Source organism: Phalacrocorax carbo, chromosome 16 (genome assembly GCF_963921805.1).
Source record: "Phalacrocorax carbo chromosome 16, bPhaCar2.1, whole genome shotgun sequence".
Classification (NCBI taxonomy): domain Eukaryota; kingdom Metazoa; phylum Chordata; class Aves; order Suliformes; family Phalacrocoracidae; genus Phalacrocorax; species Phalacrocorax carbo.
In genome coordinates, this window is record NC_087528.1 from 13666376 (window position 1) to 13950536 (window position 284161).

General features: G+C 47.6%; 7 protein-coding genes and 1 pseudogene across 11 annotated transcripts; 6 read left to right on the forward strand and 2 right to left on the reverse strand.

Moving 5' to 3' along the window:
• Positions 1–8542: 8542 nt before the first annotated feature.
• On the reverse strand, positions 8543–107640 carry MAP2K4 (mitogen-activated protein kinase kinase 4). Of its 2 annotated transcripts, XM_064467487.1 has the most exons (12): positions 107446–107640; positions 71362–71464; positions 59196–59291; positions 53303–53477; positions 43072–43191; positions 33783–33902; positions 30935–30986; positions 30376–30503; positions 15506–15583; positions 14298–14446; positions 10857–10902; positions 8543–9494 (listed from the first exon to the last, which is right to left on the reverse strand). In XM_064467487.1, the coding sequence occupies exons 1-12, from the start codon at positions 107543–107545 to the stop codon at positions 9381–9383; spliced, it is 1281 nt and encodes a 426-aa protein (XP_064323557.1). In that variant the 5' UTR covers positions 107546–107640; the 3' UTR covers positions 8543–9380. The 2 variants fall into 2 exon arrangements, with proteins under 2 accessions (XP_064323557.1, XP_064323558.1); XM_064467488.1 differs by lacking the exon at positions 59196–59291 and having other exon boundaries at positions 107446–107638.
• Positions 107641–116452: 8812 nt separating this feature from the next.
• Positions 116453–122387, forward strand: TMEM220 (transmembrane protein 220). Of its 2 annotated transcripts, XM_064467443.1 has the most exons (6): positions 116641–116900; positions 116972–117001; positions 118021–118081; positions 120059–120182; positions 120989–121048; positions 121890–122387. In XM_064467443.1, the coding sequence occupies exons 1-6, from the start codon at positions 116829–116831 to the stop codon at positions 122020–122022; spliced, it is 480 nt and encodes a 159-aa protein (XP_064323513.1). In that variant the 5' UTR covers positions 116641–116828; the 3' UTR covers positions 122023–122387. The 2 variants fall into 2 exon arrangements, with proteins under 2 accessions (XP_064323514.1, XP_064323513.1); XM_064467444.1 differs by lacking the exons at positions 118021–118081; positions 120059–120182; positions 120989–121048; positions 121890–122387 and adding an exon at positions 117253–117730 and having other exon boundaries at positions 116453–116900.
• A 545-nt stretch (positions 122388–122932) lies between these two features.
• On the reverse strand, positions 122933–125083 carry ADPRM (ADP-ribose/CDP-alcohol diphosphatase, manganese dependent). 2 transcript variants are annotated; one of them, XM_064467439.1, is made up of 3 exons: positions 124531–125083; positions 123836–123952; positions 122933–123592 (listed from the first exon to the last, which is right to left on the reverse strand). In XM_064467439.1, the coding sequence occupies exons 1-3, from the start codon at positions 125081–125083 to the stop codon at positions 123306–123308; spliced, it is 957 nt and encodes a 318-aa protein (XP_064323509.1). In that variant the 3' UTR covers positions 122933–123305. The 2 variants fall into 2 exon arrangements, with proteins under 2 accessions (XP_064323509.1, XP_064323510.1); XM_064467440.1 differs by lacking the exon at positions 123836–123952.
• Positions 125084–125142: 59 nt separating this feature from the next.
• LOC104043257 (protein SCO1 homolog, mitochondrial) lies at positions 125143–131483 on the forward strand. Of its 2 annotated transcripts, none has more exons than XM_064467441.1 (6): positions 125143–125307; positions 125404–125497; positions 126308–126505; positions 127430–127522; positions 127636–127751; positions 130505–131483. In XM_064467441.1, the coding sequence occupies exons 1-6, from the start codon at positions 125143–125145 to the stop codon at positions 130631–130633; spliced, it is 795 nt and encodes a 264-aa protein (XP_064323511.1). In that variant the 3' UTR covers positions 130634–131483. The 2 variants fall into 2 exon arrangements, with proteins under 2 accessions (XP_064323511.1, XP_064323512.1); XM_064467442.1 differs by having other exon boundaries at positions 125407–125497.
• A 9219-nt stretch (positions 131484–140702) lies between these two features.
• Positions 140703–162413, forward strand: LOC104049270 (myosin-3-like; annotated as a pseudogene).
• Positions 162414–184240: 21827 nt separating this feature from the next.
• Positions 184241–203921, forward strand: LOC104040927 (myosin heavy chain, skeletal muscle, adult-like). The gene is made up of 40 exons (XM_064467257.1): positions 184241–184286; positions 184483–184530; positions 185777–186019; positions 186107–186250; positions 186579–186735; positions 187291–187318; positions 187416–187527; positions 187624–187716; positions 187839–187902; positions 187995–188093; positions 188195–188298; positions 188388–188526; positions 189489–189607; positions 189706–189855; positions 190376–190546; positions 191969–192278; positions 192388–192458; positions 193998–194085; positions 194180–194297; positions 194575–194698; positions 195156–195292; positions 195383–195638; positions 197036–197278; positions 197389–197565; positions 197651–197796; positions 197884–197974; positions 198063–198452; positions 198686–198812; positions 198899–199017; positions 199321–199517; positions 199901–200084; positions 200171–200336; positions 200509–200633; positions 200821–201129; positions 201230–201433; positions 201727–201852; positions 201947–202117; positions 202204–202308; positions 202448–202543; positions 203632–203921. The coding sequence occupies exons 3-40, from the start codon at positions 185813–185815 to the stop codon at positions 203782–203784; spliced, it is 5820 nt and encodes a 1939-aa protein (XP_064323327.1). The 5' UTR covers positions 184241–184286; positions 184483–184530; positions 185777–185812; the 3' UTR covers positions 203785–203921.
• A 20134-nt stretch (positions 203922–224055) lies between these two features.
• LOC104040048 (myosin heavy chain, skeletal muscle, adult) lies at positions 224056–241114 on the forward strand. The gene is made up of 38 exons (XM_064467258.1): positions 224056–224294; positions 224382–224525; positions 224619–224775; positions 226013–226040; positions 226139–226253; positions 226339–226431; positions 226555–226618; positions 226701–226799; positions 226905–227008; positions 227089–227227; positions 227962–228080; positions 228178–228327; positions 228691–228861; positions 229349–229658; positions 229813–229886; positions 230610–230697; positions 230795–230912; positions 231087–231210; positions 231295–231431; positions 231533–231788; positions 233901–234143; positions 234253–234429; positions 234515–234660; positions 234749–234839; positions 234928–235317; positions 235487–235613; positions 235785–235903; positions 236486–236682; positions 236983–237166; positions 237253–237418; positions 237591–237715; positions 237903–238211; positions 238312–238515; positions 238809–238934; positions 239030–239200; positions 239287–239391; positions 239503–239598; positions 240822–241114. Exons 1-38 carry the CDS (start codon positions 224088–224090, stop codon positions 240975–240977), a joined length of 5829 nt encoding a protein of 1942 aa, XP_064323328.1. The 5' UTR covers positions 224056–224087; the 3' UTR covers positions 240978–241114.
• Positions 241115–263672: 22558 nt separating this feature from the next.
• Positions 263673–280055, forward strand: LOC104044345 (myosin heavy chain, skeletal muscle, adult-like). The gene is made up of 38 exons (XM_064467256.1): positions 263673–263911; positions 263998–264141; positions 264235–264391; positions 265991–266018; positions 266117–266228; positions 266325–266417; positions 266551–266614; positions 266707–266805; positions 266912–267015; positions 267121–267259; positions 267900–268018; positions 268136–268285; positions 269116–269286; positions 269621–269930; positions 270082–270149; positions 270833–270920; positions 271015–271132; positions 271895–272018; positions 272105–272241; positions 272345–272600; positions 273389–273631; positions 273864–274040; positions 274126–274271; positions 274360–274450; positions 274539–274928; positions 275084–275210; positions 275379–275497; positions 276003–276199; positions 276615–276798; positions 276886–277051; positions 277224–277348; positions 277509–277817; positions 277918–278121; positions 278390–278515; positions 278611–278781; positions 278868–278972; positions 279084–279179; positions 279769–280055. The coding sequence occupies exons 1-38, from the start codon at positions 263705–263707 to the stop codon at positions 279922–279924; spliced, it is 5820 nt and encodes a 1939-aa protein (XP_064323326.1). The 5' UTR covers positions 263673–263704; the 3' UTR covers positions 279925–280055.
• Positions 280056–284161: the final 4106 nt, after the last annotated feature.

The following is a 284161-nucleotide window of genomic DNA, read 5'->3' on the forward strand; positions in this document are numbered from 1 at the left end:
TTGATTAAAAAGCATTCTCAGGGCATTGAGCCACCTGCTTGCAGGGGGGGACTGCCTGTGCGTCCACAGATGGGCTTAAAATCTGAAACAATCCTGAGATCTTGCAGAACTGAATTGGAAAAGATGTAGATGAAAAAAACAACTGGTTCCTACAAACATCTTTTATTCTCTAAACTGCACTCTGTAACCAAACGTGCTGCGATAGACTGCCTGGGCTCAGCCAAGGTATGGTTACTCAGAGAATGAGAAGACAAGCCTCAGTCTAGGATTGATTCAGGAATGCTGATGGACAGGAGCGCTCACCTGTCCCGTCTGCCCATTGAGGACAGGCTGCCTGTGCTGTTCAACCTGCCGAAGAGGAGCTGGGAGGACACGTGCCCAGCCTCCCACTGTGAAAGGCAGAGCAGGGCGAGCGGTGCAGGGAGTCACAGCTTTAAAGTGCAGGACAGATGCTTGTCAGGTGCCAAGGCTTCGGCCAGAGCATTTGGGGAGGCTGAGTCCAGACCAAGGTCCTGCTTTGGGGCAGAAGGAGGGATAGGAGGGTCTCCTGAGGCCTCCCTCCAGGCCCCCAGATGCTCTGCGGCAGAGCTGCTCTGCTGCCTGGAGAAGAGCTCAGCTCAGCCCTGCAGTTCCCAGCCCCACCGGAGCAGCCTGGTAGGAAGGCACGAGCTGTGCTGGCAGGACAGGACCTGCTCTCCCCTCCCATTGCCTTGGCCAGAGAAGCATCTGCAAAGCCGCAGCCACACTCAGCCCCCACCATGAAGCTCCCCAGCAGCTTGCTGGCCGGGCAGGAGCCCCGGGTCCCGTCTGGAGGCGTGTTTCAGATTCCTGCCCCCGCCAGGCAGGGGTGCCAGAGCCTGACCCTGCCGGTAGCTGCAAGGCCCTCGCATTTACAGCTTCAGGGTGGGTCCCTGCTGCTTTGTAGCCCTGCTCCCATGCCGCAGTGTCCTGCATCTCGGAGAGCTCCCATCCCTCCTGGTGCACCTTGTGTCAGAGAAAGGCCGTGGATGCTCTGCCTTCTTTTGCTCAGCGCCTGCTGATGAACTGTATTCTCTGTGCCCCAAAGGAGTTAGTGCCTTCGGTGTGCGGGTGATTTCCCCACACAGGCTGTCCCAAGGGATTTAGGGTCCCGGGGTTTTTCTTCCCATCAAAACCTGGATTTGACAAAGAAAAAGGCCTCCATCGCTGGAGGATCCCAGTGATGTCCCACCCTGCCTGCACCTTCCTGCCTGAAAAATACAGGAAACATAAAGCAGAAAAACATTCCAAGAATCAAATGACATTTTTCATGCCTTTGGCAAGGTTTTTAAATGTGAGATGCCTGGCTCGGTGCACCACCCAATGCTTATGCCACGGAAGGCACTGAGACATCAACAGCATTATTCCACCAGCTCCCAGGTCAAGACAGGCCATGTTTTAGGCACAGTTTCCCCTCCCGAGTGACATGGGGAAACAACTGTTCCTCGGCCCTTCTGGGCTCAGCAGGGCTACCCTGTGCCTGCGAGTGTGTGGGGGATGAAGAGGCGGCAGCAGGAGGAACTTGCACGGGCCCATTGCAGACCCCTGCAGCGTGGGGGAGCCCGAAATCCCCTGAGTCCAGCGCCACAGCTGTCAGTGCCTTCCGCCACCCCGTCATCAACCCCCCGTCACCCTGTGACACCTACATCAGCACCCCCGGCATCCCCCAACGCCACCCCCCACCCACAGCAGCCTGTAGCCCACCCCTCTCCTGCTGTCCTCTGGCCAAGGGCCCCTTGCCCGCCTCCTGTGCACAAGCAGCCCTGGCACCTCGTCACCCACGCAGAGCCCCCACTGCCCCCCACCAGCGCGTGCCGCCCCTCGTACCGGCTCACCAGTGCAGGACACTCTCTCAGCCCTCGCCAAGCACACCACCCACCCCCACCCGCCCGCATCCCTCTGCTCATCCCTGGCCAGTTCCCCCAGAGCCTCCACCTGCTTCTCACCCACACGCACTCGGGGCAGGGACCGGGGCCACTCCGCACCCATGCATGGACCCTCTGAGATGCTGATGGCCCTGGGGCCTCTGGCATCATCCTGTGCCTATTCCTTCAGGCCCATGCTGTCTTCCCGTGCCTGTGTCCTCTACACGCATTTTAGTACAGAAGTGTAGATATTTATGCACAGAATTTCTCATTATAACTAGCTATTAGTTACAAACTATATACAAGACAATTGTAGGAGAGCTAAAACAAAGCAAGTAATGGTCATCTTGTCATTAGATAATTGCTGTTACAGCTAAACAAGCTAAAGCAAAGCTCCAGGCAGGCTAAGACTAGTTCAGAGAAGACCTGACAGGTCCTGAGACCCCTTCTGCTAGCTTAGCGCAAGGCTGTGGCCTTGTAGCAGCAGCAGCACCATATTTACTGGGCTTCAAAGCTACAAAAGCATGGGACCTCAGGAGGGGCCATGGAGCATCTCCTGTGTTGCTCATCTGGTAAGAAAACGAGTTCATCAGGGACACTTGACCCTCTCCCATCCAAGTAATGCCCCCCCCTTCCTGGTGCCAACCTCAGCCAGCACCGTGCGAAGTGGCTCCAGCATCCCTCGCTGGAAATGCCCCTGCGTTCAGATCGCGCGCTGGCGGTGGTGATCCTGTCAGAAAGGCGGCTCCACCTGCACCGACTTTTCTGAACAAAGTAGGAATTGGCTGGATTTCAAGATGGTTTCCACTGACCTCTTGAAATTGGGATCAGATTCAAATGTCTTCAGGAAATCACTGTGATACGGAATCCCAGGATCTGAAGCTTTCTGACCTCCTTCCTCATTTGCTTCCCTCCTGCTTTTCCAGCTCAAACCCACGTGCAGAGGGAGAAAGAAACACAGGATCCTGGTGCAGGGAACCAGGAGAATGGCCATGGTCTGCACTACAGAGAAGGTTGAGCTACAACTTCCAACCATGCACCCTTCACAGTTTTCTCCATGTTTTTGTATTTTTTCTCTTAAAGCATCTTCAGCTGGCCAGGGTGTTGCTCGCTCGCGCGGAGCAGCACTCCTGGGTCATGCGTTTGTGTAGCACTGAAATTCCAGCGTGTCTCCTGGGGCAGCAGGATTAGAGGTGGTCACAAACTGGATGGCTCATGAACCAGTTCTGCAAACGACTGGTGGGCCTCATACCAAAGCTCTTTCTTCTCATCTTCTCAGAAACACTCAAAGATTTTCTGGAGAAATCACTTGTAATCGGTCCACGGCGCTACTGGTGTGCTGCAGGAGGTGGGTTCTCAGTCCATCGTAACTCTGGTGAGAAACCTGTTTTCCAAGATGGTTGTGCAGGTTCTCCTCCTCTTCTCAAAATAATCCAACTGAACAAAATCCAGATCGCTGCAGCATTGGCTCCATCGCTACTCAACAAGCTGTAGTCCTTCCCGTCAGGCCAAGGGAGAGAACTGTCCCCACGATGGGCCATTAAAGTAACCCTCTTCCCAGAGGCATAGAAAGAATTCAGGCATCCAACTCTCCCTTCTTGTCTTTCTGTCTGAGGTGGCTGACTCATGTCAAGCATGGACCAAATTTGGGAAAAGAAGGGACAGAGAAGTGCCCTGGGCAGGGCAAGGGGGCATGGCTGCCAATAAGCAGGTGCCTGATGAGACATTAGGCTCACACAAAGCACCTTCTCCAGTGGTTTCCAGTATAGCTCTGATGTCTGCTTCGACACAAGCACAGGTATGGGCATGCACACAGACACCACACACTAAACACCACCTTGCAAGCAAGCACATCTCTAGTGTGAGCAGGGGGCCTTTCTGTGCACGCCCAACCCTTGGCCCCTTCCCACCCTCTGAGCCTGCGTGTGCGTTGGGGCGCGTTAGCAGAGCTACACCTGCAGAGCAACATCCCTACACACAGCTCTTCTGGTGCAGCTGAGCAGAGATTTGCTGTTTGAAGTAGCAAGAGCTTGGAGATGCAGGCTTCCTCCTGCAGGGGCCTGCCCCAGCCCTTCCATCTGGAATTTATGTAAAGATAATGGCTTTTAGTCACACCCTGTCTGGCAGGCAGCCCACGGTCCAGCCAGGCTGCTTTGCTGTTTTATTCCCAACGCAACGGTGGAGCTCTGTATCTCCAGAAGAGGGAGTTCGCGCTTCATCTTGTTCTCCAAGCATTTGCACAGCTTTAAATATAATGGAAAAATTAAAGAGCTGCTTTCTTTTCTCAGTCATCAGAGCAGTCACGCCTTCACACATTCAAAGCAATGACCATGCTTGTGGATTTTCCTTCCTAAGCAGCACCTATGGTATTAACCCAGGCCTGAGCGCTTCATTTGTACTTACCTGGCCACCAGAGAAGACAAGAGGCTGGGATGAAGGCTGGGGGGAGCAAAGCAGAATATCAGGGGAAATGCAGACCATGCAAGTCAAAGTGCCCCTGGCAGGAGTAGGTGGTGATGCACATCTGCATTCATCCTGCTTGGGTCCAGGCAGGGCTGTGCTCGAACTCATGTAAACTTCAAAGCTAGTCTTGGCGTTCCACAGACACATAATAATCCTAGCAGAGCACAGTATGCTTTTTTGGATGCTATATAATGCATAATGACGACCTGAGAAGTGTCTCAGTCGTGAAAGTAGGAATAAAGGTGTGAGGAATTGGCATGAGGTGCCAGCCTGGACCACTGGGCACAAGGAGCGTGGTCGATGCCTCAAAGTCTACCCGGAGGCTGGCTCAAACATCTGCTCTTCAGCCTTGGCACTGAGTACAGAAACCAGGGCGGCCTGAGAGCCCAGATGGTGGCACAGAGGGAGAAGCCAGAGCGGAGCCGTACGGACCTGGTCGTGACGCCCATAGGAGGACTCTGAGCCCCAGGGCTGGAAAAAAACATCGTATGTTGCTTAAGCAAGGCACGTTGGAATTGTCCAAGGGCTCAGAGGAGCAGCAACAGAGGCACTGCACAGGCATGGGTCCTGCCTGAGACACTAGTGGCATCTGGGATGCGCATTGGAGGGCTTCTGCACCACCCCCGGCAGTGACACAGTGACAACAGAGGTCCTCAGTGAAGGCAGTGAGATCCAAATGGGCAAAGAAAAGAGTCCAGAGGAGGAAAACTGAGCATGACTTCAGCAAGGGGCAACTGAGGAACTGAAATGGCCACAAATACAGTCCCTTCCGCATGCCAGAGTCACGGGGAAAAGAGAGGACAGGGATCCTCTCCCTGCTGCAGAGCACTGGGATACCCAGTGCAGGGATGTGCAGGCGGACTCGCATCCAGCCACAGCTTCTTTCAGCTCCTACAGCCGTGACCGCTTCTTCGAGAGCAAATCCCAGGACGCAAAGGCAAAAGGAACAGAACCCCAGAGCAGCTCTGGGAAAAGGAGCTGTAAGGAGAGGAGCTGGGTCCCCCAGCGTCCGCCCAGCAGGGAAGAACTCTCCCTGGTGTGTGGCTGGGTTTTGTCTTCTACCTGGAGATTGTCACACCGGGGATCTTGGATTCTGGCTGAAGAGTAGGGGCAGCAGGTGGTCCAAAATATCCCAAGTATTGTGCTGGCAACAGGAACCTTCCATAAAAAGCTTCATGTGGTGGAAGCACTGAATTTATGCGAACTGACAGACTTTGGCCACCCCTGACCTTTCACACTGTGTATCTCCACACAGCAAGACCTTCCTCAGCTCCATCATCCGCCTTCCCTTCTCTTGACAAAATTCTCATCTTCCACGTGAAGGGAGACCGCGCGAGGCGACGGCAGGTTACTGCCCGCATTCAGAGGCACTGCTGGTCCTGTGCTGTGGCAGGACCAGCGATCCCTGCCAGCACCTCCCCCTCGCTGGGCGCTCCTGGGCCGCCCCAGCCAGCCAGTCGGAGCGCTACGGGTACTCGTGGCTGGCCCCTCTTCTTTCCCAGTGAGGCTGCTGGGGTCTGGTTCTGCCCACCGCCCCGGACAGTCTCCAAGCCTCCGTGGCTTCCAGGCAGGAGAGACACTTGTCCCAGCACCAGGAGCCTTGGCAGTAGGGATTACCCTGGACTTGGTACTCCTAGGTCATCTGGACTTTGCAGATGTTGACTGCTCTTGCAAAAATAAAGCCTACAAGGCTGTGAGCATCAGCTGCCCTTTCCCCAGAGCGTGGGCACGGTCGCCTGCCCTCCTCGCAGGGACGAGGTGTCCCGAGCCACCAGAACCTCCCTGTGCAGCAAACAGGGCTCACCTGGGAGGCACCCCATTAGCACAGAGGGCTCAGCAGCCTTCCAAAGAAAATATATCTAGGTTTCCCTACGCTATTTTTTTCTTAAATTTAGCATAAGCAGGTTCGAGGGCTGCTTTTCTTCGGCACAGCTGCCTCCACCTGGAGGAAGGGCTGGGAAGCCAGGTATTTCAACAGCTTTTAATGAATCTTCCCATTCATGTCTGACCTTACAAAATGAAAATAACAAGGTCACAGTCGCATCCTAGTTTTATTACAACTGACCTGCAGGCAAAAGGATAGAACTATTACATAAACACTCTGATCCATGTATAATATCTTAAATAGAGGAGGAATTCAAACCAGGATACCGGATAAAATATTCTGAAGCTCTTTGAAGCAGTTACGTTCCTGAGCTCCATTTTACAGACAATAAGGCAACATCCCTGCACATCAGCTTTTTGATAATTTTTATACATTTTTCTATGGTACAAGAAAAAAAAAAAATAACCAGAGTTCACAATGTACAGTTCTTACACTATTTTCACAGCTTCTGAACACTATACACCTTTTTTTTTCTTTTTTAATAAAGATACATTGCAATAAATGGTGCACCCTTAATAGTTTATAGTCACCTATGCTTAATATGCTAAATCTGCCCTTCTGTCCAGCCACCCATGCCACGGCACCTCAACCCTGACTTTGCCACCGGCAGCTCAAAGCTCCGCGTTTGCCTTTCCCATCCCTTGACCACAAACTGGCTGCTCGCGGCGCGCTCCGGGGGGCACGGGCCGCCGGGCGGAGGGCGCGGAGCGGGGCGCTCCCTTGCGTCGGAGGGGAACTGATTTTCGGGAGGATCCGCCTCAGCGTTAGCCCTCGGGAAGGGTTTGTGCATGAGACTTTAACGTCTGAGAGGTGGGGGCGGAGGCAGAGCACCCCGTCACTGGACCTTTCGTCTCCCCAGCCAGTGCCCCGTGAGGCCCAGCACGCCGCTTACGGGTGGCTGAAGGCTGGTGAGATGAATCGCAGCTGCGGGGATTTGCCAAGCCTGAGAAAAGCCCAGTTTTCTGAGGCTCCGGGGCTGGGGGGAGAATTACCACTTTAGATACGCTACGTATCTTGTTCAACTGATCCTTCCACGTGATTAATCAGAGCTGTTGGGAAGGACTAGTTACTTCAGAAAGCTCTGTCTTGTCCTTTCTGGGAAGACTTTAGCGGCTGCGTCGCCTGACGAGCAGCCCCGGAGACACATGACCCAGGAAGGGCAGGACTGCACCTCCCTGCCCAGCTGGGCACGCTGCGCCCCGAGGGGTTGCATCGGCGTCAGCCTCAGTGCCGGGGGGCCCCGCTCCGACAGCCGAGCGGGAGACGCGCAGTGCCGCAGGCCTCATGCAAGGGCGTCACCTCTCTGGCTGGAGAAACACCAGGCGTCCACACAAGCACGGCCTCAGCTCTCCGCTTTCCCAACCAAGCAGCCGGGGCAGGGACGTGCTGGTCTCCAGCGCGCCCACATCAGCCCAGTTTGCATTTGGTAGCATTGGTTTGACGCAGGAAGCCCCTTCCTTGGGAATCCTGCCAGTACCGCTGTGCTTTCGCTCCCATTGCGTCTCTAGCCCTCTGCATCCCGGGTCCGGTTTTGCTGCAGAGCTTTGACAGTAGGTTGCTCTAACATTGATGAAGTCCTACCAAGTACCTAAACTAGACAACTCAAACTGGAAATCAGAGACGCTGCAGCCTCCATTTTATCCCTGGTGTGCTACAAAATGCCTGAAAACTGCAATGTTTTGAAAAAAAACCACCAATGTTTTTAAGGAAAAATTAATATTTGACAAATACGCCAATTTAAAAAAAAAAAAAGACCGATGCGCTTTTTTGCTGAGCGATGGGCCAGAAGATGACGGCTTGCCTGGCCTTGCTGGGTCAGCTAAATGCCCCCAAGGCATTAAGACGCTCCCTCGTCTCCACCTCGTCTCTATCTGCCCCAAACAATCTCAGTGAGGTTCGCTCTCGGGTGCAGTAGCAAGAGCTATGGAGGGTCATGGAAGAGGTTAAATACGCCCAGAAGGTGGTGAAGGTCTCCAGGAAGCTCAGCAAGGCGTGGCGTCCGCAGCAGCGTGGCGGGCACAGAGCCCCAGCGCGGCGGGGGGACGTCCCCGCCGTCCTGCCTGCGGCGGCGAGAGGAAGCGCGGAGGTTTGGTCTTGTGAGGGACACTGGGCTGGTCTTGGGGCCAGTGACAAGGCGCTAGCATCAGGGCTGGGGGCAGCGCAGAACATGAGAATCATTGGCTAGGAATCACAGACATTCATTTGTGGCTCATTAAAGCAGCTGCAGACTTTAGGAACGGCACTTGTTGAAGTCAAAGCAAAGCCAGCTGGTGGTGAGCACTGTGCAGCTATAAATCAGGTCAGAAGCAGGTTAAATTCAATTGAGTAGTTTAATAATTCTTCAGGTCAAAGGTCTTATCTTACCAGGTAACAATTTACAGGACACCTAGTTAAGAGTGAAGAGTGGCTGGCTTGGTAAAAGGAGAAAGAATACATTATGTCCCATCTCTGAATAGTTTAACGTTAGCCTCTTTCAACGCAACATATTTTTGGTAAAGACATATTCACTATATTTAACATGATCTCTCTTTAACAGGAAGTTCAGCTGAGCACACTGTCCCCAGAAAGTACACTGCGACTGTAAAGCAACAGAATTTCATAGCAGTAAATCTATTGCACTTTGTGAAGAATAAAATTCTCCTTTGCCTTTCTAGCTCCAGAAGGCAAAGCATCTTGTTGGTTAAGCAAGTTCTTCTCCCTCCAGGCAAAGTCTCTTAATGTTCAGACAGACAACGCCTAACTTTTGTTTGTTTGCTTTTTATTATTACTTGAAACAACAATTGGAAGAGTTTGAGAGAAAAATCTTTCCAGTAGCTGCTGAGAAGTCTCCAAGTTTTGAGTCTAGAAATGAATTTTAGGTGCTATCCAATCACGGTCAACAAATAAATGTACTTATTTCCACATTTCATGAATATGTCCACAAAAGAGCAAGATGAGGTCTCTCTTTGACCAACACTAACACTGTGTGATCAGGTATTACAGGGATGCACTTTATATGTGACAACAGTATACAGACAGGATGGAAATAACACCAATATTATTGCACATGGTGTCTGGGCGAGCATTAAAAACACTGCAATATGTGATGAAAATTCTTTACAGCTTGTTTTCTCTCAGCCCTTTTTCTAGAGTTTGATGTAGCAGCAATATCAATCGACGTACATTGGAGAGCTGGGAGTTGCTGGCATTTGATCCAGGATTTTACAAACATAGCATGCAACATCCACTGTGCGTTCCTCATACATCAGGATGAAGGGATGTTTCTGGAATCAGATGAAAAACAACAAGGTTATGGTCTCCCTTCTGACACGTGCTGGCTACCCCAGATCAAAGCTTAGCGTAGGGATTTGTCTGATGCAAGAACACAGCGCTCAGTGGTGGCTGTAGCACAACAGGACATAGCCTGGCCCATGGCTTCTGCATACTGGGAATCGTATCGTAAACGTGCAGTATGGAGGTGGGACGGGACTTCAGCAGTGTCAGCAACTGCTGGGCAGGAGGCAGCGAGGGTGCAGGATTAGCAGCCCCTGGCTCCCTTGTCGCATCGCCATGCACTGGAATACTTTCAAGAGAGGTTTTATCATCAGCCTTGTCAGCAATGGAAAGACAGGAGTGACAGGGAGACATGGCTTATCATAGAATCACAGAATCATTAAGGTTGGAAAAGACCTCTCAGATCATTAAGTCCAACCCCCAACCCAACACCCCCAGGCCTCCTAAACCATGTCCCCAAGTGCCACATCTACACTTTTTTTGAACACCTCCAGGGATGGTGTTTCTCCTTTCATAGCAGTAAATCTATTGCACTTTGTGAAGAATAAAATTCTCTTGCAGAGGTCAAGCAGGAGATCAGGACCCAAACCCAGTTCCCCTGAATCCTGACCCTCTGCTCTGTCCAGGAGGCCGTACTGGCCGGATCCAGCTCAGAGCAGCTGGAAAGTAATGACATGGTGACTCTCTAGGCCAGGACACCAGGTGAACTCCTTTCATATCGCACCACCACCATCAGGGTCACTGGGCATGGCTTCACATATCCTCTGAAGAGCAGGCGTCCAGACGCACAGATCCTTGAAGGTGCAGGGTTGCCAAGTGTGACTTATCCAACCCAAAACCATCACTGCATTCCCTCCTTTAGGGCCCCACCACCACAGACAGGCTCTGTTGGTGTCCTACACCAGAGCCGTGCTCTTTCAGGTCACAATTTTGCCTGAGCACTCCCAACCTCCTTGTGCAGCCTGTGCGTTGGAGGCATTTACGCGTGACGGTGCTGGCCTCAGAAGGGCTCCCGCACGGTAGCGGGACCTGAAGCAAAGGCGCATTTACACGGCACACCCAGCATGCTTCTGCCCGAGCCCGCCCACTTCAGGGATCACCGACCTGCTGCCATGGGGCATCTCCCCCCACGCTGATCTCCCGTGTTTATGTACAGACACTAGCGACCTCAGCCATCGCCGCAGGCCAGAGACAGTGGCACGGAGGCGGTGCTCCTCCTCAGGCTGTGGAGCTGAACACTCTGCCTCGATGGCCCCAGAAGGCATGGAGCAGCCCTGGACATGCAACCCAGCCCCGCCGTGTGACTGGCAGAGCCGCAACACCCAGCATGGGCAGCCGCGCTTTGTACTCACCAGAAGCTCTTTATACTTTGGCCTTTTGGACTCGTCCTTTGTAAGGCTAAAGAGAGCAGAAAGAGAATTAGGAGAAGGTGGGATTGGGAAAATTGTTACAGATACCAAACGCAAATTTTTACATGACATGATGTTGAATCCGTTGCTGTCACGGTGGGACTTTGTTTTCTGGAAGAACCATCCTTGTGCTGTGGGTGACCAGAGGGACTCCCTCCCTCCCTCCCTCTCTCCCCACAGGGGCCAACAGCAAGTGTGGCCACCAGCCAATCCTGCTGGGGACAGAGCCCAAGGGAGCAAGCGGAATGCCATCCCAGCTGCTGCTCCCTCCATCCAGAAATGGGTTCGAATGCAGCAGAACCGCAAGTTTTGGGCAGCAGCAACTGGCCTGTCCTCCATCCATCAGGCAGTGGGGCTCAGAGGCAGGGGAGAGCCAGCACTGCCTGCCAGGGCACAGGTGGGGGACACGGGTACCACGCTGTCGCCTTGGCATGCGCAGGCAGGGGCCCCCAGGCCCTCCCGGCTCATCCCAGCACTAGTGGCACATCCAGTGCTGAGCAGGCCACAGCATCGGGAAGGGACAGGAGAGGTGACGTGGCTGCCCAGGGGCGGCTGGGGGACAGGGGGGCGGCTGGAAGGAGTCCCCGCCGGCACCTCGACCACCCACCGGTCCCCCAGCCCCGGCGCGGTGCAGGGGGCGGCAGCCGGCAGCCGAAGCCCCTGCAGCAGCGGGGACGTGGCAGGGACAGGAGAGGCGACGGACACCAGTGGCAGAGAGGCTGCGGGATGGGGCTTGGCAACAGGCAGCCCCAGCAGCCCCTGCCCTGGGAGCCAGAGCTGCACCACCGGGAAGAGAAAGAGTGGGCGTCGCATCTTTCCCAAACGAGGGGAGTCAAGTCTAATTCCCATCCGTTGCATTTCCATCCCCACAGGCTCTGGCTGGACCTTTCTCAAGCTCCAGCACTACTACGGTGTGGCCTCAAATTATTTGGAGAAGCAGAGGGTAACTAACGCTGCATGCCTGGTGCTGCCCTGACCCGTGACCTGCCTGCAGAGCTGTGCAGGGGCAGGGAAGGCAGGAAATCCCGCGGCTGCTGCACAAACATCCTTGCTTCAGGCTTTAGCTGCCCAACAGCAATTCATTTTCTGATCTCAGCGAGTCTGGGGGTTTGAATCTGCTCTTCGCAGTGCCTTTAAGGCAACTAGTCAGAACTTCAGCTCACAGACTGAGTTTTGCTCTGAAATTTCCATGCACGCTTTCATAAAGCAGTTCTAGAAATCTTTCATTTCTTTGCCAGCTCGATGTGAAGCTGCGTGTCTGGAGTGGCCATTTGCAGCACCAGGTGCTGTACAGCTCCTTCACAGGCACATCTGATCCCCTCCCCAGGCACGCCAGACCTCAGGAGCTCACGGCCCTGCCTGCGAGCACGGCTACACCTGCAGCTGCCAGCACAAGGCTCCCAGAAGCCGGACACAGAGCTGGGACACTTTGCAAGCAGTTCCAGAAGGAGTGTGACTTCAGAGAAGCATCTAACACAGGGAGGTGGGCTGAAGGGGAAAAATGTTCCACCCAGGCACTCACAGCACTGCTGGGATCCAAAGCAAATTGGAGGAAAAAAAAAATAAATCCCAGAAACTATTTAACATTATCAAAAATAGCCTCTCCTCACTGATCTATCACAGCAATCAGCCAGCAACAAGGCAGGACTCCCTTTCAACATTTTTCCTTTCTCTTGAATGCACAAAAATAGAAGACTGTTAGATTCGAATTTGTAGGGCAATGCCCAGGAGATTTATGCCATCACCTGAAAGCACAGCCTTTTGCAGACTTACCTGCCTGCTTAGTAACACCAAAGATTACTGTTTGCACTTAACTAACTGTTAGTAAGAGAAATATTTATTACAGTGTTGCTGTGAAGGCACCATAAATACTCCAGGCAGAAATCAGATTATTTACAAAACCAGATTTAAAAAAACACAGAATTAGTCTGAAAACTGCCCCGTGCTCTATGCATTGTGCTGTTCCAGAGCAGCAGGCTCTGGGAGGGGTAAATGGGCTGGAAATACGAATTGACTCAATCAGACCGTGGCCAAAGATGCTGCTGTTTAGCAGAGATGCTCCTCTGTTGGGTGACCTGGAGCCAAGCTCACCAGTGCATACGGGGCAGGAGAGCAAGCTCCTGGCTTTGCAAACTCTGTAATGATACGGCATCCCTATGGAGAACTACATGGGAAACAGACTACTCCGCGTACTGTACGTGGGGAAAGCAACTCTGACTTTCTAACCAAACACTGTGCCATTTTTGATTCAAAAATGGAAAGTTTTTTTGAGCAGCCAACAGTTTTGATGCTGTATTTTCTGCAGCCCAAAGACTATAACCAGGCTCCCTTACAGCCAGCTGGAAAGCAGGACCTGGCCTCCATAAAAATTCATAATTCTGAGCGAGAGTAATATCCAAACCTAAAAAACATCTCCAGTGGATGGAAAACCCTGAAACAAAACCTCTTGAAAGTTAAAACTGTCTAGAGCTGAGTTTTCCTGTGTCACAGAGCTTTGAAATGGACACCCCTGTGCTGGGTCTGCCCATCACCTGGGTCGGCCCAGGGCAGAAGGTCCCAGAAGACAAACGCAGGTCACACTGACAGATCTCCTGTGTGGTTTGGTATTAGGTTAATGAAATTATGTTGACCACCTTCACATTTTGATGGGGAAATACTTCTTCAGAAAGTTCACAATCAGCCCTTAACCTAAGCAGGACCACGACACGTGGCAGACAGACGGACCGCCCCAAGCCCCTCCAGCGCAAACACTGCACACCCTCCATCCAAGGCTGACCGCGCTGCAGAGGCCCTGCCCTACAGAAAACCATCTCTAGTCTTGATCTTGACATCTGATTGACACAAGACATGAAGCCAACAACCAAGCAAGGCACCCACTACAGGTCCTGACAGTCACTGTGCTGAGCAGAACTGGATGGGAAGGCTCCTGGCTTGCCAGGCAAAAGGCAGGACCAGCACAGATCCTCTGCCCAACCAAGAGACAATACTGCCAGGCATTTCAGGCCTCTGCCTGCCGAAGAAAGGGCAAACAGCAGGTCTGTCCCAAGGCTGCACTGTATCAAGGAATGGGATGCACAGGCCGGGTCCTTACCTGGTCATGCAAACCTCCTGCCATGGGTCTTATGCCTCTCCTGAGCACAGACCCTCAGAGTTCTTCTCCTCATCCCTTCTCTTGAAGAGCAGTTTCCAAAGGTCTGCCCTTCACCCCCCACCCAGACATGTCTCCCATCACCTCCAAACCAGTGATATGCAAAAGGTTCTCGCCCTCATGTTGGCGCAGGAATGTGAACCTAAGCTTGGCAGTGCTCAGCATGCGACCCTTGCCAAATACCTAGCAATGACAAAACAAGCCAACACCAAGCGCTTTCAGTAGGAAACACTTACCACAAGTTGACGAAGTTGATGAAACTTGGGGAGAACTCCCTTTCCTCTGAGTTACTCAGCTGCGGTGGGTCTCCTTTTACTACTTGTGTCAACTGGTCAAACACGCTGTTCCACTTGGGGTAGGGGAACCGCCCTGTGGCCAGCTCATACTGCAGAGAAACAGCAACCACACAGGTTACACAAGGTAAGTTCAACCAGGGTAAGAAAATGTCTGCGAGGACCCTGAACTCCCCAGAAGGAAGACTAAAATGAGATTCTTCATCCCGTTCCCTGCACAAAGCTCAGCTGAGAGAAGAGGAGGGAAAGTTGTACCCAATAGTAAGTTCTGCTGCCTACGTAAGGAGCACCTCCAGATTTAACCTGGCTACGCCATGCTTTCACGTTGACAGTGTCTTCCCCTTCACCGACTATAAAATGAACCAAAGCTCTTACTCAGGTGTTCAAAAGTAGGAGAGTAAAATCCTCCAGCCCCTTCCCAAGCACCCTAACAACCACTAGAGAAAACGGATAAAGAGAATCACACAGTCATAAACTCTCTCAAGTTGGAAGGGACCCATAGGGATCATCGCGTCCAACCCGCCTGCACCTTGCAGGACAATGAAAATGAGCATTTAAAACACCAGTGGGGAAGACAGAAGCTACTGGTTCATACTTATTGGTTCCGCTTTCTCTTCTAGTTCACCGCCTCGAGAAGGGGTGGCTTTTCAATTTATCAGTGTGTGCACCCATCAGTGCTGTGGTTAGGCCAGAGAGGAATCAGCAACTGGGATCCAGGATTAACTGAAGTCTTCTGCACAGCCAAAGCACAGCAGGTGCCAGGGCTGTGAGGGGCTCATTTACAGAGCCTGGATGCTCTGTTCCGCACCACCACACTCACCATCCCTTCTCATCTCAGATTTTGAAAACAAAATTCATTTATGATCTAACACCTCTTCCCTGCTCACATCTCTTTCCCTGCAAAACATAGCTGCAGCTAAATGTATCCCCAGGGGTTCAGGAGAGCCATCTGCTTGAAGGGGTTTATATTGCTTCTGAGCCAGAAGGTGCCCACTTCAATCACAACATGCAAGTGTTCCACAGCAGCGGAGCTGGGCTTTGCTTCAAGCACGTGTTTGACACCGATCAACTCCAGCGCGCTGCGAAGTGCACCAAGGCTACCCACCAGGACAGGCCTGCGCAGCAGAGGGTCGATCCCCCCACCCACTTACCAATGTAATTCCCAAGCTCCAGACATCTGAGCGGACGTCGTAGCCTTGCCTGGATGCGCTGGGATCTATCCTTTCAGGCTGAAACAGGAAGAAGGACCAGTCAAACACTGTGCCATGCAGGAAGGAATGAGAAGCATCTGCAAATTTAGAAAAAACTCTAAGTTCGTCCCGCCGCCAGCGCCTGGCACAGCTCTAGAGGCAAACTTTTTGCTAGGGCAGACTTCCAACCCCAGCTGAGAAACGCCTTAAGGAATCAAACATGGATTTTATGGAGGTGCAGTGTAAAAGGTGATCTGAAACGGCAGTTCAGCCCAGGCCAACGCTTTTTTTTCCCCCTCCCTTTTGTACAAGCAGCTTGAATAACTGTTACTGTCTATTTATTTAGTTTTGTTTCACTTTGGGATCTCTTTAACAGTCTCACTTTCTCTGTTTTTACAGCGAAGTTGTCCCTAGGGAATCATAACAACTGGAATAAACATCTTCTCATCCGCCAGCCTAGGGAACTGAGGTTTAGCAGTATCTATCAGAACTCTCCTTCCCAACTGTCTGTTGGTTGCTGAACCTCAGGAGGTATTAAGAACAATGCATTTTAAGAACAGCTCTTCTTTACAAGGTTTTGGGCATCCCTTGAAGGTGACTATGACGTTACAATGTCTTCAGACATCCAAAAAGCTTTCCATAGAAAACAATATTGAGCCAGATATGGGTGACTTGCACCTAACAGTGAGTTATCCAGAGACAAACCAACACAAAATATCTTTATGCTTTGCACGTCATCTGTACGAGAAATCTCAATTCTGCCTTCTTTTGCTAAAAATGTAATAATTAAAATGTTAAAAGAAACAGGGTCTCATTCAGTTTTAACTACAACAATTATAAAGAGACCTGAGTTGCTACAAAACACTAAATTATCAGGTACAGGAAACAATATGAAAACCCTGGTTGCTTTGTAAGCTGCGTTTTAACAGAATTTCAAAGCAGATGCTGGCTGAAGAGTGCCAAGCAATGAACCCTCAACCCTCTCATGGACCACCGCATGAGAAGACTACCTTGTTCCCACAGCACCTCCCAGCCCCCAAGCCCTCCTGGCATTTCTCCTTGTTCTGCCATGCCACCAGCTCTCCTCTTTGCAGCCCCAGCTGCGACTGCTTCCACACCTCTCCCATTCCCTCAGTCACCAGGATCTTCTCCAACAGGGAACCTTGCTCAGGCCACCACCCACGCACACCCACACAGCGACAGGAGAAGCTTCCACCAAGCTTCAGTGGTTCTACATGGGGGTTCTCCTACAACCTTCTTGTGTCCACTACTCCTCAGTACATGCTGTATTGCCTTCCCAGTGCCACAGATGTGTTTATCGTCCTCACTTCCAGTTAGAATATCTGCGTTGAAACAGGCTGGCTCCAAAGGCTGTACCTTGCACACGCTGCCTTTCCCACCCTCTTAGGCCTGCCCTTCACTTTGCTTTCTTATCCTTTGGTTACAGCTCCTTATAGTGAGCTCATGTATTAGTTATTCCTCTCATGACTTGGATGGACTTTTCAATAATTCTGCAAAATAATCAAATTAGTAAAATTCAGCTCTCTTATGCCTACCATCAGCCCTGCACATGCTCATCTTGTAGCTCAGTCAAAACCAATCAGTCACATTTATATTGCGGGTAAACCTGCTTCTAACTGCTCACAGACCAGCATCCAGCCTGTGCCAGGTGAGTTCAGTCTTTCCGTACTGGGTACACCACACCAACAGATGACCAAATCAGTTGATAAGGAATAAATAGCTAATATAAGCATCCATTTCTTTAAATAATGGCAATGGAAATGCAGTGACAATTTTTCCACAGTTCCGTAGCAGAGACAGTGGGAAAAGTATGTGAAAACAGCAAGAGGGGTGAGGATCTGAATGGAAAAATGCATATTCCCAGGCCCTGCTACTTGCTTATTTGAGGTGAGGATGGTTTGATAAGCAGCGAACTTTCAGGATGTGGATGCTCTTGGATGGTTCAGGAGGTTGCTGGATATTTCAGTAAGAAGCAAAACGCCTCAAGGAGGAGCCCGTGGCTGAGCACTGGCTCATGCTCAGGCTCAGGAAGCACAAGAGGAGCTCAGACTTATAAATCAAAGCTGTCCTCTGCTCAAAAGTAACACATGGAATAACATCACCTAATGGGAACAAAAAGAGTCAAAATGCTCTCGATGATATATTTCTGTGAACAGTCCAAAATATTCACAAGAAATCAAAGGGAAAATGCCACAGTAGGAGGGTGGATAGAAGAACATGGCATCAACAACATGCCAGCATTAGATGAGGCGCAGCAGGCACCTCCTCTGTCCCCGCGTACAGAACGTTACAGGCTGAAAAGAAGTTTCCAGGGATTCTCATCAGTCATGCTCAGGGGTGATGCTGCATCTACCCTGCCCTGCCTCAACGCCACGGGCAGCACGATGGACCTGCCTGCAGCCCCCACACAGCCCCTACAGCACTGCCGGGTCTCGGCCCTGGGACAGCCGGGCTCCATCAGCCCCACGGCACCATGCTGCTGCGACTGCAGCCCTGCAGCATCACTCCTGCCTTCCCTCTGCACAAAGGCTCTCATCGCCTCCTCCTGCCTTCTTGTTCCAGCAGCAGGAGTGCGTGCGAGGCACATCAAGCTACCCCTTTCCCTGCCCCTTGGGCACAACACCAGCATGGCCAGAGGGGCCAGGGAGGGACTGTCCCCCTCTGCTCCGCTCTGGTGAGACCCCCGTGCAGCGCTGCATCCAGCTCTTGGATCCAGCACAGGACAGACGTGAACCTGTTGGAGCGAGTCCAGAGGAGGGGCACCAAAACAATTCGAGGGCTGGAGCACCCCTCCCATGAAGAAAGGCTGAGAGAGTTGGGGGTGTTCAGCCTGAAGAAGAGAAGGCTGCGGGGAGACCTTACTGCAGCCTCTCAATATATAAATGGGGGCTTATAAGAAAGATAGAGAAAGACTTTTTACCAGGGCGTGTAGCTACAGAAAAAGGGGTGATGGCTTTAAACTGAAAGAGGGTAGATTTAGCTTGGAAGTTATGACAAAATCTTTTACAAAGAGGGTGGTGAGGCACCGGCACAGGTTGCGCAGAGAAGCTGTGGATGCCCCATCACTGGAAGTGTTCAAGGGCAGGCTGGATGGGGCTTTGAGCAACCTGGTCTAGGGAGCAGCAGCAGGGGCTGGACTCAATGATCTTTGAAGGTCCCTTCCGACCTGAAGCATCTGAGGTTCTGTGGCTCTATGATTCTATCAGTGCTACCTGTGCTGCAGGCCGCTATGGACCACTGCCCCACAGTGAGGCAGCTCCCCGGGGGCAGGGCTGCTACCCGTGCCAGGCCATAAGCATTCTGGCAACAGAAGATGGGTTCTGCAGCTGGCACGTACCTTCCCACCACGAAAATGAGAGTCATTTCACAGGAACAAGGACAACCCTGTGACAAGAGGCTGCCTCGTTAGTCCCACACGCACCACGGTGGGACACGCTGCCCATGGGACGGACGCCGGGGTGCGGGAACAGTAGCGAGTGGACAAGATGATTGCTAGAGGTCCCTTCCAACCCCTACCATGACTCCCACACCACAGATCCGCAGGGACGCGCCACAGCAGGGTAGAGCAGTTCACCTACTGCAGAAGGGCTTGCGTGCCATGCAGCACAGTGCGTTACGGGACTGCGTGGAGAGCACGTATTTTGGGCAGGGCACGACGTGCTAAAAGGCTGTGCATTACAGGGGCTGGGGAGGCAGGTGGCACTGGCGAGAGAGGGGTTGTGGTGAGAAGCACCGGCGCCGGGGCAGCCTGCTACCGCGACCCAGCAGAGCGCGACACAGCAACAGCGACTTGGCCCTAGACTGCGGTGGCACAGTTAAAGGGAAAGCAGGACGGACCAAAATAAATCCTGTCTAAATACAGAGCAGAAAGAATCCTGGGAATTTTCCATGTAGATGACGTGGGAGCAATTAACACCAACGAAGGAAGAGTCAGCATGCCACACTCCGGGGACCTGGAGTGAGGGCTGCAGACAAAGCCCGGCTCGTGCCAGGTATAGTAAAGCCAAGCGCAAGGGAGGAAAGGAAATGGCTGAGATGGACCCACCACTAGATGTGCTGACGGTGGGAACGGGGTATGAACAACTCAAAGAAGGGTACAGGCTGCCACGGGGCTTCTCTCCATTTCAGTGTCCACCTAAGCACCAGCATCGTAAGTGAAAGAAGAGCAGAAGCGGGCAGCACTGCTCCTCCCTCTCCTCCAAACCCCCAGCCACACAAACACACGCAGTCAGGGGTGTGACACAAGGACAGATGCACACACAACTCCCTGCAGTCTTCAGCTGTTTCATGTTGCTAAAGAGCAAAGCAGTATTTCTGGGAAAACCCGGAAAACCCAGTTCTTGAGGCTCAGATCGGGATTTTCGCTGGCTGTATGATCGGGGATTGTATCCCCCGGGCACTGCAAACTCAAAACTGCCTACATGGCATTAAAATGTACGTAACAAACTCTTATTTGCTACTTAGGCCAACGCATCCCTAAACTAAAAGAAAATCAAAGGTTACCAGGAGCAAAGAACAACCAGAAAGAGCTAAATTTTTGCAATACAAAAAGCAGAACAAACTCTGCCTCTGTCCAACCATGGGAGCAGACGGATGAAAGACGGAAGCTGCCAGCCTCCGTTGGAGGCTATCTTCTTGCAGTAAAAAACATATGAAATGAAGTCCAGGGACCTCCCTGGATTTGGCCGATGGTGGGAGCAAGGTAAAGCACTGCACATCTGGAAGCAGGGCTGTGCGGGCTGCAACTGCAGCACCATCTGTGCCAAATGTAGCTGCACCCCACACAGTGAGCTACGAACCGGGGCAGCCGGAGTTAACAGACCTTCACCGCTCTGACACAAACTGGATCCGAGTCTTGCATGCGAGAGCCGCAGCTCTCTAGCACGCTATTCTGCTGCTGTGTTAACTGAAATACCACATGTGTATTTGTTTAGGGACGCTCAAGACAAAAACGCCGCCTCCCCCGGGGTGGTGATCCCATTACCGTGGCTCTCCCATTTGGACGGCAGTGCCCTGCAAGGGGCTCGGCAAGCGCGCGCAGAGAAGCATCTGTCACTGCCCGAGTGACTCGGCTCTCGGGGCCAACTCCAAACCGAACCCACAGCAAGGAGGGGAGCGACGTCTCTGAACAGCTGCCTGCAGCGTTGTGCAACAGCAATGGAAACCATCTTTACAACCATAAATAACTAGTTTGGGAAATTCTTCTGCTGTTCAGTATAGGAAAATGTTGTCGCTCACTTTTTGCATTGCTGTATTTCTCAAGAATATTCCTACGGTGAAAAGCAAGCTGTTCTTCCCTCAGGGCTCTCCCCTGCGCAGGCCCCTCACACACTCGCCCGGAGCACGGAGTGATGGCCAGCGTCAGTGTCGCAGCCCGGCCCAGGCTGGGACGCAAGCAATGCGCACAAAGCAGGGCAGGAGAGGAGGCACTGACTCGCTACGCTCTTGGACCTGCTTCTCCTGTCTCCTCCTCCTCTGAAGTACAAGGATGCTGCGTGCAGCTCCTCCTCATCTGCTCACTGAGACCTCCAAACGTTTTATTCCTGTGAGCCCCTTCCCTGACCTCTCCACAGGGCTGGGCTGGCAGTTCAGACTCTGTAAGCCTGAGAATGAGCCTATCCACACACCTCCCGAGGTGATGCTCACCGCCAGCCCTGTGGTCATGACCACCACCTCCCAGGAAAGAGGCAGTCCTGCTCTGTGAGGTGACTGTCCTCAGGGGGGCTCACTGTGCTGCTTCTCGAGCGGACCTTGGTGCACAAGATGCGGCCCTACAGTAGGTGCTGCAGCTCCAAGCAGATGTCAACAGCCATCCACTCCTCCTGGCCAGCGTTACCGCTCTGCTCTACGGGAAGTTTTGGAGGTTCCCCCTTAGGTGACACCGATCTCCTTTTGGTGACACCAAATTCTTCTACTGGCTGCCAGAGAGGCGTGGTGTCTCATTTCATGTGGATCTCAATTTTTACATGCAATGAAGCCTAATAAGCTTTCTGGATCTCCTCCTGTGCACGAAGGAGCTCACACAAGGTGACCTCACTGCTGCAAAACCTTGGTCTAAGAGCACAGATGTGAGTCATTCACACGAGCAAGTGAGGCATCGCAGTCACACTGTGCTGGACAAAGTCTTTTCTAAGGTTATACCCCTCCTCTCCAGTACTAGGTGACCGATGAAAAAGCTATTAACGCTTTGCTCTCTCTGGGGCTGTACTGCACCGCTGGTCTCTACGGGGGTCGTGCAGCATCCTACGCAGCAGCCTGCCCTAGCTGCAGGAGGCATGGCTCCTCGGCCAGGGTGTGACACAGCAAAGGACACGCAGCGTGATGGGTGGAAGAGCTGACAGGGAAGGGGAGAACATGAGTTCTTCTGTCTTTGCTGCCTAGGCGGACCTGTCGCTCCCCCGGCTCCTCAGCCTACCACCCCTAGGAGAGCAGCCGTAACACTGTCTCTGTGTCTACCACTTCTATGCCTACGCAGGAGGTAAGAGCAGTGCTGTAAAAAAATACTTCAGCCAAAATATTCATCCCTGCTTGGACTTTTGAATTCAGACATTCCTTCCAAAATCCCTTTTGTTCTTTGATTTCCTGTCCCTCCCCCTCACCCAGGTCAGCCACGAAGCCGGGGCTGCACAGAGATTATCAGCAGAGATCATGTTTCCAGAGAATGGCCTTTCCTCCCCTCCTATTTCCTTTACAAATTTACTCTGAGAGAATGTTTCATTTAAAAACTTCTCCAGCAGCATTTTCCAGGTGGAGACGCTGGTTTCCTTTCGCATGGGATTGCCATCCCCTCCCAGCTGGCTCTAACAGCGCTTGAATTCCTCGATCTCAACAGCAGGCAGATTGCAGGAAAGCGGTGGACTGGTGGACAAGGGACACTCGCTACGTGCAGGAAGACTGGCAGGAGCATTAGTGAAGGCAGCAAGGTCCCGTTGGGCTTGGCACAGCATGCTCTCAATGACCTTGTTTGTCTTGTTATAAAAAGGTAAATGTGTGGCTGTATTAAACCTGGACCAGTGCAGTGCGTTGTCTGGACTGCAACTAAATCAAGCATCAATTATTTGCATTAGTAAATGGCTTCACTGACCAGTTCAGAGTGTAACTGTTGTTAAAAGGACACTGCTGAGTGGGAAAGACAGGATTTATAATGGGACCTCAAAGGTGACCTTCCTTGGCCTATGGCTAATAATATCCAAGAAAACATAGAATTAGTGTTGCTAAATTCTGCATATTATAAAAATACTGCTAGTGTGATAAATAAGGGTTCCTGAAGAACTAGCGTGATTTGAGCATTTGGTAAGCTGGGCTCTGGATGGATGCTGACTCACTCACCCAGACCCAGGAAAAGCAGCGCTCTGGGGGGACAGACAGGCTCCTAGAGAAGGACAGGAGAGCGCGAAATCCCAGAGGAGCATCACAATTAAAGGCGTGTAGCTGGGGTGACGCACTAAGAACCGCTGCTGTTATTACATGCTCTGCAGGTGAGACAAACACTGGAAGTTTGCTCCATTTCAGGCAAACGGATGCTAAAATAGTGTGAGGTTTATAGCACAGCCACAAAATACAATCCAATCTGCTTTAAGGGCATAAACTGCTCAGTTGCTAATCTCCTCAAAGGAAAGCTTAAGAGGCGACTGCATCAGAGTCAGAAAGTACCTACTGGGGAAAGAGGCTGTGGCAAGTAAAGGGCTCCCTAATTCTGCAAACGAAGAAGAAACAAGAGCCCACAGCCATCCATTAAAATAAGGCTTACTCGTATTAAAAAGATGGTATTAGGAGGATAATTAACGACCAGGACAACTTCATGGGTGCTACGGTAGATTCTCTAGCACTTGAAGAGGCATCTTTAATGCAGGACTTTGGAGGCCTTCTCCATCAGGTGCTGTTCTGGAAGGCCACCCTCAGTACCCCAGAGCCTGACACATCCCCGCGATGCCACCCCCACCGCAGCTGCTTCCTAGAGCTGTGTTAGATTAACAGGGCCAAGCTCTGGAAAGCAGCAGTTTTGGAGGGCCGTAACGTACCGTTTCAGCCCCACTAAGTAACTTTGTCACAGAACCTCACTGAGGGCCTGCAATTTTGGTGGAGATGCTCTAGAAGTCCTTGAAGGAGTTAGGTACCAAAGACTGAATTGCAGGGAGCCCAGTTATAACCAACAGGCAAGCTTTCAAACACATCCTGAAAAGGAGAGAGGAGTCCAGCAGGAAGCAGTGCAAGGGGACGATTTCTGATCCTAGAGGACTCTCTGATGCAGCAGAGAAGGGGAACCAAGAGACGGTGTCTACAGATGAAGTTACGCACATCCTAAAAAGAAATCAAGCGTAACAAAATGCAGATGGTCATCGGCAAAGGTGAGTCATTGTGTGGCAGCTCGGATAGGGCCAGGCTGGAGTCACTAGCAGTTTGAGCCTTAAAATCTGGTTTATCTTTCTTAAAGATCACTTCCATTCAACCAGAAGCTGTTGATCTGGGCACAGGATCAGGAGGCTTTCCTGCCTGCATTCAATCGGCTGTCACAGAATCCCAGAACAGCAGGGGATGGAAGGGCCCTCTGGAGCTCACCCCGTCCCACCCCTGCGTGAGCAGGCACCCCCAGAGCAGGGGCACAGGGCCGCGTCCAGGCGGGGGGTGAATGTCTCCAGGGAAGGGACCCCACAGCCTCTCTGGGCAGCCTGTGCCCCTGCTCTGGCACCCGCACAGGGAAGGGGTTTGTCCTCATGTTCAGGGGGAGCTTCCCGTGTTCCAGCTTGTGCCCGTGGCCCCTTGGCCTGGCGTTGGGCACCGCTGGAAAGAGCCCGGCCCCATCCCCCTGACACCCACCCCTCAGGTATTTATAAGCACTGATGAGATCCCCCCTCAGCCTTCTCTTCTCCAGGCTGAACAAGCCCAGGTCTCTCAGCCTTTCCTCCCAAGGGAGATGCTCCAGCCCCTGATCCCCTTGGCAGCTCTGCGCTGGCCTTGCTCCAGCAGTTCCCTGCCCTTCTTGAACTGGGGGGCCCAGAACTGGACGCAGCACCCCAGATGTGGCCTCACTGGGGCAGAGCAGAGGGGGAGGAGAACCTCCCTCGCCCTGCTGCCCACACGCCTTTCCATGCCCCCCAGGGCACCGCTGGCCCCCTTGGCCCCAGGGGCCCGGTGCTGGCTCAGGGTCACCTCGCTGCCCCCCAGCACCCCCAGGTCTCTCAGCAGAGCCGCTCTCCAGCAGGTCCCCCCCAGCCTGTGCTGGTGCGGGGGGCTGTTCCTCCCCAGGGGCAGGACCCTGCACTGGCTCCTGTTGAATTCCCTGAGGCTCCCCTGGGCCCAGCTCTCCAGCCTGCCCAGCTCTCGCTGGATGCCAGCACAGCTTCTGGTGTATCAGCCACCCCTCCCAGCTTGGTATCATCAGTGAACTTGCTGAGGGGATGCTCTGTCCCTTCATCCAGGTCACTGATGAATATGTTGAACAGGACTGGCCCCAGCACAGACCCCTGGGGATCACCGCCTTCTGGCCTCATCACCCATGAAAGTTTGCAGCTGCGAGGCACTGCCCTCAGCCCCCAGGTCCACTCCTGACCCCAATCCTTCCCATATTATGGGAAATAGGAGCTTTTACACGCCACGAACACTTGAGTACCTGGTCCTGAACAGGGCGGTGTGCCCTGCTCCTGCCATGGCCCTCACGCCCTGCCTGCTCCACCGCTGAGGGTCACGCTGCAGCAGCAGGGAGCAGATGGAGGAGGTGGAAGCCGGACTCGGTGGCGTGCAGATGGCGGTACTGGTGCAGCTGCCACGGAGGCTGGTGCTGCTGAGCGTGTGGCGGGCGTGCAGGGCGCTCCCGCGCTCAGCAGGAGAAGGCTCAGCACAGGGTTGGAGAGTCCCCCCGCAAATCCCTGTGGGTCATCCTGAAGCAGAATCCACCCCCAGCCTCACCACACGAGCAGCAAGAGTCAAACAGGCTCAGGGAGGATGGGAGGCTCACACCTGTGGGCCTGGGACCTCCGCAACCCTTTGCTCCCTCTCCCCACCCTGACCCTGCCCTAAGGAGCCTCGCCCATCCCTCTCTGCATCTTCACTGCCCTGAGGATCACGTTCTGCTAGCACGAGCACTCGCCCACCGAAGGAACCTGATTACACCGTGTCCACTGGAGCTGGGTCCCCAGATAGCCACTTCCAGTTAGCTTCCAGTTAGCCTCCTTGTAGCTAATCACAGCAGCGTGGGCTACCCTGGGCTGCCCCAGCACAGCCAGCCATACCCCATGCAGAGCAAAACCACGGCACGCAGGAGCTGCCTGCTGTTTCTGGCTGAACCTCCAATGCCTCCTAAGGGCAACTGTCTCCCAAACCTGACTTTTAGGCACTTCCCACATAAATTCTAGTGGCCTAAGTGGCTTTTTTCTGCCTTTTAATATTCTCCACAAAACTCATGTCCTGACCGCAACACTTCTGGCCAAGCGGTCTGCTTACACAGATGGCTGCTGACACGTTTCCCCAGGTTTATATAAATCGCTGGTGCAGACGAGCATCTAACTGGGTGAGGAGGAAAATCCCTTCCCACCGCGTCCCCAGCAGGACGGGGTGGAACTGCCGACACACAGATGGGAGCTCAGCCCCGCAGTGGAGCTGCTCTGCACGGCTCTGCGCTGTGCGATGGCAGGAGCTCAGTGTGGACAGGAGAAGTCCCATGCTGGGTGAACCTCATGGACGATTTTAGCCAGTGAATGAGTAAGTAGAAGTTATGTTCTCAGCCAAAACCCCTGAAGCACACAGGTGACAGCAGTGGCACGCGAGTTGTGGGGAGCTGTGCTCAGAGCTCAGGCATCTCCTCCGGCATTCGCTGTGCTGCCGGCGGCAGAGCCTGGATCCAGCCTGCACTGCTCGCAGAGGGACGGTGCCACATGTCTCCCAGTCTCCTCCCAAATTTATATTCTCAGTTATAAAAATCAGGGCTGGGTGCCAAGTTTCAGAGGAGAAAAAAAAAGTCCAGCACACAGCAATATTCAGTAGCATCCAAGAGGATTTTAGCTGCATGAATTCAAACCAACAGCCTGCCCGTTCAGATAAATGAATGACTGAGCCTGATGAAAACTTGGGCATCAGGTCAGGAATGCAAAGCTGAAACAAAGGCTCTTGCTACAGCTCTGCTTGGGTAAAGGAGTCAGAGAGCTCCTGCATCCCTGCAGCCTCTCCCTCTGCATGCGCAGGGAGGCCGGCAGAGCAGGGGTCCGGCTCGTCCCTGTCACCTGCTGTGGCAGATCTTCCTTTTCCGTGCATGGCCTGAACCGAGCATGAGCCATCCGAGCAGAGAGGCACAGCCTCCACCTGCCCTAGCGGCCGATGCCAGCAGTGACCACCTGCCTTTGCTGGGAGAAATGAGGAGCAGGAAGCCCACCAAGAGCCCCGGTCCGCAGCGGCACCGCAGCGAGGGGCTCTGCGCTCACCCTCTTTGTGTGCAGGCACAGACAAGCAGAAGTATGTTTGCTGGGTCATGCATCAGGACCAAGAAGCCTGCTCTGTACCCCCAGGCACTGTGCATCCCCTTGCCCCCCCTCTCATCTTGACAGCCCTTCAGGGAGAGCCGTGCGGGCAGCCCAGGGGAGGGTGGGCGAAGTGGCGCAGGGCACTGGCGCTCGGGCACAGCCGCAGCTCGCAGCAGGCAGCTCCCAGCGCACCTGGGAAAAGCACCTGAGGGACAGGTGACACCTGAGGGACCAAGGACCTGTGTGACACCATCAAACACTGCCCCCGGAGAGGTCCCAAAGGAGCATGGCAGGGCAGGAAATCCGTCCTCACCTGGTTGGGTCCTCCCCTACCTGAACCAGGAGCTTCCAGTCCCATCCCTCCTCTCTGACACAGAAGCTGGGTTCGCTTGAGCATTAAGAAGGCAAAAAGCAGTAATGCCACAAAGCCCACCAGCTTCAGCACGGCACACAGGGTCTCCCCTCCCACCAAATGAGCAGCACCCGCCGCAGCAGGAGGCAACACAGGCATGGCCAAGGAGCAGCAGGTGGGGAAGAGCAGGAGCAATCTCACCTCCACTGCTGGTTTAAAGCTGTCACGAGCACGTTGTGGAACCTCACCTAGAGCAAGCCCACAATGCTGGCAACGGCACAGGTCGGGGCAGGGCTCTCCAGGGGCAGGCTGCTGCCTGGGGCACTGCAGGGGCCTCATCTTTCCCTTCTTTCTTTCTTTCAGAGAACACAAGGCACCAACATGTACGCCTTTACTTCAATCTAACAGTCACAGGGAAATTCAGAGCCAAAAGCAAAACAACTCCTCCAGCACTGGCAGCTCTAAGGCTGATCTGCTGCTTTCTGTGACAGCTCTAACGATCTTGGTTAAACCACACGGCGCTTGCTTAGCAGCTGGGCATGGCTCCTGCTGCCCGATCGGACTGCTCGCAGTCAAACTGGCCGACATCCAATGTTATTGTTCTCAGTGGCTATTTGGGGACCCAGCTCCAGTGAACACGGTGTTATCAGGTTCCCTCGGTGGGCGAGTGCTCATGCTACAAGAATTAGCGCAAGTGCCACTGGCCAAGTGGGCCTTGCAGAGCAACACGCTCTCATCGTCAGGGAGCATCATCTAGCAGCACTTACCAGACCCAGCCGGGCTGAACTTAGCCACATTATTTTGCACCAAAAATAGTTGCCTATTTTGCCCTACAAAAAAAAACCAACCCAAACTTTCCTTTCAAAAGGAGGGCGACTGGCCTGACTCCCTCCCAGGTATATTCAGGTTTGATCACAGCACCACTACAGCCATCAGCCTCTGCTGGCTTGGAGAAAGAGCTGGCAGATGTGCTTGCATGCTGGGGACATCTCCCCATTTCCCAGGCTTCTCAGTGTGTGGAAATGCTCATGTACTTGGAGAGGAGTCACTGAGTCCAGAGAGAAGCAGGGAAGAGGCCAGCCATCTCCCACACCACTTGCCAGCTGCTGGCTTGGCCCACAAACAGTATACCATGCCAAGGCTCTTAAAAAATCACAAACTGAACTGAAACACTTTTGATCACTTTAAAATCCAGCAGAGCGTGGAGGTGGTTCTGGAGATGCACGAAGAGAGAGCGAATATGCACAGACAGGGAGGAAAGACAAGGGGCTATCGGAAGCACCCACCCACTCAAGTCCCAAGGGAGATGAAGCAGCCCAGCTATTTACAGACATGCCGGTAACTGTCACGTTGTAACTAAACCAACAGCCTCTGCAAAGCTAACCATCAACCCACGGTTTTAAGAAAAGGTGAGAATATTAATTCCTGTAATTATAGCCCACTGAACCTGGGAGGGGAAAGGAGTGAGCAATTTTTCAAGAGCCCTATTTAGAGACCCAACACACACCTCAGAGGATCGGGAAAAGTCAACAACAGTCGTAACCCCACAGAGCGATGCTGTCAGAAGTGCCTGTGGTCTGAGATGCCAACACCCAACCTCAGGTCAGACTAGCTCAGACCGCACTGGCTCCCGTGTCCTCCTGGGGCACCTCTCTTTGCTGCTGCCCCCAGCACCCCAGGCCCCCCAGCACAACAAACTGGGCAGCTCCGACCGATCCTCTTCCCTGCAGGGAGCTCCACGCCCTTGCCAAAAGCTCTCGGAGTGGAGACATGCCTCTGCCTCTCTCCAGCCTCACAAGGTCTTTATTTAAACAAACTGCCCTGCTGGGCCCTGTTTCACTACGTTATATAGTTCGGGGGCTTGCACACACTTTGCTGTACCACAGCACTGGTCTCCAGTAACAGATCTCATCTGTACTCTTCTCTCCAGCTCGTGAGTAACTGCCTCTGCTCTGAGGACAGTGAACAGAAAAGGTCAAATGCCCTGAAACTCAAGGTTCTGCTTGCACAGATCTTGCACAGGGGCAGGCAGGTTTTGCCTTGGACACCACAGCCAGATAAAGGCATGTAAGAGCTGATACCTGGACCAGATGGGCACCGTACCTTAAAAAAAGAGATATTTTCCCTTTTTTTCCCTTGGTGGTAGATAAGAGACTTCAGAAAACGGTATTTTTCAGCATACAAGAGCCGTAAGACAAGTAATGAGAGGTCAACACAACGATGGAAATTAAAGCTACATTGACAGCAGCAGACACACAGCTCCCCGTGCAAGGCACCCTCAGCTCACGTGAAACCAAGAGATGCATTTTCAAAGCAGCCTGATGCATGGAAGTGTTTAAAACCCCCAGACAGCTTCAAAAATCACCACCACAGCTTTTCTCCCTGGGAGGGGGAGGGAAGCAAACAAGCAGGACAGACTCCCAGGAGCCACAGCTCAGCCCAAGCAATTTCCACACAGCTGCTCTGCTGCCACTGCCTCCAGAATTACATTCTCCTGGAAGTAAGGAATTAACGTAGTTTGTAAAAATCACTATAATTCTGCTCTGCAATAACTCCTGTGACATAATCTTACCATAGCAAATGGATTTCTTGCAGACCAAGAAAACCCTGCACCCAGATGGCACCACCTCCCCCGTGCACTGCTTGTTTTGGAGCATGAACAGGCGGTGCTGGAAGGCACCGAGAAGCTCCTGGTCCAGTGCCACAGCACAGGCAGCAGCAGAGGAACCCAGAAAAAAAAAAAAAAAAACCAAACAAACCAACAAAACCTGGAATTTGGTCACTTTGCCACAGCCTGGCTGCCTTTGCTGATGCCGCCAGCAGCAGTGCTCAGTCCAGAGCTCGGTTTCGTTTGGGAAGGGGGTGCTCATCCTATGGGAAACAGGCTGACATATCAGTCAGATGCCAGGCACGGCCACGCTGAGCCAGGGCTGCAGAAGGAGGGTAAGATTGTGCACAGCCCCGAGGCAAGCCAGCTCCCCGCTGCCCAGCTCATCCCCACTCACCGCCATATACGGCCGGCACCCTGCATCCCGCGTTTTGGCAATGGAGTCCACGAGCTGTCCACTAATGCCAAAGTCACAGAGTTTAATATTTCCATTTCTGTCCAGAAGAATATTGGAAGGTTTGATGTCTGCAAGAGAACGAAATTTAAACCAGTAAGTTACAGCTGGAGCTTTCAGTTTCAAGACCAGCAGCTGCAGAGAACCGACACCGGCAGAGCTGTGCGATCGCCATCACCCCTTGGCGTGGGGCGGGCAGGAGGCAACTGGATGCGCTCGCCACCGCTGAGGATCCGCACGGGGACCGAGCGGTGACAGAGCCAGCCCCAAAGACGCCACACGCCTGCAGGCAGAGGCAGACACCCAACCACCCTGAAATCACGCTTTTGCGGAAAACCACAGACCAAAGGGGCAGTGAAACAGCCACTGGGAACACGCTTGTGCGAAACCTGTACTCACACTCGTGGCAGTACACGTGCTAACTACACTTTGACTTGGAGCAAAGGCCACTTAAAATCGTTGCAATTATTTCTGTAGGCAAGAAGAAAAGACATGAACTCACCTCTGTGAATGATTTTCAAGTTTTCTTTTAAGTGGTTTAGTGCTTTCACAGTCTAGGAAAGAAAAACAGATGAAAAATAAGCAAATGTCGTAAGATTCTTGTCGTTATTAAACTTTTGGAGCTCCAAGAAGGGGGAAGAACATTTACTATGTTGAGATATCAATGCTGTAATATCAATGCCATGTAATAAAAGCATTTTTCTCCCAATCCTTGCTGCCAACAGCAGGTGATATAAAAGAGCGCGTGTGCTTAAGTAAACACACACCACTTGTTGCAACCTGGGAAGATCACACTGTGGGAGAGGGGAGCAGGAGATGAAGTCAAGCAACTTCTGATGTTAATTATCTTGAGTGATAACTTATTTCAAGCCCTATGCTGTGCTTTTTCAGTAGGTAACAAGTGTTCCCGTTCCACTGGCTGAGCGGCAGCGGTGTGGAGTGCAGCAGAGGCACTGTTCCGATTTAACCATTAACCATTAAGTGGAAGAGACACTTTGGGAACCTGATTTCACAGGATGATTGAAAAAAAAAACCCTGGAAGTTCACCATTTTAATTCATGTCACATCTGCTGAAAATACCGTTGAAACCAATGGCCAAAAGACTGCCTTGAAGGTGATGGTAAGAGGGTGTTTGTGTTGTGCTGCAAAGCGCTCTGACGCTGTGCGATTGTAAGGATGAAGCCTAGCACCGAGGAACAACTCCCAGAAGACCTGGTCCCTCCTGCTCACACCATCCCGTGTTCAAGTGTTCAGGTATGTAAAAGCTCTGGCAGGCTTTGGGGCAGCCGAAGTGCCGTCTCCTCCTCACCGTCCACCTTGCTCCTCCAGCCAGGTTTCTGCTCCGGCAGCAGAAACTACATCTCTCTGAACAACAAAGCACCAACTTATTTTTAGGCAGGCCCAGAGTGGAATGAGACTCGATGGTGTCCTCGGACCTGAGCTCCAGCAAGAGAAAGCCTACTGGACTTCATGACTGAGTGCTAGTTTAAATCCCGGCTGACCCTGCCAGAAGCTCTGCCCTGACCCCCAGGCAGGTGACGCAGAAGCTCGCGGCTCTTCACCCTGGGGTAAAAGAGCTCTAACACAAAGTGAAGGGTGGCTGGCGGAGCACACCAAGCTGTAGCTGCAGCACAGGCCCCCACACCCCACCTGCACATGACGGGGCTACCCGGGCAGTGCACACACAGATCTTCTGGACCTGGAGGCCCTCACGGTCTAAGGTACTCAGGGCCAGTGTTCTCAGAGCAGAGTTATTAAATGCAGTTCCTTATTTGTATTCTAGAAAAAGGTGGATAGAAACAAACCTCAGACCACAAGATCCAGTCAGAACCTGTCTTGGTTCCTAAAGCCAGTTTGTGCAAAGGACCTCCCTCAGGAGCTGCTGGGGCTGGGCTGCCGTCAGGCGCAATGTGGAGGAAGGAGAGCGGCCCACGACCTCCCGCACAGCACAGCTGGGCTTCACATCCCCAGATCTGGTGTGGGTCAAGGATCAAGTATGGAAAATTTCAGCTTACTCAGTCCATCCCTCACCCCCAGGTCAGAAACATCCGAGGTAGGCTCAACATTTTATAAAGACGCCCCTAAGAAGAGCGAAGATGTTTTCCTCCCAAGATCAGGCACTGAACAGAATTTGCCCATATCCTTTCAAGAGGTCACGGTCTGCGGCTTGCTGAGCTCCCCCCATCACCCCGCCAGCTCAGGACACCAGCTTGCTGCGGCATTCACATGCTGAAGCCAACACAGAGGCAGTTTGCCCGTCTGCCACTAACACCGCATGGCTCCAGTATTCGCTCACTTTTTCCCCCGTTACTCCTGAACGGTGCTTCATTTCTGCAGCCTTTCATCTTCCAGCAGCCTCGCTGAAGTAATTCATTTGGCTCGGCCTTGGTTTTTTTTTGGGCCAGGACTTCCAGGTTAAGTCAAGAAAACATCAACCAGGCTCACTATATGTTGAAGACTCATACTCTTGGGAGCCTCTGCACAAGGCTACTAGAGGTTTCTCTGGACTGGAGCGGCCCAGCATCCCCTGCAGAAATCCAGTGGGCCTGGCAGATCTTTACGTGCAGCAGCGCGGCAGAGGTTTCAGGATGCCTTTTGACACCCCTTCCTCTGCGGCCAAAAAGCAGAAGTTTGTTTTGCAGGGCTAAAACTTGCTCTTGCGTTTAGACAACTAAGGGTTCTTTTTGGCACAGCCAAGGACAATTTTACAGGGCTCCTTAAAAGGAGACAGTGGGCTCCATGTAGCAGAGCTGCACGCAGGTACCCCGGGTGGGATTCATCTCACTTTGCCACCTAAGGCACCATAAGACGGGAACTCGGCTCCCATACAGGGGCACCAACCTCTCCTCAGTGACTTGAGAGAGAAGGTAGGCAGCTCACTTTGATCAGAGCCTTATTCTCAAATAGTCTGGTGGGGTTCACATGTCCTGGCTACAAATGCCCAATCCCTTGTTCCCCTTACAAACAAGGGAAGGGGAGACAGCTGATCTATTTTAGGCACCTTCCTTGGAATAAAATGACCTGCGTCCAGCTTCCACTGATGCCACCACCAGTGCACATGAGTGATCCCTGGGGAGGGGGCTGGTGCTTATGCTGTCAGCACCGATGTTCAGGCAGACAGAGCAGGAGGCTGGCCCTGGGGTCTCTTTATGAACTGCTTACAGACCCCAGGACCTCCTTTTCCGTCACGCAATATGCTGTGAGAAAGTCATTACAATTGTGGTGCGACACAAAAGCAGCAGCTCTGAGGCACAACAGACCTACCAGCTTTCTCACATGTCAGTGAAAGAGGTCTGAATTTTTCACATTAGCTTCAAAAACATAACATAAAGGTTTAACAAAATACTCACAGCTAAAGTGATTTTGCCTAGGATTTCTTCTGGAATAACATCATCTAATACACTATATACATATTTGTAAAACTTATCAAACGAGGTAGACATGAGCTCCATACAGATCCAACAGTCACCCTGGGAAGAGAAAAGAATCTGTGTTACTGTCAAGATAAAAACGGAGAAATAAAAATCTGGAGAGTATAAAGAGATCCTTTGAATCCAATAAAATACATTAACAGCAACATGCATTTAACAGGAAGGGTGGAATTAATCTTGATTAATTTTAGCAATGGAGCACTCGCCCCTGTACGTGCCCTCCCCTACTCCATTCACCGGCAGAGGAATCCAGCTGACCACCTCAGACCTGATACTACATTTTAGATGCCTGAACCTACATGAATCTAAGTCTCAAAAACTGTTTGGCTCTCCAGGAGACTGCAGGCACAGTGAAACACCAGCATGCACAGTAAGACTAAAACAAAAACTCCCTTTGGTTTATGCCTACCCTGCAGAGGACAGAAGACATTTAATCCAACTTTCAGAAATATCATCTAAGCGGGAGAAAATTAAAATAAGCCCAAGTATGTGGGGGGTTTTGTTGATTTGCATCTTAGAGTTAAACGATTTAAATGCAAAAAAATGTAAAACATACTAGTATCTGTGTTAAACCAAGCTAAGCTTAACTACCATAGGAGAATCGCATGTCCTTTTATCAGTCTCTCCAGAGATCTGTAAATCGACCCGCTCACAATGCATTCGCTGGGGATGAGAAATGGATCCCCACAGTACAGAACGACGACTTCTTTTGTTTTAGTAGGTATCTACCATATGGGGATGGACAGCTTAGCCACAGCTTGATCTTAGTTACTTCAGCTTTTTTTGACTTTTACCTCCAGTTGACGATGACAGAAGGCTTTGCATGAGCTATTTCTGTAGACTCTCATGCGCTTCAGGCAACTCTTCATTGCTAGAAATACTAAAACACTAGTTTTAGTGCGGGGGCCCTGTCACAATGAGTGTTAAAACTGCACTAGCTGTCGAAAGCTAAGTGCAGAGTGGAGTTGATTAACCTGAGTGTCTCATCCTGGCTAAACACCACGTAAAACGCTTGTGGAGGGAGCAGCACCTTGTGCAGGCCATGCTGCCCTGGGCTGCCTGGGTGGCTCAGAGCTCAGGGTGCCTCTCTGGTTACGACTAAGCTGCACGCTCCTGTGATATGAGAAGCAACAAACAGAGGAGAAACTTCACAAATTATCTGACAGAAGTAGATTTTTCCTGTCCAGACAAAACACAAACCAACTAAACTACGTTAATACACAGAAATAAAACTAGAAAAAAACCCTAGGTCATGGAACGCTGGTGTGTGGCGGAGCCCCGTGCTCCCGTCCTGCACACCCAAGTCACCTCTGTTTGGAGCAATCTCCCAGTGCTCACGAGAGTCATGAGCAATTCTCAAGGTATATTTAACTGATGGAAAAGCTTGCAGAGCCACGGGTTTTAAGGCCAAATAGGGCTTTTCTGCCACTCAGAATGACTTCCTGTGGAACACAAGCCAAGGAACTGCAACCACCAAGATGCCTCCAGTCTAAGCGCTCGGTTTAGCGGGATGCTGCACACTGGTATGTGCAGGGGCAGCAGTGCCACCCAGCTTGGTCTTGGGCTGCTCACACACGTGCAAGGCTGTTTGCAGCAATGCAGAGAGCAAACTGCCAGGAAGCATCCCACAAGCCACCAGCGTTACAGATGCCGCTGCTGCAGCGACAGCGAATCCATCACTGTCTCCTGCCAAAGGAGGGATGCTGCCTCCGAGAGGAACAGACAGAACAGAATAGAGTATTTCAGCTGGATGGGACCTACAACGATCACCTAGTCCAGCTGCCTGACCACTTCAGGGCTGAGTGTTCAAGCATGTTGTCAAGGGCATTGTCCAAATGCCTCTTAAACACTGACAGGCTCAGGGCATCAACCGCCTCTCTAGGAAGCCAGTTCCAGTGTCTGACAGCCCTCTTGGTAAAGAAATGGTTCTGTATGTCCAGTTGAACCTCTCCTGACACAGTTTGAACCATTCTCATGCATCCCATCACTGGATATCAGGGAGACCAGCACCTCCCTCTCCACGTCCCCTCCTCAGGAGGCTGCAGAGAGCAGTGAGGTCGCCCCTCAGCCTGCTTTCCTCCAAACCAGACAAGGCCATCACAAGCACCAAAGGAAAGACTTGGTTTACTTGGTCTTCCGAAGTACATGCCATAAAGGAATCCTGGATCTGGGCATTCATTGATCTGGTGATACAAAAATCTACATGATCAACATGAATTCACGTCAGCAAGATCAATGACAAAAGATCAGTTATGCAGCTTCATTAAGGCTGGTGGCAAGATTCAGAACTCTACATGTTCTTATCTCTTGCTGGGCTTTGAAAGGACTTACCTATTGGCAAAGCTGATGGATTTTACTGAGAACAAAAAGGCAGTCTGGCAGGGATAGCTGGGTACCCGTCACCCAGCCCTGCTTCTGATCAAATACAAAAAAGTGCTGACGTGCATGGGAAAGCTCTGCTTCACTGTGAATTGCGAGGACAAAATGATCTTAATGAAAGTTTCTCTTTAAATTATGCTCCTGGGCCAGGCTGATTTCCAATTATAAAATGACAAAAGAAGCATTTTAATTTTCTCTTCCAGTTAGAGCTATTCTTCCAAAGAATATATTTTAGTTCTTATTGGGTACTAAATTTCCAGATGCAGGCATTCCAAAAACTGTCAAGGAGCACCCTGCACATTTCATTCAAAATATCGCTGCCCATCTCCAGGACATACAAAAACCTGCTTAACCAGCAAATGGGATGCTTCAGCTTCTGAGTGCCGTATCCCGAGTTCCCAGTTGACAACTGAGCACGGCAAAAAGATGGCAGCCAGCTGGACGCAGCCTGGCAGAAAAGGACCTGGGGGTCCTGGTGGACAACAAGTTGAACATGAGCCAACAACATGCCCCTGCTGCGAAGAAGGTGAATAGTGTCCTGGGCTGCATTAGGCAAAGCATTGCTGGCAGGTCGAGCGAACTGATCCCTCCCTCCCACTCAGCACTGGTGAGGCTGCACTGGAGTGCTGTGCCAGTGCTGGGCTCCCCAGTACGAGAGAGACATGGGCATACTGGAGAGCAAGTGGCCAGCAAGGCAAGAGAGAGAGTTGCCAGCAAAGGGCCACTAAGATGGCTGAGGGACTGCAGCATCTCTCCCATGAGCCAAGGCTGAGAGAGTTGGGAACGTTCAGCCTGGAGCAGAGGAGGCTCAGGGGGATCTCACCAAAGTATATAAATACCTGAGGGGAGGATGCAAAGAGGACGGAACCAGGCTCTTTTCAGTGGTGCCTAGTGGCAGGACCAGAGGCTATGCGCACAAACTGACGCACAGGAGACTCTCCCTAAACATCAGGAAAGGCTTTTTCACTGTGAAGGTGACTGAGCACTGGCACAGGATGCCCAAGGAGGCTGTGGTGTCTCTATCCCTGGAGATATTCAAAAGCTATTTGACATGGTCCCAGGCAGGCAGCCCTATGGCCCTGCTTGGACATGGGATTTGGACAAGGTGACCTCCAGAAGTCCCTTCCAGCATCCACCATCTTGTGATATCGATACTGAAGGCTTATCACATCAGCACACTCCACGGAGTGGCCAACTTTTAATGCAAGTTGCATCTACACTACTGAGAGAGAATGACGAATGCCATCACCCTCACATACCCTTACATGACACAGAGGACACCCTTCCTATGGACAGGGGGCTGATCACAGGGACAGATGCCTTGAGCAACGCCAACACGTCCCGAGATGTCCGTAGAAATAGGGTGTTGTGCATCAAAGGCAAAGAGAGCAAACACCTTGTATCAACTGACCTGATCAAGGATACGTCCACAACTCACACCAACGTCAGCACCGTGCTGCTGACACATCCATACTAGCTCTTCTCTCCTACCAGCCCAAGCTCCCCACGAGCTAATTTACCTGGCTTCCCGGGCATGTTTTGCAACTTGCGATTTATTTTTCATTGAATAATTTTATCAACTGTTGAGCTTGTTCTTTTAAACTTGGCTCGGCTACACTCACACTGTGTAGAAGTCACCACCGTGATCCCAAGTCAGACAAGGCTTTTGTTCCTCTTCTCTTGAGAAGAAAAGTAACAGGAACAGTTACTATGAAAAAGCAATTCCTGTGGTCATGGTAACCAACCAGACATCCTCAACCTTACAGGTACTGTCTCAAACCTGTGAAGTTTCCAGCAGCCATGCAAGGAAAGAAGATGGTTTTTTTTCTGAGACCTAAAAACCCTCCAAATAGCAACACTCAGGGCAACAGTCTCAGAGTTGCCCAGTGCGGCCCAACACGCCTCTCATCTCACTAGAAGAAAGCCAAGAAAGTGAAATCTTTGAAGAAACCCTAGCAATCAGCTTTTTTTCTCCCCCACCTAGCAAGCACTGCATTCAGAGGTAACAAACGGACACGAGTAACCAGCCCCTCTTCAATACAGCATCTCTGATGACTGATGCGGAAAGCTCTGTGCATTTGTGGGCATCAAGGCTCTCGCTGGCACAGTGTGACTTCATGGGGCCAGTGCGATCCTCAAAGTTCAGCAAGGCTAAGTGCAAGATCCAGCACCTGGATCAGGCACTCACCAGTATAAATAAGGACTGGGAGATGAAGGGATTGAGAGCAGCCCTGTAGAGAAGGACTTGGAGATATTGGTGGGTGAAGAATTGGACATGAGCCCAACTGGACATGAGCCCAATTGGACTGCTTGCAGCCCAGAAAGCCAACCATACCCTGGGCTGCATAAAAAGGAGTGTGGCCAGCAGGCTGAGGGTGGTAAATCTCCCCCTCTGCTCCACTCTGGTAAGACCCCCCCTGCAGTGCTGCATCCAGCTCTGGACAGACGTGAACCTGTTGGAGTCGGTTCAGAGGAGGCCACAAAAATGATCCGAGGGCTGGAGCCCCTCTCCTATGAGGGCAGGCTGAGAGAGTTGGGGTTGTTCAGCCTGAAGAAGAGAAGACTGGGAAGACCTTGTTGCAGCCTTTCAATATATAAAGGGGGCTTATAAGAAACATGGAAGAGACTTTATCAGGGCCTATAGTGACAGGACAAGGGGCAATGGCTTTAAACTGAAAGAGGGTAGATTTAGCTTGGAAGTAACGACAAAATCTTTTACAAAGAGGGTGGTGAGGCACTGGCACAGGTTGCCCAGAGAAGCTGTGGATGTTCCATTCCTGGAAGTGTTCAAGGCCAGGTTGGATGGGGCTTTGGGCAGCTTGATCTAGTGAAACACATCCCTGCCCACGGCAGAGGGCTTGGGCTTAATCTTTGAAGGTCCCTTCCAACCCAAACCATTCTATGACTCGATGAATTTAAGACTCATCAACCACTGAATCCCTTCTATAGCCAGTGGTATAACTACTCCTTCTGGACCTTCCTCCAGGCCTTTCTCTTTCTGTCTTCATTCTCCAGCCCTCACTAGATGCAACTTTCTTCTCTCTTCTGTTAAGAAGTCAGGCTATGGACATGAAAACCATTTGAACTGCCAGACATTACAATGTCAGTGCTCAGGGATTCTTTCAGTTATTGAACTAAAAGATAAAAGTTTGAATTTTTTTCTACCCAGGATCATTAGAGAGCCAAGTAATAGAGCAGTCCACTTAAGAGCTGCACGAGCGGAATGAAGGATGCTGCGACAGCACAGGGAGGGGCAACACGGTGACATGAAGGTCACAGCTTCGTCAACGAGAGCAGGGGTGAGCAGAGCGCTGTCCGATAGAGGCCCTGCCGCCAGCACGCACACTATCGGAGTCACTGCAATGGAGTAACCCGTGCAAAGGCTGAAATGCTGTCTTCTACTTTTTCAGCTTTGTTCCTGTTTCATTACACAAGCAATTTAATCTCATCTAATGGGTGCCGACAAACTCAAGCAAAGTCCTGTACTGAGCGATCAACTTGTAGTTTTTGCATCGTTTCACAGACATACGTAATAACAGGAGGACAGCCTATGTGATCAAAGAGCAAGAAGCAAATAATATGTGTTAAGACATTGCCTGCTGAGTATCTCATACTCATGGAAGCTGCCACAGTAAATGCCTGTTCACAGTTATTTTCCTAATCGCAAACTGGGATAATTTCTCTGTCTTCAGAATAAGCCCTTGAACAGTTTTGTTCAATTTGGTTTAGTGCTCCCGCTCCCCAGACTGTCAGGGTCCGCGAGCTTAGCTCTGGTCCTCAGTATCAACAACTCTCTCTTCCAGAAAGGCTACCTGCCTTTCAAAACAGCCCAGCTGCCCGCTGCTCTTCCTGAAGCTGCTGTAATCTTCTTGTCAGTCATCTGACTGCGAGAGCTGCCTACTCAACATTGAAGCTCCTCTGAAGAGGCTCAAATTGAAGTCTTTCACCTCTTAGGAGCAGGCAAAAGAAGATTTCCCATCTGCAGCTCCATCCGTCCCTGGAGAATCTGAATCATGGCTCAGAGCAGATGGTCCCAAGAGGCCTTTTGGCACTTATTTCCTTACTTTTCACCTTGAAACGCTGGAACGAAGAGCTTTGTTTATACATAATTTGCTGTAGGACTTCCTGAGAGAGGTTTACCCTTTTGTAATGTCCCACGTGCTCTTATGCTCCAGGGGATGATGCAGCAGTGACCTGGATCATTCACAGTTATTTGGGAGCAGATCTGCTAAGCAGAGCAGGGGGGTGAGACAGGATCAAACACAGTGGTGAAATTCTTTTTTTCCCTTTCTGTGCTCCTTTGCTGTTATAGTTTCCTAGCTTTAAAAGATGTAATTAATATTAGAACATGTAATTAATACAACAAGACTGTAATTAATATGACAAGACAGAAAACCGTATCCAAGCACACCAGCTCACCCTGTGTACCTGCCGTACGTGACTTGGAACATCACCTTGGCAGTAAGGGACCGAGCAGAGGAGGAGGAGGTTGCTTTCATCTCAGAAGCAAATACACTGATGCTAAGGGTAGGGGGAAAGGGGATCCCAGGGACCAACACGATATACCCAGAGTGACCCTACTGAAACTTCTCCCAGCAGCAGCACCCGAGGAGCCCTGCCTGGCTGCAGAGGGACAGGATTTTTTGACAAGGGTGCAGCAGAAGCCAGGCTGACATTGGGTGCTGATCAAGGTAGGTTTTTATACTCTTCATGTATTTACACTTACATCCTGGGATACGCCTAGAGCTGCAGAGAGGTGACAGGCTCACACAGCTCTGAACGTGTTGCTCATCAGCATCTGGCAAGGTCTTACCCAGGGACTTGACTTCACAACAGCTGGCAGCCTTATCACCTTATCTTTTGTATTTCAGCGAAGCTGGAAATATTCAGCCAAGGCTGAGGCTCCTCACCTGGTAGGAGCTTGTACCGTGTGAACACGGACAATGCCCCCTGGCCCAAAACAGCTTCACGTTTAAACAGATAAGAAAAAGCAGAGCATGAGAAAAGGAAGGATTATTTTCCTTATTTCAGAGACTGAGATTTAAAGCCAGAGGAGTCACCCGCCAAAATTAGAGAGGCAGACTCTCTAGAAGCAGGAATTGAATATTCACTCCCAGTTCTGAGTTTTAACTACAACACTGACCTTCCTTCTCTAACAGTTTCCCAGTAAAGCCCCCAAAGACTCTGCACAGGCTGCTATGCCTGATAATATGCAAAGGTGTCCAGAGGTCAGTAGGTCTCTATTATCCTTCTTCCCTTGAGTAGGTGTACTCGATCTGTGCTGAAGTAGTGGAAAACAGGCAAGGCTACAAGCCTCTCGCCCTACATTAAGCCAGCTTCAAGACCAGAGCAACTAGCGGAGGGGGAACAACGCACTCCTGCAGGAGAGCTGCAGGAGCTGCCCCTCTCTGGCGGATGGGGATGCAGTGGCCACGTTTTGACATTCATCTTCTCCAAAACTCTTCGTGCAAACGGACCGAACGCTCACAATCCCGTGCTGCTCACCAGTGCTACGTGCCTCTTCTTGGGCCTCTACTGAACAGACTCAGCTCAGACTAATGACTGGCCTCCAACCATGGCACAAGACTGTCCAGGCTGCATGGAGAAGGCCAGCTTTCCAACTGTTTTTACTGGTCACTTGAAGCTACACAGCAATGGGAGTGCCTGGGCAAAGCACAGGGAGGTAGAAAGATACCTCTGTGGCCCTGCAGCATAATAATATTTACCTTAAATTACAATAAGCAGATGCTAAAATGGCCACAAAAGTACAGTGATTAACATCATATTCCTGGCCACCAACAGCTAAAGTATGTCAAGATTAACTGGCCAACGGACATAGCTTTCAATGCTCTAATTCTGTTCTTCACCTGGAAGCACTCATGAAAGCATCACACTGAGTAACCCACTCCCCAGCACACGCTACCTATGTGCGTAAAAGGGCCAACCAAACTACAGGCCCTTGGCTGGCTATCGTAGATATTGCTCCTTTCACCAATGGTCATGCAATTTTGTTCTCTGTCCCAAAAGGACAGAGCAGAACTGGAAAAGATGCAAAGAACAGCAAGAAAGATGATCAAAGGTCTGGAAAGGGTTCTGTATATGACACAGGCTGGCACTTACCAGGCTCAGTAAGACATGACACATGACAGCAGGGGTATGTGGCAACTGTCCATAAAACATCCTCTTGGTGGCCCAGAGAGGATGGGTAAAGATCAACTGTTTATTGCCTCTTCAAATACAAAAACTAGGGGAAGCACTACGGGCATCGCTCGAAACAGGAGAATGAAAATTCAAAATGAATCAAGGTGATGGGCCTTCAAACGAGGCGTGCACCGTGGGTGCCAAAATTGTACATGTATTCAAGGTGAAACGGAGAACTTTCATGGAAAAGAAATCCAGTAAGAATCACTCGGCACAAAGACAGCACAGCTAGCTCAGAAGACATCAGGTGCAGACGACCGAAGGCTATGGCAAGGTTTCACACACGCTTCTGCCAGTGGATCCTGTGGGCCATTGCCAGTGACAGAACACCCCATGAGGAGTTTTGGCCTGACCCAGCACGGCTGCCCTTACGTAGGAAGGAAGCAGGAAGGAAGGAGAGGCTGAAATACGCAGAGGGACACAACAAAGAATGGGAACAGCATATTTGTGGTCAGCAGCACCCAGACACCTGAGTCTCCTGGTTAAATACCCTTGATTAAAAGTGGAGAGCTAAGAAACCTAATGTAAATTAACTTTCTCCTCCTGATTGCAAGTTGGAAACTGCAAAGGAAAAAAAAAAGGTAAAAGCCAAACTCTGCTACGAATGAAGCAAGTTTGGAGTGCCCACCTCTCTGAAGAGCGCGCCATAAAACTGAACAATATACGGGCAGTCACTGCTTCGCATTACTACATCAAGGTCCATCAGAAGCTGCTTCTGTTCTTTTTCATCCACTGTCGACCGAATTCTCTGAAAGAGGAAGAGTGGCAGAGACTTTATCACTTACATGCCATTATTGTATCCTCAGACCCGCTTCTGGAGATACATGCCAGGGACCCCAAACCCAAGGCTGAGCAGGCAATCCCCAAGGCATGCTCACACACACTCTAGAGAATTAAGCTGTGCTCTCAGATAAGAAATGTAACTGAAAACCCCTAAAGCCATTTAATTCAGACTATAAAATCCCCAGTCCTCTCATGAGCATCACCATTTTCAGATGAAATGTCAGAATGAAATCAAAGAGCAGAGATTTCATTGAAACCTACAGCAATACAATATTTTCAGGGTTTCGTTTCAAAACAAATTCCCACAGTTCTTAGCCACGTTGGATGGGGCTCGAAGGCTGTTTTGAAATTTAACCAAGGAACATTATGTGTCAAATTTCTAAGACAAGCACAGAAGACAAAAAGGCTCCTTCTGCCACGCATCCACTATGGCTGGCACGGTGAGAAGGGGCCATCACATAACTCAGGGTTATCGCTCTGGTAACGCCCTAGTGATGGGCAACAGTCCCGTGAGCTCTTCCCACAAAACTAACAATTCTTTACCTAGTACTGGCCTAGGGAACATTAACAATCTATAGAGGTATTTTTAATATATATATATATATAAATACTATGTGTATATAAAGATATATATGTATACACATATATAAAGAGAATTCTGATTTGGGCTTCAAAGAAAAACACACATTTCAAAATAGAAAACTACATGTTCAAACATGAAGCTTGTTAAATGAAGGATGGAGAAGACCATCCACAGTTTTTCATGTGATTTTACAGTAATATTAACATCTTACATTAATTAATGCATTCCCTGAATCACAGGTGAGGAAAACTGTGATCCTGAAGACATGACTTATGTTGAAAAATCATTTTAAAAATAAAATAAAATAAAAAAAAAAAAACAAGAAAAAAATATTTGGGAAGAAGTCCAAAGCAACACAGATAGCCTGGACCTTCCTTCAGGAGAAAAACTTCTTGGCTATCCAAGAAAGAAATAATACTTAAAGATCGTGGGAAAAATCTGCAAGATACCAGCACCCACTCCCACCGACACTGCCGCCCTGTGAGCAACTGCTGGCGGCAACAAGACCACATATATTGGCAAGCACAAGGCTAAGTGTATGAGGGTACCATGTGAGAAACAGTGCGATTATGTACCTTAAGACTATTTTGCGATGACCCACACAAAATGAGGACAGTATCAACACTATAATTTTCCTTACCTTTGGTGTATCCTGATATTTTGGTATTTCACCACTCGTTCTTAATGTTCTAGTAGCTCTAGTTTGGCCTAAACCAGTAACTGTCATGTTCATATCAACCTTTTTCCTCCCAGTGAGTTCTAGAGTACTTGGGAAAATCGGCCAGAGACTTGCCCAGCACACCCATATCTGTAACATCGACACCCCACGATGCCACTGAGTGTGTGGGATCTGGTAGTCACAAACAGAGCAAGAAGGTGGCTCAACGGACTAGTAATGAACCTAAAAATCTTCACCTCTAGGTCACTGGTTCAAGTCTGTTTCACAGAACTTCCATCACATCACTGACGAAAGCCTGACAAGCTTTGTCATTTCGTTGTCTTAAGTCTACACTAAATAAAGCTCTACAACCCCCTGATGAGATACCAAAGGCTGAGCAGATTGAACGTCTCTTTCTAGGTGGCACACCATCAGCACCGTGTGAAACGATAACGCCATTGCTCTGAGCTCGACAGAAGACAACAGATGCCAAAGTCACCATGGTGGGACCTATGATGAAGTTTTGTCTCTCGCTAAGATGCTACTCACCCCTCTGAGAAGTTCACCTCTTTGGTGAGGAGCAACACCAAAAGGAGCTTTTTCTCCATACTGTAACTCACATCTCCCTTTTGTGCCAACTCCCTCTCTCCCTGTCTCCAAAAAGCCTCTTTCCTGGTCACCCGGGAGTCTCCCCAGCCCTCTCTGCATTCTCCTTGCAGCGGCACGATCCTGTCAGAGCCATCCCCGCAACGTGCTCCTCAAACTCCGCAACTTCCCCTGAAAGCATCTCCCACCCCTGACATTTCTTTCTCTGCTGTTACTTCTCCATCTCCAGAAAGCGTGTGAAATACGTATTGTACAGAGGAGGCAGTTTTAATGGCACCCCAGAACAACACTGAACCCAAATATTCCTCTTTCTCCCAAACACAACCTCCCCAGGGAGTAAGAGAAAGGGCAGACAGAGGGCCCAGAGGACGGACAGTGGGTCAGCTGTAACGCAGAGCATCGAGGCAGACACAGGAGCCAAAGGACACCTTGAGAAGCCAGCATGGGCTCCCTGACAAACACTGCTTCGGGGAGTGAAGGTAAGGACGCAAGACTGCGAGGTCTCATACAAGAGTGCTGGAGACTGGAGATTGGCAAACTCAAGAGGAGGGGAAAACTATCAGGGGCAGCATGGAGCACAGCGCTGAGCTGGGGTCAGCCCAGGCTGGAAATGATGTCTTTGTTTAGCTGGAGCACACCAGGGAGTCTGCTGCATGCCAGCGGCCCCAGTTCGCCAGCTAAGGAACGAGCATTCACCAGTGAAACAAGGAAGAAACAGCACAAGGTGACTGAAGTCAACAGCAGCCGCTACCCAAATAGCACACGAGCCGTAACGACGATCTGCTACCTAACTCCAAGGCAGAGGGCAAGACAGTGCGCCAGCTCCCTCAGACAGACTCCCCCAGGAACATGGGAGAAGGCAGGGAAGGAACACACAGAGAAGGTGAGGCAACAGCCTGAAGATACCACTTAAGACAGGGATGGGGCAGGTCTGACTTAGCTTCAGGTCTTGCATCTCTCAGCCCGGTCACTCTACTGCATGTAGTCACTGACACGGCCAGAGAAGCCACGTAAGAAAAAGTGGGTTTTGTAGTAGAGGCTTATGGAAAGTCTTGTTTTTAATGGTTCCTTGTTGGCCTCAAACTTAAACTGCATCAAATCCTCCAGGAGAAAATTCTCCAGCCCTTTTAATACAAACCCAGGTTAAGACAAAGCTTTCTGATATCAAGAACAAGAGCTCTGAAAGCTATGCCCTGGGCAGCATCATCAGCAAGAGGAGAAGCTGTGCTGTGGATTGGACCACTCTCAAACCTAAAACCAGACAGATCCCAGAAACTGGACCCAAAACAGGAAAGGCATCACCCAGCCCCAACACGCACACAAAAAGATTCAGGTGCAGTGGGTAGCAACCAGTTAAAAAAAAAAGAAAAAGAAAGAAAAAGGAAAAAAGCCATAAACACTGAATTAATTGAAAACCAATTCCTTGAGCTGAAAGACAACACACCACTGTCCTGCGTACGGGGCTCACACTCAGCAGAAAGCACAGCACAGCAGTGCTTGGCGGTGTCACCGGAGGGCTGGTGCTCCCTAGGGATGGCAGGGACCGCGGACACCGAACCAGCCAGACAAAGGGGGGTTTGCCCCACTCGCTGCCGCGGACAAGGGTATTTAGCTACCCATCCAAAACACATTTACTGCTGACAGAAGTACGTCAGGTCTTCCACTGATCACAACTAGTTTTCCACCTCCTAAAATAACGTTCTTGCTCTGTCTCACCATTCCCTCCTAGCCCTTCCCCATTCACTCCTTTCCCAGTGTACCGCCAGCCAGGCTTGGAGCACTGGTTCCCCCAGCTTTCAGCCAGCTACCCAAACGGATGAGTGAAACAGAAAATTCTGCTCAATAAACCATAAGGACTCAACCTGAGAGAGGGTACCCAGTTGCGTGAAGAATAGAAACAACGGTTTGCAATAAATCATAGAATCGTTAAGGTTGGGGAAGACCTCTAGGATCATAAGGCCAGCTTGCATAAAGGCCCAAGACTTCTCTTGAGAAGCCATAGGAGAAATTGGAAGGACAGAGAAATTTGCCCCTTGCCTGAGCTTAATATACTAGTGTGTCGTTTTTGTGGCCTTTTAGGGCTACCAGGCACCCAGGTAAGGATGGAGAGATTACAGAGGTATAAATAAATGTTAAATTCCTGCTCACAGGGATATATGATACTTAGCAACCTCTTTCAGCTGTGAGACTGTCATCAGAGAAAACCTGTGAAAGCCAAAGACATGAACATCTGCTTAAAAGTTATGGATTAAAGAGTAAGCACTGACTACAAGGCGAAACGACGTGAAAGAGGCACTGTGCTCTGGGCAAGACACAGCTCCGCGGCTTACTGGCACCTCCAGGAAGATCAGGGATCTTTTATGGACTCCTTATAGGCTTGACATCCTGCTGCATTTTATGTATCTGTAAACAGTGCCTTGGCCAGCTTCTGTGATTACACAACTGATCTTGAAATTGCTTCTGATTTTCTTAGGACAAGTTTAGAGTAGAAGAAGCAGAAGAGCACCTGTAGTCTGGTCAATAATACTGCTAGAGTGAAGAGAAAACAAGAAACCAACAACAGTATCTGAGGACACTGGTTGGAACTGGAGCCCAGACTAGGCAATCCTGCAGAGCGGGACTAAGTCAGCTAGGCTGATTTATACAATAGATATCGGAAGATACAGTAAAATCTGGTATACAGCTGAAAATCACTGCATCTTCTGGGGTGGGGGAAAACAGAGTATAAGGATTGTGGACAAAAGTGCCCTCTCCCCACCTGGCTTACTCTCCTAGGTGTAACCATATCTGACAGAAAAATACACCAATTAAAAAGAGCTGCAGGGCATTTCCATGGGGCCACAAGAAGCTCGAAGGTCAGCCAAAGCACAAACCTCTCTACTTGTCTCTTGATGGTGTCTTTCTTAGCCAGTTGAACTGGCTGAAAAGGTAGAAGCTGCGAATACTGAGCCCCAAGTGTCAGAGGCGCACCCTGCCCAGGGGACCCTGTGCCGGGGCCAGGGGGGCTGGATGGGAGGGGAGGGCTCCTGCCGGCCGCCCGCGGGCTCGGGGCTCTGCCGCCGTGCTCGGGCTCCTAACAGAATAAGGGCTGGCTCTGTTAAATATTCGCTTATTTATCTTGTGAACTCTTCAAACAAGAAACCTTCCTGGCATTCGAGAGGCTTTTTTAAGTACCCTGGCTAGTAAAACCCATGCCAGGTATTGCATACCCTATTTAAGTAAAAAGCAGAGCGTCCTGCCCCAACAGGGAGAACAGCCCCCAGCTTTCATTCCAGTCTGGGCTTTTGTTCATTTACGTATTTTTATATCAGTTTGGGAGAACCAAGTATGCCAAAGAACTTTTAAAGCCCCTTTTCTGTGTGAACTATCACCAGTGCCAGAGGGAAACCTTGGGACAGAGAGAAACCCCCCAGCTGCTGGGTGAGCTTCCCAGGAAAACCATTTCACCCCAAAATTAAATAAAACAGCTTCTCTACAGTTCCTCCGATGTGCCACAGACAGTCCTGTCCCTTGAATTTGTGGTACGCGTGTGAAGCAAGATGCAGAGCCCCTCGAGCAGCTGGGACAACACCACGTGGTGATGCTGGAGGGCAGAGGCAAAAGGGGGCTGGAGAACTGGACTGCACATACTGTAAAGCCTGCAGCATAAAACCAGGAGGGATGGCAGGGAACAGATCCTGAGAAGGGACCAGGGCTTTCCGCAGAGTGAAGATGATAATTCACAAGTCACTTATGAACTGCCACAGACTGGGCAAAAACTGGCTAAAGAGAAAGCAAGAAACCAGAAGCGAAGTCAAAGGACACTGGGTAGAACTGGAAGCCCAACCAGGCAATATTGCAGAGGGCTGGGGCTACAGGCAAATGCTGGCCAGGGCAGGTTGTCTTCAAGGAAAACGAGGAACTCAAAAGAGAAACCTGCCAAGGAGGTGAGGAGTTAATGGACAAACTGGTCTTGCAGTTGTGAATTTGCAGAGACAGAGCTGGTGCTGGACAAAATTGGGCTGTTCTCTTTCCCACCTGGAAGAGTCTTGACCTCATATGCCAATAAATCCTCAAGAAAATGAATAGGGATTTTTTCAGTGAGAGGAAGACCTCAATGCCAGCTGACCTGGAGCAAACAGGGACTTTGCATCTCCAGGAGGATCTGAGAGAGGAAGGGACCTAATGAATAAGAGGGTTGCCTTTTATTAAAATTTGGAAAACATACTACAACATGTTCCAGGGGCAAAAATAAGAAAGGTTTGAACAGAAATCCTCTGAGTTGGATTCCTCTTTCCTTTATCCTCTCCCCCTCCTCCTGATGGCTCCAGGAGGAGGCTTTCTATGGCAGAATGTACCAAAGACCACAACTGTCTGCCTCCCACACCAACCTGCTCCTGTCAGCAGCCTCACGGGCATGAGGTCCCTGCTCCTGCAGCTGCTCCAGCCTGTTCCTGAAGAGGCACATAACTTTTATTTAAATAACTTTTTGTTATTTAAATAGGTATTCATAGAGGCACAGAATGACAAAGGCTGAAGGAGAGGGAGGAGCAGGACTGGGGACAAGAGCTCATCTTCCCAGCAAGGCTCTGCTTTGCTGCAGTGGTTTCACGCCAGCGACAAGACAAGGCTCATTTTCCTCCTTTGCCGCTGACGGTCGAGCACAGATGAAAGCCGCCTGACTCATCCGGGGGCCTGGCAGCCCTGCCCGTGAGAGCAGCTAGACACCCTCATTAAAGGTGCCAGCATTACAGCTGCCAGGATCCATACGTTGGCTAATGAGGCCAAAATGCATAAAAGGGAAAAATGAAAGAAAATGGTGCCTTCACCTGAAAATCTCAATTTATTTCAGTGATATTTCAGCACTCAGGAATTATTTTCCTGCAGTGCTAAGAAATACAGGGAGGAAGTGTAGCCAAAGGCTGCGCTCAGGGAGCTCAGTGTGCTCTGCGGCACAGGTGCCACATGCACCAAGCGGGGAGAAAGCAGAAGGCTAAGCTAAACCACGTTTCACACCTTGTGCAGAGGCATGACAGGCTAGAAAAAGCCAAAGGAGCTGGAAAGAGGATCTGAGGGTACGCTCCAGCAGCCGCATCTGCACAGGCTGAGGTGAGCAGGAGGAGTGCCCAGCGGGGCCAGGCTGCCTCGGCGCAGCAGGAGCTGGGATCAGCCAGAGGAAGACTCCATCACAGAGGAAAGAGCAAGGTTTCACCTACTCTCTATGTTATAACTGCAGCATGCTTGTAGAACAAAGAGGATTTGAATCTGTCCACGACGGAAGGGGCTGACAAGCCACAAGGGATGCAGCCTGGAGCTGCAAACAGGACTTGGCCCTTCCAGAAATGGGGCAGGAAGATACCTGACTGTGCTGGGAATTTGCAGCAGTCGTAGTGGACGTTGGGGTAGTGGTGGAGAAGGATGGAGGAGCAGCTGGGGGAGGTCCCCATAGAAATTTTCTCTGCATCTAATTAGCAGCTTCTGGAGCCATCTCTGTGTTTCACTCATCACTACAGAATAGCCAAGAACTTTTGGCTTGCAGCCTCCATAAAGCTATTTCCTACCGCTGAATGTCCTCCAAGGATGATTTGTCTGCTGCACTGATATTTCTCTCGGGGAAGCACAGGAGGGGGACGGCAGCACCACCAAATAACCAGAGGCACTGCCTTCGCAATCCAGCCTGCTGCAGGGCAGCGCTCCTGATGCCCCGCACACAGCATGGTGCCACACCATGGTGCTGCAAGTAGGTGTCACCGAGATCGCAGCCAAGACCTCAGATCACTAGACCAACACATTTTCTTCTCAAACCACCATCTCCCTTCTAAACCTTCTTAACCTTCTTCTTACAGAAAGAAGTGCATTATACTGAAGGAGAAGAAAGCAAGTTAAGTGCCTGCCTGTAGAGCAAGGCAAGGCTGTGGGCAGCAGCTGGTTTCCCTGAATGCAGGTGGGGAGCTGAGGCTTCAGAAGGCAACAGCTCTGGAAGCTGTCAGGACACCACGGGCTAGAGGGAGACAGAGAGAGCAGCAGTAGGGCAGCCCCAAACACGGGTCACCCGTAGGGCAGATTTAGATAGAGCAGGAGCAGTGAGATCAATGTACAACCTTGGCTGCCCCAAAAGCAACAGCAATCTGAGAAAGGAAAGGCCGAGTAGTTTGGAACAAACTAGTCACTAGTCCAAGTTCAGTCCTGCCCTGAAACCTCATCTCAAGTAACTGCACCATCCGAGCTGTGGAATAGCTGCTGATGCCTTGGAGACCTCGCTGTTCCACCCAAGGTCTTCTTTTGCTCCATTTCACGTGTTATCCCCACTGGGACAAACAGAACAGCCCTTTGCCACTAACATTTTAGAAATTATGTGGTTGCCCAGACCCTGCAACCTTCCTTCTCCTGCAGGCCTAGCCATGCCAGCCCATGGGGAGTGGGTTCAGAGGAAAGAAGGTGGCACCATCCCAGCCCACAACTTTGACATTTCAAAGTTTAGACACTGTAAACCTACCAGTTTTTATTTGTTTAAAAGTGAGCCCCAAGCCCAGCAGTGCCCTGGGGCTCAGACCACCTCTGCTCCTGTGGGAAAGCCGGCTCAACAGGCTGCGCAATGTCATCTCCAACGGCTTGCTTCGAGAGCACGGCGCTGGTGCCTCCTGCCTCCCACACAGGAGCTGCACCCGCACCACAGACCCTCGACGCTGACAAGAGTATCCTACGATGGTGAACAGCCCTTGTGCAAGCGCAGTCTGGGACAACAGAACTGTGCCAGCAGACGCGTCTCCTTCCTGGTGACGCGAGCTAATCCAACAAAGCGCTCTTCTCAGCACAGCTGTACCCGCTGCAGAGCTTCACATCACAAAGCCACTCCGCTCTAGGTGTGCCTTTTTCTCACCCAGGGCTATCATTAGTATAGCAGCAAAACTATAGTTACTCAGGTCACTCATCTTATGTTTGAGAAGCTGGGGGTGCCCAGGCATCATTTCACTACATCAGCGCTTTACAACCTGTCATCTGCAAACCCCATCTACAAGTTCTACCAAAGGCAACTAAGGGAAACAAGCCTTTAGCTACAGGCAGCCTCTAGCTCCACTGGAGACTTTTAGGGATTCAAAAACAGGTTGAAACACCACTGCGTGGTGATCCAAAACACTGAGACCTGGCCAGTGATCCCACCGCTGTGAGGAAGTCAATATTTACTGGAAAAATCAAGGGATAGCGGTCACTCCAGTAACCTGACACACTAGAGACACGTACGAATTACATTCACAGCAGCTAGAGCTGGGGCTGAGATGTGCCCACCTGGCACCTGAGACGAGCAGGAGTGACCATTTCCAGATCAGACCAGGGAACATTCCAAAGAAGACAGAGTTGGAAAAGAAAGCAATGCAGACTCCTACACAGCTCACTTCTACTCTTTCGTGGGAGCCATGGGAGCACTGACAGTTGAGATCATCAACAGAGTTAAAACACTGATGCCGTTAGCGAGCAGCCAGCAGCAAGCAAGGAAAAGGATGAGAGAGAGAGAACGGCTGCTGCCCACCTCACCCAGCTCGATGGACAAGCAGCTCCTCAAAGATGCCCAGTGAGCTGCATTGCTGCGGCAAGACGATGACTACTCCGTGTTGGCCAGCTGGGGAACGAGGTTGAGTATTGTTTCTGGTTTTAAGGTGAGTGTTAGGGCAGCATAAGGTAGAAAATAGATAGTCCAGAAAACTGCTATGCTTTCCATCTCCAGAGCAGGTCCGGCATGGCAAGCACAAAGCAAACACACTCCATCATACGTCAGCAAGAACAAAACACTCCCTAGAAGATGTCCACTCCATTCCAGCTCCTCCTGGTTAGGCTACACCATGACATATGCTTACATAAAAAGCAAAATTTAAGTCACTACCTATTTCACAAAAGACACCAAGAAGCCATTAGATGTCGACTCGTGCCTGACACCAACCTAGGCTGTGTCTGAACCAGTGACCCAGAGGTGAAAGGCCCATGCCCCATTATCGGTCTCCAGAGACATGTGATCCCCTCAAAACAGTGAGTTCCTGACAAGCATTTTCACAAGGGCACAAGCAATTATGAGAGCGTCACAAATCACTTGACAATATGCCCATTATACAATGCATTTTCAGCAAATAGCAGCCTTCACACTGGAAATAAATAGAAAAGAGCAGTAGATGGGTGCTAGATGGAAGAACATTAATTCTCCATCACATTTCATCCCTAATGGACTAAAGTACAAATGTAAGTATGGGCATCACCTACTTTAACTGCCATAATTTGCCCACTTGGTTTGTGGACCATTTTGTTGACAGAACCATAAGCGCCTCGTCCAATTTCTCCAAGGTCTTTCAAGTCCTCTGCTGTAAAATCCCAATGTTGTTCAGGGGAAATCTTCAATTTTCCTGATGATTCAATGCTGTGTGTTCTCAGTCTCTCTCTGTCAAAAATATTGGGAAGCAATTTTTCCACATTTTAAATAGTCTGTAAATGTCTCTTTTCAGTACTTGATTAAACATTAGAAGAGAGGGGTTCACAAAGGCTACAGCAACAATCTGACTCCACGAAGGATTTTGATTGGGGTGGGGGGTGCAGGGGTGAGGGAAAATGTTAAATCAAAAATGACATACACTTGCCCACAGCTTCAATTAAGGATAAGTTTCTCCAGCTGCGGCATAAAATTCAATGTGTCTCATATAGCAGAGTCATTCATTCTAATCACTCATTTGTACAGTTCCTTCTATTTTGCACAAAATACATCAGGCTTCAAGCAGAATCTGGTAACATGAAAGAGTCTGAAGAGCCCTCCCCAGCCCCATCTCCCCAAAGCTTCTGCTGCTCTACACCACGCTCCCGGCAACTGCCTCCCTTCTGGTGGGGTTTCTGTGCAACACAGGCAAGATCGTCTGTGGGAAGCAAGGGGACTTGAGAACGAGTTTGCTCTTAATGGAAAACTGCAATTAATTTAAAAAGAAAAAAACCCAAAACGTTTTAGGTAATCATTTAATTTATTCAAAAACAAAGAGCCAATCATTCGTATTTATAAAAAACAAGGCAAGCTGTTTATGACATAAGGAAACAAAATCTGACTGTCTTAAAGTGTGTCTTTACCAAACACCTAAATTAATGTTCCTGGGCAAGCACTGCTCCTACTGACACCACCAGGATTTGTCCAGGTAAGAAGCAGAACCAAGCCCAAAATTTGCAGGACAGAAGAGTTCAATGGTTGTTTTAAGGTGCCCCCAACAACTCGTTCAAATGCAGCAACGCTATCACTGAATTAGTAGGAAATGCACAAGTATTTTCAACACTTTTTATCTTAAAATGCCATGTAAATTTTCAGTTTTTCATTGATTCATTAGCTGATCTGCACGTCTTGGGTCCTAAAGTAAGTTTCCCACTTTCAGGAAGCGTTAACAACATTAAAACCAGTTCCCACTGCAGGGCACACCGATCTTGCACATATATTAAAGCAAACGGGTACTTCTGACCACCTTGTCTACAAGGGAGATTGTGTCAAACTCATCCCTCAGACTGATCACTTCTCCTGGGCATTTGACCGAGCCTCCACTTGCTTGTCCAGGGTCTGGCCAAAGGAGCAGAACGCACACGAAGTATTTGATCAAACACGTAAAGCTTATCAAGTTTATCAGCCAGAGGAATAAACACATTCTGGCCAGCTCCACCCTGATAACGCCACCGTTTGTCAACCAGCAGCTGCAAACGCCGCCCTGCTGGATGTGATGGCGGACCCAGCCGTGACCTCCACCAGGTTTTATCTGGAACCCAGGTTAGCAAGGGCAACGTGGTCAGGTCCGAACGTCAATTGACTAGAGCAGCTACGGTTCAAACGGCTTCATCTGCTGCACTCCAGCTTCTCTGTGATGCTTTGGTTTAGCACTTTCTGGGCTTTGAGCAGCTGCACATCCTGAATCCTTGGCCCGCTGGATGAAGAGCCTTGCTGACCACCTCTCACCGCTTCGGTCTGCCCTGGTTTTTCCTGCTCTCTAACCTGCCTCGCTTGAGATTTTTAGTCTGCTGTTCCCTACAGTGTCCCTCCACTGCCCTCAGGAATAGCTCAGGGAACCTACGTATAGCGCTACGCTATGGCACAGACGTGACGGACACAGCAGCCGCGGAGGCAGAGGTGGCACCCCTTTCTTAGCCCTATTTACATGTCTCTGATTTTCTGTGCGTAACGTCACACTGCATTGAGTAGGGGTTCTCTGTGGAATTTGCTTACTGAAAAGCAAGGAATGAAAATAAAGCAGTAAAATGACAAAAAAATAAAAGGACAGAGGAAAAAAAAAACAGAAAAGAAAAATATGAACATAAAAGAAACATGACCTCCAGACTTCCCAGCTGTCTTGCAGGCAGCTTATGTTGGAAACTGCATGAATCAATTACTATCTAACTGCTCAACCATCCTATTTTGTCTGTACCATAAAAATAGTTCTTCTTTTCAAGGAAGAAGGTAGGTGACAAGCATCACGCCGAGGCGGCACCGGCAAATGGCATTTCCTGCCTACCTCCTGCCAGCTGGCAGGCAGGCAGAAGCACGACCATTGAGAGCTAAATCTTGTTCAAAAAGGCAGGGGAAAAAAAGGCAGAGAGGTGTCTCCAGGAGGGTGAAATGTGAGATTTGATTTCCTGAGCAAACCCTTTCCTTCTTTCAAAACAATATTTCATATAGAAATTCTCATAGAGTTAAAAAATTTAAATGTTGACGTGGTTTATTCAAATAAAGCAATTAAACCCCTCTCCACTCTTCCCTCTGTCTGTTTTACTGCCCAGGAAACTTTGCTTTTCCTACCCTATATGAGAAGAGAAAGCAAATTTGAATTCATTATTTCGTTGTTACACAAGAAGCTTGTTCCTCCCCAGCTGTAGCGCCAAAGCAGATCTGTGCTATTGTTCCCACAGCTGCGGGATGGGTCCTTTGAGCCGCCAGGAAGACGACGTGAGCGAGGAAATACCCCCTCCACGGGTCTGCGCCGAGTGCCCTCTGCAGCTGTACGCTGGTGCGGAGCTGCGGAGCTCCGGGGGCTGGGAGCGAGATGGGCCATCGCCGGCCACCCACAAAGCCTCGCGTGCTGGAGCCTGGCTGGTTTCCCTTGGGTATTTACGGTGTCATGTGCCTGCATCGCAGTCACAGTTCCTGCTTATCTTTCTTCAGATACCCAGGGAAATGGTCGAATAACCACATGACAGGTTTGACAGAGTGACAGACACTTTAATACAGATTTTGCTCATCTGATTTGTCTATTAAGCTAATTTGTAAACAATGCAGTTTTCCTTTAAGCAGCATGGCCTCTCTTAAGGGTTAGTAACTGGAACACAATTGCTTTTAGCATCAAAAAACTACAGTTTTTATCAGGAATTTTTCAGTGTAAATCAAAATCCCAAGGGATTTCCATGCCAAGAAAGCAGCTCAAAAAATACAAATCTAGAACACAGACCCTCTGCATTGATATCAAGTGGGAATTTTCTGATGTAAAACTGAGGCACCACAAAAAAAAAAAAATCAATGCAGTACATCTATTACCAGATTCGCACTGCTGCCGCTACATGAGGACATAAATCCACAGGGCAGACACGGCCCCAAAATACAAAAAAGCCTGCCTAAACCCTGCCCTACGTCCTTGTGCACTGGATCCTACAACAGCTTCCTTCAGCAAACAGAAGGGTATCTGCACGGAACAGCATCTAGGGAAGGTGAAAAATAATTAATGCCCAGTCCCTGCTTCTGCAGCCGATCCGGTTTCAGTCCCCGTGTTCAGTGTGCATTAGCTTGCACAGACATGGCCAGATATAAGCCTCTTAACGTTTCATTTTTAAACTATCCAAATCTCTCTAAGGTTGAGAATGCTGGGCAAAACTGGGTATACATTCTCCAAATGACCACGATGCCTAAAATGGACTTGTGGGGCTCAATGGATGATTTAAAAAATAAAATAAATAGCTAAAGAGGACAAGATACTCCTCAAAAAGTTAGAAGTAGGATTTTCAAATGCGCCTTAGGGACTATAGCTCCTCTTGACTTGCCCAGGACTTGAGCTTCCAACTCCCCATCTTGCTTTTGAAAAGTTTTCAAAGCAAAAAAAAAACCCAAAGAAAATAAGGTGAAAGGCTCAGGAGGCCGTCGCGATTACTGCACTTGAAAGGCACCAATGTATCCGTCTTACTGCAGATGGTTACTATGCTTGTCACAGCAGTTATTCCAGGGATTAGGAGCACCAAGCAAGACAACAACTCCTCCAAACAGTTGGCCTTTGTCAGAAATGAAAACGTTTGTGGGCCCGGCTTGGCAGGAGGCAGGCGGACGGCTGGCGCCAGGCACCGCAGCCGGGCCAAGGACAGGGTCACACGCATTCGGGACGGGAGGTTGCTCTTTGCAAGCTTGGCGAGCTAGACCCGTGCAGGAAGGTCTGCCGTGGCTGGAGGCCCACAAAAACCTCCTGAGAAGAGCCACGGAGACACTGGGCAGCTCTCGGACAGGCTGTGTTAGTTCCCCGAGCCCTGCTGTTAGCACCGAACTGCAGGGATGCCAAAACCTTCTAAAACAAGCATTTCCTTGGCATGAAAAAGGAGGACTGTGGGGAGAAGCAGAGAAGAGTTGGTGAGTTTTTAAGCAAAATTGAAAGTTATCAGACATGAAGCAAGGCCAGAAAGACGCTGGAGGTAGCTACCTAGCTCCTCTTTGTTTTACTTCGTTGAGTTCTGCAGGACTCAAAGAAGCCCAAAAGTTGCAGTATGCGACATTACAGTTGACGTGAATAAAACAAATCTGCAGAGTCAAAAAGATCCAAGCAAACCAGCTGCGCTTCACAAGCCTGCCTAGCACTGGATTTTCCTCTGAAGCCTCTCATTGAAGCTACTATTTACGCTATGGTTCGTATATTCTACTTCTCCACAAGTTTGGTAAAAGCTGCTTGACATAATGGGACTTTAGAAACTATTTGTGGTCAGTCGGCCAAAGGAATGCTAAAATATAAATCCTAACAAAAAGCCTTCCATGAAACTGCAAGATTTTAGTAACACTGTGCACTGTTCGTAACTTCAGAGTAAAAACACGGCTTATGACTTTGGCTAACACATTTCTACCGAGTCTTTCAAATAGCCTCGAGAGCTTGTAATGCTTCTATTTCAGTGTCTGTTACTTATAAAATAGTTTTCAGACCCTGCAGGCTAACACTAATAAAATAGCAACCCTAGCTTAAATTTCACTGGAGAAAGTCTCCAAAAGAAATGTTCCGTTTTTTTCTAGAGGGCTGAAAATGCTGGTGCTCCCACAAATCTTTTGGATTCTCGTGAGAAGAAATTTCTGCTTCCAACAGCTGATAGGCAACGGCGTCCTTGCAAGAGGGGCAGAACTACACTGGTTTTGCTCTGGCCCGTGTAAGCTGTCCTGAGGCCATCGCTCTAGGCTGTCTATGCCCCTCCAAAACTTTAAAATAAAGATATGAACGAAGCGTGGAGGATTGCACAGCCCCTTCCCCAGCCCTCCAGACTCAGTCCAGAACGCTCCCAAGGCTGCAAAGAGTCTCCCTGACTTCAGTGGGGTTTGGCTCCGGCTTTTAAAACGTCAATATGTCATATTAAGCTCCCCTGGTAAACTACTGAGTTACGATGGACTTTGATTAACCCTGCCCTTGACACGAAGGAAACCTCTCGATTCATCGTGGTGAAGCCTGTACTGGATTTAACTGAGCACATTAATCTCAAACTCATTTTGATTTGGACATGAGCCAGGCTGCAGCACACTTGCTGAACCCAGCACGGCTGGGTATTCAAAGCTTAACGCTGGATTCAGGCATTTCAGAATAATACCAGAAAAAACTAAGCTATTTAATATAAATAACCCTTTGGAGAATACTGACTCTTTTTCTGATACATTACGTCTCCTGAGCCCCGGTCAGCTACCTGAGAAAGAACAGGACACAGAGACACGAGCACATCCATAAAAATCAACAACAGAACCCCAATATATACTTTCAATAGTTTTCAAAATGATACTTAGATGCAATATCATTATCATTACACAAAAATCACTCAATGGAATGACACTATTTCTGAGACAAATTCTATTACTTTAATAGATGCCATTTTTGCGGGTATGGAAAAGATTTGACAATGGCTAACAGACGGTTAAGCTTACTGTAGCCTGCTGGAAAGTTTCTGGATGAGGTCCGCTTCTCTCCTTTTGAAACTGAACGGGACAATGTGATTACTACCCAGGGTTGCTTGTGTATCACTTCAGCCAGGAAAAGTTGTGAAAATGACAGGAAAACATGGTGCTGTTATCACATGACACAATAACATACAACACAATACTCAGCGAGTCACACTACCTACGGCGTGCTTAGCTTAAGAAATTAGTGAGCTATATATTTTCCTTCCAAATTTTGCCTAAGCAACCTCCCCTCAGCGGGAGCAATGCAGCATCTGATGATTTTAACTATACTTTAACATAATATTACATCATAAGCAATTTGTTTTCTTACAGCAATAGCAATTATTATTTCCAACTGTATTATTACTATGCTTAGAAACATGAATAATTGCATTCAACTTCTTAACCAAATACCTCTATGTTAGTGACATGCTGTTTCCTCGAGGCACATTGACCATCACTGCTCTGTTTGTCTTGTGGTCTCTAAAGCAGAATTTACTAAAAAAATTTTTTTTAAAAAAATCTAGCTTCCATCCTGAATCCACCAATCTAGGACTGGTGGTCTCTCCCAGGTGGGCTCGTCATTCATCTTATCCCCTCTCTTAAGGAGTAGGTTTGCATGACGTGAACAACTACATCCTTCCTCATTACCTCCAGAGCCACACCACTCACAGATAAACAAAGGTTAATTACCACTCCGTATTACCCGACTTCTCTAAGAACGAAAACCAGGTTCTGGATCTCCGAGTCCCTCAGCCGTCCCTCAGTCCCTCCGGAAATCTCCTCTGGCGATACAAGGGCCTATTATCTCAGAAGGGCTGGCGGAGCTCAGGCAAGATGCGCTCCCGCTAAGAGCTTTGCGGAGGGCACGCAGAAACAAGCACTCAGGCACTGGTACCAATGACTAGGCCACTGCCTACAAGTGGCCAGCGGTGCGAACTCATGGTTTTGCTCAGCTCCTTGTTGGAAACACTGGAGAGGTAGATAATGAGTGCTGTTATTTCAACTACATGAAACGTTTCTGTTTCAACTACTCTAACAAGCGATTTTTCTAATTTAAACTTCTGTATGTCATAAAACTCCAACCCTAGTCTGGGAAAGCTAAAAGCTCTCCAACTTTCCCTTCAGGTTTTATTTTCTAGCTGAGATTAAAAAAAAAAACCTTTGGGCTGCATTCAGCCCAAAATAACCTGAAATTCAGTATCGAGAATGTACCTGGCAGCATTTTTCTTTCTGTGGCAGACAAGGACAGATGGGAGACAAAGAAATCACCCAACTGCAAGACAGACTGCTCCTTCAGAGCGATGCAGCTATCATAAAGGTGGTAACCAAAAGAGAGCTCACAACAAGACTAAGTAGACCAAATGTGACTTGTATTTTAAAAGTGGCCCTCCTCTATGATGTAAGACTCCTACAGACCAGTGAAAGCAATTGACCGTTGAAGATGCCCACGCTCCACGGTCTAGTAGTACAGTGAGATTTTTAATGTCGGCCTCCTCTGAGGTGGCTGCACGGGCCACAGTTTTCTCCACTGACTCTCAGGAGCCAAGAGGTAATTTTCTGTAAGTTCCGTAAGGATGCTTACAGAAAGCCATGGATGCTGTATGGAGTTAGGCCAATGGTCCCAGAGAATCACCTTTCCCATCTCTCGCTGGTATGAAACACCCACCTAGAACATCACAGACAACACACACCCAGCTGGGTTAAAGAGAAGCCCCCACACTCCTCCCTCAGAGAGGACAACTGCCTGCACGCTGCTGTAGAAGAGGTATTTGAAACGATCACTTTCAACTGATCCACACTTGCCTCTGCAAAGGCATCAGTTACGCTGGGCGTGAAGGACCAATTGCTCATCCAGATTTACTCCAAGTGTATTTTACAAAGGAGGGAATTAAAACAGGCTCAAAGAGAAGATCGTTTAGGGCTGCCATAGCCCAAAGGAGACTGGTTTGGCCATTTGCTCTCTCTTTTCTGAGGTTCCCAAAATGGGAAACCTGACGATGAGAGGCAAGAACATCCACCTGAATCTCAAAGATGACGTCTATAGTTCTCACCGATGTAAACACCACGAACCCAGTTAATCCAAGTCCTTTTCAGAAGGGAGCTCCTCAAACAAGGAGAATGGCAAAAACAATTCAGCTCTGCAGGTCAACCCCAGCTCCATCACATCCATCCAACGCACCACAAGGTCCTTTCCATGAGCTCTTTGCACAGCAGCTGTTTTTTCCCAGGTGCACCCTGTTCATTCAGTCCAGATGTCCCCCACGGTACACGCTGAAAGTCACTCATTCGTGCAAAGGACGAAACCAGAAGTTGTTGACAATGGTGTGTGGGGTGTAAGCAGTCTCCAAATCTGCAGACTCTCCCCTCTTTATTCTCCATTTCTTGATGTGTACAGAAGACAAAAGGGACGATCGATTCCTTCAGTTTGAACCCACACAGCAGAAGAGTCGGCTCACTGCTCCGTAGCCAGGCTAAAATGCAAGATATTTTACTACAGGGTGGTGATTAATGTCTGAAGAGATAGAGGATGTACTCTCGCTCTGATGAAATGTGGTGTGATCCCAAGTATGCAGGATAGCGAGGAGCAAATTTATTCCTACAGCTAGCAATGGCAATTGTTTATTGGGGTTTCCTGCAGGAATGTGGTTTGCAAGGTCCACATCTGGAAACACAGGGTTTGAGTCCAACTTAAATCACAGATACGAATAGTGTTTGTCCATATATAAAATCCTTTCTGACATTTCTGTATGTCACACAACCAGGAAAAAAAAAGTCTGTTCCTGACTATCTCAGACTAACTGGAGTCCAATGGTGACAGCCACTTAGGGTCAGACACCAGATACACCATCTGTACAGTACAGCAGAGACCACTCCTATACACTGGCATCAAGCTCAGATCAATGTGTAAGCAATGTCCTACTTTGTCACTTGTAAATAATTATTGAACAATATATTTACCAAAAAAATGGGTAAAGACCAAACCTGTGTGTGCACACATATACACATATATTCAGAGACATTACATGTAATAGCCTGCTTCATCCCATTTTCCTCTCCAAACGCCAGCAGGCTGCGCATATTAAAACGGTGGTTATTGTATTTGCCCAAGGAAGAGTGAATGTGGGGATACAGGCTCTCTTTATCCATGTTCCAGGACACCGGTCCCTAAGACCTACAGGATGGGGCATCTATTGCCCCTGTTGACCTTGGATCAATCCCCAGCTCAGAAAGTCCGAATCAAGGGTCTGGAAGAAAAGAAGCTAAAGGAGAAAGGCCAAGAGGGCAGTCCATGCTCTCAGGTGTTATATGAAGATGAGCAACAGCATTTCCTGCTCCCTGAATAAATTCTAGCTGAGATCAGTACCATCTCATACATTTTCAGAGTATGCCTTACAAACTGGTGAGTTCAGGTATGAGGATGCACAGTTTCCCCTCTTAGGCAGGACAGCGGGGATGTGCACAGCTCAGTCCTTGGGGTGCAGATAATACACAGGTGTCACAGTATTGTTGATAAAAAAGCTCAAGTCCCCAAAACTGCTCATCTTTGGAGAGAGGAGGGGATAAATTCTGGCAATTCCCAGATGAAAATCTGGATCTCAGCTGTACTTCTTAATCACAAAAAGTTGCTGCTGAATGTAGATAATCAGACCATTTGAAGGCTCAAAGATGGCAATGCACCACACCTTCTCTAAAAAGTATGAAATATGAGTTTTAGAATGGCTTTACAGAATTTACCAGACACAACGCTAAAGCACAGACACATAGGTCTTAAAAGACACTGAAAAATATGCCAACGGATTCAAATGTTATGAGAAGTCCACAATGAAGGGAGCTGTGGTCTCCCATTTTCTCCTGAACCCTCCAGAGAAGGTTAGGGTATTGTGGTGCCCTGAAAGCTTTTAAAATCTCCACACGCCAAGATTTACAACCAGTTTGCATATAAGCATGTACGCTGCTGTCCTTGCTAGGGGATGTGGCATCTAGAAATAAAGGAAAGGAAAAAAGGAGAGAAAATCGTATGAAGGGAGCATAAGAGCGGATACCAACTCTGAAACTACTTGACCTACTTTCACTTCCCTTAAATAAGCACTGCAGTAGTTCCATCTCCGTGTGAATTATGCAGCTATGCCAGGACCAGACATGTCCTTCCTGATGTGTGAAAAGGGCTGTAACGCAGGAATCCCCAGGGCCCACTGAACACTGACACGACAGCTCTGCTCCTGCCAGGCCCAGCGCCCTCTCTGAACCATCGGGACACAAGCAGCAGAATTAAACAAAACTGAAATTCTTAAACCTCACCAAACCCTCCATAGTCTGAAACCTTGAACTGCTTTCAAACAAAAGCAGCACCATCCCCCATCTCAAACACAGCAAGGAGACTGGGGAAGTCTCCAGCTCTCCAATGGTCAGGACAACAGATGTTTCTCAAACCATCTTCCTCATTAGACCATGCAAATTATTACTGAAGTGTTGACCTCATACTCAGGTTTATAAACCTGGGCTTTTTAAACCAGGCCGACTAAGCAAGAAACACGGTCACCCCAGGCTCTTCTCCAGGCTCAGAAGTGTGACAGGTACCTCCAAAGCAGATGGCCCTGAGCAGACCGCAGGCACCCGGCGTTTGCCACGAGCATGGATGGACTCAAGGATGACGAGTCCTAACTTACGTGTCTCAGGGAAGGATCTGGGCTGCCACAGGTCACCACGGAGCCGTGTTACTAGATAAAGGGTAGGCAGCACATCTCCCTAAAAGCCAGGCACTAGAAGGAAAGTCTACAGGATACTTCTATCCAAGGCAGATGCCACCCAGCTTTGCCCTTCTGTACAGCCTCTGCACAGACCAACATACAGCCACACTGATGCACGTTTGATGGCAAATGAAGTCAGGTTCAGTTTGGAAATGAATATTTCCACCTCATTGCTCTATCTGATAATTTTCCAATTTCCATCAAACAAGAATGCTTCACCTCCCTCCACACACCATTCAGCTCAGCAGAAACATGGTGGCCAACTCAAAATTGCTGGTCTTCAGAGACTCTCCTCAGACACTATCTCAGCATCCCTGGAGCAGGAAAACCATGAACAGCATCACTAAAAACACCTTCACAGGCAACACCGGACGGCAGCTCTGTCCCTCTCCCTTCCCACCTTCCCTTGCCCAGCGTGCCCATGGGAACAGGCCCAAGGCAGCACCGGCATCAGGCATCACGCCTCGGATTAGAACGCGTTGCACATCCACACCTCGGTGTGTCTCAGACGTCTGCATGCCAGCTGCCAGCGCCCGTGATGACCCAGGATGGATGCGTCCCTGCGGGGCCCAGCGGAGGCAGGGGGTACCCCGGTGGAGGAGCCTCCAGCCTCTGGGTAACCCCCACTGCCACCACGGGCTCTTCCTCCGCAGCCACCACCACAGGCTGCCATCCCCAGTGGGCAGGACGGGCCAGGGATTGGTGGTCGGGAAGGTACCTGCTGCTACCGCCATCTTCGTACAGCCTCCTCCCGACGCGGGAGGGACAGGCCCCCCTCACACCCCGGGAAGGGGACCCGCTTCACACCGCACGGCACACCGAGAGGGTCACGGCTGCAAGGTCAAAATGCTGCTCCCAAATGAGCAGCTCTGACTGCGGCTGTGTGCGTGCAAGAGCCAGGACAACAGCTCCTAACCACGCTGGCGATGGGACGGGTGACACGGAGCTAACCAGTGGACCACAGATTACCAGGAGATGCCTGTTGAAGTCCCTACCCCATCGCAAGCTTCTGGCCTAACCTCGCCTCTTCCAAATCACAGCATGTCCCAGCTTCCCATCTGCAAAATGGGGAACACAGAGTTTTGTGCGACCATTTAGGTTTGCAAAGCTAAATCACTCAGCGCGTGTGAAGTGCTCAGCACCCATGGGAGCCAGCATCTGGCTCCCAACATTGGGGTATATTTGATTTAGACACCCCAATGTAGGTGGATTAGGTTTCTGGAAGCTCTGAGGAGCCCAGGTCCCAACAGTGTGGCAGGAAGCTAGATGCTCAGCACCTTTGAAAAAAAAAAAAAAAATCAATCTGAATTACCTTAATGGAGGTATAAGAGTACCAAATTTTGTTTCCAGTCACAGAGGGCCTATATTCAAAAGCAGAGTGTTGAGATATAAAAACCCTTGCAGAAAGAAGAGAACAGTCCTTCTAGGGCACTGATGCTCCAAGGGACATGAAAATTGCTAGAGGAATTTATTTTGGAAGCGGCAGACAACAAAAATTTCCTCTGCAGAGGAGGATTAGCACCTTAGAGAAATACCAAAACTTATACCTAATATGAAAACCAATACCTAAGATGTGAAATTATTGTGACAGAAATGGGGAACAGACAGAGAAATATTTACAGGAAAATTCACAGCTGTAATTTGTATGATTGTGGTTGTGATGATGAATCACAAGTAAGTGTGAACATGCCCAGTTAGGATATTCCACTTCGGTTTTTAATATTTTTTAGACAAATGGTAGTAACTCTCAGGTTCATTCTTAATGAACTCAGACAGCTGCAGGCTGTGCGGCTGGAGGGCTTGAAACCACGTGCCAGAAAGGTTTGGAAAAGCATAAGAGGAGAATAAAAGAGAAGGAGACACTTGAGAGAGACTTTGGGACAGCCAGAAAAATCCTTTTCAGGAATAATGACAGCCCCTGAACTATACAGAAAAAAAAAACCAAAGCAGCGGAGTCTGGTGTGCAACTGGACCTCCACTTGCTTTTGAGGGATCTGGTCCCGAAAGTCTATTAATCAAACACCTGCCATCACTCTTGGAGCATCTATCTGGGAAGCGTGCGACTGTCCCAAGTGTCACAAGGAGAATAAGGTCCGCACAGGGCACCTCTGGAAGCTCAAATCACAATGAATCCATGAAGACACCCACGTGCTATATGGAGGCTATGGAGTCCACCAGGCCACCAGACAGTTCTGAAAGCTGGGTCTGTGAGCATTAAAGGGAGTCATTTCATTTAGTCACCTTTCCAGTTGAGACTGCAATGCTCTGGTGTTCAACTTCTAGAGAGATGGCACCTCTGACAGGCAAGAGAATTCCCAGCAGCAACATGCTATGAACCAGATGCCAAACAAAATGCTAATGCTAATTGCGTATGCTAATTTTTTAGCAGGTGGATCTAAATTCTGTAGTCTGAAGTCAAGATCAAGGTGTCGCTGCACCAGAAGAGCGCAACGCTTTTCAGAAAACTGAAGTGCTCATCTACAGCCAACGGAACCACTTGGTTCATGGATGCTAGCGATGGGCAGCACAACACGGACAGCCGCCAGGCACACCTGCCGCGCACAGCTATAGTCGCATCTTACCACATCATTCCCGTATTGGTGTTACTTGAACCTCCTTTCAGCACAGGCCACCAGCTACAAGTAGCTCTGCAGAGCTCACACACAGTAATCTAATATTGTTTGTGACCTAAAACCTACTTGGACACAGAATAGATGAGGTAAAAGGTGGGATGCTTTTCAGTTGTTTGGAAATAGCAATTGAAAAACAATGGGTTGGAAGTTTAAGAGCTCACCCTAACCATGGCTTGTGTCCTCCAGCCTCTGCAGTGCCTGCTGCAGGGAAAACAAAGTTAGCATTTGTTAATCTGGTCTAAGTCAGAAATGCAGTCTGAACTAAGGAGAACCATGGTCTCAAGCGACCCTCCTCCACAGCCCCCGCTGCTAGGCAGCCTGCAGAGCACGGCAATCCCACGCAGCCTCGCTGACCCCAGCCAGGCGCACGCAGGGGCATACACGTCCCTGCACTGGGCCAGCAGCTGTCAGTAAAACGCTTACATCTTCCCTAGGTGGCATCCTTTCGTGTGAGAATTTTACTCCTCAACTACTGTCTGTCATTCAGGCTTTATCCTGCCTTTACCCTGTATAGGTCACATGTAAAACTGCGTATATCACTGTGCCATATACCCTACAGACAGGCTGGGCAGTATAGAATAACTAAGCAAAATCTCTCTCTGCACTTGTAAGGTAGATTTGGTGGTAGCAGTCACAGCTGAACTGAACAAGGTGCACGTCCTCCGTAGCTCCATCAGACCCATGCAGTCACAGAACCAGAAGAGACCTGCCTTCCGACCCCCTGCCTCGCTCCCTGCTGCTCAAAACATCATCCCGGGGCTCTGCCCACCTGCCCCACGGGATCTGTGAAGGAAACCCATTCATGGTGCCTTTTAGTTGTGATAAGGGATGTTTCAGCCCTCAGCGTCACCAGGAGGGCAGGTTTCAGAGAGCCGTAGCCCAAATTCTAGCAACTCCAAAGTTCCTCCAGTTCCTAATCTCATTCAAAGCCACCTGTGTCAGTCTCCTATTTAGAGGTCACTTCAAAGCCCCCCCAGTTTTAACACATGTTCTAATTCAGAACATATTTAGGGTGAAACCCTAGCAGCACTGGAGACGTAAGGGTTTTCGCCACTGGCTCCGGTCTGAGCAGTTGTAGCCTCTGCTCTGTCTCCCCCTCAGTTGGTTTCCTGGTCATTTGTGGCAAAGGTGACCTCCTTCAAGGCATCCCAACACTGGCAGCAGATGCACTGGGAAGGGTGGAGAAAGGAGCTGTCCTGGGCAGGGCCTCGGGGGTGCCGTGGGCTGGGCAGGAGCAGCAGGGCCATGCCACCCACAGCCACTCGGCCACTTCAGTCCTCACCAGCTCTCAGCTCCAAGGCCATCATGGAGATGGCACAGCAAAGCTGAGAGGTCCCAACCGCTCACCAGCTCCTCCTGCTCCCACACGTGGTCTTGTGTTCCTACGCGTTGCTCTGTATCCTGCCCTGGCACTGACCTCCTGTGCTCCCTGTGCACCCCCGGCAGCACACTCACACATCCTGGAGGGACGCAGCCCCAGCCTGAGACCCAAACCATGAGACATGGCTCAAAACCACTGCAGGTAGGAAAGAAAACACGAGGAGGGACACGAAAAAGATCTGGGAACCCATGTCCCAACTTTCTGTATTCAGTAGCATTTAATCTATGCTCGCTCTCCCTGGAAACACTATTCCAGGGCACAGCCTTTCTACTGACCAAAAGCCTCTACCCACGGGAGCAGCAAAGCTCTGGGAACAGCCTCCAGGCAGGCTCACAGCAGGCGTGATGCTCGCCGGGCTACAGAGGGTATTGTGTGCCACGGGATGTAAGGCAACTGGGAGGTACTGGTCAGAGTCTCAGTAACGTCATGTTTTGCAGTTGGGATTCCACAGCCTTTGAAATCATTTGCCCAGATAACATGCTGTTAAAAACCAAGGAAATAGCATGAACAAATGGAGTCAGACATCATGCATGGATCACCTGGGAAAACTCCCTGTGGAAACCACACTGAGTCCCTTCCAGCCCATGTATGCATCATCCCTGCTCACAGGAGCTAAACTCCACCCCTGGCTTACAGCGATTCCCAAAATGGTTTCATCCACACTCCCCGACTCCTTCTGCAACACTCTCAAGACCTCTCAGACTGAGAAACAGGCCCAAAAAAGAAAACCAAATCACACCTTGACAGGGTATGTGGGGTCCGTACTCATTTTACCAGGGTACGGAGCCTCAGCACTGAGGAGGAGCACGGCTACACCCAATATCCTGAAATTTCCAAGGCCAGCTCTGGCACGATGTGCCTTCCCTCCTCAGCAGTGGCGTCTTTGCTCCAGTGATGCAGTTTGTGCAGAGGCTTCCTCCCTCCTAACACACCCATGGGCACGAGGAGCCCCATTTGCTCCTTAGCAAGAAACCACACTCTTACCTGAACATCCACCAATCCAGCCTGATCAGTTCCCCGACCAAAACCTGTTAATCAAGCAAAATACAGCTAATAGGCAATTCACATTTCAGAGCAGCTGCAGGGCACTGCTGGCTGCCTCCTCTCACGCCCCAGCCAGAGCTCGGTGCAGGCAACAGGCATTTGGCGACAGCACCCTCTGCCCTCCTGGAGGCAGAAGCAATGGGACACCTCCGGATCGGTGGATCCAAGTCACAGAAACCCAAATTTCGTGTGAGAAATTGACCTCTCTGTATCTTCAGATCCACCCATCTGGACCAACAGGGAAATCCCCAGCAGTGTCGAGCCACACTCATCTCGGGAGGGTGCCGAGGGCACTCTGCTCCATCAGGCTGGGAGAGAGAAGCGATTCAGTGAACAGAAACACACCTGGCATTGGGAACACATCTGGGCCAGAAGGCCTGGAATATCCAATTCAAATCTGAAGTCTAGAAAGGTTTCTAGCCAACAGAGGAAAAAACATTCCAGCCTCTTTGGGAAGCAGGCAGGAGATGCGGAGACATCACCGTGAGGCACCAGCTGCGAGACAAACACTTGAGAGAAGCATGCAACCCAGAGATGCGAACGTCGCTTTTGAGTAACAGCATCCACTGCGGGCAGCACAAAGGACGTGAGGGTGAATTAGCTGTATCCAAGCTTAGTCAGCCTCGACAGCGAGAAAGCAATCCCACCAACAGCATCCACCGCTTTCAAACAGAAACGGCTATTACGGCGTGCAGCCTCCCAACAAAGCTTTAGCGCAGACACATCACCATTATTTGAGACACTTGAACGGCTATCGTGTCCAACCCAAAACGCTTCCAAACCCTCAGAACCAGTTACACCGCTGAACCAGCCCAGGATTCAACCCCTGCCAACAACTGCAACTCCCACAGAGACAGAGCAGCATCTTCTTAATGGACAACATTGACAGTCACATGCACAAACACGAAACTTAAGATGTAACCAACTAACAATGGAAGTTGTTCTGTGCTAGACAGGAGCCACTGTGACTTCCAGCGAATCCGAGACAGAAACCCGTGCCAATAAACACAGTAAAGTCAAATCCCTACAGATGGCTGATGGCGGGAACTCACTAGCTAATATGTCCTTTATTTAATGGAGATAGGGAGGAAAGAGTAACAATTTTCTGTAGAACCCCATCTGGGACAAGAGTGTGATGCTGCTGAGGGAGAGACACAAAAAGTGAACATAAAAATGCTAGCTCTACAACCAGCAAGAACACGCTACAGCAGAGAGGAAAATAGAGAGAAGAGAAGAGGACTTGCTGGAAAGGTCACTTGGCGTGGTAAGAAGCATCTAAAGTACTCCATAAAATTTCTAGGTAACTCATCAGAAACATGTTTCTAACTTGATAAAAGGCTTGCTTGAAAATCCTCAGCGTAAAGAAGGTACCAGAAATAGGAACAGACCCCAGCGGGTGTATCCTGGGGGAGCAGAAGGCACGGAGCTCAAGGAGAGAGGCAGCAACATGCAGAGCTAAGCAGAAGCAGCCTATAACCAGGGACGTCCCGGAGAGTCCAGGCAGTGGGGGAAGCTGCAGGAGCAGCTTCTGAGACTTGCCACTGACAAAACTCTCGAGACCTGCCAGGGAACTTAGAGAGGAAAAACTGGGGACATCTTTGCATGCTAGCTGCATTGCATTCTGCCACACGTACCGGCTGTGGGTGCGTCACCCATCAATCTAGATTGGTGGATCTGAGGATACAAAGCTAATATTTTCTGTGACGATGTACTGCTGTTATTTACTAGCGTCAGGAACAGCTCTGTGCCACACTTGCATTCAAACTTTGACAGGGATATCTAGAAAACTCAGTGAGAGCTAATCACTGTGTAACTCCCTGACATCTCCACGCTGTAAAATGACAATCCTCAAATCTTTGTTTATTTTAGTGCTGGGGTTGGGGGGGGGGGAATCTATCACAGTTATGACTTTCACAAGTAACACAGAAACAAGAACTTCTCTCTAATGAAAAGTAATAAGCACTGAATAAAGAGACAGGAGAATGACAGTGAATAAGTCTGGAACTTCATTATAGGCATATCTTGCATTAGAAGCTACAGTTTTTCTCAACTTAATCAATTCTGGAAGATGGGAGCTCCAGTGTAAAACAGGAAGATCCCAAATTTAACCTTTTCTTAATTTGGGGGGGGGGGGGGGGGAAGGGGGGGGAAGGGGGGCAAGGGGACAGGGACCGGGGCAGTGGGGGGGATACACCAAAAAAGTATTTTACAGTGACTCAAACTGACAGATTTGAGCAACCTACAAATAACTGAAGTAATCAAACTGCATTAAAATACCAGTGCGTGTTGGCCAAATTATGTCAAAGTTGTTCCACTGGTTGTGCCTTTGGCTTTATACTCACATGTGTGGATTTTGGAAAGGAACTCCAGAAGTGTTTAGAGTAAATCTTGCTGTGGACTTGAAAGGTGGATTTGCAAAATTTAACTTCAGCGCTTTGCGTTTACCTGGGAGACAACGAACATAAAGTAAACTTTTTGTCAGCAACAAAATATTAAGAGCATCTGGAAATAAACAGGAAAAGATAAAACATATTCTGAGAAAAGGAAAACACGTTTCACAACAACATTAGCAAATCATGGCTTGTGTTAGGGACACAGGGACGGAAAGGGGAGTCAGCTCTCACCCTGAGGTCCTCCCCGTCCCATTCCAAGCCAGTTGCCGAAGCGAGGTGTCCAAAGCACCTCCTGTGACAGCTGCAGCCCCTGCATCAGCTGCCAGGGCTACAGGGTACCTCCACACCAGCGCCCCAAGCACCCTCCGCGCACAGCCGCTCCTTTGAACACATCCACGCTGGCAGGCTCAGCCTCAGCTACGGTGGCAGAGGGGCCCAACGCGCTGGGCACAGCCCGGGCACGCCACCAGAGCACCCAGGGCAGATGGCGCTGGGGAGGGGGAAACGTACTTGGGGATGTCTTATTTAACACCCCAACTGTGGGAGGGCTGACGGGGTCCCTGGCCCTCCTCAGCCTAGCAGCGAACAGAGACAACCAGGCCTGAGCGAGGATAGAGGAGATCTGCTGAGTGGGTCGCCAAGCAGAGAGCAAAATTCAGCCCATCGGAGGGGCGACCAGATGAGAGAAACCTTTGCTCTGCAGCCAACTGAAAAAGCACGGGGAAAAAAGAAAATAAACAAACAGCAGGGTGGAAGCAGTCCTGGTCACCGCTCCAGCCACTGGCTAGGTATTTTTCATTGAGGTTGAGATGACCTGCTCGAGCACCGGCAGGATCAGGGACTACAAAGGGACATGTCCCTTCCCAGCCCTCCCACTGGGCTGCAGAAGACCCTGTCTTGCTCCCGTTTGGCTGCAGGAAACCTGCGCTCCTCTCCACCAAACACACCGAGACAGGGGCCTCTCCCACCCCACCTTCCCAGAGCCTGCGACTGAACCCCCAGCCCGGGGCTCCCCCCTGCCTGCACGACGTCTTAACGACTCGCTGCTGCTCATCCCAGCAGGCGCCAGCCACGCAAGGCTGGCAGACCTGGATTCCTCCAGCAACCTTCCTTTGCCTGCACCCAACGGCGGGTGTCACGTTCCCAACCATCTCACAGCGCTCCTGGGAAAAGCCAGAAGACACCATCCTGCTCTGCACCATTCCTCTACCTTGGACAAAGAGGTGCTCTGGGGAACTCCGAGGTGGAAAAAAAAAAAGATAAAAAACCTAGTTACAGGTCAAAGCACTTTACAGCAATTTCAGGGCATGAAATATTACAGGGATCATAGAATCATTTAGGTTGGAAAGGACCTTCAATATAATCGAGTCCAGCTCCTAACCTAACACTGCCAAGTGACATTAAACCATGTCCCGAAGCACCATGTCTACACGTCTTCTACACACCTCCAGGGATGGTGACTCAGGCACTTCCCTGGGCAGCCTGTTCCAGTGCTAGACAAGCATTTTGGTGAAGAAATTTTTCCTAACATCCTATCTAAAGCTGCCCTGGCACAACTTAAGGCTGTTTCCTCTTGTCCTATCGCTTCTTACTTGGGAGGAGAGACCAACATGCGCCTTGGTAATAGAAACATAGAATCATTTAGGTTGGAAGGGACCTATAAGGACATTGTGGCAACATACATCTAAAACTAGCCTGATAAACCAAAAAACCCTCAGAATTAAGGATGCTTTCAAAAGAAATATGGACACCCTGCAGTCTGGAAGGCGCAGGAAAGCTTGTGGCCAGCAAACGCCCATCTGCACCCAGCTGGTGCAGCACGTGCCCATCCTCAAGGCCTGACATCCCAGACGAGCTCAGCTGGATGCCGAGTGACAGGCTCAGATACGTTTGGGTTAAGTTCTGCCTTGAGGTCTCATTGCAGTAGGCGGGTGCTGCTGCTGGTGTTACCCGACCTACGGTACGTGGAGCTCCGCAGCACAACTCCAGCCACTCCCTCTTTGTGATTTCCTCTTAGAGATGACCACCTATTTTCTCTATCATACCTTTTACTTTTAAGTTACCGGTACATACTTTCAGTTCTGATCCTGCTGCAATACAATAATCTGGAAATATCTGCATACACATTGCATTTTCTAAAAATCACCTGATCTGTTACATGTAAACGCCACACAAGAAACATACAAAAATCCAACGGTGTGAAACCAATTATCCAAAGCTTTTATACATCACCATTTTTTGTGACAATTCATCAGCATATTTCCATAAGGTCCCAGTAAGTGATAGTGGGCCTTTCATCACTAATAATGGTGGAGAAGAGGGAAAGGGAAGAGGCCCAGCCTGGGTACCACTGGTCAGGGTGAGGACTGTCGCAGCCAGAGCTCAACACTCTCAGTGGGTCTTTCTTGGGTATGTCACCCAAAGAGAGATCGCACAGAACGGTCTAAGCTGCAGCACTACAGGGAGACAAACAATAAAATATTTGTTTTCAAAACTCCTGAGCACACTGCAACGCGGTAAGCAATGAATAGCTTGCTCCTTTCAGGAGTAAAAGTATAGATCTGTTCATCAGAATTTTGAGAAGTGCCACTGCTGGTGCTGAAAGCTGGTCTGCTTTGGGGTACTTCCCTTTAGTAGCATCCTCTTATTTTGTCTTGCGTTGTGGAAAAAAAAATTAAAGAAATAACGTAGTTTAGCAAATGAAAGATGCCCAAACTATCCATTAGCTGTCTTTTTTTTTGACAAAATGACTTCTCAGCATGAGGTTCCACCCTTGAACAATGCATTTTCTTTAATCTTTTTCCTATAAAGACAATTTTTCACATGTTTATTATACATCAATTATTGTCCTGAAAAGCATCTAACTGGAGCCGTAGGGTCCCTCTCCAAGCTCAGCGGAATGGCCTGGTATCTCTAAATTCTGACCAGCCCCCATCCCTGCCCTTCACCACCGCTTTCCCGTGCTCTGTAGCATAAGGAATACCTTATTTATGTTACTTGTGTGAGCACAAAACATTACTCACTTTGTGCAAGATGCCTACCTAGCCTAAATGCGGAAAGGAGTGCATTTATACACAGAGCACCATCATGAGGATAAGCAAGCCTCCACTCCTGCTCAGACTCTGCCACTCCAAAATCTTCCAGAGTCGGCAGTGCAATGGAAAGCCTACAGAGACAGCGAGAGGTGCCCGCTGACAGCAACAACGTGATGTTTCAAAGAGTGCCAGGTGACAGTAACATTTCATTGTCATTTAAATACTTATCCATCCACACACACCACACCCTGAAGCCCATTCCCTCTTCCCTGAACCACAGCACCCTGCTGCTGGGTGGTACCAGTGCTACAAACCACGCAGAGGAAGAAGTCAGCTGTTGGGTAGGTAACGGAAAGGAGAATCATAGAATCATTTAGGTTGGAAAAGACCTTTCAGATCATCAAGTCCAACTCTTAACCTAACACTGCCAGTCCACCACTAAGCCGTGTCCCTAAGCGCCATGTCTACAAATCTCCTAAATACCTCCAGGGGTAGTGACTCAACCACTTCCCTGGGCAGCCTGTTCCTATGCCTGGCAACCCTTTCGGTGAAGAAATTTTTCTTAATATCAAATCTAAACCTCCCTTGATGCAACTTGAGGCCGTTTCCTCTCGTCCTGTCACTGGTGACTTGGGAGCAGAGACCAGCCCCCCCCTCACTCCAGCCCCTCTCAGGCAGCTGCAGAGAGCGAGAAGGGCTCCCCTCAGCCTCTTGTTCTTCAGGCTAAGCCCCCCCATCTCCCTCAGCTGCTCCTCTTAGGACTTAAGCTCTAGACCCTTCACCAGCATTGTTGCTCTTCTTTGGATGCATTCCAGCACCTCAATGTTTCTTGTAGTAAGAGTTTCTAAGCTCAGGCTCTTACAGCACATGTGCCAAACAAACTGCAGAAGAATCACCTAAAAGAAGCCAAAGAGCTCAATTTGCCCTTATACATGACCCAGAAACAAAGGAGGAGTTGAACAAAACTGAACAGGTGACAAAACCAAAACGAGTTTACCATTTTCTGCAGAACTTATCACACCTCCACATCTTTGATATTAATCATCCACAATGTTCTGAAAGATCAGACATTTGCATGACCAACAACAGAACATTCACAGAATCACTGAATGGTTTGGGTTGGAAGGGCCTTCAAAGACCTTCTAGTCCAACCCCCTGCCATGGACTGGGACATCTTTCACTAGATCAGGTTGCTCAAAGCCCCGCCCAACCTGACTTTGAACACTACCAATGATGGGGCATCCACAGCATCTGGGCAACCTGCTCCAGTATCTCACCACCCCCATCATCAAAATCTATTCAAAGCTAACACTAACAACATTGTTAGCCAGCAGAGAGGCTGAGCAATCTGTGCCGTATGTCTGTCTCTCGAGAAGTCCTGCAAGGCTCCTCCAAAGGCTGCCACCACGGAGGAACCAGAGCTTTCCTGGCAGGACCCTCTGCAAGTGCACAACCTGTCCCATGGCCACAACACTGCACCGTTGCCGGACCAACCTCCAAGACCCCTTCTGACTACATCCCTGATGGCACCTCCCTTCTTACACAGAGCAAAACCAGACTGAATTCATGACTGCCCAGGATCTGGGGGATGCCAACCCTTCCCGGCCACGTGCACATGCCTGAAACGCGCCCCTGCTCATCCGCTCTCCCCAGGTCCTGCCCTGCCGCCCCACGGACAGGCGCAGGTGGTGGAGCCGGGCAGGTACCGGCAGATAACGGTCATACGGCCCCTCGCTCGTCCTGTTACTGCAGCATAAACTCTGCTCTTGGAGTAGGTCCAGGGATTTACAGCGGTCATCATGCTTCTAGCTTTGTTTTATTCACATGCCTGAAATGCTATCCCTCTTCCAAGGGCAATAATACAGTGTCATAAGATTTTCCCTTTCTAACAGCAACATTTATACAACTTGGAAAAGCGTTTGTCTCTGAAGTGGCCCAACCCTGAACACGACACAATTAATTACAAACTCGTATCAGAAAATCTCCTCTTCTCAAAACTTGCTCCTATTCTTACCACTTGCAAACTCCATACACCGAGTTTCCTTTTCATCACTGTTAAACGTCAGTCTCTTGATTTCTATCTCAGGAGGTTTCTCAGAACAGTTCCCATGTTGATCCACCATCTAGAGCTGGATTTGCTACAAATTCCGCAGATACAGAAGCGTAACCTGCCCCTGGAAAGCAAACAGGATGGTTTGCTTTTGCTCAGCCGATGAACAAGGAACATGACGGGAGAAACGGACATCCTGAGAAATGCCGGGAATTTCCATTCAGCGCAAGTCACACAGAAACACGTACTGTAAATGAAACAACACTACAACGAACTAGAAGTCTGACGAGAGTCAAAGCAAGCTGTCCTCTCCAGCAGCCTTTTGAAAATCAAGCACTTCAGCTCTACGAGTCTTGAGTTTCATCCCCAAAAAGACTTCTGACAGCTCCAAGCCCCTGTTCCTCACAGAAGCATCACTCAAAACTAACTGGAGGCAAAAAAAGCCTCTTTAGAATCAAGACTTTTGCTGGTGATTTTGCTATGCACACATTTAATTCAGACCACCCCGTTCTGCTATAACAAAGAGGCCCGGGGTCAACGTTGCTTCTGAAATTCGCTAATGCCCCTGTCACCATCGAGGTCGTGTGTTCAAAATTGGGCTGCAGAAATATCCACCTTACGTAAATTAAACGCCTGCTAAAGGTTTCGCTAACTTCATACGTAGTTCTAATAATCAACCGCTAGAACATCTACTTCTCTGAGAACTCTAAAAGTAAAGATTACTGGAGAGGAAACGATTTGGAAGAAACCAAAAGGAACTTTGGAGCATACCGCTTTTTCGTTAGTTAGGTTAATCCTCAAAACCAGACCTGAAACCCAAAGTTTCTTGACTTCGGGTCTTCCCAGTTTTAACTAGTGGATTTGTTCAGCTCTACGTTAATGATTATACTAAGTCCAAACTATATCTGAATGAAGGTTGGCCTTGGTTTTGGCTGAGCTGAAGTGGTAAGGGAAAGATATGCTTGCTTACGCTTTGAGGGAATCTAAACAGGATTGTATCCTAAGTTATGCTGCTCTCAGAGAAGCACAGCCGAAATAGCTTTCTGACTGCAAATAAGTTAATCTTCTATCCGTAAGGATAGCAATCTTATTTCAAATCACTGCAGCCATAAAATGATGGTATTCTTGTTCTCAAATCCATTTTTAAAAGGACGTTGTTGTTTTAGTAACAGGCCGCTGTGTGGAACTGAGGTAAGGGAGGACGTGATCCCTTGGGTCCTGCTACTCCACAAACACGCATCCCTTGGCATTTCATAGTCCATCACCAAAACAGACATGGTGAAAAGCAGCCAGGAAACCTTGCCAAGCTCGCTCTGGGGACCCACCCACGCAATGGCTACAGAAGAATCATTCAGGCTCATAGCATCCATTTGTTTCTTGCTGAGCTGGTAAATGGATGCCAGGTTAAGTATATAATTATTTACGTGCTGCTATCCATCACTCGGATTAATCCAAGCACTTGGCTCCACAATTAGGCTCTCATCACTCTTTTTGAGGCCTCTTTACCACAACCACAGCCAACTCTCTTCACACAAGAAGAAAGAGCTATCTAGCAGATAACGTGCAGTCCAAAAGTATTCCTCCAGAGTTATATTCTGTATTACTATTTTTACTTCACCCAGGACATCTATTTCTTCAAGCCTCTGAGTCACCTCCTCTTGGAAAAAGCAATCCTATTTTCTTCCTAGAATTTCCTCACCCCCATCCCTGCACACCACACCTCAGCAACGCTGCTGATGATGTTCAGGTTATGCATAAGAAAATGCTCACTGTCCGAGCAGTAAGATTTTCAGAACAACAGTAGTTTAATGGATTTTTTTCCCAAGGTTTCTGTCTCGCAGCGATACAAATTGATCCCTGCCAAAATGCAGCTGCACTTGGTGAAAACCCGCAGTGTCAACCTCTTGTTGTCACAGTGTGAGCGCGACTGTCGTAGTGCAAAGGGGACTCTTCTCTCTGCTCAGACGCTGAAGCCTCTCTGCTGCTGTGGAATAGCAATACTCCAGGAACCAAGTTTACCCTATCTCCTTGCTCTGGTCAATTACAAGTTGTGGCAGCGACCAGCAGGAAGATCACCAAAGGATTTGCAGCAAACTGTGTAACCTTTTTACCTCTCCCTGGTAATATTAAAACATGTCAACAAAAAGGCAGAGAAAACGGGGAGGAGGGGATGTCAGGTTGGGTCCCTTTGGGCAGGGAGCTGAATGTTTGAGGTTATCTTCTTCGGAGGAAACTGCAAAGCATCAGGTCTGATCTCTTCCAGGGCATTTCAAAGCAAAGTTAGTGCCAAATCCCACCTGAGATGGGGAAAAAAAGAAAGCCAAACGCAACACCACTGATCTCTCTGCTCTTCCAACAGCTCTTACTACCCAAGTTGTTAGATCCTGTCTGCTAACAAAACGCTTGCGTTGATGTAGAGACAGCAGAAGAACGTTTACCCACGTTCAGAGGTGCAGCCCCGCAGCCGCTGACATCCTGAACGCACCCAGGATTCACCGCTCGTTATCTCTGTTGCTGCGAGCACAGCGCTGCCTTCCCACACACCCTTCCAACCCACAATTTTTCAGTTACATTTCCTTCCTTTCCAGTCTTGCTCATGGATGTACTCCAACATCAGCACAACCGATCTGGAAATAAAGCAGGTTTCCAGCCTTGCCCTCAAGACAAACCATTTTTCAAGAAAAAAATAGTCAAATTTTGAAACAAAACAGGAAGAACTTCAGCAAATAGCGCAGCTTATTTGGGGGCTCTGAATGAAAGAAGAGGCCTGGGGTTCGAGTTACTAGTTTTAAGAACTTTAACTATAGAAACTCACTTTCAAGGGTACCAGTACATTCAGTACGTCTGTCTGTTACTGACATTTACCGCCCTTCAATGAAGCCTGCAATTTACTGCAATCCAAGAGTCAGCATTCAAATCAGAGATGACTATTTTACACTGCAGAAATTTGCTAACTATGCTCATTTTTAGAAGACACCTCATTACAGAGCTGTTTATCCATAACTCACCTACAGCCCCCGTGAGCTTCCACTTAGGGAGCAAAAAACCACACAAGCCCAGATCAGATGGGACTCTGGAAGGGTTACGGGCCGTTACCTTCATGGAACCCCTACGCAGTGAGAGAGTTGCGCTGAATAAAGCGTTAGCAAGCCGACGCGGAGGTTTGGGGCTGGGAGGCAACTCACAGCTGCGCAGACGCTTCCCACTCCAGCAGACACGCACCTCTGCAACCTGCAATACACGATATACGTGACACCCAAGCACCTGCAACAACTTCTATAAATACCTCTACTATGAAGCCTGGCTAAAGTAGGTTAGGCTTCGAGTGCAAGAAATTGAGATCAGATTAAGATTAGTTCCCTCGGAGCGGAAACTCCAAGCAGTAATGACCTAAGAATAAAGTCTCTGAAACCTCCAAAATCCACCATTAACCTTTAGCATTTATTCTCCCTGATACCACCCTGCATGGAAATACCATTCAGGTGAATAGCCATAAACAGATCTAAAACTACCAGAGTCTTGGGAGCAGGTCAGCTGTGGTGAAAGACCTTAAACCTGTGCCTGAGTTAGTGCTGCACGCTGAATATAACGGCACACGGCTGCACGCGTGCGAGGGGCACAACCACACTCGTGCCAGGCTGCGGCAGGCAGCTCTGCCGAGAGAGGAGAGCGAAGCACGAGGGTTAGATGGAAGCCTTCCTCCCAAACTGGAGTCTGGGCAATTTCCCAGTGGAAAGTGTTATTTAACGTATTGCTCACAGCTGCAAATGCCAAACCTGGTGAAACACCGGCAGAGAGAACGTGGAGGGTCCAGCTGTCCCAGGCACCTTCAGCTGGCCAGCACCAGAGGTGCCGCTGGAGCAGGTGTCTGCAGAAACGGGGCCGCTCTCAAAGCCGTGCTTTGCTTCAGTAACAAATAGGGCAAAAGGTTCACGGTACCCACGTTCAAGGCAGCCACGGCATAACCCTGCAGAGGGTGTACTGGAGCAGTTGTCAGAAGTGACACTGCCCTGTGAAATTTATTGTAAGGCACCTGGAGCCCTCCCTGATGCAAAACGGTAATAAATTATGCAAAGGGCCATGCCAGGTACTTTTTCACTACGAAACAGCACAGCAAGAATTATATACTGTAGGGAGGAGGACTGGGAACAGGTTTGGTGGATTATTTTTTTTCCTTTTAATTTTAGGAGCCTGTACTTAGACTAAAAGCAAGGAAAAACAATCTGCCCTGGAGGCCTTTGCTTGAGGTCAATGGAAAGGATTGAGCCTCTTTGGATAAAGCAACAAGTGTGTTTCCACCATCCCTCTAGCTACCTGTACCACTTTTCTGGCATACGTCAATCACAGCCTGCTCCCCACCAGCTCTGATAAACACCTCGCACCCAGCGCCAAGAGCCCTGCGGCCGCGGATCGGGAGGAGGAGCAGGAACCAGAGGACTGGTGGGAGGGTTCCATTTTACAGCACAATTATTTTGTGGGGAGCAGCCAATCTGTCCACCTTTGCATTAGTGTATCAGGGGTTTTAATTTTGAAAACAAAAGAGACCACAAGCGAATCCTGCTGAAAAAAGAAACAGCTCTGGGAGTTAGGAGTTGCTGCCCTGGTGTCCGTAGGGAAGGGTGAGGAAAGCCCTGGGCCACCAAGCCAGAGGGGAATCTCCTGATCCAGCCATTCCAAACTTCCTAAGTGTAATTGCTGGTAACTCCCCATCAGAAGAGAGGTCGGTGGGGTGGTGGCTCACTCATGTCTCAGGTGGGATTAGCAGAGCAAATCTGGACTCATTTAGGCAAAACGTTCCCCAAGATGCCAACAGAAGCGAGGGAAGCATTTGGCTCCTCCTGCTGCACGTCTCCCTCTCTTGCCTCCTGCTTTTCTCCCGCGGGCCATCGCACGGGAGGTTTCCAGCCCTTTGTTCATCAGGCTGTCATCTGCTACCTTTCAGGAAGAAGCAAGCTGTGAAAGGGACTTCAGCATCCCTATCGCTGCCTTCCCCCTCCCCAGCTCCCTCCCTATCCTGCTGCTGCTCTCCCCAACCGCAGAACATTTTGCTCCACATCCCCCCAGCACAGGAGGCTTCGCTTTTGTCTCTCTCAGTTAAGCCTGTTAAACAAGCAGGTATTTTCTGAGCCTCATACCAGCCCTGTGGAGGACGCTGCCTGACAAAGCGCTGCTTCCCTACGAGCGGTTTTGGCACAGGGTCAGTCAGGCAACACCAACTCTGGACGACATTACTCCCAGCGCATCTCTCACATTCACATCTCCTCTTAAAACGAACCCTTGGCAGCCTTTGTGCGATACATGCAGTACCAAAGTGCTACCGGGAGATGCAGACAGGCCACCTGCTCAGGTGGGAGCCGACGGCACTGCGGGACACAACCTCCTGCCTGAGCAGAGGTCCAGGCAACGCGCCAAGAGGCGGCTCAGCAGAGCAGGATGCGCCAACGGGCGGGCAGCAAAGCGGCGCGCTCTGTCGACACTACGCGCCCAGCCAGGGCCGCCGACGGATGCCACCACTGCAACGCTCTCAGCTCGCTTTACCATTGAGCCATGAGAGGCAGATGGAGCACATACACATAGAGCATATTTAAGAAAGTTAAGTTGTTTTGAAACAACCACCAGTCAAAACGGGGACGGGAAGGCTGAGAGGAACCTCTCGGGAACCCTTCATAGTCAAGGGAAGAAGAACAGTTAGAAGCAGTGTTACCTGTCACCGACTGGCTGAATGCCTAAAAAGGTAAAGCAGAGAGTGTGTGTGCAGGGAAACGTTAAAGCTGCACTAACATGTGCAAATACAATGTTGGAAACAACTTGTGGTAAGCTGAAGAGACTTGTACTGGAGCAAGCTTTTAAGATGCTCCAGGCTCCATTGGGCAGGGGTGATGCTTTGGTCCCAGCACCGGACTGCTTCTCCCCTTGACCACTATTTCCAGCAGAAATAATCCCCCGCAGATGTCCACAGCTGGACCCAGAACTTTGCAATATGTGCTGCTTTTTCCAAATACTATCACCTGATACCTATGCATAGCTAAAAGTACACCAAGCCAAATTTTCAAGTTAGGATCTGCTTCATGTAAGCTGGCTTCCTTGTTTGGGGAGCTCCCAGGTGTCCTAGGAACATCTAATCACTGCTTTTACAGACTTGACAAGGAGCTGAGCCTTTCTGAAAGCCCGGCCTCAGCTGCAAGGCTCTTTAAAAAAATATTTATCTATCTGCAGTTGCATTATCAATGCAACAAGCGTCGGGAAAGATTTTGGTCTGGATCTTAAAAACACCTGGTCCCAAAAAGCATTTTTGCTTGGTTCTGTTGAGTTATGACAGGGGTATGTACAACTGCTAAGCAAGAAAAAAACACAGGTCTACAGAACATACAAAAGCTTTTAGCTGTCTCTGAAAGTACTTTTTATTTATTTAACTCCTCCTTCAGAGAACTTTTACACACTAAATCCAAAGCAATTTTAGGCTAAGCTTCAAAAACGGTACCTGTAGATAGGCAATGATCCATTTTTGTACTTCTCCAATTGGGTATTTCAGAAAAACAGATTGTAATTCAGGAGGTAAGGGCTAGACCCAAGACACAGAGCTGCAGCAGTCCATCTAGCACAGCGTCCTGCGCCCCACCGTACCCCCCAAGAAGATGCCAATGAAAAGAACAGTAACCAACCCCATGACATCCTTATTTCAGATACTCTCTCAGCCTCCAACCACTTTCAGCCCAAGAACCTCCCCAGCCAACCATGGTATCCCTGTATTTAATAACCGTTGCTGGGTTTCACTTCCCTGATCATATCCCACCCTCTTGTCTCCTTGGGTGCTGTCAGACCCTGTCGTGCCAGGCCGGCAGGAGTTCACACAACTCAACCCATCACTTGGCTCCCTAGCCCTTGGGCGTGAAGGTACTTTGTGCAACACGAGCACAACCCAGCAGCTCAGCTACGTGCAGGCTGTCGGAAGGGACAGGAGCCACCACCCATGCCCAACACCCCGTCACCGTCCTCTCCCGCTGACACACGGGTCCTTCCCTGGCACTTCTATTTGAGACACAACCTGAGTTTTTGTATTTCCGCAGCCCCGTCCAGCGCAGCGGCAGCAGCACGACCTCACCATGGCCATGCACTGTGACTGGTCACCTCCACTGGGTCCACACGCGCTCCCACACCAGGACAGGACAGCAGATCCCCGATGCCGCAACGGGCACGTGCAACCCAACACGCCTTCAGCACAGCCACGAGCCCCCCGCTACCACATCACAGCTCTTCTCAGAGCACCATAGTTGCTTCGCTTTTCGAGGAATTGGAGAGGGGGAAAAAAAGAAGGTAAATTTACACTGCAAGGAATAATAAAAAGCAAAAAACTAAAAGTTTGAGCAAACCTTGGTTTACTTTCCATTACTTTGTTCAAGCCCTTCTTCGCGTTGAAATCCAGCGGAAGCAAACACATCTGTAACTCCTGTTATTTCTCAGCACCAAAATAGTGCACTTCTAACGAGCACTCAGAGGCTCCACTAAACCTAACACCAGTGCACTGTGAACATCAACTTTTGGGTTCACATTTTTCTTACAAGCTAAAAAAAAAAAAAATTAACATCTTGTGTGTTCACAGAAACTCAAGCTTTATGCGGTCTTCTGAAGCCTTCAACATGAATTAGCAATATGCTGTAGCAAGAAGAGCATAGGAAGGAGCTTCCATTTCACGCTGCCCAGACATGCCGGGCAATGTCCAACGACCGGCGTTTCCAACAGAATCCGCAGCTTCCGTAGCCTGGCAGCATCAAAACCTCTCCAGAAAGCCGCACAGTGATGGCACTCTTGCCTGACGCTTTCATTCAACTGCCAAAACGCCTGAAATGCCAGAAATGAACCCCACTGCTGTGCTGGAAGGACAGAAGGTACCAAACCTCTTCCAAGCCTCAAATGAAGCCTGGATGCAGCAAGGGAACTAGTCACAGCGCTGCCGCCTTCGAGAGCCTGGCACTGCTGAAACTGCCTCTAACGGGCCAACAGCTGGCTGCCCTCATAATTTTTGTGGATATTTACCTATGTGACAGAAATCTTCATTTTTGTTAGCAAAGATAATACAGATGGAAGTGTGGCAACATTTAAATTTCTTCCCAAATGAAGAACTGGATAGCTGCACACAACCAGCTCTGACTCTGGACCAACAGCCAAGGCATCTGCAGCAACACACTACACAGACAACGGCTTTGGTACATCATTTGATGCAACTCTAAACAAAGAGCTCGCATCTGGGTTAGTGTAGAGAGGATGGATCTAACAGAATATATAAAAAAATGTAACTACTGATCTCAGTATAGCCATTCCTAACGAGAGCAGGCACAGTGCAGAAAGGGAGAGTATAAAGAAACAGAGAGCTGCACCACATTAACCTGCAAAGCAGGAAGCTGATGGTTTTGTGGTTTTCCTTTTCTGTGTGGTTCCAGATGAGTAAAATCCCAGTGTTTCTAGGACGAAACCAAGCATCTGAAGAGCTCTGCTCCAGCATATGAATCATAGTCAGGAGGTGTAACTTCTGGCGAGAGCCCTGGTCTCCTTCTACCACCCAGCTCAAAGCAGCTGGGCCGCTCTGGGCACATGGGGATCACCCAGTCTGTGGCCTCGAAAGCTCATCGCTATGCGAATTGCTCAGCATGAACATGGAAGCACACTCTGTGCAGCTCATCAAAACCTAACCACTCAGACTGTCCTGAAATGGGCAGGACGCCACTCTGACCCTCGAGAGCAGGCAGGGCAGCAGGTATTGCGCAGCCACACTGGTACTGGGAGATGCAAGGGTTCAGTGTCCCTGGAGAAACAAAACAGCTCTGGAGCACTTGGCCCACAAGCTGCAGCTCCCTCTGGCTGGTAATTTATGAGTATTCCCGATGGCTTCCCTCGCTTGTAGAGAAACACTTCCCAGGCATTTTATAAATCCAGTCCAGGGGGTGCAAGCCATGGTCACACACCGTTTTGAATTCATATTTATGCAGAAGTCCCACATCTGTGAACGATGCCAGGCAGGATCAAACTGCCATTCTTCTCTTCCTAGTATAATTAGGTTTTTGTACTCCTGGGAAGGGCAGGGGACTGTCTGGAGATGCGGATCCACGCTGATTTTCGTTACTTTCTTTTGGAAACTCTCATGAGAAGCAACCTAGTGCCTGTGAGAAGCAACATTTACTTGTGCAAGTCCATGGCCACGTCTGGCTATCCCTCTCCCTAATCAAACTTTCTTCTTCCAGGGCTTGAGGACGAGCAGGGCTATAAATTACAGCAAATAATTACAAATTATTACAGCAAATAATTCAAATTCCTTATTTATGGACAAAAGCTGGCAAGAATCACATCAGCTTTATGCTGCTGATACTTGAAAACCCAAGACGCTTCTACAATGAACTATTTCTAACTTTCAAGTGCTCCTCTCGCCACGAGACATCCAGCAGATAGTTTTCATGTTTCACATCTAGCTGCCAGCTTTAGTCCCAGTCACATCAATTGAGCCATGTTATACAGTGAAATGTTGTTTTCCCTCCAAACTATGTTACTATTGATACTTTTGACCATAAAGTAAAAGAAGCTATTTAACTAAAAGACCCCAATACAGCCTTGTACACGCATTACAATAAATAGTAAATCTAATCTCACTGAGAAATATAACAATTGCACCAGAGTTCCCTATTGAATTAAAATCATAGACTCCCGCATTTTGTGTTTAGGTTAAAAATATTAAAATCTGAAATGGAAGTTTATGTTCACTAATGGAAAGCAGAATTCTGCATGCCATCCAGCACCCAAGCTTTTCAGCATCATCCTTTTACTAATACGGCCATTAGGAACCGCCGAAGTAAACACAGTAACCGTTGAAGGGCTTGCTTCCACCCATCAACAGCACCCCAGCTAACAGACTTCAGCCAGGCACACGCTGATCGACACCAGTATGCTGTCCGGCCCCATCCCATCGGACGGTGGGACGCACTTGCGGCGTGCCCTCCGAGGCGGCGCATGCCCAGGGCGCACGTACGTCGGTCCCGGCCCTCCCTGCAGCGACGCGGGACGGGGAGCCACAGGAGCAGCCACCCCTCGCCAGAGCAAACGTCCCACCTCGTTCCGAGTCTCCCCGTGGCACCGCGCGCCATCGGGCAAAGCGCACGCGCTGCTCTCGGCAGCCTCCCGCCACGCACCCACCGGCCTGCTCACCCCGAGGCGCTCCCTGTACGCAGCGGTACCGGGCCCTTCCCTCCCAGAACTTGCCCACGCTCCTCTTCATCACCTCTACATTTTTAACGCCCCCACCACCGCATACCACAGTGTCCACAGCGTAACCACCCAGGGCACAAAGCACCGCTTCCCTTTGCGTTGGTCTTTTTTTTTCCTAACCTACCTCCTTGCTAGTTCAACCTCATGAGTATCGATTCTCGCACCAGCAGATACGCGAACAATACAGCAAACTGTTCCACATGTTCAAATACTCACATATTCTCATATTCAAATGTCCACAGCACTTTGAAAGTTCAACAGGTCTCAATTTCTCTGTTTTGTTCTCCTTCCTGGGCTACAGAGGACAGCACTGTAGTCCAAATTGCTTACTTTAAACAAGAAAATAAAAACAAACCACCTTTTTAAAATAAATTAAGTTTCAAAAAATATGTGTTATTCTGTTTTTAAACACAGTCTCAAAATTTAATAAGGTCAGTTTAGCAAATTTAACAGAACAAGTCTTATTAAAGCAGGCAATTTTCCCCTAAAGTATAAAATACATGTCTAAAATTGCAAGGCTATTGGACTTGAATAAACCAGTTTTAACACTGTTTATGAATTTCCATTAGTTAAGACTCTCCTCTGAGGAGTTATTTTTTTAAAATCTTGTTTTTATTTCCTTATATCTGATAGTTGAACAGCTTCCATTTCTTATTTTGCCCAAATTTATTCAATCAGAAAGCTACAATACAGTAATTTCACCAGCAATTGAAAGCATAACGCAGACTTTTTTGTAACATCACCGCTTTAGCTTTGCATATTGCTTACAAAAGAAGAAAAATCATATGCACATTAATTTCTGGTAGCCTATGTGTTAAGGTTCATGGAGTAAGAGAAAATTATTGATATAAAACCAACCCAAGATCAGTATCCTGAAAAGTCTGTTCTGGTATCTGATAGTAACGAAAATATGCATCAGGAGTATCTTCTGACAAAAACTTCTGTTAAAGCTGTACCTGCCTTCATTTATAGGTCACATGAAAATTGCCACTGGGACGATCAGACGCGAGTTCTGATTTTTCTGCCCCCGCTCTGGACGAGGAGCTCAGTGCCGGGACCCCCGCCGGCAGTCCCGGTGCCGGAGCACGTCCCCCCGCGGGAGGAGGACGCGGCCCTTTGCCAAACGCACCCGTACCGACCGGCTCACCGTCCTGCGCCAGGCCCTCCCCTGCACCCTCGTCCGTTTTCTTGGGAGCACGCTACCCTCCTCTTTTATTCAGAAAACTCTTGAATAACACAACCACCGCCCATTAAACCCCCTAAATACGACTTGTCAAGTACAGGATAGGCAGTAAACTGGATAACGTGCACGCTTTTGTTGCTTCTACACAACATGACATTCTATTCCCCGTTTCAGTCTCCCATGTTCCTTGTCCCACACACGACGTGGTAAATACCAGTTCAGAAAGATTAGCAAGCTGGTGCTCCAGAGCACAAAACTTACACAAAGTTGATTCATTATCAAAACAAAACCAGAGAAAGCAGCTGAAACGAAGCCTAACAAAAGCACAACTCCTGCTGCCACGGAAATACAACGGCCGTCACTCCAAAGAGCGTCACTGCACGCAGGCACGGTATTCAAAAAAAGAACAACCTGGCACAGTAGCCAAACCACGGAAACAGCAGGCCTACGAAAATATACTTGTTCATGGCATTCCTTTAATGCTGCACAGCTGCTTAGGAGGAGAAATAAAATTACACTGGGAAGTGATCTTAATATCGAAGCCTGGGAAATGCCCTTCAATCAGTTCTGATGTTTGCAATGCCAAAAGAAACAGCAAAAAAAACCACAAAAGGAAGAGCAGCCCCGATCCTCTCCTTGCCAAATGGACTCGTCAGCCGAGCGTCAGGGGGCAAGAAGCACCGCTGGGAAGAGCGCTTCCCCAGGAGAGGGCCCGTGACGGGCACGGGCCGGAGCCCAGCGACGCCGAAATGGAGAATCCCTCAGGCTGTCACCGGGGCAGGAAGTGCTGGGGAAAGGAAAAGGCTTTGAGCCGGGGCGGTTCGGCGTCGCGTTCGGCTGCTTCGCGGAGCCGCACCCCAGCACGCGCGGCAGAAGCCGCTAGCAACACGCTGCTCACTTCTTGGGTCAGCGGGAAGTCGGTCGCGTCGCAACCTTTCCCCCTCAGATCGTAATTTATTAATAACCCGACTGCTTACTGCTGTGGTCTCTCAAATACAGCTCCACGGAAAATGAACAGACCTCGTGCTTCACCAAGTTACTCAATACGGCAAAGCTGCCGTCCTGAACCGAGATACTTGCTGCTGCTTTTCTACGAAAGAGCTGTAGCGAGCTGGGGATCAGATCCTGCCACCCCTAGACAGCTTACAAGAGAACTTCAAACATCTGCGTTACATTCATTTACAACAAACAGAATCCGCAAAGCATCCCGCGCCGCTGCACACCTTTGATCTTCCTGCAGGGAGAGCAGCAACAGCCCGTTCCCTTCTCAGCACAAAAATCCACCTTCAGATTAAAGGCTGGATGGCATTCCTCTGGCAAAAACGTGGATCCACAGCAGAAACCATCACTTGGTGCGAGAGGGCAATGGGTACGTGCCATCCAGGGACAGACCCAGCGAGACTCTCCTGCCCACTGCAGGTGCCACTGGTTTTGCTACCAACAGCTACCGAGCACTGACTGCGGACTTGAAAAACTAAATTAAATAAAAAACAATTGCTCCGGTCATTCTCATTGCTAGCTGCTAAACACGCCCTGCAAAATTCACCTGTGAAACAGAAAGCCTTGAAGTGGGTAAGAGAATTCACAAACGCGATAATGCTTCCATCGTCCTTTCCTTCAAAATAAACGTGACATTCGCATGTAACACGCACAAAGTCAGCCAATACACTCCTAACGCTTTAAAACATAGTTTAAAGAGAAAACTACAATTAAAATGTACTCTAGGGAGTAATTCAAACAAACACACTGTCACTATGTAACAGTCAACAGCATTTTTAATGGAAAATACTCAACATCAAAATCTGTCTTTGCTGTAAAGTTTTTGCTAGAAAGAAATCAGGTATTTTCTGTGAATAAAATCTTCTTGAGCACTCTCCTAATAGTTCACTTCTTAATTCAACCGGTTACGTCTACGGAAAAGAAAGCCACCGTCACCCCTCAGCAGCCCTCCAGGCTGCCACCCGCTGCCCACCCCGCGGCAGGGGCGGCTGTGCCGGTAGGAGGGTCCCCGGATCCGGGCCCTGCTGCTCGCTCGTTGCAAGCTCCCCAGTCCTGCCCAGGCCGGCTGGGCAAGCCCCCCGTCCGGCGGCACGCCCGCTCTCCCAGGACCTCACCGCATTCGGTTAAACTTCCTGCTGACAACATTTAGATCCTTCCTCTACATTTTCAATGGTTTTAAACTGAACAAGGGTAGATTTAGCTTGGAAATAAGGAAGAAATTCTGTACGACCGGGGTGGTGAGGCACTGGCACAGGCTGCCCAGAGGGGCTGTGGGTGCCCCAACCCTGGAAGGGCTCAGGGCCAGGTGGGACGGGTCTTTGAGCAGTCTGGTCTAATGGAAGATGTCCCTGCCCCTGGCAGGAGGCTGGACTAGATGATCTTTAAAGATAACGAACAGTCTACCGAGCTGTTCAGAAAGGACTCGCTGGTCATTCAGTGCTCGGCTTACAGCAGCCTCAGAGGCCATCCACTCCTGCAATGGGGAAACAACACATTCCCTTCCCTGAGACCCCATTTGCTACCAGTTTGCTCCAGGGACTACCTACCATCAGACCCAGCTGCCAAGTTCTATAAAACCTCACTATTTTGAAAACCCTCTAATGACACAGCCTCTCCCCCCCAAAAAAAAAAAAAATTATTGAGGATTTTGTGTTTCATGGCAGATTTCAGCCCCTCCGATGCACATGGACTGCCTGTGCCTGACAGAAGATCTCAGCTTCAGATGGAAAGCACTGCTGGGGAAGTAACTAAAACCCTGCAGACGCATTTAGAGTCTTCTTACCGTGCCAGACAACTAGGAATCGGCAAAAAGACTGACACAGAAGTAAGTCATTGTTCTCAATAAATATTAATCAACCTTCTTAAGCAGCCACGGTTCATATGAAACATCACATGCCAGCCATTCCCAGCAGCAAGCCCCATCTCTAACTCAGTGTCACCTGCAGAGCCGTCAGCACAGCTCCGCTGTCCAGCAGCCCTCCGCCCCATCCAGGCGGACGATTTTCTTCCACTTCTTTTCACGTTTCAGTCGCTGTTGTCTCAGGGATTTACTAGAAAGGTCCACAAGCCTAACCCCAACCCTGCCACGCAGCTCTAGCTTGCGGAACAGATTCGGAATTCCTGCTTCACACATCAGGTTTCCTACAGATGTGTATATCCTGTGCTAATAGAAAATTATTAAAGAATACATGTTTTCCAACCCAGTCCTAGGGGAGCAGTTCTGACACGCAGGCTCGCTCTGCACTGTAACACTGGAGCACACATCCTTCTCCGCTCTTCCAAGGCAGAAAAGCATCAGTCTGTGAAAAGCTATGGACAACAACGGTTTTTCTATATACAATATCTCAGAAGAAACGTGTCTGAACAGTGATCACAAAGTGTACCAAGATAAAACCCAAAGACACCAACTCTTTAAAAGACATTAACAATTACCTCTCTATTAGAATCACTATAACAAATATACATATTGAGTGTAAACAAAAAAAATCGAAATGCAAATGGAAAGAAATGCAGAGTCACAAGATTTCTACAATTCAGATGAAAAAGGGGGAAAAAAAGCAGAGACTGGGTTTCTAACAAAGCTCCCACCTTGCTGCAGAGCGTCCTTTGAACAGGTGTCCGAGACATACACAGCCTAAGCTCATGACAGAAAGATGGATCCTACAGAGCTCCCTGAGACCCAGAGGGCAACAGGTCGGGCCCCTCTGCCTGCCCTCACCTCTCACGAAGAAGCAGGACCAGAAGTGACCCACTCGAGGATCCGGTGCCCACACTGCCTGCTCTTAGGATAGAAATCTGAGGTATTCACCCGTGAGCTGATGGCGTCCTTCACTGCCACGTAAAAGGCCTTAGAGTCAGGCCTTCGTTCCACAGAAGTTTAACAAGTGCAAATCCAGCTGCCAAATCCCACCCAGCTAGTATTTCTAGGCAATTTAGCAAGCAGCAAACCCCGTGCGCTCCACACACTCCATCCACGATTAGTGTAACCGTATGTTGATAGAGTGCTGCTCTTCTGTTACAGGTGAAGCTGACGGCATAAAGCCACCTCAACAATTAGTGACCTTTTGAAAGTCTTAATTGAGCTCTTACTTCAGTAGCAGTGTGAAAAATGGAGGTTCTCTTAGGAGCAGGGCTGCAGCAGCTGGTTAGTTGGAAGGAAAAGGGAACAAATACCCAGTACCAAGGCTGATAAAAAAGGCAGGATAATAGTAAAAAAAAAAAGTATAGCTTGCTTTGTGCCTTTTCACATGAGTTCGTCTGAAAGCCTAAAGCGAGAGACACCAGTTCTCATTCATTTGCTGAAAGTCAAAGCAGTTAAGAATCACTTTTCATGTTTCAATATTAACTCTAAAATCATAAATATTTTTTTTGTTAAACTTTAGACTCTGTTGCTTTGAAGATAGAGCAATCCCATCGTGTCAGAATCCATTGTTTTATAAACCAGTCTTGAGAGATGGCACAGCTCAACAGACCAGCAAGGGAACCAGCGCCGGTACCCAGCAGATCAGGGCCCCTAAGGAGTGTTAGTTTTCTCCAGCTGTTAATAAAACTACAACAGTCACTGTGCGGACATTTCTTGCCAATTGTTTTAAAAAGCCTACTTGAACAGAACAGCTCTGTCACAAGAGCTTGGTGGTAACAAGGAACACTCTGTAAGGCTGAAGAGGTTGTTTTGTCCCCAGAAAGTTGAAGGTTTGCGTTAAATCTGCTCATATTGACTAGGGTTTTAAAATACAACATCCAGCTGCACAAGCCCAGGTGATCTCGGACAAGGGACCAGCTCTCCAGCGCCGCCGCCACCGCACAAAGCTCAGACCTGGCGAAGCACGCGGCATTACACGCCCACAGCAAACGACGACGTACCGTACCACCCCCAGGCAGGCGCTGGGCACGGCCGGCGCGCGGCGCGGGAGCCGCCTGAGCGAGCCGCGCTGGCCCTGCCCGCAGGGGCACACCAGAAGTTGCCACGCTTCAGACCCGGGTACAGATCCGTTGCTTGATGTAAGGGACTGACCATGCAAAGCTCCAACTCCTTAAGCAGCGAAGACAACCCACCAACACCTGCAAGAGCCACGTGTGATCTAGCGGGTTATGGTGGCGCAGGCACTAAAGCGTGTGCGCAGGGAAGCTCTCCAGAAGCTGCAGGCTGCCGTTTCTGACCATTTTACCTTTAAAGCTGACAAATTAAGGGCAGGGGAAACGACGTGTTGCTCAGGGGGGATCTGGCACCACGCCAGCCGTGTGTGGCGCTGGGCTCCCTGCACCGACGCGCTGAGCACCTGGAGCAGAGCCTGCAGACAGCGTCTCCCTCGGGCACAGCAGCCTCCCAAGGACGGGCAGGAGGTGCCCAGCCAGGAGCAGAGGCAAGACCAGCCCTGGCCCCCTCCACCGCTGCTGACCAAGCCAACGGAGATGGGCGTTCCCTCTGACTTTTCCAGGACGGTTAAACTAGTATGAGCCATGTTACGTCTGCATAACACATTATGGCCGTAGAGGATGGCGGTTGTACTTCGTAGCAGAGCAAACACCATCTTCTCAGCTGTGCCTCAGCCTTACTGCATGGCAAGGAAAGCTATAAAGGCACGCAGAGAGAGGGGACCTGGCTGGAGCTCACGTGCTTCCCCACAGCCGCTCAGAACCCGCTCGGAACAGCGGAGAGACATTTCTGTTCCCAGTCATCATCCGGCACGGCAAAGGCAAGCGCATCGTGGCACGGCACAGCACGTGTGCCAGGCACGCACCGGGGAGAGCGCGAGCACGTCACCGCTAGCCGGCCACCAGAATGAGAAACATCATCCATCAGAGGAGGTCTGCGCTCATCGTCCAGCCTAAGGGGTTGAGCCAGGCAACTATTTTCGCTCTCAGAAACTACCTTATATGTTTACAGGCACGTTTCAATTTACACTGCCCTAAACATGATCTCAGATACAAAAATATGGGACATTTTTGACTTGGTTCAAGTAAGGAGCACAAAAAACTATGTAACCCAACACTGTGGAGACAAACAAAAAAAAAAAAGAGAAACAAAAAAAAATCCAGCCTTGCCCTCTCCCACCGCGGGTCCCGGCCAGCAGCATGGCACGTTCCCCACGGACACACTGCTGCCAGCTCTGGACTTCGCTGAGAGTCTCACAAGACCTGGTGTTCCCTCACACCAGCAGCTACAATTTACACAATCTCCAGAACAAGAATGTTTTTTTTTTTAAAATGGTTTTATCTCTACAATAGCACATGAAAACCGAAAGCTGCCACAGCAGGCTGGCAATGTGTTCAGAGGGCAAGAATCAAACAAGAACTGTAACTGAAATTACCCACAGAAGTCTACTAATGTTGATTTCATCTTATTAGTAATACTGATTAGTGAAAACAAGAAAAGTCAGCTAGCTACCTGACTGGTAGGAAAACATGAACATTTAAAACAAAGAAAAATTCCTTATGTCATTCTGCAAGGAAAGTTCCTTTCACCCCTGCAAAACCAACCTGGCTTTCTTGACGAGCTTACAAGTTCACGGTTTTGCCTTAAAATTTCTTCCCATTCCTTTGGCCCAGCTCTGCCTCTGTCACCTCTGCCCTCCCCTTGAAACACTTCTCTCGGCTCCGGGTTGCGGGACACGCGTGTGTGCTGCCATGCTGCTCAGCTGCACCAGTTCTTAAATCAGGTTTTGAAGTCCAAACAGATACTCTGAATACATTTAGACTTTCAGAGATGGTGAATGCCATTTTTATCTACTCTTAGTTTTCCTTCTGATCATCTCCCTACTCTCCTTTTCAGTCATGTTATTATAAGCCACTACTCCAGACGTGATTCTTTTGATGGTTATACAAGTTTTTTCATTATTTCAAAGTCCCACAACTAGCGGCACACACACAGTTTTCTGATAAAGAAATAAGCACCATAGAATCTCTCAACAAAAATTCCCCAAGTTTGCTGGATTTTGAAAGTCTTTGGAAAAAAGCTCTACCGCTGTGCAGAGGGCAGGCGGGTCTTCAGTACGGAAGGAGCCTGCGAGTCTGCCCAGCTAATCCCCACGGTCTCATGCTGGGTAACAGAAGACTGTTGCAAAAATACCAGCCAGTAGCCCCAACAAGGATCCAGCTATCTTCTTCCCATGCCCTCGTCCCCATTAACTCCTTCACCCTCGGAACTCCCAGAAAAAGGAACTTGCACACCAATTCTGCATAAAAAAAATCTGACAGTTGCACACAAAACCACCAAAGGGTCCATCCTTGCAGGGGATGGGGGAAGCTGGAGGTTTCAGCCTGGCCCTGCTGCCACATTTTCTGCCCCATGCAAGGCCATCAGCAAACTCAAGGGACAAAGTGAACTCCAAAGTCACCACAAATAACTTCCCGTCAGCGGGGACAGAGCATCCATTTCCTGGAAAGGGCGGCAGAGGCTGGTTCCTTGCCTAGCCCAAGGCACGCCAGGCCAGGGGTACCATCACGCCCTGAAACACCTCCAAGAAGCAGGCATTACGGAGGGCGCAGCAGCATGCATGTTGAAGACGACAGATCAACAGCTACACAGTTGTCACGAAATCGCCGCGGTCCGGCAAATGAAAGAACATCTCCAGTTAATGACTGAAAACGTCTTCTGGAAAGCAAAGAGTCCAAATGTTTTTAAAAAGGAGCTTAATAAGCTTACATATGAGGTAGAAAGGGGTAACTACTGGAGACAAAAATATTAAACTTGTGGTAGGATTTCTTGGGTGCCCAGCTTGCAAGTGGCAGTAAGGGGGAGTGAAGGGCTTATCGTATTAGCTGGGCTCCAGCTGATGCTGGCAGTGAGTGCGAGGGCGTGCGCACACGTAGGGGGGAGCAACAGACAATTCTCTCATTGCTTTTCTATTCTGTGATTATTTTTTTTATTTTTAAAGAGATTTCCAAGGGTCTTTGAGTCCTAACAGAGCAGAGCATATCAAACTCATAATCATGTAAAACAACTGCTGCACTTGGGACCAAGGGAACTTCTCTTCCAGCACATGCTGGTTACCTTGGCTGTTCTGAAGCACTGGGCAAAATGACTTCACAGGATCACTTGCAAGTTCTGTTCACAATTACCATTTCTGCAATATCCTCAGTACTGGGAATAACCTCTTCCTCCAGCTCATCACAGTGGCAGCTTGTGGACTTTATGGGTAGAAATTTGGAAGAAACTATTGCTGCAAGACTGCTATGAATGCAGAGAATGCTGTAACCCACAGCAAATGGGGACGCTCAGCTTCGTCACCCCGTGGACCTCTCTGGATGTAACACTGACCAAGCAGTCACCTGTTCTCCTGGCACATGAGTCAAGCAGCAGCAGCTCCTCCCAGCTTGGACCTTCACCTTCACCCGCTCGGCTGCCATGGAGCAACCGATGTTCATTGCTAAACCCACGTCCCTTAAACGCAATGCCCAAAGGGATAGCAAGAGTTTGACCCCAGTATTATTACATCTGCGGTTTGGTGCGTTGCTCCACACTGTGGACAATCAAGTGGCTGAAGAACATCGCCACAGAGCGTTCACTGTGTTTGGTTTGGGTCTCAAAGACTCAGGAGACGCCAGCACAGCATTACTCTTAGGACATGAACGCTGGGCAGAGCTTTGCTGCCAAAGAAGTCAGAGCATTAATCAGATTTGAGAGGAAAACCCAATACAAACCTTCCCAGAAAGCTTCTATTTACTAAATGGAAATAGCACCGTGGACAAGCAGCTCCTGGACTCCATCCCAGGTGCTGCGAGAGCAGCACAGTGCCCTGGCACGAGGCAGGGTGCAGCTCAGACCTTTGGCAGCTCAGCGATGAAGCAGGTTCCCTGCTGCCAGTTCAGTCACGGCTCCCATCCAAGTCAGTCGTGACTAAGACCCATCTATATTAAAGCAAATGATCAGCCCCAGAAACATTTTATGTCTTCGCTGTAATAAACCCTGCATTCACACATTCTTCATTTATAGTTTATTTTTGTAGGGCAGGAAAAAAAAGCAGCCATACCGGCAAATCGGACTTGGAATTTCCAGTTCAAGTCACAGAATATCCGAAATCGTGTCCCTGATGGGGAAACCAGCAGAGCCCTCCCATGCAAGCATACAGACAGACACACAGACACCAGCTCCCACCACCCCTGTCTCAACCTTTGCCACTTCCACGCTTGCTGAGAAGATCCTTCCCCCACGTGCTCAGCTGCAGCCCTTGTCAGCAGGATCAGCGGGGATGAGGCCACGGGAACAGGCCAGAGGGTAAATTCTTGTTCTCAGCCCTGAGGATGTCCAACCCTGAGGCACAGCAGCAAAGCTTAACCTGTGGGAAGTGCATTTGGCCACGACTCTGGCATAACCAGCCAGGCAGATAAGCTCCAGGATGTTACTCCAACTCTTCTCAAAGAGAAATAAAATTATTAGAAACATATTTTAAAATAGATTTTGCATTTCCAGAAGAATTTTGGCAAGCTTGTTCAGATATTCAACAACATGTGCCCCCAGTGCAGCAAGAACTCAACCGCCAAGCTGCTGCCTAAAGCAGCATGTCTCCAAACCTTTACATCCAACCCCTTCTTCTTCCAATAGATGTCTGAGCTCATTCACAGCTCCTCTGCATAAACTTGCATACGTACTTATACCATACAGTCACACCTTCTAGTTACAACAGATGGGCTGCACCAGATCAGACAGGAGAGAGTTGGCCTCTACTTTTTCCCAGAGCAGCAAGGAAGCCAGCTTTAAAAGCAGACACCCAAACACCCCAGTGCCCACATGCTGACTGTTCCAGCTACCCCAAGGTAAAAAGTACCTTGAAGAAAGGACAAAACTGCCACATCCATCTGCGGCTCTGGGCCACCAGTCTCGGCCAGCCTTACAAAGCAGTTCTGATCATCCTCCCACTTCCTACCCTCTGCCCATCCATTCTGAGCAGGACAGGAGGAAGGAGGAGGACATCAGAGGTAGGTCGAACTTTCCAGTGTTCGGCTTGAGACCAGGTCCTGAACTGACCAGGTTCAGGAGGGGAATTGGTCTTCACAGGAAAACTCTGACATGGTCCCGTCACTCCCCAGAAGGGATTTCCAAATGCAATGCTTTTTAGTCCATAACCCCTCCCAGGTCAAAGCAACACAGCCGTGTGTTTTTAAAGGAAACTGTTTTATCTCTGTCCACAAACCTCTTCAAAGTACACTTTGCTCTCTGGTCCAAAAGCAAAGCGATGGCTAATTCAGTTCTGAAAACCGCTTCCAGAGAATTAGGTCCAAAAGTAAACGATAAAACCTTTCTGGTCCACAAAAAAAAAATAAGCCTAGACAAAAATTGATAAAAAGGACCAATTCCCTTTCAGCTCAGCTCTGACTGCTCCCAACAGCTGTACTCCTTACACCACAGGGCATCTCCTGAACCACCTCAGAAAGATCAGATAAATTATTCAAAACACAGACTAATTCCTGGCGCTCGGACTCTGTTCACTCCAGGATCAGTGCGAGCTGTCTGCTTCCTGGAGGGCTCGCTCTGCCTGCAGTAAAGGGCAAACACAAAGGCTTCGATTTGCAGAAGAGGAAATCAATTTAGCAGCTAATAAATACGCAATTTGTGCAATATACATACTCTCCATCTCCCTTGATGCTCATACAAAAGTTAATGGGCCATACCCTGCTAAGCACAAAGTTATTGCACGCATTCACGTGAACAGCAGTTTAGCTCGTTTGAGAGCAGAATCAGGAGGGAGACGGGGAGCGGATGCTTGGCAACACCATGTTGTATTTCCTCACAAATAGCAATACCAGAGATCCCTCCATGGAGGGCTACAGCCTGAGGAGTCAAGGTCACACATTTTGGAAGATGCTCTGCAGCATCACATGACAGTCCTGACGCAAATCCAGGCCAACAATATCTCACACGCCCTGCGCTGGGTCTGTGCAGGCGTGGAGCAGGCATCCAACAGGCGGTGCGGGGTGCTCCACAAGGACCTTTGCTTACCAACAGTCTGGTCTCCGCAAAAATTCACAGACTCTGCGCACAGGAACTTAAATAAACCTATGACATCTGATAAAAGACATGTTTGCACCTTTCCAACTAACTGTGGGGATGCACAGGAGACACTGCAGCTGCACGAACCGCAGGACTTATCTTGGAGCAATGGCCACCTAAGCAGACCAAGAAATGCACATCATGAGAATCTTCAAGATCTAAAGCCTTCCCTCAAACAAAAGGAATCCCTGTAAGATTACAGATGCCCATAAGAGACAGCTTCACCTAACTTAAAATAAAACAGTGAAAAGTTTAAAACCGAAGCCAGCAAGACAGCCTGTCCAGAACACCATCTCCTGAACGCAGATGCTCAGGCCGACACGAAGCTTTGTTGCCATGGCCAAGGCACGCTCAAACACTGAGACAGAGCAAGCTTTCAATTCTCCCTTCCCTCCTTATTGTCATTTCCAAATGTATTTGGCTGCCCAAGTTTATCGGTCTTCGTTTACACCCTTTGGTTTAAAAATGAATGCCCCCATCCTCTGGGTGCTCCAAACTTACCATTTGAAATCACATGAGTTAGTTCAAGTCTGCCCTACCACAAATCACCCTGCAGTCTATCCTCTCATTCAGCTTCAAGAAGTGTCTCAGAAAAAAGACCAGTCCAGTAAGACACAGTTACTAAGAGGTAAAAACACTGGGATTAAGGGCAGACAGGAAGCTAATCAGCTCCAATATGGTGCTCTCCTAAGCCATAAGTTATCATACACCAGAGCACTGATTTCTTACACCCACGGCTTGCCAGCACAATGCAACTGTGGAAATTTGCTTGATCCCTGACAAGCAAAAACATACACACACAGAAAAAATCCACCCAGAGAAACAGGACCCAGAGGAACTAATTGAGACCACTGCCCACACCAACGATGCACCCAGGAGAGACAGCAGCTGGGGAGGCCACACGAATTATTCTGGCAGCGGGGCAGCCTGGCAGAGAGGCTCCTCGGTGAGTCAGAAGCATCAGCCTGTCCTGCAGACACACACCTCTGCCCTGCCAGCAACGCGAGCTATGAGGGCTGTCTGGCCATAGACGCCAACAGCGTCAGCACCCAACTCGAGCTTGCAAGGGGACCTGATGCCAGATGCGAGCAACTGACTTAGACTTAGATTAGTTCAGCAGACACACGATTTAGGATGAACAGGCACCCAGTGTGCTATACAGGCACAGTTTGACAAGCAATGGAGCCCAGCCACCGCGCTCTCCCCCTGCCTCTGGGAAGGCAGGCTTCCTCCCTCCTGCCACCCCTCACTGCAGCTTGGGGAGCTCTGCCCCGGCGGAGGGGGAGGCTCAGCCGGGACCGGTCACAGGGCAAGTGCGCCAACACAGCCTCCACGAGGGAGATGCCTATGAGGTGAGTAGATAGAGGGGCTGTGTATGTTACAGGTATATCCATACAGCACTTGCAGACAACCCAAGCCCATAACACAGGAATACGCCTTCGAGAGGCTGCCACGTGTCATGCCACCTGCAGTAGCAGTTTTCCAAGCATCCTATGTGCAGTTTATACAAGTCCACCCAGCAAACCTCAGCAAGAGATTCATAACAGAGATAACTTGTCCAACAACTCAGCAATGGTATAAGGAGGCAGGACGGGAATAAAACTGGGTGCAGAGTCACAACAAAAAATACTTTGTCTTGTTCAGACAACCAGAAGAACCTCGAGTAAAAACCAAAGAGGGTTTCCAGGCTGCGCAAATCCTTCCTGCAAACTCCTCCCAGAAGAATGAGATGAAAAACACCCTCCTTGCAATTTCACGCTTTATGGATCCCTAGGCTCCTAACCCCTTCAGAATAACGTAGAGCACTTTCTTTCTCATTGATTTTGAGAATTAAATATTTTTATATCTTAACAGTCACCCTAAACATCCAAGTCAGTCGCCTACCGAGATGGGTGAGCCTTGCGGCTTCTGTTTCAGATACCCTCCAAGCACAAGTGCTGTCATCGCCAAAAAGCGGCATGTGCCTATGGAGGGACAACTAACACGCGTTAGCTATTCCACCGTCAAAGCCAAGCAGAGACAGAGTATTCAAGTTATCTATGAGCTGAACTGAAAAAACACAGGTGAAGTGTCTCTCACTAGGGATTTACCACAGGTTAACTACTGCACATTAATTAATCCAGCTATAGCAACACATCTTTTTAAAAGGAAGAAATTTCTCAGTGCTCAACAGGCAATGCACTGTCGTTTACCCACGGCTCACATGTTTCTTCTCCATTCAAGTCTGCAATGTAAAAAGAAATCTGAGGCTCTAGAAGACAAAGGAAAGCCCTTTCCAGGGAACACCAGTAACATGGTGCAGGATTCGCATTACTGAAGACGTTGGCCAGGTGAGCAGCACAGTCAGACTGCTGGAGGAGGGCTCCTCTGCCAGCAACCAACAACCAGAAACCCACCAAACTGATAGTAAAAAAACCCCAAAAGCTTAAAAATGCAATAACTACTGGACCACTGTAAAGTCCCTGTAAAGACTACTGTGTCTTTACATGGACTGGACTTATTGTTGTAGAAGAGATGTTAGAGCCCATCAATGACCGGGATCAACACAGGAATTCCCAAAAGGTTTGTTCAACCCTCCAAAGCAGGAAGCCAAACTGTACAATAATAATAATACCCCATCCTGACCGGAAATATCCACGGAAGGGTCCATGCCCCAACACGACAACCCCTGAACCACAGTGAGAAAGTTCGGCTGCCAAAATGAGCCAGGGTTTCTTCACCCTGCCGCCGCAGCACAGCGATTCCCACCCCATGCCGGGATGCTGTTGTCTCAGTACACAGCAGAGGGGCAACAAAAACACACACGTCTAAGGAGGCATTTATATCTTTGGTGAACACACTGCAGTCCATTTTAAATAAGGTATGTGAGATTTGGGAACATAACCAGCACCTTTTGAAAGCTGGTCCATATCAGCGCACTCCAGCCTTTGAGAGGAAGCCAGAAGCATCACATCCACTCGGAGATTTTTGTACCTCCTTTATAAACATCGCTTCAGCAGAACTTGGGTGGGCACCCACTGCCGGTTCCTGCCCCGCAGGGCAGAGCGCTGCACAAACACCGCGCGCCAACTTCTTCCTCTCATGTGGTTTTAGTTTCCAGCCCCTGCAGACTACAGCAGCGATTCCTCCCATTGGGAAGCAGACCTCAATTTTCCTTTCAACTCACACAAAATCTTATCAAACCTAAATCCAACAGAAGGGATCTGAGTTCAAAATCAGCAATCACGTCCCGGCTGTAGAGTACTAACAAGGTGTTTGTGTTTGCTGGATACACGCAGAGCCTGATGTGGTTGCGCAAGACTCCTGTAAGTAATGCTTCACTCCGTACACACCAGGACTATGAGTAAATTTAAATTTGGGGGACTCCTCAACAAAATCAACTCTGGAAAGTACACTTTTTTTTGGCTTCCTCACAAACCTCATTTTTCTCTCTCTGGATGGCCGATGTTTTGACAGACAACAGTGTGATTTCCACTCCTGTCAGCTCCATCAAATCAGCCTAAAATAACTGAAAGTCTCCCAGCATCTGATGGGACTAACTAGTATTGCTGGGCTGCCCATTTACCAGGAAAACAGACACATTAAGAATGTCGGTTGATTACAAGTAAAGCAAAACTGAAAGCTGAAACGGAAAAACATACGCTTCCATATAAAAACATTCCTACAGGCACAGGTGTACACTAAGACTCAAACACAAAGCAGGTACAGTCAGCCATACCCTGGCAGGGGTACCATACAGGAACAAGCTGGTAGGCACAAATGAACTGAAATACACCAGTTTGCTCACCGCACAACTATCCCTTTGCTTCATAAGCCCTCCACCTCTCCACTCACTTGCTCCCCAAATCCCCCTGAGGTTCCCTAAGCAAACAGCTGTGTTTACTGGGGCGTCTCTTACTGCCTCCCTCCATTATGCCCCTCTGCTCAGGGAGGTACGTCCACTCCTCCAGCCTTTTGACAGTGCCCACACTGTGCCCCAGCAGATCCAACATCTCAATGTCAAGCCATCAACATCTCATTCCTCTCCCCCTGCCAGGCCTGGGCCCAGGAGCACCTTCAGCTGCGGAGAGAAGGCCTGCACCAGTCACTCCTTGCACTCACAAACGCAGCAACACAAAGAGCAGGAAGATACAGGAGCCACGACATTCCAGTACGGAGGACTGTACTGGTCACAGTGATGCCCACAAGTGCTTTCAAGTAACATTCTGCTTTTGACAGCACTGTCTGAAGATTACCCCAAAGACACAGCAAGGATTACACACCAACACCACGGTGACTGACAGAGTCCATAGCAGTGCTCACCGATTCTGCCATCTGCCAAACACAAATGATTCTTGACCTCTCAAAAAGCCTCCCAGAAGCTGTTTTCCACCAGAGGAAGGTACAGGGCAGAACTTCCTTGTATGTAGGCAGAAACCCATCTCCCAACTCCAGAACCTCTCTGATGTCCTGAATGGCATCCAAGGGCGAGAGCAGGACTCTAGTAACCCCCTTGATGCGCTGATACCCCTTAGCAGCCCCCCTGCCCAGGTTCCTTACCTCGTATCCACAGAGAACTCTAACCAGATACAGACCTTCTCTGTTTTTACAGAAAGATTATGGCTGGAGTGGAGCAGAGAGGGCAAAGGCCTCAGTGGGTGAGCAGAGAGGAGCACACTTGTGAAGGGAAGCGAGAATCCCAAATTCCAGCTGAATGAGTTGGGATTTCCCACCCAACACACCTGAAACATCATGCACACTCTGAAAAGACATATACAGTACATATGCTTCACTTTTGAAAGAGACCAGAGCACACCACGCACCAAGTACTTCAAGAAGTCCCAGTTGCCTCCAGTCCTCCTGAATGCCGAACACCGGAGCTGACTCCGTAACAGCCAGTTATACACGATTCCAGCTCCTGCTTGGCGCTGGAGGTGGGACAAGTGACTCCTCAGGCTGCAATTAGAATCAATATTCTTCCTATGCCTTAGAATTAATTACATTTCTAGATTTCACACTACCATTCTCCAAATAATAATTTTCTACATAATGTCAGCAGTAAAGTCTGTTACTAATTTTGGCAATAAGAGAAAGGCAAAATTGCTCCAGTTACAGTTCGGTTGTTGTTTCCTTAAATGACTGTCAATGTGGGGTATCCTACTTCCCACAGAATCTCTGTTTTCTCCACAAAACATCCAGGACACTAAATATGCAGGACCACTCCTGAACTCTTAACATACACATAACTAAGAAGGACGATGATTCTTCACACCAGCAGTCAGCAGCATCCAGACAGACCCCAGTTTGCATGCAACAAACAAAAATTACTATTTCAAAAATTATGAAATGGTACCTGTTTTCAACACGTACAATTCCAGCTCTCCTTTGTTTCTGAGCTGCCAACCGTGCCTTGAACATGGCACCATCAACCACACTGGCCAAGGGGACCCTCTGAGAAGAACCAAAGCTCCCAGGTTCAGGGGCATGAAGAGCTGATGCCATTAGTGAGGAGAAGACACGAGCAGGAAGCTGCGACATGCAAAAAGCTAAGGCTGAGAAGACCTGAAGCAACCGCTTGCTTGACTGCAAGGCTCGAGGGCCACGGCTGCACAGCAAGCCCAGCGCAAGGGCAGCCAGGTGTCCCTTCATCTCACTATTGTCATCACCTGGAGGGGCTTTAGCCTGTGCACCTCAGAAACGCTGTAGGATATCAAATTAAAACCAAAACAGGGTGGCATGAAGAGACCGTCTGGATTTGCTGCCCCAGCTCCAGATATCAACGTGATGGGCTTCAATTTCCTTGAAGACTTCTCCACTGCACCACAACCCCCGCCTTCTCCCTAACCCCAGCCCCGATGAACTCCCGAACAGCAGATACTCCTTTACAAAACCACCAGCCCGCAGGCTGAAACAGAAGCCCCCTGTGAGAGGCTCTCGCCTCAGCCCAGCTTGCCCAAGCCTGGGTTCTCTGGGCACAGCCCCCAGAAGCAGTGGATCGCTGTCCGGAGAATCGCTGCCACAGCCCCCCGCACCCGCCGAGCCATGGGAGTCGTCCCGCCCTCTCCCACCACCTCCCTCGCAGCAGCAGTTGCACAAGCCAGATCAGAGAGTGTTTCTGGCTGAAAATTAACTGAGCAAAAATTTTTTTTTAAACTATAATTACTTTTTTCCAGCTTAATGACTTCCCTGCTCCACCTCACCATACTATTTTAGCCAATTAAATCAACACTGACGCAGTCCTACCTACTTTTCTCCCCACCCAGCAACACATTCCCACACCTCCCTTGCGGCTGGTGGGGCATCCCAACTGCAGAAAGCTCGCCACTTCTGGGTGGGTTTGCTTTGCAACAGCTCGGCTTGCCTTGGCGTCAGCAGGGAGCCAGCGGGCCGCGCGCCTGGGGCAAGGCCACGGTGCACCTCGGAGCGCAGCCAGACCTGCCCCAGCAGTCTGCAGGCCACCTGCAGACACGTCCAGCCCTTCGCATCCCACCCACAGCCTCCCTCAGCTTTGCACAGGCGCTCTTGCGGCAGCGACGGGCTGTCCTCCTGGGATGGAGCTTCTTGCTGGCTCCAGGACGTTGCCTACACCTCCACTGCCAGAGCAACCAGCTCCTCCAGGGCCCACCCAGGACCCTACACCCAGCCCCTCCCAGGGCACCTCAGCACTCCTCTGTTACCTAAGAAAAAAGAAAAACCACCACAGCCCAAGACCAGCTTTTGCTACAAGCACTTGCGTATCATCAAACTGGCCCTGTCCGTCCTAAATGCCTATTTAAAAAGCCACTTTAAACCAGCTACAGAAGAAACAACTGCCCTTCCTCCACCTGGAGAGGGATGCAGATGTTACATCATCACAAAGTTACAGGGCATCACATAGATTCTTGAGTCACAGCACAAAACCAACTCACAGCCCTGAAAATATACAGGATTCGGGGGAAAATTCATAAATATGAAAGCCAGGTGTCAGGTGGAAACACACAGGGCAACACGGAGAGCTGTCGCTGCACTGCAGTGAGGCTGTTTCTTGTTTTGTCACAGCCGCTTTGGCATATCACAGTCAAGTTTTTAATCAATGCACTTCATTTACAAGGTTGGGGATCCTGGTTGCTGAAAGGTGGTGTGAACATGGGCAATACCACCTTCCCAGGGCCCAGCAGGTGCCCACTCCTTCACCTAGAAAGCACAAGAGCTCCACATGGGGCAAGCTGCAAACAGCAAAAAATCACCCTTTTTATTCCAAATATAGCAAACTCCCTAGTTTACAGCATCAGTTCTCTGCCCAAGCAGGTCCCCGTCAGCCTCAGTGCAGTCTGTCCAAGCAGGACAGAACACAAACTACAGCAAACAACTGTGATAAATATTATTTGCTGAGAGTGCCTGCACCTCTCTCAGAGAGGGGAACCTTTCCTTTTGCTATTAAAAAAATAAAGGAAGAGTTCCCAAAGCAGGGCAAGCAGCTTCTTTAATATCACCATCCCTGTATCAAATTAAAAAAAAAAAAACATAAACCAGCAGTGCGTCACCTCAGCCTAACGAACCCTGAAACGCTGCTCAGGAAGAGAGGACTTTTCAGGGGTCTAACTTAAAAAAATTTAAAAACTCAAAAGGTGTTTGCTGCGGCTCTTCTGGGAAATAAACATCGACCGTTTTTGCAAAAGGACTCAACCATCAACAAGTGCAGGCGGGAGCCCTGGCAACGCAGCCCCGCCGAAACGCTGTAAATTTCCATCAGAATAAACCGAAACCAAACCACAACTTCGCCGTCTAACAGCTTTTACTCCAACATCTGCCTTGAGGAGGGGCTCGGAGGGCCGGGGAACGCGGCGCGGTCAGCCGGGCCGCGGCCCGGCCGCCCCGGGGCCGGCTCCCCCCGGGCCCCCGGTGCCCCGCGACAGCACGGCCGGGCCCCCGGCGTCCCCCGGCTCCCCGGGACGCTGCTGCCCGCGGCCTGCGCCGCTCGCCCCGGAGAGGCCGCGAAACCGCCCCCGGCCGGGGGAGGCCGGAGTCGCGTCCAGCCGCCTTTGTCCCGCCGCCCGGGGCGGCGCAGCCCCCGCCGAGGGCAGAGCTCCGGGCCGGGCTCCGCGCCGCTCCGCGGCCCCGGGCCGCCCTTCCCTCCCTCCCGAGCAGCCGGCCGGGCGCGGCCGGGCCGCCGAGCGGGGCCGGCGCGGCGGGAGGCGGCAGCGGCGGGGCAGGCCCGGAGCGGGGCCTGCGGGGCCGGGCTGAGCCCGCCCCGCCGGGGCCGCGGCGCGGGCTTCCCGCGGGCAGCGCCGCTCCGGACGGCGGCCACGGCCGCACCCCGGCCCCGGCAGCGTCTCGAGGGCCCCACGGGTTCCCGAGGGCTGCGGCCCGCCTCGGCCGGCGCCGCCCCCCGCCCCGCTCAGAGGCTCGGCCCCGGGAGCGGCCGCGCTCGACCCGGCCCGGGCAGGGCGAGACCTGCGGCGGGCACCGCGCTGCCGGGCCCGGCCCGCCGAGGCCTAGAGCGGGGCGCGCCGCCCGGCCCGGACGCGGCGGCGGGCGGGCCGCGGCCTGGCGCGGGGCTGCTTACCCTGCATGCTGCTGGCGGCGGCGTGCGCCTGCGGGCCGCCCGGGCCCGGCCCGCTCCCGCCGCCCGCGCCGGAGCCGCTGCTGGGGCTGGGAGTCGCCATTGTGTGCGCGGAGAGGGAGCAGCGCGGCGGCTGCAATGCAGCAGGGACCCTCCCAGGCAGGACACCTAGAGCCCCGCCGCCGTATAGCAGCCGCCGCAGCCGCCCCGTCCGCCCCCGGGCTGGGGCCGCCGCTTAACCCCTCCCAGGCGGGGCGCCCGCAGCCCCGGCGCCCTGCGGCAGCCGCTGCGGCGGGGCGGGAGCGGCGCGGCTGCCCGCGGGGAGGGGGGGACGCCGCCGCCGCCGCCCCCCGGGGCCGGGCCCCCCGCCGGCCCCTGCCCGCCCCGCTTTACCCCCCGAGCCCGGCGCCCCACCGCGGCGGAGGGTCCCACGCGTTTTGCCCCCCTCGAGGGCCGGCTGTTGGTGCCAGCGGTTTTATCGGATTATCTCATCCTCGCCCATGACTTTTCCTCCGACACGAACAGCTACTCGCAAACTTCTCCCTTCCCCAACACCTCTCCCCTGGCCACCACGGGGCAACAACTCCTGCCTGTGTTCATGACACCCGGGACACCAGCCCCTTTCTGCCACCATCAGTCTCCACGTTTTCTTCCCTCCCTTAGCCACAGCTGTCCATCCCAGCACATCGTTTCTGATCCTACCTCTAACTCCAGCAAACTCACAGCTTCACTCCTGGGGACAGCACGTGCTAGGAATTGGAGCAGTGATATGGGTCCCCCAGAGACGTGGGGTCTCTCCAAGCTGCTGCGTGACTCAGGAAAGTCCCTTCACCTACAAGAGTCCTTGTTTCCTCATCTGGGTGACAGAAATAATCCTGAGCCCCATTATGAATTGAGATCCGCTGATGAACGAGCTGGACACCCAAGCACTAGACAGCAGCATGCACCCTCCTTCCTTGCTCCTCCGTTGCCCAGGCTTCTCTGTGCTTCTTATGAATGCGGTGATAGAGCAAACACCTCAGGTCCTGAGCGTGCACTGGATGTGCCTCCAGAAGCTGCCAACTGCCACGCTTTTGTGCACGTGCAAATGCACTGGGGACAAGTGGTGGGGGCAGGAGCTGCCTCCCCTTCCAGCCTTCATTTTTCTTTCTTTCTCCCCCAGCTCAGTTCATATTTACTCATCTCACCTCACGTTAAGGCCAAGATTTTTCTTTCCTTTTGTGCTTTGAGCTTAGGAAAACATCTTCTCCCAACCTAGAGTCTCCTAGTTTCCCTGCTCAGCTGCACATGGGGTCAGGGGGGTGGGCTGAGACCCAAGAAGTAGTCCCCGGGGCACAGAAGGAGCTCGGCCTCCTGCCCGAACCCTGCTCTCCAGCAAATATCTCATGCTCTGCAGAGCTCTCCTTTGTCAGGAGGTGGAAGAAGAAGGCAGAGCTGATCCTGAACATCTCCCTCCTTCTGCTCTATCCTCCCAACTCCTGCTAGTCCAAAAAAGTAATCTTCCTCCCTGTCAAGGATGCAGCTTTGCTGGGGACACCCTCACCTCCTCACACACCCAGGCCAAAATCCCAGCAACCTCTTTGCTGGTTCTGAGCTCAGGCTGCTACTGTACACTGTCCTGCCCTGGCATCTGCTCTCTGGGGACATTGCTAACTCTTTCAAAGCTGCATACAGTCTGTCCCGCTAACACTTTGGCTGGAGAGGAGCCGGAAACACTTGCACCCAGAGCTTCTCACAAAAGCAGCCCTTCCTGAACGGTTTGTGTGGGCACCATGGGCGGTAACCATCAGTGCCAGTGCCTGTCAGAGCCTGTAACGAAGACCCCAGACCCCACAGCATGCAGCAGCACAAGCACACATGTCCAGGTGAAGGTATGCCCTTATCCTCTCCTCCCATATGGGGCAACTCACCACCTAGCACAAAGCAGGATCCCAACCCTGTATCTTCACTCACCTAATGCCAGGGAGCACCAAGGATGGCTGCTCTGCAAGGAAGGAGTTACAGGAGCAGAGCAGAGCAGAGCGCAGTGGACGGGCAGTGGCCTCAGCAGTAAGAGCCCAGGCCTGAGCAAGGTGAGTAGGGCAGGTCCCATGGCAGTACCCAGGGTCAGCCTGGACTCCAGACAACTCTACTGCAATGAGGAAGGTCTAAGGTTAAGTCAAGACCCTGGGTCAGGGTCTGGCTCATGCCTCAGGACACGGCCAGGTGCAGCAGCGGCACAGCTGTAACCTGCCTTAGGTGGGAACCAGAGTAAAAGCTTTGGCTAAAACAGCTCCCAAGGGAGAGAGTAAAAGAATGGTTTCTCCACCTGTGTCCTCCTGCCCTTCTTCCAATTTTTTTTTCCCAAAGTGCTCCAAAGCCAACTGACACTTATTAAACCACTTGCCTTTACCAGCAAACCAGCCTTAAATGCTGAGGGTTAAACTCCTGGGGAAGGGGGTGCAGTCCAGGTCCTGACACAAAAGACATTCCCCACCTAGTTCCACAACTTTCCTTTCTTTCTCCTGTCTTGTTTAAGCCTTATTTTCTGCCTTAACCAAGAGTGTAGGTCCAATGTTGGCATCTTGCAGGCTGTGACACAGAAACCTAGTGTCTGTTGGCAAGCACTGGCAGAAGCTGACAGCTGGCTTCTACCTCTATTTTGTGCCACCTGCATGTGGTTTGCTTATAATTAGGTAAAATCAGACTGTTTATCCTTCCTGCCTCCCCCTGCAAACCTGGGAGGATCAGCAATACCTGTCCTGACAGATGTTTGTGAAACCTGTTCCTAAAGACCTCCAGTGATGGAGATTGCACCATCCCCCAGTAACCTGTTCTGGCACACTTCTATCCTGATATTATCTGAAAGCCTAACTTAAGCTTTTTTGTCTGACCTGAAATCCTTTACATCCTGCCCTGTTTGCCATGGCCACAGCCTTCTTTGAAACGACCTCTTAGGCACTTGATGACTGTATTGTTTCCCTTTCCCTCCTCACTCTGGCTTTCTTTTCTACAGACTATGTCAACTCGATTCTTTCGGCCTTTCTTGATGTTTTCTGCACCTCCCAGCATTGTCACTGGCCTCCTTTGACTTTTTCTTTTGTGTTGATCTGCATTTTTTAAGTACAGTGTCCCTAGCTAGGCATATTACTCCAGCTTGCCTTGGAGGCTACACTCCTGGCTCATATGCTCCAGGGTGGCATTTGCCTTTCTGTTGCTCGTGTTCAGTTTGCTCTCCATTACACCTTGGACTCTTTTGAAAAACTACACCCACCCTCTTGTTCCCCCATTTGTATTTGTGTTGCTCACTGTTCATAAAGGTAACACTTAAAGCAGTACCTGTTAAATTTTGCCCTATTGGTTTCAGCCCATGTCCCCCATTCACCAGCCTGGTGCTGAATTCTGCTGTCTTTGCTGTCCTTCACAGCCTGGAGTAATTTGCAGGTTTAATAAGGCACTCACGGGTGTTAATCATCCAGGCTGTTAGCTGAAGTAATTAAAAAAGATCTGGCATCAGAACACACCTCTGCAAAAATCCCTTCAACATGTCTGTCCATTTTGACAACCACTGGTAATCAGCACTTGAGGTACAATTACCTCACCAGTCTTGCACTCACCATGTGACTGTATCATCTTAAGAAAGGGCCAGGACAGCCAATGTTAAAACCCTTCCTAAAGTCAACATATATGACATCTGCTACTTTCCGCTTTTTGCCTAAAAACCTGTGCCATACTAGGACACCAGACTGGTTTGTCAGCATTTGTTCCTGGTGACTTCCCGGTGGCTGTTGTCCATCACCTCGTTGTACCCTAGCTGCCTTGTTCAATGAGTTGCTCCAGAACGTTTCTGGGAATTGAGAAGGACTTTAAATTAGGATTAAAGCAAGCAGCTGACAAAGCATAAACAAGATCAGTTTGGGTGAGCTCTGTAAAACTAATGAGGTATGAAGAAGGTTGTTAATAGAGGGTTGTAATATGGACAAGGAGGTCAATCTATTGGCACTTTAGACATGTATCCCCTGCATCAGTGAACGTGGGGGTCCTCCCCTTCTCAGTAAGGTAGGCTCTGTCCTTCCCTGCTCGTGGCCCCCGACCCACCAGCCGAGGCAACTAAAAGCAGAGCCCTTTTGGCAATGAAGTGTGTATATATATAATATCAACTGTGTAACCACGCATTTATCTCCAGGTGTCCCTGTTTGAACTGTAGTCAGGGCCTGGGGCCGGGAACACACCAAAGCCCCAAACCCTTCACCTGTCCACCCAGAGCCTCTCAACCAGTTTTGATCTGATCAAAACCAATCTATGATCATTCATGGCAGTATCATCGGTGTCCATGTGGATGAGCGCTATTAGGGAGTGGGTCTCTGCAATGGGTGGCTATGGCAATGTTTCAGTAGTATCTCTGGCAGAGTCTCTTGGGAAACAGCCTGGCCCTCCCGATCCTGCAGCGTGGCTGCTGGGTTCATCCCTGCAGCATTCCCATTTGGAAGCCTCTGTCCTTTACAGGCGGAGTGGCCGAACTGAAGATAAGCGTGGGCTTCTATGGGCTAAGTAGCAGGCTCCAGAGAGGCATAAGGAAGGAAAATGTTTTATCTAATGCTGAGGAACTAATTTTCAAGTTGCTTAAATTATACTCTAGGGTACTAAGTGTTCTTGGCCTCCCTCTTATGGGAGAAAGCAGTACTGCTGGAGAGTCTCTTCAGGTGGAGAAAGTCTCCCGTCTATGGACCTGGGTGGTTATAGAAAGTGCTCGTGATAGTTGATAAAGCTTTAAAGTGAACAGCCCCGACCTTTTCTTTGCAGTAAATACATCAAACACTAAAAATCCTTTATGTTTCTAAAACACACTACAGCGCATTTGCTTTTGAATTAGAGCAGCAAAGAATGAGACAGATTCAGATGCCACGGTTGGTAAAGCAATCCCCTCCTTTCTGCCCTATCCTCACAAGAGACAGGCAGGCCTTTGCCCTTTCTTGTTCTGTGTCACTGAACTTTGCTCACTTACAGGGTTGCCAAACCCTCCACGCCGTCCCTCCCAAGTGCCCAGGAGAAGCTGCTTTCTGCCAGCCCAGCAGCCCCTTGCCCTCGGCAGAAGTCCTGTCCCACCCCACGCGGGGCCCTGGATGTGCCTGTCCAGCTGTTTCTCTGCCTCCCTCCCAGTCTCCCCCAGTTTCTCCCAGCTGCTCCCCAGAGGCTGCAGCCTCCCCCCTGGACCTGCAGCCCGCGATGTGGCAAGCAGCAGCCCAGCCGGGCCATGTGGGCTGGGTAGGTTTGCGCTATAGCTTGTGATGGGACAAACGAAAGAGCCATAGAGTTCATCAGAGCTGAATTTTCTTTTTGCAAGATCAGCTGATACGATTGGAAAAAAATGGACGGTAACTCATAACTTTGTTTCCCACACAAAGAAGAGCCGGTGTGGCTGAAAAACTTCTCTGCTTTTAATTTCCTATCAGATAAATTACGCTAATGAAAGACACGGTGTCTTACATTCTTCCCTCTTATTCTTATTAACACCACTGTTACTTTTTAATCCTTGATATTTCCATTTCCTAGCTCTAGATACCTCCCCTTCCTTAGGCAATACATTCAAAAGCCTATCCTGGACCTGGAAACAAAGCATGACAGTGATTCACTACAAAGGCACACTAGTAGGTTCATTACTAGGGCACTGCTCCCTCCGAGGTGAGGGGAAGGGACTGAAGATCTGGGGGCGGAGGTTACACCACAAGACAACATTGCTGAGTGCTCTCCAGTGAGGTCCTGCCTCCTTAAAAACCTGAACCAGGAGTGCGGCTCCATGGGGACCTACTGAGAAATGGCAGGGATGTTTGGACTGTTGCTCTTGCTAATCCATGCGCCAAGCTGGGTTTGGTAAGAGGAGAACAAAATGTGGAGGGCAGCTCCCCAGCTTTCCTTCAAGTACCTGTAGTCCCTTCCCGGAGTGCTTTTGAATAGGCAAGTTGTACTTCTAAGGGTGGCTACAGAGAGTGGTTTAATTTTCCTGGGCTTCGGGATGGGAATGTGAATCAATTTAAATGTCAGGAAGGATTTAGTTATAGTGATCATGGTCTGCTGTTCTGCCTGCAGCTGCCAGCCGTTGTTTAACATACAGAATAACACAATTATTATGAACCATAGAGCCTACGCAGCGGAGCTGTAACAATGGCGGCCATTTACAGAGCCGGCTCTTACTTCTCTGTGACTTTCTCTGCAGTAATTTCATCTCTCATAACCTGCTCAAGGGAAGGCTCAGTTAAAATAACAGGAGAAGATGAGCATTAATCCTCTCCATAAATGTAGACACATTCACATGTCCTCCGCATAACAGTTCAGCAAGACCTAATTCTATTGGGGGCTGAGGGGGCTGTATTACACTGTCCTGAAATCAGTGGGAGAAATGATCTGACAGAGACTCAGGTTTGGTCGATGGATATGGTAGATACACTTCGGTTCACCACTAATTATCACTTTTGGTCACAAGTGATCAGTGAACGATGAGGCAGTACTCTTCTTCTGAGCAATACAATTTTTGTTCTCCAGACAACACAAGAGGACAAAATCTCTTCTTAAATACAAAACTAATCCTAGACCATTAAGTCATTACAAAAATTTCTGTTTAAATTCCAGTCTCTCGGCAAGGAAAAGAAAGAAGCCTCCTCTTATCCCTGACTCGCTATTCCTCCCATGAAGAACCCATGGTTCTTCAACATCACCAAATTTCCAAGCCCTGGCATAGCTGTTACACCCATCGCCACATCTGTTCATGGCCCTTGCGAGACAGAAGATGCTCATGACAAGCTCACTGGGGATCCTTAGAGTCAGTGCTCACTCTTTCTGTGTTACAGGAGGCCTTTCTGGAGATGGTGCCTTCTCCTCTGCTGTGCCAGCTCGCAGTCAGCTTAGTTATTTGCATGGGAGAGAAAAAAAAAACCTTTCAGATACCTGCCACCAAAGTTAACTATGACAAACACGAATCTGTCCCACTCATAGATTGGATGTAGAGGTGGGCTCACAATGTCCTTTGCAACTAAACAGGATGGTTCTTCACTATGAGGACAGACTGGACAGAAACTCAGTAGAAACCTCACTGATCATAGCCAGTTTTGACACAGACTGCAGAATTTGCAGTGGTTCCTTATTTTGCCTTGCCTATGCTGAAAAATTTATATGTTGCATAGTCCTGCCTGCCCTTGGAGGTGTCCCTCAAAACAGCAGTAATAGGCGGTCCCTGCCCAGCAGCATCACCACCAGCGGTTTGATGTCCAGCTGTACTGCCACCACGGCTGTTCCCACCCCTTCCCCGCAATCTCCCCGGGCTCAGTCATGCCCCAGCACCTGCCAGCCCGCCATGGTGACTGACGGTGCAGCTCCACAGCCGTCTCAACCTCAACCAGCCTGTGCCAGGGCTCTGCGCTCCAGCCCTCCCCTATACCCTGACAGCACCTTCCTGCCTTCCTGGGCCCGGCACACATGTACTGGACAGGGTCAAGGAGCTCGTCAGGGAGCAGCGAGGGCCAGCTGCTCCCTAAGGGACAGGTGTTGGGAGGGATGCCACGGCCACCGGGGCACGGGCAGTGCCCGTCCCACTGCCCCGGCAAGCAGGGCAGACCCAGGGACTGTGGCCCGATCCAACCAAGAGCCCAGATCACTGGCCAGCTTCATGGAGACTAGGCAAGCCTGAGGCCATGCTAGGAAGTCAACCTATGGGTCAGGGTCAGGATCAGGCCCAGTGGTGGCCAGTGAGATCCACGGTGATGAGGCAGGTCTGAGGTCAAGCTGGGAATTCAGCCCACGGGTCCACGACCGGATGAACAGGTGCCGTGGGCAAACGTGGGCCAGGCTTGGCTGAGCTGGAGGTGGGCGCTCCCACAACAGCTCGGGCAGGGTCCGCAGGGCCCCCTCAAGGCGTTCATACTCTTGCATAAATACCTGCCAGCTTTACTGTACAGGTTTGTTCGTGTGTATTCACTGAGACAAAGATCTAATTATTTTTCAGCTACATGAGTTATCACAGAAACACAGACATGTTGCTGTGAAGGCATGGCTGGAGGTCTCGAGTCCAGCAGCCCAACAGAAGCGAGATTGTCACAACATCAGAGCAGGTGAGCCGTGGCTTTGTCTAGGCAAGCCTTGGAAATCTCCAAGGATGGAGATCAGACAGCCTGTCTGGGTCTCCTATTGCAGGCTGCACAACCCTCCTGATGAGGACGTTTCCCTAACGTCTGGTCAAAACCTTCCAGGTTGCCATTAGTGCCCACTGCTACTTGGTGTATCACCTGATGGCAGCAAGGAAAATACGACTGTCACCTCTGCAGCCATCCCACAGGCAATTACCTGTTATTACTGGATTTTGCTTCCTCTTTTCCCACCTCTGCTCAAAGGCCACGTTCTCCGGACTCATCCTGGCTGCCGTCTGCAGGACCCCAACCCACATCCTTCCTCCCCGGGGACCCTGGCAGGACCGAGAGCTGCAGGTAGACCAGCACTGGGTCAGTGAGGGAATAACAGCTCCCTGCAATGTGCCAGTCACGCTTCTCTGCATGGAGTCCAGGACGTGCCTGGACTTCTTTGGTGCAGGAGCTCACTGATGGATGGCCTGTTTATGTGCCAACTCCTTGTGTTCAGTGATACTGATACCCTGAAGAAAATAGAATATTCTTCTAAGTAATAACAATGAACCATGTGAGCCTGGCAAAACAGAATTTGGCAGCCAGAGAAGAGAGCTGAGAGACAGGGAAGCATTTGTTTTATGACTATATCCTCGAGGAAAGCTGAGAGACTGATCGAAGGGAACATCCTGCCTCAGAAGATGCTGAGAATGGGGTGGTAGAGTGTGTGGTCAAGAACAACTAGTTGGGCTGTTGATAAGATCTAAAACTAAGTGTCCTTTAGGTGAACTTTCCTCATTATAATACTAAAAATCACGACCATAGGCCAGACACCCCCCCCCCCCCCAAATAAGCCCCTCGCTCCCTGAGCAGGCGCGGTAAATCCAGAGGGGCTGAGCTTTACGTTGAAACGAGAAACCAGGCAATTATTCGCTGGCGGGTGCGGGTATCAGGTGTGACTGGCACCGTGAGCTGCCTAAATGCCTCGTAGGCCTGGGGGCGGGGTGCAGGTGTGTGCGTGAGCACCCAGCACCCATCCCTGCGCGAAAGTGGGACGGGCAGGGCCCCCGCGCCCCGCCCGCCTTCCGGGTGGCAACGCAGCCGCCCAGGGCCCGCGCGTCCCCGGCTGGCGCCGCACGGCTGCGGGTTGGCGCTCGGCTTTGAAAACGAGTGCTCCTCAATCCCCTCCGGGAAGAAAAAAAAAAAAAGAAAAAAAAATTAAAAATCGGTAACGACGAAGAAATAAGCCCCGCTCGCCGCGCCCCCCGGCCCGCCCCGCCCCGGCGGCTGCGCTCGGCCATGGCGGGGCGGCTCTGGCGGCTCTGCAACCTCCTCATGGCCGCCTTCTTCGGGATGGCGGCCGCCGTGCAGGTGAGGGGCCCTGCCCCGCGCCCAGCCCCGGGCCCGGCCGCAGGGTCTCAGTGCGCGCCTCCTCGCCGCAGGTGAACGACCCCGACGCCGGGCCGTGGACGGTGAGTACGGGCCGCTCTTCGCGCCGGGCAGCTGCGGCGGGGGCGGCCCGGCTCCTGCGGCTCCGCCTGCCCCGAGGGGTCCCCGGGAGCCCCGGCCCCGCTGCGCCCGCCCGCCCGGCCCGATCGGGGCGGCCGCAGGAACCCGCTCCCTGCCTTCAGCCGACGAGCGAGCAGGCGCCGGCGGAGCGGCCTCCGCTGCAGCGACGGCGGAATCCGGCCCCGCTTCCAGGATCTGCCGTATTTCACCCCAGATTCGTGCCTGCCCTGTGCAAAGCGCTGCCTCCCTGCGCAGAACACGCCAAGCTGCTCTCGTCCCTCCTGCCCTGCGCCTGAAACCCCCCTGGCTGGGCGACCTCCTGGCTCCATCGCTGCCTCGGCGTGCCTCGAGTGCCAGCCTGACTGCCTCCCGTTCCCCCTCGATTCGGCAGCGCTTCCTCGTCCCGAGGGGAAATCTAGAGAGAAACCCTCTTCTCTGGCCACTTTGCCAGGCCGTCCTCGGGCAGACCAACAGCCGGAGGCCCAGGCCGGCGTGTTCGGGGCTGGGGGGCAAGGGGCGATGTTTCTGCTTGTGACAGGGGCTGCTGGGTGGGCAGGGGCTGTCCCCTGACATCCCTTGTGCGGGGCGGACGTCCCTGGTGCGGTGAGCCCAGCTGACGGCAGCAGGGCTGGTGGCAGCACCAGCGGGTGCTCCTACTGCCCTGGGAGCCACCCAGCACAGGTGGAGGGTGTGGGGGGTGACCCATGGGGGCTTCCCCTGGGGGATCGAGGGGCTCTGCAGTGGGCGGGTGAGGCAGCGAGGACTTGGTGACCCAGAAGCTGAGGGACGAGGGCTGGCACTCGGTTTTGGTGGTGATGGTGAAGGCGAGCCCCAGCTGTGCCAGGGCGAGGGGGTGGGGTGGCAACTGTTCTGCGCATCTGACAAACTGATGTGAAGGGGAGAAGTGTCGATGTGGGTGGGCACTTCTGCTTCCTTATCCTGCTAAGTTTTGCTACAGAGTAGATCTATGTTTCATTAACAGGTTGCTTACTTGGTGCCTGCTGCCCTGACACTGCTTGTCAGCATTAAACCTTCAATAACAGGTATGATGTTGGTGTGAAAAACAGAGTCTCTGCTCAAATTTTGGTCCCAAAAGGTTTTTTTATTGAATCACAGATTAAGATCGGGCCACGTGGAAACATGTCCTACTACCTGTTGAGGGCAAAAAGCTGTGGGACCTGCTTCTACCACAGCTGGTCTTTGGTTTAGTGCTTGTGGTTGGACATGCTGCAGGTGAACGGAGGAACGCTGCACAACGGCCTGCTGCTGGTTTGGTCTCGCCTCTGCGCCCTGGTTCCAGCGCTTAAAGCCTGATTGGAGCACAACCCTAGGACCACACTCTGAACCCGACTCTGATGTTGATGTTCGCACATTAATTCACTTTGTTTCTATGGTATAAATCTGTGGGTTTGCTTATCTACCTCACAGGAGAGCAGCTGAGCTCTGCGCAGTCCTTCAAAGGAGCGAAAGGTCTTGTTCAGTATCACGTATTGCAGCCGCCCCGCAGAGCGCGTGGGCAGGGGTGGGGATGTTCAGAGGCTTCAGCGCCGTGCCTGAGTTTCCGAGGGCGTATGCTATGGGGGCAAATGCCCCATGACATGTCGACAGAATCAGTCAGATCAGATTTGGTCCCAGACTCCAGAAAATAGTTAATTTTATTTTTATTTCCATCCAGGAGAAATAATTTTAAAATAACGACATTTTATATACACAAAGTGACTGCATCTTTGCTGGATGAATACTTACTCTGAATAAACTAAAACCACACTTATGCCAAAAATTTAAATCTTCAAGAGTGCGCACTGTTGTCTCGAATCCCACTGTTGCAGTCTCTCAGCATTCTGGCCACCTGAAGCACGTAAAGTGGCAGCGTTCATAAAGACAAAACCCATGAGGGTTGGTTGCCTGTGGTTTTGAACATTTCAGGGGAGGTTTATTTCTGTGATAGGTGTAGCTTCAACAGTATGGCATTTGGCTGGTCAAGAGAATCTCCCATGTTAAAGTCACAAGTAGGTTTTTGTTACTTGTGCCAAGATCTGTGGAAAATAAAGATTAAAATAGCACAACTATTGTATAATGGGACATTTATGTAAATTCACCAAGGCTTATTTGCCACTCAAGTCTGTGGAAGACTGAGATGCTGCCTCTGCTGAGCTGCAGTTCGGCCAAATGGGGAATCGATTACAAAGCTGGGTCACACTGAGCTCTTGAATTTTGGCAGCTCATCATCTTTAATGCTTGCCTGGAGGGGTCCGTGCCTGGAAAAGTCTGCTTTTAACTGTATGGTTTTTGCTGTTGACATTGCAAAGATGAGTGAGAACTGCCCATGTCATTTGCTCACATGTCCCCCATGAGCTCCTGGGGATGGTCATGGAAAAGCAGTTATCTGTGGGCCCATTCAGCTACTTCCCGTCATCTGTATTTCTCTGTTTAAAAACATCCCCAGCAGAGATGTCATCAGTGTTGCTCATCATCACAGGCAAAAGCTCAGGGAGAGCCTTATAAGGGAGCGTGAGAGAAGACGCTCCCCGCAGCGTGGTGGTCGCTCGGTACCCGGCGGCTGGCTGGAAGCCGTGGCTCGCTCCCCTGGGCTCCGGTGGTCCGCTGGGCTCATGCTGAGCATCAGGTTATGGCTGTGAGGCCCAGAAAGGCCGTTCTTCCTGCTTACGGGAACTTTCATTTGTAATCTGCCTTGTGATTTTTTTTTCTGTGCACGTTGAATGTTGGAGCCTGGCTTTTTGCTGGAGAGACTAGAAAACCATTTTCATTGAGGTGCTACTGCCAAGAAGTTGTGTTCCTAGGAAACCAAGCCCCAAGCCCCAAGCCCACTAGTGCTTATGTTCAACAGCACTTTTTAGCCGATTTCCCTGGTCATAAAGATGCTGATATTAATTTCTTCTGCCTGCCTAAGACATGTGTGTTTGCTGGAGGCATCTTTTTCAGCTACTGAGTTGATTTTTGATTTATCAGGTTTACTACATGCTACGTTACGGCCGCTGACAGTCTATTTCTGTCCTCAGATAATAGTATTTGGAGGAGCCTCTGTGACCTTCATTCTGCTGGTTGTATTGTTGGGACTGTTGCCTTGGCTTGCTCTTTGTTTGCTTATGCTCAAGGAAACATTTTGCACGAAGAGGAAGGCAGGTAAGCGGTGATTTTTATTTTCCCCTGCACGAATTCAGCACACCAGGCTGTCTCGTCTGGTGGTCACCTTGCGAAACTTTATTTGCCGGGCTGCTGCAGCAAACGCTGTTGGTCCAGGGGAACCAAACCAAGGAGAAGGGACCACAGTGCTCCAAACCAGTGACTTGTTGGACAAAAGAGCTAAAGGGAGAGCGAACAGTTGTGCCTGCTTGCCTGGTTGTGGCAGCTAGATTTAATTGGGGGCAGTTCTGCCTTCCAATACCAGGGCACAGCGGAACAGCTTTGTGCTCTCTTCCTGGAGCTGCAGGAATGGGAATGAACGTTTTAAAAACTCCTGAGGTTATACCATATGCACGTTTTATCTGGCACAGGCTGCTGAGTCCTCTGAACTGCCAGGTATTGAGGGGGAGGGAGGATTTCTCACCTGGACATTCAGTTGCTGCCTAAAGTAGGTGCTTGCACAGTACTGAGGTGAAGCACTGGCAGCTGCTGCAGCTGTTTGTGGTCTGGAATTTTGGGATGCTGCTTTGCTCTGTGTTAAGGAGGGAATTGTGCTGTGGAATATAAGTTTAGCAGCAGAACAAGAAGTGGAAGCAGGAGTTTCTGCAGCTGTATGGCTGGGTCACGTGTGTTTGTACATTTGTGGTGGGAAGCAAAGTTACTCTGTGTAATAATATTCCTAGTAAAATATACTGACCTTTTCCAAAGGAGCAGACGCTACTGTTTTGGAGGCAATATTTGTTATTTTTCAAAAGTAAACATCTGCTTGTATTATTTTCTGATCTGTTTTTTCCTTGGCTTTTTAGGGAGTTGTTTGGTCTGGTGATCATTACAATATGGATGGCTCTGTGTCGCAGTTCAGCAAAGTAAGTTTTGTTTCTTTGTTTTTTTTTTAATCCATTCATATGCTCACATTTAGTGACTAGCTTCTTGAAAACACATAGCTGATTTTGGCTGCTTGTTTTTCTGCTTCATGTCACTGTCTGAACCTTCTCGGATAGCTAAGCAGCAGTAGCTGGTGCTGTAGCTGTAGGATCTCGCACAGATAAAAGGCTGTGGGGGGAAAGTAAAGCTACATGAAACATCTTTTCTGCTCCCCCTGCCGTAATGGGCAGGGGACATCCTCCCTTTGCACAAGGACAGCACACCCCTTCTGTGGAACGGGCTAATGAGGGTTGGCCACAACCGCGAATGAACTGCAAAGCAATTTCTGCCATTGCTCCCAGTTTCCACAACTTTCCAGCGGGGGTCTCTGTACTGGTATCCGCTGCATCCACCGGAGCAGGCGGGCGATGCAGGCCGATCTTGCAGAAGGCTCTGGGTGGCTGCCTGGCTGCGGCAGCTCTGCTCTTTCCCCCCTCCAGCCTCTTCAGAGGATTGTGCTACAGCAGTTTTGCTCAATGCCTGTTAGCTGGGAGCATGAAAAATCCCTGTCTGCCAAACCGTACCTTTGTGCTGGGAAAACATGTCACACATGCTCTGGGAAAGGAGGGTGCTTTTTTCTTCACCTGGTTTATGTAGCGTGAGGTGGGAGAAAAACTTCTCCTCGCGCGTGGTTCCTCTGCAGTAACGGACTCTGCTGATGCATGCACAGGAGCTACGCTAAAGTGACCAAAGGCTCTCTGCTCTCCGTCCAACTGCAGCCAGGTGTGAATGTTCCGTAGCAGTCTGAACTCAAGTAGCTCTGTCACATTTGCTCTTTTACAGGAGCCCACTGGGTGGAGTTCGCTTGATTGCTGCAATCGTGGTCGCCCTCTTCCCCTTTGCTTCATGGCTGTACATTTATGTGAACAAAGAGATGCGAGCATCTTGGCCAACGCACTGTAAAACGGTGATTTAATTGGGTGGGAGAAAGTATAGGATAAATATTCTGACCTTAATTGTCTTTGCTTTTGGTTCTTAATGAAAGGTTAGTGTCAGTTTGATAGGACCCAAGAATGCCTGGCTGCTTCCAGTGGCGTGCTTTGAGATTTGTTAAAAAAATTGAGGAACACTGTTCCGTAACGTAAGGGAAAAGTAAAGCAAACACTTTGTTTCAATAAATGACTATTTACAGCCATAAAACTTTCAGGTATCTGCCTGGATAGTCCATTGAGACTAACTGAAAACTGAGCAGTCGGTATTTCTGTTCCTATGCTAAAATCATATGTAGAATATATCTGAAGAAATATCTTTGTTATTAACTGAAAATTACTGGATTTACAGAGTAATAAATATTTTTCTAAAGAAAATTCAATGAAAGCTTCCGTATCTTTTATTTTCTGTGAGATGCGTACTCAAGACTGCCACCAGCAGATGTGGTCACTGTCACAGCTCTGCTTCTCACAGATTTTCTGCTCCTAGAAAGCAGAACCCACACAGTGGCCCAGTGACCACTACTGATCCTGGAGAAGGAAGCACAGGCGAATACACTGGACACACAAGCTGCCTGGGAAAGAGCCAGAACAGGTCCGGGTGGTGCAGCACAGCAACATGCCTGGGATCCTTCCACGTCAGGGCTTCTTCGCTCTGTACCACTGCAAGCTAATACAGCTGAGCACACGTAGATCCCAGCGGGTGTATCTGCAGCATTACATGATGTAGCATAGATGGCCTCCATTCTCCTGGGGCTTAGCTTTTTTTGAAGATTACTTTAGTCATTTAAAACAATGTTAAGAAGACTACATTAGGCTACAGGGTGGACTAATCCTGCCAGACATGAGACATTACTGACTATGATGTTCAAAAAGAAAAAAAAATTGAAATGCAGCTGGGCAGGTATAATTCTGCATGCTTTAATTCTGACTGATATAAAAAAGTGTCTTTTTATTTATAATATTCATAATATGGTTTGCATTTTTCACAGTAAGTAACAACCGGTCAGGATTGGGTGTTTCAAGTCAACATTCTGCATTGAAGTATATTGATTTCAAGCATGGTTACTGGCCTTCTGTATTCTCCATGAAGAAACTAGGTCTGTTTTCTTACAGAAACATAATTTCTAAAATTCTGTATCCAAGAGAAAAATGTTTGAGTTAAAGCTATAAGGGTCAGCCATGCGCAAGGAAATAATATGCTGAATCCCCCGCTTTTTTTTGTCCGAGTACTTCCTGAAGAAGAGCATTTTGTATTTGCTTACCATTTTCAGAAATGCATAATTCTGTCTGAAATTCTGCCCCTTCCCTTTAGTATCATTTTATCTTCGTAGACATAAATAGTTCCAAAGGCATTGCTTTCCGGTGGAGTTTCAATAACCCCCTCCAAAGTCAGATGATGAACTCCATGAGAGTCTAAGCAATAGCCACCGTCATGCAGATGCCCAGCAAGGAAGCAGACCACGCACCGATGGGAGTGTATGACTGAAAGGGCGTCTTCGTAATTCCAGGCTAGGCAAACTCTGTCTGAAGCATCAGGATGAATGGGCAGATGACCTGCAGTTGAGAGGGAAGCAGGAAAGTTACTTTAAGCATAATCAAATTCTGCCTTCATTGTGGGAATTCAGACATCTAACTTATACAGAAAGCTCGCCTGAATGTGAGACGTGGTTGCTGTTCTCCTACTTCACAGGTTACATGTGTACCTCAGTGGAGCTACAAAGCTGCTACGTGTTTTCCTCAGCTAACATACATTGGCTACATCACTTTTTTTTGCATATATCCCCCATATCCACCTACCCATAACTACAACTTTTTCTTGGTTTTCATCAGATAACTTGAGGACTTCATTGAACCAGTCCAGCTGGGCTTGGCTAAATCCTCCATTAAACTCTACATAACGAGGTTCTTCAAGTCCTGCAATGAAGAAGAAGGTTAGGCATGGGTGCATATGCCTCTCATGGCTCCCCTGTTTGCTTGCCTTATATAAGTCTGCTTACGAGAGGTGGTTTATTCATATAACCTTTTTTTTTTTTTCCCATCTCCCAGATCAAAACTCCAGCCTCCTTGGACAAACAAGAGAAAATTATTTGTTAGTGTTTTCTGGGGTTTTGGTCACACTGATGCACAGGATTTCCACTCTTGGCCCCCGCCCCCAGCATGGGATAGTGTGGGCATTACTTGACAGTCTGCAATAGCAGCTGCACGGACAGCTGCCTTTTGTTCTGATCCTGCAGGGCACACAGCACAACATAAACCCATCCCAAAAGCACCAGAGCAGCAGGACAGGTATGGGTGAGCATCTCCTGTGTCTGCCTACAGAGTCACCGACTGGCTCTCAGCCGACAGCAGGGAGGTGGAGGAGGTGGGCAGGAATGGGGCACCTGCCTCAGCGCCCTGGCAACCAGCTGTCAGCCCCGGGAGCTGCCTTATCGCTGTGGGGAGCAGAGATTCAGCCTCTGTGCCCCCTGCCGCAGGGCCGAGCCGGGCGGTACCTGCAGGGCTGTTGAGGTTGTCGTTGGGGTTCTTCTCCCGCAGCAGCTGCAGGGACTGGTGGTAGCGGGGGCTGTCCGGCTCCCTGCCCAGGATGCTCAGGTCGTAGGCGTCGAGCACGACGACGCGGAACCGTGTGGCCGGGCTGAAGTGATAGGCCTGGCAGTCCTCGGCTGGCAGGCCGGCCGCGGCCCCGGCGGGGCGGCTGTTGAGGCCGGTGTGCGCCAGGCGGGCTCGGCTGAAGTTGTAGAACTCATGGTTGCCCCAGGTGTGATGCACCGGCACCGCCAGCCGCCCCAGCACCGCCAGCACCTGCCCCAAGGCACCCTCGGCCTCGCCGCTGCCGGCGTTGAGGCCGTCGATGCTGTCACCCAGCTGCAGCACGAAGGCGAGCGGTGGCCTCTCGGTGGCCCACGCTTCCACAGCGCCCCGCAGCAGGTCAAGGCTCTGCCGGTAGTACCGCCGCCGAAACCCGCCGAAGTCGTAGCCGTCATCCGCGTCCGCGTACTGAATATCGGCGATGACACCGAAGGCGAAGAGCGGCACCGCCTCCATGTCGGCCGCTGCCGGGTGAGGGCGGCGGAAGGGGCGGGCGCGGAAGAGCGGGCGGCAAGATGGCGGCGGCGCTTCGCTGCTGTCGGTGGGCGCTGTGCTGGCGGCTGCCGGGCGCGGGCAGCGCCGCTCGGCCCCTCACCGGCCGCCCGCGGCCCGCGCCCGGCAGCCGCCCGCTGTCTCGCCTGCCGCCGGGCGGCGGCCCGAGGACGGGCGCGCAGGGGAGGGTGAGTGAGGGAACGGGGTGGGGGGCCCGGGGCGGCGGGACGGGCCGCGCTGCGCCCCCCCCCCCCTCCTTCAGTCACTAAACAGCTTCTCCTCAGCAGCTGGTGTCGTGGCGGTCGCTGGCGGCCACATTCGTGCTGTGCGGGGGGCTGCTGGCCGCCATGAAGAAGGTGAAGCGGCGCAAGGAGGAGGGTGAGTGCGGGGGGGCGCGGCCGGAGCCTGCCCGCCTCGGGGGCCGCGCTGCCCGGGAGGGAGCCGGGCCGGGCCGGGCCGGGCCGGGCCGGGCGGGGCGGGGGGCGCAGCAGCAGCCGCGGGTTTGCATCGACGCGATGCCTCCTCTCCTGCCGCGATGTGTTTTACCCGCTTCGGCGTCCCGCAGGGTCGCGTCACGCTCCGCGCGGCGCTGCTTCGTGGCTGTGTGTATGCGGGCGCCGCGGGAAATTTCCAAACACTCAAATAAACTTCAAGGTTAAACGTTTTAAAATTCTTAAGTGTGCCTGTGTTGCCAGAACAGTGGTGTTTGCGTGAGGTGGGGTTTTTGTGCCCTTGGCTTCCCTCTGCACAGCGTGCGCTGGCGTCCTGTCCTGCAGGAACTGCCCACGCCTGTCATTTTCATGTTTTTAATGTTGAAAATCAGAGATTTTGCAGCTTCTAGCATATTTTCACGGTGCAAAGGATGGTGATTTTTCTTTCCCAAGCCAGGTACTTGTCTTTCTCTCTTTTTTTTTTTTTTTTTAATAAAGATACAGTCGGGTGTCAATGAAATAAGTCATTATATCTCAAAGGAGTTCAGTGATATACTTGATTTTGCCCAAAATGGAATGGTTTTTGGAAGTCTTGTCCGCGTTGAGCTTCTGCATGATGGGCGTTGGTAGACCTTGGCGTTTCAGCGCCCTGGGCCGTGACTCCGCGCGGCTGCCTCACTCTCCGCTGCTGAGGCCCGCCTGGGAGGCCGTGTGGACTCTGGCGTGGAGGTGTTTGATCCCCTCTGGTTTTTTGTAGAGCTGGAGAAGGAACGAAACCGAGGCATTGGGAAACCGCTGCTTGGAGGGCCCTTCTCGCTTGTCAGCCATGAGGGACAGCCCAAGACCAGCAAGGACTACATCGGCCAGTGGGTGCTGATCTACTTTGGCTTCACACACTGCCCTGACATCTGTCCTGATGAGCTGGAGAAAATGATCGAAGTGGTAGATGAAATCGGTATGGGGATTCAGTTGGCGTAGTGGCCCTTTTTATGGGAGGTCCAGGTTTGTTGTGGTAATATATTGCAAATGGTAATAATTGATGATCTTTTTTTAAAAAATGCTGTTGACTACTGTTCAGTAGTTGAATTAATTGCAGAGGGATACATATATCAACCTGCCTATAGCTAGGATCTGATATTTAGAACGTTACAGCACTGACCTTTCTGCAACGGGGGACTTCTTGGTAATAAAACGGGAGGGTGGCAGGTTACAGGGAACTGTGCCATCGCATTGTATTTTTGCCAAGAAGTGGTTGTGGGGTGTATTAGGGTTTTTTCCCCCCTGTTTTATTCATTCTGAGAATAAAGCTTTGTGAGAGTCTCTTGAGAGCGACTGTGCTGTGGGAGGGAGGTTGGGGAAAGGCCGTGTGATAGAGGTGGCTTTCTCAGCCTGCAGGCCCTGAAGAGTTACAGAGCAGGGGTAACAGTAACCAAGCAAGTGGGAAGGCAGGCTAAAGTGAAGAAAATATGGTGAAGGCTGAGGCTGGAACACGAGGGAAAGAACCTGAATTGTGTCTTCCCCCACCCCTCTGCTCCAGCACCGCAGGCGTGCTTTCGTTGTATCGACCGTTGCGCTTTGCTACATCCATCACGCCACGGCATTTTCTCCATCGGAGCCAATTTGTCACCTCTCCGAAGCAGGGCAGGGCCTCCAGCTGAGAGGCTGGAAGCGTAGCTGCACCCAGCACGAGCACAGAGCGTTGGATTTCACGGCATTTGCTTCCTTTGCAACCTAGGTCAATTAAGCTGCGCAAAATGGCCTTTTCTTTTCAGGGTGGGCTGGGCTTGATGTTACAGTAGCTTGGCTGTGAGCTTGTTGGAAGGGAGGTGAGAAATGATTTCCAGTTTTCTAAGAAAAATAATAATTGTTAATGTCACAGATAGAATTCCATCTCTGCCTAATCTGACCCCGCTCTTCATCACCATTGATCCTGAGAGAGACAACGAAGAAGCCATTGCCAGATATGTTAAAGGTATTACTGTTTTCTTCCTCAATGTCTTACGCCATGTAATACAGAGCGCTGAAAAGGAGGCTCTTGATGGAATTCTCTTCATTAAAATGTTTAAATACCTTATTTCTACCTAGAATTTTCTCCGAAGCTGATCGGGTTGACAGGTACCAAGGCACAGATTGACCAAGTGGCCAAAGCTTACCGTGTGTATTACAGCGAAGGTCCCAAAGATGAAGACAGTGATTACATAGTAAGTAAATGCAGGGCCTTTGCCTGATGACTGACTCTGGGTAAGAGCATTGTATGCATTTTAAAATCAGAATGCAGCTGTTGCCATCAATGCTGAAGTCCTACATGACGGAGCCCTGTTGCACTGATGTGTTAAGCTGTGTTTCAGAGGTCTCAGTCAGAGTCAAGGTGCCCTCTTACAATCTCAGAACCTCATGAAGCATGTTCTAAAAATGCACGATCCCAGGCCTGCATACAGGATAGCATATGAGCCAGCAAGCCTGGCAGTAAGTTGAACTTTTTTCTGTTGTGTGCTGGTTTTGGCTGTTGTCCTGTGTGGTCCAAAGTGAATTGGAACTGGGAAATTAAGGCAATAGAAGGAGGGAGAAATGGGAGGTGAAAGTGAGTAACAACTCTGGCAAACTAACAGTAAGCAGCGGGGTTTTCCTGGCAGGAGACTTGGGTGATGCAAAGTTTGCCGGCAGATACTGTGGGGTTCTTCCTCCTGTGTCAAGTGACCTGGAAGAGAGAGCACGTTAATGCTAAATTAAGTGGGAATAAAATACAGAGAGTAATAGTGTGGAGGGGGAAACTGAGGTTTAAGTGAGGCTAAAATGGGTAGTTAAAATCTTACTCTCTGGAAGTGATTAGGACGGATTATAGGGCTCAGAGCTGCTGCCGAGGCCTTCCTGACTTGCCATGTCATGGGCAGACTGGAAAAGCAAAGTAGTGGTTTTGAGAGGCAGTGAGCTCTAGGTGTCAGGGCAGGAAAGCCAGAGGACGCAACTCTGAAACAAGATGGAAAGATGACAGCAGCAGCAGTGGGCCTGGGAGGGAGAGCTTGAGGCTGGCTTTGTGCCTACCTGAGACTTACCCAGGTAATTACTGCTCTGCCGTTTCTTCCAGTAAGGTTTTTTTTTTAATCTCACTATATCTTGCATGGTTCTGTTGTGCCAGTGGTGATTAAGACCGATATTTGTGCAGGAGCGGGTTCTGCTTCCCCTGCAGTCTGTGGGGAGGTGGGGAAGGGAGAGAGATCTGCTACAGCCAATTAAACTTTGCTGCTTGTTTTCACTTGAAAAGAGCATTGCAACAAGTATTTAGAAAGCACAATTGGTAAACATCTGTTAGAATTTTTCAAGTACTACTTGAATATTACTAATTCCTATGTAATCTCAGTTTTACAGAGCTCAATACCAGAATTGTTTTATTCCTTGGGTTACAAGATTGCATTGAAACTCAAACGATGATCTCGCGTGCATACGGTGGGAGCAGTGCAGGCTTCAGGCACGGCTTGAAAAACAGTGATCTTTTGCACACAAACTGTGCTCCGTCCTGACTATTTAATCTTCCATAGGCCGAGGAGTTAAGATACTCTGAGCAAACTGCCTGATTTTTTTTTTTTTATTATTTTTTTTGCTACTCTCCAGTTGAAGGATCTAAACTGCTATTCAGATACCTTAAAAAAATGGTCTCCTGCATCTGCATATTGTGATCTTGTCTTGAAAATTTGAAACTAGAGTAAAATATTTGAATTAGGCCTTCTTCAGTATAATTTTGAGAAACATTCTTTCAATGGCAGAAATGCCATTAAGTTCAATGCATCCTTTTAGCTTGTGGTACTGCAAATGTTTATGTGACGACTTAATTTCAAACACAGTTTTACTCTCAGTGCATAAGCACATTTCAGTTCTTGTCTCCAGCGGCAGTGAGATGACGTAGTCACTTGAGCAACCACAAATTCATGAGTATTTTGTCTGTGCTCATAAAGATGTCACAGTTGGATGCATACAGTATTTGCAGGGGCATTTTAAGTAAAGTTACAGTGGAATAAAATTTATATAAATCAAACTGGAATACCTCGGACGTTCAAGTAATTGTTACTTTGAACATTTTTTAAGGTTATTTCAATTTGGGCAGTAGAGGGAGCCCCCTCCCAGCACATGTATTTCCCTGTGTTCGAGCTCTGGTATCCCAGCCATGCTCTTGGTCCCTTTGCTTGCACTGACAGTGAACTTGGTTTAATGAAATAGTTCTGTTTATATTGGATTTACACCATATTAGCAGCAGGAGCTTGAATACCTTGTGGGGGTCACGGAGCATCGTGAGTAGAGGGAAGCTGGGAAAAGTGAGGGGGAAGAGCCATTAGCCCACAGGTTTGCCCTAGCCTGGTCTGTGCTGCAGGAGGGAGCTAGCAGCTTAGGGAAGACTTGTCTGCTTAAAGCATTTCTTCATGCACTGTTGAGTATGCAGCTGGTTTTTTTCTATTTATTTTCATGGGTAAAACAAGAGGAGGTCGCTGAGATGATGTTGAGGTTTTTGTTATCTTGCTTTAGCTTCTTGGTGAGAAGTCTTGTCAGACAGCCTTTAACCAAAGGCTGAGCAAGATGCTGTTGCTGCTGACTTTGAGATGTGCAGGATGTTCCAGTATATAAAGGGTGGCTACAAAGAAGACGGCGACTCCCTTTTGACAAGGAGTCACGTGGAAAAGATGAGGGTTAATGGATACAAGTACTCCTGGGGGCATTCTGATTGGACACAAGAGGAAAATTTTTCATGATTAGAAAATCAGCCGTTGGAATAATCTGCCCAGGGAAGCGGTGGATTTCTGACATTGGATGCTTTTAAGGTTAGGCTGGACAGGGTGCTGGGCCATACTGTCTAGGCCGTGCTTCTGCTGAGGAAGGTTGGGCCAGATGATCCCTGAGGTCCCTGCCAACCTGGCATTCTATGGTTGTATGATCTTTTTTTAAGCCACAATGTGCTCTCTTACAGGTGGATCACACAATAATAATGTACCTTCTCGGGCCAGATGGTGACTTTGTGGACTATTATGGCCAGAATAAGAGGAGCACCGAGATTTCTGCATCTATTGCTGCACACATGAGAAAATACAGATCTTAAAACACAAGGTCTTCAAAGATTCATGTGAACGTCACCTGTAGGATTGGCTGTAATTGGGCACTGGCTTTGAAGCAGAAGCATACAGGTGTAACATCTTGTCACCACATGCCTCCTTTCTTCCAGATAAGAAAGGCAGCCATACTTCTGCAAAATACCATTATCAAAAATCTCTACAGAGCCTTCCCATGTATATTATTTGCAGCAAGATCTGGGCTCCAGAATGAAATCTGGAACTTCTCTGAAACACTGATGGGAGCAAAAAATGGACTTTTCTTTTGGGAAGAACATGTGCATCACTGGTAAAGTTAATAGGTTATCTCTTGGCAAGACGTCAGCGAAGGACGGTCACTGCAGGAGGATGATTACTTGATGAAAGGCCATGTGGGCCATGGCGTTCTCAGAGCAGCCCTGCCCTCCTTTTGATTTGTGGGTTTTTTTTTTCTTTCTTGCACTGTTTTGCCTTCTGGGAGAGGCGGTTACAATATTATCTAAGAGTACTTCTTTATGAAGGTTAAGGAGGTGAAGAGCACTGAAAGCCTCAGCAGCTTCTATGCATGCGACTAGCCCTGTAGTGTGCCTGACCTCCTCTTCATTTGAATGCAGAAATGAAATGTGTTTTTCTAGGTTATTTTTCCAGGTGAATGCTGTTAACTTACAAGGGAGTGGGTAATGGGTTGCAAATGGATTTTTCTTCTGGTCTAAATGATTTTATGCATAGTTGGCCTGATTGTGCTATGCTGAATAGTGAAGCGGGGAGGATGCAGGGGGTCTGTGGCCATGCATACAGCTGTCAATCAGATAAATTTTTGCAGTGCAGCATTTGAAAATAAAGATTGTTTTGTATAAGCGACTTTTTTTTTTGTTAGGCTTGACTAGAATATCATCAGAACTTTGTACACTGGTCAGGCTTCGTATTCTTGCTCCATTTATCTCTTTTCAGAATGTAGTGTTTTTCTGTATCAGTGCAAACCGTAAGCTGAATGTGCTTTTATAAGGTAGCTGAACCCCAGAGAATGGCCCACGTGAGACAAAATGGAAATGTTCTTGGTGCAAGTCCCGGAGTGCTTCAAACAGAGCATGGGTGTTCCTGCTGGTAGCACTGGCACTCTTCTGAGAGTGGGGCTTGGAAGAGAACATTGCTGTCTGAGGGAAGGTTCAATATCTATGGTAAATTCTCATCCTTCCAAAATCATGAAAAACAGTAAACTTAACCTGTTCCAGAGCAGTTATAAAATGTGATAAAGTAGTGTAGTTCCACATCAGCTGCCCCATGCTATGGTGACCTCCTGAGGGTATCGGGAAGGTTACTGTGATAGAGAATGTCTAAAGCTGCACTCCTCTGGTAAAGCTCTGTCAAGGAAAGAAGATTCCTGAAGTTCCAAGATATATTTTGTTGTTTGATGTTTTGTTTTTCCTTCCCCTCTCAAATACTAGATAGTTTGAAGAGGTGGGTTTTTTCTGTTCGAAAGATCAGCAAGATTTTTCCATATGAATTTACAGTAGGAGTTTTAAAAAGTGTCTTAGAATTAAACTCAACAGCTGAAAAGGAATTTAGTTTCTTTTTTTTACCTCCTTGTGCTGGCTGGCTTGATTGCAGTAGGCAGCAAGGATGGCTTCCAAATGAAATTTCACACTAAGTCTTCTATCAATTAGAGGCTGTGTCAAATCCGAGGTGTTATCAGTATTTTAGTGGCACACTGGCAATAATGATTTTATTTTCATGGAGTGGTTGCAAGTGCCAGTGCTGTTTCTAAAGAGCCTTTCCTCGCTTTTGTTTTTCCCCACAGTCCTGGAGGTAATTTATTTTCAAAGCTTTCCTTACAGAGCTGACTTTTGGCACCTACCAGCTCTGCATTTCTTTCTCTGGGTGGCTGTGCACCAGTTTGTTTTGAAACAAGGCAGACCATGGCTTGACCTGCTGGTGATAGTCCTGTGGGAAGCTGGACTGGAGACCTCTGGAGCTCGCTTCCAACCAGCATTTCTGTGTTTCTATGAAATTTGTTTTGTTGAGACTGTCCTCAATCAGTGCTCTGAGCCTTCCTGCTCCAGACGAGCGTGTCTCTGCTTCCTTTTTTCATTGTGACCTTTACCAGGGAAAAATTGCCTCCTTTTTGAACTCTGATGCAGTTGTTTTGGGGATGACTTGTGCAATACAGTGCATTAGGATATAGAAAGTCATAAATAACATTTATCCACTCTTGTGGTAAAAGCAACATGGAAATACCACCTCGCCACAGGTCTCGGTGGCCCCGCACCCTGGCTGTTCCGGAGGGTCAATCTGCAGTGCACCAGTTGTGCATATTAACTGGTAACGAACAGAAACTAGCAGCAAGCAGTGCTAGTGGAGACGGTGTTCAGGAGTGCAGGCCTATGCAGCTTTTTCTAATGCCCTCATGTGCTCTAAGTCCCCAAGTTCTTATTTACCTTACTTGCGTTGGGGATGTATTTTTTCTCCTTTTTGAACAAGTCAGATATAATTTGAGTGTTTTCCGTGGGGGCAGGAATTGTCCTGCCTGTCTCGCTGCTGCCTCTGTATTAAAGAGCCCATTACTCTCTGTTTTCAAGAAACAGAGAATACTGATGTAGAAGATCGGGTGGGAATGTGACTAAGAAACGGAGCAGCTGGTCCAGGAGGATACTTTTATTTGCCTCTTTAAAGTCTGCTTGTGCTTCTCTTGATTACTCCTAAGCACTTAAGATACCCTGTGAAGAAAAATTAACTTTAATACTGTTATTTGAATCTTCAGGGAGTGAAAAGGTTCCTAATACATGTTTTTCAGCCATATCTGTTGTTCAAAAGGAATGGTAAAGAGATAATTTCAAAGCTAAAAATGCAGCAGGTTGATGCTGGGGCTAAGGGAGAGAGGGGGTGTATTTATTTAAAACCCATTTTACTTAACTGACCACTAGAGAAGTGGTTTGAATTTGATGTGTGCGGTAGCCTCTGCCAGGAGCGTGGCCTGGGGACCCGTCTCTTCTGGCAGCGTGGGGGTTGTGCAGCAGCAGCAGCCACCGAAACGCCAGGATTGCGGATCGTGCCCCCCAGGGTTTCACCCCATGCTGGCGTGCAGCCTCCTGGGACAGAGACCTCCCGCTGCGCTTGGGGTCTCTTATTGCCCCTCCATTTTTCACAGGCGAGCATGTGTGAAAAGCATGGCAGGTTCCTTGAGTCTTCCCCTAAATCACTGTGCTGGTGGTGGTTCGCGTATCATGGAAGCATAGAAGGGGCATGTGCACGCTTTGCAGCAGGAGGTGGTTTAAAGGGAGCAGGTTTAACTGATGTAAAGGAGATGCTCGTGCAAAAGCGTCATGAGAGGGGCTAGGCAGATGGGTTGCGTGGCACAGGGATCCTCAGTAGGTTCTGGTCAGTTGTTACTTGCAGCAGGAAAGAAATAGTGAAAAAACAACTCCTGTTCCTGAAGGATTGCTGGATAGTGGTAAATTGCCGTTAAACGCCTACTGCTCACCTCTCATACCTGACCGCAGAAACAGACTCTAATGCAGTCAGTCCTATCACAGGATGCTCCCTTTTTTCCATTGTGCGACTCCATGTTGCATCTCTCCTGGGTTTTTATGTACATTGGATACTCGGTCTCTGGACAAAACTGATTTTCATGGGTGGCACCTTCAGGTCTGTGTTCATTTGACCACTTTTGAGTTGTTTGTGGCTGTGGAGCCTCCAGGCCCAAGTCCGTGCCCCATCTCCTATCATCCCATGGCTGTACTGGTCTACACAGCATCCTTTGCACTACTTGAGGGCTCTGCTGTCACATCAGGCTTGTATTTCTTTACATTACATCAGTATGTTAGTGACAAATACCCTATTCTGCACAGAGTACAATCTGTGTAAAACTAGGGTTGTATGAAGCAATGATAAGTTCAAATAAAACAAATTAGCCAGAACCACCTGCTCAGAAGGGAAAAATGGGTATTACAGCTAAGCCAAGTTAAAACGAAGTAGAAGTAAGTAGAAGTTCGGACAAGGCAAGCCTGCCAAAACCTCTGTCCTGAGGCTTTGCCAACTCAGTACAAAGCCCGTGGGCTGCAGCATGTCAAGGATCACCCTGTCTACATTTCTTTCCCTAAAGCTAATTTGCAGATGAATTCTGCTGCAGAGGAAAATGTAAGATTACTGTGCTCTCCCAAAAGTTTTGGGGTGTGTTATGTCCTTTAACTTGTTTTTTACGTGCCCTGAAGGGCAGAGCCAGCTGACGGAGGAGGCTTGTGGCAGAGTGGGGGCCTGTGGGAAGGGCACAGAAAGATTCGGGGTGGAGGGAGCGGCCCATGGGCCATGTCAGGGCACTTGAGTGTGCGCCTTGCCTCCTGGCCGTGGGAACGGCTGCTGTCCTGCTTCTTTCTGCCTCTCACATTGACTGTGCCCACCTCTTGGTCTTCCCCAGGAGGGAAAATTTCTTTGGAAGCGAGTAGGGTCGGGGTTGGGGTGGTTTGTTTGTTTGGAAAAAAAAATTTAAACAAAATTTGTTGTTTAGGCAGCTTTTGGGCTTTCACTGTCCTGCCTTGGTGACAGCAGGGAGCGCAGCTCTGTTCCCTACCTGTTTAGGAGGACCAAGGGCTGTGCTGAAGGCTCGCCAGGAGGAGGCAGAGCTGCTCAAGGGGTGGATACATAGTGGGGGAAAAGGAATATTCTGGGGGAGGCTTTGAGACCCTTTGCCAGTGCATGTGCAGTATTTCTTCAGTATTAGAAAGGGCAAACTGCCCCCCCATACTTATGGTACCCAAATGCCCTGTGGCCCGGCCCGCAGAGGGAGCTCAGCTCTGGCAGGGGAGCGTTCACAGGTGATCTGTCTCCCATGCTGGGTCCCAGGCTGGTTCTGTGCGTTGGATTAGCTTTGGTTAGGGACCAAATCAGAGAGAAAGGCTTTACAGGGAGGTCAGCGTGGCACAGTCTGGTGTTGACGCTGACTCTATGGTCTTTATTTTGGTTTTGGGTCTGTTTTCTCCTGTTGAAAAGACCCCGGCCTGCTCTCGGCTGTGCCTGTGCGCGATGTGCCCGCTGCAGCTGCCTGCAGTACACGCACTCCGATCCCCGGTCCTGGAAATCATAGATGTATTTTGCTGAACTCTTCATGAAAACTTTCACCGTCGACACCTGGCAGGAAAAGGGTCAGCCCACCCCTTTTATATTCAAGAATGCTGAAAGTAATTGAAACCAGAAGCCAGTGGACGTTAGGAGGAATGCAGCAATGAGCACCATTCCTTGTGTCAGAAGACACTTAGCCTCAGGGATAGCTTAGCTTAGTTGCAGTTTGATGCACGTATCTGTATACTTTATCCCAGTCGGTTTTAGTACCTGGGATTTTTGAAATAGCAGCTGTAATGCAGAACTGCAGTGCAGAAGAGGGTGTGACACTAGCCTCTGGCTTTCTTAGAGTGCTTATTTCTAGTTAATTTATATTTCTGAGAAAAAACCCAACAGGTTTACTTATAAGCTCTTTAATTAAACCTTCGCTGGAGTAATTTCCAGTGCCCCATAAGACCAGAGTGCTTTTAGAAAGGCCTGGTAGCCTCATCCCTGCTATGCTGCGTACACTGACCTGCTCGTGTTGGGCTGTGCCTGCGCTGCTCCAGGGCCCTGCAGCACTGGAGGGATGGTACCAGCTCAAAGACTGTCCGACAGCTGCTCTCCGGGCTGCTGGCAGCACCATCGCCTCTGTGCCGGACCCGCTCGCAGCAGCGACAATGGCTCCCGTGGCCCGTGTGTTAGATACAGGCTTGTGAGAAGGTAAGACATCCCTTCTCACCCACTGATCTCTCCCTTTGCACCGCACCATTTCTTAACTTAGTTTATACTTTTCATGCTTTTTGTTCACGTTTGAACAGATGTCTACTAAAGGGGGCCATTGCTCCAAACACAGGTGTGCAGCTAAACCCTCGGTCCTGGGCCGCAGGCACCCAAACCGAGATGCAGTGGATCACAGTGACCTGGGTCCACAGCAGCAAGCCCAAGGCCTGCGCTTGTCTTGCTCGGACCACTCAGCCCCAGCACATGGGTTCTGAGGGCTGGCAGGATCCTCCACAAGCACAGAGGGGGCACTTGTGGGTGGCCTGTTGTAGGTAACAGCTTTGTGGGTAGGAGACTGATCCTGCACGATCCTGGGGTTTAGGCGAAACGGTTGAGACATCCTCCAGATCTGGGAGTGCAACAAGTGCAATAATCTCTCTACAGGAATAGGACCAAAACCCAGACATTATACTGGGAGCGAGGTGTCCACCAGCTGAGCCCTGGAGGCTCCAGGCTGCAGCCAGGTTTCCTTCTGCTGCCCCTGCTTCTGACAGTGACTCCTAACATCTGTCTCCACTTCTGGGAAGGTGAGAGATATCAGCTGAAAGCCCCCAAGCTAAGAAAAGGTTTGATTTCAGGTCTCCTGGCTGCTGGTCCTGCCTGGAGCGACCAGAGCCAGCCTGGTCAGAGGGCTGAGCGCCGCTCAAGCTCTCCAAAGGCAGCGGCAGGCTCTGGGACCGACACTGAAGGGTCGGGTGCTCAGCACCGTCACTCAGCTCACGCTAAGCAGATCCCCCTTCTTTTGGCGTAGTTTCTGAATTGTCCTTCTGAGGTGTTTAATGATCCCCTGCACAGCACAAGGAGCTTCATGCCAAGCCCCTGGGGTCTGGATTTCACCCTGAAATCCAGTACCCAGAAGGTGGCACCCAGATGTCCGCAGCCTGCTCTGAGTCTGGCCCAGCCTCCTTCCATTAGAGGAGGCAAATCATTCCTCTCTGATCTCCTCTGCAGAGTGGGAAGAATAACCCCCTTGCCAGAGTGAAATATGGAGAAATCAAAACCAGTAATCTTTCTTCAGCTTGCTGAAATTTTGGAATTTCCTTGGTTGGGTTGAAAGACCCGCAGTGTCTCACTCGTTCAACTCCCACTGTAGTTTATGAAAAAAGATTTAAGTTTTAGATCTGTCGTGGTACTTTGTGATTTCCATTTGCATGAAGCTCTGTCGTCCCTATTCATACAGCTTGTCAAGCATTCAAAGACTTCAAAGCACAGACAAGTCTAAACATAGAAAGGTTTTTACACTTATTTCTTGAGCCAGAAAAATCCTTAAGACCAAAGGAAAAAAAAACCCAAAAATCTCGATGTGCAGATTCATCTGCTCTTCCTGAGTCTCTCGGCATTTCTGCTTTGCAGTGTAGCAAACAGGCACATTTTTATATATCAGCCCTTGCTCCAGGTTACCTTCTGATAAGATTTAACACGAACTGTTATCTTGAGAAATGTTTTCATATAATAATAGAAAACTGCTAGAAATAAGAGCGTGCTGTTGTAATGAAAAGTGGGGCCTTTCCAAATAGCAGGCATGTAATGGCTATACATAATATAGCGGCTGTTGTCGCTGGTTGTGTAGTTCACAGATCATAATTACTTAGAGATCTGAAAGTAATTAATGTGTATTTTTTTAGCTACTAACCCTTGCTGGGCTGGGGAGAACATGAAGTGATACTTGTGGGTATACTGGATGGCCCTGATTTAAAGCGTTTGAGGCAATGGCTGCGTGTAGATGGCTTTAAACAGCCCCGTATGTTCTTGGTGCGGTGCTCAGCAGACGCCTGTCACTAGTTGGCAGCAGGGGCTGCCAGTGGGTCGTTGCTTGTTGCTAATTTTAATCCTGCACTCGGCGCCCAGCTGGGCACCCCAACCAGCCAGAGAAATCAGGGAAAGTGGCTCTTGCTGCCCGCATGTGCCCTTTGCTCTGATCCTGCAGCTGGGTGTGGGGACTGAGGTCCGGCCCCCTTGCTTTTGGGCATGCCTGGGGGCAGGAAGGGCCCTGTCTGAATCACAGTGACAATTCTGTGTCAGGACAAAGCCCCAGACTGAGCGTTGGTCTGGTGTGTCTCAGCTTTTTGCAGACACCCATTACATCCACTGTGCTGAGTTTGATGGGCTGGTCACGGGGGTGCTCACTAAAAAAAGTCTTTCCCTCATCCTCCAGTGTTAGGGGGGTTCTATGAATTAATGGTTCGTGAGATATGGGGCGGTGGTGTCCATTTTTAGTGACCTTAAGGGCAACACGGAACATGTTTGTTCCCTATAATCACATCACTAGTGACAGTGATGCTCCTGCAAGACCATCGGGTCACCTTTCCCCGGGCACACTCAAGCAGGGCCAGCCACTGGATCTGAAAGATGAGGTGACGTCCCTCGTGCCGCAGAAGCGGTTGCGGGTGCCCCAGCTGGGAGCAGTGCTTTGGGTGGTGGCAGGAGCTATTTGGGGTAGGCCTCTGGCTTCACACAAGTGCTGCAGGCTTCGTTCTGGTGAGGGAGGGCTGGTGCTGCAGCCTTGGATGAGTGTCCAAGGCGCAGAGGGCCAACAGGTGATGTTGAACAGTGGCAGAAGATGACCACAACAGGCAGGGTGGCTCAGGGCGGCAGAGACCCTTCCACTCATGCACCAGGAGCTACCTCTGCCTGTGCAGGCATGAAGGCTCCCGTCGCCCCTGCCTCCTGTTCTCTCCTGCCCTGCCAGGTAAGCTCAATTTGCAGCCATTGCCTATCTGCTCACCTGGGAATTGCAGTCAGGTGTGTCAAAGAACGTGATAGCACAGTATGACATGGCTTTATAGCTCCTTTTGGCAGCAAGGGTAGTGAACGTTCTAGGCAACCAAAGCGGTATCTGAAGCTAAATTTCTGTGGCATATTCAGTGTTTGGCATCCATTAAATGTCTATCCCTGGCTAGATTTGGGTGGTGTTCTTTCTGATTAAGCTCTATTTTGCAGTGCTTTTTCACATCATACTTCAGTCACAGTCTCTCCTCCCATGCAGTGATGGGAAGCCAGAAAAATTGCCATAACTGATCGTACACGAATCCCCATCACCTTTTTGCCTTCCCATGGCCTTGCCCTCTACCCCATGGGTAATACTTTGCATTCCCTTGCCACTGTGCGACTCTGCCCAGGCATGCCGTGAGCAGGAGCAGTGGGGCAGGTCCCCTGCAGACTATTATTTCTTTGGCATACAGGTGAGAACAGGTGTGAGTGAAGTGCCAGCTGTGGTCATAGCTGGCAGGAGAGCATGTTCCCAGTACAAGAAATTCCCACAACAAAGAGTCTACAAACCACAGTTAGGTCACAGAGGTACTAAAATAGGAAAAGAGAGCGGCTCCTTTCTTTACGTACTGTGTATGGCAGAAAGCAAACATGACTTGGTGAGCAAGCAGGAATGTCGATCTTTTCCTTCCAAATATAGGGAAGGGGCTGAGCCTATAAAAGCTGTCAGGGAGAATGCCCTTGTTGGTGGCTCCTGATCTGGCCGTGCTCGTGCTGTGACCAACCCACAGAGGGGTGGAGGGCTCCTGCCGCAGGTGCCGCTCCCCGTGCTTGGAGCTTCGCAAGGCTGTAGCACTGTGCTGGGAAATCTGCTGTAGATTCCCCGCTGAGCCATTCTTTGGGTAGAGAAGGACTAGTATCTGCAGTTTACTTTGCTGGTCCTCAGCTGGAGTGGGTGCTCACAGTGAGAGAGAGGTATTGGGCCTTCAGAGGCTGTAGCTTAGCTGGAGTCTGACCTTCTACTCTTTCTCTTTCAGAGATCAGAGATATCCCGTTCCTTCCTTCTTTCTGTCAACTGATCGTTAAGGTGAGAATTTAAGGCATGAAAACTAATAGCTTGCCCAGACTGGCATGAGTGGCTCTTCCCTTGCGCTCATCGTGGGTAGGTCCCCATCCTTCCCCCTGCATAAGCTGTTCCAGCGGGGCCAAAGCACTTGACTGTTCCTGCCCGCTATGGCTGCTCACCAGAGGACTAGGACAGGCTCCATCTTAAAAGGGAGTGGGGGAAATCATAAATGGAAAACTGGAAGAAAAACAGGCTTCAAGGCTTCAGTCTTACTAAGGACTACATGAATCCTTCAGAGATCCCTCCCCTTTGCCACACTCCCCCAAGGGAGCCCCCCTGCTCCTTCAGGCATGGATCTCCTTTCCTTGGGGCCGTGAAGGGTAGCAGCTGTTCTCCTTTGCTTTTGTACATTCCAGCTTTGAGAGGCAAATACCTCCCTCAAGACCTTGCGGCACACATCTGAGAGATGGGAAGGATGCTCTCAGAGTAGCCAGCTTGGGAGGGCTGGTGGACGTCCAGCTCTACTCTGCTCAGCTCCAAGGACCATACAGGGGACCACCACAGCAGGGTCTACCTTTCAGTTCAGCCATGAGCAGAGATGCTGGCAAGGATGTTCTTGGTGAGGCTGCAGCGTACCTGCACAAATCAGAGAAGGAGAGAATAGAAGCACAGAACCAGCCGTCTGGTGCCAAGACCTACTGCTTTGTGGCTGAGCCCGAGGTGGAGCACTCCAAAGGGAAGATCGAGGCTGCACAGGATGGGAAGATAACTGTTGAGACAGAGGACTGCAGAGTAAATGCATTCTCCTGGCCCTACTCCTTGCCATGCTGAGGGCCCTAGGACATCTTCTAGGGAGTGCAAGGAACACAGAAAGCACCAGACTAGCTCAGGCAAGAAATCTGCCCTGCCCTCTGACTGTGATGAGCACAGCCTCCAGAGGAATTGCTCTGGAAGCTGGAATGAAGGTATCCATTGGATAATTATTCTCTGTTCAGGCTTTAAAGATGAGACGATGCTCTGAAACAGGCTGGGTTGTAGCCTTGCCAGTTTTAGCATTCCTCAGCCACTGTTCTTAACCCTTTCTCATCTTACCACTGACATATCCACTGATAAATTCCTTCCTCTACTGGTAGCAGAGCAGGCAGCCACTTTGAAAGTCCCCTTTGCATGTGAAATTATTACCAGGGTCACTGGCTGCAAACAGTTTCCTAGAGGAGCCGCCAAGATGTTAATTTTGCAAAACCGCTAAAATGTCTTAGCAGCTTGTGTCCTGATACCTTTTGTAAGAATAGCTGCGGCAGCCTGAAGAATGACCGCAACCAACATCTTGGCAGTAGGTGCTACAAGATTTTTAAGAAAGTGAATAAAGAATAAAGCAGTCACCCATTGGTTCACTGCCAGCTTCCAGCAATCACAGGTATGTGACTCAGCAGAGGCTACAGCGGGCTACCGTGTACAAGGACCTGCTTTCCCTGGGGCTGGCTTTTTTATACCCATTTGAGCTTGTTGCCTCCGTAGTGTCCTGTGGGAAAGATTTCCATAGTTTAAAATTCAAGTATGTGTGAAGTGCTTCCTTTTCTCTGCAGTATGCAGCCTGGTAATTTCAGCTTATTTTTTCACAAGGAGAGAAAAAGATTTATTCTTCCTTGCTATGGCCATGGTTCTCTCTGCTATTCCTGACTTTGCAGACTTCAAAAGTGTCCCCTTTTCACCCCCAAATCCCAATCTAGTTATCTTCTCTCCATAGAAAAGCTGTTTCATACCTGTGACCGTCTTTGTTTCTCTTCTCTGGATCATTTCTAGTACAACTATATCCTTTCTAAGAGGTGTGATTAGTAACGAAGGTGTGAATGAGCTGACGGACATCCTACGTAACTTTCTCTTGTTTTCTCCCTTTCTTTTCTAATATTCTGTAACATTTTACAGCTTCCTGCACTCTCCTGAGCACTGAACTGACATTATGTTAGAAGCCTCTAAAGTGACTCCCAGGTGGAGGTTGGACAACACCCTCAGAGACACGGTGTGAATTTGGGGCTGTCCTGTCCAGGGACAGGAGCTGGGCTCAATGATCCTTGTGGGTCCCTTCCAACTCAGGACATTCTATGATTCTATATGTCCTATGAGTAGCAGTTAATATGCTATCTCTTGTTCTATACAGAGACTTTCTGTGAATCCTAATTGCACTACTCTTTGAATGCTTTAGAAAGGTATTTAGGGACACATATCACAAAGTTGCTTTTGAAAACCTTGTCTGTACTTCTTGCTTTCTCAAAAGAAGCCCAAGATCATTCCACTGGTCAGGACCTGAGCTTGGAAATGGTGTTCAGTATTTCAAAATCAAATATGTTTGCCGTAACACTATTTCCTCCTTAGATTGGACTAGTCAGCTTGGACCAGTCCATGGGAGCAGCAATTGCAGCATAAAAGCAGTGGGAAAAGCCATCTGGAGAAATGGCAACAGGATTTTTAACCTCCTTCATGGTTCAGCGTGGCTGAGAGAAGCTGCGTGTACATCTGCTGTTATGCACATCTGCCCCCTTCCACCCCCACCAACATATCCACAGGCTCTGGCTGTGTGACAGGATGGTCACCCATAATGTGAGCCAGTGGACAGTGCTAATCTGTACGGGTAGAGCCTTTGTTTAGTTAGGAATGGCAACAGGCAGGAGTAGATCAAATCCCTTCCAAGGAAGGATTTGCTGTTGATGAATCTTGTGCAGTTAGTGTCCTGTCTCTCTGGCAGTGTGAATCTCAGAGGCTGAAAGGTAGACTGGCTAGCAGTTGTGCCCCAGCTATTACAGCCATGAGCAGCAGCGACTCAAAGTTCATAAGCAGCAATAATGTGTAGAAGGATCTGGTCCAGCACAAATCCTGTCTGCATGGTTGTACCCATTCCAGGACACTAAGTTTACATCCTGTAAATTGCCCATGTTGTAGAGTTCCTGTCTGGAAGCAGTGTCTGTAATAGCCTTATCTTGTTTTGCACAGTTACACAGAAAGAAAAATCTGAATTAGAGCAGCCTTACAGATGTGTGTGTGTCTCTGTGTACACATGGAAGGAGCATCGAGAGTTACTGAATCAAGGTTAACTCTTTCTTTCTGAATTATAGCTTGTTGCTGTCAAACCTGATGATGTATGTGCCATGAACCCACCTAAGTTCGGCAGAATTGAGGATGGGGCCATGTTGACCCACCTGCGTGAACCTGCTGTCCTCTACAACTTGAAGGACCGCTACAGCTCCTGGATGATCTATGTAAGTTCCCTCTCATGGCAAAGGAGAAAATCCAACTGCCAGGAGTTGGATTTCAGTGACTTTTCTGGTTTTTCCTGCAGACCTACTTGGGTCTGTTCTGTGTCACTGTCAACCCCTACAAGTGGCTGCCGGTGTACAACCCGGAGGTGGTGTTGGCCTACCGAGGCAAGAAGCGCCAGGAGGCCCCGCCACACATCTTCTCCATCTCTGACAACGCCTACCAGTTCATGCTGACTGGTGAGCTTTTCTATTTTGAACAGACTCGTGGAAAAAAACTATGTCAGAAACACTGCTTCTGCCAAATGCCATTCCTTACTGCCACGGGCTTTGTTTTGACAGTGTAGAATCCGGTGCAGGGAAGACTGTGAACAAGAAGCATGCCAGCCAGTACTTTGCAACAATTGCAGTGAGCGGGGACCTAGCCAAGAGGAAGGAGTCCTGGAGGAAGGTGTGAGGAAGAGAGGCTTGGCAGAGGGGAAGCTCAGGACAACACCAACTTGCAGCTATGGACAGTACTGGTGACAAACATTTACCTCAAAATCTGAAATATCTTTTATTAGCTTCAGCCACTGTCTCAAAAGGCAGTAAGACCATAGGCTGATATGCAGTTAGGACCACAACAAATACAAGCCACCAGAGCTGCCTCTGTTACTGCCCAGGTATAGCTTCACCTGGACTGAAGCCAAGTCTGGGCAAGTGGTGTCCAGGAAGAATCAGAAGCTTCAGTTTCTTCACATGGACCAGTCTGTCCCTGTGGCTGAGAGATGAGAGCTCTGACCGTGGGAAGAATTCTGAAGAGAATAATTATTCACCATTTACACACAGTGATGGTTCTTGGTGCTGTAGTCAAAAGATGCTGCAGTAATGCTGTACAACTGAAATGAAGGGCACGTGGTTGCACATGTAATCAGGCAAGCCGCATTATAGTAACTTTTTCTTACCACTTAGTCCACCCATGGTGTTATTCAATAATTATTCAAATATTATCACAGGGTATGCTCAAGGATCAAGTCATCAGCACTGACCCCCTGGTGGAAGCCTTTGGGATAGCTGTGAGACTGTGAGAAATAACTCCTCGCGCTTTGTGAGTTGTCATGTTTCTCTCTGCCTTTCTGCAAACAGCAAATCCTTCTTGCCTGCTTGTTACTGGCAGTTGGGAGCCACTGGGCTGGGAGAAATGTTCTTGCTGACAAATTTCTTGGTTGGTTGTCAGATGCTGATGTGTTTACAGCTGGCTCATGCGCATAGCTGCATGGGCTGCAACAAACTGTTCTGCTTTATCTGTCTTTGAATATCTAAGATAATTCAGACTGAGATGCTGTCTCTGAGATTCAAGCAAGAAAAACGCTCTGGCATGTTACCCTGAGAATGCTGCACTGACTACCTTTTGTCTGCTTGCCAGGGTAAATTCATTCGTATTCACTTTGGTACCTCTGAGAAGCTGGCCTCTGGTGACATTGAGACCTGTGAGTAAATGAGGTGGGCTTACTGCTTTACTCTAAAGTAAAGAAGAGCTTGAGAAATTTGTATGTGCGTACGTATTACAGATTTGCTGGAAAAGTCAAGAGTCACCCTCCAGCTGAAAGCTGAGAGAAGTTACCACATCCTCTCCAATAAGAAGCCTGAACCACTTGGTAAGGACAGCCATCACCTGGTGACATTTTACAGTAAAATCAATATGGGAAACTTTTCCCTAAATATGCCAGCTCGCTGATGGAGGGCCCAGTGTCCTGGTGCCATGTGTCACAAGCACGCAGCTTCCCCTTCGGGCAGGTGCCTCAGGCTGTGCAGAGCACTAAAGCTCTGATTGTGTGCATATTTCTGTCATCCGCATTCCAGCATCAACGATGACTGGGTGACCAAAGCTGTACTCGGCACTTCTATTTCTGTATAACAGTGTTGCACTAGGGTTACTCCACCTCCACTTTATCTTCCCTGGGTAAATTCCAGTGCAGTGTGTGCAGGTGAAGTGCGGGTATGGATAATTTACTCTGCCTTACAGCTTGCTGTTCTTGCTGATGTGGAAAGTCCAGCTCGTATGGGCCAGATCCTGTGAATAATCTTCAACAGAAAGGTGAGAAATTCACTGGGTGCAGGATGGCCAGATATCCTGATCTATAATCTGAGCTTTTCATCGTATGGACAGAAGTTCTTCCCTGTTTCCAGTGTAGCCCCTGCAGCCTCTTCCCCCTTCCCACTGCCATGGCATTCTCTACCCATGCCCTGCATCTGTCCCAAACCCTTTTGCCACACACCCAACTACTGCACTCATCCTCACTCCACTCTGCCCATCCCTCTCAACTACCCACCGAACACTTCCCAAGGTGGAGCTCCTACCCCCGTCCTCCCACTATGTGCCCTCCCGACGATTGCCGCCTCCCTCTTCCCCTCCCAGAGTGATTGCCACAAGCCAGGGGACTCCATGTCTCTACAAGGAGACAGACGGATTTATCTTCAATGTATGGAGGGCTTCCTGTCCTGCATGCTGGACAACCCCACTGCACATCTGCACACCTTCACTTCTGCTCTTACTCTGCCGTAGGATTCGGGACTGGAAATGAGTTGTGAATTTTGGCTTCAATTAACGGAGATAAACACACGTATTACTTATATGCACCAGCTCACAACCCCAGTGGGTGCAAGGGGCATTCAGGATGGATAAGTCATGTATGAGGATAAGCACGTACGAGTCTTACCTAAAAGTATCCCTTAAAAGCTGTTTCTTTGATGGTCCTTGTTTCTTGTCTGCCAGGGCTGGATGTTCAGCCCCCAGTTCACAACATATTAAACTAGTAGGACCAAGAACCTGTCTGGGACTTTCTGCTCATCCAGATGAAGACAGATGAATGGCTTTACTCTGCCTTTCTTTCACTTTTACCATCAACACTGTTATAATCAGCTGGTCTATCTGGTGTGTAGGCTGCCATCAACATTTTGGGTCAGTATTTGTGTTCTATGTTTTAGATGCACAATTATAATGCTGTTGAAGGGGTCTACAGCAGTACCTCAGTTGGACTGTCATCTCATTTTCCAGCTGAAGGTGGTGTCATTAAGAAGGAAGGAACCAAGAAAAAGGGCTCTTCCTTCCAAACTGTCTCTACTCTTTCGGGTAGGTATGTTCTCTGGCTCAGCGTGGGCCAGCTGCAGAAAATGCCAAGGTGGCAGTCCTGTCAGATCCATCTGCACTGCTTCACCATTCTCACTTTCTCTGTTGCCATGTGATGCTGTGGAAATTTACCTTTGGGATCCGGTAAAGGTTAATGTGAGTTCTGCTTTCCTGATGAGGTCCAATAGGATGGTGGTGAACAAGGGAAGTCATGTGCTTTGATCAGGTTGCACAGTTTCAAGACATCCTAAACTGTCTGGGCTTTGACCTTTGGTGCATCCTTCCCTTATTTGGCTGTAATTGGCTTCTTCCAGGGTGTGTGTCTCTGAGTGCAGGGCGTTGTGTGGCAACCAGCGCTTTGCAGTCAGCGTGGGCAACACTGATTACACGTGGCAGCCCTTGATGCTGCTGGACACATCTATATCCTAGGGCCAGGAACAGGCTCAGACCTTCCTGGCAGGGTGAGGAGTGCAGCATCCACCTGGCTGTGTCGTGTTTAATAGCTCTTACGATTAGCTTCTAACCACTAAGGACACATTTTCATTTTAAGATAGGAGGAAAGTTTGTCAGTTGTATCCACTGTTAGTAGCTATTTACTTTGCTGTTGCTTATACAGGACTGTAGAATATTCACTAGAAGAGTAAGGAAAAGCTTCTGAATTTTTATTTTTCATTAGAATCAAATCATATTGAGAATATTTGCATTATGTCTTAAAGTAGGTGGCAAATGATCTCTTTTTTACTGGAAAATCTAAATAAGCTGATGTCCAACTTGTTAACAACTCATCCTCATTTATTGTATCATTCCTAATTAAACAAAGACTCAAGGTAATTCATAAAACATAGATTAGAAATTGGCAGAAAGACCAGTTGAACAATGCTGGAAAAATCAGTATATCCCTGTGTTGCTCTGTCATAGGCCTGATGGATCACAAGCTTGTTCTGCACCAGCTGGGATGTAATGGTGTTCTAGAAGGCATTTGAATCATCAGGAAAGGATTTCCTGACTAGATATTATATAGGGATTTTAAGCAAAGGTCTGTAATAACATTCTTGTGTTTGCATCAAGCCAAGTTCATTTAAGAGAAGAGTCTTGCTAAACAAGTCAATGATATAGATCTTAGGAAAGGACTATTTTCATATTTAACAACTATGGAAAGTATGAAGACACATCTAATAGCAGGGTCTGTGTGGGCAATGCCCACCCAAATGCCTTCCTGAATACTGTATGCCAAAACCTATTTTCAATTCATTCATGTTCATCTGACTGCTTGGGTATTTTTTGCTTAAATTCTCAAATTTAACACATGCATGATTTAGAATAAATATGGAGGGTGGCCTATACCACATCCTATATTTAATCACTATCTATTAGAAGTTTGTAGAATGTTGTTTTAATAATTCAACTAGAATGGTTTTACTGAAAGGAAATTGTGTTAAACCTGATACCACAATTTTTATGAAATTACAAGCTTGTCTTGCAAATGTAGCTGCATTAACAAAACAGATTTCAGCAGGACATCCAAATTAGTTCCACATGGCACTCTCATTTTGTACAGGGCTAACATTTCTACATGCTGACATTTCTATAGCACTTTAGCTACATTAATTTGTAGATTAGAAAAAACCAACCAATTTTAACTCAGGAAGTGCTGTAAAAATAAGACATTTATAAAGGCTTGCTAAATTTAGGGCAATGCAGCTGGTGTCATCTGCTTGTTGTATTTGAACAAAGGCAAATGTAGGGTCAGATCTCTAAGAACAAAGTACTGACAGCACTGAAAAGGGTATCCTGGAGGGCAGGGACACTGAAAAGGGTAGACGTGGCATTGTGGGCACTAGCTGAAGACATCCTAAGGCAGTGATGTGGGTGACCAGATTTGTGTATGGGTAAACAGAGGCATGCAGAAAAGAATAGGGGGTGCAATAATCTCTCAGCGTAGGATTAGGAAGTGTGTTGCTAGATACTATGCCTAATTCTGGTTTACATCAGGAGGAATGCGTGAAGCTGGATATGGTTCAGAAAAGAGCTACAGGATACATGTGAACTCAAGTGCAGTGAGAGAATTTAAATCAAACTATATGTTGACAGATGATTTGTTTGTGGTGTAAAGATTTCTGAATATGCAGGAACCTGTCATCTAAAAGACAGACTCAAAGTAAGAGTTTAAGGGTGGGACCTGAAAAAGATTGTTGTCCAGGTAAAGTGAAGTATACCTTTCCTGCAGTGAGGGTGAATATTTTACCTGGGATCTCTAACGGCTTGAAGGCTTCAAATAAGGTAGAAGTCTTATTGAGTGCTCGTAGTGCGTGACTTTCTATTAAAAGGCACTGAGGCACCCATCTGCCGACTTGACAGGGAGTCACGGGAGGTTTGCTCCCTTCCAGCAGCTACGATCTGAGACATCGCTGAGAGGGTACCACACCTTGTCAGAGCACAGATTACTCTCTGCTGTTACTCCTCCCTGTGGGCACAAATGATGCTGCAAGCCAGAGCCTGGGCAGAACCAAGGAAGACTGTAAAGCCCTGGGGGAGCAAGTGAAAAATACTGGTGCCCAAGTCATCGTCTCCTCCATTTTACTAGTTAGAGAAGAATGGGCAGCCAGTAATGGATGAGTAACGCAAATCAACTATTGGCTACGTGGCTGGTGCTGTTGTGAGGGTTCTGGCTTTTATGACAATGGGACTTTCCTCAGCAACCACAGCCTGTTGGGGAGGGGTGGAATCCTCCTGTTGGGAAGGGGCAAGGGAATCTTTGGCAGGAGGCTGGCCGACTTGGTGAGGCAGGCTTAAAACTGAAGGGCTTGGGGGGTGGGATCCAAAGTGGCAATGCTCATGCCATCACATCCAACAGGGGAATGAGCCAGGCCAACCAGAGCAGCAACAGAAGTGCCTTAGCTGCCTCAGAAGATGACAATCAGAAGACCAACCACCTCAAGGATGTGTATGGATCCTTGTGCACCCCTCAAAGGAAACCTGCATTCTCAGTTACCTCTCTGAAACACCTGTACACCAAAACACGCAGCATGGGGAATAAAGAGGAGGAACTAGAGGTCTGTGTGTGCAGTCGCCATGATCTGATTGCAATCACAGACATGGTGGGATAGCTCGCACGACTGGAATGCTGTCATGGGTGGCTGTGTACTTTTTAGGAAAGACAGACCAGCAAGGCGAGGTGGGGGAGTTGCACTTCATGTGAGGGAGCCGTTGGAATGTATCGAGCTCTGCCGAGGGGTGGAAAAAGAATGAGTTGAGAGCTTATGGGTAAAAATTAAGGGACAGGCAAATATGGGTGACACTGTTGTGGGTGTTTGCTACAGGCCACCTGATGGGGAAGAGGAAGTGGATGAGACCTTCTACAGGCATCTGGAGGTAGTGTTGCAATCACAGGCCCTGGTCCTCATGGGGGACTTTAACCACCCTGATATTTGCTGAAAAAGCAACACAGCAAGGTGTGCATGATCCAGGAGGTTCCTGCAGAGCATCGAGGATAACTTTTTGGCACAGGTGGTGGAGGCACCAATGAGGTGAGATGTGCTGCTGGACCTTTTACTAACAAAGATCTAGCTGAGGGTATGAGGGTTGGAGGCAGCCTTGGCTGCAGTGACCATGAGATGGTGGAGTTCAGGGTCCTGTGTGGTAAAAGCAAGGCAACAAGTAGGACTACAGCACTGGACTTCAGGATAGCTAACTTTGGCCTCTTCAAAGACCTGCTTGGAGGAATCGCATGGGCTAGGGCTCTGGAAGGCAGGGGTACTCAAGTACCACTTCCTCCGAGCTCAAGATCAGTGCACTCTTATGAGCAAGAAATCAGGCAAAGGAGCCAGGAGACCTGCATGGATGAGCAAAGAGCTTCTAGAAAAGCTCAAATGGAAGAAGGAGGTTTACAGTATATGGAAAAAGGGACTGGCCACATGGGAGGAATATAGGAACATTGTCAGGGTATGCAGAGATGTGACGAGGAAGGCCAAGGCCCACTTGGAATTCAATCTGGCAAGGGATGTAAATGATAACAAGAAAGGCTTCTTCAAATACATTAGTAGTAAAAGAAAGACTGGGGAAACTATGGGAAACACCTGCTGAATGAGGTAGGGGCCCTGGTGACACAGGATGCAGAGAAGGCAGAGTTACTGAATACCTTCTTTGCTTCAGTCTTTACTGCGAAGGCTGGCCCTCAGGCATCCCAGCCCCCAGAGGTGGGAGAGAAAATCTGGAGAAAGGAAGAATTCCCCTTGGCTGAGGAGGATTGGGTCAGAGATAACCTAGGCAGACTGGTTTCTCACAAATCCATGGGCCCTGAAGGGATGCACCCATGAATGCTGAGCATGCTGGCGGAGCCTGTTGTTAAGCCACTCTCCATCATCTTTGGAAGGTCATGGAGGGCAGGAAAGGTGCCTGAGGACAGGAGGGTAGCCAGTGTCACTCTAGTCTTCAAAAAGGGCAAGAAAGAGGACCCTGGAAACTATAGGCCGGCCAGCCTCACCTCCATTCCCGGAAAGGTGATGGAACATTTCATTCTGAAGGTCATGTCCAGACAGGTAAAGGAAAAGAAGGTAGTCAGAAGTAGTCAACATGGATTCACCGAGGGGAGATCATGCTTGACCAACCTGACAGCCTTCTGTGATGGCGTGACTGGCTAGGTCGATGAAGGGAGAGCAATGGATGTTGTTTACCTGGGCTTTAGCAAGGCTTTTGACACTGTCTCCCATAACATCCTCACAGGCAAGCTAAGGAAGCGTGAGCTGGATGAGAGCACGGTGAGGTGGATTGAGAACTGCCTCAACCACAGAGCTCAGAGGGTCATGATCAACGGGGCAGAGTCTGGTTGGAGGCCTGTCACTAGCGGTGTTCCCCAGGGGTCTGTGCTGGGTCCAGTCCTGTTCCATATATCCATCAATGACCTGGATGAAGGGACAGAGCATCCCCTCAGCAAGGTCGCTGACGATCCCAAGCTGGGAGGGGTGGCTGATACACCAGAGGCTGTGCTGGCATCCAGCGAGAGCTGGGCAGGCTGGAGAGCTGGGCCCAGGGGAGCCTCATGGGATTCAACGGGAGCCAGTGCCGGGTCCTGCCCCTGGGGAGGAACAGCCCCCCGCACCAGCACAGGCTGGGGGGGACCTGCTGGAGAGCGGCTCTGCTGAGAGGCCCTGGGGGTGCTGGGGGGCAGCGAGGTGACCCTGAGCCAGCACTGGGCCCTTGGGGCCAAGGGGGCCAGCGGTGCCCTGGGGTGCATGGAAAGGCGTGTGGCCAGCAGGGCGAGGGAGGTTCTCCTCCCCCTCTGCTCTGCCCCAGTGAGGCCACATCTGGGGGGCTGCGTCCAGTTCTGGGCCCCCCAGTTCAAGAAGGGCAGGGAGCTGCTGGAGAGAGGCCAGCGCAGAGCTACAGGGATGATGAAGGGACTGGAGCATCTCCCTGTGAGGAAAGGCTGAGAGACCTGGGCTTGTTCAGCCTGGAGGAGAGAAGGCTGAGGGGGGATCTCATCAATGCCTATAAATATCTGAAGGGTGGGTGTCAGGAGGATGGGGCCGGGCTCTTTCCAGCGGTGCCCAACGCCAGGCCAAGGGGCCACGGGCACAAGCTGGAACACGGGAAGTTCCCCCTGAAGATGAGGACAAACCCCTTCCCTGTGCGGGTGCCAGAGCAGGGGCACAGGCTGCCCAGAGAGGCTGTGGGGTCCCTTCCCTGGAGACATTCACCCCCCGCCTGGACGCGGCCCTGTGCCCCTGCTCTGGGGGTGCCTGCTCCAGCAGGGGTGGGACGGGGTGAGCTCCAGAGGGCCCTTCCATCCCCTGCCGTTCTGGGATTCTGTGATTCTCTGAAATGTCTTTTTTTTAAAATTATGTACCCGATTAGTCAGAAGATGGGAGCTGTATGAACAAGGCACTGGGAGGTCTGTGAGCCTGTGTTACACAGGAGGTCAGATTAGATAACTGTAGCAGTCTCCTTATTCTTAATATCCATTAATTTATTTTAATTTACAGCTAACCCAGTGAGCTGGCCCCCTAGATTAGTGTAAATGACTGTGACATGGATGAGCATTCTCTGAGGTCAACAGAGCAGTCCATCCATGCTGTCAGTCTCAGTGAGGGATGTAACACATGCTGGGAACCTACTGAACTGACCTGCTTCTTACTGGTTTGCTCTTTAAGGCTGGAGGTGTGAGTCAGACTCAGCATCCCTCTGTATCTTCAAAGTAACAGCTGTCCTTGTACTCTCTGGAGCACTAAAGTGATATGGACAGTTAAGATTTTTTCCTTTATTTTGTCAGATACTGCCTTCTGAATGCTGGTGTCATTTCAGAAGGACAGTTTATTGATAGCAAGAAGGCATGTGAAATGTTGCTGTTTTCCATTGAGATAGACCATAGTCAGTACAAATTTGGACACAGTAAGGTAAATACTAAATTTTTCTCACAATGAGAAATCATTCATTGCATTAAAATATAAGCCTAGCAATGACTGATCTGTTCATTTACTGCAGGTGGTCTTCAAAGCAGGTTTGCTAGGTGTCCTGGAAGAGATGTGAGATGATTGCTTAGGACAACTGATCACACAGACACAGGCTTTATGCAGGGGATACCTCAAGAGACTTGAATTGAAAAGAATGTTAGACCAAAGGTTTGTATCTTCTGCGAGGTCTGGTTTCTCAAAGAGATTTTTTCACAGTACCGATAGATAGCTTTGATTTCAGGGAGTCCATCTTGTGCATCCTGTACAACATCTGTGCGTTCATGAACGTCAGGCACTGGCCCTGGATGAAGATAAAACTCGTCTTAAAAAGTGTACAAACTGAGAAAGAAATGGCTGTGATGAAGGAAGAGTTTGAGAGAATGAAAGAACTGACTAAATCAGAAACTGAGAGTAAAGAACTGGAAGAAAAAATGGTGAATCAGGTGCAAGAGAAAAAGTATCTGCAACTGAAATTACAGATTACGTAATTTAAAACCATTTTTGGCTCCTCAGATTACATCCGTTTTGTCTGAGTATTCAGGAAAGGGCTGAATGGAAATTCTGTTATTTCATGTTCCAGTTGCACAAAGAGCAAGTAATTTCTATGAATGCCAGTTCCAGTGTATGACCAATGAACACATTTCTGTTTTCTATGAAAAGAAAAATGAAAATTTGGCCAATGCTGAAGAAAGATGTGACCAGCTGATCAAAACAAAATTCCAGCTGGAAGCAAAAGTAAAGGAGGTAATGGAAAAACTGGAGGACGAAGAGGAGTTAAATGCTGATTTGGCAGGCAGAAAGAGGAAACTGGAGGGTGAATGCTCTGAGCTGTAGATATTGATTACCTTGAGTTAACACTGACCAAGTCCAAAAAGGAAAAGCATGCCACAGAAAACAAGGTAATTTTTTATTTCTCCTGTTTGCGTGTTTAATAATAGTTGCTCTGCCTACATGTAGGACATAAAGTTGCAGTCAACTTGAACAATAACACGATGTTGTATAAGGAAATCTGTGGGCCTGGTGTTAAGTGTGGTCACCTCTGTTGTGCAGGAAAACCAATCCAAAAGCATACAAAAATGCACTGAAATAAAAGTTCAGAATTCCTTTGTGACTGCAGAAGGGTTGATGTATAAGCAGAGATGTTGTATGGTTTGACCATATTGTGCAACTAATTAAGACTCTTTGTAGTCTAGTTACAAGTTTATTGCCTTTGTGTGATCCCTAGCCTAAATGAAAGCCAAAATTTTTAGTGACCTTCAAGCCTTACAATAGGTTGAAAAGCTAACTGAAGAAATGACGGGTTTGGATGAGACTATTGTGAAGTTAGTCGAGGAGAAGATGGCCCTGCAGAAAGCCCACCAGCAGCCAGTGGATGACCTGCAACTTGAGGAGGACGAAGTTAATACCCTCACCAAAGCCAGGATCAAGCTGCAGCAACAAGTGAACTATGTCCAACAAAAGGAACAGTTGTTCTGTCAGTCATCTTTGTATATGTTTATGTTACAGGTTGAAGCATCTTTAGAACAGGAAAGAAAAGTTTGTATGGATCATGAATGAGCCAAGAGAAAGCTTGAAGGAGACTTGAAACTTGCCCAGGAAACCATAGTGGATCTGGAAAATGATAAACAACATTTAGATGAAAAATTAAGGAAGTATGAGAAAAAAGTGACAAATTTACTGTTTGTTTTTAACTGAACATATTTTCTTTTCATTAAAATAATATTTCCTTCACAGGAAAGGCTCTTAATTTAATCAGATGCAGAATAAAATTGAGGAACTGCAGAATTCAGTTATTCAATTGCAGAAGATCAGAGCATTGAAGGCAAGAGACTTTATGTAGCTACTACATCATTCCTCTTTGCTTGTTTAAACCGTAGTAGCATGAATAATGTTTGTCCACAGTTGACCACTGATAAAATCTCTGACTGAGTCACAGTAAATTACCTCAATACAATGTAATAATTTTCCCCACAAAACAGAAAGCTGTGTTAGTATGAGCTGATCCAAAAGTCTTTTCCTGTGGGTAAGCCTTTGCCTAGAATGGCAAAACAGTAAAATTCAAAGGGACTTTGTTTTGCGTGTAGTCTCCAGAACAATGGGCTTGGTGTTCTACTATGACAATTTTGCGTTAACCTAAACACTGAATTATCTGTTCCTTTATTAAATCCTGATGTGCTATTTCCTCATTATATAAGGCTGTATTGCAGAGCTGGAAGAGGAGACCATGGGTAAGGAAGCGATGCAGGCAAGAACAGAGAAACGTTGCATGGTTTAGGAAGCATGGTAGTGTTGGGTTGACAGTTGGGTTTGATGATCCTAGAGGTCTTTTCCAACCTTAATGATTCTGTGATTCCATGATTGTGATGAGCTGGTGTCGTGGTTTAGCGGCAGCTCAGCCCCACACAGCCGCTCGCTCACTCCCCACCGGTAGATGGGGGAGAGAATCAGAAGGGTAACGCTCGTGGGTTGGGATAAGAACAGTTTAATAATTAAAATTAAAAGAAACAACAGTAGAAATGCAATGTAAAGGAGAACAACGAGAGGCGCAAAGCCCCGGGGGAGGGGGAAGGGAGGGGAGAGGGGGAACGAACCGCTGAAACAAACCGCCCGCGATGCAGCCGCCCGCCGACCCGCCGCCGCGCCGCCTCTGCGCTGCCACTGCCCCTCCTCAATATATTGGTCATGGTGTCACGTGGTATGGAATGAACCTGCCATTGGCCAGTCAGGGTCAGCCGCCCCCACCATGGCCCCGCCCCTCCCAGCCCCCCCCCCGCCACGCGGCAGAGCGCGGGAAGCTGGAAAGGCAGCCGCCCCCCACAGTGAGGAGAATTAACCCCTTCTCAGCCAAAACCAGTACAGCTGGCTAATGAACTTGAGGAAATCAGTGAAAGTCTTGAAGAGGCTGGAGGAGCCACTACCACTGAAACTGAACACAGCGAGAAGCGTGAGGCAGAATTTCAGAAGATGCGCCGCGACCTCGAAGAGGCCACGCTGCAGCACGAAGCGACGGCTGCTGCCCTGCGGAAGAAGCATGCGGACAGCACCGCTGAGCTTGGGGAGCAGATCGACAACCTGCAACGGGTGAAGCAGAAGCTGGAGAAGGAGAAGAGTGAGCTGAAGATGGAGATTGACGACTTGGCCAGTAGTACAGAGACAATTAACTAAGTCCAAGGTGTTTTTTTATAAATGAAATACTTGAATTGGCAATGTTTCTGTCTGGTGGGAATTTAATGCAATACAAACACGCATACACAAATTCCACTTTCTTACTTGTTTTCAGGCTAATCTGGAAAAAATGTACTGCACCCTGGAAAAGCAGATGGGAGATATGAAAGCCAAATTTGAGGAAAACCAGAGAAATATGAATAAGATGGTGGTTCAAAAGGCCCAGTTCCAGACAGTGTCTGCTAAGGAAGGCACAAAGATCTGCTATGGGGATATTTTTTCCCTTCAGTAGCAGAGAGACCCTCTACATGAGTGAGACCTAAGTGTTCCCAAAGTGTGTATTCTACTTCCAGACTCATTGATACAGGCACAGACAACATTAGAAATAAACTGAAGGAAATGAGTTAATGAGTGACATATGAGTTCATATGCCAACTGCAAGCATTATTTGCTTGGGTAGATAATTCCCAGAGTGGTGTGACGTAGCTCACTGAGTCCATACAGGGGCACTGGGACTTTGGGATAGTCCCAAATGATTTGAGCAACCTGTTAGAACTGCACTTTCTCCTCCAAGAATGCACATGCTCGCTGTGTGTACGGTGGCTGTGTGTGTGCTACCCTCATGAAGCTTGTTACTGCTCCCACGCAGACTTCTTGGAACAGTGTGACTGATGAGTGTGAGTGGTCCTTGGTCTGGTTGACTGCAAGGTCAGACATCTTAAATCAAAACGCCACTGAATTGGCCTAAACTAACCTGAATTTTAGGGATTTTACACTGTAGCAGATCTGAGAGTGCTGAAATATAGTGTTTGAGCAGCTGAGCCGTAGGGCTACACCAGCCCTGAAAACCCTTTATTATGTGAATCTGTATGTGGTGCATCTGTATGTGGATGTGGGTACAAGGAAACAGCAGACCAAAGAGGGCATAGCATGTGGAAGTCTCCCAAAATCTGGTAATGTCTGGAGCCTAGTGGTCCTGATGAATCTGCAAAAACTGCCAAACCCAGAACACCAAGACCTGCCAAATCAGCCCAAGGCTGGTGAACATCTGCATCGACAACGGGTTGTATAACTGGAACCACATCCAAGAGCATGGTGGCTGCCGTATGCAAAGACTACAGGATTATACATACCACCTGATGAAAACAGGAGCCCCTGAGGGTCTTTCTGGCTAAGCACTGGCCTGTCAGTATGATCCTCTACTTCTGAGCAAAGAACTGGGTTGGCCTTACAGGCTTTGCTCCTACTGGGGAGTTAGGGGTGACTGTGTGGGTGTGAGTAAGCCATGAAGAAATACGTGAATGTGCTGTGTTCAAAGTTTCCTGGCATTAATAGTAACAGCTTGAGGCTAATTATTGTCACAACTTAATTAATAAAAGGTGTTCAAGATAAACACTGGTTGTAATCTGTGACTCCCCCATCTCCATCCCTTATCAGGGAAAAAGGAATTTACACCTTTTGATGGAGAATGTTATGTGGGAGCACACAGACCATCACCAAATTCTTTCTTATTTTCTTCTGAGTGATCTTTTAACTGATCATGCTTGCAAGATGATTCTAAAAATCTGACTAGTTTGTTGTAATGTCATTGTGCATAGTGCTCGAGGGGAATCCTAGAATGAAATGGAAGGTTTGAGAAAAAATCTAAAATGGCTCAGGGAAAGTCTGAAAAAGATGATACTGGAGGGCTGTAAGAAGTCCCAAGAATTCTAGGCACCTCTCCAAGAAAGGAGAGATGTGTTACTTCAGCCCATAGGACAGAGGGTGATGTAGAATAAATGTTTTCCAGTTATCATAAAGCTTATGAAGTGAAAGTTTAGGATATACCTCCTGTATCACAGGACCAATCATGGGAAGCTGCTGAAGCATTTTGTGTCAGTTGAGCCAGCGTGACAGTGTAAAATCATACTGCTTCAGCATGAAAATTGTGTTTAAAGAAAACAATTAAGCAAATTTTCTAAAGCAAATGTGTCTTTAGAAAATGAATATCACCTAGTGGCTCAAAAATGTAGTAAGGTATACAACTGGAATTAGAGAATCAGGTGAATCTGGAAAAAGAAAGAAGCATTCTTAAGGATTAAAACATACTGTGCAATGGTTTCCCCCAAAGCAAGGGAGAGCTCCAAAGGGAACTGATCATAAAAAATTTGAAACTAAAATTAGTTGCTTGCAAAAAGCAGATTGGGATGCAAAAATGAAAAAGACCTGATCTGCAGAAAGTGATGGAGAATTATAATAGGAGTCAGGAGAAAACACTTATTGGGATAATACATATGAATGGAAAAAAAGAAGAGGAGGTGGTAATAGCAGCATATACAGTGAGTAGTGCCACCATCCCACAGCAGAGAGGTACTGCCGATCAAACTAGTTTTGTTACATTAAAAGAAATGACACCAGAGGATGTAACACAGTTAGCTGCATATCTTGGGTCACTAAAAGATAGTACAGTTGTGGGCTGGACTCTAGAACGGGCTTCAAACATTTAATAAAGTAGGAATGAATTAGGCAAACTGATTAGCCTTTGTGCTACAGGAGCTCTTAGCCAGGTTAAACATCAAGCACTAAGGGATCATTATTTTGCCTCCTTGATGAGGCCTTAAGTCAAATTGCCCAACAGATAGGTAAGGCAAAAATGGCATTGGAGCACTAACGTTAATCCGCAAGTTGGTAGACGATGTGGGGTCGCTCAGATATGGGCAGGACAAAACACCATGTGCCAGTCACCCAGTTTTGATGGAGCACAGGTAGCTTTCGTCCTCTGGCAGCAGCAATGATGAGTTGGGTTCCTTGTAGCACTGGGTGCCCAAATGCACCAGACTATATATTGCAAAGGTCTGTGTGGAAAAAAGTAGGGAAACCTACCCGGAATCAGTAAGAATATTACTATTATGAAGTGTGTTTAGGAGAAAAGGAAGAGAAGGGAAAAAGGGGAAAGTTCCCTATGAGGGCCAAGCAAGACCAGAGACTTAAGAGTAACCCAGCATAAGAACAGCAGATAAGAGGTGGTTTCCAAAGCGGATGAATAGAGAAAGGAGAGGTCAAGTAGACATAGATAACAGGGGTAGGAAAGCAGAAGAAATTACTAAGCCTGTGCAAAGTGGTGGAGAGTATTAAAGTGTTTAGTAGAAGATGTGGTAAAATGGAATAGGAAGAAAATACAGAATAAGCTAGAAAGAGTAATACAACTTGAAGAGAAACATCTAGGCCTAGAGAGAGGATTGCCAATTACCCTAATATTCTTTCTGAAAAGGATGCTACTATAGAAGAAATTTAGAAGTGTTAAAAACAGGAAAGGAAAGAGAAAGGAAGGTTTGAAACCCTAGAGAAACTAAGTGCTATGCACTTAAGCAGTTAAAGCTGAGAGAATTGTGGGTTAAAAAACTCATGATTAAGGTAGAATAGGAGTACTACTGAAGGAGATAGAATAGATAAGTGTTGGAGGAGACTTATCTCTGCCACATAATTTTATTACTAAACTCTGCATTACTCTAAGAGTAAAGACGACATGGTAAAAGATTATCTGCAATGAGAATGGTAAAATAAGAATTGTAAAATTATATACATAAAAGTAAAAACTGTTAAGATAAACAACGTTGTATGATTCCACTTATTACTGATTATTATTTATATATGAATGTTTTCAGGATGCTTAATCTGGGCAGTACTGGAAACTTGTCTTCTCTTGTCACAGGTGAACTAAGCCATCAACTCGAAAAGAAAGAAACCATAACATTGCAGAAGCAAGCAGGCAATTATACAGCAAACCTAAAAGGCAGCTGGAGAAAGAGATCAAGGTAGTGCTAACTGCTGAGCACATGCTAAGGCTTCAAAATCTATCAGGGTCTCAGTTCATTTAAAAACCACTTTTGGAAATTTTAAAGTATCATTGCCTACAACCTAACACAATAAAATTACTACTGGGCACTCGGCACTGGTGAGGCCCCACCTCGAATGCTGGGCTCAGGTTTGGGCCCCTCGGGACAAGAAGGGCCTTGAGGGGCTGGAGCGTGTCCAGAGCAGGGCAGCGGGGCTGGGGCAGGGTCTGGAGCACAAGTGTGCTGGGGGGCGGCTGAGGGAGCTGGGGGGGTTTAGCCTGGAGAAGAGGGGGCTGAGGGGAGCCCTTCTCGCTCTCTGCAGCCCCCTGAGAGGGGCTGGAGTGAGGGGGGGGCTGGTCTCTGCTCCCAAGTCACCAGTGATGGGACGAGAGGGAACGGCCTCAGGCTGCGTCAGGGGAGGTTTAGGTTGGAGATTAGGAAAAATTTCTTTCCTGAAGGAGTGGTCAGGGATTGGCACAGGCTGCCCAGGGAGGTGGGGGAGTCACCATCCCTGGGGGTGTTCAAAACACATATAGACATGGCACTTCAGGACATGGTTTAGGAGGCCTGGGGGTGTTGGGTTGATGGTTGGACTTGATGATCCTGGAGGTCTTTTCCAACCTTAATGATTCTATGATTCTATGCAAGGCCAGTGAAGCTCAGCCAGGCAATAGGGCTGGTGTATCATGGGCCCCAACGTGTTAATGATTTTTACTGCATGGATCAAAACAAAATATGAACACATAAAAACATTATTTGGAGTTAAAATAGAAGGAAAACTTCTCCACTTGCTCATGAAAATGAATAAAATTAGATCATTTGTATTTTGTTTGAACAAAACAGAGGTAGAGCATTGCAATGAATTGTACACGCACATTTTTATATATACATTAAATTTCTAAAGCCATTATTTTATTCTCACATTTTTTAATTTAGACTTTCTCAGGTATTTTGCTGCCAAAGCAAATTGTTACATTTTAGATTATTTGTAAGTAACGACACTCAGTATTTCACCAAAATGCTTAATTTGTTTGTTTAGAAATCAAATGTTTGAGAGCAAAATACATCCTAGTTTTGTGTTAGAGAACAGATTGTTTTAAACTATATTCTGCCTTGTAACACTAGCCATCCAGACCATTGTGGCAATAACAGGGCGTGCACTAAGGCACAGCATGCAGACTCCATCATGCTCCACACGTGTTATGCAGAGAAGCCTTTCAGCTGTGCCATGCCCTGCTCCCAGGCTTTGCTCTGGCTCCTGCTCTACCCATGGCACCTGGGTGTCAGTGAAGGTTATAGTAATGACCATACAGTGGGATAGGGTATTTACTCTTTCTGTCATGCCAAGCTCCACGTGTGCATGGAGGCACATTTTTTCTCATCCTTTTTCCTAATATTTCCTATCATGTTTCTGCCACTATTATGTCACAGAAAAAAATGAATCAGGAAATATGGTGGCAGGAATGGTCAGCAGGAACCAGGAATATATCCTCAAATGGTGCACGGCATGCACCATTCTTTCACATTCTTCCAGTTTATTGTGTCCTCTCTCCCCAGAGGTTGCCATGATGGCCGAAGAGCTGAAGAAACAGCAGGACACCAGCACCTACCTGGAAAGGATGAAGAAGAACACGGACCAGACAATGAAGAACCTGCCGCACCCTTGGGATGAGGCCAAGCAGTTGGCTCTGAAGGGAAGCAAGAAACAATTCTTGAAGGTGGAGGCCAGGGTGGGTACCAGCACTGAACATGGGTGTCAAAGACACCTTTCTTTGAGTCCTGTGTGAGGGACAAGCCAATTGTTGATTGAGTCATCAGATATGAGAGTTAGAAGCTGAGCTGGAAGAAGAACATAGACAATCCACAGAGGCTATGAAAAACATCTGCAAATATGAACGGCATGTCAAAGAGCTTACTTTCAAGGTGGGTATAAATAGAAAGCAATTCTCCTGATGTTTTGTCTCCCAAGAACGTGTAATTGCACATTCCTTTTCCACAGAATGAACAACACAGGAAGAACGTGATAAGGTTACAAGATCTGGTAGAAAAACAGCAGATGAAAATCAAATCCTACAAAAGACAAGCTCAGGAAGCTGTGAGTCACTAAACTGAAGCAAATACTTATTTACCATTTTCTAGGACTGTCAGTTTAAAAGTTGGCTCTGTGCCCCAGCATGTTGGCAGGTGGCTTTTAGTTCCTTTTGTTTTGCCAACTCAGGATGAACAAGCCAATACAAATCTCTCCAAATTCAGAAAAGCACAGAATAAGCTAGAATAGGCTGAGGAAAGGGCCAATATTGCCAAGAGTCAAGTAAACAAACTCAGAACTGAAACCCAAGAAGTCTCTTTTACAAAGGGAAGTGTGTACTGCAGGAGGCGGGGGTGCAGTTTGCTCAAGCAAATGAAGCAGTAGATTTGTGCCTTGCCTGTGGGTATAGCCATCGTTCAGAAAGGACAGTTCTGGAAGGAAGGGACTTTGAAGAAAGGCTGAGAGGGTTGGGGTTGTTCAGTCTGGAGAAGAGAAGGCTCCGAGGAGACCTTATTCTGGCCTTTCAATATATAAGGGCTTATAAGAAAGACAGAGAAAGACTTTTTACCCAGGCCTGTAGTGACAGGACAAGGGGAAGTGGTTTTGAACTGAAAGATAGGTTTAGGTTGGACATAGGAAGAAATACTTTACAATGAGGGTGGTGAGGCACTGGGACAGGTTGCCCAGAGAAGCTGTGGGTGCCCCATCATTGGAAGTGTTCAAGTTCATGTTGGACAGGACTTTGAGCAACCTGATCTAGTGAAAGATGTCCATGTCTATGGCAAAGGTTTTGAACTAAATGATCTTTGAAGGTCCCTTCCAGCACAGACTGCTCTGTGATACTGTGATTCTATGACTCTGGCATTTCAGGCTCTGGTGCCAAGCATGATCCTTCTAGCTAGTTTCATCCCATTTGTTTCAGATTTGAGAAACTGCCTCATAAAGTGAAAGTAATGAGAGCCAACCTAACTCTGAACATTCCTAAAACAACCTTCCTGTGAACCTTACGCAGAATTAATGTTCTGATTGAGACATATACAGCAGCACTGTGTCCTTAGCTGAGCTTCCCAGGCAGTTTTCTGTCTCCAACCCAAGACTGTTTGGTACAAAATCTAGAGCCTGTTTTTCCTAGTGTGATCTGATCAGCTGTAACACCTTTTGACTGCACTAGTCACTAGTGCACAGTCCATGTTTTGGAAAAATTGCTAGCACCTAGAGCACATACCCAGGAAGTGGAGAACCTTGGCTCCAGGCTGCCTTCTGCTTACCCACAGCATCCTCTTACTCATACAGCATTTTAACTCTAGAAAAGAAGCTATGAAGAACATGCTTTCTCCTGAAAGCTCTGTCCTGAGACTCAATAGACAATGTTGGATTGGCCAGAAGCTGGTGTGCAACTTTCAGTGAGCCACTTAATGCCACAGCCCAGTAAAAAGCTTTGACTCCTCAGTGCTTGTCAAGGTATCTTGCTGACACCCCAGGGGAAGCACTTGGGAGGCTGAGTCCAGGTTCCTGAGCAGTCTTTAGACATGAGCCAACCTTACAGAGGGAATGCTGAATCTCTAACTGAATTGAAAGCCTGGACAGGGGCAAAATTTCAGGTATCTCTTACTGGGTATCCCAAGGTAAAGGGAGGTTGAACATGCTGACTATGGGCAACTCTCTCTGCAATGTGTTATACTTTTAGATCCTGCTTTGAGGTGCTTGTTACTGTGCAGTACAAGCAGACCCTGGGCACCTGGCACGAGTTCTGGATTCTTCTCTGGGAAGCCTAAAAATTAAGCATTGTAATGCTTAAATCTTTTAATAGATCCAATGTATCAATACATCCTTTTACTCCATTCCATAATTTATATTCACTTTTGGAAATGCTCCTTGTCCCAGAGGATTGGGGTGTGGGTTGTTTAAACACTGCAACAGTAAAGTAGCACTTCAGAAAAGCCAACAGATACATTTCTCCATTTCAACCCATCAGTCCAACAGCATGACATTTGATGATGTGTGGTCTTAAGGATTACAGACACTGCTACATTGACCTGGGCTCCACTTGTACATCCTACCTGGATGGTGCATCAAGATGGATGATTTTAGGGACTGAAAGACTCATCTTGAGATGTGTGGACTAAACAAAGCCTCTCCTTTTGAGGTAGTGTTAGGAAGTGAAAAATGAGCTCCCTCTGGGATAACCAGAACTTACATGAAATATCTTTCCAGTTGTGGAATTGCAGTAGCTGGGGATACACTGGTAGGAAGTATTCTTCCATTTCCTTATGGACACAAACATTTTCTGTCACTCTGCTGCTGTACCAGAGTCATTAAAGTAGATATCTGCAACTTCAGATGCTCCAAATGTTGATGTTCAGATGAGAGTAATTTTCTTTCTAAGTGAAGCATAGTTAAAACTGTGGGTTCAAGTCTCACAGCTGCTATGATCATGTTAGAGCAATTTTGTCCTGATCTTAAAATCTAGATGTTTGACAGGCTCCCTCCATACCTTCTGCTTGAAAGCAGATATCCTGACCTTGTTAAATGAAACTAAGAATAAACTGCTGTATGAGGAGATGCAGTATGTCAAACATGCCATGTGAGCAAAATTACAGCATTCATGCTTAGTTTCACTGCTGTATCTCCACATGGGAGCACAAGACAGGTCCAGCGTGTGAGCCTACAGCCATCTGTGTGCATTACGAATCAAGTATTTCTAATCTTCTTGTAGTCAAACGCCACTTCAGAAAGTTGGCTCACTTCTGAGCTATCAAGTTTGCAGCTCCGAGCAGATGAGGGCTTGAATTTAGGTGTCTCACATACTTGTTACATTGGAAATAGTTAAAAATGGTCTGTAAAGTTAGCAGCAAAATCTCAGTAGCCGCTTGAAGCTTATCTCCTCAGTGGAACTGGGCACCATAATTCTGCTTGCTGTCTCCCAAAGAGAAATACGTGTCCAAGTACTTTCTGGTGTATGGGTGGTATAGTTGAAAGTGCAGGATCTCAGGCAGTGAGAAAACCCAGGTTACTTTGGCACTGGTGAAGACTGCTGGGGAGACATACCTGGCAGCACAGTATGGGCAAGAGAGAGAATGGGATACCTTTGTGCAGACATCCCAGTGCTCTGGGAAGATGAATGAGTTTGTGCACAGTACTAGATGCTGGGTCAAATAGGACGCTGACAATGTTGGGAAGTTCCAGCTGACTGCTTCATGTCTGTGTGCCTAGGGAAGGTATGTCCAAATGGATCTCACTTTACTTGGCTCCAGGACACAGCCACACCAGCACTCAGGAGGCAGTCTGGCCTGATTCTGCTGTAACAACAATGGAAGAGAATAAATCCAAGATGTTCTGTCCCTTCTGTCTGAAAAAGTGATGGACATCACCTCTTTCTCAGTTTTCAACAACAAAGAGATTAATAAAACCAGCAGATATCTGTCCCTCCCATGACACCTTTGAAGGGTTCACCATGGCCCCCTATTAGACCCCTAATCTTTTCCATTCTTCCTCATCCAGTGTACTCATGCTCCTTGGCAAAGTGTCAGGATGGCCCTGCCATCATGGTCAATGTCTCTGCCAAAGCCTTGCCAGTCCAAGATTACCTATGTATGGGCTGCTCCTGTTGGATGGCAGACCTGTTTCTTCTATTGCCACTAAAGAATCAGGACGCTTAATCACTTGGCCACCACCACACCAGGTTACCAGTTCTCTCATTCATAGCACTGCACCGTACCCTCTTGCACTGGGATCCAATGTGCCAGACACATCGGGCCCACCTGAACTGGGATTTGTACTTCAGTGTGCAGAAAGGGAGGTAGGTCAGTGGCATAGATGGGACCAGCTGCTGAACACAGCAATGTCCAAACTAACAGTCCCCTGTTGCAGCCTATTAGTACCTCACTTCCTTGCATCGGATAACCTGGAGATTCACATCCCTACTTCAGGCTGCATGAACTATAAAGGGTTTCTAAGCCTGAAAGCAAAAACCTTGAGAGTTCAGTGCCAGAGGTACCACCTAGGAACCACTACAGAAGCTAAGGTGGTGTGGCATGGCTTCCTGGGTTGGCAAGGGCATTGTCATGCCTGCAGAGCACAGCAAATCCAACTCACAGAGCAGTCCATCAACCCGTCATTGCTTGGAGTCCAGGAGATCGAAGGCCTCTAACATTTCTCTTTTTTTCCAATGGTTAATGTTGAGAGGGATCACTGGGGGTCATTGGGTCCAAACCTCTTCCCCCCAGCCCATCACTCCCCTCTGGTGTCCAGTGGAAACACAATGTACACACACTTTAGAAAGGGTCTGATCTTTCATTTGTTCTAGCAAAAGCTGATAGCAATGTGTTTTCTAGCACAGATGTTTCTCTTGTCACTGACAGTTCTCCCTGCCACCTGGGCCCTTCTGTTATTCACAAACACAAGCTCAGTTTGTTTGAGCTCTTTAGGCTGCTCTCTAGGATGGGGCTCACAGCACCCTACTCGTCGTTTCTTCCTTTACGTGGCTGCCAATGAACCAACGAATCAGCTCACTGGCTGGATTGGCTGGTGCTGCAAGGTGGGCTCCCAAAGTGTGGGAGTGGGTCTCAGAATCATTGGGATGATGCCTGCAGCACTTCCATGTGTTTTCTAGGCTCTGAGCTCACAGCTCTCTGGTGGGATGTGCAGTTTCTTGTACCGTCACACAGTAGTTTAGTAGTGCCACAAAGAGGAGTCTCACAGGGTTGCTTGATAAATCTAGATCTGGTTATTGCTGCCGAGTTGACAGAGTATACCACACAGCATCCCCTTCTAGGTAGTTTAGTCCACTGGTGAAATTGTTGTGGTTTTTTTTCCCCCAGTTGCAAGATTTAGAGCATCTGATATTGGGGTAGGAGTTCTCTCAGTTACAATTTCATTGGCATCCTTTAATAGCTGGGGCATTAGAGGATTGCAGGTGAAAGCCGGGAATCTCATTTTTATCTCCTGCATTCAGCCACATCTTCTTGTGTCCTTTCTTGAATCCACACTCCAGGACACTCTGATGAGTTGCCATGTTTCTGAGTCAGCAAGTCTATGCAACCATCACACTTGTACAAGGGAATGAGGCTGTGAGTCCATCCATTCCCACCTTTTGTTATTGAATACAGAAGACTTAGGCATGTGGAGATATGAGGGCCCTTACTGCCACATACTGTGTCCAGAAAAGTGGGTATACTGTTGTTCATATATAAAATGCAGTTTAAAATAGATGGGGATTTTTGGAACAGTGAACACATTCAGCATTTTCAGCTTCTGAGTGGATTAATCTACAAGTCTAGTTTAGAAATGAGATCTCATTTTGAGGGTCCAAACTATGAATCCACCCTTATACCCAGGTATTTCTCTGAACCCAGTGGGACAATCCTGTTTAGTGCTTTGGTTCCTATTCTCAAACCTTCACAGCTGTTCATCATGAATGGGTCAAATGCCAAGGTGCTGTACAGCCTGTGGCACTTCCTTGCTTGTGTCCTCAAACCAGAGAGCTTGCAGACCAACTCTGCTGTCATCAGTCAAGTTGTTTGTTCTGTCCCAAGACCTAGGAAGCAGATCACCTGCAAACACCAGTAGAGTCTCTGCTTTGCTCAGATAATTAACGATTGCTCCCAGATACTGTGGTCTGAGATAAACAGAATTATTGCCAGGTTGAACACGGTTTGGGGTTACCGATTTCTCCTCTCACCTTGTTCTCCAGAGGTCTGTGACCTACTGCCCTAGTTACAAATGGGTTCTCACATTCCCTTGTGAATTGTTATGCAATGGCCCAAGCTTTCTTATCACTCTGCCTGAAAAATAACCTCATGAGATACTGAGTTGATGACCTGCAAGATCTTCAGCTTGTCTGAGAAACCTGGAACTTTGATAAACCTTCTCAGTCAGTCTAGCCCTTAGTTTCCCCCAAAACTGTCCCCACACCACGATCCTTTCAGAAGGGGCCTCCATCCACTGTTATGGGCCTGTGATTTTGGGGAATCAGAATTGGGTGCTGTTTTTTCACACCAGTTGGGACAGATCTGGATGTGTTGCTCTTTTGGCCTCCCAAGGGATGCCTTCTGTTTCAGCTCCTGCTGCCTGGAAGCAGCACTCTCCCAGGAGGCTGCCTGCATCTTGTTCTCAGCGGCTCACTGCACACTGCTGAGCTTCAGGATGCAATCTAAAGTCTTGCTTTGCTCTGAGGTCATATCACTGAGTCTGGCCCACAGTATCAAATGGCTGGTTGCACATTTCAAAAAGGGGAATTCACTTTCTTTTAATTGAATGCTTTGGCTCTGACTCACAATGAGATTGGCAGAATGGCAAGCAGGGGAGCCTGGCTTTCCCACCTGACAGCCTTGAGTCCCCAGGTTAACTGTATCTGGAGACCATGGTGCGGGCATTGGCATAAAATGCCATGTATCTGGATCAGTCTGGCTTGTTTGGAGTTGAGGATCCTGAGAGCACAACTGCAGAACTGGGCTCAGGGCCTGCTGGTGGCAATGCAGCTCTGTGGAAAGCCTGTGGTCTGCTTTAAGTACTGCCAATTTCATGCAATAAGAATAAAACAAAGTGAAAGAAATGCATGACCGTGGTCACAAAGCTTCACAGTTCAAGTTAATGCAAGGAAGCTTAGCCCATGCTGAGCCGTGGTGGTTCACAGCAGCATGAACAGGAGCACTCCGCTGCTGGAGGGCCTCCGAGCTGTCCGACATCCTCATCAAACAGCCTGACACACCGGGGAGAAGGTTTTAAGATCCTGGTTGAGCCTCCACCTGGCAAGGCGGCTCTGTGGGAACCCAAGCCTCATCACATACCACCAAGATGGGGGGGGTAAAGCCTTTCTCTTTATTGCCAGCCAGATCTTTAGGTGAGCAGCTAAGGAGGGGCTGTTTGCACTGCCCACACCCAGCTGCACTGTCTTGTAATAGGCACAGGGGGATGCCCAACTGGTGTAGCGGTGCCTGGCAAAGCCAGGCTGCTGGGAGTTGTAGGAGGAGTCAGTTTAACTCATTAGCCTGCTGGAAAAATAATTTGCCCATGAATAAATAGTTGTGCTTTTGGCTGCCAGCTGAACAAACCGAGTCTTCATCTGCAGGAGTGCTAGGCATGCCTGGGGACAGCTCAGGAGGCTGGGACTGTGCCAAGGGCTTCTTCCAAGAACTAGCATCAGCTCCATCCCCTAAGGTGTGGAATTGCATTTAATGGCTGCACTTTGTAAGCTACCTAATACGCATTCAGTCCCCTGCCCACTTGTTCCTGCCTGCTTACATTGCTGCTGTGCATCAGGCCAGGTGAATGTGGTGTCCTGAGGGAGTCTGACTTGACTAGCTGATCCAGCTGGAAAACTTTTCTGGGAAAATGATGGTTTTTCTCCCCAGAGAGTTTAATGTGCAGATCTGGTTTTCACAAAACAATAAAAATGAAACAGAAATAAAAAATGAAATGATAAAAAATATATGAGACGAAAAAATAATTTAGAATGAAAGAAATCCATACCAGAACAAGAAAGAGCATGTTAAAAGGATGGGACTAAGTTGGGGAAGGGATTTGCAATGGCTGGGAAGAGGAAAAGGTGTCTCTCAAACGTCCATGATGCCAAAGAACCACTCAGAGACAGAGAGCATCAGGTGGCAAGAGGTGAATGCTCTCCTGGCTGCAGAGCATTTGTGTTTCACTAGCAGGCAGTTACATGCCCTCCGATATCTCTCTAACTGTCACGGATATGGTTGAAAACAAAGCAGGCAGCGCACGCCCTGAGCTCAGGGACAGGTGCACACCCTCAGGCAGGACTGGCCGTAAGCATGGCTGAGCAGTGCTGATGGAAGTGAGGCTTGGCCTTGCATCCCCAGCAAATTCACAGCTCCCTCCTGGCCCCCGCCTCCTGGGCTCTGAGTTCCCACCCAAGTGCCCATCACCTTCACAAGAGTCATTCCCAGAGGAGGAGAGAAGGCTGCAGAGAGCTTTGGAGGTTGCCCGTGCCAGGAGGATCAGCCTGCCATTTGTCTCCCTTCATCCTCAGTGTCAAGGCTCAAAATAGCCCTGCTCTTGCAAGACTCCTGCGCGGGGTCATGCCTGTTAGTGTAGATGATACGCTTCCACTAATAGCGCTCGAAGACATTCCTTGGCGGCTAGGCTGCCTTCTATATCTCAGCGCAGCGTGCTGCCATGTGGGAGCCGGACAACTGTGTTGTGTCCTAAGATGGGAGCTGCTATTCTTACCCCAGAGAGGCTTTCTCCGACACAGCTCCTTTCTCAGCTGAAATGTCAAAAATCAGAAGGAGGCCCGAGCGTGCTCTCCCGGGTAAGAGTATAAATCTAGAGTGGCCCCTTTGAAGTCTGTGCAATGACGCTGTGCCAACGGAGTGCCTGGGTGCTCGTCCTGCCCTCCTGGGACGTGCTGTCCCATGGGGAACACAGCAGCTGCCCAGGTGCTTCCAGCAGTCAGCTGGGGCTCGCTTTGGGGTGGATGCGGGTGTCACTTCACTTGGACACCAACACATTAAAGCAATGCCTGTGGACCTGATAGCCCATTTTTTGCTCATCAGGAAGAGGCCAATCCATGAATTCCTTCTCTGGTGTTGAAGTCAGAGGCAGGGCTTGCTCCAATCTTGCTCCAGAGCCAGCAGCATTGCAGAAAGCCATGTCCCCTCTCTCAGCCAGATGGAGCAGGAGCAGCCCGTGAACATGTCCAGATCAAATACAGAGCTGGGGTCCCAGTGCAGTAATTGTGATGCAAGCAGCTGAACTTGCCATCATGCAACTCTTGTTGCAGAAAAATGAATATGCTGGTAAGTGAGAGAGGGCAAATGTAAGAGTAACCACAGTGCTGAGGTAGGGTTGAAATTGTGCTGGGGAGTGCAAGGAGAAGTCTGGGAGGCAGAAAGTGAAATGGATGTGTCTGGGGAAAAGGGATAAGTGATAATAGGGTAGAGGATGTGGAGGTGGAAGAAATGACAACTCAGCATCAGGTCTGGGGAAGAAAGGTCAGGAGAAATCTGAGGGGAAACTTCTAGGACACGCTACAGTGATAATCTGCAAATTCTGATCTAACTCGTAGCCAACCTCAGGAGACATTTCAAAGCTTAATTTTAGTTTTGAAGAAATAATTTACTGTATTGAATCTGTAAAGTAAAGCGGTATGTTGTTTTATTACTGTTGCACATGGCACGTGGCTTATCACTTGTGCCCCTGCACTGTGCTGTGGGGAGCTGTCTACACTGCGGAGAAGAAAGCATCCTCAGGCAGCATTTTCCAAACCCAGAAGCACAAGCTGTATTGGGAGGAGGCAGTGAAAAGCCATACCTTCCCAGAGGGTTGAAGACTTCAGGGACTACTGGCAGTCCCCATCTGGAGTTTGGAAACCACCAAACATGGCCAGACCTCAGCAGGGAAGGCAGCCCAGGTCAGGGTCCGCTGGCCCCAGGAGCTGCTGCTCTCTCTGGCAGGGGGTAAGTGGATGGGGACAGTGCAGAGTGGACCAAGTTTTGAGCTGCTGCTGTGGCCCACCCCACAGGGACCTAGCTTGTCATTCTGTGGGCCCAGCCTGCAGCTACCACCCATGCATAGGTTTTTTTGAAGAATCTTCCAGGAAAAACCCAACCAACCCAGAATTGGAGGAGGAGGTGGTAGCAGAAGCTAAGGATCTCTGAGTGGTGCTAGCCACTTCTGCCCATCCTGGGAGGAGGAGGTAGATACATAGCAGGGAAAGGAAGGAATTAGCAGTTCTGATCCAGGGGAGGATGCATGCAGGAGGAGCAAAGGCTGGGAAGAAATCTCCACCGACAGCCACTGCTATAAAGCCTGCTGGATTATCAGGAGCGAAGTGGGACACTGATGTGAGGAAGATGAATTACTCACTGCTTTATGGAGAATGAGGGTCATTTTGCATTGACACTTTATCTGTGGAGGGAGGCTGCCTGTCACTTGATAAGGGCTTGTGCAAAGGCCTTGAGAAAAACATCAGTCCATAGTGGCCATAAATGAACATGTCTGAGAGAAAGTTTAAAATAGATGCAGCTGATGTTCTCATATAGAGCTGCTGTCCCATATGGATGGCCAGGGATCTCCTAAGCTCAAATGCAGCATTCCAGTAATAGTAGAGCAAATGGTTGAAAACATTCCCCTTCAGAAACTCTTGGTCAGTAAAGTCAAATTCAACAGTTCACGCTGTAAGCGCCTGTCAGGAGCCCCAGAGAAGAACTCATCAGAGCCTTGCTGTTAGGGTCTCATGACTGTGGTCTCACAGGTGCTGCCTCCCCACACCCCCACACCGTTGCCAGCAGCACAGCTGTGATTTCAGCACAGTACTGTTGGGAGAAGTGCAGTTCAGCGCATTTGAAGGCTTTGGGATGAGAGCCCAGAGAGGTAAAGTCCAAGCTTAGCTAAGGTAAGAGGCAGAGAGCAGTGTGGGATCATGGGATGAGTCTGCTGTGAGACCCTTCGAGGCACCCTGCAAGATACTGTCCACCTGGAGGTGCTTCTCAGGGAGCGGAAGGCACTTTGAGGGACTGATGTGGAAGAAAGGCAACTTACGCCTGTGTTTCCCACCAAAGCAGTGCTGGAGTGAAGTTGGCACTGCATCCTGAGCTGCAGCAGATTTGGGACACATTTTCTCAGGCCACAACCTTGATTGAGATGTAAAACACCCTGGATGCTGGCTATCTGGTGGCACTCGCTGTCATTGTCTATCCTTCCCTGCTCATCTCGGATGGATGCAGAGAGCAATTAAGGAAACATTTAGGCTGACCGCCAAGGAAATCTATCTGCCAACATAAAATAATGAGGCTGTTGACAAATTTCCTGAGGATGTAAGAGTTCTGCAACATAAAAAGTTAGTTCAGAAAATGGCACTAGAAAAGTCTGCTATGTATCCTGTTGGTAACTTCACTGCAGTGACTCTGGCACTCAGAAAATCCTGTGGTAATCCAGTGAGCTGGCTTAACCTTGAGAAGTCTAATGCTGAAAGTGAACAGGTTTATACAAATTCCATACCAGTATATTTCCATTTACAGCAATGAAATCTGCCCAGAACTGGGATTTGTGCATCTGTCACAGATGAGTGTCAGCCTAGGAAGACATCACCTCATTGCTCTCTTTTTTAGGATCAGTTGTTGCCAGTGCTAATATTATGCACCTAATCCTGATTTTCCTTCCCTCCCCCTTTTGCCACTTGCTTTCTTTTTTCTTTGTCTTACCCGGAGGCGTCTTAGCCTGCCCACCCCACCCCCTGCTCTGTAACAGGAGCCCCTCAGCTGCTTTGGTGGGTGATAGAAAGGGCATCCTGAATGTCACCTCCTCGGCCAGCTCTTTGCTGCTGTTTGCTGGGCACACGAGGACTCTGAGTAATGGCAGAGCTCTGAATCTCAGTGAAGAGCTGCTCACCCCCAAATAAAAGTTTGCTGCTTTACCTGTCCTCCACTGCTCTGTTAGCTGGGCTGCGCCACTCTTGAGTCTCACTTGCTGCCAGTTTGCTGAAAGCCCTTAAGAAAGATGTCATCCTTGTAAGGCAGAGTGTATAATCATCAGTCGTGAAAATCCTTTATGCAGATGAAACAGAACACCAACTTCTCTGTCCATACGATGAATCAGAGCCATACGTAGACCAAACCCTATAGAAATTCAGTCTCTGAAAGGAGGACCAGGATTAGGAGATAGGAAGGCTATCAGAATAGTGAATAGTTGTTTCCAAATCTCAAGTCAGTGCTCACTGGTGGCCACAAAAGGCAGAGTATCAGGAATTATTAGGATCAACTGAGAACAAGACAAAAATCATTGTACCAGGCCCACAAACCACCTGCTATCTGCAGTTTTGTCCTGTGCAATTAGGAACGGTACAGAGAAAGATGACAAAATTGATGGGAGCACTGGAGAGACAAGCTGTCCAGACTGTGATCTTTTACTCTGGCAAATGAACAACCAGGTGGGAAGATGATATGCTTACATAATATTATAAATAGTATGGAAAAATTGAAATTGGATTTTCACCAAGCATCCAGTGTACAGTCATGCACAAAATACCAGCTGGACCTTAGCTCTAGGCTGCTATAGCTGTCTGCTTATTCTCAAATTCATGAGACTATCTCTGCATGATGCTTTTTTCTGCTCAGGCTTTCTCACAGCTGAGCAAGCCTTACAGATCCTCATTGTTTTCAGCCAGGATATGGACACACAGCTGGTGTTTTATATCCTCTCAAATGGGCTGAGGTTAGGTTTTGTAAAGCAGCTGGAAAAGCAAATTATTTGGGAGTAAAATTCTCTGAAGACCTGGGGAAAGGGAAGAATGGGAGTAAAACAAAGCCCTACCTCTTAAGACAATCCTGCTGTAGTCAGCGGTGTTCAGAAGCAGAGGATAATCACATAATGATCACAGCAAAATGGCTTTGCCTATGCCAGAGCTCTGCAAGGCCAGATTACCCGTGCGGGAAGGCATACTGGAGCAGTGGGTAGTGCTAAATAGCTGCTCCCAGAAACCACAGCCACAGCTTTTCCCCATCTATCCCACCAGCTGCAAGCCTGAGAAGTCAGCGATTTGCCCACCCTTCTCTGTTCCAGCTCAGCCACTTCCATGTCCCTCTACAGGAACAGGCTGGCCCCAATGCCTGACACTGAAATTGCTTAAAAATCCCTTTTCTCAAGTGCTGCTTATCAGATAATAGGTAGCAATGCAAGGGAGAAGATAGCCTGAAAGAGTATCAGACTGTCTTTAATTAGGAAGCTTCCTAGTGCTATAACACCTATCTGAGGGAGTTTTGTCAAACAAAAAAAAAAAAAAAAGAAAGTGAAACTGGTGTTTGTTCTGCACATGTTTGCCGTGCAATCATTTTCTTTGGTACTAGTGAATAGGCAAGATGTACTTCTGGAGATTTTGAAGGAATACACGCTAATTCCTCTGAAAATAAATAACAGATGCAGCAGATAGACAAAAATCTTTGAATTTCTCAACAGCAGGTCATATTTGGTCATTATAAGTGAGAGGAACCTCCCTTCAGAAGCATGTCTAAGCAAAGCTGCTTGTCCCCAAGTCTGTCACCTGTGTGACGGTGTTTAGAGACAGTTGGTAACACATTAAACATTGATGTGTGTATAACCACAGAACAGATGTATATAAATTCTATGTTATGGAATATTTACAGTGTTTTTTGAAGGTCTGGAGACCAATCACCCAACAAGCTGATTAGGCTGAAGCAGGACACAATAATCACCTCTAATTACCTACCAACCTACCACATGTAGGTTGACTTCATTTCAACTTTGCTCTGATGTTTGCTCAGAGGAGCAGCACCTCCATGCAGACATTCCCCGTCCCTCCCGGGCCCATAGCACCTCCCAGTTCCTGGTCAGGGCAGCAGGGACCCCGATCACCTGAGGAGGAGCCGCTGAAGTGACCTGTCCCCAGGCACAGGAGACGCTGCTATCTGTGTAGGCACCTGAGCCTGCTCTCCAGGCCATCGACCCACAGGAGGAGGTTTCCTACTGGAGCAGAAGCTGAGAAGCTCTGAGCTCACTCCAGCCTCCCAGGGCTCAGTAGCAGGATGTGCAAGGGAATCCCTATTAAAGGGGATGTCTGCTATATCCCATGAGCATTACAGGCTCCATGTGGGGACAAGTAGGTCACCGAGACCTGAGAAGGCCACAAGCTTCTTAGGCTTCATATAGAGATAGTAGGAACATGCTTGTGCTTCTGCCTCCCATCATTGGCAGTGACAGAAAATACATTGCTCTTTTCAGTACAGTTTCTTATGTGTGCCTTATTTCATTTTGCTCCAGTCACATGACATTTTTCACCAACTTGAGGAAGTTTGTGCTCTTTACCACTTGGGTGGGACATCATGTGGAGGGTGGGTATCTGGGGAGACTGGGATGATGAAATATGTCTCAGGTATGAGAGTCTCCATGTTCCTTTGATCTCACCCAGTACAATCACAGATTTGGGTTGGAAGGGACCTTTAAAGATCATCTAGTCCACCCTCCCCGCCAGTGGCAGCGACATCATGTAATCTTATTTCCTTCAGTGTTATGTTATGGTCAGAAATAACTCACAGTGGTAACGTTAATTGCTGTTCACTGTATCATACACATTTTCTGACAAATGTATGTAGTGACTCAGAGTGAAACAGGTTTGTACCAGATCCCTAAATTCCTGTAGTGGGGCTGTGGAAGTGCTTACCAGTGTACAATTACCACCGTGAATATGTCCAGCCTGTGATAACAAGAGTGCCCTCCTTTACTCTGCCTGCCCTGCTGCTCCTCACTTGGTGGAACTTCCCTCTGAGGTGATGTGATGCACTTTGCAGCCCCAGTGAGCTCCACGTTCCTCTGACTCTGCCTGCATGTCATGCTGTTCTTCAGGGACTGAAAGCTACCGAAGGCTACTGCTGCTGAGGACATTTCCAGATGACATACTTGACAACTGATACTCTGGAATTGGTGTTCTGGAGGGATATGCTTTGGCAAGTTGCACGGAATTAACTGCCTCCAACAATGCAGTGACATCAAAGGTTCATGCCCAGTGGTCCACTTGAGAAAAGCTGTTTTTCAGGACTCTAAGAAAATTTCTGTTTCTCAGCACAAGACCTGAAGCTGCAGATACCTCCTCTGCTTAGCTTTGAGCAATTGTCTGCTTTGGATGGATAGAGGGAACCTTTACATTAATGCCACAGAAATGCTGTTATGAAGGAACATCTGGAGGTCTTTAGTTCACTCTCCCACTTCAAGCAGATCTATTGCCGATGTTGTTCAGATCAGTCATGGCTTTGATTAGCCAAGCTTTTCGGACAGAGGGTCCACAACCTCTCTGGGTAGCCTGTACTATTTCTGCATTACCCAATAGTCGAGAATTTTTTCTAATGTCTAACGGGAGACTTTCAAGCAACAACCTGTGGTCATTGCCCCTTGTTACATTGTCTGCTACTCATGATAAAAGCTTGGCACGTTGCCTTTGTAACTGCCCCTCGTGCATTAGCCCTTTTTTGCTCAGAGTAAACATGCCCTCAAACTCTCTTCATAGCACAAGTTTTCTACACCCTTGCTGATCTCACTAGCCTTCTGCTGGGCCCTCTCTCATTAGTTCACTGGGGAACTGGGGAGCCTAAAGCTGGACAAACTCTTTTAGATGAGGACTCACCAGGATCAAGCAAAAGGGATAATAGTTTGACCATATTTCTAATCAGCTAATTATTCTTCTTCAGCTTCTAAACCAATAATCAGCTGACCATACTTCTAACACCACATGGTACTTGATTTGTCCTGTTTGAAGTAAGAGCACTCATATCCTGGGCTGCATTAAAAGGAGTGTGGCCAGCAGGGCGAGGGAGATTATCCTCCCCCTCTACTCTGCCCTAGCAAGGCTGCGTTTGCAGTGCTGTGTCCAGTTCTGGACCCCCCAGTTCAAGAAGGACAGGGAACTGCTTGAGCAAGTCCAGTGGAATGCTACAGAGACGATTATACCCACCATAACCCCAAAGTCCTTCCTCTTAGAGGGCAGTCTGTTCTAGATGGAGGAGCAGAGGGCCTGAGAGTAGTTCCCATGGTGAAAGACTAGGAATCACCAGACTAAGAAGATTCCTTTTCCTACTGCAAAATCTCCTGCCATACAGGTACATTCTCGTGTTTCTGGTTCATGAGCTTGATGACCCTGAACACGCTTGAGAGGAGGTTCCCACTAGCCAACATATAGCAGTCTGTAGGCACTTCCACTTCCCCTCTGCAGTCTGGCTGTGCTGCCTAGCTAGAAGATGTCTTCTCTTTCAGCTAACCACAGGGATCAGGAGAAGAAAACACGCATCTTAAAGGCTGGCAGAAAGAGAGGTAGCTGCCTGATCTCTGTCTCAAGAAGGATCTATTTTCAGCACAACTGAATCCTTTCTCCTCCATGGGGAATGTGTGCCTTGCCGACACTGCATTGCTGTGCAGGACAGTCTGTATCCAGGGATGGATTTCAGTCAGCTTCTTATCTTTTAACTGTGCTGTGGTTTGCTTCTGGTCCCAGTGGAGTCCAGCCCTGCAGAGATGGAAATAGGATCGACAGAAAATTAATGGCTGGCAGGAAATGTTGCATCCTTCCTTCTGCATTGAGGCACTTGCACTTCTTTCAACACATCCCTTCTTGGTCAGATTTCTCCTTGGCTGTGCCTGGATACAGGAAGCAGGGCAGAGTTTTCCCTGATGTAACTTACTGGGATCTACCAAGTTAAACTACAGTGAAATCTGGATCATCTACTTCAGATTAAAGCCTGCTTCTTTGTAAGAAACTTCATAAGAAGCCACTATGCCAGTGTCATTTAAGTGATACCTGGGTGGGATAAATGAGCTTTATAAATTAATACAAATCCAAAGTAGATGCTCAGTAGCTTAGAACCCTTTTCACAACACATGCTTTTACAGCTGCTATTGCTTTAACTCGTAATTTCCTTTAAAAATATTTTAAAAACATCTACTGAAAGTACTGAATGAAAAATTCTTGTTTTCCATGTTTTATTTAGTTAATGGAAAAGGGCAAAAAAGGAAATGGATCAGAATTTAGAGTTTTCAAGTTAAAGTGGTCAATGTTATAACAGTTTATCTTCTTGTTCTGACTGTCTGGAAGAGTTTTTCTAATGCTGGTTCTTCCAGAAGAGTGGCTAGAATAGCCTTGATCTTCAGTTTGAATGGCACTGGACTGTTTAATGCTTATTTCAGTCAGGCCCCTTCACCCCTGCTGGTCTGAGCCACCAGGATTATTTTTATATTACAGTGCAGCTGACAGAAAAGTAAGCAGGCACACTTGGTGTAATCTATAAATGCTGCTTTGTGGTGGAGGTAGTATTATTTAATGTAAAGTATATACATTTTATCTGAACTCAGCATGCAAATTGCTCTTAGCATGGGGGCCACATCTCCATATACAACATTCTGGAGAATTTTTCTAGATCTCAGTAAACCTTCAGGCTCTTGAGTGTTTAATACCAGCACCTTTCAGGGATTTCACTCCAAGATACCAAGCAAAGCCCACATATCCTTAGTCATATTATGCTAACTTTGGGGTATTGAGGTACTAATACAGAGCTATTAATGTAGACATAGGTCAATACTTCTGATGGGCACAGAAATTCAATTTAGGGATCCACAGTAACAATAGTTTCTTCTTCTCTGAACTTATGGCAGCATATATATGCACACTGTGGATTTTCATATGCCCACAGAAACCTTCAGCCAAAGTAGGACCTCCTCCAACACTTGATGCAGGGTTAGGTGGGGCAGTATGTCCTGCCGCCCCTCTACACCCTGGGCAATCAGGCAGTGTTCCCAGTCTTCCTTGTAGGATGTGACTATCTTCAGCTTTCTGAGTTCTTTTCTGAAAACCCTGTATCACTCCTCTGCGTGCAAGGTTGCTAGGTTGCTTTCCCTCCTAAGCAGGTGACCACAGACATAGCATACCTGGACTGTCAGAGCCCAAGATCTGTAGTCTCAGACCAAGGAGAATACACTGCCAGAAAGTTTCTTTCCTGTTCAGTCTGGGGACAGGGAACCTGCTCCTTCCCATTTCAGTAGAATAGCTCTATAGCTGCCATTTCTTTGTGCCAAGGAAAGTGGTGATTCTGGTGATAGGAAAACTGCCAGATTCACACCTTCAGGATAATGATGCTAGTTCTTCTACTGAATGGGGGCACAAGCTCCTACCCCTCAACCTTCAGGATGCCTATTTCCACATGGCTGTTATGGCCCCATATTGGAAACAGCTTCAGTCAGAATGGGTCAGAACCACTCTTAGAACCTGATCCTCCTGGCTGGTAGTCCTACCATCCAGATTGACCTCCAAGGATCAAGAAGAGGCTAGCTTCAGTGAACTGGATAGTCCAATATTTGAGATAGTGAAGGTAAGTCCCTGAAGTAAATGGCAGATGGTTTGGTCTCTAAGCCAGCATATGTATTCTTGCCTCTGTGGACATTATATTGAACCTACAGGCATCTCACCCTTTTGTATGCAAAGCTTGGAGTTTACTGGGGCAATGTAGAGGTGGCTGTAGCTGGAAGTCCACACATGATTTAGTTAACTCAATTAACAATATTGGTAAACACGGCAGTAAGGCTTGAGGTCTGTGATTCTACAATTGCTAAGGCCCATTTTAAAAAGTGCTAAAGACAGCGTGCAGCTGGGTACTGATTAGGTAAAATGCAGAGGTCAATACTGGGTCTAATAGTGCAAGGGAAGGCAAAGCCCTGCACCTGGGGAAGAACAACCCCATGCACCAGTATATACCAGTATATTCTGGGTGCCAACCAGCTGGAAAGCAGCTTTGCTAGAAAGGACCTGGGAGTCCTGGTGGACACCAAACTGAACATGAGCCAGCAAAGAAGGTAAATAGTGTCCTGGGCTGCATTAGGAGGAGTGCTGCCAACAGGTTAAGGGAGCCGATCCTTCCCCTTGACTCAGCACTGCTGAGGCCACACCTGGAGTGCTGTGTCCAGTGCTGGGCTCCCCAGTATGAGAAAGACATGGGCATACTGGAGAGAGTCCAGCAAAGGGCCACTAAGATAGCTGAGGGACTGCAGCATCTCTCCCATGAGCCAAGGCTGAGAGAGTTGGGAATGTTCAGCCTGGAGCAGAGGAGGCTCAGGGGGATCTCACCAAAGTATATAAATACCTGAGGGGAGGATGCAAAGAGGACGGAACCAGGCTCTTTTCAGTGGTGCCTAGTGGCAGGACCAGAGGTAGACCTGAAACACAGAAGGATCTATCTGAACATCAGAAAACACTTTTTCACTGTGAGGGTGACAGAACACTGGCACAGGTTTCCTGGAGCCATTGTGAAGTCTCCACCCTTGGAGATTTTCAGAAGCCATCTGGATAAAAGCCTCTCCTTCATTGCTATGCCCTGCTTTGCAATGCACAACACTTTTCTGAGATTTGGACCACTTTCAGAAAAAGACTTTAGGTTTCTAACACTGGTTTATGGGGACCTACTGACATTAAGTTCAATCCCCAAAGCACTGCTGAGTGACTGTCCACACCTGGAGACACTGGCCGCTTCCCTTTCAAACTAGACCTTCCCTCAGCTGACTGCACACCCAGAGCTGCCTGGCACATGCCTCGCTCCTGCCTGTTACACAGCTGGGTCTGCAGCCTAGACAACACAACGGCAAAAACCCAGAAGCGCTCTCCTGGGAAGACTGGCTTTGCCACTGAACACTGGGAAGTCAAAGATTTTCAGTCCCTAAGGTGATGGGAGAAAACCCCCAGCTTTCATGCCATGGGAGAGGCCTCAGCCATCCCTTGCTCTTCTTGCATGGTCTTCTTAACCCTGGGCTCTGGGCTGCCAAGAGCTTTCTGTCCCCTCCTTGGTCAAGAATGATAGTCACTGGGCTGCTGGACACCACGTGGCTCCCCAGCACCCTGGGACTCAGGTGCAAAAGCCCCTCCGAGCAATGTCTGCTGGCCCTATGCTGGCACCAGTTGCACTCTGGGTCCCTCTGGAGGGAGTTGCCCCCACCATCATCACCCCATGGTGATGCAGCCCTGTGCCCACCATTTCCCACTGGCTGTCTCCGGGCCTCTCCTGGGCAGGCTGTTTCCATCAGCCTCCCCATGCCCTGAGCATGGTGCCCAGCGGTAGGTTCTGAATTTGGGCTCCAGAAAAGTGGGCACTGCAGTGCTGCAGCTCTCCTTGGAATGGGATTTACAAGCACAGGACAGTGCCTGATGCTGGATATTACATCAGATCCATGCACCATCGATGCACGTGTTATCCACTGAGCTCTTTTAATAGCCAAAATGCCAATGACCAGGGGAAGAATGTGTTCAAATCTGACAGGATTTAAAGCAGCTCACATGACAGTGCCCTCTTCCTAAAACTAGATCAGTCTCTCTCCAGGACTACCAGCAAATCCCCCTTCTCCCCCACTCTGTCAGCATTGTACAGGCATGCCTGCCACCCCCAATGCTCTGATAAAGGTATCACTGCGGGTTTTTTAATTGTGCAATGGTGTATGTATGCAAGATGTTTGTGATGAAATGGAAGTGCTGGACTGAGAATGTATTGGGGCTAGAGCATCTGGGACTGCATGCTGAGGTGATGTATTTGTGCATATGTCCAATTATTTGTACAGGTATGGCTGAATAGAGGATTTTTCTATCAGTTGTAGGTAGGAAAAAGACCTGTGGGGGCCATTCCTAGATCAGAGTTATCTTCCCTAAGGTTATAGACATGGGAACACCTGGATAAGCTAAGAAGTTGCCAGCAAAGGAAGGGGGCACCTTTTGCTCACTGGCACCGACCTACAGATCAGAAGTCTCAGCAGGTATAATCCCTCATATAGAACAAGCTGGTGCACAGAGTCACAACAACATTTCTTCGAGAATCTCCTACTTATTTGCAATCTGAACTGTGTACAGAGAGGCACACATGCACCTGTGACACACATATGTGTGTGTATGTGCGTGTGCACTCTTCCTGATATCCCTAAAGCCACCTCACATCCCTGTCAGAGGCACTAGCTTAAAAAGGCCAGGTAGAACCCAGCCCCTCACAGCTGCAGTGTTTGGCTGACCATCCTGCTGTGCCTGTAACTCTCAGTATTTACTGTTACACATTTTTCACTTCCGCTTTCAGGATCTTACCATCACAACTGCCAAAAAAGTTATTAATAATGACCAACCTGATAGCCTTCTACGATGGCATGACTGGCTGGGTAGACAAAAGGAGAGCAGAGCAGTGGATGTTGTTTACCTGGGCTTCAGCAAGGCTTTTGAGACTGTCTCCCATAATATCCTCACAGGCAAGCTAAGGAAGCGTGAGCTGGATGAGAGGACGGTGAGGTGGATTGAGAACTGCCTCAACCACAGAGCTCAGAGGGTCATGATCAACGGGGCAGAGTCTGGCTGGAGGCCTGTCACTAGCGGTGTTCCCCAGGGGTCTGTGCTGGGGCCAGTCCTGTTCCATATATCCATCAATGACCTGGACGAAGAGAAAGAGCATCCCCTCAGCAAGGTCGCTGACGATCCCAAGCTGGGAGGGGTGGCTGATACACCAGAGGCTGTGCTGGCACCCAGCGAGAGCTGGGCAGGCTGGAGAGCTGGGCCCAGGGGAACCTCAGGGAATTCAACGGGAGCCAGTGCAGGGTCCTGCCCCTGGGGAGGAACAGCCCCCCGCACCAGCACAGGCTGGGGGGGACCTGCTGGAAAGCGGCTCTGCTGAGAGGCCCTGGGGGTGCTGGGGGGCAGCGAGGTGACCCTGAGCCAGCACCGGGCCCTTGGGGCCAAGGGGGCCAGCGGTGTCCTGGGGTGCATGGAAAGGAGTGTGGCCAGTAGGGCGAGGGAGGTTCTCCTCCCCCTCTGCTCTGCCCCAGTGAGGCCACATCTGGGGGGCTGCATCCAGTTCTGGGCCCCCCAGGTCAAGAAGGGGAGGTAACTGCTGGAGCAAGGCCAGCGCAGAGCTGCCAAGGTGATCAGGGGCTGGGGCATCTCCCTTGTGAGGAAAGGCTGAGAGACCTGGGCTTGTTCAGCCTGGAGAAGAGAAGCCTGAGGGGGGTCTCATCAATGCTTATAAATACCTGAAGGGCGGGTGTCAGGGGGATGGGGCCGGGCTCTTTCCAGCGGTGCCCAACGCCAGGCCAAGGGGCCACGGGCACAAGCTGGAACACGGGAAGCTCCCCCTGAACATGAGGACAAACCCCTTCCCTGTGCGGGTGCCAGAGCAGGGGCACAGGCTGCCCAGAGAGGCTGTGGGGTCCCTTCCCTGGAGACATTCACCCCCCGCCTGGACGCGGCCCTGTGCCCCTGCTCTGGGGGTGCCTGCTCAAGCAGGGGTTTGGATGGGATGATGTCCAGAGGGCCCTTCCAAGCTCCACCATTCTGTGATTCTGTGATTCTGTGAATGCTAATTTATCTTTTAACATCCTGTTTTATCTATTGTACAGCTGGGGTATTTGCGGTGCAGGCATACCAAGCAATCCACTCTGGGTCATACAGTGAGTCGGTGGGAAAGCCAGCAATAGAATCCATAAGTCCTGTATCCAAGTTCTCCAAGTGCCTTGACTAGTCCAGATTCCCTCCTTAACACCCTTGTCAGATTGTTTATAGGAGATGTATTCATATAGTCAGTAAGACATCAAAATTTTCTAATTATATCTAGTCATGTCAAATGACAATTATGCCCTTAGTTCAGTTTGCCAGACAATGCTTTACCAAAGAAGGTTTGCCAAAAATGTTTTGACCGAAGAAAGAGAGGGCATCTGTAGCATCTGCAGACTAGATCGTATAAAATGTCCCTGCGACCAGTCTGCCCTGGCTCCACGGAAAGCTTCAAGGTAAGTGAATGGGGTCCGCAGGCTTGCAGGAAGGGGATGTTACATGCCACAACATTCCTGCTGCCTCCCGAGCTCACTTCCAGGAGGGGACTGAATTTCTCAGCTCAGGCTTTAAATCTGCTTTCAAGGCACCTGCACATTTTCACTGTGGATTTCTGTGCAGCATAAGTAGGGAGTTGCCATTTCTGTTTTACAGCACTGAGCAGCTGCCAGCCTGCAAGCCCCCTGTCTGGAATCACAAGAGGTAAGAATCTTATTTATTAACTCTTGGAGGGCAGAGAAGGATCCTTTTGGGTGGGATTTCTGGAAGGGTCACTGCTCCACCCTATGTTTTCAAACCTAGTGTGATTACAGTAGAAGGTGGTGGGGTGCCCAAGGTTTTCAGGTGGCTGCGTTTGAAGTCTCTTGCCACTGATGGCAGACTAGAAAATCCCTACGGGGAAATTATTCACTTCTGCTTAACTGACCTACCAGGATCAAGGTGTACTGGCTTTGCTGTGGCAGCAGCAGAACCCGAGATGACCACAGCAGGAAAAAGTGCAAAATTCTGCATTCTGCCTAAGAATGCATGAATTAATAAATCATCTGAGAACAGAGACCTTCTAACCACCTTAGTAAAATGCCAGAGCTCTCAGATACACATTTTCTTACTCCAGACAAAAAAAAAAATTACCTAAGGAATAAAGAGGGAATAAATTTTACTAATGTAGCTAGAGAATTTTCCTATGCAGTGGGATAAATTTAGCTACCTACATGTTTAATAAAGCATCTGAAGAAATATTCTTATTTTTTTAAAGTTTTGAGAACTCACCTGTTCCTAAATTTTTTTTCGGGAAGTATTTATTTGAGATCTTAATATAGGCTTGGAAATTCCAATTTCAATGTTCAAATTGTATTTCACCCAAGTCAGAACTTTGGGGCTGAAATTATTTAGATACTGTACTGAAGAATGACAAATGCATACAACAAATTAAATTATGGCAGACTATTAAAAGGTCACATAGTCTGCCCTTTCCTTTCAGTTGACAACTTCATTAGCAAAATTAATTTCGCACTGTCTTTCTGTTACCATTATATTTGATAGGTAAGTGTCTCACAGGTTCAGTGTTTTCCAAGACTGCAGGCTGCCTAAACTACAGTTTTTCAGAAATAGTACTTCACTGTTCATCCTTTTAACAAAACCTCCTGACTGCATTTCTATTCCTGATAGTGATGTCTTAGTGAAACCTATTCAGCAAATTCACTCTTATCTTACAGACACAGTATTCTTAAAAGAACCAGACCCACAGTTCTGAAAGGTGATTAAAAGTTGCTCCCCTAAATGTTTGAAGACCTGGACTACATCAATGAAAATTAAGTCTCTAGTTAGCTCATTATAGATGTTCCAAATACTCAGAATATGAAGAGAAACCAAGGCAGAGGATATAAATTTTTTCCAATCTTACAGAATACATGGAAATAATCAGTGCCATATTGTTCCCTCACATTAGAGTCCTCTGCTGACATACCTTTGGTAAAGCGCAGCCATGGCCTCTGCAGACTCTGAGATGGCTGTTTTTGGGGAGGCGGCTCCTTACCTCCGAAAGTCAGAAAAGGAGAGAATCGCGGCCCAGAACAAGCCTTTTGATGCCAAGACATCAGTCTTTGTGGCTCATCCTAAAGAATCCTTTGTGAAAGGGACAATCCAGAGCAGGGAATCAGGGAAGGTCACTGTCAAGACCGAAGCAGGAGAGGTGAGGAAAATTCAAGATTCAGATCAGCATTTGATGCCCACTCTGAGCTTTTAGCTGACATATATAGATCTTTCATTTCCTTGGCAGACCCTGACTGTGAAGGATGATCAGGTGTTTCCCATGAACCCTCCCAAGTATGATAAAATCGAGGACATGGCCATGATGACCCACCTCCACGAACCCGCTGTGCTGTACAACCTCAAAGAGCGTTATGCAGCCTGGATGATCTACGTAAGTAGCAACAGAAGGAGATGAGTCCTGCTTTTGAGGAGTTGAAGACACCTTCCAGTGTCTCTCAAGAGCTACCTGACTTTTTCTTTTTCTGTTTATTTCTTTCCTGCACATGTTTTCCTCTTGCTGTCTACATCCTCTCCTTCTTCTTCCTTCCCGATTTCACCTTTCCTTGTCATATGGTACATCTCACCCATTCTCTGATAGGTCATTCTTCCACTTTATTTTCCTTCACTACCCTGGTCTCCCCAGAACATCATTTGCCTCTTCCTTATCTGCAATTCTCCTCAGATCTCCAAAATCATCGTTCTGTCCCCCTTCCCTACAGACCTACTCGGGTCTCTTCTGTGTCACTGTCAACCCCTACAAGTGGCTGCCGGTGTACAACCCGGAGGTGGTGTTGGCCTACCGAGGCAAGAAGCGCCAGGAGGCCCCTCCACACATCTTCTCCATCTCTGACAACGCCTACCAGTTCATGCTGACTGGTGAGTTGCTTGACCTGCCTCACAGCAATCTAAACCAAATAGCCCACTGATCTCAGTGGAGCTTGTGACAAGTCAGCTAAAAACATCACAGAGATGCGTGAAAGAACTTGATTGAGTTATGCAGAAATAAATTTCAAGTGAAACTGACCCAGAAGCGTGCATGGACTTGGCATGGTCTATTACTTGCACTTTATTCTACTCTCTCCCACTGCAGAAATAGTACTTGCCATAGTTTGTTACTTTTTTTCACTGATAGGAAAGAAAAATTATTATTACATATAAACTACTATTTTGAACACAGGTAGGCAATTTCATTAGATTTCTTGATAAGAATTTTGTGAAGGGCAAGTGGGTACACTGCTTGTGTGAGGACCACATGCCTCTGGCAGCTCTATGCATCCATTATACTTACTACTGTTAGGACCTGGAAGGGAACTGTGTACTCTTGGACTTTCTGTAGAAGCCCCAACTTACATTTACAGCTTTACTTCTCATTCAGTTCAGTGTTGCCCAGGTCAACTGCTAACACTATCTTTCATTCTGCCTCTTTCACAGATCGCGAGAACCAGTCGATCCTGATCACGTACGTACACTCCCTGCTCGGGTCCCTGAGGGGCTGCCGGGTGCCAGGGGACCTCCTGCCTGACCACACGCTCTCTGCTTCTCTCTTTGTTTGGCAGCGGAGAATCCGGTGCAGGGAAGACTGTGAACACAAAGCGTGTCATCCAGTACTTTGCAACAATTGCAGCGAGTGGTGAGAAGAAGAAGGAGGAGCAGTCTGGCAAAATGCAGGTAAATTAACAGAGAGTGTCTTGAAGGAATGCTTTCCTCTGTTCCTGGCATAATTTCTGGAAGTGATAACCAGCAATAATTATTGTCATCCCGCAGGGAACGCTTGAGGATCAAATCATCAGCGCCAACCCACTGCTGGAGGCCTTTGGAAACGCCAAGACCGTGAGGAATGACAACTCCTCACGCTTTGTAAGTTGCTGCTTTGGACAAAATCCCTTCTTGTTATAACAGTAGTGATGGGCTTGTGATATTATTACATAAGGATTGTCAATGAAATGCATTTAGGTTGAAATACATCTTCTCCTTAACAGGGCAAATTCATCAGAATCCACTTTGGAGCCACAGGCAAACTGGCTTCTGCTGACATTGAAACTTGTAAGAGGCTCCCCTGGCCTGACCCCGGTCCTTGCCAACTTCCCAGCCCCATCTGCCTTCCTGTGCCTAACTCTTCCTACCTTGCTTGCCAGATCTGCTGGAGAAGTCCAGAGTCACTTTCCAGCTCAAGGCAGAAAGAAGCTACCACATATTTTATCAGGTCACGTCCAACAAGAAGCCAGAGCTAATTGGTAAGAAGCATGACTGAGCTTTTTGGAGGAAGATCACTGAACAACATTTACCTACATTATAAAAACAATGAAATTTAACCCATGAGCACATTTGTTTTCAGAAATGCTGCTCATCACCACCAACCCATATGACTACCCTTTTGTGAGTCAAGGTGAGATCACTGTTCCCAGCATTGATGACAAGGAGGAGCTGATGGCTACAGATGTAAGTGCCTTACAAAAGAGGTCAACAGGCACAGGTTATATATTACATCACAACATGCAAATATTTGACTTTGCCTGATCTATTAACAGAGTGCCATTGACATCCTGGGCTTCACGGCTGATGAAAAGACAGCCATCTACAAGCTGACAGGGGCTGTCATGCACTATGGGAACCTGAAGTTCAAGCAGAAACCAAGAGAGGAGCAGGCAGAGCCCGATGGCACAGAAGGTATTATCAAACTCAATAACTAACCCTTCTGTGAGCCACTATGGATGTGGAAGACAGCAAAAGTTGTTCTGTGTTGGACTTTAAGATCCCAAGGAAAACAGTGAGCCAGAAAAAAACCTGTCCCTTGTCCTCTTCTCGGTACATCAAGTTCCCCGATCTGAGGCTGTTTGTATCTTATGCTACGAACAATAAATAGTTTAAACTGTCCTTTATACACTTCCAGGAAGTCATTAGCAATGGATGTCCTACCTGTAACATTATTAGTCAAATCGTTGTTGGAATAAGGCCTGCAATGTGAAACAGCCAAGTGGTTCAGCTCTGCAAGGATGGGGGACCATGGTCCCATTCACTCTCACCTTTGAGATGCTCAGGGAACTCTGTGTGAGAGGTGTATTTGATTACTCTCCTTTGTTGGTGCAGGACCTATAAATCATGTCTCCAGCTCTCTGAGCAATGGCTCTTCTTACTAAGGGACTAGGCAGAAGGTAGGAAGTACCATAGGTAAAAGGATGAATCCGAGTGAGTTTTACTGAACATCAGAAACCAAAGCTCAGAAAAGGTTGTAGATTCTGGAGCTGAAAAAGAACAGAGAGCTCCTCTCTGTGTTCCACCCTAAACATTGGGTGGTTTTGATCACCCAAAGAAAGATTAGTGCCTGACCTGTCACTGCAGCTCCTGAGCTATGGGTGTACTGCAAGCTGCAGCTTTCAATTTTGTGCAAGGAGATTTTTGAAAATTTCATTACTTTCTACATGCTTCAGTGAAGATTTTAAAACACAGATTCTTTTTAGCAAAGCTCAATCTGCATAATGATGTCTTTGATGTTACCAGGATTCTCTCTATGAGAGTCTGCTGAAAGATTTTAAAGAACAGAAATCTGAACCCCGCAGCCTTTAGAGAATGCTCCATGATTCAAAGTCTATGTGACAGTAAATTCTGCCTTTTTTCCTCTGTGTTTTTAGTTGCTGACAAGGCTGCCTACCTGATGGGTCTGAATTCAGCTGACATGCTCAAGGCACTGTGCTACCCCCGAGTCAAGGTTGGGAATGAATATGTGACCAAAGGTCAAACTGCACAGCAGGTAAGAAACATAGTAACCTAGAACCATATTTTGAATTAAGATCCTTTTGATTCTCCTCTGCTCCATATGGTAACTCCAGACATCTGTTTTTCTTATAGGTGCACAATGCAGTGGGTGCTCTGGCAAAGGCTGTCTATGAGAGGATGTTCTTGTGGATGGTTGTTCGCATCAACCAACAGCTGGACACTAAACAACCCAGACAGTACTTCATTGGTGTCCTGGACATTGCTGGCTTTGAGATCTTTGATGTAAGTAACAAAGATTTGGTAAGAGCTATTTGGAGGTGAGAACTGGATGTTAATGTCACTCTGAGACATATGTTAAAAGAAGATGTAAATCACATAATTGTTTGCAGCTATTTGTCTTTTTTTTTGCCATGAAGTAAAAAGGACTTGTCTTCCTTCAAGATGTGCAAACTCAAAAGTACAGAATGGTCCAGTCAGAAAAGTTCCTTAGTTTAAATGATCAAGGACAAGACAGTATAAAAACATATATATCACCATAGGCCTAAGCTTGGGTTTCTTTCCCTGTAATTTGCTCTCAGACTATACAGGAAATATATTTTACCTTCATATTTTTATCAATCAAAAAAAATTCCTTGCGGCAAATGATTTGATACATTTCTCCATTTTGTTATGTAGACATAAAGCAGAATGAAGAAATGCACAGACTTGAAGCCAAGATAACTGCATTCCTTAATTTAAAGGATGAGGTTTTGCAATTATTGTAGCATCTTGCAAATATGGGTCTTGCTTATTTTGTTTCCAGTTTAACAGCTTTGAGCAGCTGTGCATCAACTTCACCAATGAGAAACTGCAACAGTTCTTCAACCACCACATGTTCGTGCTGGAGCAGGAGGAGTACAAGAAGGAAGGAATTGAGTGGACATTCATTGACTTTGGGATGGACCTGGCTGCCTGCATTGAGCTCATTGAGAAGGTATCCTTCCTGTTCAGGTGCATTGCATGCGTGGAAATTCTGTAATTACGTGGTCTTATTTTTCAAAGGGATCTTCTATGTTCATGTCCAAGTATTCAGCTTTTGTTATTCAAAATTCCTTGCCCTGCAGTTTATTTTTTCTGTCAGGTGAACCATGAAGAAGGTTTCACACAGCTTTGTGGCAGCAAACCTGTACTGATCTAGTTTCAATGGCCAAAAAATTGTTAAACTCCCAATAAGAGTGTTCTTCCAAAACAGCTAAAGTCAGTTTCCAGGTGTGCATGTCCTCCTCAACTTTCAACTCTAGCAGACTTGTGCTTGTACAGCAGAATAACTGTATCTTTGTAAAATTAACATAGAAGATGGACCTACATAACTGTCAGCACACAATTGCACTTACATGTGCATCATTTGACTGACAATGAGAAGACAGTCACACTGCACATGAGATGAAAAGTTCAGTGGCTGGCAGGATTGATAAGTAGTTAGAATCACAGGATCACAGAACTGAGGTTTGAAGGCAGCTCTGGAGATCACTTAGTCAAACACCCTTGTTCAAGGCAAGGTCAGCTAGAGCAGGTTGCTCAGGACCATATCCAGTTGGATTTTGAATATTTCCAAGGGTGGAGGCTCCACAGATACTCTGGGGAACCTGTTCCAACTTTTCATACTGAAGAAGCTTTTTTCTTCTGTTTAAATGGAATTTTGCATATTTCAATTCATGCCTGTTCCATCTTGTCCTGTCACTGGACACTGCTGAGAATACTGTAGCTCTGTCTTCTCTGTCCCCTCCCATAAGGTATTTATACACGTTGATAAGATCCCCCCCAGAGCCTTCTCTTTTCCAGGCTGAACAATCCCCTCTCTCTCAGCTTCTCCTTGTATGTCAGATGTTACACTCATTTTAAATATCTTCGTGGCTTGTCACTGCGCTCACTGTACTATGTCCACATTTCTGTTGTACTGGGGAGCCAAGAACTGCACACAGCACTCCAGCTGTTTCTCAGCAGAGCTGAGTAGAGGAGAAGGATCACCTCCCTTGAGCTGCTGGCAACTCTTTTAATGCAGCCCAGGATGCATTGGTTGCCCTTGCCACAAGGTTGCATTGTTGGCTCATGTTCAATTTGTCTAAGATATCCGTGTGTGTTTTGAGTCCCTCTGGGTAAGAAGGTAGTGCTCTGATTTTATAAAACATGTTCTCGACACAAAATAAATGAATTTCCATTAATCTTTGTGATTAATTTAGTATTAAAAAATGTAAATATCAATATGTTTAATCTCACATTCTAGCAGAAAATGTAATTGTATAGTAATCTTTGCTGATGTGTATCTCAGTCTGTGTTCCACTGCTCTGTCGAGGTAAAGGTTATTATTGTCCTGAAAATTAAATTACAATCTGTCTCCCTTGTGAATTTTTTCCAGCCCATGGGCATCTTCTCCATCCTGGAAGAGGAGTGCATGTTCCCCAAGGCAACTGACACCTCTTTCAAGAACAAGCTCTATGACCAGCATCTCGGCAAGTCTGGCAACTTCCAGAAGCCCAAGCCTACAAAAGGCAAAACTGAGGCCCACTTCTCCCTGATACACTACGCTGGTACAGTAGATTACAACATCACTGGCTGGCTTGAGAAGAACAAGGACCCTCTGAATGAAACTGTCATCGGGTTGTACCAGAAATCATCACTGAAAACATTGGCCTTACTCTTTGCCAACTATGGTGGAGCAGAAGCAGGTTGGTTCTATGAATCCCATGTTTTCACTGATGTACAGCTTACAAGCAGGAATCATAAAAGGCAAAAGTAAAAATCTAAAATTTGTTTTATTTATTTGCAATTTTGCAGAGGCTAGTGCTGGCAAGAAAGGTGGCAAGAAGAAGGGTTCTTCCTTCCAGACTGTCTCAGCTCTTTTCCGGGTACAGTAGAGAGTTCACTATTTCTGCCTAAGATCAGTAAACCCATCATTTAAAACAGCTAGTCTTTTTTTTTTTTTTTTTTTTTTTTTTTTGGCTTAGTTTTGTTACAAGACCCTGAAGTTCTTGGGCCATATTTTCCACTGTAACGTATTTATGCTCCATTCCACCAAATGTACAACTTTTCTTTTTGTCCACTTGTCTCAAGATAAAATTTCCAGACAGAGGAATGTCTTACAGAAAACTTCTAAAATATTCCTAACATATACGAGATTTCCTTCAGATGCCCACCTCTGGCTTTAGGACCTTTCATTGTCCTTTAGCAACATTGTTCCCACTGGTCTGGAGGATGACCTGTTTGCTCTGTTTATTTCTTGGGTTTTTCTCCATGATTCAGGGATAAATCTCTTACAGTTGAAATACCATCACTCCTTAGATTACGGATTTTTAAGATGTCAGACACTTGGATTTTCTTTGTCACAACCAAGACTTGCTGCCTGGCTGCTCCATACACTTCTGTCAGGTGGAATACCTAGTGTCTCCTGAGGTTATTCATTATCATATTCATCCTTGTTTTAGGACTCCCTTCTTGATATAGTCTAATTTCTTCTACATATCTGCTGTCATATGATTCTTGATCACCTGACAGCCTCTAGCCAGTGCTCTGAAACAGGACATGGGTGTGTATGTATATGCCCCAAGAAAAATAATTGTAGCTCTAGTGCCTTGGCCTTGCAAATGGGAATGTATCATTCAAAAATAATGCAATAAGCCTATGTTTAAAGGTCATAAGACTTTAAGAGGTAATGTTATAGGAGAAATATTATTTGCTGCAGTTGGGTTGCATTTCTGTTGTGTCTTCAAACTCTCTTCCACTACTCCTTTTGTTTAGACGTGTCAGTGCTTAGTCATCTTAATGTTTTGGCCGTTTATTTTACATACTCTGAGAAGTCCTCTGGAGGCACCTGCTTCCCTCCACTAACTATAGGCAGCAATTATCTATAAATAAGTAGACAGATATTAATTACAAATCAAGGCTGGGATTCATCTCACCTTATTCTCATCTTACCTTACAAGATAAACATGTAATCTAGACATATAAAACTCATCTTGTCATTTTTGTTCCTTTTGCTTTCAGTGGGGAAAACAGGAAGGTTCTATGTAGTGTGCTCCATATGACCTATCTTAAATGCCTACTGTAGTACACTTCAAACTGCCTCACAGAGGTACCAGTTTATCTCTCTGTGTACATCCAAGGGAAGAAGGATAAGATTTCTAATGATTCCACTAGAGTCAGAGCAATGTATTAAAATTTTAAGCTGAAGAGTATGGTATTTCCTGTACATTAGTCAGAAGAACTTTATACATTAAGTTAATAATGGCAAAGATCTGTGGAAAATCAGAAAAACTGGTGCAGGGGGCTTCCTTTCAGGATTCTGCAAGCTAATTTTTGTCTGACATCTCATTATCTCATTTCAGAGGACTTGGTGCTTATAGAAAATTACATTTGCTAATATAAACTTTTGTTAATGACTCTCCCAGGAGAATTTAAACAAGCTGATGACCAATCTGCGAAGCACCCACCCCCATTTTGTACGCTGCATCATCCCAAATGAAACAAAAACACCTGGTAAGAGACTCACATGTAGAAGGTTTTCAGTATGGTGCAGGTTTTCCGTCTGTATTACAGAATACAACGTATATTTATGCTCTGAAATTGCTAGGTGCCATGGAGCATGAACTAGTGCTTCACCAGCTGAGGTGTAACGGTGTGCTGGAAGGCATCAGAATTTGCAGGAAAGGATTTCCCAACAGAGTCCTGTATGCAGATTTTAAACAGAGGTGAGACTTCTTCCCCTTACTGGATTGTTTTGTCCATCTTGAGTAGCTTGTGAATTAAATTTCTCCTCTGGTGACTAAAGCCTTCTCTAAAGTTTATGTTTAGCAGCACTGTTATGTTCTCAACAGTTCACAGTTCTTAGGCTTTCTTGCAGAGTACTAACCAATTGGTCTCAACAACAGACGTCTTCATATTCATAGAATCATAGAATCATTTAGGTTGGAAAAGACCCTTTAACGTCATCAAGTCCAACGCCAGTCCTTCCATTTTTTCCCCCAGATACAAAGTATTAAATGCCAGTGCTATCCCAGAGGGACAGTTCATTGACAGCAAGAAGGCTTGTGAGAAACTTCTTGGATCAATTGATATAGACCACACCCAGTACAAATTCGGTCACACCAAGGTACAAGATCTGTTTGTTTCAAGTACTACGTGGTTTTGGTTTGCACGGTTTAAGAACAATACTCAGATTATCCAGATAGTATGTAAAATGATCAAATAGTGTATTTAAAAGAAATGAACTAAGTAATTATTGACTGAACACTTGAATAAAACTGAAATTCATTACCATAGGATGGTTTAGTTAAGGGTTAATTAAGGGTCCTAATTTAAGACAAAGTTGTCGAATAAAAGAATCAATGGTTAATAAAAACAAAGGCAAAATGTCTGGCTATGATAGTTCCTCAAATGCAGGTAACTGGACACTTGGAGATATAAAAGAGGCTCTGTCACTACATACATTCTTTGTGCTTTTGCTCTTTCTCTTAACTTCCCATATTATCTGACATGGGGGACAGGGTACCGGGCTACACTGAACAACAAGCACATATACTGCACCTACTTTCTTATTCTTACCTAAGGTGTTCTTCAAAGCTGGGCTGATAGGCCTCCTGGAGGAGATGAGGGATGAGAAGCTGGCACAGCTCATCACCCGCACACAGGCCAGGTGCAGGGGCTTCCTGATGAGAGTGGAGTACCAGAGAATGGTGGAGAGGAGGTAGGCATTTCTTCAAATTAGGTTCACTATATTTGGCTTATTGTGTCATCATGGTCTAAATATTTAATATTAATTTGACTTACCTTTCAGAGAGTCCATTTTCTGCATCCAGTACAACATTCGTGCATTCATGAACGTGAAGCACTGGCCCTGGATGAAGCTGTTCTTCAAGATCAAGCCCTTGCTGAAGAGTGCAGAATCTGAGAAGGAGATGGCCAACATGAAACAAGAGTTTGAGAAAACCAAGGAAGAGCTTGCAAAGTCTGAGGCAAAGAGGAAAGAGCTGGAGGAGAAAATGGTGAAACTGGTGCAGGAGAAAAATGACCTGCAGCTCCAAGTACAGGCGGTGAGTGCTACGAGTGTGCCTCATCCTAACGGAACTGTGATTATCAGGCTGGTATTTACAACTACATTTTCAAAAGACACATAGAAATCACAATTTAATTCAATTCAATTGTACTTCATTAAGTGAAGCCCTTAAAAATATAACTAGCTTCAGTAAGGAGTGTCAGGAAGCTGTAGTCAAGGTATTACATGGGTGAGTCTTCTATGGTGTATGCTGAGGTCTCTATCATTTACACTGTTGAACTGCATCAGAGCAATCAAGAAACTTTACTTTTATTAGTATAATATCTGATCTTCTAGTAGTTTTTGTCTATGTCTCCAAAACTGAGTATGCCTAATCCTTATACACGCATGATTAGGAATTCTTAGGACAAGTTAAGAGGACATTTCTTTGATGTCTTTATTCTCCAATTAAACATGAAAACTTTCTTTCAGTGTAAGCAGTCGCTTAGCTGTTACAAACATTACTATATTGTAATATGGAAATAACTGAGAAAAAGCAGATTTTAATATTCTAACTCACCCTCCTAAATCACTCAGAATCACTACACAACATTATGTGGTATATCTGCAGTGTTGTAATTCTGTGGTTTCTAAATTAAGTCATTCACAGAATAGAAATGGTACAGTATCCCCAGTGTAATACTTTGCAGCATATGTGACATATAGGAAAATTTACATGCCCAATTTTTAAAGAATTTGACTGCAAAAAGATTACAATATCCACTGACTGCTAAAATTATAATTTTTCTTTCATATTATTTCTGCTAGACTAGAACTTTGGACAAAGTATAAAAAATACCACAGGAAATCTGTTGCAAAAAAAAAGCCCAGATACCAAATTTCCAGAAACTTGATTTCTTCTTAGCTGATGAGGGTGTTGCAAAGTAAAGCTATAGCTGCTAGATGCTGAGCATTTTTGGCCCATGGTGACAAAAATCTAAATCAGAAACAGTTGCTCCAAAAAGACAGTAGGGTGGAAAAAGAAATATAGGAATGATGTAAACATATACTGTTTCTTTGGTATATATATCTATTTTGGCATGTGGTTATCACTCAAAACTGAATAAATGTGGTAGATACTCCTATGCTTAAACCAAAATTTATGTACTTTGTTCTAATGTTCGATATTATGAGAAAATATTGGATACTATACCTAGCACACATGTAAATACGTGGGCGTTCTTGCGGATTGAAAAGAATTATATTTGGTTTTAGCTTTCAAAACTGTCTGTTTCAAAATCAACAGTATAAAATAAATTCTAAATTATATTTCATCCAGTTGGAACATAAACCAAATCATTAACTAAAAATTTGCTATTCAGGACTTTAAACTATGAAGGTAAACATCACGATATTCCCTCAAAAACATCCCTAGAAAAGTAATTTTTCCACCAGGAAGCTGATGCTTTGGCTGATGCTGAGGAAAGATGTGACCAGCTCATCAAAACCAAAATCCAGCTGGAAGCTAAAGTTAAAGAAGTGACTGAAAGAGCCGAGGATGAGGAGGAAATTAATGCTGAGCTGACAGCCAAGAAGAGGAAACTGGAGGATGAATGTTCAGAGCTGAAGAAAGATATTGATGACCTTGAGTTAACGCTGGCCAAGGTTGAGAAGGAAAAGCATGCCACTGAAAACAAGGTATAAAGCACAACCTGTCCCTCTCACTCCAGAAGAGACCTCTGTTTTGTCATACAGTATAAAGTTTTAAACAACATTTTTTGTCTTCACTTCCTCCCTTCTCCTCAAAGGTAAAAAACCTCACAGAGGAGATGGCAGCCCTGGACGAGACCATTGTCAAGCTGACAAAAGAGAAGAAAGCCCTCCAAGAGGCCCATCAGCAGACACTGGATGACCTGCAGGCAGAAGAGGACAAAGTCAATACGCTGACCAAAGCTAAGACCAAGCTGGAGCAGCAAGTGGACGATGTAAGCACGCAGGCATAGAGCAAGGACAGGACAGGTATGGAGTGAGACGTGGCTGGCAGAGCACTGATGGTCTTGTTCTGTTTAGCTGGAGGGGTCCCTGGAGCAAGAGAAGAAACTGCGCATGGACCTTGAGAGAGCCAAGAGGAAACTCGAAGGAGACCTGAAGCTGGCCCATGACAGCATAATGGACTTGGAAAATGATAAGCAGCAGCTGGACGAGAAACTGAAGAAGTGAGTGTGTCTGTGGGGCACCTCAGTGCTGGGCTGGGGCGCTTGTCTTTGTCCTTTGAGCTCTAAGACGGTTTGCTTTGCCCAAAGGAAAGACTTTGAAATCAGCCAGATCCAGAGCAAAATTGAGGATGAGCAACTTCTGGGGATCCAGTTACAGAAGAAGATCAAGGAGCTGCAGGCAAGTCTGTGTCCCTTCCCCTCTCTCACCCAGTCTCGGCTCAGGTAGGAGGAGGGCCTGGGTGCAAAGGGTCCCTAATGTTCCCCAGGCTCGTATTGAGGAACTGGAGGAGGAAATTGAGGCAGAGCGAACCTCTCGGGCAAAAGCAGAGAAGCATCGGGCTGACCTCTCGAGGGAGCTAGAGGAGATCAGCGAGCGCTTGGAGGAAGCAGGAGGGGCTACGGCAGCTCAGATTGAGATGAACAAGAAGCGTGAGGCAGAATTTCAGAAGATGCGCCGCGACCTCGAAGAGGCCACGCTGCAGCACGAAGCGACGGCTGCCACTCTGCGGAAGAAGCATGCGGACAGCACCGCTGAGCTTGGGGAGCAGATCGACAACCTGCAACGGGTGAAGCAGAAGCTGGAGAAGGAGAAGAGTGAGCTGAAGATGGAGATTGACGACTTGGCCAGCAACATGGAGTCCGTCTCCAAGGCCAAGGTACGCAAATACTTTTATTAGTAATATGAAGATAATGTAATACTTTTGGTTTTAAAAATCTTATTCAACTATCATCAGGTTATAAGATAAGTGTTTTCTCCAAATCTAATGTATAGAACTGTGGGCTCATAGTCCCAAGATATGTGAACCGCGTCTTCTGGACATATTTTCGTACTCTAGCTAAGGCAGAATCAAGGTGTTAACTATTTTTTCTACATGTGATTGACACCTAGGCAAACCTGGAAAAGATGTGCCGTACTCTGGAAGACCAGCTAAGTGAATTTAAAACAAAGGAGGAGCAGAATCAGCGCATGATCAGTGACCTCAGTGCTCAAAGAGCTCGTCTGCAGACAGAATCTGGTATGGCACTCTAGTCTGGATATGGTAGAAACCCCTAAATTACTCTCCTAGCCGTTCAAATATTTTCTTAATTACAAATTTTCCAGGTGAATATGCACGCCAGGTGGAGGAAAAAGATGCTTTAATTTCTCAGCTGTCTAGAGGGAAGCAGGCTTTCACCCAGCAGATTGAAGAATTGAAGCGTCAACTAGAGGAAGAGATAAAGGTGAGGATATCGCAGGTTACATATGAAATAAATATTTTACATCATATTGGTTTTGATGCAGCATTCAAGAGTTCAAAATGTAATCTAATTAAAAGTTCAAGACATCCCATTAGGTCATGCAATCGAGGCCCTATCAGTGCAGGACTCCCAGGTTTTTGCATTGTATCAGACCTTGGCTTTTAATTCTTTTTCATGCAGTCAGTTAATCACTATTTCTCTGAGATATATTCCAGTGTCTATGTGTCAGTAAGAGAAAATTTCCCAGACTACATTACCTACTTACTGCAATCTTTTTACCACCAGGCCAAGAACGCCCTGGCCCACGCCTTGCAGTCTGCTCGCCACGACTGTGACTTGCTCCGGGAACAGTATGAGGAGGAGCAGGAAGCCAAGGGGGAGCTGCAGCGCGCCCTGTCCAAGGCCAACAGCGAAGTGGCCCAGTGGAGAACCAAATACGAGACAGACGCTATTCAGCGCACAGAGGAGCTGGAGGAGGCCAAGTACGTGGGAATATGGGGAAGGCTGGCAGAAATCAATAAGGGATATCGGAAGAGACCACTGAGATACTGAGATGTGAAAGCCTAGTAGTGGGTTGAGGAGGAGTTATATGAAACAGGAATATGTACTATTAGGGGTGTGGTTTTTGAAAAACGCAAAGAAATTGCATGTCAAAAAATGCAGGAGAAAGGCCATGTGTGGTGTGGGCAGTCAGCTAGCTAGGCCCTGGGGAAAGAAAAAGGGAAGAAAAATGACTGGCTGAGATAGGTTCTGCACCATGTGCATGGGGACCAATTACTACCAAGGGCCTCAGCCCTGTGCTGAAAATGAATAAACTATGTCCATTTCAGTCCTCATGTTATGAGCTCTTCTAACCACCTCCCAGGAAGAAGCTGGCACAGCGCCTGCAGGATGCAGAGGAACACGTTGAAGCTGTGAATGCCAAATGTGCCTCCCTGGAAAAGACAAAGCAGAGGCTGCAGAATGAAGTGGAGGACTTGATGATTGATGTGGAGCGATCGAACGCTGCCTGTGCAGCTCTGGATAAGAAGCAGAAGAACTTTGACAAGGTCTGTTGGGCTCCAGATGTGGGGTTCCTGGGCAGAGCATCCCCTCCTGATTGCCACATCCATACCGAGGTCCTCTTTCTCTTCAGATCCTGGCAGAATGGAAGCAGAAGTATGAGGAAACGCAGGCTGAGCTGGAAGCCTCCCAGAAGGAGTCTCGCTCTCTCAGCACGGAGCTCTTTAAGATGAAGAATGCCTATGAGGAGTCCTTGGACCACCTGGAAACGCTGAAGCGTGAGAACAAGAACTTGCAGCGTAAGTCCCTGGCCCTCTGCTGCTGGCAGGGCTTTCCCACGATCCACCACTACCCACCGCTCCACAGGGGCCTGTGCCTCCAGCTCTGCACAGATGCCTGTCACCGTGGTGTGGCAGGGCCCTTCCCATTCTGCTCTGGGCCTGACCGTGCCGTGGGTCTTTGTTTGCACAGAGGAGATTTCCGACCTCACGGAGCAGATTGCGGAGGGAGGAAAGGCGATTCATGAGCTGGAGAAAGTCAAGAAGCAGATTGAGCAGGAGAAGTCTGAAATTCAGGCTGCCTTGGAGGAAGCTGAGGTACATGCCCGTAATCACTGGTGTCTGCGCTAAAAATATGAGCAATGTGGAAATATGGCTAGAAGCCACCTGGTCACCCTCTGTTCTGGCTGGGGATTTCCTCAGGTTTCCTGAAATATTTTGTAATTACCTAGAAAACAAGGAGTAGCTGTATCGATGTTACAAGTGTTTGTGTCCACTTGTGCAGGCCTCCCTAGAACACGAAGAGGGGAAGATCCTGCGCCTCCAGCTTGAGCTCAACCAGGTGAAGTCTGAGATTGACAGGAAGATAGCAGAGAAAGATGAGGAGATCGACCAGCTGAAGAGAAACCACCTCAGAATTGTGGAGTCCTTGCAGAGCAGCCTGGATGCTGAGATCAGGAGCAGGAATGAGGCCTTGCGGCTGAAGAAGAAGATGGAGGGAGACCTGAATGAAATGGAGATCCAGCTGAGCCACGCCAACCGCGTGGCTGCAGAGGCACAAAAGAACCTGAGAAACACACAGGCGGTGCTCAAGGTCCGTTCAGCAAAGCTACAGGCAGGCAAAGGACATCCCTGACATGTTTGGCAGCCAAGCTCACGCTTTTGCCTTGCACTTTCTCTTGTCTCTTTTACAGGATACCCAGATACACTTGGACGATGCTCTCCGGACACAGGAGGACCTGAAGGAGCAGGTGGCCATGGTGGAGCGCAGGGCAAACCTCTTGCAGGCTGAAATTGAGGAGCTACGGGCAGCCCTGGAGCAGACGGAGCGGTCAAGGAAAGTGGCTGAGCAGGAGCTCCTGGATGCCACTGAACGTGTGCAGCTCCTCCACACCCAGGTAAGGGTGTGGAGCCAAACGTAGTTTGGTTGACACATAACAAACACGGAGGGCTGCTATCTAGCAGAGGATATGGCAGGACAGTGGTCTAGGGTGGCTTCTCTACTGCTATCCACAAGAGAAGCATGCTCGGAGCCCATCAGCTGAGCCCACCACTCACATTTTGTGAACAACCTTTTTAAAAAGAATTCCAGATTTTGAATGGCCAGCTTGAAGAGTAAAGACTTGGTTGAGGCTGTAGGTTTGGTATTGCAGGCCTCAGAATACAAGTCTTGCAATCTCTCTTTGCGCAGAACACCAGCTTGATCAACACCAAGAAGAAGCTGGAAACAGACATTGCCCAAATTCAGGGTGAAATGGAGGATACGATCCAGGAAGCCCGCAATGCTGAAGAGAAGGCCAAGAAGGCCATCACAGATGTGAGTCGGGGGGCTCCTATCACTGCTTCAGCTAAGTGCCTTCTCCCCAAAGAGTCTCCAGCTCCAAAGGGCTTTGACCCTTTGCTCTCCTCAGGCAGCCATGATGGCCGAAGAGCTGAAGAAGGAGCAGGACACCAGCGCCCACCTGGAGAGGATGAAGAAGAACCTGGACCAGACGGTGAAGGACCTGCAGCACCGCCTGGATGAAGCTGAGCAGTTGGCGCTGAAAGGAGGCAAGAAGCAAATCCAGAAGCTGGAGGCCAGAGTGCGTAGGGCTGGTATTCGTGCACGTGCAAGCCTGTCACGTGAGCAGCCAGCGGGGAAGCTCCAAAGATGGGCCTCTCATTGCAGGTGCGGGAGCTGGAAGGGGAGGTTGATGCTGAGCAGAAGCGCAGCGCTGAGGCCGTGAAGGGCGTGCGCAAGTACGAGAGGAGGGTGAAGGAGCTGACCTACCAGGTAAGGCAGGAGGCCTCCTTGGGCTGACATACTCTCTCCTGGGAAGTAAAAATGTTTGTACTTGATTGCCAAGAGGAACTGCTAACTCACATGGTGGGGAAACCTGCTCGTTCTGTTTCCTGTTTGCCAATGGCTTTAGTCTGAGGAAGACCGCAAGAATATTCTGAGGCTGCAGGATCTGGTGGACAAGCTGCAGATGAAGGTCAAATCCTACAAGAGGCAGTCTGAAGAAGCTGTAAGTATCACTTTGAGGCCTTGGCAAGAAACATTTTCCAAGTGGGTAGCAAGGTCACTGAGCAGATTAATATAAGAAACTTGGATATGGCCACTGGTCAATTATGGAGGCCTTCAGGTTCTTTGAAGTGCTTATAAATTAGCCTAGCCTGTGATAATTCAATCAATAAGCTAATAAGAAGCCTAACAAGGACAAGGGCACATAACATTTTTTTTGCATTTGAACATCAATGTAGTCTGTAAGAAGGATTTCTTATTAATAATACTGATAGTACAATATAATAAGTTTTAAAAATCACATATTTTCAGAATTTTAAAATTAATAAAATTAATGTTTCATAAAGATGCCTGTGACCCTTGTAACTTAGAGAAGCTTGGTAGTAATGTGGTAGTAAGTGTCCTGGCAAAACTCCAGAATTCTGTGCCTAGGAACACAGAAAATATTCCATAAGAATTCCTGATTCAGCATACACTCATCTACTGCAGGGAATTCAAAATTCTGAATACAGCCAGGGCAATCTGAACAGCTAGACAAGGTGTTAGAATTACACTCCCAAGCCATATTGTACAGTGAATTTAGAATTCTGCAAGCATCCTGTGCCTTTTTCTGGGCATGCTGTAATCAGGGATGAACTGAGGGAAAGCCTGCAGCCCCTGAATTTATGAATGTGTGAGCATGGCTTCTTTGCTGCTTCAGACAGCCCAGAAAGGACAAGGGCTATGGTCTCAGATAAAGGGATCTGTGAGAGGGAAACTAAGGAGAACTCATGGACTCACTGTCTCTTAAAGAAATTCCTAACGCCATTCAAGGTCTGCAGAGGTAGCTAAACATTAATACCAGAGCTAACAAAATTTCCAGCTGCCCAGTTTGTTTCCTTGCCAAATTCCAGAGCATAATTGTGTTCAAACCCTGTTATATGCTCTGCCTACAATGAATCTTCTGAAAAGAGGAGGACGAGGTCTGAGTGAGGCTTATGTGCAGGAAGTGGTGGGTGGAGACAGAGTGTAGTACCTTCCCCCAGGGAAGGTGCGGGAGGAGTGAAACCCGTGCCCTGGGCTCCTCACCACCGACTCCCTCTCCCCTCACAGGAGGAGCTGTCCAATGTCAACCTCTCCAAGTTCCGCAAGATCCAGCACGAGCTGGAGGAAGCCGAGGAGCGGGCTGACATTGCAGAGTCGCAGGTCAACAAGCTCCGAGCAAGGAGCCGGGAGTTTCATAGGAAGATAGAAGAGGAAGAGTGAGGATGCCATGAGGCAACAAAGTGACCTGAGGGCTGCACAAAATGTGAACCTCTTGGTCACTTTCTTATGTTATTAGTCTTTGTACCCATGCCAATATCTAGAGAATAAAGACCGTAGATTCCTCTGCATATACACTATGAACAGTGCCTTCTTTGTTTGTTTTCTGATCAAGCTTAGGATATTGCATTGCAACACTTTTTTTTTTTTTTTTACTTTTCCTGGCTGGGGAAAGGGAGGAGATAATGTAAACTCTGGATTGGGGACCCACAAACTTAGAAGCTGGCCATTCCTTTGGAAACTGATAGTCCAGCCTGTGCTCCCTTCCATCTCTGGCAGCTCCTTGCCCTGCTCCTGCTGTCACATCCTCTTAGTGCTGCTCCCATTGTCTTTCAGCACGGCTTACGTCCCATGAGAGGGTGATACCTTTCCTTTTTCCCTTCCCTGCTTTGGTATGTGACCCTGGCAGGCACAAACCCTAAACATCAGCCTCTGAGAAAGTCATCAGAAGTCACAGTACACTGCACGGTGAAGGACAGACAGTTCCTTGGCAGAGGCGATCCGTACCTCCATTTTGGCCTTCTACAGGCTAACTGGACAATATATTATTGGGAAGAAGGGAGAGGGGTGAGGGAAGAAGGGAAGGGGGAAATTGCCAAACACTTCTTCCTCCATTCTGACACTGGTCTGAACAGCAGAGGCACAATGGGCACGTACAATTGCGAAGTCTCATGTGCTCTATCAGCCACCTCAGCTGGATTATTCCAACGCATTAAGCCTTGCCTCTAGTTTGGGTGAAAGGCACGTGGGCAGTGCCAAGGTATGCTAAAGACAAGCCCACAGATGCCTGCCTAAGCTGATGTTTTCATAGAACCGACAGCTCTCAGCTTCCGAGTAGATTCTGTCCCTTATTTTCAGGGAGACGACGCAGCCTTGGAGGATTTTCTCAGACACCTCAAAGACTGCAGGGCTGTGTATACAGTGAATCAAACGCAGGTTAGTGGCAACTGAAGGCTATTAAGTTAATTTGGAAATCCTTTCAGCAATATTGACTGACACAATTGCACCCACTCTTGCAGCACTGCTTGCCTGAAGCATTCACTGCCAGTCACCCCCACTGACCCCAGGCTGCAGGATCCGGTGAAGCAGACCAATGTGGAGTGAATGAGCAGCAGCTGAAGAGAGAGGTGCAGCTGGCACTAAAAGGAAGCAAAAGCAGGCTCAGGAGCAGAGGCCAAGGTATGTGTTGAGGTTGAAGGCTTGTGACAGTCCACAGCTTTCCACCTCTGTCTACTCTACAAGCACTAGTATTCAAAAGCAGAGGTGGGTTGTCCATGGAGCACTGAGCCTAGCAGGACCACAAGGGTGGGAGTGGGGCTGGTGTTGTGGGCTGAAGTGACACAGGCTGTGCAGAAAATAGTTGTGCCCAAGCATGAGGCAGGTAGCCCCTGAATGCTTTCTACCTTGATTTGCTGCCAACGTTTCAAGGGAGAGCTTGCCAGTGGAGCTTTGATGGGTGACGACACCTACTGGGAGGTTGCAACCAACAGCTCCATGGCTGTCCTATGACAGCCTATAAGCCTATGACAGCAATAACCAAAGGGCTCTCAGCTTACCTGGCTCCCAGGGGCAGTCTCAACAGCACACTAGCTCGCACAAGGAGGTCCAGCCCACTTCCAGTGTCACTAGTGAGCACTGGCGAGCAGCATCTCTGTCAGCGCTGTCTGAAGAGAGCAACGGGAGATGGTTCTTTAGGAGGAGACCTCAGTTTTCAGTTACAAGGACCCTAAGAAAGCCACCCAACGCCTTGCAGAGATGCCAGACTAGTGCTCCCTCCTCATGACGCTGCACAACTTTTCCCCATGTCTCCCTGGCAGGCTCCCAACCTTGTTCATGCCTCCTCATCCCCTGCACTCTTTCTTCTTGCCTGACATTGATCTTGCATGCATTGATCTGCCACCACAGCCAGGGTCTCCTGTGGTGAGCCTTGCTTGCCTAAAAGCACCAATGAGCTGAGTAGTCCTCCTGGGTGGTTCAAGAATTTCTAGCCACACCTGTATGCTTCTCCAAAGCTTCAGGTGGGGCTGGGTAGAGTCTAGATGACACACAACAGCCATGAGTATCCCTGTTAACTGTAATGGCTTGTACAAGCATGAGCTCCTGAGACTCTCTGCAACCCTGCTTTACAGACCCTGCGCCATCCTTTGCCTCACATTGCCTCCACTGTGGAAGCTTGAGGAGGTGTCATCAGAATGAAGGCATGCAGCCCGCAAGGCCAGGCATAGGGAAGAGAGAAGGGGGCAGGTGTGAAGAGCAGCAAGCAGCCTGATGGCTCCTGGACACACTGGTAAGTGTGACAACACCTGGAGCTAGTTTCTTTGATGACTTGTACAAAAGAACTCCCACAAAGGGCATTGGTGGGAAAGGTCAGGCAAGTTGCTGAAGAAGCAGCTTCTGCATTATGGCTACAGCTGTGTCTGTTCTGACCCACTGCAGCCTTCTTTACACTCTGGTTTGCAAAGCCAGCTGTTTCTTCCTCTAGCCTCCTGCGTGTTTCACTAGCAGGCAGTTACATGCCCTCCGATATCTCTCTAACTGTCACGGATATGGTTGAAAACAAAGCAGGCAGCGCACGCCCTGAGCTCAGGGACAGGTGCACACCCTCAGGCAGGACTGGCCGTAAGCATGGCTGAGCAGTGCTGATGGAAGTGAGGCTTGGCCTTGCATCCCCAGCAAATTCACAGCTCCCTCCTGGCCCCCGCCTCCTGGGCTCTGAGTTCCCACCCAAGTGCCCATCACCTTCACAAGAGTCATTCCCAGAGGAGGAGAGAAGGCCGCAGAGAGCTTTGGAGGTTGCCCGTGCCAGGAGGATCAGCCTGCCATTTGTCTCCCTTCATCCTCAGTGTCAAGGCTCAAAATAGCCCTGCTCTTGCAAGACTCCTGCGCGGGGTCATGCCTGTTAGTGTAGATGATACGCTTCCACTAATAGCGCTCGAAGACATTCCTTGGCGGCTAGGCTGCCTTCTATATCTCAGCGCAGCGTGCTGCCATGTGGGAGCCGGACAACTGTGTTGTGTCCTAAGATGGGAGCTGCTATTCTTACCCCAGAGAGGCTTTCTCCGACACAGCTCCTTTCTCAGCTGAAATGTCAAAAATCAGAAGGAGGCCCGAGCGTGCTCTCCCGGGTAAGAGTATAAATCTAGAGTGGCCCCTTTGAAGTCTGTGCAATGACGCTGTGCCAACGGAGTGCCTGGGTGCTCGTCCTGCCCTCCTGGGACGTGCTGTCCCATGGGGAACACAGCAGCTGCCCAGGTGCTTCCAGCAGTCAGCTGGGGCTCGCTTTGGGGTGGATGCGGGTGTCACTTCTCTTGTAAAGCAGCAAATGAAAAAGGCAGGCTGAACTGTGGTTTTGAAAGTGTACGATTTTACCGTTGCCTGCTGCTGTGTCCCTGCCTGGGTGAGGTCGAAGACAGAGGCAAGGCTTGCTCTGAGGTTGAGCAGCTTTGCAGAAGGCCATGTCCCTTTGCTCAGGCTGTGCTTTCACAGCACTCGCTGAGGGAAGGTAGTAGGCCTGTATACCAGAGATCCCTCAAGGGCCACTGGAGTGTCAGGGTTGCAGGAAAAACCCCGGCCAAGCCGGTGGCTACCACGCGATGGTTACAGAGACCCGGCTCTGCCCGCAGTCTGGCCTCAGTGGCCCTTTGAAGAGCTCAGTAAAGCCGGCATCGCTGCCTGGCACAGTCACCACAAGCAATCAGGCAGAGGAAGCCAAGGCCCAGAGACATCAGTTTGGGTGGTGGCTGTGCCTTTCGAGCTGCCATTTGGGCTGTTGCTATGAGGCCACAGGCCCCACCGTCTTTATTCTCAGCTTGGGTCTTGTCACCTGACACTAAAGGAACCGACCAGTTCTTTTAGGGATCCTTGACAGAAGGACGTTGGCATTATTAGCAGGGGTCGCAGCTGGGGCTGCCGGCGCCAGGGCTCCAGCAGGCTCCTGTCAGTCCCGGGGAGCTCAGCCAGGCAGCAGCCGGCCGGGCCCACTGCTCAAGGCACCCACTGCCGGCGGGTGGCAGCATGGAGCCGTCGAGGGGGACCCCCCTCTGGGTGGCTGGCCCGCTACAGACCAGCAGCTAAGACTCACTTAAAAACGGGGGCTTTTAACGCTGCGGAAACTTCCTGGCCCGCCTATTCTGATTGAATCACACCAAATGGGTTAAAATTTGGCTTGACCCAAACCAGGTGTGTCAGCCCAGTCTCACGTGTTCACCACTGGAAGAGAACAAAGACAGGTGAATGGGCCAAGGAAGGCCTGGAAATGTTAGGGTCACGATGCTGGGGCAGAAAAGTCCCTGAGCTGAGAGAAGCAGCCACTGCTCAGTGTGTCTTTTGGGAATGGGGGCATCCAAGCACGTTTGCAGGACAGAATGGCATCAGTCTTATAAGCAGCTCTGGAAAATTGAAGAAAATTTCTAATTATTTAAGGAAATTTACTGATGGGAAACAAAGTACTTTGGAAGGATGAAATCAGACAGAGAAATGCATGTGGTTTGTCATCTAGCCAGGGAGAAAAGGAATTGGGGCACCAGTTTATACACACTTGACATTGTCAAACAATTGCAAAACTGGTATATCTAATTGTTCAAATATTATTATAAGTACTCTTTCTGTGGTGCAGGATATGGATGTTTGCTTTCCTCAGCAATGTGTTAATTTAGTGACAGTCCACAGTACTTTGAATAGAGCACATTTTGTAGATCTCTTCTGAAAAATGATAAATCTTTCTGTAGAGTAAGGAGGAGAAGAGCCAGAATGACAAATATGAAGAGTATGACTTAAAAAAATGTATGGCTAAAACTTCGTTTTTTAAGTCAAGTGATGAGAAAAGTAAAGACTGGGTGTGGAAGTATGATAAGAATTTTGTCAAATGAAAAAGATTTTCATTAAAAGACATATAGCGTTATATTGCCAGGACTATAACTGTTTCATTTGAAGTAAAAATGATTTGGACAAAACATTAAGGAAATATTTGAAGGAGAAAAACTTCAGCCTGTGCTTTTAAGGTTCTGCTTTAGACAAACATCTCCAAAGCACTGCCTAGATATGGATGGTATCATATGCACTTTTATAGAAAAATAGCAGGTGTATCAATAGCTTTTTAGCAACTGAAACTGTGATGATCATCGTGTCTATTTTTATGTTTACATTTCATAGTCAGCTACTGAGCCTGTCTGGAAAAGTTGCTATAATTTCTGAGAAGGTCTATATATCCCACTTTGCCTCAATACCCAGAAAAAATGTGTAGATGTGTTAATATCCTAAATATGATTTTTATCAATCAAAAACTTATTTTTACAGTTGGAAAGAGTTCCCATATTGGGGTTCTGTTTATTTGCTTCCCTGAACAAGGTTAGTTTGGGGCATGCATTCTAAGATATATAAAAACATTGTTTTTTTCAAAATTTATAAATAAATAATTTTCCTTTAATTTAAGAAACACTGTAAACATCCTTTAAAAATGAGAACTCTTGTTATTTTTATGGACTTATTAAGAGACTGTTTTTTTCAGAAGTCTTGAACTTGTGAAAAATACTTCTCTCATGGTGCAATATGGACTATAGCAATGTGCTAGCCTAAACAAGATACATCACATCTAGCTAGAACATACAGAAGAAAAGTGCATTCTTAGATTTTCTTTCATGCTGAACTAACAGTACTATTACTTGAGGAGGCCATAAATTGTGATAAATTGCCAAGACCTGAACAGCATACCAAGGGGAGGGAAACCAAAGGTTCCTTCTTGGATATTTATTGCCATAATTACAGAATGATAGCTTTTTGCATTGACACACTGTGGAGCTGGGCTGCCTGTCAGCTGACAAGTACTAACCGATCATGGGGCAAATGGTGCTCCAAAGTGGCCATAAAGGACCATCTCGGAGAGAAAGTTTAAAATAGATACAGTGCTTATGTTCCAACAGAACTGCTGCCCCACTGCAGCAGATCTCAGATCTGTGAACTCCTGGGCTAGGGGGAAATCTGTATCTCTGGAGCTAACTATTCCCATTATAGAATTTTTTGAAAGTATTCTGTATTAAAGGAAGAAACTTCTTGACAAAGAGTATGAGGAACTAAAATTAAATTAAACAACTGAATTATCCATTAATTTAGCAATTAATATGCTGTACATGCAGGAAAAGAGCCTACAAAGAGGTCCATCCTTTCTCCCATTTCTACATGCATTCATTCCCTTGAATTCAGATAAGACTACATTCAACATACATGCATTGGGGCACTAAAGGGTGAAATCCAGGCTTAGCAAATATATGAGGCAGAGAGCAGTGCAGTCAAGAGACGGCTCTGCTCAGAGACCTTTCACCCTGCAAGATACTGTCCACCTGGAGGCACTTCTCGGGGAGCAGCAGGCACTTTGAGGGACCTGAGAGACTGATGTGGAAGGAAGGCAACCTATACCTGTGTTGCTCAGCAAAGCAGTGCTAGAGTGAAGTTGGCACTGCATCTTGAGCTGCAGCAGATTTTGGATACATTTTCTCAGGCCACAGCTCTGACTGAGATGTAAAACAACGTCCGTTCCTCCTTTGGACTAGGAGTTTACTTCGCCTTTGGGATAAACTCAGATATTTCCAAATACTTTGTGACAAACCATATGGAGACAAAGGTCTGTTCCTGGTAGACTTAGGTGGGGCAAGCAGGGAATCTCCTCAGGACAGGGGATGCAAGCACTGTTAGAACCCCCAGCTGTTAATCTCCCATGTGGGCCACCAGCACCCTGACACCCTGGCTTCTGGCTATCTGGATGCACCTTGCAGTCGTTGTCTTCTGCTGCAGCTGTTCTGCTTAACACAACTGATTTGTCTAGGATGAGCAGGGACTTGTATGCTTCCCTTGGCATCTCAGATGGATGCAGACAGCAATTAAAGAAACATTTAGGCTGACCACTAAGGTCAGCTAATGTCACACAGGAGACTGTAGTGGAGTCTCTGAAGTGACAGAAGCCTTAGCATTTGGGAAAAAAATCCCTTGAAAATATTACAAGAAAAATATCCTGCCATAATATAAATATGTACTGCAGATTAACTATAGCACAGTCTACCTTGGCACCTTGGAGATGCTCTCTGCAGTTTAATCACTATGTGACTATGTGGCTTCATCTAAAAATTTGCATGAGGTGCAAAGAAGATATATATTTGTAAAACTTAAAGATAATAACAAAGTGAATTGAACTGCATACATGGATGCTTGCTTTCTGTGAGTTAGCCTCAGTAGAGGATCACAGTAACACGCAATACATTCAGAGAGCAGTTCATGGGTTCATAAAGTGTTTGGGCAAATTAATCAGTTAAAAATCCACCATGAGCTGTTAAGTACTCAGGCATCATGTACTCCTCAGGGCTCCCATAAATACAAATTACTGGGAGTTGGGAGAGTTTTAGAGAAGCGCTGCTCTATGTTGCCTCAGGCAAGATGCCACTTCTTCCTGGGCATTGCTTTCAAAGACAGAAAGTAGGGCTATATGGATCTTTGATCTCAAAAGTACAGCTTATTTTAGATTATGCTGCAGTTGTCTGCAGGGGTTAATACGATGATACTTCCTTTTCCTTCCACTTCTTTCCTCCTCTTCCATCTACTTGCTGTTTCAATTACCTTTTTCTACCCAGTGGTCTCCTGGCTTGCCCACCCCACTCACCTGCTTTGTAACAGGAGCCCCTCAGCTGCTTTGGTGGGTGATAGAAAGGGCATCCTGAATGTCATCTCCTTGGCCAAAATCGACTGTGCAGATCTCTTCCGCTATGTTAGCTGTGGAGACAGGAGGAGTGTGAGTAATGGTGCACCTGTGGTGCACATTTGAAGGCTGCCCATCCTCTAATCCCAGATTGTGGGGTTTATTTGCCTCTCATGTTCAGTTAAATAATTCTGAGGACTTCCAAAAATACCACTCTGTCGGAAGATATGTAGTAACAAATTTGTCATCAAAGTTCCCCCTCGGACAGATGTATTCACTTTCCTTGACATGTAGTGAAGGTAAATCACAACTGCATTAAGAACTGCAGAAATTAGTTTCTGAATAGAGCAGAAGGGACAGGGGGTAGCAAGGCCATTATAGCCCCTTCACGGCCAGCCTGTGACATCAGCTTGTCTTCACAAGTGCTCACACATAGACCCAGAAATTTTTGCTTACACTTGACATGGTAAGGAATGGATGGCCCACACTGCTTTTCAACCTGCAGATTTTAAGTCTCGTTGGTTATGATCCTCAGTAGTTCTTCCTAGGAAATCATTTATTGCTTCCAGCAATTCTCTCATCCCATTCCTTTAGCCATATTTATCAGAAATGTTAGTTTAATGGCACATAACCTAACCAGATGACACATCAAAAATATGGACTGAGCACGTTCTGTGCATAGCACTGAAAGCATGCACCTTAGCAGATTTACACTGAATTGATAAATTACCTTTTAATATGCAAAATGTGCTCTTACCATCTCCAGGGTTCAGTGTCCAGCCACATCCTAGCAGAAGTGTAGGGATGAGCAGTTTTGCTACAGAGCAGTGTTCTGACATTTCTGCTTCTCCTGTGCTAACATTCCTGTAAGCTCTCATTTTACGCAGAGGGCAGCAGAAATGCTGCTATAGCAGAGGCTGGCCATTCTCTGTCAGATTGTCCATCACAGGCTACAGAGCAAACTGATCTATCTAGGCAGGCTCTACCATAATGACAGCATGGCCAACAGCAGCACTTTCAAGCTGAACATTCCTCAAGGAGCATTTTAGTTGGTTTTTTTTTGTGGGGGTGGTGGTGGGGTGGAGGGGAAATCATGAGCAAGTCAGGGAACTTCAGATTCCATCCTATATCATTGTTCTTATTGTTCTTTCTGGAGGAGTCGTAAGTGTAGCTCTATTCCACATCATTTTTGTATCTCCCAGGAAAGGGTCTGTCACTGTCCCAGCCTCTGCTGTCTTGGGGTGTTTTGATTTTTTAACCTGGAATATGATAATATCCTGATTCCAGAATATAAATTATGCCATTTATTGCCTCTGTGTGTGTGTGTGTGTGTGTTACTATTCTGCTCTGTATGAGTTACAAAATCTGGCAAGAAAAGGCATTAGACCAGAAAGTGGTCTTTTAGTAGCCAGGTCTCGCATTGCCATGCAAATTTTTAAGGCAGAATCAAGGCACTGAACAAAATAATTTTTTTCTTGAATATAAGGACAGTGATACTACATGTTTCCCAGTGGAAGTGAATTTAGGGAATCCATGTTAAAACAACATCCTTTTTGGTAGGTTCCTGCAAATACTAACTGATACCTAAGAGGTGGGCTTAGGCAATGGCTACCATTCACTACTCTGGGCATAATGCCAAACAGTTTATCAGACACAGGGGAAATGAAAGAGATGAAGGCAGTGTCTCAGCATCCTAAAGAGAAAGAGCCTGCAGAAATAAAAGCAGGAAAAGAAGTCAGAGCAAATGCTCCTCAAGCTGAATAATTTCTTCCCTGCTGCCTTGCCTGTACTCAGAAATGAGAAGCTGTTGGGAGGTCTCTGCAGAAACCCCTAGCGCCCTCATCAGCAATCAGCTAGGGCAAGTAACCCCAGTTCAGAATCAGCTTTCATCCGCAATACCTTACAAGTATTTGCATCATGCTCATCTCCAGCCTGGGTTTCAGTTTGCATTATTTGCTGAGGGTCTAGTCTATGCAGATGTATGAATATGGATTGAATTAGACCTTTTCCTCCTGAAAAACAGCCTACCTAAAAAGCTCTAACACTGTTAAATGTATCCAGTTAATCAGTGATGATCTCTGCAGAACAGTCACTTTGTTCACGTAACCCAGATTGCACAGTGCTCCCTGTGGCTTCTCTAGAACACAAATAATCTGATCTATTTCACCACCGGGGTGTCTCACCCTGTCTGATAAGTGAGAGTTAACTGCTCATCTCACCATAAGCTTCAATGTAGACAATATGGAAAAAAGCAACAGATTTTGAATATTTAGCTTCTCAGCTAAAATTCTCAGAATGATGAAAGCAATCCTCAATATGCTGCTGGAGGTATGATTTAGCAGAAAAGGCTGTTAAAGCTGATCAAAGATCTCATAGCCTACTAGAGAACTATAAATGGCCTAACCCAAACATAACAGAGCAGCCTAAGGAAAAAAAAAGCATACTTTCACAAATATATCCCAGCAAAGCACTTTTTCAACTGTATCTTCTGAACCTACTATCTCTGTCAATAATGTGTACCACATATGTTTGTAGACAACCAGTGACACACCAAGGGGACTTCACTCAAAAGAGGGTCAGCGTGCCTGCCTCCACATTGGTCAAGCTTCAAGGTAGGGCTGTGGACAGTGCATTCACCCAGACCACATCCTTACCTACTGGTAAAGGACCAAGATCTCAGAGACAAGGAAAAGATGCTGAGTATCCACATCACTCCCTTGCTGAGTGGCACACTTGCCTGTGGCACAGTTACTTTGATTCTGTGGATCTCTTTAAACTTCCTTCCTGGATCTGATCCTAATGATGAGATATAGTGGAAGCTGCTGAGGGAGCTTGTGGACTCCTACCCCTTGGAAGTGCAGACATCTGGCTAAGAATAACACTCATCCAGCTGTGTGGGACTGGGAGAGGTTGGGTGTAGCACTGTGAAAGCTGGCAGCTCATTGCAGTAGAGCTATACAGACCTTGCATGTATTTACCATCATAAAGGCAGTACTTGGCCAAGCTGGAGCCGTACCTTGACAGTCTCCCAAGGTGCAGAAAGCAGCTACCTGCGCTTTCAGAAGGGACTTGTGGCTGCTGGCAGTTGTGTTTCTCTTGTGATAGGTGTGACCTCTCATGTGGAGAATCATAGGCAAAACAGTGATCCACAAAAGCAGATTTCCTACCTGAGCACAGTCTGAGCAGCTCTTAGCTCTCTCCAGCCTCCTAGGGCTGACTAACGTGGGGAGACACCAAAGAGATCTCTTCTTACATGGGCATTACGGGCCTTACATAGGAGGCTCACAAATTCCTTGTGGGTGAGAACACCATGAATTTCATGCTGTTCACCAGAAGCAGTACAGGTGGGCTTACCAGGTCACAGCTGCAGGCTGGTGACCTAGACAGTCTTTGGCTCCCCTGCTTCTTCTGCAGCAAGCTCCTTTAGGACAAGAGGAAAACTTGCCAAGCCAGGGCGACTGTTAATGACATGACTTTGAAGGTACAGGGTGAGATCAGTGCCAGCTTGAGATCTCCCACTAATTGCTTATGTGAATGAATTTTCTCAGCTTTTGCAGGTTATTAACCATTAGTGCCAATCTTTGGGAAAAGTCACATGAAAGAGTGGACAAGCTCAGTGCAAAGGAGGAAATTACTTATCTTTTGGAAAGAACATTCTATTTTGTGGGGAGATTCCATGGATCAGAGCATTCTGTTTTGATATCCACCAACTGACTGCCCATGACTTGAACACACCACCTCAAAATGTCTGTGAAATCCATAGTGTGGCTGCTTTAGGACAGCTGCATGAGAGTGACAAATGAGAGTAACAAAGGTACCTGATGCTATCGTGAAATCATGAACTATGTGAGGGTGACCTTGATGTTGTGCTCCTTCAAAGACTTTGATGGGAACTGACCAACCCAGCTGCCTTTCTGTACTGGAATTCACTGCTGCCAAGGTTAAATTTTACACCACACGTACTGATTCCCAAGAAGGTGCCTTCTTGAACTTTGCTGGTTGATTCACACATGGTCCAGCTGGGTTTGCTTTAGTTGCTTCTCTCTGGGCAGAAAAGGAGACCAATGGACCTGAAATGGAGGCCAGAGGCTTACAACCATGCTGCTTTTCCTGTTATTGCAACTGGTCAGCTTGGTCCAGGGTGGAAGAAGTGGAGGACCTAAGCAGGAGGCTTGGAGGTCGTTCTATGACAACAACATGGAGATACTGGTCCCAGAATTTTTCTAACTAGACATGTTACAAGGCTGGCAATGCTGCTCTAAGAAGCAGAGTGGAGAGTGAGGTTTGCATTGGGCCACAAACACAATAGCCTTTGCCAGTGTTCCACTTTCACACTTCACCCATGCTCATGAGTGCCCCACTTTCTCCCCAGCTCATGCTCAGCAAACACAAGGGAAGGGAAATCACATTGTAGGGACTTACAGAAAGTGGGAATGGATCTGTTTCCAGCACACCTGGATGTCATCACTCCAGCGCTTTGCCCAAATTGTGTCTGTGCAGAACCATCTGTAACCATGGATTTCTCTCATTCTGCCTCTTCTGACCGTGCTGTGGTTTGCTTCTATTCCCAGTGGACTCTAGGCCCTGTAGAGACGGAAACAGAAATGGGAGAAAGTCAATGGCTGGCAGGATCCTTCCCTCTCTTTGTTTTGCATCAGGTCATTGCCACCTCTTTCAGCTGATCCCTCTTCCCAAGGACAGGCATTGTCTTGGCTGCCCCATGCTTGGACAGAGGCAACTGGCCAGTTTTCTGTGGCCTAACTCACTGAGAACTGTGGAGCTAAATTTTTATGGAGCATGGATCCAGTAATCCAAATTACAGAGTTCTCTTTTGCAGGAAGCTGAAATGCCCAATAGGCCATGTCACAGAAACTGATCACTTGGGTAGGATTGATAATCTCTATGAATTAAGAAAAACTCCAAAGCAGATGGTGTGTATCCCAGAGCTTTTTACAAGATACCTCTCTGAGTGTCCATATGGCCAGTATTTTTAAATCTGTGGAAGAATATACTTCGAGTTAGTTTGCCAGCAGATATGAGTTCATATAATCTTTATCTTCCAGAAAGAACATCTGGAGGAAAGGGTAAAAGCTGACTCTTGTTTTCTCCTGAAAGTTCCCCTGAACTTCCCATGCTGGCCTCCCAGTCTTTTTCCATTTATTTTCTCACAATTTCCTTCTCAGTTTCTAATCCCTCCAAATCTAGTCCAAAGGGTAAGGGTTTTCCCTTTGAAAACTGCTCTGGCAGCTAATCCTCCATTTTTGTGAACAATGTGCACACAAATGCCAATTTTCCCTCCATACCTTTGTTTAAATTTACATTCTTTATCTGGCCTTCAAAGAAGCAAGCAGGCTTGTGAAGTAAGACTTCACAAATACACATGAAAGGCTGTCCTTTTTTCCTGTGCCCATTGATTTTTTTCTATATTATAATTTCTACTGATTTGTCCAGTATAGCCATCAGCCTTACCACACTATAGTTCCCTTGATTTCCCTATAAGCTCTTTTAATACCATGGGATTACATTAGTCACCTGGCAGTCAAGGGATATCCAAATGGATTTTTAAGTAGGAGCTTCCACACCTTGTTTAGAAACTTAGCAATTTCATCTTTGAGTTTCTCCAGAATTTTGGAAATCTGTATTTGAGGACTAAGAAGGAAAGATGTCTTTGCAATGAGACTACTAACCTGATGACAGGGGACTGAAATCAGCTCCATCATTGGAAGAGGACTTAAGCCCAGACATGACAGAGGAATAGCTGCAAGTGTAGGAATTTTGCAAGGGAGAAAGGGAACGTGTTCAGAATCATGGAGATATGGTGGGATAGTCTGCACTACCGGAACATGGTCATGGGAGGGTATGGACTGTTTAAGAAGGACAAGGAAGATGAGAAGGATTTATGCTTGATGTTAAAGTGCCCCTTGATTGTGCAAAGCTTTTGTGTGAAACTGTAGGCAACCCATCAGAGACAGAAGGAAAATGAGGGATGTTGTGGTGGGGTCTGTTATAGACCACCTGAGCAAGACAAAGGGGGATTTCTACAGCTAGTAGAAAGGCAGAAGTCTTCTCTGCCTTAGCGAAGATTTCAGCCACATCTGCTGGGAGGGCAACAGAACTGGGCAAGCAATGCCAGAAATTTTTAGACTGTGCTGACAATATCCTAATGTAAATACTGGATGGGCAATGCCAAGTACTGGAAGCAGGGATGAACTAGTGGTAAATATGATACCAGATGGCAGCTCAGGCTGCAGTAACTGCATGATGATTGAGTGAAGGATCTAGTGGAAAGCTAGGGGGGTAAGCAACAGAATTAGCACTCCAGACTTCATAAGACTGGAATTCATTGTATTCAGGGAACTGCTAGTTAGAACAGCCTTGGCAGCAGCTGTGAAAGAGAAAACTGCTCAGGAGAGTTGGTTAAGGAAAATTATTGGGACCTCAGGAACAAGCTACCTTGTTCTGCAGGAAGACTGGGAATTTCAACCTAGCTAAGCAGCAAACTTGGTGAACTAAAACACAAAAGTGTATAAGAAGTGGAGGCAAGGACTAGCGATAAAATAAGACTGTAAAACATTGCTTGGGCATTAGGGACACTAAGCATAACAATTCTGCATGGATGATGCAAAAGAGAGGTCAGAGAAAGCATGTGCCTACCACTGAATGTGGGAGTTCATCTAGTGAGAGATGATACAGACAGTAATTCAGAATACAGCACCTTTTCTGCATCAGTCTTCATAGGCAAAGCTTGTTGCCAGGTATCTGCATCTTCTAACAGAGTTTGAGCAGGAAGAGAATAGCTAACAGCAGGGAAGTCCCAACCTGGTACTTAGTGAAGCTGGATGTATTCATATCTATGGGTCCGGGTGTGACTCATCAAAGGGTGCCGAATGAGTTCACCTGTGTAATTGCAAGGGCTGTGTTTATCACTGGTGAAAAATAATGACACACAGGGAAGGTCTCATATGACTGGAAAAAGGCTAATGTTATGACCATCTTTAAAAAGGCAGGAAGAAGGACCAGTGAAACTGTGAGCTGTTCAGTTTCACTTTAGTTATTTGAAAAATCACAGAATATGTCCTCTTGGTATTTATTGCTAAGGATGTGAAGGACAAGATAACTGAAAGCAGCCAGCATGTATTTACCAGGGAAGGTAATCATGCTTGACCAATCTGATTTGTTTCTGTGATGAGGTGACTGTTGCCTTTTACCAGTTCTTTTCTGGTAACTGGCATACCTTTGCCCTGGACATCTATTAACTGGTCTTCAGTCTACTAAAACTGAACTGCTTCCCTTTGATTCCTCATTTCCTTGTGCTTTATAAACACAATCATACTGGATTTTGGGGGCTATTTTAACATCCAAGGATGTTATATTACATGTATTGCCATAGGTCAATTCTTAAACAACTTTATTTTCAAATAGTGCACAGATGTATTTGAAACAGGTAGGTCAACACTACTTTTCCTTCACACCCTAACGAGTGGTTTCATGAAACACTCTCTGAAAGTGTCCACAAATACTGTTTTGGTACTAGAACACAAAATAACATTTGACCCTTCTGTGTAGAGTAGTTGTGGTCCCCTGATAGTGTTTGTGCTGGTTTTGGCTGAGAAGGGGTTAATTTTCTTCACTGTAGTGCCTGTAGTGGTCGGGGACCTTTCCAGCTTCCCGCTCTCTGCCACGTTGGCAGGAGGCTGAGAGGGGTGGGACTACAGCTGGGACAGCTGACCTTGACTGGCCAATGGAATGTTCCTTCCATACCATGTAACACCATGACCAGTATATTCATGGGGGCAGCTGTGGCTCAGATAGAGGTGGAGTTGAGGGGAGTGGGGGAAAGTAGCTCTGTCATGTGGGTTTGTTTTGGTGGTTTATTTTACTTTGTGCCCTGCTCCCCCCTGGGTTTTGTGCCTCTTGTTGTTTTCCTTTCCATTGCTTTTTTGTTATTTTATTTTTAATTATTAATCTGCTCTTATCTCAACCCATGAGTATTACCTTTCTGATTCTCTCCCCTGTCCTGCTGGTGGGGGAGCGAGCAACTGTGTGGGGCTGAGTGCTGGCTAAACCACAACAGTGTTATGTTCATTGCTCTAGCAGTCTGGTAGTCCTCTCTTAATTGCAATGGGTGTCAGTGTCCTGAGGGGACAGCTGCTAAGAAATGAGGAGAGACTTGGTGAAGGCCCTGAAGGAGGAAACTTGAGGGATCTGAATTCCCTGAATGGCATGAGCATGGAGAAATATTAACACAGGACTTCAGTGCTGGACATGGCAAGAGCTGCAGGGAATTCAGCTTCACAATTTCCACCTCTCTTGAGTGCAGTCTGTTTGGTATGGGTCTACTGTTCAACCAAAAAGGAACACATTGCCAGTGTATGTTCCCAATAACTGAATGCCTCATCTTTGTCCAAGGATCTGTGAGTGACAACAGAACATACAGGGAAATTTGGTCTCTATTCCTATATGAATAATTATTTTGTGAAGGTTGCTTGATCAAATCAGATATTAAATACCTTCTATGTTACTGTATTGCACTAGACAAGAATTCAAAATTATCACACTAGTCCTCTGGTAATGGGTAGCTCTTCTTCATAGAATCATAGAATGGTTTGGGTTGAAAGGGACCTTTAAAGGTCATCTAGTCCAACCCCCCTGCAGTAAGCAGGGACATCCTTAACTAGATTGGGTTGCTCAGAGCCCTGTCTAACCTGGCCATGAATGTTTCTAGGGATGGGGCATCTTCCACCATTCTGGGCAACCCATTCCAGCACTTTACCACCCTCATTATAAAAAAAATTTTTTCCTTATATCCAGGCCAAATCTACCCTCCTTTAGTTTAAAACCATTCCGCCTTGTCCTGTCACAACAGGCCTTGCTAAAGAGGTTGCCCCCATCCCTCCTATAGTCCCCCTTTAAGCACTGAAAGGCTACAATAAGGTCTTCCCACAGCCTTCTCCATCCTGAACAACCCCAACTCTCTCAGCCTGTCATTGTAAGAGAGCTGCTCCAGCCCTCAGATAATTTTTGTGGCCTCTTCTGGACTTGCTCCAACAGATCCATGTCCTTCCTGTGCTGAGGGCTCCAGAGCTGGACACAGTACCCCGGGAGGGGTCTCACCAGAGTAGAGGAGAGGGGTAGAATCCCCTCCCTCACCCTGCTGCCCACGCTGCTAGGGATGCAGGCCAGGGCACGGTTGGCTTTCTGGGTTGCAAGCACATGTTGTTGGCTCATGTCCAGCTTTTATCCACCAGTACCCCCAAGTCCTTCTCTGCAGGGCTGCTCTCAATCCCTTCATCCCCCAGCCTGTCTTGATATTGGGGGTTGCCCTGGCCCAGGTGCAGGACCTTGCACTTGACCTGGTTGAACCCCATGAGGTTCTCACAGGCCCACCTCTCCAGCTTGTCTAGGTCTCTTTGGATGACACCCTGTCCTTCTGGTGTGTCAACTGCACAGCTCAACTTGGTGTTATCTGCAAACTTGCTGAGCATGCACTTAATCTCACTATGTCATTGATGGGGATATTAAATAGTACTGGTCCCAGTACAGACCCTCAAGGGACACCACTTGTCACCGGTCTCCATCTGGACATTGAGCCATTGACCACTACCCTCTGGATGCGACCATCCAAGCAGTTCCTTATCCACTGAACAGCCCACCCATCAAATCCATATGTCCCCAGTTTAGAGAGAAGGATGCTGTGGCGGACTGTGTCAAAGGCCTTACAGAAGTCCAGATAGATGACATCTGTAGCTCTTCCCTTGCCCACTGATGTAGTCACTCCATCATAGAAGGCCACTAGGTTGGTCAGGCAGGACTTACCCTTGGTGAAGCCATGCTGGCTGCCTCAGATCATCTCCCTGTCCTCCATGTACATGGCTTCTAGGAGGATCTGTTCCATGATCTTCCCCTGCACAGAGGTGAGGCTGACAGGTTGGTAGTTCCCCAGTTGTCCTTTCTACCCTTTTTAAAGACGGGCACAATGTTTCCTTTTTCCAGTCCCCAGGGACTTAATCTGACTGCCATGACTTCCCAAATATCATGGAGAATGGCTGGGCAACTACCTCAGCCAGTTCCCTCAGGACTCTGGGATGCACCTTGTCAGGTCTCAAGGACTTGTGTATATCCAGGTTCCTCAGGTGGTCATGAACTTCATCTTCCCTTAGAGTGGGAGGGGCTTTATCCCCTTGGTCTCCATCCTGAAGTCCAGGATTCTTCTGCGGTCTTCCTAATCCATGTGAAAAGATTAGCCTTCTAAGATACTCAACTGTCTCCATAACTTGTGTAGTGAGCTCAGGGGTGAGCTCTGGGTTTGGATTCCAGCCTGGGGCCCAGAATGTGGGTGCTGCAGTGCCAGAGCACTCTTGGAAGGGGCTCCTACAGCACAGGGCGCTGTCTGATACTGGATATTACACTAGACCCCAGACATCATTTCTCTAACCTGTTCCCTGTGTTATTCACTGAGATATTTTAATGATTGAAGTGCAAGTGACCAGGAGAAGAATGTGTTTAGATCTGGAGGATCTGAAGAAGTTTAAGTAATTATGCCCTTTCCTAAAACTAGACAAGTTAGTCTCTTGGAGTACCAGAAAATCTCCTTTTCCCATACCATCAGCATTACATGAGACTGCCTGCTACCTCTAATGCTCTGGTACAGATGCTACTGTGTTTGATTTTTTTGGGACTGTGAATGTGTAAATATGCATATTTTGATGCCACATCAGTGCTAGACTGAGGACTGTCAGAATGCATAGTATCTGGAATTGTATGTTGAGGTGATATGTGTGATTGTGTGTACAAGCATGGCAGGGTAAAGCATGTTGAACTGGGAATTTATAGGTAGGGGCTATGGGAGCCTCTGGAACTTCAGATTTGACAGAGGCAGCTGGCTATTTTTGCAGACAATAATAGGAGCAAGCATATATCAAATGCAAGTAAAAAGTATAAGAAAGTGAACAGTAAGAAAGCAGAGTTTCTCAGGGAATCACTATTTAAATGAAATATGCACAAAACCAAATATTAACTATGCATGCACAAGTATATATTTTAACTTGATACCTCAAAAGTCAGCTCAGGAATCTATTCAAGAGCTCAATTTCTAAGTAGTCTCCCATTACCTGGGTTCAAGCTTCCAACTCACCGTATTTCAAACCCTCTCAGCTATTGAGTGTCCCATACAGAAACCTCAGCTGTAATACATTTTGACTTCCTGGTTTTTAGAAAAACCACTGAAAAGTGGGTCTTAACAGCAATTATTTGCTGTATTTTGACATACTTTTCCTGTCCCTCTCAATGCATGTGTTCCTAAAGCATCATAGACCATATCATCCCCATTGCATGACTGAAAAGTTATCGTATAAACATACCAAGGGAACTACCATGGGTCAAACAGCAAATCACTGGGAAAGCCAGCAATAGGAACCATAAGTCCCTGTATCCAAGTTCTTTAAGTGCCTTGAGTAGTCTAGATTCTCTCCTTGACACTCTTGACAAATTATTTATAGATGTATTCACACACTCAGTAAGATATAAAAATGTTCTAATTATATCATTCAAATCAAATGACAATTATGCCCTCAGTTTGCCAGACAATGCTTTGCCAAAGAAGGTTTGCCAGAAATGTTCTGACCGAAGAAAGGGGGAGCATCTGCAGCATCTGCAGATGAGACACTATAAAATCTCCCAGGGACAAGTCTGGCCTGTCTCCACAGAAGGCTTCAAGGTAAGTGCATGCATTTTGTGAGCTTGAAGAAAGAGGACAATGTCCTTGCAATATCCTATTACATTTCTCCTGCCTCTGGCAACCATTTCCATGTGAAGTCTCCATGTAAACAAAAGTTTTCAATATAATTTCAATGCATGTCTGTATCTTCAATCTGTAATTTGTGTCTGGAATTCTGTGCAGCAATAAGAAAAAACTGCCATTTCTGTTTTACAGGATTGGCCAGTTTCCAGGATACAAACATTTCTTCAAAGGTAACACACTGAATAATGCACTCATAGGCTACAGTCTAAGACAGAATTTTTATATAGCTGCATGAGTTCTCTTTCTAAATCCGCTTATATTTCTACCAACTTTTCCTTAGGCTAGACTTGAAAATAGGGAAGATCTAGAAAGTGAAGTAATTTTTCATTTTTAGCACACAAGGTAATGCTTTTAACAAGAAAGTACTCTCTTGAAGATTTATCGGTCATAATTAAGGACGAGAACAGAGTGATTGTCTCTGGCTGTAAATTCTTTTATGTGAAAACCTCGAATCTGGTCTGAATTCATCGAGGTGAGTTATCAAACTGAAGTCAATATTCAGAAGATATCTGTTTACAAGAGCTACGTATTTTTGAGAAGGCTAAGTCTCACTATTGACTGGGACTTAGGCACTTTTAAGTTAAAATCAAAGTGGATTACAGTGATTGCTTCTAAGAGATTTTCTGGGAGTCTAGCTAGCAATTTATTAGCTAAAGAGCAAGGAGTTTTCTCACTGACATAGATTATATTATTCTTTTCAGTGATCCACAGCCACCTTTTCCCTACCAGACACCTCTGCTGACGTGCTTTCAATAAAGTGCAGCCATGGCCTCTGCAGACTCTGAGATGGCTGTTTTTGGGGCGGCAGCTCCTTACCTCCGAAAGTCAGAAAAGGAGAGAATTGAGGCCCAGAACAAGCCTTTTGATGCCAAGACTTCAGTCTTTGTGGCTCATCCTAAAGAATCCTTTGTGAAAGGGACAATCCAGAGCAGGGAATCAGGGAAGGTCACTGTCAAGACCGAAGCAGGAGAGGTGAGGAAAATTCAAGATTCAGACCAGCATTTGATGCCCACTCTGAGCTTTTAGCTGATGTATATAGATCTTTCATTTCCTTGGCAGACCCTGACTGTGAAGGATGATCAGGTGTTTCCCATGAACCCTCCCAAGTATGATAAAATCGAGGACATGGCCATGATGACCCACCTCCACGAACCCGCTGTGCTGTACAACCTCAAAGAGCGTTATGCAGCCTGGATGATCTACGTAAGTAGCAGCAGCAGCCTTCCTTTGTGTAGCTGGGAGGAACTGCTCTGCCAGGCTACGTGGAAGCCAACGTGGTGTCTCCCTTCCTCGCAGACCTACTCGGGCCTCTTCTGTGTCACTGTCAACCCCTACAAGTGGCTGCCGGTGTACAACCCGGAGGTGGTGTTGGCCTACCGAGGCAAGAAGCGCCAGGAGGCCCCTCCACACATCTTCTCCATCTCTGACAATGCCTACCAGTTCATGCTGACTGGTGAGTGCTTGGTTTCCTTTGAACTGCTCTTGCAATAATGTAGCTGTAGGGGGAAATGTAGGGTGTTCTCTGGAAATATGGTGCAACACTTTAAATATTGTGTGTGTGAAATTAATGAAATTAACAGTAATGGTATGTGTGAGCTGAGTGTCTATGTTCCCAGTAGAATCAATAAGACCTAGACCTAATGAAAATAATCTATAAAGAGTAAATTCATTGGAAAGAAAATACCTATTTTCTGGTGTAGACTTTACTGACTGTAATGGGATCTTACATAGATTTGTGTACCTTAATCACTAAGCTAGTCTCAGCTGCAGAGTACAGAGTACAATAATATCACACATACCTTATAAACAGTGCATAATCACTGAATTCAAATTTGCCAGCATCAGTGCTACCGAGTAAAACAGAGTCTCTCTGCATTGAACAGTTGCATAAGCTTCACTTGATTATTATGCAAATGGTATTCATGATGGAAAAGATGACCAGGTGGTCTAAAGTACATACAGCCTTTAATGATCTATGTAACCCTACACGGACCTAAGCAACTGTAAATTAACTGCACCTTACAATGATAAGTAAACCTCAGAAAACAGTGTCAAGGGAAAAATAAAGCTTTTACCATTTAAATTGAATGGCTTTAAATTGTTCTTTCTGATTTCTCCTCTTCCTTCCACCTCTTATTTTCTCTTCTCTATGTGTGCATTGAAATCAAAGATGTGCAGGATTTTAGATCATCTTTTCCTGTTCTTTTGTTACAAACTGGGAAATAGATCCAGAGTAGAAAGAAGAAAAATTTACCTTTTCTGTGTATGATCTCATGAATACATAGTTTCTACATATATAGGGGTTCAGAAAAGAAAGAGATGAAAAGTAGAAAAAGAGGATGGTCAGATGTTTCTGTTGTTCATGACACCTCCAAATTGCCATAAGATTACTCAGAAAAATTTTAGCTTCATGCTTTCAAATCCCAACCTCAATATTTTCATTGCATGTACTTACCTAATAAGACAGAAATAAGTAGCCTGATGAGAAGACAGTGTCTTGAAAGACATAAGACTACAAAAGCTACTCTGAACTGATGTCTTTACTGATCCAGTTGATAATATCTGAGGTAATGCATCAAAAGTACCCACAGGAATTCCCAGGGCTTTTAATTGTCTCCTGTCCCTGCATCCTCTGGAAGCTTCAGTTCCTGAGCACTAGGAAAACTTTTCTTAACTCTGTCTTTTCACAGATCGCGAGAACCAGTCGATCCTGATCACGTACGTACACTCCCTGCTCGGGTCCCTGAGGGGCTGCCGGGTGCCAGGGGACCTCCTGCCTGACCACACGCTCTCTGCTTCTCTCTTTGCTTTGGCAGCGGAGAATCCGGTGCAGGGAAGACTGTGAACACAAAGCGTGTCATCCAGTACTTTGCAACAATTGCAGCGAGTGGGGACAAGAAGAAGGAGGAGCAGCAGTCAGGGAAAATGCAGGTGAGTCAGGAAGAACAGACTGACCACTTGCGATGTAATTGCCATGTCAGCTAAATGCTGTAACTGAATAATTGTCATCCCGCAGGGAACGCTTGAGGATCAAATCATCAGCGCCAACCCACTGCTGGAGGCCTTTGGAAACGCCAAGACCGTGAGGAACGACAACTCCTCACGCTTTGTAAGTTGCTGCTTTGGACAAAATCCCTCCTCATAACGGCAGGAGTGGGCTAGTGATATTCTCACATAAGGAGATGGCAATGAAATGCATCTAGGTTGAAATGATTCTTCTTCCACTTAACAGGGCAAATTCATCAGAATCCACTTTGGAGCCACAGGCAAACTGGCTTCTGCTGACATTGAAACTTGTAAGAGTCTCCCCTGGCCTGATCACATTCCTTCTAACCTGCCCCAGCTCTTGTGCTAACTCTGTCCTACCTTGCTTGCCAGATCTGCTGGAGAAGTCCAGAGTCACTTTCCAGCTCAAGGCAGAAAGAAGCTATCACATATTTTATCAGATCACGTCCAACAAGAAGCCAGAGTTAATTGGTAGGAAGATCATTGACTCTGTTGAAGGAAGATCACTGAGCGATAGCTCATTGTGCTGTCTGGAAAGCAAAAGTTATCTTATTTTTTCCCTTTTATTGCTTTCAGACATGCTCCTCATTACCACCAACCCTTATGATTTCCACTTTGTGAGTCAAGGTGAAATCACTGTTCCCAGCATTGATGACCAGGAGGAGCTGATGGCTACAGATGTAAGTGCCTTACCAAACTGGTCATCTGGTGGATAGGAGCCCTGGTATATATACATTTACTTTACTATTTCTGTTGCCAGAGTGCTATTGACATCCTGGGCTTCACGGCTGACGAGAAAACTGCCATCTACAAGCTGACAGGGGCTGTCATGCACTACGGGAACCTGAAGTTCAAGCAGAAGCAACGAGAGGAGCAGGCAGAGCCCGATGGCACTGAAGGTAACAGCAGATTCAGCAAACTTTCTGAAAGAGGTTATCCTTGTCACAAAAAGAACTTTAGGCAGATTTCAGGCTTATATATGCAAAAGCGTATACTAACAAAAATATTTGTTCAATGGCTAGATGACAGTTGAGACATGTATCTCACCTAATGATACCTGTAATTTTATTTTGTGACTACTTAATAAATAATAGATTTGGTGTACACTGCCAAGAAGCCAGGATGTCAATTCCTGTAATATTATTAGTCATACTTTTGTTGGAATATGCCTTGCAATCTCTGCTGTATTGTGGAGTAGAGAAGTGGTTCAGCCCTAACAGGATGGGAGACTGTGCTCCTATTCACCCTCATGTATTGGTGGGAACTGATGCAAGATGTGTATTTGATTAATCTCTGTCACAGCAGGAGTACAATCCATGCCTGCAGGTCTCTGATGACGAATCCTCTTGCTATATGACTAGAAAGAAAGTGTGAAGTCCCACAGTCATGCGTGAAAAAGGATTAAAGCAGTGAGTTCTCTTGAAGAACATTTGTAGACACCAAAGGTCAGAAAGTGTTCTAGACACTGAATTCTGAAGACAACAGAGAAATTAGCTCTGTAGCTTGGACTCAGATATTTTCGTGCAACTGTGAAACACTGAACACTGCTGTTACTGTTGACACAGTCCCTCAAGGACCAGATTTTAGGAATTGTCCAGTATTTATTTCTCTTTCATTCTTCTCTGGTGTTTAGTTGCTGACAAGGCTGCCTACCTGATGGGTCTGAACTCAGCAGACCTGCTCAAGGCCCTCTGCTACCCCCGAGTCAAGGTTGGGAATGAATATGTGACCAAAGGTCAAACTGTGCAGCAGGTAGGAAAAATGTGGTAACCTGGGACATGTTTTGATGGTTCCAATTGATTCTCCTCTGCTGTGCATAATAACCTCCAAACCTTTCTCCTTGCCCTAGGTGAACAATTCAGTGGGTGCTCTGGCAAAGGCTGTCTATGAGAAGATGTTCCTGTGGATGGTTGTTCGCATCAACCAGCAGCTGGATACGAAGCAGCCCAGACAGTACTTCATTGGTGTCCTGGACATTGCTGGCTTTGAGATCTTTGATGTAAGGAACACAGTTTTCCTAGTCTTTTCATAGAAGGACAATTGAGAGTAAAGGGAATTTTGAGACATTTTTGATAGAAGTTATTATCTTCCTACACTTATTTGCTGGGCTTTTGGAATCACCTTTTTTAAACCTGAATAATAACAATAATAGTAATAGAAAACTAATCTCCAAATTACACTGAATTTGAAACCTCTCTTTTCTAAATATAAGGCCTATCCTAGAGTAATAGCATAGGAAAACTACACAGGAAGAAGCCTAGTATTTAAAGTATCACCCAGGATGAATTAGGTTTGCACAAGAAAACACTTCGATATTACTGCTGAATATTGAAAATGTTGCATGTCTTTTTATGTCTGGCAGTTCAACAGCTTTGAGCAGCTGTGCATCAACTTCACCAATGAGAAACTGCAACAGTTCTTCAACCACCACATGTTCGTGCTGGAGCAGGAGGAGTACAAGAAGGAAGGAATTGAGTGGACATTCATTGACTTTGGGATGGACCTGGCTGCCTGCATTGAGCTCATTGAGAAGGTATCCTTTCTGTTCAAGTGTATTATATGTGGGATCTTCCTTACTTACCAAAGACATACTTAAGAAGCATGTGAGTATATTCCAGCTTTTTCAAATATATACCCTGTGAAATTGGCAAAAGGATGGATGATATTTTGGAGATCATACTCTGATACCAGGACTTTTGGTGAGAGTATTCATTTCCCGATTACAAAATGAAATTATATAAAAGACTGTCATGTTCCATAAGTACCTATCAGTAAAGAAGTTTTATGGAGAGGATCGTATTTTGCAATGTTCTATTTGTAGTTTTTTCATCAGCAAAGGCATTTACATAAGTTAAAATAAACCAGCAACACTGGAAAAGTTGAGTCTGCGTTAATTTTCTCTGACTTATTGTCATGAAGTAATGGGAATAGCTTTCTTTTCTGGCTCCAGCAACTTTCCAACCAAGGGATGTGTCCTTTCTAATCTGTTTCTCCTTCTTGTCTGTTGAAATGTCTTCCAGCCCATGGGCATCTTTTCCATCCTGGAAGAGGAGTGCATGTTCCCCAAGGCAACTGACACCTCTTTCAAGAACAAGCTCTACGACCAACATCTGGGCAAGTCCAGCAACTTCCAGAAGCCCAAGCCTGCCAAAGGCAAGGCTGAGGCCCACTTCTCCCTGGTGCACTATGCTGGCACGGTGGACTACAACATCTCTGGTTGGCTTGAGAAGAACAAGGATCCCTTGAATGAAACTGTCATTGGACTCTATCAGAAATCCTCTGTGAAGACACTGGCTCTACTCTTTGCCAACTACGGTGGAGCAGATGCAGGTCAGCTCTGTCAAAATTGTATTTTCAGTGTGGGACAATGTTGATACAGAATTAAAGCAGTAAACACTAAACACTAAAAGTTGTTTTGTGTTCTGTAGTGTCCAATATGCAACATCCATATTTTAATCCTTTTTTTCTTTTCTTCCATTTGCAGAGGCTGGTGGTGGTGGCAAGAAGGGTGGTAAGAAGAAGGGTTCTTCTTTTCAGACAGTCTCAGCTCTTTTCCGGGTATAGTACTGCATTTGTTACCTCTTTGTAATATAAAGAAAGGGGGCAAGCTAATAATAAATTTGAAAGGACTATTTTGCATTGCTGTAATGGTGGTAAAATTATTTGGAAATTCCACATCAGGTTTTCCCAGATCAATTTCAATATTGCTAATACGTCACGTTCAAAAATAAGCATTGAGTCTTCAAAGATCATGAAAATCTTATCCTTTTTTCTTTTATGTTGTGTTTTTTTTTTTTTTTTTTTTTGGTTTGGAGAGGATATTATTCAGATCTTTATATTTTTATGTCTTTGGGTCAGACTAGAACTACAATTTTGGTATTCCTGCAATTCTGTGAGATTGATATGTTGGGGATTGAGACTCCCCTTATAAACATTCTCCAATGAATTATTTCTCTTATTTGAATAAATCCCACTTTTTTAAACTTAAGTAGATTTTTTTAGAAGGCAGCACATTTAAAAAAAAACCCAAAAAGTTATTTACTTTGTTTGAAAGTGTGAAATTGTATATTAGTTTCCACTGGATTAATAGCAACATAGTAGTATTTCAGTCTTTAGAAATGTGGTTCAATATCTTCAAATAGAAAAAATATTTGGTTTCTGTGGTGTTACCTAAGTTTTCTGAAACCCAGCTAACTTTAAGAAGACATAAAGTCACTTGCATGGGCTTGATGTATCAAACACTGGACATAGGAAAGTCACATTCCTAACTGGTCCCTCTAGGAGAACTTAAACAAGCTGATGACCAATCTACGCAGCACTCACCCCCATTTTGTCCGTTGCATCATCCCAAATGAAACAAAAACACCTGGTAAGATGCTCAAGCAGAAAAGAAAGAAAACTTCCTCTGATACAGCCATTCCTCTCCGCACTGGAAACTGGTATTTGATTATGCTCTGAATTGCTAGGTGCCATGGAGCATGAACTGGTTCTTCACCAGCTGCGGTGCAACGGTGTGCTGGAAGGCATCAGAATTTGCAGGAAAGGTTTCCCCAGCAGAGTTCTCTATGCTGACTTCAAACAGAGGTAAGAGCACTGCACTTCTCGGCATCACTGAAAACAATGTTGGTTCATTCATACAGACCCATACGTGCTGGACTCTGTTGTCAAAAATAGCTATAAATGAGCTGGTGGGTTTCAGTAGCTCGTGTGTGTTGGTTGGGAAAAACCAGCCTTCTCTTCCTCTTTCTCTCCTCACAGATATAAGGTGCTTAATGCCAGTGCGATCCCAGAGGGGCAGTTCATTGATAGCAAGAAGGCTTCTGAGAAGCTCCTTGGGTCCATCGATGTGGACCACACCCAGTACAAATTTGGCCACACCAAGGTACAAACCCTCCCTGACTCTCTCACTGTGTGCCTGTGCTTTGCTCTACCTGACTGTGACCTGCTACAACATTCCTTTCTCAAGGTGTTCTTCAAAGCTGGGCTGCTGGGACTCCTGGAGGAGATGAGGGATGAGAAGCTGGCACAGCTCATCACCCGCACACAGGCCAGGTGCAGGGGCTTCCTGATGAGAGTGGAGTACCAGAGAATGGTGGAGAGGAGGTAGGCATTCCTCATCTTCAGTTAAAGTCACTGTACTTGGGGGAAAGTGTTGGCACTTATCATACTGAAAATTTTCAACGTACATTTTAACTATGCTTCAGGGAGTCCATCTTCTGCATCCAGTATAATGTTCGTGCATTCATGAACGTGAAGCACTGGCCCTGGATGAAGCTGTTCTTCAAGATCAAGCCCTTGCTGAAGAGTGCAGAATCTGAGAAGGAGATGGCCAACATGAAACAAGAGTTTGAGAAAACCAAGGAAGAGCTTGCAAAGTCTGAGGCAAAGAGGAAAGAGCTGGAGGAGAAAATGGTGGCCCTGCTGCAGGAGAAAAATGACCTGCAGCTCCAAGTACAGGCGGTGAGTTTATTACCGTTAATTTATCACTCAGAAAAGGAGCCTATATATTCATACTGTTCTTTATGAAGCAGAAGGTCAGACTATACGTGACCAATAGTCAGATATTTGGTATATTATCCATCATATATATGTGAATTTGAGGAAACCAGTGTCTGGCAGCGGAATGGTGAGCACTGTGACAATCAGTGCAAAGGAGCAGAGAGCTCCAAGTGTGAGTCAATGCTCTTGCCTTCAGAGGAAGAAGGCAGATATAGCTAGCAAGGATGAAATATGCAGAACAGAGTTTTGCCTGAACCCCCAGCTCTCTCTGAGCAGGTGAGTCCTGCAGGGTGTATCTCCATCTCACTAGGACGTAGAAGAATGAATTAATTTTGGAGCATAAATCCAACCCAGAGCTGAAACTGATACTGGTATATTCAGGTGTAGGAAAAACCATCCATCCTTTGCTTAATGAGTAGTGGTGAATCATTCACTCAGTATTTGGGAAATACAGCTTCAAATATCTCCGTAGTCTAAGAATATACAGACAGAGTTCCTGTTTCTGAGGAAAAGTCACACCATCTGGGGTGGGTTCTTCTTCCCTTGTTTGTTAATTGCACAAAAGAACTCTGTATGCTTTAGACTGTATGAATCAAGGTCATAAACAAAATTTATAACAAAGCAAATGTTTTCATTTTTTTTAACATTGTAGATTGCGGGTTTTTTTTCTAATCTCTAATCTGGATTTTCTATGGTAGTTCCACTACAAACAACATTAAAATCATTAATATTTAAGATTGAGAGGTCTGGCTAAGAAGTTATCTTTATTAAAGATGATTCTTTTTGACTAAAAGCCATCTTTCCATAATGCACTTGTGTTGGGGGCACAATTTATAACATACCAGACAGAAGCTTTATTAACTATAAACACAGTGAGAGAACATTCAGACATCATCCCCCCGCTGCTCCTCTGTTCTCTGCCAATTGATTGCAGAGACCCAACCTATACACTGATTCAGAAAAAAAAGAAAGCAGTAAGGAAAACCAATCATTTCAGTGTTAACAGAGCCAGGTATCCATCCTTGGGAGAGATGTTCTACTTAGGTAGCTTGCTAATTGCAATAATTCTAAGGAATCAAAGAGTGAATAACATGACAATATGGAGAGACTGGCTCTTGGTGGAGCTTACAGAGTGGCACACCTGGTATTAGCTCAGAAGTGGTGAGTTGGAAAAAATCACTGACACTTAGCTTTTAGTTTAAATGAATATTCTTTTAGTAAAGATAACTTCGTAGCCTCTCAATCAACCTTAAGTAATAATAATTTTACCACCACAATCCTATGAACCTTGTAGACACATAACACTTCACAAAAAAAAATGCTTAAAAATTTTCCCAGATGTATTTGATATTCAAATGCCACCTTACAAAGTCAGCATTAATTACTTAAAATAACAACTAAAAGTGGAACATTGTACTTAATTACCCGGTTATTTGAACATGCCCATAGAAAATGGGAAACCCATGTTGCCTGTTTCCTCTAGTATACGGAGAAAATATCTTGTTGGACTTTCTTATATTTGCCTTTCAAATTCATTTAAGACAAAAAAAAATCATTATACCAAAAGCCTACCAAAGAGTAATATGATGATCAGCTGAAACCAGCATATGCCACTCCAGATACAGTATTGAAGGCAGCACATAGGTAGTTGATTTATAAGGGTAAGACCCCACTTGCACAAGCAGCATTTTAAATACATTTCTCATATCTTTTTTCTATCAAATTATAGTGGAGAATACCAAAATCTTTACTCCCAAAATAATAATGGGTTCAGAAGGATTCAGTTACAAAATGAAAGATACTGAATAGTGTGTTTGTGAAGAAAAAAGCCCTTTCTCCTCAAGGTAAATGAGAAATTCGGTTGCCTACCACATCTGTGAGACATATTTAGTAGAAAGAAAAAAAGTATAGGAATCAATATTGTTTCCAACTGAGAAGCTCTATAATGCATCCCCCCCAAAATTTAAAGATTAAAGTTGCTTGAGGAGAGGCCACCTATAGGCCACAATTTAACACAAGATTACAAGGAAAAGTTAGAAAACAAACCAAGAAAATTCTGTGTCTCCCCACCAGGAAGCAGATAGCCTGGCTGATGCTGAGGAAAGATGTGACCAGCTCATCAAAACCAAAATCCAGCTGGAAGCCAAAATTAAGGAGGTGACTGAAAGAGCCGAGGATGAGGAGGAAATTAATGCTGAGCTGACAGCCAAGAAGAGGAAACTGGAGGATGAATGTTCAGAGCTGAAGAAAGATATTGATGACCTTGAGTTAACGCTGGCCAAGGTTGAGAAGGAAAAGCATGCCACTGAAAACAAGGTATAAAGCACAACCTGTCCCTCTCACTCCAGAAGAGACCTCTGTTTTGTCATACAGTATAAAGTTTTAAACAACATTTTTTGTCTTCACTTCCTCCCTTCTCTCAAAGGTGAAAAACCTCACAGAGGAGATGGCAGCCCTGGACGAGACCATTGTCAAGCTGACAAAAGAGAAGAAAGCCCTCCAAGAGGCCCATCAGCAGACACTGGATGACCTGCAGGCAGAAGAGGACAAAGTCAATACGCTGACCAAAGCTAAGACCAAGCTGGAGCAGCAAGTGGACGATGTAAGCACGCAGGCATAGAGCAAGGACAGGACAGGTATGGAGTGAGACGTGGCTGGCAGAGCACCGATGGTCTTGTTCTGTTTAGCTGGAGGGGTCCCTGGAGCAAGAGAAGAAACTGCGCATGGACCTTGAGAGAGCCAAGAGGAAACTCGAAGGAGACCTGAAGCTGGCCCATGACAGCATAATGGACTTGGAAAATGATAAGCAGCAGCTGGACGAGAAACTGAAGAAGTGAGTGTGTCTGTGGGGCACCTCAGTGCTGGGCTGGGGCGCTTGGGTGGTTTTGTTCAGGCACTAACATGGCTTTCTTTGCCCAAAGGAAAGACTTTGAAATCAGCCAGATCCAGAGCAAAATTGAGGATGAGCAACTTCTGGGGATCCAGTTACAGAAGAAGATCAAGGAGCTGCAGGCAAGTCTGTGTCCCTTCCCCTCTCTCACCCAGTCTCGGCTCAGGTAGGAGGAGGGCCTGGGTGCAAAGGGTCCCTAATGTTCCCCAGGCTCGTATTGAGGAACTGGAGGAGGAAATTGAGGCAGAGCGAACCTCTCGGGCAAAAGCAGAGAAGCATCGGGCTGACCTCTCGAGGGAGCTAGAGGAGATCAGCGAGCGCTTGGAGGAAGCAGGAGGGGCTACGGCAGCTCAGATTGAGATGAACAAGAAGCGTGAGGCAGAATTTCAGAAGATGCGCCGTGACCTCGAAGAGGCCACGCTGCAGCACGAAGCGACGGCTGCCGCCCTGCGGAAGAAGCATGCGGACAGCACCGCTGAGCTTGGGGAGCAGATCGACAACCTGCAACGGGTGAAGCAGAAGCTGGAGAAGGAGAAGAGTGAGCTGAAGATGGAGATTGACGACTTGGCCAGCAACATGGAGTCCGTCTCCAAAGCCAAGGTACAGAATTTGTCTCAGGTTACTGCCCTATGATCCATGATCTGATACATTATTTTGAACCTTCTGATTACATTTTGCTGTCACACACAGTTGCATTGTTTTTCATCATGAGAACAACATGCTAGAATTTAGCGATAGTCCTCTTTCCTTACATGTTTTTGACATATAGGCAAACCTGGAGAAAATGTGTCGGGCTCTGGAAGATCAGCTAAGTGAAATAAAGACAAAAGAAGAGGAACATCAGCGCATAATCAATGATCTCAATGCTCAAAGAGCTCGTCTGCAGACAGAAGCAGGTAACAGCACCCCACAACCTCTGGAATGGGAGAACGTATAAGCAATGATGACAAGAAAAATAATGTTTTACTCAAATTGGTCTGTACTCTGTAAGGTGGTATACAGTGCTTTAAAGGCACATTGGTTTAGTATTCCTTTTTAAATACCTGTCTATCTGTAATATTTCTCAGGTGAATATTCACGCCAGGTGGAAGAAAAGGATGCTTTGATATCTCAGCTATCTAGAGGCAAACAGGCATTTACTCAACAGATTGAGGAACTAAAGAGACATTTGGAGGAAGAAATAAAGGTAAAGGCACTTCATGTAGGGGGTCTGACTTTGGATTCAGATTCCATTTTCTTTCAGGATATTTCCTACCCTCACATAAAATCAGAATATATTAGCTATGTCATTTTAATTTGGGAGCTTTCAAACTAGATGGACAATTTTACCACCTCCCTCTCTAGTGTGGGAAAAAAAGTTGAGGAGGGCATTGCCTCCAACCTGGATACTGAGACAGAGAAGGACAACTTTATGTCTTAATTACAATTAATGATGTCATATAAAAAAAGATTGAGATATATCTAAAAACCTGCATTTCTTATTCTACTTTTCCATAATGGAAGCTGAAACTTTAGAACATACTCTAAAGGATTCAACAATTCCCAGCTTTATAGTTCTCATTTACAGTTTACCCATCACCTCTCCTGAGGTAACACTCTAGATTCTGATAAATGAAGTGATAAGGTATGCAGAATGAGAAATCAATGTAGCTTTTTACTTTGGGCTGACATTACATGTCAAATTCAAAGAGTTCTCAATAACTTCCCCAAAGTTAACATTATCTTGTCTTACAGGCAATTCATTGTCCTAATCCCATTGCTTTCTCAGGCCAAGAATGCCCTGGCCCACGCCTTGCAGTCTGCTCGCCACGACTGTGACTTGCTCCGGGAACAGTATGAGGAGGAGCAGGAAGCCAAGGGGGAGCTGCAGCGCGCCCTGTCCAAGGCCAACAGCGAAGTGGCCCAGTGGAGAACCAAATACGAGACAGACGCTATTCAGCGCACGGAGGAGCTGGAGGAGGCCAAGTACGTGGTGATAGGTTGTAAACAAGACGGGGGGACTGAAAATTCAAAGGCATCATTGGAAGAGACACACCAAGATATTATGAGGAATAAGTCATGGATTTGGTTTTAGGAAGAGTAACAGAAACAGGGAATCCTTGTCCTGAAAAGATTTAGTGGCCTAAAAAGGGAAAAGGTTAATAACAGCATAAATTAAACCCTCCATTCTGTGTGACTGTAGACTGCAAAATGATTAAGCATGCTATTCTAGAAAAGCACACTGGTTCATCTGTGCTAGCTGTAAGCTGTGCTAACCTCTCCCAGGAAGAAGCTGGCACAGCGCCTGCAGGATGCAGAGGAACACGTTGAAGCTGTGAATGCCAAATGTGCCTCCCTGGAAAAGACAAAGCAGAGGCTGCAGAATGAAGTGGAGGACTTGATGATTGATGTGGAGCGATCGAACGCTGCCTGTGCAGCTCTGGATAAGAAGCAGAAGAACTTTGACAAGGTCTGTTGGGCTCCAGATGTGGGGTTCCTGGGCAGAGCATCCCCTCCTGATTGCCACATCCATACCGAGGTCCTCTTTCTCTTCAGATCCTGGCAGAATGGAAGCAGAAGTATGAGGAAACGCAGGCTGAGCTGGAAGCCTCCCAGAAGGAGTCTCGCTCTCTCAGCACGGAGCTCTTTAAGATGAAGAATGCCTATGAGGAGTCCTTGGACCACCTGGAAACGCTGAAGCGTGAGAACAAGAACTTGCAGCGTAAGTCCCTGGCCCTCTGCTGCTGGCAGGGCTTTCCCACGATCCACCACTACCCACCGCTCCACAGGGGCCTGTGCCTCCAGCTCTGCACAGATGCCTGTCACCGTGGTGTGGCAGGGCCCTTCCCATTCTGCTCTGGGCCTGACCGTGCCGTGGGTCTTTGTTTGCACAGAGGAGATTTCCGACCTCACGGAGCAGATTGCGGAGGGAGGAAAGGCGATTCATGAGCTGGAGAAAATCAAGAAGCAGATTGAGCAGGAGAAGTCTGAAATTCAGGCTGCCTTGGAGGAAGCTGAGGTACATGCCCGTAATCACTGGTGTCTGTGCTAAAAATATGAGCAATGTGGAAATATGGCTAGAAGCCACCTGGTCACCCTCTGTTCTGGCTGGGGATTTCCTCTGGTTTCCTGAAATATTTTGTAATTACCTAGAAAACAAGGAGTAGCTGTATCGATGTTACAAGTGTTTGTGTCCACTTGTGCAGGCCTCCCTAGAACACGAAGAGGGGAAGATCCTGCGCCTCCAGCTTGAGCTCAACCAGGTGAAGTCTGAGATTGACAGGAAGATAGCAGAGAAAGATGAGGAGATCGACCAGATGAAAAGAAACCACCTCAGAATTGTGGAGACGATGCAGAGCAGCCTGGATGCTGAGATCAGGAGCAGGAACGAAGCCTTGCGGCTGAAGAAGAAGATGGAGGGAGACCTGAATGAAATGGAGATCCAGCTGAGCCACGCCAACCGTGTGGCTGCAGAGGCACAAAAGAACCTGAGAAACACACAGGCAGTGCTCAAGGTCCGTTCAGCAAAGCTACAGGCAGGCAAAGGACATCCCTGACATGTTTGGCAGCCAAGCTCACGCTTTTGCCTTGCACTTTCTCTTGTCTCTTTTACAGGATACCCAGATACACTTGGACGATGCTCTCCGGACACAGGAGGACCTGAAGGAGCAGGTGGCCATGGTGGAGCGCAGGGCAAACCTCTTGCAGGCTGAAGTAGAGGAGCTACGGGCAGCCCTGGAGCAGACGGAGCGGTCAAGGAAAGTGGCTGAGCAGGAGCTCCTGGATGCCACTGAACGTGTGCAGCTCCTCCACACCCAGGTAAGGGTGTGGAGCCAAACGTAGTTTGGTTGACACATAACAAACACGGAGGGCTGCTATCTAGCAGAGGATATGGCAGGACAGTGGTCTAGGGTGGCTTCTCTACTGCTATCCACAAGAGAAGCATGCTCGGAGCCCATCAGCTGAGCCCACCACTCACATTTTGTGAACAACCTTTTTAAAAAGAATTCCAGATTTTGAATGGCCAGCTTGAAGAGTAAAGACTTGGCTGAGGCTGTAGGTTTGGTATTGCAGGCCTCAGAATACAAGTCTTGCAATCTCTCTTTGCGCAGAACACCAGCTTGATCAACACCAAGAAGAAGCTGGAAACAGACATTGCCCAAATTCAGGGTGAAATGGAGGATACGATCCAGGAAGCCCGCAATGCTGAAGAGAAGGCCAAGAAGGCCATCACAGATGTGAGTCGGGGGCTCCTTTCATCGCTGGTGGTGGATGTATTCTCCCCCAAACCGTCTCCAGCCCCAAAATGGCTTTGACCCTTTGCTCTCCTCAGGCAGCCATGATGGCCGAAGAGCTGAAGAAGGAGCAGGACACCAGCGCCCACCTGGAGAGGATGAAGAAGAACCTGGACCAGACGGTGAAGGACCTGCAGCACCGCCTGGATGAAGCTGAGCAGTTGGCGCTGAAAGGAGGCAAGAAGCAAATCCAGAAGCTGGAGGCCAGAGTGCGTAGGGCTGGTATTCGTGCACGTGCAAGCCTGTCACGTGAGCAGCCAGCGGGGAAGCTCCAAAGATGGGCCTCTCATTGCAGGTGCGGGAGCTGGAAGGGGAGGTTGATGCTGAGCAGAAGCGCAGCGCTGAGGCCGTGAAGGGCATGCGCAAGTACGAGAGGAGGGTGAAGGAGCTGACCTACCAGGTAAGGCAGGAGGCCTCCTTGGGCTGACCCACTAGCCCCAAGAGGAGTTGTTGACCTTAAATGGTGGGGGACTAAAAATTCACTCTCTTTCCTGTTTGCCAACGGCTTTAGTCTGAGGAAGACCGCAAGAATATTCTGAGGCTGCAGGATCTGGTGGACAAGCTGCAGATGAAAGTGAAATCCTACAAGAGACAAGCTGAGGAGGCTGTAAGTATTGCTTGTAGTGGTAAACAAACATCAATTTTTGAGAAAGAACATTAATCATATGGGCAATCGATATGCTTGTTTTGGAAAGCAGAGAAAGCAGTGAACAATAGGGATTTCAAGTGTAGGAAAAGACAGATCAGTCATCTGGGAGTTGTTTAGTGTGTGCCTAAAGCAAACTCTTCCTTGTAAAACTTGTAAGTAGTGGTTACCTATGAGAAGTTTAACGACTGTAGGAACGTAATCTTGGAAGTATGGTTGACATTGCTTTCTTTCGGCCATGGCCCTGTAGGGGTAAACTAAGGGATGTCCTGCAATCTTTTTTTCATTAGAAGGCAGACTTACAGACATGGCTCACAACAGCCTCTTAGCTGATAAATCTTTGAGTCAGGTTCCTTTCTGCATAGGCTAGAATAGACAAGATTTGCTCTCCTATGGTGACGGAATGATTTCTGAGAGGGACATGGATGGGTTCTAACTGACTCATCTCCTCAAAGTTATCCTCCTTATTTCAGAGAGTGCAGACCTAGGAAACCGAGCCAGAACATGAGACAGAGATGCTTAGATCATCTGCTGAACTGGAAATAAGTTTCTATTTCTTCTGCAAAGCAATGTGTTTCATAAGACAAAGTGATGAGATATATGACTGCAGATAGTGGCTGGAAGAGGAGGTTGGACTGTGGGGAGTGTTGTATGGCTATGGAAGACGAAAGAGATGGGCAGTTACCTTACAGTGGTGTCACAGCAGACATTAAGAAAGAAGGGGAAGCTATACTTACCTAGTGGGGAGTAGCATGTGGAGGCAGGTACTTCCTCCCTGATAATACCATATAAACTCACCATTGGCGAGTATACATGCTCTTTCTTGCTGCTGCTGCTCTCTCTTAGCCCTAACATTTGAGTGTAAAGAATAACAAACTGCAGCCAAAACAGATTTTTCTCAGCAGCTGAAACCAGACTCGAGTGCTGTCTATCTCCCTTTGTACATTCCAGAGGGCGGAACCATGATAACAATTCAAAACATGTTTCAGACAGTTTGGGTAGGATACTCTTAACAAGGGAGGATGAAGAGGTCTGTGTGAGGCATCTGGGTAATCATTGCATGGTGGAGATAAGAGGTCTGTTCTTCCCCCTGGGGAACAGCCAGAGCCCTGCAAGGCCAAGGCACTAGAGGAGTGAAACCCGTGCCCTGGTCTCCTCACCACCGACTCCCTCTCCCCTCACAGGAGGAGCTGTCCAATGTCAACCTCTCCAAGTTCCGCAAGATCCAGCACGAGCTGGAGGAAGCCGAGGAGCGGGCTGACATTGCAGAGTCGCAGGTCAACAAGCTCCGAGTGAAGAGCCGGGAGTTTCACAGCAAGAAGATTGGAGAGGAAGAGTGAGGATGCCATGAGGCAACAAAGTGACCTGAGGGCTGCACAAAATGTGAACCTCTTGGTCACTTTCTTATGTTATTAGTCTTTGTACCCGTGCCAATATCTAGAGAATAAAGACCGTAGATTCCTCTGCATATACACTATGAACAGTGCCTTCTTTGTTTGTTTTCTGATCAAGCTTAGGATATTGCATTGCAACACTTTTTTTTTTTTTTTTTTTACATTTCCTGGCTGGGGAAAGGGAGAAGATAATGTAAACTCTGGATTGGGGACCCACAAACTTAGAAGCTGGCCATTCCTTTGGAAACTGATAGTCCAGCCTGTGCTCCCTTCCATCTCTGGCAGCTCCTTGCCCTGCTCCTGCTGTCACATCCTCTTAGTGCTGCTCCCATTGTCTTTCAGCACGGCTTACATCCCATGAGAGGGTGATACCTTTCCTTTTTCCCTTCCCTGCTTTGGTATGTGACCCTGGCAGGCACAAACCCTAAACATCAGCCTCTGAGAAAGTCATCAGAAGTCACAGTACACTGCACGGTGAAGGACAGACAGTTCCTTGGCAGAGGTGACTTTCGGCACACAGAGCACTGTAAAGACACATTGATTGTGCCCTAAATTGTGCCATCTCTCTTACCCTAGATTCACTCAGCTGCTGCCACCACCTGCTCCTAGTTTCTCTGCAGTGGACAAAATGCTGAGCCCTGCCTGGGGCCACACGCTGGAAGGACTGCCCCTTAGGGCCCATTTCTTGCGCACTGCGTGGTACCAACACACCTCCTCGCAGGTCAGCCTTGTCAGCTCTCGCACAACACACTGCACGTGGCATTACCTCCGGAAGGAGAAAAGAAGAACACTGATAGGTGTACCCGTCCATTCCTTCCTCACATACCCATACCTCCATTTTGGCCTTCTACAGGCTAACTGGACAATATATTATTGGGAAGAAGGGAGAGGGGTGAGGGAAGAAGGGAAAGGGGAAATTGCCAAACACTTCTTCCTCCATTCTGACACTGGTCTGAACAGCAGAGGCACAATGGGCACGTACAATTGCGAAGTCTCATGTGCTCTATCAGCCACCTCAGCCGGATTATTCCAACGCATTAAGCCTTGCCTCTAGTTTGGGTGAAAGGCACGTGGGCAGTGCCAAGGTATGCTAAAGACAAGCCCACAGATGCCTGCCTAAGCTGATGTTTTCATAGAACTGACAGCTCTCAGCTTCCGAGTAGATTCTGTCCCTTATTTTCAGGGAGACAACGCAGCCTTGGAGGATTTTCTCAGACACCTCAAAGACTGCAGGGCTGTGTATACAGTGAATCAAACGCAGGTTAGTGGCAACTGAAGGCTATTAAGTTAATTTGGAAATCCTTTCAGCAATATTGACTGACACAATTGCACCCACTCTTGCAGCACTGCTTGCCTGAAGCATTCACTGCCAGTCACCCCCACTGACCCCAGGCTGCAGGATCCGGTGAAGCAGACCAATGTGGAGTGAATGAGCAGCAGCTGAAGAGAGAGGTGCAGCTGGCACTAAAAGGAAACAAAAGCAGGCTCAGGAGCAGAGGCCAAGGTATGTGTTGAGGTTGAAGGCTTGTGACAGTCCACAGCTTTCCACCTCTGTCTACTCTACAAGCACTAGTATTCAAAAGCAGAGGTGGGTTGTCCATGGAGCACTGAGCCTAGCAGGACCACAAGGGTGGGAGTGGGGCTGGTGTTGTGGGCTGAAGTGACACAGGCTGTGCAGAAAATAGTTGTGCCCAAGCATGAGGCAGGTAGCCCCTGAATGCTTTCTACCTTGATTTGCTGCCAACGTTTCAAGGGAGAGCTTGCCAGTGGAGCTTTGATGGGTGACGACACCTACTGGGAGGTTGCAACCAACAGCTCCATGGCTGTCCTATGACAGCCTATAAGCCTATGACAGCAATAACCAAAGGGCTCTCAGCTTACCTGGCTCCCAGGGGCAGTCTCAACAGCACACTAGCTCGCACAAGGAGGTCCAGCCCACTTCCAGTGTCACTAGCGAGCACTGGCGAGCAGCATCTCTGTCAGCGCTGTCTGAAGAGAGCAACGGGAGATGGTTCTTTAGGAGCAGACCTCAGTTTTCAGTTACAAGGACCCTAAGAAAGCCACCCAACGCCTTGCAGAGATGCCAGACTAGTGCTCCCTCCTCATGACGCTGCACAACTTTTCCCCATGTCTCCCTGGCAGGCTCCCAACCTTGTTCATGCCTCCTCATCCCCTGCACTCTTTCTTCTTGCCTGACATTGATCTTGCATGCATTGATCTGCCACCACAGCCAGGGTCTCCTGTGGTGAGCCTTGCTTGCCTAAAAGCACCAATGAGCTGAGTAGTCCTCCTGGGTGGTTCAAGAATTTCTAGCCACACCTGTATGCTTCTCCAAAGCTTCAGGTGGGGCTGGGTAGAGTCTAGATGACACACAACAGCCATGAGTATCCCTGTTAACTGTAATGGCTTGTACAAGCATGAGCTCCTGAGACTCTCTGCAACCCTGCTTTACAGACCCTGCGCCATCCTTTGCCACTGTGGAAGCTTGAGGAGGTGTCATCAGAATGAAGGCATGCAGCCCGCAAGGCCAGGCATAGGGAAGAGAGAAGGGGGCAGGTGTGAAGAGCAGCAAGCAGCCTGATGGCTCCTGGACACACTGGTAGGTGTGACAACACCTGGAGCTAGTTTCTTTGATGACTTGTACAAAAGAACTCCCACAAAGGGCATTGGTGGGAAAGGTCAGGCAAGTTGCTGAAGAAGCAGCTTCTGCATTATGGCTACAGCTGTGTCTGTTCTGACCCACTGCAGCCTTCTTTACACTCTGGTTTGCAAAGCCAGCTGTTTCTTCCTCTAGCCTCCTGCGTGTTTCACTAGCAGGCAGTTACATGCCCTCCGATATCTCTCTAACTGTCACGGATATGGTTGAAAACAAAGCAGGCAGCGCACGCCCTGAGCTCAGGGACAGGTGCACACCCTCAGGCAGGACTGGCCGTAAGCATGGCTGAGCAGTGCTGATGGAAGTGAGGCTTGGCCTTGCATCCCCAGCAAATTCACAGCTCCCTCCTGGCCCCCGCCTCCTGGGCTCTGAGTTCCCACCCAAGTGCCCATCACCTTCACAAGAGTCATTCCCAGAGGAGGAGAGAAGGCCGCAGAGAGCTTTGGAGGTTGCCCGTGCCAGGAGGATCAGCCTGCCATTTGTCTCCCTTCATCCTCAGTGTCAAGGCTCAAAATAGCCCTGCTCTTGCAAGACTCCTGCGCGGGGTCATGCCTGTTAGTGTAGATGATACGCTTCCACTAATAGCGCTCGAAGACATTCCTTGGCGGCTAGGCTGCCTTCTATATCTCAGCGCAGCGTGCTGCCATGTGGGAGCCGGACAACTGTGTTGTGTCCTAAGATGGGAGCTGCTATTCTTACCCCAGAGAGGCTTTCTCCGACACAGCTCCTTTCTCAGCTGAAATGTCAAAAATCAGAAGGAGGCCCGAGCGTGCTCTCCCGGGTAAGAGTATAAATCTAGAGTGGCCCCTTTGAAGTCTGTGCAATGACGCTGTGCCAACGGAGTGCCTGGGTGCTCGTCCTGCCCTCCTGGGACGTGCTGTCCCATGGGGAACACAGCAGCTGCCCAGGTGCTTCCAGCAGTCAGCTGGGGCTCGCTTTGGGGTGGATGCGGGTGTCACTTCTCTTGTAAAGCAGCAAATGAAAAAGGCAGGCTGAACTGTGGTTTTGAAAGTGTACGATTTTACCGTTGCCTGCTGCTGTGTCCCTGCCTGGGTGAGGTCGAAGACAGAGGCAAGGCTTGCTCTGAGGTTGAGCAGCTTTGCAGAAGGCCATGTCCCTTTGCTCAGGCTGTGCTTTCACAGCACTCGCTGAGGGAAGGTAGTAGGCCTGTATACCAGAGATCCCTCAAGGGCCACTGGAGTGTCAGGGTTGCAGGAAAAACCCCGGCCAAGCCGGTGGCTACCACGCGATGGTTACAGAGACCCGGCTCTGCCCGCAGTCTGGCCTCAGTGGCCCTTTGAAGAGCTCAGTAAAGCCGGCATCGCTGCCTGGCACAGTCACCACAAGCAATCAGGCAGAGGAAGCCAAGGCCCAGAGACATCAGTTTGGGTGGTGGCTGTGCCTTTCGAGCTGCCATTTGGGCTGTTGCTATGAGGCCACAGGCCCCACCGTCTTTATTCTCAGCTTGGGTCTTGTCACCTGACACTAAAGGAACCGACCAGTTCTTTTAGGGATCCTTGACAGAAGGACGTTGGCATTATTAGCAGGGGTCGCAGCTGGGGCTGCCGGCGCCAGGGCTCCAGCAGGCTCCTGTCAGTCCCGGGGAGCTCAGCCAGGCAGCAGCCGGCCGGGCCCACTGCTCAAGGCACCCACTGCCGGCGGGTGGCAGCATGGAGCCGTCGAGGGGGACCCCCCTCTGGGTGGCTGGCCCGCTACAGACCAGCAGCTAAGACTCACTTAAAAACGGGGGCTTTTAACGCTGCGGAAACTTCCTGGCCCGCCTATTCTGATTGAATCACACCAAATGGGTTAAAATTTGGCTTGACCCAAACCAGGTGTGTCAGCCCAGTCTCACGTGTTCACCACTGGAAGAGAACAAAGACAGGTGAATGGGCCAAGGAAGGCCTGGAAATGTTAGGGTCACGATGCTGGGGCAGAAAAGTCCCTGAGCTGAGAGAAGCAGCCACTGCTCAGTGTGTAGGGCCTTATTTGTACTGCGCACCCTGCTGAGAAAGGCCACTACATAGGTGCTTGGAAGCATGTGACTGTCCAAAGGCCAACACCAGGAATCAATGTCCCTTCCAACTCCGCTGCATACCTGGTAGAGCAGCCTGAGGAGAGCGACTGCAGCACCTCTTCTGACAGCTGTCATCTGGCTGGACCTTCATAGCGCAGGTACCAGGAGAGGCCCAGGGCTCTGGATCACTCTCACTCATCTTAGGATGACCATGAGATCCAGCCTCCACCGATGAGGACCTCAGAGACTCTTAGGCCAGCAAGGGCAACAGAGAAAGCCCTTTTCAACCTGAAGAGTAGACAAGTCATTCCCGTAGTCTACCTTTCTGCTGGCTCAAAACACACAGGTAATCACGCTATTCTTCCCCGTGAAGTGGATGTGAAAGTGGCACTGTGAGCCCAAGCAAAGCCTACCTGGACCTTCACCGTTCAAACACAAAAGCAGAGCGTGGCTACAGGGGAAGAAGAAATCCTGCCCGTCATCTCACTGTCCTGTCCTGAGGTTTTCTCTTGCAGAGGAAGCCTGGGGCTGGGGCAAGAGCACTCACACATCAGCTTCCCCTTTCCGCCTGGGATATATCAGCAGGACCAGCCCCCTGGGAGACAGGGCTGCTGTGAGAGACAGGGCCGGTCACTAGCACACACTTGAAACACAGGCTGTCTCTCTCTTAGTGTGTAGAGAGGCACGACAGGAGAAGATCAGTGGGGCAGAACAGCAAATGCTGAGGACCTTGCACCTAGACTAAATGGGTTTCAGGGGGAAAGGATGGGAGTCCCAAGAGCTGAATGCCTGTCTGTGACGGAAGCACTTTAGATGTGCCTCTGGAGCACAGCTGTCATGCAAATCAAAGTGTGGGACAGCAGGGAGATTTGTTTCAATAGCTGTGTGACAACAGCTGTTTGACACTGAGCATTAACGAAGACATGCTCAAAGACTCCCTGTGCAATTATGCTTATTGCAGCATGGCAACATGTGTGGACCCAGGTGAGGCAGGGGCTGGGCGACACCCAACCACAAAGACGCCGCCCCTGCCCCAAAGGGGCAGTCCAGTCTGGGAGTCTCTGTGCAGCCGAGTCTGCAGGCACAGGAGTGCCCTCCTGCTGCAGTGCCATAAAATCCAGTCCTTCCTCTTGCTGACAGGGCTGAAGTCTTTCCTCTACTTCTCCCCTGGCACGTGGCAATGAGCTAGCCAGGACTGCAGGAGGAGAGGGCTTTGGAAGGCCAAGAGCAGACACTTGCCTTTTTTAGGTGAGCTGCACTTCATGTCCTTGCTTTTGTGGCTCCCCTCTCCAAGGAGGAGTCTGTGGCCAGAATGTGACATTTCCTTTATTGTACAGCTACTGAGATGGTAATGGGCTGTCCCAGCATGAGCCTGCCAGACACCTAGGTCTACAGGAACTAGAGTTTCTGTGAAAAAATCCATAATGGCCAGAGAAGAGAATTTGGGCATCCCATCCTGGGGTTTTTGTTGGGTTTTAAAGCAGGAGTATTCAGTGCCACACCTAGGAACTACATGATATAGCTACCACATGAGTTGCCATTTTCACCACACTGTAATTAGCATGACTACCTTCTGTGGTTACCTCGTATGGCTGTTATGTTGCCAACTTTGTGAAGGGCCTGAGATCTTGTTGGAAAGAGGTATCCAAGAACTTTGGCAGGGTGAAATGGGATCAGAATTAAAAGTAGCTCTGGAACACTGGGGAAATTTTCTTAAATTTTCAGAAGGAGAGTCAATGAAGAGAAAGAACATACTTTTGGGAAGATTAGATGAGAAAGACAAATGCATGGTTTCTGGCTGTTGAACTAAGAAGGAACAGAAGTGGGGATTGTAACATATCACTAATTAAGATTGAAAAGAAAAAGGACATTTTGATATTTTTGAAGGTTTCTAGCAATTTTTTTTGTCTGTATTGGTGTTTGGACGTTATTGTTGCAGAACTATTATGTTTCTGTAGTAGGAAACAGTTCACATTTCAGTGGGTTGGACTGGCAATTAAGTGAATAAAAAACCCCAGTGCCTCTACTTTGGAACATATAGTTTGAACAAAATAAAATCATAAAAATATTTACCATCGTAAATTAGAAATACCATAAAAATATTATCTTTCTTACTTGAAAATTATCATATTATTTAAAATTTTAAACTCCCGTCACTCTTACAGGGTGTTTGATTGTGAAGGGGTTTTTTTAGGATCCTTGCAACTTGCTGTAATTTTCAATCTGAACTATTCTTTTTAGTCAAGTTGTGCTCTCCCAAAAGCTATTTTTTTTCTAGCCCCACATATTGTCCTGTACTTGAATTAAGTCGCTGCTTTACTGAGGATCCTATATATTACATTATTAAGACACATGCAGAACACTGGTGAGAAACTAAAGTTTTCTTTTTCTTGACTTGTGATTATCTGCTCTGTGTGGAGGGCAGGGGTTGCTATGCACTATTTTTAGTTAAGCTGTTTGTCATCTGATCAGTACTAGTGCAAAGGTCCTGAAAAATGTTGGTCCATAATAGCTATAAAGAAAGACCTCTCAGAGAAAAGGTTAAAATGGGCTCAGAGAGAACTTCTGTCCTGTATGGATGGCAGGGGATTGGCAGGGGATCTCTGGAGCACAAAAGCAGACTTCCAGCCATAGTAGCACAAATGGTTGAAAACATTTTCTATCAGACCCTCTTTGTAAAATTCAACAGTTCACACCGTGAGCTCCTCATCACATCCCAGGCAAGGAGAAAATCACCCTGCTTTGCTGCTCGGGTGTCATGACAGTGCTCTTACACCTCCCACAAAATAGACATCCCCCTGCCCCACCATGCCAGCAGCACAGCCCCAGCATCAGCACGGTACTGCCGGGAGAAGTACAGTTCAGCTCACATGAAGGCTTTGGAACTGGAGTCCAAAGAAATGAAGTCCAAGCTTAGCTAACGTGTGAGTCAGGCAGCAGTGTGCGGTCATGCAGTGGCTCTGTTCTGAGAGCCTATGAGGCACCACGTTTCAGGAATATATGGCTCACTGGAGGGATCTGTCAGGAAGTGGAAGAGACTGATCTCTGCTGCCTGGCATGGCAGCAATCAAATGAAGTGGCCATTGCACATGTACCTAGTTAGTCTAGTATTAAAATAGGCTAATTTGCATGAACACCAACATATCCTGGCCTCCACTGAAAGGTGTTATCGTATTGTTCTCCAAACAGAAAGCAAGTTTTGACAATCCTCTTTCTTCAATGTAAATAATGAATATGGGAATTATAAATAGAAAACACCTCACATGTTATCAATACTGCAGACTCTTTCTGCACTTAGAATGCCTAGCATAATTTTGTTCAGAAGTCTTTCTTGTTTTATGAAGAAAGCAGGTAAAAATTTTGGATATAATTGTAACATCCACTTATGGCAACAAAAAGCTAGTTGTGAAAATCTAAACATATCTATCTCCACAGCATAGCCTTTCCCTGCTTCTCTCACAGGAGTACTGTCACGAGAGAAAGAAGCCAGTTAATCAAGTGTCTGGTAATTTTAGTTTATATTGCTGTCCTCATTTCTTCTCCTTTCATGCCATTCTCCAACTCCTTTTGCCTTTTCCATCCCCTTCCATTGCCGTCAGAGCCCGTACATGCCACTCACCTGTTCTGTAACTGAATCTGTTCGGCTGCTTTGGCATGCGATGGAAAGGGCATCCTGAATGTCACCTCCTCGGCCAGGACCAACAGCTCACATATCTTTCTCTGACATTTGCTGTGGAGATAGGAGGAATTTGAACAACCACAGAAATCTCATGTACACTCAAGAGCTGTTCCTCTTTAAATCTAAAAGTTCTGTGTGTTAACTGTCTCTAATTTCTAGCTGATTTTGCCCTCCCTCTTCATTTTTCTTTGCAAGACTGTTACTTCACTTGGGCAGCTACTTGGGTGTCATCAGAGCAAAGTAAACACTCCTGGGTTTAAAATCTGCTGTTGAAACTCCCCAAGTAGAAGTAATTTATCTTTTTTTCCTGCTGTGAGGTCAAATAATAACTGTATTGAGCATTGCAGGAATGAGTCTCCAAAGGAACAGGATCAGAAGGTTGCAAGGCTATCTCAGTCCATTCATAGCTAGCCTGAGACACAAGGAAGTTCTGAACAGCACCAGACACAAAGGTTAGCTCACTTGTGTTATGTCTCTGCAATAGCCAAACCAGTAACCGGCCCAACGTACCTTACATGTTACCAGGTTAGTTAGCCGTTTATATATTAAGCTAAGCACTGGCTTTTCCCTAGAAATAATCCCCAACTCCTTTTCTACTTCATCCTTTTTAGCACTGCTCACCTAGAATGATAGCTCAAATACCTGAAGGACATGTCTTACCCAGATAAACCACCAACAATTACCCAGACTAGATATGCTATGCCAGCAACAGAGAAAGCACTCATCATATTCCATTTAGCTCAACACAACACCCACCTTTCAGTAGAATAAAAAGAACTTTTTATGTGAAAAGTGTTCCTACCATCTCCAGGGTCCAGTGCCTAGCCACATCTTAGCAGAAGTGTCAGAATGAGAAGCTTTGCACCAGAGAATTAGTGTTCCAGCATTTCTCCTTGTCTCCTGCCAGCATTCCTGAGAGGTCTTATTTTACCCAGGGATCTTCAGTATGAGGCTACACATTCCTTATCAGTCTGTTCACTAAGGACCCACAGGCACAAAGATTCCTCCTGGCATGTTTTATAAATATTAACAGCATAGCTGAGAACAGCATTTGCAAACTGCAAATCCCATCAGGAATTTTCTTCAAGACTAGTATAAAAACTAATACTAAGCAGTAAAAAATACTGAACATTTTTCATTTTTAACAAGAAACTTTGGTGCTTTACATTTTGTTACCAATTCAGCATTATGAGACAACCTATTTTGTTGCATGTTGATGATTTGATTCCTTTAGCTAAACACTTGTCATATAGTAGGACTCTCATTCCCAAGACAAATTATTCTTGTAACCCTGTGGGTGTTAAGTCCATTTCCTAAACCCATGTGTTAAATAACCTATTTTGGAAACAAGAAGAAATGTTTATGTATTCCAGCTGTAGCATTTGTCTCAGTTCAGTTTACTGAAACTAAGCTATTTCTATAAACAGAATGGAGGGAATGATTTAAAATGGTCAAATCTTGAGAGCTTTAGCTTTACTTCCATAGGCTTTAGATCTGAAAGTGCTCAGGACACAAAAGAATTGTATAGAAAGTTTGGAGAAAAGGTATTTTGTGCTGTGAAGTATGGATTTCTCAAGGAAACATCTCATGCATCTCATTATATTCACACACGACCTGGAAATCACTTGATTTTCCAAACAGATGACCAGTACTTTGTCAAGAGCCAGTGACTGAACCCTCTGGTTTACCCGCTTCACAGAAGAGAATGAAACAGTGGTTGGTCTGTGGAGAACTCCTGGACTGCCTACCTTCAGAGGAAGTGTGATCCAGAGTAAAGCAACAGGGATGTGTAAAATTTAAGTCCAGGATCTCTGGTCATAATGGAAGCTGATCATCCATCTGTGTAGAACAGAGCAGTATCGTATGCTTTTGTCTTGCTACTTATTCAAAGCATTTAGTGGTTAATGCCTTACACTGAATCCTAGGCCTTTTGTTTCCTCCAGTGGATATCAAATAACCTTCTGAAGTGGTAAGTTCCTGCCTAACAGAACTGCAGTGTGGGATGGCCACTTTGGGGTCTAAAAATAATCATAGATATTGTGGAGAAAGAACAACAGATGATGTTTCAGTTGGATGTCTTTAAAAGATCTCACAGACAGTGAATAACCTAAAGGTTTTACTTATAAAGTCTGATTGTAATGCCCACTTTTGTGTTTGATTTCTGGAGGCTACAGGCTGTTTGTGACTGTAATGTGTTGCCAAAAACTTGCAACTGATGAAATATCAGGATGCCCATTGAAAAGCTGTTATATTGCGATCCTCAACAATAGGCTTTGATTAGTTCTCTTCAACCCTGCAATCAATGGAGTGGTATTTTGTTAAAAGGCTGTGACGGGGAGGAGGTGGGAAAGCCTTGTCTTGCCTGCTTCACTGTGGGTCAGATGAAGTCTTCAGACAGCAGTTAAACAGGAGAGGAAGATGAGAGCTAAATTCCAGAGTGAAGGAGAGAAGAGAGGTGCAAGAAAGACCTGAACATAGATGTCTGCAGCAGACTGCTCAGAGTAGCAGGGAACAGACACACAATCAGGTCTCAAAAGTTTTGGCTAGAAGGATGTCCAACAGACTGGAAAGGTTTGCAGAGATACAACTAAAAATTCCACAGCTGAAACCTATACTACAGAAAGGGACCTGCTCCAGAAGGACACAAAGGGCAGGAAGAATTTTTTATTATATGCTTTCTTACTCTGACTTTCTTGCTAACATTTTTTTTTTTTTATGAAAGACCAGGGCCTTTGATCTGTAGGTGTTGGCCTAACCAGGTTCTTCTTCAAGCTTCCCAGGCCCTTTCCCCTCTGAGGTTAACAGAGGTTCTGTCAGAGTTACTCTGACACCACAGCAAAATTTAAGGATTATTATTTGATTATGCTGTTTTAGTAAAAGGGACAAGATCCAAAGTCAGTGGCATAAAATTATGCTGCTGAGTCTAGGGAAGAACTACAGTTAGCCTGTGAAAAGAAGCAACATCCTAACATGAAAGGTATCAGTAAAGACCAGCTGTTCCAATTTTTTAGTGATAAACCTTCCAGTGTTGTTTTTCATAAGCATATATTAGAGCACTAATATATTTTGAGCACTCTAAGCAACGGAATTTAACAGTATTAGATACAGAGCTTATACTTACTGTGTACTTCTGCTATGGAAACCTAGCTGTTTCCTGCAATGGGCATGTGTGAATAGTATGAGCACGAGATACTGGTGTCCAGTGACACCACAGGCAGTCCAGACACATCTTCTCTAACATGGCCCTCCAGAGGAGAAGTGGGGAGGGCATGAATTGTGAGCTGCCAATCAACAGTGCCCTGTGCTGTTCAGAAGTCAGGGCTGGTCTGGTGTTGCTTCCCCAAGATCTGCCATTCAAGTCCAGGGTGGGAAAAAGAAGGAATGCAGGATTTCTGTCATGTGTCAGCAGGAACCAGGCCTAAATCAAAATGTTTGGAGTGGGAAGAGGGGAGATTAGTCTTTGGGAGCAAAGAGCTAGGTAGGCAAAATGCCCTTTTTCCTTCATTAGTCTCTACTTCAATTTTCCATTCCTTCTTTCTGGTGGATCTGATGTCTTCCTACCCAGCCAGGCAGGTCTGTTGTCCCTAGGGACAGCTGTCACTTGCAATGAGCATCTGCAAGGGAGGTCTTCTTTGATATAGATGTCCCAACATCACATTTGAAGCCAGCTTGGAGCCCTAGAGGTGAGTGTCAGTACACCAGTGCAGAAAGCAGCCACCTGCACCTTCAGCAGGATTTTCTGGAAGTTGTGTTATTCTGATAGTGGTAGCTCCTTTTGTTGAAAATCGTGCAATAAGATGTTTCTTACCGACATGTGCTTGACATTTCCAACCACTCAAAGTGGGTAACAGGCTTCCACACACACTGTCCAAATATGATTCTGTTTGTATACATATAAGACAATGAATGTAATTACGGCCCAGTGGGAAAGCACTGTTGGCTGTATTTGCTCTGCAGAAAGCTCCTGGGGCCCAGCCTCTCAGTGAGAGAGTCACAAAGAAACATTGAAATGAGAAAATATGCAGAAAGCCGGTGGAAAAATGACATTTCACAGAAAGACAGACTGAGTTTCAGCAGGCATTTATCATTTTCCTGAACTGCTTTTTGAATTTGTTGCAATGAAGTTAGGTGCCAGGACAAATTCTCACCAGGTGGGACTGCACAGACTGCACTGCACTCCCACATGTCATTGATACAGAATGCACTGCACTCTGAAGTGTTGTGTGCGTAAGAAGTGTGGGACTGCAGCAGTCTTGTAAATCTGCATGAAAAGGGACAGGTTTTCATCAATATTCTCAACTTTCATCTCCAAAGGACACAGCTCCTCTTAGGATTTTTGCTGTTTGAGACTGAAAAAGAAATGTTAAAGAGAAGAGTGTTAATCAGAAATTAAAGAACACTCCATTCTGAAATAAATGGTGCTGTAATGAGTTTGTTGGTTGGATTCCTGTAGGTGCGACAGCTGAGATTAGCTCAAGCCCTTTCCATTCCAGCAAAACTATTGCTGCATCACCTTCTGATATACAATGCACCCACATTACTGCATATTCTCTCTCCACTGCCTGTCCCTCCATAGAGGTTCCCCACTCATTTCACCTTCCTCTCTTTAGATCCTCTGTCCCACATTACCCCATCTCAGTTTTCCAACTGATCAGTGTCTCTCATCTGCCTCACCCTCACTCACCTGACCATGACCCGTCCTTGATGGGATGTCCGTCGCACTGCACACCAGCCCTTTCCCTGCCCATGCGCAGGGTGGGACAGGCACATGTGCACTGCACCTTTGCTCTCCCAGCTGCACCCGTTCTTAGTTCATACAAGCCCATGCTCTGTCAGAAAGCAGCACCTCCATGCAGACATTCCCCGTCCCTCCCGGGCCCATAGCACCTCCCAGTTCCTGGTCAGGGCAGCAGGGACCCCGATCACCTGAGGAGGAGCCGCTGAAGTGACCTGTCCCCAGGCACAGGAGACGCTGCTATCTGTGTAGGCACCTGAGCCTGCTCTCCAGGCCATCGACCCACAGGAGGAGGTTTCCTACTGGAGCAGAAGCTGAGAAGCTCTGAGCTCACTCCAGCCTCCCAGGGCTCAGTAGCAGGGACTGTTTTCTTTATCCTGTCAGCTTCAATCTCACAAGAAGGAGATAAGTAGGTCACTTGGAGTCACTCTTTTAATCTCCATCTAACGGCAGTAGTAATGTACTTATCTATACCCAATTTCACCCTGCAATGCATCTCGGTATCCCCCTGAATCTCTTTCTACCTCCATATTTCCCATGCCATACTGCTGCATAAGCAGGAAAATCTTGCAAGGCATAGATCGCAGACACGTTCATCATATAAATACAATCATTGTTATGTTGGAATCTACTAATGCTTATTGACTTGAACAAATTATCTCCAGAGATGCAGTCAGTAAGAAATAAATGCCATAGCAGTCAATCTTCAGGAAAAGTTGCATGACAGAACTCAGGATTCACAATTTCTCGGTACAAGGTACAATGCTACCTATCTTTTGGAGGTCCTTTGTGACTGGAATGAATCTATAAACTAGGACTTCCTAATCTACTGCCCACTGAGCAGATGCCTTCTGGATAAACAAATTTCCCCAAGACATGTCTGAAATTATTGGGGCTGTACTAGGAAATCTAGTGAAACAGTGGAAGCTAATGAGACTGCCAAAGGTATTTGATGAGCATATAAAAATTATAAATTGCACAGAATTTTACTGCTGCACTGTAATGAAAGAAGAAATGGAACCTCAGTTTATTCTCTACTGTACTGGAATTCACCTGCTGCCACAGGGCAACCTGTTTATAGTAAGATTTAACCTACAGAAGGTGCAAAGTCCTTCCTATCCATATGTAAGAAATCAGCAGTGTTCCTCTTCAATCACTTCTGTCAAGTTGTAAAACAGAGTGGGTGAGTGCTATATAAAGATCCGGGGCCTTTGATCACTCTTTTCCTAGGTTTATTTTTTGGCAGGAGGTTCTGAATGAGGGCCATGAGGTTTCTTCCACTAATGATCACATTGGAACTCATGGATAAAAATAATGAAAAAGGTATCACACTTCCAGGCTGTGAAATTTCCTTCCACGCTGGAATGTTATAAACTCTAGTCTCCAGTTCATGATGCAAATCTAAAAGTAAAACTCGGTGTGAGATTCTGCTCACATTCTGGCCATAGGCTGGAAGTCTGTTTCCATGTGCATATTTTCACTTTGACTGTGATGTGTTACTGAATATTCTCTGTCTCTCTGTTTGCTAACACAGAGCCTGATGGAGGAGAAGTCATATCTTAAGGGCTGGCAGAGAGTGAGGCAGCTGCCTGATAGCTTTCTCAAGATGGTTCTATTTTCAGCATGCCTGAGTGTCTTCTCCATGGGAAATGTCAGCACTGCAGCACCTTGTCCAAGCCGCATTGCTGAGCAGGACATTCCGTATCCAGGGACTGCTCTCACTCTGCCTCTTCTCCTTTTGATTGTGCTGTGCTTTGCTTTCAGCTGCAGTGGAGTCCAGCCCTGCAGAGACAGTAACAAGACTGGGAGATAGCTAGTGGAGGGCAGGATCTATTTAATTTTTCATTTTGCATTAAGGCATTGTTGCTTCTTTCAGCAGATGCTTTACAAAAATCTAGCATTCAAATAGCTGCCTTTCATGATGTGCCATTAAGTATTTCAGAAAGACAGCAAAGTAAATGCTGTGTAGCCCAAGCACTTATATGGGTAGCTGGATGATTAAACACTATGATTTTCTTTGCAGGCGTTTCCTGTCCTATGAAAAATGGGCTTTCAAGGATAGGCTGCCCGCAAGCTTTCATTAATATAATTATTAGTTTCTAGAAAGAACAGTTACAGGATATGGTTACAAATGATAATCGTGCACAGACATTCTCACTGGCAAAGAAGCAGTGAAGTTTTTTCCTCTTAGTCTCTTTCACATGTATTGTCTTCTGATCTCTTTTCCTTTTGCAAAATCTTCAAATCTAATCTGAGCGGCAAAGGTCTTTCATTTCTAAACTTGTACTGGGAATTTATGTCTATCTTGTGAGTGACATCACACGCCTTGTCACAGCTGCCATTGCTATCAATCATTTTTTCTTACTTAAAACGTATTTTAATAACATCTGTGGAAATGCAGAGAATTTTTGGGTTGATGAGAACTGGAAAAAGAAAATTGTATGATATTACCATTTTCAAATTAAACATTGAATGTTAAATATGTCTTATTTTTCTTCACGCTTAGCAAAATGTTTTAATTACTGTTTGCTCCAACAGGGCTTACTGAATTTACACTGTCATTCATTTCATTGGCATTGAATTGTTTAAAGTAAAGCACTGAGCAATTTACTGTCCAACCCTCTTGAACACCTATATACTTGATGGGCCTGATAAATTAGCAATCACCTTAATTGTACAACCCAGCTAACAGAAAAATGGGCAAGTGCACTAGGTGTAGTCTGTAAGGACAGCTCAAAGGTGGGTACACTTTTGAAGAATCTTTGTAATAAGAATTTTAAGGAAAAAGACAAACTCTTAAGTTTGCAACCATATGATGAATTTTTCTAACTTTTAGGACTCTCCCTATATGTGATTTAAAACCAATGTCTTGCCATGATATTTTAAACTCTCAGTTATAAAGCAAAGCTTGAGAGAACAAACAGTAAAAAGAGCTCAGTTGAAAGGTGAGCTCCCATTTGACAACAATTTGTTCCTTTTTGAGCAATAATCTGCACCTACATGCAGACTGCACACTACTAGCAATTAGTTGAGACACTTCTGCCTGTGTAGGACCTATGAAGGCTCTTAAATACTTCATTTTTACATCTTTCTAGATCTGCAGGTTAGGTTATTCCATTTACTGGATGGACACATTTAAGCCAGCCCAGCTGGCTTATAAATCTTCCAGTGCTCCCATATAAGCAAGGTTCCTATCTCAGCAAATTCCTGAAAATTTCTGTCAAGACACAGATGACAGGACTGAAGAATTTGCTGATACGTGTTCATATCAAATAATTCAGGCAGATAGCAGATGCCCTTACACCACTCTGTCTTGTTAGTTCCTTAGTCTTATGCTGAAGTTACAGCCACCTCACTCAATGTATGTTCAACTACTAGTGCTCATAATAAGATTAAACAATAAATCAAAAGGATTTATGTTTTTGCAGCACCTACTTGCCAGACAATTTAGATGCATATGCATGTGAATTTCCCATATGATGCAAAATAGCAATGGTGATCATGAGTCTTCTGTTCACAACCAACTACAATCCCTGGAAATACGCTCTTACATACTGGTCATTGTTCCAACACTGCTTGGGTGCTTCCTGCAGGAGAGAAGAGACACTTTCTTTGCCTGTAGAGGGACTGAGAAGAATGTTTCTACATGCTTTCTTTCTTCCCCAGTAATACTTCTTAGATACCTTAGATCAAGAACTCATTAAAAATTCCCAATCTCATTTCAGTTGAGTTTTCCTCCTCTGGCATGCATGTATCCATTTTCAATTATACTTCTTTTGCTGATTATCTCCTATCAAGGAAAACATGGGCAATCTTGATCCCTTCATTTTATTTAAGTAAAAATGCGTAGTGAAGTCCTCATATCCATACTTCATAGAGAATGAGATTAAGCTCACGCATGAAGAAGAAACACCACTTCTCTTCAGGAAGCTCAGGAACCAAGATGTATGTCTGTGAATTCCAAATTGTCTATTTGGGAAGTCCCATATATTGCCTTATTTTAAGGCTAGCCTTTCTGAAAGTCTTCTGCAAGCTAAGGCAGGATGTGAAAGTAACAACATTAATTGGTCCAAGTTGTAGTACTGTTAGTAACAGTGTTGATGTCTGCAAGAGGCTACTGAAGGTTTTGGATCTGCTTATGCACAGCTCCAGGAGAGTGCACCATGAAGTCTCAGCACTCCCCACCTGACAGCCTGGATTTTAAAACATGTCTGTTTATTCTCTGAGGGCTACTCTGCTTAACCAAGTAGACCAGTTTACTTGCATTGTCCTTCCTTCCTGTAGACATCTTAGAATCATAGAATCATTAAGGTTGGAAAAGACCCTTAAGATCATGGAGTCCGACCACTAACCTATCACTGCCAAGTCCACCACTAAACCATATCCTCAAGCACCACATCTACCCTTCTTTTAAGTACTTCCAGGGATGGAGATTCTCCCACCTCTCTGGGCAGCCTGTTCCAATGTCTGGCCACTCCTTCAGTGAAGAAATTTTTCCTAATCTCCAACCTAAACTTCCCCTGGCACAGCCTGAGGCCATTTCCTCTTGTCCTATCGCTTGTTACTACGGAGAAGAGGCTGACCCCCGCCTCACTACAACCTCCTTTCAGGTAGTTGCAGAGAGTGATATAGTCTCCCCTCAGCCTCCTCTTCTCCAGAATAAACCACCCCAATTCCCTCAGACACTCCTCACAAGACTTGTTGTCTAGACCCTTCACCAACTTTGTTGCCCTTCTCTGGTCACGCTCCAACACCTCAATGTCCTTCTTGTAGTGAGGGGCCCAAACCTGCACACAGGTGTGGCCTCACCAGTGCCGAGCACAGGGGCACGATCACCTCCTTGCTCCTGCTGGCCACACCAGTGCTGACACAAGCCCGGGGGCTGGTGGCTTCCTTGGCCACCCGGGCACTGCTGGCTCATGCCCAGCCGGCTGTCAGCCAGCACCCCCAGGGCCTTCTCCGCCGGGCACTTCCCAGCCCCTCTGCCCCAGGCCTGGGGCGCTGCCTGGGGTTGGTGTGACCCAAGTGCAGGACCCAGCACTTGGCCTTGTTAAACCTCACACAGTTGACCTCCGCCCATCAATCGAGCCTGTCCAGATTCCTCTGCAGAGCCTTCCTGCCCTTGAGCAGATCAACACTCCTGCCCAATTCGGTGTCATCTGCAAACTGACTGAGGGTGCACCTGATCCCCTCATCCAGATCATTGATAAAGATATTAAACAAGACTCGCCCCAACTCTGAGCCCTGGAGAACCCCACTCGTGACTGGCCACCAACTGGATGTGACTCCATTCACCACCACTCTCTGGGCTCGTCCGTCCAGCCAGTTTTTAACCCAGCACAGAGTGCAGTCAACCAAGCTGTGAGCAGCCAGCTTCTCCAGGAGGGTGCTGTGGGAGACAGTGTCAAAGGCCTTACTAAAGTCCAAGTAGACAATGTCCACAGCCTTTCCCTCATCCACTAAGCAGGTCACCTTATCACAGAAGGAGAGCAGGTTAGTGAGGCAGGACCTCCCTTTTATAAACCCATGCTGGCTGAGCCCAATCCCCTGGGTGTCCCACATGTGCTGCATAATGGTATTCAAGATGATCTGCTCCATGACTTTTCCCGGCACTGAGGTCAGGCTGACAGGCCTGTAGTTCCCCGGATCCTCCTTCCGACCATTCTTGTAGAGGGGCGTCACATTCGCTAGTTTCCAGTCATCTGGGACCTGCCTGGTTGACCAGGACTGCTGATAAATTATAGACAGTGGCTTGGCAATCTCCTCTGCCAGCTCCCTCAGTATCCTTGGGTGGATCCCATTCGGCCCCATGGACTTGTGAACACCCAGATGAAGGAGCAGGTCAGTGACTGCCACCTCTTCAACAACTGGGACCTCATTCTGCAAACTATCTCCATCTCCCAGAACAGGGGCTAGTTATCTTATACTGTGTTTGGTACTTCATAGCCTATTGACTAGCTGATCTAAAAATTCTGCTGACTGACTATGTTGTTCAGACAGATGGGGAAGAGTTATGGAGATGGGCAAGTCGTGAACAATCCCTCATCTTCTTTTATGGGCTGTCTCACTTAGAAAATGTTACAATTTTCTGAGTCTAAGAATACTTTCAAAAAAAGCTTTCGTTTCTGACACTGGCTTGTATAGGCAGAGCAGATGCTACACTCAAGCCCTGCATCCTAAATGCATTGCTGAGTGACTGTCCACACCTGGAGACACTGGCCGCTTCCCTTTCAAACTTGACCTTCCCTCAGCTGACTGCACACCCAGAGCTGCCTGGCACGTGCCTCACTCCTGCCTGTTACACAGCTGGGTCTGCAGCCTAGACAACACAACGGCAAAAACCCAGAAGCGCTCTCCTGGGAAGACTGGCTTTGCCACTGAACACTGGGAAGTCAAAGATTTTCAGTCCCTAAGGTGATGGGAGAAAACCCCCAGCTTTCATGCCATGGGAGAGGCCTCAGCCATCCCTTGCTCTTCTTGCATGGTCTTCTTAACCCTGGGCTCTGGGCTGCCAAGAGCTTTCTGTCCCCTCCTTGGTCAAGAATGATAGTCACTGGGCTGCTGGACACCACGTGGCTCCCCAGCACCCTGGGACTCAGGTGCAAAAGCCCCTCCGAGCAATGTCTGCTGGCCCTATGCTGGCACCAGTTGCACTCTGGGTCCCTCTGGAGGGAGTTGCCCCCACCATCATCACCCCTTGGTGATGCAGCCCTGTGCCCACCATTTCCCACTGGCTGTCTCCGGGCCTCTCCTGGGCAGGCTGTTTCCATCAGCCTCCCCATGCCCTGAGCATGGTGCCCAGCGGTAGGTTCTGAATTTGGGCTCCAGAAAAGTGGGCACTGCAGTGCTGCAGCTCTCCTTGGAATGGGATTTACAAGCACAGGACAGTGCCTGATGCTGGATATTACATCAGATCCATGCACCATCGATGCACGTGTTATCCACTGAGCTCTTTTAATAGCCAAAATGCCAATGACCAGGGGAAGAATGTGTTCAAATCTGACAGGATTTAAAGCAGATCTAAAGTAAAATTTAAAGTAAGATATTTCCTCTGGCTGAATTCGGTAAATCAGGAATTTAATCTTTTTGCTCAACCTAAAGCACTTCCTTTTTTACCAACATGAGAATGCTGTGATTTTTAGCTGTTAAAATCAGAGAGTACATTTTGGCCTTTTGTTCTCATATGTTACACAGTAGATGCCACAATTTGCAACTGCTTGTTCATTATTAGGTCATGCAGCATGTCTTTAGATAGCTCAGTTTTCTGGGAAATTTAATATATTTCAAATATATTTTCTTTACATGTAATATACCTTTATATTTATCTTTATAATATCTTTATATCCATCAGCATCTGTATTTATCTCAAGATCTGGAAATCAACAAAATTCAACAAGAGCCAGTGCAGGGTCCTGCCCCTGGGGAGGAACAGCCCCCCGCGCCAGCACAGGCTGGGGGGGACCTGCTGGAGAGCGGCTCTGCTGAGAGGCCCTGGGGGTGCTGGGGGGCAGCGAGGTGACCCTGAGCCAGCACCGGGCCCTTGGGGCCAAGGGGGCCAGCGGTGCCCTGGGGTGCATGGAAAGGAGTGTGGCCAGCAGGGCGAGGGAGGTTCTCCTCCCCCTCTGCTCTGCCCCAGTGAGGCCACATCTGGGGTGCTGCGTCCAGCTCTGGGCCCCCCAGTTCAAGAAGGGCAGGGAGCTGCTGGAGCAAGCCCAGCGCAGAGCTGCCAAGGGGATCAGGGGCTGGAGCATCTCCCTTGTGAGGAAAGGCTGAGAGACCTGGGCTGGTTCAGCCTGGAGAAGAGAAGGCTGAGGGGGATCTCATCAGTGCTTACAATTTTCTGAAGGGCAGGTGTCAAAAGGATGGGGCCAGACTCTTTTCAATGGTGCCCAGTGGGGCAATGGGCACAAACTGACACACAGGGAGCTTCAGCTAAACATGAGAAAAACCTTCTTTCCTGTGCAGATGCCAGAGCAGGGGCACAGGCTGCCCAGAGAGGCTGTGGGGTCCCTTCCCTGGAGACATTCACCCCCCGCCTGGACGCGGCCCTGTGCCCCTGCTCTGGGGGTGCCTGCTCACGCAGGGGTTTGGATGGGATGCTCTCCAGAGGTCCTTTCCAACCACTACCGTTATGGATTTCTGTGATTCTGTGAAATCACCTCAAGCACTCTATGCATGAGCTGTATTTCAAGAGTTGCTATATTGTCCCTGTAGGGATCTGAGCTACAGTAAGCTTCTGGTTTTCTATTTTCAAGAGAAACACCTTGGTTTTAGTCAAAATGAGCTGTAGGTTTTGGTATACTACTATTTTTCAAGTATTTCTCTATAGACCTCTCAGCATCATATGAAGAAGATAAATGCTACTACCTGTATTGTACAGTTTGAATTGTTGGCGCACTCTGTATCAAACAAACTATCTTGGATGGATCACAAAGTCACCCAGAAATATGTCAGCATAATACATAAGTCCTGCATCCAAGTTCTCTAAGTGCCTTAACTGTTTGAGATGCTCTCCTTAATTCTCTTGTCAATTTATTTATAGTAGATATAGCCATGTAGCTGGTAAGATATAAAAAATTTCTAATTATATCTAGTCAAATCAAATGACAATTATGTCTTTAGGTAAGTCTGCCAAACAATGCTTTGCCAAAGAAGGTTGGCCAAAAATGCTTTGACCGAAGAAAGAGGAAGAATCCAGAGCATCTGCATACCAGACTCTATAAAATCTCCTTGGGACTATTTTGCCCTGCTCTCACTGAATGTGTCAAGGTAAGTGCATGGGTTCTGTAGGACTGCAGAGACTGAGCAATTTCTCTTTATCTTGCATGTCTCACTGCATTCTGATTATTTCTGATAACCAAAGGGAGGGCTTAATTCTGACAGCTGAAATTTTCAATCTGCTTTCCATGGCATCTTTTTATTTCCAACTTGTCTCTGGAATACTATGGAACATAAGAAAGTTACCGACTTGTTAATATACTAGTGACTGACTTAGAACCTTTGATGTCATAGCAGGCAACACCCTAAGTTTGTAACTGTTAGTCCAATAAACTTGAGGTAATTTTACTATATTCATTCCACATTTTTGGTATTCATATCCATTGAAGACAGGATTGGACTGAACCTGGTAAGACATATACAGTGTGAAAGTAAGTAAATTAACTTTCCACAGATCATGGGCAGTGAAAGGACTTCTTGGAGACTCATCGCTCATAATTAAGGGCAACAGAAGTGAGAGATTTTCTTTAGGCTTAGTTTGTCAATATACCAGTAGTAATATGGCAAAACACTCACCAGTATGATAACATGGCAAAATTATAATCAACATTAAAAATTCTGTTTGTAGTTAAAAGACTAAAATTTGTTTGAATGCTGTCTCATTCTCAAGTGGGATACAAGTACATAGGTGTTCAAATCAGAACGTGCTTTCAAAAGGCATTATCAAAAATGGCATACTAGATTAAACACTGTAAATACAGAAACTGCAAGAGATTTCATCACTGGCACAGAAAACTATTGTCTGAGTGAAAGTGTCTTCTTTCCCACTTAGAGTCTTCTGCTGGTGTGCCTTCAATAAAGTCCAGACATGGCCTCTCCAGACTCTGAGATGGCTGTTTTTGGGGAGGCAGCTCCTTACCTCCGAAAGTCAGAAAAGGAGAGAATTGAGGCCCAGAACAAGCCTTTTGATGCCAAGTCATCTGTCTTTGTGGTGCATCCTAAGGAATCCTTTGTGAAAGGGACAATCCAGAGCAGGGAATCAGGGAAGGTCACTGTCCAGACCGAAGCAGGAGAGGTGAGGAAAATGCAAGTATTGAGAACATAATTTAATTCTCACTTTGGGCTTTTAGCTGACATATAACATTCTCTCTGACGTGGCAGACCCTGACCGTGAAGGAAGATCAAATCTTCTCCATGAACCCTCCCAAGTATGACAAAATCGAGGACATGGCCATGATGACCCACCTCCACGAACCCGCTGTGCTGTACAACCTCAAAGAGCGTTATGCAGCCTGGATGATCTACGTAAGTAGCAGCAGCAGCCTTCCTTTGTGTAGCTGGGAGGAACTGCTCTGCCAGGCTACGTGGAAGCCAACGTGGTGTCTCCCTTCCTCGCAGACCTACTCGGGTCTCTTCTGTGTCACTGTCAACCCCTACAAGTGGCTGCCGGTGTACAACCCGGAGGTGGTGTTGGCCTACCGAGGCAAGAAGCGCCAGGAGGCCCCTCCACACATCTTCTCCATCTCTGACAACGCCTATCAGTTCATGTTAAATGGTGAGTTGCTTGATATCCCTTCAAATGACATTATAGTGTGTACTTCAGCAAAAATCTTCCTTTTCTCTGCAATTAATCTTTGAACAAATGGAGTCATGTTTACATCATATGTGTCAGCTGACTAAACTGGAATGCCCATCTTTAAATGAGAAAAATAACACAGAAAGTACACTTGGAAAGTTGTAGAGGGAAGTTTGGGAATTAAGTTCTGTATTTGTAGAGTAAAAAGTCTGATGGAAAGGAGAATTAGCAATGCCTCAGAAGTGTTAGTGCTCTTTCTTAACAATGATCAAACATTGCTAATATAATATGCATATCAGAAAGTAAGAAGGAATCTTTATAAATTGAAGATCCAAATCCAAATAAGTGCACTATCAGAGCTTTTTTACTGTCCTAGAACCCCAAATGATAAGGGATTTTCAGATGAAAAAGACAGAGCCTAAAAGGCAGGAGTTACAACAGGAAATGGAAGATTGGCAGAATGGCTAGATAAGAAATGGCTATTACCTTTCAAGAATAAGATCTCAGGCTTACAATGAATAATGCTACAGAAATTTTGGCTCAGTGCTCATTAAGGCAGAAGAAAAGAATATTAACTTTAAGATTACCTTGAAGAAAAAAAAAAGAGAACAAAAGGAGCAATAGTTCCATGATATCATATTCCATTAAAAATAGAACATTGACATCTTGAGAAATGCAGACTGTTCCAGTTTTCTCATGTTAAAAAAGGAGATAATGAATCTGAAAATGTTCATCAAGGGACAGAACAATATTCATAAGCATGAAATATATTCAGTACAAATAGCAATTAAGTAGGTAAGGAAACTTTGAAGACAGAGAAGAGAAAACTGAGGGAATATATGACAGAAATTTGTAAAATCAAGAGTTGTACAGAAATTAAGGGCTGTATAGAAAGCAGAATCAGAATTAATTCCTTTCTTCTGTCTAACATTTGAACAGCTAGGAAGCATTAAAACAACTATCTGTTGAAACATCTTTTAAAAAACAGAGGACATCACAAATTAAATACAACATACTTAAGTCCTGTATATTATTTATCAAAGAAAATCATACGTCCTAAAGGTCTATTTCAATGACTCAAGTAAGGAGATGAATTCATGCAAAGTCTACCCAAATGGTTACATAACATTATACTATGCCTGGCTCAAAAAATCCTTGACCTCATGAGGGCCAATGGACTGATCTCAGAAGGCTCTTGAATACCCAGAAAGTGTCAATCCATTTTACGTTACATGTTTTAATCACTTTAATCGTATTGATATTGTAAAATAATATTTGTGTTTGGTTCTTTTGTATAAATAGAAATATCAATCTTGATTTAAAAACAATTAACATAAAAGGAAGCTATTATAATTTATCTTTCATCCATAGCCAAAAAAGAATTTATTTTTTTATGGGGGAAACTTCAAAATATCCTGGAAGGGATTAATTGTTATATTATCAGGGCGTTTTAATTGGGAAATGGCTATCTAGTGTAACTGCAAACCTAAACAAAGCTTCAGTTCACAGTTTCTGTCATAGATTTTTATTTCTCTGCAGCTGAGGAGCCCTAAGAAAACTCTTTCTGTCTTTTCACAGATCGCGAGAACCAGTCGATCCTGATCACGTACGTACACTCCCTGCTCGGGTCCCTGAGGGGCTGCCGGGTGCCAGGGGACCTCCTGCCTGACCACACGCTCTCTGCTTCTCTCTTTGCTTTGGCAGCGGAGAATCTGGTGCAGGGAAGACTGTGAACACAAAGCGTGTCATCCAGTACTTTGCAATAATTGCAGCGAGTGGGGACAAGAAGAAGGAGGAGCAGTCCGGCAAAATGCAGGTAAATTAACAGAGAGTGTCTTGAAGCAATGCTTCCCTCTGTTCCTGACATGATTTTTGGAAAGGAAAACCAGCAATAATTATTGTCATCCCGCAGGGAACGCTTGAGGATCAAATCATCAGCGCCAACCCACTGCTGGAGGCCTTTGGAAACGCCAAGACCGTGAGGAACGACAACTCCTCACGCTTTGTAAGTTGCTGCTTTGGACAAAATCTCTCCCCCTCATTACAAGATAAGCGATGGCCCTAGCAGTATTCCATGCAAAGGAGGTGCCGGAATAACCCATCCTGGCTGAAATGCTGCTTCTTTTTCCACTTAACAGGGCAAATTCATCAGAATCCACTTTGGAGCCACAGGCAAACTGGCTTCTGCTGACATTGAAACTTGTAAGAGGCTCCCCTGGCCTGACCCCGGTCCTTGCCAACTTCCCAGCCCCATCTGCCTTCCTGTGCCTAACTCTTTCTACCTTGCTTGCCAGATCTGCTGGAGAAGTCCAGAGTCACTTTCCAGCTCAAGGCAGAAAGAAGCTACCACATATTTTATCAGGTCACGTCCAACAAGAAGCCAGAGCTAATTGGTACGAAAGACCATTATGTCTTTTTGAGGATAATCACTGAGCAGCAGCTCCCTCTGTTCCCTGGTTGGCAAAACTAAGCCTGTGTCTTGCCTATTCCTGCCTTCAGACATGCTCCTCATCACCACCAACCCTTACGACTTCCACTTTGTGAGTCAAGGTGAGGTCACTGTTCCCAGCATTGATGACCAGGAGGAGCTGATGGCTACAGATGTAAGTAACACAGCAAAAAGGTACCTACTGTACATGTCTTGAAGGTGACAGAGGTGACCTACTAAGGACACGTATTTTCATTGTGCTCATTGTGTTCAACTGCAGAGTGCCATTGACATCCTGGGCTTCACTCCTGATGAGAAGACAGCCATCTACAAGCTGACAGGGGCTGTCATGCACTATGGGAACCTGAAGTTCAAGCAGAAGCAACGAGAGGAGCAGGCAGAGCCCGATGGCACAGAAGGTCCTTAACAACTGACCTTTTATTAAAGAAATCAGTTTGGGATGATACTTTTCATAGACAGGACAGAAATTATAACTTAATCAAGTGACAACTAAGTAATGTTTCTTTGAGTGTCCATGAAGCTATGAACTTGATTTTCTGACCTATCTTACTGAATGGTACTCCTTCAGTTAGCTTTTTTGATGGGCTAATTTCATGCATTTTTCCACTTAGCATGCAGAGGGTATTGATGGTGTTCCTTGAAAATACAACTTTTCTAGTTGAATATATAGGCTCTAGATTTAGGTCTGGCATATACATATTTCTCCTATGTCAATGCAGATTGGGGTCTATTTAAATATAACAGCTTTCTTAAGTCTTGATGAAGATGCCAAGTAGTAAAGTGAAATTTATTAAAGTTATAAAATTAAATAAAATAGTTAAGGAAAGGTTTCTTACTGATAACTAGTTTTTTTTTTTAAAAAAGCAATATTGGCTTTCACAGCTTCCCCATATTCAATATGCTTGCTATTATACTAGATTAAAAGATTTGCAGTCAAGAATTTTGAACATTGGTGTCATTTCTGAGACACACATCTATTGGTCAAATTCCAGTCCTTGTCCAATGAACAATTTTTTCTTTGTCTCTCATGACTTTCAGTTGCTGACAAGGCTGCCTATCTCATGGGCCTGAACTCAGCTGACCTGCTCAAAGCACTATGTTATCCTCGAGTCAAAGTTGGGAATGAATTTGTGACCAAGGGTCAAACTGTGGAGCAGGTAAAATAATTGGTTACCAGGAATACATGATTATACTTCAATACTCATCTTCAGGCAATTAAAATTCCTTAAAATTTCTCTGTGCAGTAACTTTTCCATATTTACCCTCTGCTTTAGGTGAACAATGCTGTAGGTGCTCTAGCAAAAGCTGTCTATGAGAGGATGTTCTTGTGGATGGTTATTCGTATCAACCAACAGCTGGATACCAAACAACCCAGACAGTACTTCATTGGTGTCCTGGACATTGCTGGCTTTGAGATCTTTGATGTAAGGAAGAGGGATTTCACAACAGCTTCATGGAAGGGACAACGGGTGTTAAGAAAATTCTAAGTCTTCTTTCATGAAAAGTGATATTTTCTGTAAAAAAATCAATGATCAAAAGATCTCACTACTAAAGAGATTGGCCTTTTCAACCATTAGGTATTAATAGGAAAAAAACTAATACCACAGCGTGTAAGAATATTAATCTTACTTAAAACAAAAGAAAAAAGTAAGAAATTTGAGACAAAGTTATATGTCCCAAAGGTGTGAAAAATATTGAAAGAGTTTAGAAATATTTATGCTGTTGATGGAAATTATTGAAAGAGATTAGGAAATGATCATGCTTTTGGTGAAAGAACCCCAAAAGCTTCGACACCAGCACATGGAGGTATCTAAAGCACAGAAAAGATATCTTAGGAACAACAAAATATTTGACTAAGAAACTCAGGCAGTCTTCATGATTGGGGTCTTGGGAGAGGCAGAGACTAGTAATATATTTGTTCTGATAGGAGAAGTTGTGCTAAAGTTATTTACTAAATTTACTTTAGAATTAAGGGATTCCAAAGGGATAAGGAAAAAATATCATAATAAAAGTATCTGTATTTTATGGAATGATAACAAACAAGCAACCATATCTCTACATTACAGTGAATTAGAAGTATTTTCTCTCTTGAAAATGCAGGTAAAGTCCAACTGAAGGATTTCTGGGAGAATAGATAGTGAAGGGGCCTTGTATATATCTGATGAGACACATGAAGGATCAGAGCTACACAGGGAAAAGCCTTGTGGTGATCACTGAACCATGAAAACATTGCATCTTGTTTTACATTTGGCAGTTCAACAGCTTTGAGCAGCTGTGCATCAACTTCACCAATGAGAAACTGCAACAGTTCTTCAACCACCACATGTTCGTGCTGGAGCAGGAGGAGTACAAGAAGGAAGGAATTGAGTGGACATTCATTGACTTTGGGATGGACCTGGCTGCCTGCATTGAGCTCATTGAGAAGGTATCCTTCCTGTTCAGGTGCATTAATGCTGGAATTCTCTGGTTACTGAGGGACACATAAAGAATTTGTTTACGTCTGGATTAAAATGATAGATTTTTGTTATTAAAGTGCTCTGTGTTTCTGTAATTTGTAATGTTGTCAGCAATGGTTAGTAGTTCCACAATTAAGGAGAAACTCCAAGGATGAAAAATGATGAACCTCACTTTATTTTCTGTTGCATTTTGACCAGAAAAGAACAGAAGCAACCTTATCTTCTGATTCCGTCCTAACACTAACCTCATTCCAACCAAAGAATCTCTTTTTCCCTCTTGTCTGTTGAAATGTTTTCTCCCAGCCCATGGGCATCTTCTCCATCCTGGAAGAGGAGTGCATGTTCCCCAAGGCAACTGACACCTCTTTCAAGAACAAGCTCTACGACCAGCATCTCGGCAAGTCCAGCAACTTCCAGAAGCCCAAGCCTACTAAAGGCAAAACTGAGGCCCACTTCTCCCTGATACACTACGCTGGTACAGTAGATTACAACATCACTGGTTGGCTTGAGAAGAACAAGGACCCTCTGAATGAAACTGTCATCGGGTTGTACCAGAAATCATCACTGAAAACATTGGCCTTACTCTTTGCCAACTATGGTGGAGCAGATGCAGGTCAGCTCTGTCAAAATTGTATTTTCAGTGTGGGACAATGTTGACAGGAAATCAAACAGGAAACATAAAAGTTTAAAAATTGTTTTATGTTCTGTAGTGCAATGTTCAACATCTATATTTTAACATTGTTTTCTCCTTCTTTCATTTACAGAGGGTGGTGGCAAGAAGGGTGGTAAGAAGAAGGGTTCTTCTTTCCAGACAGTCTCAGCTCTTTTCCGGGTATGTTCTGGTTTCCTGACTTTGTCTCTTTTGACTTGAAGAAATAGAATTTAAAATGTGAAAAGTGATTCTATAACTCTTGGATTTAAATAGCCAGAGCATGAAGAAGATTAGGTGCTATAGGTAAATTTTCTTTCCATTTAAGTGCTGGACAAGTTTCTTCTTTTTTTTTTGTTTTTAACATGGATGATATTCTCTCAATATATCACAATAAGAATCCTTTCCAATGGGTGAGGATGATGTTATTTAGATCTGTTTTCATACACCTCTATTTTTTAAGCTAAATGTGACATTGAAATAGGTCAATTTCTTTAAGCTATTGCACAGAGTTCAGCATTTTTTATGAAATAGAGATCACATATAAAAGCCTAACTAGTTTATTGATTCAGCAGAGGAAGCATAGGGTTGGTTGTGACTTTCAAAGCCATAAATCTCAGGCTATTAAATAAGTTATATCCCATGTTTTGTAAATAATAAATCATGAAGCCACAGTAACCAAATTATATCACCTTTTAACAGTAATATTCAATGGAAAAAGATAGATAAAGACATAAGCTTTTGTACACTAATATGGAAATTTTGCAATATGGTTTAAATCTGACAAATTATTACGTCCTTTCCATGGATGAAATACACGCAGATCTTCCATTTGTTGAGCTAAACTTTACCTTGTAATCTCACAGGAGAATTTAAACAAGCTGATGACAAATCTACGCAGCACTCACCCCCATTTTGTCCGATGCATCATCCCAAATGAAACAAAAACACCTGGTAAGGGGATCCAGTAGGAGGAAAACTCAAGCCACAGAAGATCTCCTCCTCAGTATCAAACAATGGGGTAGTCACGAATGGTGGTGTTTGTTAGGTGCCATGGAGCATGAGCTGGTGCTGCATCAGCTGCGGTGCAACGGTGTGCTGGAAGGCATCAGAATTTGCAGGAAAGGATTCCCCAGCAGAGTCCTGTATGCTGACTTCAAACAGAGGTAAGAGTGCTCCTTATTTCCCCCGCATTTAGACCGAGCTGAATAGCCTGAGTATCTTAACAAACTTAAGCATTATACTTCAAAAAGTCCCTAGGTAGTAACATAGACATGTTTTATTGTGAATTAATGACTGATTTTGTATTGATGGTGAGGATTCTTTTGGACTCTAAGTCCAAGACAAAGGTGAGAGCCTTTCTCCCCATTCTTTTCCTGTGCCACACTTTTTATGTCCTAAACTGCTTAAGCATCGTATTTACCATGCAGATTAGTGCATACACTCTGTAATCAAATCATATTACAGTAGTGCACTACTGGAAAATGATGGGGTAGAATAAAAGTTTCCTTCACACAGAAACATCACATATGAGAAAAAATACGTTTCCACCCAACATCCTAAAAAATGCCTCTGAACTCTCTTAATTGAGGTCTGTCCCCATCAACGACATAGTCAGCTATTGCAGGAAATGACCCGCAGAGAGCTGCTGCTGAGAACAGACTATTTTAATACAAATATTTGGACAAGGAACTGACTAGTAATATAAAACTGTTCACTAGTAGTTCATGATGATGTGACACAGCTGATTATCAAGAGTCCCTTCTATTCTGATTTAACAATATGAAATCTTCACTTACACTGTCTTGAAAGAATAGACTGTACATAATTCAGTCAGATAGTCAGCTGTTGCAGAGAAGGCTGTGGGGTTCAATCACAGTAGTGGTTTCAGTAATGTGGATTTCTTCCTGTTATGCTTTCTTCTACAGATACAGAGTGCTTAATATAAGTGCTATTCCAGAAGGTCAGTTCATGGATAGCAAGAAGGCTTCAGAGAAGCTTCTTGGGTCCATCGATGTGGACCACACTCAGTACAGATTTGGTCACACCAAGGTAGGAACAAGTCCTGCATTCAAACACTATGTGCTTCTGTTCTGTGCTACTTGAGACTGATGTGCTGCAATATTCCATTTCCTAAGGTGTTCTTCAAAGCTGGACTGATAGGTCTGCTGGAGGAGATGAGAGATGAGAAACTAGCACAGATCATGACCATGACACAAGCCAGGTGCAGGGGCTTCCTGATGAGAGTGGAGTATCAGAGAATGGTGGAGAGGAGGTAGACATTTCTCAACCATGTATCATGTTCTTATGGTACTTGGCTAACTGAGTTTAAATCATCCAGCGCAGGGCATGTAATAGTCACATGAATTTTATTTCAGGGATGCTATTTTCTGCATCCAGTACAATGTACGTGCATTCATGAACGTGAAGCACTGGCCCTGGATGAAGCTGTTCTTCAAGATCAAGCCCTTGCTGAAGAGTGCAGAATCTGAGAAGGAGATGGCCAACATGAAACAAGAGTTTGAGAAAACCAAGGAAGAGCTTGCAAAGTCTGAGGCAAAGAGGAAGGAGCTGGAAGAGAAAATGGTGACCCTGCTGCAGGAGAAAAATGACCTGCAGCTCCAAGTACAGGCGGTGAGTATCACCGTTCATTTGTCCCTGGGAAAAGAATGATATACAGTCAGAATGGTTCTTACCCTAAGCAGAGACTCACAGGAAGCTGACTAACGTGCAGTAGGAAACAGTCTAAATCACACACGCTAACACTGAGTAAACAGGCACAGCAGGGGCATGGTGAGTGTTGTGGCAGCCCCGCATGAGACTCGGCATTCCTGCTGTCTGAGGAAAGAGCCATGTAACACTAACCAACACGTAATCCACAGCAGAGAGCTCTGACCCGGAAGGGAAGTAACTCATCTGCTCAACTTTCAAAGCAGAGTATCTATCTAAGAGAATAAAGGCAAACCTGAGAAGGACCCACTCTTCCTACTTACAGCTACACCAGAAGGCCTTGATTACTTTCAGAAATGTGGATGCTTCCCATTCAAACCCAGTTAGGAAAAGGCAACTTCTTCACAGAAAACAAAACACCACTTCCTCCACTAATTTATTCCCAAAAAGCCTTTACTCCACAAATATTATGAGGTTCATGAAGAGTCAGTTTAAAAGAAGAAGTTATTGAACACTTTTTCTGTCAGCTACCCTCTCTTTGACACATTTTTAAGAGACACAAAATATTTGGAATCAGTGTTGATTCCAGGTGACTAGGTTTCCCACTAAACACCCAAACAGATCTTCCAGTTGCTGGAGAGGAAGGCCAGGTTCAGTTCCCATTTCAGCACCTGCCTACTCAGAGATACAAAAGGCAGAGCGGAGAAACTTCAAAACATGTCAACCCCCAAAACTCTGTGTCTCCCCACCAGGAAGCAGATAGCCTGGCTGATGCTGAGGAAAGATGTGACCAGCTCATCAAAACCAAAATCCAGCTGGAAGCCAAAATTAAGGAGGTGACTGAAAGAGCCGAGGATGAGGAGGAAATTAATGCTGAGCTGACAGCCAAGAAGAGGAAACTGGAGGATGAGTGTTCAGAGCTGAAGAAAGATATTGATGACCTTGAGTTAACGCTGGCCAAAGTGGAGAAGGAAAAGCATGCCACTGAAAACAAGGTACACACAAACACGGGAATCACATAAGGGTGAAGGCACAGATGCCACCCACACCAGCCTCATATCCTCAGAACAAAGCTAGGTTTAGAACAGAGCAGAGGCATCAGAGCGGGGCGTCTAGGCAGCCTGAATAAAAAACAAGCTCCTGAGTAAGCACTGCAAAGTGAAAATTTCGATGCACTAGCAGTCAAGATTTCCCCACAGACTTTTGTCACTTTCTTACAATCAACAGGTAAAAAACCTCACAGAGGAGATGGCAGCCCTGGACGAGACCATTGCCAAGCTGACAAAAGAGAAGAAAGCCCTCCAAGAGGCCCATCAGCAGACACTGGATGACCTGCAGGTAGAAGAGGACAAAGTCAATACGCTGACCAAAGCTAAGACCAAGCTGGAGCAGCAAGTGGACGATGTAAGCACGCAGGCATAGAGCAAGGACAGGACAGGTATGGAGTGAGACGTGGCTGGCAGAGCACCGATGGTCTTGTTCTGTTTAGCTGGAGGGGTCCCTGGAGCAAGAGAAGAAACTGCGCATGGACCTTGAGAGAGCCAAGAGGAAACTCGAAGGAGACCTGAAGCTGGCAAACGACAGCATAATGGACTTGGAAAATGATAAGCAGCAGCTGGACGAGAAACTGAAGAAGTGAGTGTGTCTGTGGGGCACCTCAGTGCTGGGCTGGGGCGCTTGGGTGGTTTTGTTCAGGCACTAACATGGCTTTCTTTGCCCAAAGGAAAGACTTTGAAATCAGCCAGATCCAGAGCAAAATTGAGGATGAGCAAGCCCTGGGCATGCAATTACAGAAGAAGATCAAGGAGCTGCAGGCAAGTCTGTGTCCCTTCCCCTCTCTCACCCAGTCTCAGCTCAGGTAGGAGGAGGGCCTGGGTGCGAAGGGTCCCTAATGTTCCCCAGGCTCGTATTGAGGAACTGGAGGAGGAAATTGAGGCAGAGCGAACCTCTCGGGCAAAAGCAGAGAAGCATCGGGCTGACCTCTCGAGGGAGCTAGAGGAGATCAGCGAGCGCTTGGAGGAAGCAGGAGGGGCTACGGCAGCTCAGGTTGAGATGAACAAGAAGCGTGAGGCAGAATTTCAGAAGATGCGCCGCGACCTCGAAGAGGCCACGCTGCAGCACGAAGCGACGGCTGCCGCCCTGCGGAAGAAGCACGCGGACAGCACCGCTGAGCTTGGGGAGCAGATCGACAACCTGCAACGGGTGAAGCAGAAGCTGGAGAAGGAGAAGAGTGAGCTGAAGATGGAGATTGACGACTTGGCCAGCAACATGGAGTCCGTCTCCAAAGCCAAGGTATAGAATTGCAGTAGAATGTGCTCACAGGGCCAAGGGATGGCACATGGGCTACCTCTACCAGCCACATTCTCTCTCACAAAAAGGATCCTTGCTGTGAGGATAAGGCAGAGTCCAGGAGTTCATCTCTTTCCTTCCTTGTGTTTGCTATCTAGGCAAACCTGGAGAAGATGTGCCGCACTCTGGAAGACCAGCTGAGTGAGATTAAAACAAAGGAGGAGCAGAATCAGCGCATGATCAATGACCTCAATACCCAAAGGGCTCGTCTGCAGACAGAATCAGGTGAGACCACATCCTCCTTCCCGAGGTGCGCGCCATGAGCGTACCACAGGGTGCAACGTGATGACTGGTGTAACCTCTCCAGGCCACTCCTGATTACGTTGCTTGACAGGCGAGAAACTGTAAGATTATTAATAGTCTAGTCACCTTTCTCAACGGTACCCTTCCCAGGTGAATATTCACGCCAGGTGGAGGAAAAGGATGCTCTGATTTCTCAGCTGTCTAGGGGCAAGCAAGGATTTACCCAACAGATTGAGGAACTCAAGAGACATTTAGAGGAAGAAACAAAGGTGAGGAGGTTTAGTATAAAAAGGTTTTTCCTGGGGATAGAACTGTTCTTTTAAGAAGCTACATCACCGCTCAATGAATCTGGAAAATCTTGCCTAGGATTTTTCATATTGTAAAACCAAACATGGCCCAACATTCTTCCCCCAAAGACATGTAGTACTGGACAGAACACCAGAAATGCACGTACCCCAACTCAGAAGCTGGAGAGGGAAGCCAGCATGATGATTTTGATGCTGGAGGAAGTCATCCACAAGGCTTTCATGAGATTCTGATGGTACTCTCTAAGGCAGGATTCAGACACATATGTCAAAACATTTACAGAAACAGCAGTTACTACTGTACCCGGGGCACCTGTCACTAACACATCCTGATCCTCCAGAACACATTGATGAAGGCTTCATCAGCTCCCAGCTTTACATTTGCCTAATTAGGAGTTTTGTTATAATGTCATTGTCAAGAGGCATCTCCAGACAAGTATTCAGGTTACCAAACCCAATGTCCCCACAGGCCAAGAACGCCCTGGCCCACGCCTTGCAGTCTGCTCGCCACGACTGTGACTTGCTCCGGGAACAGTATGAGGAGGAGCAGGAAGCCAAGGGGGAGCTGCAGCGCGCCCTGTCCAAGGCCAACAGCGAAGTGGCCCAGTGGAGAACCAAATACGAGACAGACGCTATTCAGCGCACGGAGGAGCTGGAGGAGGCCAAGTACGTGGGAAGAGGGATGTGGAATGGCTGGAGAACAGAGACTGTCAAGGGAAATTGGAAATTGGACTCTCTGAGAGTGGGTTAGGATAAGGGTGGGACGAAGGCAGGGCTGTACTGTCTCTGTGGTAGAGGGGAGAGGGAGGGGGAGAGGGAAAATATGTTGTGAGAAAAGTGTAGACTGGAAGGAGAAATGTAGCCTTTAGGGCAAGGTAGCCTAAGAGAGGCCAAATACTCAATAGGTGTTAGGGCACAGAAGTGATGGAGCCTTTATGCTGCGTGCAGTCTTGGAGCAGAAAAAACCACCATGAAAAGCACTAGCCTCAAAGCCCCTAAGGTGGCCAACTGCCCTCTCGTGACCAGTACAAAATTGGCTCCTGTCCAAGCTCTAACCTGGAGCGGTGCTTACCTCTCCCAGGAAGAAGCTGGCACAGCGCCTGCAGGATGCAGAGGAACACGTTGAAGCTGTGAATGCCAAATGTGCCTCCCTGGAAAAGACAAAGCAGAGGCTGCAGAATGAAGTGGAGGACTTGATGATTGAAGTGGAGCGATCGAACGCTGCCTGCGCAGCTCTGGATAAGAAGCAGAGGAACTTTGACAAGGTCTGTTGGGCTCCAGATGTGGGGTTCCTGGGCAGAGCATCCCCTCCTGATTGCCACATCCCGTACCAAGGTCCTCTTTCTCTTCAGATCCTGGCAGAATGGAAGCAGAAGTATGAGGAAACGCAGGCTGAGCTGGAAGCCTCCCAGAAGGAGTCTCGCTCTCTCAGCACGGAGCTCTTTAAGATGAAGAATGCCTATGAGGAGTCCTTGGACCACCTGGAAACGCTGAAGCGTGAGAACAAGAACTTGCAGCGTAAGTCCCTGGCCCTCTGCTGCTGGCAGGGCTTTCCCACGATCCACCACTACCCACCGCTCCACAGGGGCCTGTGCCTCCAGCTCTGCACAGATGCCTGTCACCGTGGTGTGGCAGGGCCCTTCCCATTCTGCTCTGGGCCTGACCGTGCCGTGGGTCTTTGTTTGCACAGAGGAGATTTCCGACCTCACGGAGCAGATTGCGGAGGGAGGAAAGGCGATTCATGAGCTGGAGAAAGTCAAGAAGCAGATTGAGCAGGAGAAGTCTGAAATCCAGGCCTCACTGGAAGAAGCTGAGGTACACACCGTCCTAATAAATAATGTCCAGACAGAAAGTATGGGAAGAGTTATCTGCAGAGATAGCAGAAAAGCAAGCCTAGATTTCATGAAGTACTGCATAAGAGATTACTTGGAAAGGAAGACTTAGTTTAATTCATTGTTCCCACTGACTTGTGCAGGCCTCCCTAGAACACGAAGAGGGGAAGATCCTGCGCCTCCAGCTTGAGCTCAACCAGGTGAAGTCTGAGATTGACAGGAAGATAGCAGAGAAGGATGAGGAGATTGACCAGCTGAAGAGAAACCACCTCAGAATTGTGGAGACGATGCAGAGCACCCTGGACGCTGAGATCAGGAGCAGGAATGAGGCCTTGCGGCTGAAGAAGAAGATGGAGGGAGACCTGAATGAAATGGAGATCCAGCTGAGCCACGCCAACCGCGTGGCTGCAGAGGCACAAAAGAACCTGAGAAACACACAGGCGGTGCTCAAGGTCTGTTCAGCAAAGCTACAGGCAGGCAAAGGACATCCCTGACATGTTTGGCAGCCAAGCTCACGCTTTTGCCTTGCACTTTCTCTTGTCTCTTTTACAGGATACCCAGATACACTTGGACGATGCTCTCCGGACACAGGAGGACCTGAAGGAGCAGGTGGCCATGGTGGAGCGCAGGGCAAACCTCTTGCAGGCTGAAGTAGAGGAGCTACGGGCAGCCCTGGAGCAGACGGAGCGGTCAAGGAAAGTGGCTGAGCAGGAGCTCCTGGATGCCACTGAACGTGTGCAGCTCCTCCACACCCAGGTCAGGCGCTCTGCTGGAAATTAATACCCTCAACAAGGGATATCAAAGAATGCAATCGCTGGGCATCCTCTAAGAGATTACTCTGGAAACACTTGTCAGCCATGCTGTGATACGGCCAAGCTAGCCAGCCACCAATGCCTGGTTTGCCGCTGTGGCTCTAAAGAGGACTCCAGCGTGAAAGACTTTGATAACCAATATGCACAGTTTTAACGCTTGATATGGAGGCATTAGGTCTAACAGTACAAATCACGTCTTCCCTGTTGCACAGAACACCAGCTTGATCAACACCAAGAAGAAGCTGGAAACAGACGTCATGCAAATTCAGGGTGAAATGGAGGAGATGATCCAGGAAGCCCGCAATGCTGAAGAGAAGGCCAAGAAGGCCATCACAGATGTGAGTCGGGGGCTCCTTTCATCGCTGGTGGTGGATGTATTCTCCCCCAAACCGTCTCCAGCCCCAAAATGGCTTTGACCCTTTGCTCTCCTCAGGCAGCCATGATGGCCGAAGAGCTGAAGAAGGAGCAGGACACCAGCGCCCACCTGGAGAGGATGAAGAAGAACCTGGACCAGACGGTGAAGGACCTGCAGCACCGCCTGGATGAAGCTGAGCAGTTGGCGCTGAAAGGAGGCAAGAAGCAAATCCAGAAGCTGGAGGCCAGAGTGCGTAGGGCTGGTATTCGTGCACGTGCAAGCCTGTCACGTGAGCAGCCAGCGGGGAAGCTCCAAAGATGGGCCTCTCATTGCAGGTGCGGGAGCTGGAAGGGGAGGTTGATGCTGAGCAGAAGCGCAGCGCTGAGGCCGTGAAGGGCGTGCGCAAGTACGAGAGGAGGGTGAAGGAGCTGACCTACCAGGTAAGGCAGGAGGCCTCCTTGGGCTGACCCACTAGCCCCAAGAGGAGTTGTTGACCTTAAATGGTGGGGGACTAAAAATTCACTCTCTTTCCTGTTTGCCAACGGCTTTAGTCTGAGGAAGACCGCAAGAATATTCTGAGGCTGCAGGATCTGGTGGACAAGCTGCAGATGAAGGTGAAATCCTACAAGAGACAAGCTGAGGAGGCTGTAAGTAACACACTCATTGAGACGAGTAAGAATACCAGGAAAGGAGCATGAAAGAAACTCCCAAGACACAACGGTCTTGGCCATCCTCTTCTCCTGTCATGTCATGACGCCTGGCTGAGTTCTAGGCACCCCGCAGTCAGGGATGAACTGAGGGAAGTTCTGCAGCCTGATTTCTACAGGAGGTCACACTAAACAACCCAGGAGCCGCATGCACTGACTGGAGTGAACTGAAGTTCATGAATCTCTGCTAGTAATCAGCAGCAGAAGGCTTCAGGGGCTTTCTCAACCTACTAAGTCACACTTGTAGCTGGGCAGCAAGTAGTTGGAGAATAAGTAGACAAATGACAAACCCAAGGGGCAAAATTGCTTCTCAGGCATGACACAGTACTGGTGAAGGTGGTCACAGTGGGGTCCTGAATAAGAGAGGATGAGGAGGTCTGTGTGAGGCTTATGTGTAAGCAGTGGTGGGTGGGGGCTGGAGATCTGTGCCTTCCCCCAGGGAAGGGCTGCAGCCCGGCGAGGCCCAGGTGCGGGAGGAGTGAAACCCGTGCCCTGGTCTCCTCACCACCGACTCCCTCTCCCCTCACAGGAGGAGCTGTCCAATGTCAACCTCTCCAAGTTCCGCAAGATCCAGCACGAGCTGGAGGAAGCCGAGGAGCGGGCTGACATTGCAGAGTCGCAGGTCAACAAGCTCCGAGCAAGGAGCCGGGAGTTTCATGGCAAGAAGATAGAAGAGGAAGAGTGAGGATGCCATGAGGCAGCAGAGTGACCTGAGGGCTGCACAAAATGTGAACCTCTTGGTCACTTTCTTCTGTAATTACTCCTTGTAACCACGTCAGTATCTAGAGAATAAAGACCGTAGATTCCTTGGCATAAGGACTGTTAGCACTAGCTCTCATTTCTTTCTGTTTTTATTCGTTACGTCTATATCATCGTTAGCTTTTGGGCACAGCTTTGGCCGATAACTTTTGTGTACCTATGCCATGCTACAGCTTTGTGTCGTCTAGTCCCTAACTGCTTATCCCTTCTTTATTACTTGGTACCGGGGGTATGAAGAGAAATTTAAGTTCACGTGAAGAGAAATCAAGGACAATAATTCCTGATAGTGACTCCTGCCAGTTCAGCCTTCCTACTGTTCTGTCCCATAAACCATCTTAGGTTATATTCACCACACAGCACCTCAGCACTTCCCAGCTGTGCAGCATGTCAGCCGTGAGCTGCTCCTTTTGCTGGCCACCGTCCAAGGCAGATTTTGGAGGGCCAATAACCAACACAGTTCGTGTTTCTTTGGGAAGCTGACAGAAGGCGGTCTTCAGTCTCCGCTATGTTTGGTTCATGAATTTAATTAGTCAGGGGGACCGTGAAGAGTATCGCCTCCCCTGGGACTAAAACTGGAGAAGGCTGGTGACAATTCTGTGACAATTCCTTTAATTCCTGCAAATCAGGTCAGTGCCTATCAAAGATGAGTCTCTGGCATGCTACCCTCTGAAACACTACCCTGCCTGGGGGAATTTTTCTTTGCTGATGAGAGATCCCTGCTGTTCAATGTGGTGCTTGCCGTAGTGGCATTGTAGAAACAGTAGGCCTCAACCAGGAGCTTCTCTCACTAGCCCATGGCGAGAGAGGTCAGAGCAGACAGTGAGCAGAGAAGAGGCAGCTGCACTAGCCCATCAGTGGCAGGGCAGCACAGGGGTGTTCATTAGTAGCTGGCCTTTCCAGTCTAGCCTGCTGATTTTCCATTCAATGTGCAGAAAAGTAACAAGGAAGATGAGCAGACAAAGATCGAACTTGATTCTGGGCCTGAGCAGAATTCCACATGAACTGACAAAGAAGACTTGAGAGCAGACGTAAAATGCCATCATATTCAGTCTCAATGACTGCCTTTTGGGACAGCGCTCAAAGGGCTGGAGCTCACTGGTGCAGCCACGGCTTCTGAGTTGCCAGTGAGCCCTGGACAAACCCAGTTGACGTAGCACCTCCTGGGAAAGAAGTGGTATGAGGAACCGAGGACAGGTAGTTTGTGTCCTTCTGGAGGGAGTATTCCATTAAAGTCAAGTCAGCCTTATATGTGAATCAACACAGAAAGTTCTGAAAGGGTAGAGGAGCATGTGGCCGGGGAGATCCAGATTATATAACCTACTGGAATTTCCAAAACCTTTCAGCAAGGTATGCCGACAAAGGCTTTTAGAGAAGTGGTGAAGCCATGGGATATGAAGGAAGTTTCTCACTCTGCTCAGCGATTCTCAAAGACACCGAACGAAGGAGAAAGGTTTTTTGTGCCTTTTATCAAGCTATTGATAAAGCAAACTGAAGAGGTGTTGACCAGGAAGGAACATAATGTTTCCCAGTGAAATAATGCTGTTCTAGGCAGTAAGGACAAGGACTGACGCCTAAGAACTGCAGAAGGCTTTCATGATACTGAGTAAGCGGTGCCATTAAAGAGCATACAAAATTCGGTAGAGTTAAAACTACCAAACTACATGCATGGGGAAACATAATGCAGTGACACATATAGAAAGATGGACTCTGAACTGACAATTGCCCATCAGGACAAGGTCTTCAGATGGACTCTGATCAAGGTCTTCCACATGCGCTGCATAGCTCTGTGAAAATATTCACTCATTTCTCAGCAGTGGTAGTAGAAAAGAAAATAAAAAGAGGCAAACTGAATTGCAAGGATTTATGATTCCAAAGGCAATAGTATTGATCAGATGCATGGAGGGGCTTCCGTAGGAAGACTAACTAAACAAACCCAGAAACTTAAGATAGGGAAGGAGAGAACTGAGTGGGCATACAAAACAGAACCATAGCAGTAGCACAGCATGGAGAGTCTTGGCAGGGATCAACAAACTGAAGCAAGGCATTCAAAACCACAGTGATGCGTTGGTTCTTCACAAAGCATGCAGTTAAGCTGTGGGCCTCCCTGTCACTGCAAGCTAAAGGGTTACATGGATTCAAAAGAAACTTGGAGGTGTTCATGGAGAGGAAAATCTACTGGAAGTAACTACAGAGAAACCCTGTCCATGGTGCGAAGGCCCAGAGCTGTGTAGAAAGGCAGGGGTTCAGAGAGCACGTGAGGGTAACAGCTGTTACCGTTTGGGAGAATGGAGGGCATCCTCCACTCCAAACCCATTTTGCCAGTAGGAAATGAGGCTGCCAGTCATAACACACCCACCAACTGAGGTACCCCAAGGAGACACAGGTATAAACGCATAGTTGTTGAATCCCACAGTTTTTATGCAAGAGATGTTTGGATTGCCACAGTGAGAGCACTACTGGACCTCCCTGGGAAAGCTGGGAGAAATACAGTCCAGCACACAGGAAGGCTTTGGAATCGGAGCCCAAAGAGGTGAAGTCCAAGCATCACTAAACTGTGAGGCCAAGAGCAGTGTGGGGTCACGGCATGGCTCTGCTCTGAAACCCAACGAGTCACCCTACAAGATACTGCCAAACTGGAGGCACTTCTCAGGGAGCGGAAGAGACTGATCTGGAAGGAATGGCAATATACACCTGTGCTGCCTGGCAAAGCAGTGACCAAGCAAAGTGGCTATTGCAGCTTGAGGTGGACAGGATATGAGATACATGTTCCCAAATCTACTTGCTTAGAGGTCAGACAACATCCCCATCTCTTGGGTTAAACTCAGTCCTTGCCAGGTGCAAGCATCACGGAGAGAAAGGTGTGCCCCCAGCAGCCTTTAGTGGGGTGAGCAGGGAGTCTCCTTAGGACAAGGGATGCAGGTACTGTGAGAGCACCCTGACACTATGGCTGCTGGCTATCTGGTGGCACGTCGCCATTGTTGTTTCACTTCTGACCCAGTTCCTTCCCTGCTCTTACCCAAGAAGCCTGTTCCCTCCCTCGCCTGCCCTGTAGCAGGAGTCACCTGCTGCCCAGCAGCGATTGCTTCCAGAGACATTAGCTGAGAACCTAAGTGGCGCCTGAGTAACTGTGCAACCCAGGTGCTCATTGAAGCGCAGCCCAACTTGAAATGACAGGAAAGCCACTCTGCTTACCTTTTTGGTCAGACAATCTGGTCGTTCTCCACTGAGATGCTCCGTCTCTTTCAGGCTGCAGGAAGCCATGTAAGAATGCCATCACTGGAAAGAGAAGACACGATCCATGGAAAAAGCTGTGACTCAAACTCCCTAAAGGAAAGATGCATTCAATTCCCTTTTACCCACTGCAAGGTTGGGGAAGACGGACAGAAATTGGTCCCTGAGTGGAGAAGCAGCATGAGGGGATGGCAAAAGGCCGTCCCGGTCTCTTCATGGCTATCCTGAGATAGGACATCTCTTAACCAGGTGACCCACAAACATCTACGTGGAGCAGACCTCATATGCTAGGCATGGAGAAAGCGCTCCTCATATTTAATTCCACATGACTCAATGCCCGTCAGCAGAATAAACACGCTCCTTAATGAGGAAGTGTGTCCATGCCATATGCGGGCTCCAGCCTCAGCCGTGTCTTAACAGAAGGACAGGGAAGAGGAGTTTTCCTCCAAAGGATTAGGGTGCTGGCATTTCCATTCAGCTTGGGCTAGCATTCCTGGGAGTTCTCCTTTTACACAGAGGACTGCTGTCTGAAGAAACACTGCTGCAGTGGAGGCTGGGCATTCCCTGTCAGACTGCCCATCGGGTCTGCTGACATCTCTCTCAGCATGCCTAACAAAGAGGTGCAGCATAAACTGACAACTCCACTTGAAAGCTGCGCTTCTTACAGTGGGGTTTTCAAACATCCTTTGTCTCTGCTCATGCTGGAAATGCTTTTGCTGCACCACTAAGCACCTTGGCCTCAGTGCTGGACAAATGCAATCCCTACCTGTTACTGAACGGAGGTTTACGATATCTTTAGTTTTGAACCTAGGAAGTGCCGTACAACATCGCCCATGAGAGACACCATCCCATTAACCCTGAGAGGAAGAATCCATGATGTGAAACAAATTGAAGAAGAAAGGAAGGAAGGAGGGAGGGAGGGAGGAAGGAGG

What these genes read in the sequence shown, in the direction of transcription:
- LOC104043257 (XM_064467441.1), top strand. Translation starts at nt 125,143, where the DNA reads ATGGCGGCGGCGCTTCGCTGCTGTCGGTGGGCGCTGTGCTGGCGGCTG. An exon ending in GAAGCGGCGCAAGGAGGAGG is followed by an intron (nt 125,498 to 126,307) that starts GTGAGTGCGGGG and finishes GGTTTTTTGTAG; the next exon opens with AGCTGGAGAAGGAACGAAAC. An exon ending in ATGAAGACAGTGATTACATA is followed by an intron (nt 127,752 to 130,504) that starts GTAAGTAAATGC and finishes GCTCTCTTACAG; the next exon opens with GTGGATCACACAATAATAAT.
- ADPRM (XM_064467439.1), bottom strand. Translation starts at nt 125,083, where the DNA reads ATGGAGGCGGTGCCGCTCTTCGCCTTCGGTGTCATCGCCGATATTCAG. An exon ending in CAACCTCAACAGCCCTGCAG is followed by an intron (nt 123,953 to 124,530) that starts GTACCGCCCGGC and finishes TCTTCATTGCAG; the next exon opens with GACTTGAAGAACCTCGTTAT. An exon ending in AGAAAAAGTTGTAGTTATGG is followed by an intron (nt 123,593 to 123,835) that starts GTAGGTGGATAT and finishes TCTCAACTGCAG; the next exon opens with GTCATCTGCCCATTCATCCT.
- LOC104040048 (XM_064467258.1), top strand. Translation starts at nt 224,088, where the DNA reads ATGGCCTCTGCAGACTCTGAGATGGCTGTTTTTGGGGCGGCAGCTCCT. An exon ending in ATGCAGCCTGGATGATCTAC is followed by an intron (nt 224,526 to 224,618) that starts GTAAGTAGCAGC and finishes CCTTCCTCGCAG; the next exon opens with ACCTACTCGGGCCTCTTCTG. An exon ending in ATTTGGAGGAAGAAATAAAG is followed by an intron (nt 235,904 to 236,485) that starts GTAAAGGCACTT and finishes TTGCTTTCTCAG; the next exon opens with GCCAAGAATGCCCTGGCCCA.
- LOC104040927 (XM_064467257.1), top strand. Translation starts at nt 185,813, where the DNA reads ATGGCCTCTGCAGACTCTGAGATGGCTGTTTTTGGGGAGGCGGCTCCT. An exon ending in CTGGCTTTGAGATCTTTGAT is followed by an intron (nt 189,856 to 190,375) that starts GTAAGTAACAAA and finishes TTTTGTTTCCAG; the next exon opens with TTTAACAGCTTTGAGCAGCT. An exon ending in CAGAGAATGGTGGAGAGGAG is followed by an intron (nt 195,293 to 195,382) that starts GTAGGCATTTCT and finishes CTTACCTTTCAG; the next exon opens with AGAGTCCATTTTCTGCATCC.
- LOC104044345 (XM_064467256.1), top strand. Translation starts at nt 263,705, where the DNA reads ATGGCCTCTCCAGACTCTGAGATGGCTGTTTTTGGGGAGGCAGCTCCT. An exon ending in AAATGAAACAAAAACACCTG is followed by an intron (nt 270,921 to 271,014) that starts GTAAGGGGATCC and finishes GGTGTTTGTTAG; the next exon opens with GTGCCATGGAGCATGAGCTG. An exon ending in CTGGACGAGAAACTGAAGAA is followed by an intron (nt 274,272 to 274,359) that starts GTGAGTGTGTCT and finishes CTTTGCCCAAAG; the next exon opens with GAAAGACTTTGAAATCAGCC.
- TMEM220 (XM_064467443.1), top strand. Translation starts at nt 116,829, where the DNA reads ATGGCGGGGCGGCTCTGGCGGCTCTGCAACCTCCTCATGGCCGCCTTC. An exon ending in CATTAAACCTTCAATAACAG is followed by an intron (nt 118,082 to 120,058) that starts GTATGATGTTGG and finishes TTCTGTCCTCAG; the next exon opens with ATAATAGTATTTGGAGGAGC. An exon ending in CTGTGTCGCAGTTCAGCAAA is followed by an intron (nt 121,049 to 121,889) that starts GTAAGTTTTGTT and finishes GCTCTTTTACAG; the next exon opens with GAGCCCACTGGGTGGAGTTC.
- MAP2K4 (XM_064467487.1), bottom strand. Translation starts at nt 107,545, where the DNA reads ATGGCGACTCCCAGCCCCAGCAGCGGCTCCGGCGCGGGCGGCGGGAGC. An exon ending in CGCCGCCAGCAGCATGCAGG is followed by an intron (nt 71,465 to 107,445) that starts GTAAGCAGCCCC and finishes GTTGTCTCCCAG; the next exon opens with GTAAACGCAAAGCGCTGAAG. An exon ending in GGCAAATTATGGCAGTTAAA is followed by an intron (nt 43,192 to 53,302) that starts GTAGGTGATGCC and finishes TTCCTCTTTCAG; the next exon opens with AGAATTCGGTCGACAGTGGA.